At 42.7% G+C, this 253,055-nt stretch overlaps 11 protein-coding genes across 26 annotated transcripts; 8 read left to right on the top strand and 3 right to left on the bottom strand.

Annotated features, from left to right (window-relative positions):
- The first annotated feature begins 38,886 nt into the window (after positions 1-38,886).
- slc25a1a (solute carrier family 25 member 1a) lies at positions 38,887-43,213 on the top strand. Its single transcript, XM_061802989.1, has 10 exons — positions 38,887-39,026; positions 39,256-39,856; positions 40,453-40,560; positions 40,634-40,733; positions 41,068-41,206; positions 41,293-41,377; positions 41,445-41,549; positions 42,600-42,715; positions 42,774-42,847; positions 42,925-43,213. Exons 2-10 carry the CDS (start codon positions 39,667-39,669, stop codon positions 43,037-43,039), a joined length of 1,032 nt encoding a protein of 343 aa, XP_061658973.1. The 5' UTR covers positions 38,887-39,026; positions 39,256-39,666; the 3' UTR covers positions 43,040-43,213.
- On the bottom strand, positions 38,928-52,779 carry nle1 (notchless homolog 1 (Drosophila)). Of its 4 annotated transcripts, none has more exons than XR_009792445.1 (14): positions 52,653-52,779; positions 51,574-51,730; positions 51,284-51,504; positions 50,799-50,878; positions 50,625-50,701; positions 50,443-50,540; positions 48,891-49,083; positions 48,686-48,821; positions 46,782-46,828; positions 46,479-46,681; positions 46,240-46,399; positions 44,714-44,784; positions 44,500-44,633; positions 38,928-39,042 (listed from the first exon to the last, which is right to left on the bottom strand). XR_009792445.1 is itself a non-coding variant. In XM_061802987.1 (13 exons), exons 2-13 carry the CDS (start codon positions 51,706-51,708, stop codon positions 44,621-44,623), a joined length of 1,434 nt encoding a protein of 477 aa, XP_061658971.1. In that variant the 5' UTR covers positions 51,709-51,730; positions 52,653-52,779; the 3' UTR covers positions 43,553-44,620. The 4 variants fall into 4 exon arrangements, 2 of the variants coding, with proteins under 2 accessions (XP_061658971.1, XP_061658972.1); XR_009792446.1 differs by lacking the exon at positions 38,928-39,042 and adding an exon at positions 43,553-44,395; XM_061802987.1 differs by lacking the exon at positions 38,928-39,042 and having other exon boundaries at positions 43,553-44,633.
- Positions 52,780-53,021: 242 nt separating this feature from the next.
- On the bottom strand, positions 53,022-63,495 carry inpp5kb (inositol polyphosphate-5-phosphatase Kb). Of its 2 annotated transcripts, XM_061804155.1 has the most exons (13): positions 63,340-63,495; positions 61,649-61,700; positions 58,438-58,542; positions 57,831-57,939; positions 57,638-57,754; positions 57,369-57,544; positions 56,014-56,125; positions 55,830-55,939; positions 54,878-55,097; positions 54,250-54,387; positions 54,086-54,169; positions 53,856-53,960; positions 53,022-53,777 (listed from the first exon to the last, which is right to left on the bottom strand). In XM_061804155.1, exons 2-13 carry the CDS (start codon positions 61,690-61,692, stop codon positions 53,709-53,711), a joined length of 1,389 nt encoding a protein of 462 aa, XP_061660139.1. In that variant the 5' UTR covers positions 61,693-61,700; positions 63,340-63,495; the 3' UTR covers positions 53,022-53,708. The 2 variants fall into 2 exon arrangements, with proteins under 2 accessions (XP_061660139.1, XP_061660138.1); XM_061804154.1 differs by lacking the exons at positions 61,649-61,700; positions 63,340-63,495 and adding an exon at positions 59,602-59,960.
- Positions 63,496-65,597: 2,102 nt separating this feature from the next.
- On the bottom strand, positions 65,598-134,458 carry pitpnab (phosphatidylinositol transfer protein, alpha b). The gene is made up of 13 exons (XM_061804159.1): positions 134,321-134,458; positions 75,488-75,752; positions 74,218-74,248; positions 72,104-72,249; positions 71,666-71,757; positions 71,375-71,382; positions 71,096-71,170; positions 70,436-70,519; positions 70,273-70,350; positions 68,534-68,644; positions 68,340-68,462; positions 68,176-68,262; positions 65,598-67,868 (listed from the first exon to the last, which is right to left on the bottom strand). Exons 2-12 carry the CDS (start codon positions 75,502-75,504, stop codon positions 68,215-68,217), a joined length of 813 nt encoding a protein of 270 aa, XP_061660143.1. The 5' UTR covers positions 75,505-75,752; positions 134,321-134,458; the 3' UTR covers positions 65,598-67,868; positions 68,176-68,214.
- pdlim4 (PDZ and LIM domain 4) lies at positions 93,774-129,394 on the top strand. Of its 2 annotated transcripts, XM_061804156.1 has the most exons (7): positions 93,774-94,173; positions 105,408-105,559; positions 114,319-114,400; positions 122,668-122,951; positions 123,704-123,864; positions 126,551-126,689; positions 127,973-129,394. In XM_061804156.1, the coding sequence occupies exons 1-7, from the start codon at positions 94,081-94,083 to the stop codon at positions 128,175-128,177; spliced, it is 1,116 nt and encodes a 371-aa protein (XP_061660140.1). In that variant the 5' UTR covers positions 93,774-94,080; the 3' UTR covers positions 128,178-129,394. The 2 variants fall into 2 exon arrangements, with proteins under 2 accessions (XP_061660140.1, XP_061660141.1); XM_061804157.1 differs by lacking the exons at positions 93,774-94,173; positions 105,408-105,559 and adding an exon at positions 107,442-108,025.
- A 312-nt stretch (positions 134,459-134,770) lies between the features above and the next one.
- Positions 134,771-145,178, top strand: LOC133492150 (solute carrier family 22 member 4-like). Its single transcript, XM_061804153.1, has 11 exons — positions 134,771-135,036; positions 135,752-135,934; positions 136,812-136,915; positions 136,989-137,143; positions 139,010-139,181; positions 139,246-139,372; positions 139,530-139,633; positions 141,906-142,120; positions 142,394-142,576; positions 142,848-142,983; positions 144,522-145,178. Exons 1-11 carry the CDS (start codon positions 134,830-134,832, stop codon positions 144,592-144,594), a joined length of 1,659 nt encoding a protein of 552 aa, XP_061660137.1. The 5' UTR covers positions 134,771-134,829; the 3' UTR covers positions 144,595-145,178.
- Positions 145,179-146,732: 1,554 nt separating this feature from the next.
- Positions 146,733-158,180, top strand: scaf4a (SR-related CTD-associated factor 4a). 2 transcript variants are annotated; one of them, XM_061803880.1, is made up of 19 exons: positions 146,733-146,952; positions 147,824-147,907; positions 147,990-148,034; positions 148,138-148,299; positions 148,939-149,089; positions 149,172-149,293; positions 149,963-150,118; positions 150,229-150,305; positions 150,414-150,483; positions 151,013-151,195; positions 151,292-151,365; positions 151,814-152,004; positions 152,075-152,175; positions 152,256-152,369; positions 153,155-153,311; positions 153,398-153,513; positions 153,585-153,726; positions 155,019-155,153; positions 155,666-158,180. In XM_061803880.1, the coding sequence occupies exons 1-19, from the start codon at positions 146,923-146,925 to the stop codon at positions 156,415-156,417; spliced, it is 2,862 nt and encodes a 953-aa protein (XP_061659864.1). In that variant the 5' UTR covers positions 146,733-146,922; the 3' UTR covers positions 156,418-158,180. The 2 variants fall into 2 exon arrangements, with proteins under 2 accessions (XP_061659864.1, XP_061659863.1); XM_061803879.1 differs by having other exon boundaries at positions 149,954-150,118; positions 155,666-158,179.
- A 704-nt stretch (positions 158,181-158,884) lies between these two features.
- On the top strand, positions 158,885-162,917 carry sod1 (superoxide dismutase 1, soluble). The gene is made up of 5 exons (XM_061803937.1): positions 158,885-159,051; positions 160,050-160,146; positions 160,225-160,294; positions 162,410-162,527; positions 162,598-162,917. The coding sequence occupies exons 1-5, from the start codon at positions 158,950-158,952 to the stop codon at positions 162,703-162,705; spliced, it is 495 nt and encodes a 164-aa protein (XP_061659921.1). The 5' UTR covers positions 158,885-158,949; the 3' UTR covers positions 162,706-162,917.
- Positions 162,918-163,631: 714 nt separating this feature from the next.
- On the top strand, positions 163,632-225,727 carry LOC133491655 (rho guanine nucleotide exchange factor TIAM1-like). 6 transcript variants are annotated; one of them, XM_061803063.1, is made up of 30 exons: positions 163,632-163,741; positions 164,032-164,149; positions 191,693-191,770; positions 192,416-192,548; positions 193,599-194,194; positions 194,665-194,969; positions 196,535-196,807; positions 197,905-198,142; positions 199,428-199,600; positions 200,274-200,498; positions 201,382-201,567; positions 203,626-203,778; positions 203,854-203,928; positions 207,382-207,552; positions 207,631-207,735; positions 208,914-208,995; positions 209,089-209,175; positions 210,302-210,520; positions 211,058-211,164; positions 218,717-218,932; positions 219,006-219,074; positions 219,167-219,292; positions 219,645-219,753; positions 219,836-220,015; positions 220,997-221,212; positions 222,201-222,259; positions 222,370-222,466; positions 222,625-222,712; positions 223,270-223,445; positions 224,300-225,727. In XM_061803063.1, exons 5-30 carry the CDS (start codon positions 193,606-193,608, stop codon positions 224,731-224,733), a joined length of 4,758 nt encoding a protein of 1,585 aa, XP_061659047.1. In that variant the 5' UTR covers positions 163,632-163,741; positions 164,032-164,149; positions 191,693-191,770; positions 192,416-192,548; positions 193,599-193,605; the 3' UTR covers positions 224,734-225,727. The 6 variants fall into 6 exon arrangements, with proteins under 6 accessions (XP_061659047.1, XP_061659049.1, XP_061659051.1 ...); XM_061803065.1 differs by lacking the exons at positions 163,632-163,741; positions 164,032-164,149 and adding an exon at positions 176,763-176,801; XM_061803067.1 differs by lacking the exons at positions 163,632-163,741; positions 164,032-164,149 and adding an exon at positions 191,394-191,577 and having other exon boundaries at positions 207,385-207,552.
- A 1,816-nt stretch (positions 225,728-227,543) lies between these two features.
- On the top strand, positions 227,544-239,214 carry LOC133492017 (glutamate receptor ionotropic, kainate 1-like). Of its 5 annotated transcripts, XM_061803874.1 has the most exons (18): positions 227,544-227,795; positions 228,762-228,929; positions 229,379-229,636; positions 229,804-229,985; positions 230,151-230,204; positions 230,293-230,463; positions 231,587-231,730; positions 232,184-232,291; positions 232,366-232,410; positions 233,465-233,578; positions 233,656-233,859; positions 233,962-234,185; positions 234,266-234,384; positions 234,710-234,927; positions 235,442-235,667; positions 236,664-236,914; positions 236,987-237,138; positions 238,657-239,214. In XM_061803874.1, the coding sequence occupies exons 1-17, from the start codon at positions 227,711-227,713 to the stop codon at positions 237,110-237,112; spliced, it is 2,697 nt and encodes an 898-aa protein (XP_061659858.1). In that variant the 5' UTR covers positions 227,544-227,710; the 3' UTR covers positions 237,113-237,138; positions 238,657-239,214. The 5 variants fall into 5 exon arrangements, 3 of the variants coding, with proteins under 3 accessions (XP_061659858.1, XP_061659859.1, XP_061659860.1); XM_061803875.1 differs by lacking the exons at positions 236,987-237,138; positions 238,657-239,214 and having other exon boundaries at positions 236,644-236,781; XR_009792543.1 differs by lacking the exons at positions 233,962-234,185; positions 234,266-234,384; positions 234,710-234,927; ... (2 more) ...; positions 236,987-237,138; positions 238,657-239,214 and having other exon boundaries at positions 232,366-232,400; positions 233,656-233,794.
- Positions 239,215-240,860: 1,646 nt separating this feature from the next.
- Positions 240,861-252,470, top strand: map3k7cl (map3k7 C-terminal like). The gene is made up of 5 exons (XM_061803936.1): positions 240,861-240,976; positions 243,142-243,223; positions 243,867-243,925; positions 244,888-245,003; positions 248,884-252,470. Exons 2-5 carry the CDS (start codon positions 243,148-243,150, stop codon positions 249,047-249,049), a joined length of 417 nt encoding a protein of 138 aa, XP_061659920.1. The 5' UTR covers positions 240,861-240,976; positions 243,142-243,147; the 3' UTR covers positions 249,050-252,470.
- The last annotated feature ends 585 nt before the right edge of the window (positions 252,471-253,055 follow it).

Below are 253,055 nucleotides of genomic sequence, written 5' to 3'. Positions count from 1 at the left end.
CCTTCCTCACTGGGTTGTGGTGGGTTGCCCTGGGGTTTATTGTGGGGGTCGTCATGGGGGGGGGGGGGCATCGTTTGATTGGCGGGTGTACATCGGTGGGCACATGAGATGTAATTGTTTTGAGTCAGAGCAGATATGGTGGTGAGCGATAAAGGGGATGGCGATGGCGTGATTAGTGTCATGATGGAGTTCGGGGGGGGGGGGGGTGGCGGCGTTGGGGGGGTCTTAGTCGTCATGCGTGGCGTAGATAATGGCGGCGACGGCGTCACGAGAGGCGGAGACTAGACAGGGAGCCAAGATGGAGGAAGGATGGGGTGGGGGAGCTTTCGGGAATAATGGTAGGTCGGCGTTCCACCGTCTGCTCGTGCTGATAATGGCGATACGGGAGAGAATTGCCGCTGAGACAAGACAGGAGATGGTCGAAGGGGTGGACACAAAGGGGAGTAGAGTGAAGTTGGAGGAAGAGCCGAGGGGGTGGGGGGGTCTTGCTGTCACCTGCAAACACTTGAGCTGCATCCATTGGGGGCGAGCAATTTTGTGTCATTTGGACGCTTATGAGTGCAGGCAGGGGACAAAGAGCGTCGGGCCGGGAAGTGGTGGTGGTGGTGGTGGTGGGGGGGGGGTGTTTGTTGGACGTTTTGTGGAGAGATGTTTATATATTGGAGCCCTAAAAACAAAAACAAAAAAAAAATTTAATGTGACAGGAGGATGAAAAGATGAAAGGTAATCCATGAGTCATAGGCCATATTTAAGCAACATTCCCGATAGCGATCACAATTGCGGCCTGTCGAGGCGGCGCTGGTGTAATTTCCTTGGATGTGATTGCATGTTAATTAAGTCCTTGTCTGATGGCACATCATGGGAAAAGTGTCCTAATTTCCTTCTTCTCCCAGAAAATACGCTGTCGGCTCTCATTTGTCAGCCTGTGACTCATCCGCTTGACGAGGTGATGGCGTCACCCCCACCCCAACTCACCACCTCCCCCCCCGCCCGTTGCTTCGTGACACTCCGTCCTCCGCGTGGCACCCTCAGCCAGGACGCTCGCCGTTAATTCTGAGCTTTGTTGACTGAAGAGGCTCATTGACCGTGGCAGCTGCTTGACCTTGCGGAGAGGGCGCACGGCCCGTTTAGCTCAGTTTCACACCGTACCCTTCTGAGCGGGAGGGGCTTTTGTTCTGGCTTCAGGCTGAGTATACACGTTTACCATTTTACAGGGGTTAAATTTAACCTGTAGGTGTCGGCAGCGCACTGTCAGACTGCTGCAGACTCTCAAAACAAATCGAGTTTTCTTCTTTATTCCGCACCAGGGAAGCGCGTGCTAACACGGAATGCTAACATGAGTAGTAAATATCACATCCATTCAAGTCATTTTATTTTACCATAATAAAAACAAGATTTTCAAGATTTTTCCGACTGTCAGAACAAACAAATCAAGAAGACAAAAGTGTTCCCATGCTGGACTAAGAATTGCTATACTAACAGGTATGCTAACACAAGAACGTAAGGACTTTCCGGGAGAGCGCGAGTTCAGCCAGCTGTTGCTGTTCCAATTCCGTTCTGCGGGTTTCGCGAGTGCGCTTTCAAACTTTCAAAGCAAATCAAGTGGAAGAAGTCCAGTGAGGCGTAGCTGGTTCGAATCCCATTTATGACGGTTCGCATGTCGAAGTCTCCTTGGGCAAGGAACTGAACCCTAATTTGCTCCCGGTGGGCCTGGCAGCTGATAGTTTAGATAAAGCGCTTTTTAAGTGCAGTCCGGTTTATCATTTTCCCAATCAGTTTTGAATCTCTGTTGCGCTCAATACGGCCATTTTCAGTCCTACGCAAGTCTCGCTGGTTATTTACGAGGGCGGACTGCGTCGCTCTACCATGCGCTACGTCAACTACTTTAGCTCAAATCGCCCGACTGAACCACTCGCTCCCTCGTGGCATAAGAGGACACTTCACGCCCCAAAGCTCTTGAAAACAAGGACTTATTTTTATATCCCAGACACAATTTCTTTCTTCTTTTTTTTTTACGGCCGTCATTGGCCGCCTTTGCGGGATAAATGCTTGAACTTTCCAATACCCGCTGGCAACGATGGGATCACATCCACTCTGTCAGTCGGGTGACAGAGCTCAAGCAGCTGCATCGTCATTTAAAAAAAATGTTTCTCTTTTTACCGCATGAAAAACAACATATGTTAATATTGCATATCAGTCGCTATAGCAGTCTGGAACAGGCACTAAAGCTGTTTTATTGTACAACTGTCAGTCGCTAGAGCAGACAGCTGGTAAAAAGATATTTTTGTTGCACATGCATAAGTCTCAATGACGTCAAGTGCTATTTTTTTTTTTTTTTACAATATTACAGCAATATTGTGTCACTGTTACTGTTACTGCAGTAGATAGCTATTCAAACTCTGTTTTCTACTATAAGTGTGACTCTTGATGTGAAAGTCGTGCATCAGTCACTACAGTGAAGCGATATTCAAATGCAGTTTTCATTTATATTTATTAGTCACTACAGTGGAGCGCTATTTAAAAGCAGTTTTCTTCTGTATCCGTGTCTGTGCAGCTCATAAAGAAGGTTTTTTTTTTTTTTTTTTTCTATTTTACGATCCCCGAAAATCGTCAGGCTTTATCAGGAAAGTGCAGGATCCTCCGGTGATGAATGTGCGCGAGTGGCGTAACAAGATAACAGATAACTGGTATTAGCGACGAGCTAATGAAGGCTTTGAACCCGGCGGCGCGCGCTCAGCCTCGCGGGGGATGGTGTCGGTCCGTCCGCGGAGGCTTGCGCCGCGATTGCCGTATGAGCTATTGCAGCCAAAGCGTAATGTTTCATCAGGCGGCTCGCGAGGGACGTAATGCAAGCGTAGCGCGGCGGCCGTCTTGGCCTCAGCGCGACTAATCGGGCACGGCGAGTCAAATAAAGCACGAAATCGCCTTCTGTATGCTTTAATGTGTGTGTTTTTGCAAACATTGGACCAAATGTACACGTTTTTGTCAATATCAATTTGTCATCATTCATTCTAATGGACTTAGATTTAAAGTTTACGCTTCATTGAGCATATCATATATTTTTGTAAGCAGAAAGATAATTTTGAGTCTTTGATTTAAAGAATTTTCTTTTGACAAACCTCACGTAGCACAGGCTTTACTAAAGTTTTGAGTTTGACGACACTTACGTAATGTTTGTTTTTAGTGGTGTGTAACAAAAAGTTTTGAGGTTGAGGTACCATGCGTGTTTAGATCAAAGACCAGTTACAGTGAAGAAAATAAGTATTTGAACACCTTGCTATATTGCAAATTCTCCCACTTAGAAATCATTGAGGGGTCTGAAATTTCATTGTGGGTGCAAGTCCACTGTGAGATAAATGATCAAAAAGAAAAATCCAGAAATCAGATTGTTTTAATTTTCAACAATTTACTTGTGTGATACAGTGGCAAATAAGTATTTGAACACCTGAGAAAACCAATGTCAATATTTAGTCCAGTAGTCTTTGTTTGCAATTACAGAGGTCAAACGTTTCCTGTAGTTGTTCACCAGGTTTCCACCCACTGCAGGAGGGATGATGGCCCGCTCCTCCACACAGATCTTCTCCAGATCAGACAGGTTTCTGGGTTGTCGCTGAGAAACACGGAGTTTAGCTCCAGCCAAAGATTTTCTATTGGGTTTAGGTCTGGAGACTGGCCAGAATGTTAATATGCTTCTTACGGAGCCACTCCTTGGTTTTCCTGGCTGTGTGCTCCGGGTCATTGTCATGTTGAAAGACCCAACCACGATCCATCTTCAGTCCTCTGACTGAAGGAAAGAGTTTTTTCCCCAAAATCTCACAATACTTGGTCGCAGTCATCCTCTCCTTAATACAGTGCAAGTCGTCCTGTCCCATGTGCAGAAAAACACCCCCAAAGCATGATACTACCAACCCCATGCTTCACAGTAGGGATGGTGTTCTTGGGATGGAACTCATCATTCGTCTTCCTCCAAACACGGTTAGTGGAATTACGACCAAAAAGTTCCATTCTGGCATCAAAACCTTCTCCCACGACTCCCCTGTATCATCCAAATGATCATTGGCCAACTTAAGACGGGCCTTGACATGTGCTGGTTTAAGCAGGGGAACATTCCGTGCCACGCATAATTTCAAACCATGACGTCTTAGTGTATTACCAACAGTCACCTTGGAAACGGTGGTCCCAGCTCTTTTCAGGTCATTGACATTCTAGCTGATGGACCGGTGTTCAAATACTTATTTGCAGCTGTATCACACAAATAAAGTCCATGTTTTTGGAAACATCAAACATTTAACAAAGTAGCCACGAGGATCTATCTGATGAAGACAATTTTGCGTCTTTGATTTGAATATTTTCATTGAACAACCTGTGAAATACATTTTTTTTTTATCTTGACAAACCTAATGTTCAGTCTTTTATTAACCTTGTGTAAACTTTAAAGATAATTTTCCTTCTTTGGACCAACTTAATGGGATGAAAGCTCCATTATCACAAACATCAAAGACAGTTTTGACAAAGCTAATAATGTTGATGTTTTTGTCAAAATCAAGGACTTTTTTTTTTTTTTAAACTATCCCACATTTTCAGAAACACAAGATGACAATTTGGCGTTTTTAATCAACCTAACATATTGCCCATGGTTGCATTTGATCAACATTTGCGAGCGTTTGACAAAAGCTTTTGACAAGGTACGCGTTTTTGGAATTATCAAAGAAAATTTGGAAGGACAATTAACGTCTTTGGCGCACCTTGTGTAACCATCAAAGATAATTTTGTCTCTTTCAGGTAACAATGCAAAGATTTTTTTTTAATTCCTGAAGACCATTTGTTTTTTTCTGACCAAATCAGTGTGACGGAACATAACATTATTTACGTGACTTCAACCTTAGCTGTAACCAACCACTCCACCGCACTGCCATCGTATCGTGTCGTTTACCACCACCGTTCCCCATCCTCAAGTGCAGCAGTGGGCGCGACCCTCTCCGCAGGGCGGCGGAGAGGAGCGGAGCGGGGCGGGGGGCGCACATTTATGACTCATCCGCTCCGAGCGCGTCCCCTTCGCGCTCGTGCCGAGAATTTTTTTTTTTTTTTTTTTTTTTTGTACCGACTCCTCTTTCCAATTGCCGCCGAACGCGTGTGCGGAGATAAGACGGGCTGCGTGAGTCACATCGCGATGCCAGGTGGCAAATCGTGCTCGCCGCTGTTTTGCCGCTCCCTGAGCCATCGGGAAGGTAGAGACAGTGAAAACAAAACTCTACATGGGAATGTGTGGAAGGAGGGATGATGGGGGAGGGCAGGAGGGGGGATGCGGTGAGGATGGAGGGAAGATGGAGGGAGGGCTGGTGCTGATGCTGGCGGCCTGATGACTCATGGCGGTGCTGCGCTTTGTGCGTCACCGGCGCTGGCTGGAGGAGGAGATAGCGAGGAGAAGGTCTACGCATTTAATTACACACACTGTATATATATATACACACACACACCACACACACACACACACACACGAGCACTAAATCATATCTCCAATTACATCCTTTATATGCGAGTGATTTAAGCTTTCAGGTGTTTTGCCGCGTCATCGTCTTGACCGTCGCGTGTTTGCGGTGTGCGTGCAAATGAAAGCGGTTTCGAACCGGCAGTCTTGGAGATCTGCAAACTGGTGACTCAAAGATGAAGAAGACACACCCACACATGCACGCCGGCTGTGATAGTCACGTTTTGTACACATCAAAGACAATCCACTCGTCAGCAATCCGAACATGCGTTTTTTCCGTAAACGTCAAAGGCAATTTAGCGTTACCATCGAGCCTTTCACTGAACCTCACCCACGAGTCACCACGTTTAATCATTTTTCGGAAACAGCAAAATATTTAGCAACTAACCAAAGTGTTTTTGTCAACATCAAAGGCAATGTACTCTTCAAGGGACATAATGCACGCGTTCATGTAAACATCAACGACAACTGAATCTAATGTGCGTTGTTCTCCACATCTATGAAGACCATGCACTCCTTGACATCATTCTTTTTGGAAAGATCAGACAATTTTGGCCTTGAGCTGACGTAGAAAGACACTTTACAAATCAACGCAACGAGCGTGCAGCTTTTTTTTTGTAAAACCTCAAAGACGCCCGGTTCTGCCTTCGATAAACGCAAACCTCTTCGCCGTCAAGCGTTTGGAAACGTCCTGATAGGTGTCCAGAAACAAATTCAAACTGCTTTCAAACCGAGTAGCCTTGCAGATGTGTGCACCACGCCGGCTTGTGCCTGGAATATGAAGCAGACACACACGCACACACACGGACGTTGAGGACAAGCCAACTGTGATAGTCACAATGTTCTCGCCGGCCGTGACGCGCGTCTGTACGGGGAAAAAGGTCATCCGTGTTTGCGCAGGATGTGGAGCGTTTGCGCTGTGTTTACGACAAGCGCGGATTTTATTGTTTACGCCGCATGCTTTACGGTTTCGCCGTCGACTGTGGCACGCAAAAATCTAATCCGTCGGCGGGAAGAGGATGCAAAGAAAAGGGATGTGAACAGAAAAAAAAAAATGAGGGAAATGTAAATAACGTGTCGGTATTTTGGGTTTAATGAACTTATATGGCGGCACGGTGGATCAGCTGGTTAAAGCGTTGGCCTCACAGTTTCTGAGGTCCTGGGTTCAATCCCAAACCCGCCCGTTTGGAGTTTGCATGTTCTCCCCGTGCCTGTGTGGGTTTCCTCCCACATTCCAAAAACATGCAACATTAATTGGACACGCTAAATTGCCCCTAGGTCTGATTGTGAGTGCGGCTGTTTGTCTCAATGTGGCCTGCGATTGGCTGACGACCAGTTCAGGGTGTAGCCCGTCTCCTGCCCGCGACCCTCGTGAGTATAAGCGGTGAAGAAAATCGATGGATGAACCTATATGTGTTTTCATAACAAAGGCAATAGAAAAAAAAAGATTTTTTTTCCCCCCAAATATAATTGTCATTTTGAGTCATGACAACCACCAAAGACAATTTTGAGTGTTTGCGGATCGTCCATTTTTCTAATCATCAGTCATCATTTTAAGTTCAACGTGTCATTTGTGCTCTTAATGACCGGGGACAATTTTGAGTCATTGATGATTACAATCATCAAAGAACGTAATCTATGACTCTTCATAATCATCAGACAATTTAAGGACTGATGAATTTAATAGTTCTGTTGATCATCAAAGACTATTCAGTCTTTCACTAACCTGATGGAACCCCCCCCCCCCCCCCCCATGATCATTAAAGACGATTATAGGTTTGGTGATTAAAATTACTCAACTATAACGCAATTTCTAGTCTTTCGACGAACTTAACGTTTTCCCCCCTTCGGAGTCATCGAATACGATTTTGAGGAATTTTACTTAAACGTTAAACGTTTGCAATTTGGACTCTTTCATGCAAGAACTTTGCTTGGGATGTGTGTTTTGATAACCGTCAAAGACGCCATCAAAGAGATAAACCACAAACTAATTGCACGTGCCTCATTAATCCCTCAAAAGGTTGCAAAGGGGCAGCGTTTTTGTTGATTCTCAGCTATTGTTTACCACGTTTAGTCTCCTCGTGCGCCAGTTAGTTAGTCCCAAAGAGGTGGCAAGCGTCGCTCTTAAACAAAAGGAGCAATCAGTCGCCCTCCTTTTCCTCCTCCTCCTCTTCCTCATGCCCCCCCCCCTTGCTCCTCCTTTCAATCCGCCGGATGGAGAAAGAGAGGAAAAAGAGCGACGGCAGGAAAATGACAGAGCATTAAAAAAAAAAGAAAGAAAGAAAGCAATGCCACTGATTGACGAGGTCTGGCCACCTATTTCGCAAAAAAATCAGGGGAAATAAAATCAACAGTGCGACAAAGGTTGAGGTTTGGTATTTGAGCTACAATGTCATCTATTTTTATTCAACGACATGCAAATGTAACAGATTAAATTAATCTGGCAAATGAGGAAATATTGTTGTAGCTTCAAATTTGATTGATTGTAAGATTTGTTAAAAAAAAAAGAAATCGAGCAAAAATGAGGTTTCTTTGTTTATCACGACTACACAGAAATAAAAATATTTTTCAATTGATTTGAAAAAAGAAACACGACTTTTCTTATCTTTAAAAAATAAACTTCTTTCTTGGTTATTCAAATTCAAAGAAAAATAATGAAAGGACATTTATATTTTTTGCTTCGTTGCCACAAAAGATGATGAGTTTCCCTTGATTTCCAGATGAAAAGACAAAATAGAAAATGACTACAACAAAACTGATGCTTCTTTGTTTTTCGCAAACAAAAACTAATTTCCTTGATTTTGTATATAAAAAAGAGGAGGAGGAAAACACAAAAAGAGAGAAAATGTTTTTTTCCACCCTCTGGATAAATTGAAATAATACATTTCCTTGTTTTTTAGACCAAGACATGACTTTACTTTGTTTTATGGGAGAAAAAAAAAAATCACCAAAAAATAAATAGAACAAGAAAGATAAGATTGGTTTTTCAGATAAAAGGCAACAAAAGAAACATCTTTGCCTTCTGAAAAATGAAAACAAAATAAATAAAATAAAATAAAACCACATTTTTGGGTTAAAAAATCCAAACTACTTTTAGGCTGGAATGGGGAATAAAGTTCTTCATATATATATAAATAAATAAATATATATATATATATATATATATATAATATATATATATATATATACACACACAGAGACTTGTCTTTGTTTTTCACAAAATAACAAGCATTAGATTTATTACATTTTTGTCTGAGAAAAAGCAAAAGACAGCGCTGTTTTTTCAGGTAAAATGAGAAGCAAAAAAAATTTTTGGGTTTGGGGAGGCTTGTTCTGAGGATAAAAAGAGAACAAAAAAAATGATTTTCGTGTTTTTTTTAATGCAAACACAGATAAAACTCCGACATTTTAAAATTGCTTTTATATTCAAAGAAAAGGATGACAAAATATGGACATAAATGCTTTCCATTGGCCACTCCAGTCTTGTTTTAAAATTGTATCAGCACATTAAAAGCCATGCCAATACGCCAAATGTTTCCTATGAGGAAAAAAAACTATATATATAGTGGGTGGCCTCGCAATTTAACGCCAATTTCCTGTGTCATTCAAGTGCGCTATCATGAAGTATCAGGCGGACCCCCAGGGAGGGTTCAAATCCCATCTGCGGCTAAACAAGAGCCTCAGATCGCAGCAATAAAGCTAATTTCCGCACAGACCCTGGCGGACCCCGTGAGTCCGTTCGGCAGCTGCTTAACGCCTGGAAACACAAACGCATACATACATACATAGATACTGTATATATATATATATATATATATATATACACATACACACGCGCACACACACACACACACACACTCAGGGGGCTTGTTGTGGATTACACTAACCAACCTAATGATCTCTTCAATGGGACAACTGGGACTCTTGTGAGACCACCATCACCCGCGGGGCCCTCAGTCCCCCCGAGAGAGGCTCGGGACTAATTACCATGGAAATGCGTGTGTGTGTGTGTCTGTGTGTGTGTGCGCCTATGCGTGCAAGAGTGAGATTAGCCTGATCTATTTTTGCTCTTCTTTCCCATCGATGACAGTAAAAATGCCACTAAAGAGGATTATTTATCCACAGGATTATTTCATTTATTTCAGTGTATTAATAACAAAATTAAAAATAAACATATTTCCCTCCCTTGTTCTGCGTGCGCGGCCTCACACTTATGCAACGCACGATTCCCCCAACAACCCCCCTACCCCCACCCGCTCACGATGCACTGAAATTCAAGAATGAGAGAAACAAATAACTTAATATATCGGTTAATGAATGAGAACATTGAGAACACTTTCTGTTCTCAATCCCCCCGCCCCCCCCCGACCCCATCGCCAATCTATAATCACCCTCATCATCACCAATGGCACCCGCCCCCTTCCCTTGTGTGTATTTTGTGTCTTTCTACCTTTGTGTAGTACAAAAGGAGGAGATTTCATGGTCCAGTGTGTGTGTGTCTGTATGTTCTTGCCTTTCTGTCTTTATGTGGCACAATATGGTCTTTTTTTTTTGGGGGGGGGATGGTCCACATTGTGTATGTTCCTGTCTTTCTTTCATTCCGTGGAGAAATATGAGCTAATATGTGCATAGTTTTATTCCTGTCTTTGTGTGGTCCAATTGAATGGTTTTGATTTGTCCCATTGTGTGTCCACGTCCTTGTCTTTCTATCTTAGTGCGAACATTTGGGATTGTCTCTGAAACAGAACATGAATGCGTGGTGGTGTGTGTTTTTTGTTTTGTGTTTATGTCGCACAATATGGAGATTTTAGATGTCCCACAGTGATAAAACACTTTTTGTACAAGGGTAAATTGTCTCTCTCTCATTGTCTGGACAGGATTGTTTAGGCACTAGATCTTATTGTGTGTTCATTTTGTATCATTCACGTGAGGAAAAACGCGTATGTATGCGCGTGTGAGTGATACGCGACTTGGTCACAGAGTGTCGCAAAAAAAAAAAAAAAAAAAAAAACAGACAGCATGAGAAAAGTGTGTCGTGTAGAAGAGGAATTAGAAAGAATAGGAGAAGGAGGAGGTACAGAAATGTGAGCTCGGAATGCTAAAACAGCAGCAGCAGCAGCACATTGTGGTCATCTGCAGTACGATGAGTCACCTGTAGGCAGCACGCACGCGCGCATCGCGGTGAGGAGCCGTGTATAATCCCGGCCAATAGCCACAAAGCACATTGTCTTGGCTGAACGACGACACAGTCGGAGACGGCGCAACGAGAGACGCTCGAGGAATCGGCTTGGTGGTTGCCACGGGAGATGGAGAGAGAGAGGGGCGGCGTAAGGGGGACAATCACAGCCTCTCTGCTCCAAAGAACATGTCAGCCAAAGAGTGTCGAAAAAGAGAGAGAACTTTTGGAGGACTGTCATGGGGTGCAAAAAAATAAAAAGTCTAAAATGGCCAATTCCAATCAAAATGGCTGAATTCCATCCATCCATCCATCCATCTATTTTCTTGGCCGCTTATCCTCATAAGGGTCGCGGGGAGTGCTGGAGCCCTATCCCAGCTCTCAATGGACAGGAGGCGGGGTACACCCGGAACAGGTTGCCAGCCAATCGCAGGGCACATAGAGACAGACAATAGTCACACTCACAATCACACCTCGGGCAATTTAGAGTCTCCAATTAATGTTGCATGTTTTGGGATGTGGGAGGAAACCGGAGTGCCCGGTGAAAACCCACGTAGGCACGGGGAGAACATGCAAACTCCATACCAGGATTGAACTCGGGACCTCAGAACTGTGAGGCCAACGCTTTACCAGCTGATCCACCGTGCCGCCTTGGCGGAATTCCTCGTAGCCAATTTTGACTTGTTGATAAGCTAAGACTTTTTAGTGGGGTGTGTGCTCGCACCTATTTTTTTTATATTGCTAAAAAAATAACAAAAAAAGATACATAAAATATTGTAAAACAATCAATTCAAAACAATATAACATTAAAACTTTTACAATAGAAAAAACTAAATTTTTCATTTGTAAAATATGTTTTCAATTTCAAAAAATGTAATGTATCTGAAAAGGAAATAATTGAAAAAAATACGCGTCACACACTCTCTCTCTCTCTCTCTCTCTCTCTCTCTCTCTCTCTCTGTCTCCCTCCCTCCCCTTCTCAAACAAACACCAAAATTAATTAATTCATGAATTAAAATGTTGGAAAACAAAACAACTTCCTTCCCTTGCCATGAACAAAATTAATTCCAGAAAAAAAAAAAAAGAGAACATATCCAACTAAATTCTCATTCTTTGCGGCATTTCCTTGTGTTGTTGTTTTGTGACTTTCCGGAGCTTTCAGATGTAAGGCGGAGCGAAGCTGCGTCCACCATTTGTGTTCGCAGTCGCCCGTGGCGCACAATCAGCAATCCGAGCGAGTGGTCCCCACCTCCCCCCAAATGTCTTATCAGCCATCATCTCCTCGCTCAGTTAGGCCCCCCCCCCACCCCTCACTCATACCCCCACCATTAGCCTTTTGTGTGTGTGCATGTGCGCGTGTCATTATGCGAATTTGGCCCGGCTGCAAACGTTCAGGTGTGAGAGGAGCTATTAGGGTTTTTTTTCCTCTCACTCTGTTACCACGGCAACGCCTTCAATGAGGGATGCATTGATTTTTATTCAAATTTTGACCCCACTGTGGTTAAGGGCAATAACGCTGACTTTATTTTTTATTGGATTCCGCAGCGGCATCAGTCAAAGTTTGAAAGCGTTTTTTTTTTTTTTTTTTCATATACGTATAAAAAGCAATAGTTGTGCATCAGTCACAGCACTGAAGTAGGCAGCCATTTTATAGAAGTTTCGATCAAAATATGTGCGTCTTCCTGTCGCAATTGCAAAGCATTCGCTACCATTCAAAAGCTGCCTTCTTCTGTAAGCGCGAGTGTTGATGTCAAGGGGTTAAAACTTCCAAAATGGTTTGCAGTCTTGCTCTCGATTCAGCCAAAAATCCAGTTCTAAGATCCGTTGAAAATTGTGCTTGGCGTTTTTGTATTCGACAGGGTGACTGTTAAATACTCTTGTTTGGTATTCCTCGGGCTTCTACCCAGAGGGGCGGAGGAATCTTGCCTTTGCTTCCAAACAAGTCGTCACTTCCTATCCTGTCTCTCAAACACTCGTTTACACAATCGCACGCCGTTTATACTGCAGTTTTATTAGATGTTATTTTACACAGACTGTATTTTATTTAACTCGGAATTTAAGTACGTACAAGAGTCCGACCTTGTTACCTTTCTCGGAATTTAACTGTAGAAACGAGTTCCCCGTCGTTTCGAATTACTTGCCATTGACTAGTATTCACAAGGCTTCTCCCACACACACCTTTGCGCAGATTTCCCGTCGACATTCACTCTTTTTGTACCTTGTAAGAAAATCGCTCTTACCAAGACGTCTTCTTGTCCCTTGGATTTCCGTCAACACTCAGATCTCAGTTAGAGAGTTCGAGGACCAGTCCCTTCGTGGGTCTGTGTTGCCGTGGCCACGGTCTTCCTGGAGGTCGATTCTGAAGCTGGGATCCTCAAGTATCTTGGAATCAGGCTAAAAGGACCAAGAAAATGTTAGGTTTATTACTAACGTCCTGGAATAATTGCACAAATAACAGACAAGAAGTCATCTTTCTTCTGATCAGGAGGACTTGAGAGACAGCCCAGTTACAATCTCCAAACACGTTCTGAACCAGCCTCTCACGTAGTCTTTTTTTTTTTAATTAAAAAACACACAAGGTCAAAAGGAGGGGTGAGCAGATGAAATGCACAAAGGTGCATTTTTTTGGTGATGATGCGGCACATTCTTTGGTTATGATGGAGTCGTCCTTGGCCACCTCTGGGAGTTGCACCGGTGTGTGTGGTGTACGGGGGCTCGTCCTGTGACCAAGACTCTTTGAAGCTAGGGTGATTCTTTGTCTTGCTGCATTCCTGTGTGCAAGGAATCTTCGAAACAAGGATGATACTTTGGGTTTGTTGCAATGATATAATAACTATATTAACAATAATTCTAACATTTTGCTTCTTTTTTTTTTTTTTCTTCATAGTCCTCATACTGTATTCTGTTTCCAATGGTGGATGCCCTTAGTTGGACTTGGGAAGCAGCAGAAGTCGGGTCACTTGTATCTCAAATCACTACGTACGACTACATCGATCAACCTAAACCCCAATTCTACCACATCAATAGGATCCTTGCGCTCACGTGGTCCAACAACCCCATACAGTCTAAATAAGGTCAGTGATTTGGTTTCTGTGCCGCAAAACTGCTGAAATTTCCTGCTTCAACCATATGTGAAAGGGGCAAATTATAAGAAATCGCACTGATGCTGCGGCCGCTGCCGCTGCTGCGGCACGAGCGCCGGCACAGCAGACGCGCTGCGATAAGAGCATCCGCCGCTGGAAAGGGATAAATGGAATAGACGGCGGCGCGATAGGGAGGCAAATGAGAATGAGCGGACGCCGACATAATGGAGGAGGAACGGGGGGGGGGGGGGGGGGCGCCGGGGCTAAGCGTGAAAACGATAGCGGAGACAAGAGGCGCGTTTAGAACGTGCACTTACATATGGCAAACACAACGGCGGCTGCCCAAGCGCAGCATCAAGTGACAGATAAAGGAAATGGGAAAATTCCCTCGTGCGCTATCTGTTTGAAAGGAGCTGAACGCATACAAGCTAGGATTGTTTTTTGTTTTGTTTTATTTTTTTTTTACAAGGTCAGCTCCAACTCGCAGAGATTCTTTGAGGTGTACAAAAACGCGTACATTAAGTTCCATCCATCCATCTATCCATTTTATCTTATCAAGGGTTGTGGGGAGTGCTGGAGACTCTCCCAGCTGTCAACGGGCAGGAGGTGGGGTACACCCTGAACTGGTTGCCAGCCAATCGCAGGGCACATCCAAACAAACAGGCACAGTCACAATCCTACCTAGGGGCAATTTAGGGTGCCCAATTAACGTTGCGTGTTTTTGGGATGTGGGAGCAAACCGGAGTGCCTGGAGAAAACCCACGCAGGCACGGGGAGAACGTGCAAACACCACACAGGCGGGTCCGGGGTTGAAGCAGGGTCCTCAGAACTGTGAGGCCAACGCTTTACCAGCTGCTTATTCAGCGTGCCACCCGTACTTTAATTTGGCAGATGAAATTGAAATTGTAAATAAATCGGCATTGGTAAGCCAGGGGTCGTGAGTTGGTATCTCACTGGGGCCTCTCCTCCCCAAGAGGGATTGCGTCAGGAACGCCATCCGGCGTAAAAATTGCGCCAAACAAATATGAGCCTTCATATGAGATGTTACGCAAGACAAGCCGAAAGAAACTTTCTTCTAAATACTCCTCGAGATCTATGAGAACACGTAGCCGTTTGACCACTCAACAGAAAATTTGCCGGACGGCTCTATCGTAACACGATCCATGAAAAAGACTCAAGGGCCGATCACTTGAAAGAAGTCAGCCATTTTGTTTAAAGCAGACATCTTAGGTGGGGCAAATTCCAGGACTCGTACTTAGAGGAACTTTGACTCGCCAAGTGGCCCGATTGAGACCCAATAGGAAACAAGTACCGATATGAGTTTATTCTATTCCCTATGTCTGCCAATATTAAAGGCAAAGATTAGATGGGAAACCTTTGAATGGGTCACCCCTGTACAATACCCACCCACACACACAGAATCTGAGGTTTTTGGAGCGCCGTAGGTGTTGGCGGTGAGTCACGCGGGCGCATAAGGCGTTCCAAATGACTTCCCTGCCAGTCGGGCTGCGGCGCCGATAACTGATAACACTTCATTGCGAGCACGACGACTTGCTCGGCTCCCTCGCCTCAGGCTCTTCAAGCTATGTCATCTACCGCTATAGAAGACATACTGTATATAATGTTGCGTGTGTGTGTGCGCCTGTAATATGTTTGGCTTCCCACTGCACGAGTTCATTCCCTAGCTCCTTCCACACAATTTTTTTGCCTTGTGAGGAAGCATCAGGGTTAGGGGACTGAAGAATCGAAAATACCTGGCAGAATTAATCTGATTTTACTCTATTTTTTTCCCAATTTCATGACATTTAATTTAATTTGAATTAAATACATTGAATTTGATTTCAGTGTTTTTAAATGACAAAAATGATGGACTTCTATTTGAGCCAAAAGAGTTTAATGCCATTCAATTTCATAATTTTTTTATGTAATTTGTGTTCCAAATATTCTGATAATATTATCTGCTTAAAAGAGATTAAATTGGTTTGAATTGTTTTTAATATGAATTTCATTGTTATTTTTTAGTAGTTTCTTTATTACACTTATTTAAATTGTGTTGATGTGATTTCATTTAGTGATTGCATTTATTTTAATTCAATGTAACTAAATTTAAATTCAATTAGAACAGAACTAAATGTATTACTTTGAATGCAAATTTACCTTTTGTTTTATTTACCTTCATTTTGTCACTTTGTAATTGTATGCATTGTTATGTAATTAAATATACTTGGATTTTTTTTAATTTGATGTAATTTAATTTAATTTTATCTGTATTTTTGTAATCCCAGGAAATGTCATTTAATTAGATTTAATCAGGTTTGATACCATTTAATTTAAATCTAATTTGAATTTAATAGAAAGTTTGTCAGCAACACTATTAAAGTTTGCTAAAGTGATACATTTCTCTTAAGTTTGTCATGTGAGCTTTTTTTTAAGTCACGACGACCTTATAGGAATGGTTATTTATCCGTTTCATGTCAGTTGCTGAGCCACAGCTATTTTTGTACTCGCCCCATTCGTGCAGATTGTCAAAAAAAAAAAAAAAAAAAGCTGCTCGCCGACGTCAAGCTGAGAATAACAAGCTCTGCGTCTCAAATGCTTTTAAAATGAAATAAAGTAAAGAAGTTGCCCTCAGACTTCTTATCACAAAAACCTATTATTATTATTGCTGCTTTTCCAAGGGGCAAAAGGAAAAACATTGGCTGGCGGGCACAAAAATAAATGGCTTGTATTATGTATTCAATTTTACAGCTTGTTCAAGCAGTAATAAATGCATGCAAATGCATGAGTTGGCATTTCGTAACTGCTAAAAGCAGCATAGCTTCGCATACCGAAAAGTTTACGTAAACTTTTTTTTTGTAAACACTTCTCCTGCTACTATAAGTGAAAAAGAAAACTGGTTGCACATTTTGGCTTTAGGTTGCAATATGTTTACGTAGTTCTACCCAGAAGTTGCACACAAACAAACTGGGAAGTTGGATGCAAACATTCCAGGAAGTGGGGCGCTAATAAATACACACAAAAAAAAAGACATTACTAATAGAGGCGGCATGGTGGATCAGATGGAAAGCGATGGCTCCACAGTTCTGAGGTCCCAGGTTCAATCACGGACTCGCCTGTGTGGAGTTTGCATCTTCTCCCCGTGCCTGCATGGGTTTCCTTCGGGTGGGCACTCTGGTTTCCTCCCACGTCCCAAAAACATGCAATATTAATCAGACACTCTAAATTGCCCATAGGTATGATTGTGAGTGTGGCTGTTTGTCTTGATGTGCCCTGCAATTGGCTAGCAACCGGTTCAAGGTGTACCCAGCCTCCTGCCCGGTGACAGCTGGGATAGGCTCCAGCACTCCCCTTGTGGGGATAAGTGGGTAAGAAAATGGATGGATGGATTACTAATACAAGAAAAAGTTACTTATTGCCCAAAAAAAAAAAAGTAGTTTGAAGACAAACTGAGATGTTGCACAAAACAGCACAAAAATAAATAAATAAAACCTTACAAACGACAAAGGTCGCAGACTTTTTTGCAAATAACTGTGGAAGTTACACAAAAACAACCCTGCATGTTGCACACAAATAAAAAACAACCAACAACCAAAAAAAAAAAAAAAAAACCCTAATCAACCAACAACCCCAAATTTTGGTCACAAACAAACCGGGACGTTTTGTAGAAACAATGCAGGAAGTTTTTCCACAGATAACCGAGGAAGTTGACGAACAGAGAATTTGTTCACAAACAACCCAGGAAGTTAGACGCCAACAACGGCCAAAATCATCAAACACAAAGCGAGAGTTAAACAAAAAAAAAAAGTTGCTGTGAAATCGGCCGGAAGTTGAAAAACAAATCAAGCCTTGTGCTTGACGGCCAGTGAAAAAGTTCCATTCCGGCTCTTCGGGTTCGGCCGGGCTGGTTCCGCCTTGGCGTTGGCCGCAGTGCTTACTGATGCGCGGCGTGGAGATTGATGGCGGCCACTGATGTCTTCACGCTCCCCGTATGTGACGCCTCATCAACCTCAAATTCGCCGCCTGCCCCGGGACCGCTGTCATCAGTCACAATCGCACCCCCCCCCCCTCCACACCCTCTTTCTATGGTTGCCTCCTCCAGCTCATTTTCAGGGACAGCGAGGGGAGAGTAAATAATTTCGCGGGGCCCGGCCGACGAGTCGATCAGCGGGATGGCGTATTTCTCCCGGGTGGCGATGGATGGGGGCTCGCGGTTCATTCTTGGACGGTTTTGACTGCCTTATGGATTCATATTCATCATGTTTGAAGCGCTATGGATTTTTCATTAACAGCCGCTCACAGTCTATAAAGCGGCACATTGCGCCGCGCTCTCCCAACACCTTTAAGTGGACCCTTGAGAAAACACATTAGCCTCTGCTAAATGCTAACAGAGCTTTCTTGGCGTCCATTTTGGTGTTTTGGTGTGCAACTTCCTGTGTTGTCTGGGACCAAATTCTCGATTTTCTGTATTCATCTTCCTGGGTTGCTTGTGCGTGACTTCCTGGTTAATCTTTATGCAACTTTTTAGTCTTTAGATTGCCTTCCAATCACATTTAAAACAGATTGTAAAGTTCTGCTACTGGTCCTGAATACATGAAAGAAATGCTAATGGGATACAAACCCAGTTGGGTTCTGAGATGGACTGGCTCAGGTCAAATAGTGGAGCGCAAAGTCCAAGGCAAACATGGTGAAGCAGCATTTAGCTTTTATGCTGCACAAAAATGGAAGAAGTTGCCGACACGCCAGAGTGAGAATGTTTTTAAATCCAGGATGAAAACACGTAATTTTTTTGTCATGCTTTTTAAAGTATTTCCACTTTCTATGTAATTTCTTGCACTGCATTTTAATTATCTAAAGCACATTCAGTTACCATACATTCATTTTTTTTTTAGCCACCTATCCTCACAAGGGTCACGGGAAAGCTGGAGCCCATCCCAGCTAGCTTCGGGCGAAAGGCAGACTACACCCTGAACTGGTCGACAGCCGGTCGCAGGGCAGATATCGACACCGTCACTGAGCGAGAATCAATCCCACGCTGACCGAACCAAAGGCAGGTGTGTCTACCACTACGCCAGGGGTGCTCAATGCGTCGATCGCGATCGAGTCTTGGCCGCTCCCACTCTTAAAGATGTGCACTCATAATTACAAATGTTACAGTACTTACGCAGCCCATCAATGTGTTTTATAATGCGAGTGTCCACCACCGCTGCTTTAGTTAGCAACACAGTCTGGGCAACGTAGAACAAAGACGAGCTAGACATGCTGCTTGTGTTTACTTTCGATATCAATGGAGAAAGTTCAAAAAGAAATGCTGTTTTAAGCTGCAATGACTGTCGACTGGTGTGTGAGTTTAAAATTCCACCTTGGCACAGCGTGATCCAGGATGAAAGCACAGACAATACAATGCAAAAAAAAAAGCAAATTTTGTATTTTAAATATAGGAGGCTACATAACATTAACCTTAAAATGGTTTGGGAGCAGCACCCCCCACCCCGTCGTCGGTAGCTCGTGAGAGGCTGGCTGCTTGAAAAGTAGATCTTGGGGTAAAAACGTCTGGGCACCTCTGCACTACACCATCAGTGACTCTCTACTATTTTACTGTTTGTTTTATTTTTTTTTTTTTACTGAGCAAACTTATTCATTTGTCTGGCTATAATTTTCTGTATTATTTGCGTCCAACTTCCAGGTCCATTAGTGTGCAACTGCCTGATTTGGTTGCATACATTATTCTTTTTTGTTTGTTTGTGATACAACTTTCTGTTTTTATGAATTATACGTTTGCAACTTCATAAAAACATGTAAAATTGTACAATTCTGGTGTGCCTTCGTAGAACTGTCTGGTTTGTACGCGACATCCTGTACACACAAATACAGTACGTACACTGTAAATGCTTCTATAGATAATGTGTTGCACATGAATATCTTGCATGAGGTTTTTTTTTGGGGCATACAAATGAAAACCCTCAAATATAAATGTACACTGTTAAGTTCAGAAGGGTCGGGGATAAAAGAACACAGTGTGAACTATTATGGATATTATTATTAAAAAGGTGCAGGATGGCGGAAGATTACAGTGTGGGCACACAGGTCCTGCAAGCACCGCCACGTTCCAGGTGGCCCATTGTGTTGCGGGAACCCTACGATGCAATTACTCGTCCATTTTCAGCCTTGCCGGAGCGCGGCGGCGTGGGCGGGAAAAGCGGATGCTAATCGCCCGGTGCCACTTTATCACTTGGAGGTGTTGTGCGCCCCGTAGCCGCATTAGCACAGGCGAGGAAGAAAGAAAGAAAGAAAGAAAGAAAGAAGAAAGAAAGAAAGAAAGAAAGAAAGAAAGCAAGAAAGGTTCATCATTCTCAAAGCATCTCCTCCTACTTTGTGTCCACAAAAGGAGAGGGAGGTAATTAAAGGAAACAAAAAAAAGGCCACTGCACATACCCTCTGGGGCTATATTAACGTGACAATTATTACACTTAAACAGAAGAATTTTCCACTTTGAAAGCTGTCATGTGATTTGCTGTTTCACAAGCAGAACTGAATAACACAGTAATGCGCATGCCAGGCTACTAGTTGATGCAATTATAAACAGTAATAGCGCACGTATTTTTTTTTTCCAAACGTCATTAATGTGCTGAAAAAGTGTAACTGAATAAATTGCAGTGTAGGGATTGTACGCATTAGCAGGGAGGTTTTCTAAGCAGAAATGTGGTTTCGTTCAGTCCGCCGCGAAGCTTGCGTTTTACATTTACGTTACATTGCATTTTACTATTATTTTGCATTTTCAAATCAGTTTTCCCCACTGAAATGAATTGAAATGCCATTCATCTGTTTCAGCCCCGTCAAATATCATTTTTTTTCTTGGTTTTAATAAAGGAAAGTAGCATTGGGTGGATAAAACCCAAATTAAAAAAAAATTGAATGTAAAGAAAATAAATTGTGTTTTACAGTATGGGGGTGCCTTTAAGAGGTGTGGCCTAGGAAGTAACAGGAGCTTAAGTTGGATTGGCCCAACTTGGCCCGTTGGTTTGAATGTGAACACATGGTTGTGAGTTGTAGCCAACAGCAGGTCCTTGTGAGTGTTTTCATTATATATGTGTCTGTTTAATAATTTAGTAAACAGATGAAAGCATTGCAATCCCTCAATTGTTCAGTTTATTTTTCCAAGTAGCAAAGTACCTGAAGATTGCTAATAACTAAATTTTGAGTTGGAGGACAAAAAAATTAAAAAACGACATCGTTGTGTAAAGGATATCGCCATGTGGGCTCAGGAACAACAATGTCAGTGAATGCAGTTCAGCGCTACATCCGTAAATGCAATTTAATACTCTACTATGAAAAGCAAAAGCCATTGATCAACAACACCCAGAAACGCTGCAGGCTTCTCTCCGCCCGAGCTGATCTAAGATGGACCGATGCAAAGTGGAAAAGTGTTCTGTGGTACGACAAGTCCAGATTTCAAATTGTTTTAGGAAATTGTGGATATCGGGTCCTCCGGGCCAAAGAGGGACAGAACCATCCGGACTGTTATGGATGCAAAATTAAAAAGCGAGCATCAATGATGATTTGGAGCTGTGTTAGTCCCAATGGCATGGGTAACTTACACATCTGTGAAGGCACCATGAATGCCGAAAGGTATGTAAAGGTTTTGGAGAAATATATGCTGCCATGCAAGCAATATCTTTTTTTATTTTTAATGAACACCCTGTCTTATTTCAGCAAGAAAATGCCAAACCACATTCTGCACGTTATAACAGTGTGGCTTTGTCGTCAAAGAGTGCGGGTACTAGACTGGACTGGCTGTCTCCCATTGAAAATGTGTGGCACATTATAAAGCGTAAAACATGACAACGGAGACCCCGGACCGTTGAACAGCAGAAGCTGTGCATTAATCAAGAATGGGAACTAATTCCATCTACAAAACTTCAACAATTAGTGTCCTCGGTTCCCAAATGTTTAATGAATGTTGTTAAAAGAAAAGGTGATGTAACGCAATGGTAAACATGACCCTGTCACAGCTTTTCTGGAACATGTAGAAGCCACAAAATTCCAAGTTAATGATTATTTGGTAAAAACAATAAAGTGTATCACTCGTCTTTTGAATTGTGTTTGTTCTTTAATGGTACATATTTCTGAAAATGTACTTTTAATAGTTCGCATACTATTTGTGGAGTGACTGCAGGTCCTGCAACCCCCCCCCCCCCTCCAATCAAGTCTTTGTTGGCCAAAAGAAAAATCAGCCATGGCGGCCCACTAAATGCAGAGTAGTGAAAATCTTAAAGCCTATTCGAAATTAGGAAAGAAAAAGCAAATCCCAGACAAGCAAAAATGTACTTCTTTGATGAGCAAAAGTTATTTAATTGTCTTTTTTCAAGGCCTACCTGCAATTTACCAAACACACATACACACACACACACAAAACAGCCACTACCCAACACTGCCAACTAGTGGTGGGGCAAGAACACGCCATGTCAGTCAGGGACACGGCTCAAAACCTTTCAACAGAGAAACTTTGGACTCAAGAGCATCATCGATTAAACGGAGGTGAAGACCCTGCGACGCTGCACGTGAATGGCCCTTTGTTCCGTTTAATTAACTCTGGACACAGACGGCAGGTGAGAGACTGCGAACGAGAGAGAATAATGAAGCCTTTGGCGGCCATATTTACGAGGTCGTTATCCGGTATCTTGAGGGACCTTCTGAGATGCGTCCAAATATCTCCTCCATTTTCATTTCAACTCGTCGCCTTTTTCGTTCTTTTACGAAGCAAACGTAATGTTTGGTTTCAGAGAGAGGGAGACACAAAGGCGGCAAGGTGTTGTGCAGTGGTCGAGTGTGAGTCAGTTTGGTGGCAGGTTGCGGGATTGGGGGCGGGGGAGGGGTGCGTTGCAGAGGGGGGCGACTAATGCAGAGAGGCAGTTGATAATGCCAAGGCCGTGAAATCAGCCGACATCAGCCCTGCGGCACACCTCCGCCGCCGTCATCATCGCCGCCATCATCGAGCATTTCGGCATGCAAATAACGACGCCCCCCCCCCCCCCCCCCCGCGATGCAATCTAATCAAATAAAGGTTGTCATACAATGCCTTAAGGGGCTGTTTGAAATCATAGCTCCCCTCGCGCAGCTGTACTAACTAAATATCTATCAATGCATCCATCCGTGGTCGAGTGTTGCCTTCTTGGACATTCTAATATCTGAGTTTTTCCTCACACAACTGACCTGCTCACAAAATGAAGGAATGCCAGAACCGTACAATGAAAGTGGAGAATCTCTCCTGCGTTGTGTGCGTGCGTAAAGGCAAGGTAGAAATATTAAAAAATGAGAATAAATGCCGAGGCACCGACAGGAATAAATATCGGGGAGAGGGCAGCCAACGATCTTCTGTGCTGCTTCGATTGTCCTCTGAAGCGTCCCCCTGTCTGCCTCCAGTAGCAGAGGGAGACACAGGCTCTCCATTGGTGAGCGGTAGAAGGCCGGGCTTTGTGTCTTTGTGTCCAGGTAGTTTTTCGTGAGGGCTCGGTTGAACCTTCTTGATGACCGCTGAGATGTTGTCTGTCCAGGAGAGGTCCTCAGAAATCTCAGAAAGACTCTCTCCCCACACTCGCCGTTGACAAAGAGTGCAGCCGGTTCACTTCTGTTCCTCCTGAAGTCCACTTTGTTTTTATAGTGTTCAGCACCAGACTGTTGTCTGTGCTCCAGGTTGGTTTCTGGACCCCCTTTCTGTAGGGTGCCTCGTCTCCCTTTGAGATCAGCCCAGCAATGTTTTGCTCTCAGTGAATTGAAATATTCATCCATTCAGACAAGTCCAGTGTTGCCCTTCTGCCTCGGAGCTCTGCTCGGACCAAAACCAGAAAAGGAGTTCCACCTGGAACAATGTTTCCGTCACTGGAACCCATCCCATGTTTCACGCTGACATCCGTAATAGACGAAATTCTGCTGTGGCAATTTCTGCCCGCCAAATTTATACGGTACACTCAGTACCAGCTGTATCTTAAGTTTAAAGATTGGAGTACATCCCTCATAATTAAGAATAAAATACGTGTTAGAAGTAAAAAAAAAAGTAATAGTGGTTGCAATTACAGTGGAGAAAATAAGTATTTGAATCAGATGCACTTGTGTGAGGTCGTTAGCTGCATAAAGACACCTGTCCACCCCATACAATCAGTAAGACTCAAACTTGTAACATGCCCAAGACCAAAGAGCTGTCCAAAGACACCAGAGACAAAAGTGTACAACTCCACTACGTAAGAAGCATATCAAGGTTCTGGCATGACCTAGCCAGTCTCCAGACCTAAACCCAATAGAACATCTTTGGGGGGAGTTGAAACTCCGTGTTTCTCAGCCAGCGACGACAGCCAGAAACCTGTCTGATCTATAGAAGATCTGTGTGGAGGAGTGGGCCCAAATCCCTCCTGCAGTGTGTGCAAAGCTGGTGAACTACAGGAAACGTTTGACCTGTGTAATTGCAAACAACGGTTACTGTACCAAATATTAACATTGCTTTTCTCAGGTGTTCAAATACTTATTGGCAGCTGTATCACACAAATAAATCGTTAAAAAAATCATTCATTGTGATTTCTGGATTTTTCTTTTCAGATGATCTCTCTCACAGTGGACATGCGCCTACACTGAAAATCTCAGACCCATCCATGATTTGTAAGTGGGAGAACTTGCAATCTAGCAGGGTGTTCAAATACTTATTTTCTTCACTGTATTATTCCATTATTCAATCAATATCAATACAATTGATTCTAAACAACCGATAATGACAGCGATACAACCCGACAATCAACATCCATTCAAGTTGGCCTTTTTCCATCCGGTCATCATCCAATGCCGCCTTCAGGAACAGTCTGAAATCATCAAACATCTATCTACGGTCTGACAAAACAGGAAATGAGTAAAAACATAATTGCAGGAGTCTGCAGGCGTCTCCGTGAACTTTTTAAATGACTCAGCCGCCGCTTTAGTCAAGTCGGCCTTTGGGCAACAAAATGGCCTCCGACTCTGCGATAGAAAAAAAAAAAAAAGAAGAAAAGAAAAAAATGAAAAGAAAAAACCCCAACCCGTCAATAAATGAAGCCAGAAGGAAAACAGGCAAACAAAATGGCGGAATCATGCGTCACAATGATTGACAGGCAATAGTTGTTTGTCAATCATATCGGAGTCAACAGACCACTTCCCTTTCCCAGCATGCAGTTGATGTACACATGGATGCCTCTCATGGATGAATCAATACTAATTAAAAACGTTTTCAAACAAAACAAATCACAGCCGAGCTGGGTGTTGCATTCAGGGACACTTTGGAATCCTAACTTTCTCTGTGCGATGAAATAACTAAATGAGTATTCATCTAAAAGTGCGTGTTGCGTTCTCAAATGGGGCGGTCTCAAATCGCATCTTTTCCAGCACAAGTGATCTAATGAACAAAATCATCTTCTTTCTGTATGGTGGATGTAAAAAGTCTACACCCTCCTGTTGAATGGCATATTATTATCCATCCATCCAATCCCTTTTCTTACCCGCTTATCCTCACAAGGGTCATGGGGAGTGCCGGAGCCTATCCCATCTTTCAACAGGCAGGAGGCGGGGTACACCCTGAACTGGTTGCCAGCCAATCGCAGGGCACATGGACACAAACAGCCACACTCACAATCGCACCTATGGGCAATTTAGATTCTCCAATTAATGTTGCATGGTTTTGAGATGTGGGAGGAAACCGGAGTGGCCGGAGAAAACCCACGCAGGCAGGGCCAGGATCGATCCCTGGACCTCAGAACTGTGAGGCCAATGCTTCGCAGCTGCATCACCCTGCCGCCACATATTATTGTGATATTAAAAAAAAAAAAAAAATGAGACCAATATGAATCATTTCAAACCTTCCCCCCCCCCCAATAGTTTGACCTCTCGCTTACACAACTTTTTGTTTTTAATCTTAGAGAGGGGACGTAAAAATAAAGAAATGAAATGTGATTGCACAAGTGTGCACACCCTCATAACTAAAACATGGCCGTGTTGTGAAAGCACCAATCACATTTAAATTCATATCAAGTGAGGGTCAACGCACACCCGCTACAATTTGAAGTGCCTCTGATTAATGCCAAATAAAGTTCAGATCTCCGAGTAGGCCTTCCCTGGCCACAAACCACAATTCATCCCCTTCTTGATCCATCCTTCCGCCATTGAATCAATCATTCAAATGAATCTTCCATCCATCCATCCACCCATCCATCCGTCCTTTATATGAACATGATTTATAAAATGAATTAAAATAGTCAACAATGAAAAATATACAAACCACTGTTTGAAAACGACTACAAAAGAAGTCTATTTTATCATGACCATTTCACCCTTCAATCAAAGCGAGACCATTCATACCTATAAATGACTCATGTAAAATATCCACTTAAATAAATCATCAATCTCAACACCGAAAACAACACAAATACATATCTGTCTCTGCAATGTTGCGCTCGGCTTTCCTTGCGCAACTGATCTACTCACCTTACTATCTGCGTAACTCCAGTCATGTGTTGCCTTCAGGGACAGCCAGAAATGATAGCTACCAACCCCCCTGCCTACTTAAAGTCAGGTGTTGCCTTCAGCAACGGTCAGAAATCATTGCCTTCTACACGCAACTGATTTTCTGCACATTCACCCAACCATCCAAAGCCAAGTGCTGCCTTCAGCTACATTCCGAAATCATAACTTTCCTCCCACAACTGATTTCTATCAATCCATCGAAGCGTTGCCTTCAGGGGTAGCCTGAAAAATAGTACCTCTTGCACAATTTGAACAACCAACCTACCTAAAGTCAGATGTTGTCTTCGGGGACAATGCAAAAAAAAAAAAAAAATAATCGCTTTCCCCTACGCAACTGATTTTCTATCTATCCATCCGTCCATCCAAAGTCAAGCGATGCCTTCAGGGACATCCTGAAATTACAATACACCTCATATAATGTATGTATTTAAAAAAACGAAAATGAAGGCGGCGGGGTGATCGCAAAGTGAACACCAGTGTTTAAGTGCACTTAAAGTGAGCAGCAACACGCACACACACTCACACAAAGGAGCGCTAATTGATAGCTTGTTAACGAGGTCACCCCCCCCCCAAAAAAAAACACTGGTGCAGAGGAAGCTGTGTAAAATGGCTGCTCCATCCATCCATCCATCCATCCATCCATCACTCACTCTCTCTTCATTCAGGAAAATTTCATTCATGCCATTTCCCTCCATTCATGCTAGAGGGAAGGGAAGTGGGGGGTGTTGGGGGGGTGAAGTGGGAGCATGAGATGAGGGGGCGTAGGTGCCATCTCCAGACCAGCCTTCTTATCAATGGACGTGACGTCAGCACAGATTCCTGCTGGGGGTGGGTATTGAGCAAGGCAAAGGGGAGGGCGACGTCGGTTGGTGGGGGGGCGGGGGTGGGGGTCGGTGATGTAGTCACGTGGTTCGACGGAGGGTATATACAATAAAGTTGCGCTGGCCGTGGTGCTGAAAACATCCACTACAATACAATAGCAGCACGCGCTAAAGTGACATCAAAGTTTTGGGTTTTCCCCCCTCCCCCAAGTGTAATATTCTTAAATGTCGCGCATCGGCTGAGAAGAAGAAGAAGAAGAAATAAAGAAGGAAAGAGAAGAGTGTTCCAAACCCTCGAGTCTTGATGAGATTAATCTTTTTGGCTTTACTTTGACTTCTTTTTTTTTTTTTTTTTTTTTTTTTTTAAATCTTCTCACCCTCACACCGCTTGTCCACCCACCCGCCGCCCTCCCACAATAGTGGGACCCCAGGTAGGTGTAAAAATTTTCATTCATCCAATTTATTCATTCATCATTTTGTGGCGTTATGAACGCTCTTTGTCGAGTGCGCGTTTTAATCACCGTACCATTCTTATTTGATAAAATTGGAAGAATTAATTTGTAAACAAGCACGTTTATTTCGTGTTTATTCATTTTATAATAATGACATATGAAAAATAACCAAACGAAATTTGTTTCACTACCCCGTTTTAAACCGCATTGGCACGTGTCACATTGCGCCAAATTGATTTTTTTTTTTTTTTTGCCCAACACAAAATTACACGCGCTTGTTTTTTTTCGTTTTCTTTTCTTTGACCAGCATAACGACGAGGTTTAGTCAGTTAAATCGTTTCGAACAAATTGAAATTTCTATTTTACACCATCAGATTTTTAATTCGATTATCGTGCCTTGATGACGTAGAGAGATGGGACTCGGGAGGGTGGGGTACGATACTGAAGGGGTGCAATTGTTTCGTTGCAAGAAATGATTTGGTAACTTATGAGTTATGAAATTTGAATCGCACGAAAATTGTGCTGCTGTGCGGAACGTGCAACAAAAAAATGGGTCTCGTTGTGCATTCCACAGCACGAAGAGGGAGGAAAAAAACGTTCCCACGTTACGAAAAAAAAGGACAAAGCGCGTTTTTTCCCCCTTTATTTTTGGGGGGTGGCATTGTTGTTGGCGGAATGTATTGTGGGGCGGGGGGGGGGTTCAAATGGATCATCCAGATAATTTGCCATTTGCGCTTGGGATGAGGAAGAGGAAGGTGGGTGGACGTGGGGGGGGGGGGTGAAGTAACTCAAGCGTGCCTCGCAGCTTTTTTACGCATGACTTCCACACCGCGTGGCGCCGTCGCTTTGACTCACGGGACCTGTGTAGGATTTCATTTTTTCCCCTCTTTTTTTTTTTTTTTTAAAATACCATTTATTTTCCTCCAGTGCACTCGTGACAAATGATGGGCGGCCGGTGCGCGCGACTTCCTCTCGGTTTTGTTGGTTCGAGGGAGGGGAGGGGTAGAGGGTGTGAAACTCGCATTTTACTGAGCATTTGCTAGATTAGAAAAATCCCAAAATATAATTTGTACAATCGGTGAAAAATAAAAATGGTGCTGGCACGTGTGTGCATTGGAGAGAAACAAAATGGGCACCATTGCGCCAGTTCCGTACACCAAAACAATGGCTTCTCTCGAAAAAAATGTTATTTGAATAGTCTCATATTGTACATATTATCAAAGCGGAGGCGAAGCTAGGAAATGGAAGCAAATCTTCAAGCATCCGAGAATGAAAATGAAATACAGGGAAAAAAGAAATTGAGGACACTTCTATGAGGGCTGTGTTACGAAATTACAGTCCCCTTCAAAATATTTACATATTCCCTCCTCCTTGTGACAATCTCGTCTAATTTTGGGGGAAAGAGTGTTCATGTTTGAAAGTCATTTTAGTTAAGTGCAAATTAGATTTTTTAAACTCCAGATTTAATGTTTTTTTTTGTTTGGTTTTTAACTCTAACTGTCCTGGCTTCCGTTTTCCGCCCCCCACCCGTCTGCACAGGTGCTTCACCTAGCTCTCGTTTGCCCTGCATGGTCATGACCAGTCGTCACGCCCCTCCCTCAGCCCGCCTCGTCCTATTAATCCTGCTCGCTATCGCTCTGCGGCTGGCTGCCGATGCCGCCCCCGCGTGGGTGGAACCCGCAGATGGAGGGGCTGTGGAGGAGGGGGTGGCGGAGGACACTGCACTCCTTCCGTTGCTCCGAGGTGAAAACGGCGGTGGCAACAACGTGTCACGGGACCAGGACGAGCGGCCGGCGCTGGGACTGAATCCGGCGCAGGTGTTCGTTCTCCTCCTACAGGCGCTGGATCTGGCGGGTGAGGGAGATGCGAGCCCAGAGGGGGACACGAGACCGGAGGGAGACGCAAGGCAAGAGGGGGATGCAAAACGGGAGGCGAATGCGGGCCAGGAGGCGTCCTCTAGTCAGGTGGAGGTCAGCGAGATAAGGAGGCAGTCCGAGGCTGATAAGGTTATTCAAGACTTTGAGGAGGAGCAGACCCGAGGGCGCTCAGCTGAGGACTTGGAGAAGGCGTCAGTTGAAAGCTTCCTTGCTGCTGCCCCCGAGGGGGATGATGGCTCCCTCCAGCGCAAGATCCGCGGCTACTTCCAGAACATTGACTTGGGCCTCCAGGACAACGAGATCCTGCCACCGCTGAAGGGCTACAAAGCGTACAACACGCAGTTGGCCAGAGCCGGAAAGAAGCTTCACTGGCAGGGGAATTCTGCTACCCAAACCGGACCCGTCAAGGGCGGCAACTTCATGGACGACTTTGAGGATGAGGGCGGAGAGCTGGAGGAAGAGGTGGAGGAGGAGGACGAGAGCCTGACCCGCGTGGAGGAGGAGGCGAGAGCCAGGGCCGAGAAACAGGAGGTACTCCGCCAACAGGAGGAGGCGGAGCGAGCTCGCGAGGAGGAGCAGCGATTGGCCGACGTGGCCTCCGACATGTTGCTCCAGTACATGGGCCGCAAGCAGCAGCCCTTCCTCAAGCCACGGCAGAAGAGCAGCAACGCTGCCGAGGACAAGCGCTCCGAGGAGGTCCTCATCCCCAACCAGGACGAGGACGACCTGGACCAGCAGATGATCGACCGGCTCATCGAGATCAGCAGCAAGCTGCACTTGCCAGCTGACGATGTCATCGAGATCATCAGCGACGTGGAGGAGAAGAAGAAAAAGCGGAAAGAACTTCAGCAGCAGCTACCTGCAGTTCCTGCCATGCCCGTGGTACCCCGCTTCAGGCCCCTGGTGCCTCCACCACTGGTGGCGCCGCCCATCTACCACTACACTGCCTCCAAAAACCCCAAGAAAGCCCATTTCAAAGCCCCCTATAAAGCTTCCTTCAAGTCAACGAAGAAGTGGCAGAAGGCCAAAGGCAATTCGCGCAAGCAGGACTTCTGGTACCAGCCCCAGACCCCCGTTGACTACTGGTACAAACCCCAGAAACAGTTCCTAGCCTTCCCTTCCTACCCGTACTACCAGAAGCCATATCGGGCGTATTATCCCGTCTACTTCCCCTACCCCAAGCCGCAGTACTACGGCAAGGCCCCTCCCCACCGAGACGAGCCATTTAGCCCCCAGGAGCTCGAGCCCCAGGTCCCCTGGCGCAGGAACAGGGGTCAGGGCAAGAACCGAGGACAGGGCTGGAGGCAGAGGCCGGTGCACCGCCTGCCCGAAGTCCCTTACATCTCTAACTATATCCTGCCCCACCCACGGACCTACCAGCCCCCGCCACCCCCCAAGCCACTGGCCCCGCCCCGGAGAGGGAGGCAGCCCCCCTTCTATTACCCGCCGGCCACGCCGCGGGATGACTACGAGGAAGACGGCCTGGTGCCTCAGCTGGACAGTGAGGAGGAGCTGGAGAACTTTATCGAGAGGATCTACATGAAGCGCAGAATGTACTGAAGGACTGGTTGTTGTTTTTTTGTGTGCGTGGGTGGGGGGCACGGTTGGGGGTCGTTGTTATAATAAGGCTAAAAATGTGTCATTTGGAAGGTCCAAGATGGAGAATCTGGTTTGTTTAATCCACGTCAACTTGTTTTTTTTTTTTTTTATTTGTTAATTTTATTGTTGTCGATAAGGTTCGGTCAGAGGATGGGATGAGACCGGCTGGGGGTGGGGGGGGGATACCCTGCACACCGCCATGTTTACATTGTGAACACAGGGGGAGAGAGGGTGGGGAGGGGGGGGGGGTTATGTCCGCCTCCATTCAGGTTTTCTACAACACACAATGTCACGGGAACCATGTTTACAACATGTCTTTGTACGTCGCATTACATACACACGAAATACGACAACCGAGCCTTTGGTTGTGTCGGATGTGCGCTGGTGCCTTTACAATTTGAGGGAAGGGGTTAAGGAAAGGAAAAAAAAAAAAGGTGCCACAAACACACATCCCTGCTTTTTTCCCCTGAATTTTTGCCTTACGCACACTCGTCTCGTCACGAAACCCCACGGACCCCACAAAGCACAAAACACTTCCAGACCTGGTGGGCCGAGGTTTCGCCATCATTGTTGAGATCCATTTGGATGTATTTTTGGGATAGTTTATTTTGCATTATGATTGATTTTCTGGTTTGTTTGTTTTTTTGCTGTATTGTATCCATGACTTTTAGGGCCCTCGTGGAATCTGTTTCTGTTGCTATCCCTCTGACCCTTGATCCGGATGAAAGGCGACGAAATGGTGGCCAGTTAAAAGTTAGAAAAAAAATTAGCCCCAGACACTTGTTTCACCGGTCCACATGGAATTCATTTGACATTTCTATCATAACAGGATGGACGCAAAAGTCTCAAGGACCCGTGGCTGAAATTGACCGCAGGGGCTTGATTCCATGGCTCACATTTATCAATCAATTGAGCCCCGACCTGATCGGCTTTTGAGGGACCACCAAATCCCCATAATGTATCAATTTTGAAGGTGCAACTATCCTAGGGAAAATTCATATCACGTGGTACCCACCCACAAAGTTATAAAAAAAAAATGTATCCCTTGACATCGGTTTCGGCAATTGACACAAGTAGTCATTTTAGGGTGAACACATGGAAGGAATTCACCCATGGGTGACACTAAATTACAAATCTTTTTTGCACACGCCATCTAACATGAGCACGGCATATCTTCATAGGGTGATCATTTTCAAGGTTGACCATGCTAAAATTGCTTCCGGGGGCCCATTCATCACTTCATTTTTTGTTCCATTAAAAAAAAAAAAATACTTGAAGTCACCTGCTACCACCACCACCGGTGTGGCTTGCGTGGGTGGGGGCGACCAATTCTTTTTTTTTTTTCCCATTTCCTGAAGATATTCAGTGACAAGTTTGCGGTCGGATGGGGGAGGAGTCAGGGATTGTGCTATTTAAGAAAAAAAAAAAAAACAACAACAACATGCACGTCTTTCTACTTGCATCTTCAAAAAAAAGAACAAAAAAATAAAGAAAAAAAATAAAAATGTGTAGAATTCAAGATGGCTGTCTTCTCTCATTAAAACTGTGAACATAAATAAAAAAACAACAACAATAACAACAAAGAGGAAGGCCTGGTGACGCCATCAGTCTGAATGAGTGTTTGTCGTTGATGTCACCTTCAGCATTGTAACATGTACAGTGTGAAATAAAATGTGTACATAACAGCATGATGATGACGATGACGATGATGACCACTAGTTTTGCTATACTATCAAAAAAAAGATCATAAATAAAAGCAATTATTTTATTAAAGGTGATTTTTTTTTCATGGCTTCCTGCTATTTCCGCACAGAAAAGGACTGTAAGATGGGAAAGCTGGGAAGGAAGGAAGGAAGGAAGAAGGAAGGAAGGAAGGAAGGAAGGAAGGAAGGAGCCGGTGATTGATGAGTCACATGATTGGCGTATGAGTCATCCATCTGCAGGACTGCAGACACAAAAACAGACACACACACAGGCACTCAGAGATAGATAGAAATACACACACACGCACACACACACACACACACACACACACACACACACACAGATGCAGATATACACCGATTTCAAGCATGCATATATATATATATATATATATATATATATATATATATACATACACACACAAACACACCTACACGCACAAACAGATGGACAGTGAAGATAGTATGTTTGTGCAAACACATACACAAGTGCGCACACACATGGAAAAATGTTTGAAGTTAATATCAAAATTCCCGTTTTGTACATTGTGATTCAGTCCACTGCAATGCGAATTTTTATGCCATGGGATATAATGCGAATGGGAAATGATCTGCTCCAGGGTCAAACTGCAGCCACCACAAAAACACGCGCACAGACCAAGGTGGAACAAACAGACACACACACACACACACACACACACACACACACATATTATTTGAGAGGACCTTCACATTGGAACGTTGTCACACTAAAATGAGTCATTTTCATGTCACGGTGACATGGTAGGCGCAAACACGCACACACTACTGCTATATATTACTTTCCAAAAAAATTTCCCCAACCTTCATAGTGTCAAAGCACCTGTTTTACAGAAATAAAGATTTCATGGGACACCATCAAATAAAAATGTTGCATGAGCCTCGCTAGGTTGTATAAATATCATTAAACAAAACGCTTAATTTGTGTTCGTTAGCATGTCGCGCAAACCTACGTCGTGGTTTATTATTATATTTATTATTTATTCGAATGAAAGGACCAATGTGGGGTTTGCGATTGTTACCAACTGAAACAGAAACCAATCATACAAAGAATATGAAAAAACAAAGAAGAACATTTCAATCTGAATTAATACGTGGTAATTAATCGTCACTACCATGTAGCCAGACGGACCTCCCCTAGTACTGATTCTGCTTATCTAAAATGTCCGCCGCCACAATTCCACCATGAAATCCTCGCCGCTGAAGAGCTATAATTCAATAATATAGAACTCCTTAACTTTCACTTTCTGCGTTCTTATCACGACCGCCCGCCGCCTTACAGGCTGACACCAGCGTACAGCACAAGCGCAGAGGAAATGACAAAAGATTTTAAGATTACTGGTGGGGGGAGAAAAAAATAAAAGCACATTACATTTTTTTCCTCCAAAAGACTGAGGGAAGCTCTCCGTCATATATTATTTATGGCAAATGTCATTTACAAGCTGCAAATGCAGTTTTTTGTTTTTTTTTTTGGTCATGTAAAAGCTCAATTGGATGTTGGGTCCAACTTCCTAATGTGACTTCAGGGGTGCCTAATTTTGTGTCCAATGAAGCTCAGTGTTCTCAACGAGATGTAAATAGCAGCATCCCATTTTTGGGACATCACGATTTTCACGCATTATATCCTTCAGTATATCAAAATATTTAAGTGTTTTAATCTGAAGCCATAATTTGGTATCAGGAGAGGATAACTCATCGGTCAAAGTTAGCAGGGAGTTATTTCCCTTTCCTTCCTGACCCAACATCGCTGCCTCAAGTACACACGGAGCGTTTTCCAAGAGAAGAAAGGGAGAAAGGTCAGTATGCAATCAAGTTTGTCTTCAAAATGCTAATCCATCACTAGTATTAATGCGAAAGTGTCGTTCTAGAATAAAAATTAATTAATAAACATATCTCTAGTATGTACCACTTCACAGAACTGATAACACACCCGTCCCAGTTTTGGGACGCTGCCCGCGAGAGTGTACATCTTTTTTGGCCTTGGTTTTGCGCGTTATTTCCGTGATTGTGGCCTGTTAGGAGACTTTTATTTCAATAAGACAAAAAATTGCCACCCTGCCCATGAATGGGTTAAAACAAAAGTATACACATGCCTGTACGTTGGCTGTGTTCGTCTTTCTGAGACGTCCAAAGCGAACATGAACGCTCGGCGACAAGTTGTCGAATGGTACACGTTGAAGCATGGATGAGATGTTTCAGACTGGCCAGAAGTTTACAAAATATATGCGCATGCGCATTAATATACGCATGTACGCATTAATCACAAGAAGACTTTTCAGCACCGGGAGCGCTCAGACCATCACACCGGGCTTGGGACCGGCCTACAGATTGCATTGGCTTCTCCCCCCCACAGGGCTGCACATAGTCAAATAAAGACAATGAAATAAACAAAGTACAAGGTACACAATTGACATAGCACCTAGGCTCACTTAAAGTGTCCACACACGTACGAACGGCCATACTGGATCTCAGGTGTTCCTAATTTTTCGTCCTTTTGTTTTACAAGGTTCCTAAAAGCCCCGCAAAGAGGACAAAAAAGCAACAAGAACATCAAACATCTTTCCCCGCGCTATTTGTCTGTTTGGACATATTACGCCCCATCAAACCAGCTTTCAGCAATCGTTTAGAGCAGCGAAGGAGGCCTCCATTTTGCCTTGCCTTCCCCTTTTGTCTCTCGTCTGCGCTTTTTTCCCCACCACATTTGTTCATTGCCAATTATCCCGCCACTAACTCAAATTTACTCTCCTCCCCCCCCCCCGTCTCAGCTTTTCATCCTCTCTTGCTATTTCTTGTTGCAAAAAAAAAAGGGGGGGGGGATGCGAACGGGGTGAAAAGCACTCTCGCTGCTGCACTGCTGGCACAAAAGACTGGTGGTGAGTCATCACCACTTATGATAGCGGCGTCGTCCTCCGCCCACCAAACACATATACACGTAGGGTGAAGATGGGGGGCCGCCCACTCCAATTACTACCTACCTGCCGAGGACTTAGAGGACACAAACATTTTCCAGTTCTGCACAATGACCGTGAAAGCAGCAACCGGCTCGCTGCTGTAATTTAGTTGATTGTGCTTTGCAAATGGCTACTTCGCCGCATCAAAGTGGAGATGGAAAAAAAAAGGTGCATGTGTGTGTGTGTGTGTGATGAGAAGAGGGATGTGGGGGGAAGACGGACGGGGATGGGGAGGGGCAATGGGTGTCAGTAGGACCGATTCTGGCAACGGTCAAATGTTAGTGGTGGTCTGCACAAGACGGCGCAGTTGTACACCGTCGTAAAACACGTATAGGGTTGTTCAGAAAGAGAATTTTTCCAAGTGAAACAAGTCAATATATAAATATATAATTAATAATGGGAAAGTCAAGTACCCACACAGTTATGGAAAGTCACACAACAGAGCTGGGAAGAACTTTTTCAAGAATATTTTGATTTCGAGTTTAGAGTTAAAATATACAATGCATGTTTTTAGGGGTATTTTTTTTAACAAAAAAAAAAAAAAAAAGATTTATTATGTTTGGTTTGTCCAGACTTAACAATAATATAGGAACATCGGCACAAGTGAAAGGGCTTGCGTGCTTTGAACGGGGAGAACGTGGCGCCATCTGGTGGGCAAATATAAACTGAAGGAATGCCAAACTTATCTTTTCCTTGTCTTTTTGTATTTATTAAATTATATTTACTATTGTATCTTTTATGACTGTCAATGTCAGCGTTGCATGCTTATCTATTCAGTATTATCTATTCTATTCTTATCTATTCAGTGTGCAAAAAAAAAAAAAATTCCCCTTTGAATTATGTCTTGGGGTGCTTCTTCATGAGTGTATCAAACTGGTGTACCGCGGGCATTTACGGCCCCCAAGATGATATTTTGTGGTCCCCACCTTACTTTGAACGTTTAATGTTAGTGCGGCCCTCGAACTTTATATGAATAGCACTTTTACAATGTCGTAAAATGGCCTGACAGGGCTGACGAACGAACGAGCAGAGAAACATTTTTCATTGAGTGAAAGTTACAGTAGTGTTACCATGGAGAGTTTTATTGGTAGTTTGGCACGAAACTTCTTTGCTTATCTTGTTGGATTTTTTTTTATCTATTTCTCATTTAAATTGCACACATGTGCGCCGAGACTGCGGCCCAGCCTCAGCCAGAATGTGCCTCCAGCGGCCCCGAGGTAAATTGAGTTTGAGACCCCTGCTCTAGATTGTTTCCATCCAAAGCGGGAGGACACCCGAGCCTCAGCCCACTGGGAGTCTTTACAGCGAGCCGCTTGTGAGCCATTCGAACGCATCAAATATTGAACAGTGTAGTTTCCGTTTCACAGGGTCAGGTGGAGGGTAACGCCACAGACTTGCGAGAGGAGGCATGCAGGGATGCAGCGAGGAAGAAAGGTGGGCCAGCTCGGTATCGGAACACATTTGTCTGATAATCTTCCAATAGAACAGTTTTGTTTTGGGTTTTTTTTTTTGGGTGGGGGAGGAGACATGATGGGGTTTAATGATTATCTCTTACCTGAGCAGGACCACCTCCAACCGGGATGAGATGACCAGACGGGTGGAAGAGGGCGACGGGTTCAGAAAGTTCTCGGAACCACAAGAACCAGAAGATGGTGCCTGTGATGGAGAGATGCAGGTCAGGTTTGATCTGTGGCAAAAATACAGTGGGTGGGCACCAACGTGGGGAATTTGGATTCGTGAGTTACAATGGATTCAATAACAAATAAAATAATACCCTGTGACCCTTGTGAGGATAAGTGGCTCAAATAACGGATGGATAAATAAATGTTAAGAAATGATTAATTGTATTACTTCATTAAATGTAATGGAATTTTGATCAAATAGTTTGAAAAATATAGCAAAATTATTAAATATATTCCATTTTTATTGATAGTAATTTTTTCACATAAGTATGCATTCTGATCTTTTTACTGATTACAGAAATATAGCTTGTTTTCTGTATCAAAAACATTTATTGTTTAATAAAAATGTATTAAGAATGATCATTTATTGAGATTTACATGTTTTACCATACAGTGTATTGATAAATTAGAGCGAAAATTAATTATAAAAGTCCAATCAAATACACGTAAAAATAAATTGCATGAAAATATGATCCCCAATAAAATAACGCCCCCCAAAAATAACACGCTGGAAATTTGATGCGGTGGGAAAATATGCATGCAACGCTTCAAATAATCATAATTTTTTTGATCATTTCAGTCAACGACAATAAAAGTTGACGTCTCGTGCAGGTCAACGATCCAGAGAGCTCACAACATGACGTCGCACCCCCACAGACAGAGGCGGAGCTGACACCTGTGGCACTGTTGTCACTTCCCTCCAACGCGCATGGTAAAATAAATATAAACACACATGTCAAAGTATACACCAAGAAAAAAAAGTAGATTTGAAATATTATCGTTGAAATCTCATCACATCAATTGGCTTAACTCACTTTTGGCTTTTCCGTTGCCGGCAGAGGAACTCAAGGATGCAACTTCCGGTGAAACATGTGAGTTGAAAAAAAAAAAAACATGAATAAATGATAAATATTTTACACATTTACATGGGATTAGTCTTACATCCTGTGCTGTGCATTTTACTTAACGGACAATGTTTTCATTCAGGTAAAAACAAATTCTAATTAGTAAACTTCCAAGATTCTTACATTTTAAAAGCTGCATATTCAAATATACGTAGTTGGGTTTTAACCCTTGCACTGCAGTGCACACTACTTATTTCGGTGGGCACCCACTTAATGTGGTGGAACAACTATCCCTCCACTCCCGAAAAAAAAAAAAAAGTATTAAAATTTGTTGAGAGGTCAACCAGTGAGCTGTTTTGAGCCTTTTTCCATTGTGACTTTTGTGTATAGATGGCCCCTCAGAACCGTGCTGGTACTGTCTGAGGTCCCTTGACCCAGAACATCATCGCCCAGCTCCTCAGGTTACCACAAATCCGTAAAAACAAACAACAAAGAAAAAAATAAGCGTTGACTACGATACTTGACTGGAGTTGCAGCAGGATTCGGATTCTTCGTCGCTACCGCCATCTGGAGGATCAAAGATGAACTACCAGACGGATCCTCGCCCCCACTTTGGCGTGGCTTGGTCCTCGCACGCGCCGTGTCGCCCCCTGTGGGGCAGCGAGGGGCCCACCTGGGGAAACAGGGGGGTCGCAGGCGGTGATCAGCAGCAGACGCTGCGAGCATGCCCTCACTGCCACCTGGCATTGCCCTCGGATACACTGACCTGGCATGAGGTGGGCATACCTCCACCTGAAAATAATCAAACACCAAAACAGAATTAATTTGGCAAAGCGCCGATTGTGGAAATCACTTTTGTAACACTGATGGAATTTTAGAACACTTTCTTTACATTTTCATGAAATATTGCACGATATTGGTCATTGGGTGGTACACCTGACGTCGAGGCCAGTGCGCGTGCCACACTGCAAATGACCGATTGTGTTGTCGTGTTTCTCCCTGCAGACAAAGTGTCTCCAGTTTGACGGACTGCGCAACAACAAATAGGATTTCACCTGAACGCATCATCAGTCATGCAAATAAATGAAAAATATTGCTGGTTATGTCCAAAGTACTGTATTTATTGGATTGTTTATTCTAATTTAACTAAACACGCTTGTGTGCGTAACTACAACATGACGTCACAGTGTCGGCTGATGAACACGCGAGAGCGTCGTCCAAAAAAACCCCCCATCAGCATCCTCTTCCTCATTGGCCCATAACGGCGGCGCCAGGTCAGGTGACCAAGCCACGCCAGCCCAGCCAATGGCGTCGGCCGCTCATTGACCCACTGCCTTGCATACACTGCCACTAACCCCTGTCAGTCTCCTGCTGTTGTTGTTGTTGTCGTCGTTTAAGCGGGGCCTTCTCTCCAGCATGCCGCTCGACAAGCTCTCCCCCTCGGGTGAGAACGGCGACAGCAGCGGCCCGAGGCCGAGAGCGTGCGCCGGCTCGACGCCCTCGCCTCCGCCGACTCCGAGGCGCTCCTATGTGGGCAAAAGGAGTCTGGCGGCGGCGGCGGTGGGTGGTAGGAAAATCACGCATCCCGGGAAGGCCATCTTAGCAGGTCGGATGTTTCTCCCCTTTTTATTTTAATGCTTCAATCTGAGCCGATTGTATTATGCAGAGCTGCTTTGTGTACAAGCTGACGCCCAAGGCGAACTGGGTCACTAAGGCAATCTAGCACTGATGCTCATGTACTGTCGCGTCTACACCTATTCCGCATACGTATGTAAAATCGCCAAAAATAAATCGTATTATTTCCTCTTAAAAATTAGACATGGAGAGCTTTATGTCAACAATAAATGGATGACAAACTAAATCATTAAATATATTACCGTATGCAGATTGTATTTTACAAGTTGAACAAGCAATCATCAGCCGTAAAGATGCTGACATTATCTTGGGCCAAGCTCACAGACCCTGTGAGGTGAGTTTGAAATCGGATCAGTTCCAAGAAATTGTCTTTACGAGTCACTTTTCTTTTGGGAAAAATAGTCACTAAAGTGCTGGGAAAAATTCACCAAATGACCTATGTTTAGGATAACGGACAGTATTTTTGTAAACTGGCTTAAGGATTGTGGGAGGGTCCTTGGAAAAATATTTGTGTATTGGAAAAGGTTTTGGCACCTCACGTGACAATCACAAAATTTCACACTTTAGGCGGGATCGCAGGCGGAATCGAGATTTGCATCACCTTCCCGACGGAGTACGTCAAAACTCAGCTGCAGCTGGACGAGCGAGCCAACCCGCCGCGTTATCGGGGCATCGGTAGGTTCCAACTCGATGCCGTCAACTACCCACTCCCAGTCTGGGCTCGTCTAAACGTCCGTGTTGTTGACAGGCGACTGCGTGAAGCTGACCGTGCAGGATCACGGTCTCAGAGGCCTGTACCGAGGGCTTAGCTCGCTGCTCTACGGCTCCATCCCCAAGTCGGCAGTGAGGTTAGAAAAAAAATGATATGCAGTGTTATTTTAAAACAAGATTTTTTTTTTTTTTGCAATAGTCTTGACGCAGCGCAATCGTGAAAGACATGTGGAACCATCTACAGTTTGTACCTTAGGTTAAGCAAATCAAACTGAACTGAGACTTCATCCTTGAGACAAGTTCTCATTCTGGTTCACTTTAGGCCTGATGAGGCATCACTCAAAACAAGGTGACCCTGGAGCACTTTTGTGTGTTCGTATTGCTTATGGTCACCTTTCGGCAGGAAGTAAAAACAAGGTCAAAACATCAAACTAGCAAGTTGTGTAATACCCGAATACTTATCACCCACAGATTTGGCACCTTTGAAATCCTCAGCAATCCGATGCGGGACGCCACAGGCCGACTGGACAACACGCGCAGCCTCCTGTGCGGGTTGGGGGCTGGCATCACCGAGGCCATCGTCATCGTGTGCCCCATGGAGACTCTCAAGGTGTGTGGCGTAGCAGGAAAGGATGGTGCATATTTGTGACGGGATATCCGTTTGACTTGTTTTGTGGCCCCCCCGACCCCTCGCAGGTGAAGATGATCCATGACCAGTGCTCGATGAGGCCTCGCTACCGGGGTTTCTTCCACGGCGTCAGCGAGATTATCAGAGAGCAAGGTAGTACTCCCAAGAAAATCCTGAAGGACTGTTAGCCTTTAGCTTCATCCAGTTTCCCCACCTTTAGGTGTCCGGGGGACCTATCAAGGTCTGACAGCGACCGTGCTCAAGCAGGGAACCAATCAGGCCATCCGATTTTATGTGATGAACGCACTACGCAATTGGTACAAAGGTAGGAATCACACAGCAGTAACCTGAAACACGAGAAACGTACAGTGACGGGCAGGAAGGAAGATGGGACCTAAGAATAACAACAGTTGCGACTGACTGACAAACATTCTAAGACGTATCACACCTTTTGCCTGAAGTCAGGTGGGATGGCGAGCTCATTGCTTGTCTCTCATGCTTGTCCTGATTGCTTTCAGAACAGTCAGCTTCCTGATATTTCCCAATACTACCTCCATAGCTGGGAACTTCACAGCTCGACATCATTCCCATTCACAAATGTAGCCTTCTCGCCAACAAAGGATTGAGAACAAGGGATAATAATTGGGAATCTAGTACATATGACCAAAGCTCTGACAAAAGCTCCTTTCACACAGTTTCCAGGAAACTGGTGTAGTCAAAGAATACCAGCCAGTGCCTGGGTCTGAAGGCCACTTTATACTCCCGTGGCAGACAACACCTGCATTGCATCACATGACCTACGGATTGCCCAGTGCAGCACCTCTGCATAGTTTGTGTGCAACCTGCCGCACAGTTGTCAAAAACTGTTGCTGTGCAGCGAGAGCCATGGAGCTCGTCTCCCCTTTTGTGACGTGCTCTGATGACGTAGTCGCCGCTCCTCCCAGCTCCGCATGCCATCTATGTCGCCGGCTTCTTAATGTACCATCTAGTCTTTTAGGTCCATTTGTTCAAGCAGACACACTTCCATGGCCGCCATTGTTGTTACTTTGTTCCTTGCAATGGTAAGTAAAAACCACTACTGGAAAAGGCCAAAATGTGCAGGAAATATGTAGGTGGCTGTCCTTACCAATTGCCCAAAACTGGAGGTCCACAGGCTTTCAGAACCAAAGCGAGACAGGTGGTAGATGACAACTTCAGGGACAGACAGACGGGAGGGGATTTACCAGGAAAAAAAAAAAAAAAAAAAAAATGATAAAATTCCCAACTCGCACAGACTTCCACTGACCTGGAAATCACCAAATTTTGGCCGGAGGATCAAAAAACCCTGACGGTCTCGTGCGTATTCACACTCACAGTTTGGTTCTCATCCCTAAAGGGGACGATCCCAGAAAGGAAATGCACCCGATCGTCACGGCCATGTTTGGAGCCACAGCGGGGGCCGCCAGCGTTTTCGGCAACACACCTTTGGATGTGGTCAAGACCAGAATGCAGGTGAGTTCTAACATGTTCTTTTTAACCTTTCAGGGTGTCTAAAGACCACGTTTTAAAGGGTCTGGATGCCCATCGCTACAAGAACACAGTGGACTGCGCCTTCCAAATCCTCAAGCAGGAAGGACCACAAGCGTGAGTTACCTCAGCTCTTCCCCTTGACTAACTACTAGCTCACTCATAGCTAATGTCTTCTTGTCCTGTGTCCAAAGTTTCTACAAGGGTACCATTCCTCGGCTGGGCCGCGTGTGCTTGGACGTCGCCATCGTCTTCGTTATCTACGAGGAAGTGGTCAAGCTGCTCAACAATGTCTGGAAGACCCAATAATAAGAGGAGCTGAGAAGATCCAGTCGAAAAAGACTAGCAAGGCCTTCTGGAAATCACCAAACCAGATATTTCCATGTCGCTTGAGGAACATTTTCCACCACCAAAACATGGCAATGGAGGATTGTTAGTGGAAAAGCAATGTTTTTTTTTTTTTTGTTGTTGTTGTTTTCTTTTATACAACTACATCCAACCACATGTTTTGCGACACTTGACTGGAATCCCAAAAAGTGATTGATTGCTGGACGAAAGCATTGGGACGGAAACTTGTGGCTCTCTGTGGTAAAGGTTTGTTCACTTGAGGGATGAGAAGTGATGTTGGACCTACCAGTTCATCCTTGAGGTGTTCTTTTACAACAAATACACCCGAGCACATCTTTTGGACCATGTGTGCCGTGAACAGAAAACTGTAAAAATAAAACAGTGGGGGAGGGTTTGGGGGGCTGCGAAATCCCACATTGGAAGATGCACAAAATAGTTTGTAACGTCTTGGTATGATGAAAAATTAAGAGTCAGTTGTCTAGTGCATACCTTTATTGATTGTCCGAATGCGTTTTCATATTTTTACTTTGTATTAATTTTACTGTACGTAGGGGCGAGCACTTCGCTCTGAAACCACAAATGTGTCTTTGGGTTAGGGAAGAACCAATGATAATGGTGGCAGTTTTAAACTCACACAGGAAGTCTTTTTTTCAAGCTAACAGACTTTTTGTCACCACTAATTTGATTGACGCTTTTGTTATTTTTTTTTTTTGGGGGGGGGACAAAACTTGTCTGTTAGCCTCATGCTAAGGGCATCTGCCTTGTTCATTGTCTCACTGTTCTGTTGAATTCTATCCTGCAAAGCTAATCAGGAAACATGGCGATAGCTGTAGTAGCCAGTTAGCACATATAGCTTTAAGAAGTCACACCATTGATCTTATCATCATTGGGTTTTATGTTTTGTAAATGTTATCAGTTTAACCGAATCATTTTTTACACTTATCATCCTCGTTCTACTTTTGGGGTCGAGAGCACACATTTGGGGCTTACTGTGAAAACACGAGTATTTAAAACCACTCTGCCTTGCACAGATAAAGCCTTTTGAGTCCTTTTTTTTTTTTTTTTTTGCCAAACATGAGACCACGTTGTGCATCTGAATGTTGTTACCTGTGTGTGTTGAGTATGTGACTAAGCTGTGCAATCGTTTCGACTGTTAAAAAAAAGACATCAGAAAACAGAGGTTTTCACGGTGTAATAAACGTTGCTGGTGACAAATGGAAAACCTGCGGTGTACACGTTATTTATGGGAGTAATTGGGGGTTGACTGCGTGCGCCAGTTGGCTTCACTGCAGTGCTGAGGAGCTCCACGGGTTGAGGCTTTGAGGTGGGGAGGAGATAAAGGTAGAGGGTGGGGGGGAGTTGTAAGCAGTCCCAACTGTTACGTACATGTGCCACCCGAGTCAAAGTTTTCATATTCTGACCTTGTTTGTGTCGGTGATGCGCCGTGACGACGCTTTTTAACACCAAATTGACTAGGAGGCATCTTGACTCTGCCTTTTAGATCTCTTGGTGGGAAGTAAATGGAGGTCGTGGGCATTACAGTTATCGTCTCCATCTGTGAAGACGTGCAAAATAAGTTAAAATGGGTGATTTGAAAAGACACTTAAAAAAAGGACTCTGGGTATTTTTACTTACATTCGGAGGCATTTGTCTTTACCGCCACTGGCCACTCGTTGTCCGTCAGGACTCCAGTCCACAGCAAACACCTGAACAAGAGCAAATAGAGACACGTATCGCAGTCATTCACATTTAAAAAAATGCACGGGTGTGATCAGTCATGCCCGCACATAAAGTTGCGGCTGTGATTAGGGATAGAATCTCAAGACCTTGAAATAACTTACTGACCAGAGTATGTAGTTGTTACCTAATACCATAATCATAATTTATTGACACTGCACAGGCTGAGACGGACATTTTTAAAGAGGTCAATAGACATTCAGTTTCAAAACTAAAATCATTGTATTTCATTATGATGTATCGTTATAATCTCGCTTAATTTACGGCGCTATCTATTGTCAATCCATTGATGAAAGCTAGCAGTAGATGATCTATATCTTCCTTAAGCATGGCGAGGGGAAAAGTTTTCAACTTCAAGATAACGCAGTACCAAAATGACCGTTCGCATTTAGATATATGAACAGACTAGTCTAACGTTAGAACTTAGATCAAGTCAAAGTAAATCAGAATCTCATACTTATTATAGTTAGATACTGAAACATTATCTGTGTTATATCCCAGAAATGTTTTCAATGTAACTCAAGGGTGCCCAGATTTTTCCCCCCAAGATGCAGCATAAAAACTGTGCCAGACAAATATGAGCATTCCATTTGAGATGTCACGCTGTGGCGACCACTAACGGGACAAGCCCAGAGAAACTTACTTACTGTCCACTTTTCAAGCAGCCAACCTCTCGCGATCGACCAGCGTGGTGGGGGGGGGTGCACGCGCGCATCGCTGCGACTGCCATAAATTGGAGGCCGGCTTGCTAAAACTTGCCTTTATGTGCGTGCACTCGACGTATTGGCCACACCTGAATCAAGCGACGAGGTGGATGATAGTCTAACATCTTTTTTTTTTGTGGTGGTGGTAGTGGGGGGCATGCTGTCACACGATCAACCAAAACTGCCTCGCGATCGACACATTGAGCACGCCTGGTGTAACTGAATTTCCTTTGACACGGCTCATTATGTTGATGACTTCCGACGTAAATACGCTCGCAGTACGTGAAGAAGCTCTGAACGTGCTTCCGAACATGCTCACTACGGTTAACTTGCACTTCCTGTTTCCGGGTGAATACTGATTGTGTAGGATCGGGCTTGTTTTGTTACCAACGTTACGTCTTTTAATATCTATTTTTTCTACTCGTAACAAATTTTACGCGCGTGATTTTTCGTTCTCGACTGTGCAGATTTGCGAGTGCAATAGCGCGTGGGCGTGATCGCGCCTGTCAAACGTGAGTGACTGCATATGGAGTGACTAACAAATATGTATATATAAAACTATATCATATAAATGTGTGTATTGAACTATTTTTTTAATTCCAAATTGCATTAACTGTCACATTTAGGTCATTATATTTCAACATTTCAAATGTATTGTATACAGTGACTAAAGGTCAAATTTCCCAGAATTTGCCCAAACTACCAGCCCTGTTTCTTCACCTCATCTGCGTGACCGGGAAGATCCATGTTGAGCTTCCCGCTCTTGACATCCCAAACTTTGAGCGTGCTGTCACTGCTGCCGCTCACGAGCAGCCGGCTGTCGGCTGACCAGGCCACCTGATACACGGAGCCCACGTGGCCACGGAGAGACATCAAGTATCTACGGGGATCAGGTATGAAGGCGTTTAGCTTAGCTGACGGCCACAGACCATCCCACAGATAACGGCAAGATAACTTACTTTCCAGTGCGGCCGTCCCAGATTTTGACCGACTTGTCGAAGGAAGCCGAGGCCAGCAGCCGGGTGTCAGGGGAGAAAAGCACCTCGTTGACCAGAGCGCTGTGGCCCGTCATCCGGGCCAGAGGCTTCTTGTCCTCAGCCGGGTTCCACAGGAACAAGGTGAAGTCGTCAGAGCCTGACACCAAGCGTTCCGGGTTGGAACCCTGCAGGACCAGAATGTTACTACACATTACTTTTTTTTTTTTTCTTCCCCAAAGGATATACAGACTTTAAATCGGAAGGGGAAAAAAAACATATACTAACCCGAACATTATTGTATCTCTGCAAGGCTTTGTCCTTTAGTTCGTCCACTACGACAAGACATAATGTTAGAATTCAGACTCTTGAGCTTCTTAAAAGTCCTGTATTTAGGATATTTGGAACTTCATAAAGTGACTCTGTATCATGGACTTTCTATAAGTGTAAATTTCTTTAAAAACAAAACACTTTTTCTGTCATACGTGTCCAGAAAAGGACCCTCTGACAGCTATGCTTGACCCAGTTTTGTATCTGGAACACCACCTTTCTTCTGATTGGTCGCCTCTTTGTAGAAAACCCACTTGGATATTGGTATTTTGTATTTCAAAAGTTTGTGATGACAGCGCTGGCCCAGGAAGAGAAACAGAAGGCGTAGTTACTAGTGACGTACACGGGCTCAAGATATTCGAACGACCTGATCGACGAGAAACGTACGCAAGTTTGTAAACAGGTTCCTCCTTGGTTCACGGAAATGGTACAAGATGATTGTATTTTACCATTTCCTTTTAAATGCAAGTATGCAGGTAGCGCTTGTTTTTAAAATGATTTGAAAATATACAACAGATTTCCATAACATTTTTTGAAAGATTTTTAAAAATCTGAAATGAAAAACCTTTGATTTGATTTTGTTGTAGATGAACTGGCATGACTTTAAAGTGCATTCTGGGTATGATTTTTTATTTTTAAACGCAACTCATTCAGTACTGGATGGGCAAGCGCCATTTTTGACCATTTTGACAGATTTTTTAAGGCCTACAGAAAATTGAGTTCTGTAGTGAAATAAACAAGGAACCTACAAAAAGAAAAATTTACAAACTTCTAACTTTTACTATTCTCTAATAAACAGCAGTTGAACGTTGGTATCTGTCTTGAAAATGATCCTTTCCTAGAAAAACTGAGAAAAGATGAATTTTAAGCCGAACTTCCTTCCACTTTGCTTATTTTTTTTGTTTCTTTTCTAATAGCTCAGATATCTAAATCAATACTTTCCTACTATATTACAACAGACAATACAAAAGATGGTATTTTGATTTCAAAATAATTTATGGCAAAAATAACACTCCATTAATTCATCAACTTGCTTGATGCACCTCCCGTAAATGATTTTTAAAAAATGCATAAAAGAAAAAAAATGCTGCAGCGTCAGGTGGGGAAAAAACATTTTTCCATCTTGCTAACAGGTCACCCGAATGCTGCTGGATCCTCCAACTGCAATTCATAGAATTCTCTTCAATAACCACATAATATTTATGTTGCTACATTGCAATTATGAAAGGTAAAAATATAAATATACGTTACATAATTCATAAATGCATAATTTGTAAATATGTAATATTATTCATGACAATTATTCACATTTTTGCACGTACTAACTCAGACTATGGTTGTTAGCTTTAAGGTTAGCAAGTTCTTAGCTCTTTCATGACTTTCTGGGAGCTCAGCGACTGATGAGGTGGCACTCTCAAGATGATTCAGGTGGACAACATTCGCTTGAAGAATCTGGCTCAAGTCATTGACCTCTGAAGTCCTATTCAACATTGTCAGTCGATGTTTCCGGGGAATTGACGCTGGGACTGTCATCTTTTTTTGCTTTAATAAAGCTATGTTATAGAGTTAGCTGCTGGTATTTCTCCAGATTCGCGCCCCTACACTGCTTTGACATTTCACCTTCCCACAATGGGGCATCGCTGAATATGGGAAAGGGAAGACTGGCTTCCTCCCCATGCGGTCAAAGATCTAATCAAAGCCTGTTATCTAGTGTCAATTTATCATACAGAAACCATTCCCAAAGTCTTGATACTTCCTGAGGAGCTGTGCCAAGGCCATCATTACAAAATGAAATGAAAAACACCCAAGCCATAACTTTACGTGTGTGGCAATAAATGAGTTAACTCGTGTTTTGTTCTTACGTGATCCGGTGAGGTCCTGTGGGTTGACGGTGGCGCTTGCCGGTTCAAAGGCGCCTGTCCTTAGCACGTAGTCGGTGCTGAGAGCCAACGTGTTGACCCAATGAGCGTGACCCTGCAGCGTCCTGCACTGGACACCCTAAAGGACAACAAATCAGACGCTCGTTTGCAGTCACGTTTACTCATCGCAGCTGGCAGCAGGACTCACGTCTTTGGCCCGCCACACTTTCACGGTCCTGTCCTGCGATGAGGTGTACAGGAGTCCATCGCCGCCCCACTTGACGCAAGTGACCGACTGCGTGTGGCCCGTCAGGATCTTGTCGCAGCGGCCGAGTACCACGTCCCAGATGCGCACCGACCCATCTTTGGAGCTGCTCGCCAAGTAGCGGCACTCGGCATTGCTGGGGAAAACGCAAATCGATTCATCGATCGAGGGACGCGTACCAACAATGGTATTCAAACACCTACAAGAAACTGGCTAAAGCAGGCCAAATCAGATTTATGGATTACGCATCATTTTTCAAGTGGATTTAAGGAGTATGTAGCATTTTAAAAGCAAATTTAAGGATTAAAGGCTGTTTTTAAATCAGACGGGAGGGATTGTGTATCAATTTTATGGCAGCTTTAAGGACTACAAATGATTTTGAAGAGAGACGATGATTAGATCTCATTTACTGGGTCTATTTAAAGGCCAAGCGTGATCCCTATAAATAGATATTGTAATGAAAAATACAAATAACATTATTCACTTCAATGTCTATATGAAAAAATAAATATGAACGGAGAGCGCGTCATCCATGCCCAAAGTTGCAGAAGTGTCATTCGATATCCAAGTGGTCGCCATATTGGCTGCCTCTACTACCTGTGACGTCACCCCGGACATTCGCCATTGAAAACACGCTGTGGCCCCTACTATGGGACACAGAAGCTCTTTCCAAAGAAGAGAACATCTCACAATCGAGTGAAGTGACCGGGCAATATTGTTACCATTGTTTCGAGCCATATTTAGATGATATGCGGATCACTTCTAACTAAAAACAGACTCCCAGACAGTATGTATGAGCCAGCCCGGCCAAAGCCACGACCCTCGTCCGAAGGCGTGCTCAGTGCCGACAAGTACATCGACACATTTAGCACCCCTGACTTACGTGCGCAGATCTTTTGTTACATTCTGAGAGGATTACACCCCCCCCCCCCAAACTATTATTATTTTTAGTAGCTGTGTACACACCTACCTGCCATTTGAAACCCACGAAGCTCTCGTCCTTTGCACCCGTGCAATCAATTTTTCACGAGGAACCAGGTCTTTTTGAAAAGTATGAAGAATGAATCCATCCTCCCGAGTGTTCGAACAATATCCAGCAATACAATGAGCCGGCATTTTGGCTAACACGAAGGAGCAACAAGCTACCTTCCAGCAGGTAAAACTAGTATAAACAGACGAGACTGCCTGAGTGGGCGTCTCCTACTAACGTCACTTCCTGCTTCTGCTCGAAAACAAATCCCTCGAGAGGATTTTCATGGCGGGAGTTACAAAAAGCCATGTACGTCAAAATCATGTTTTGTGGTGAAAAAACAGATGGGTCAAACCCGGCTGCCATTTTTTTTCCATTAATAACGTACTAAAAATCATGCATTTCATGACAGTGGACCTTGAAGCATTTCATCTCAACTTTAAGGGTACTTGGGTCAATTAAATGGAAAATGTAGCCAAATACATTTGGCCAAAAATTAGACCAGTTGGGTGCACTGATACTTACAGGTGGAGAGGTTCCCAGCAAAGCCAGGTGATCCATTTACTGTGTCCGGTCAGGGTCTTCCCAATTTGTGTGCCTGTCACTGGATTCCACAGAAAGATCTATAATAGGTATGTATTACAACATAATACACGGTTATTATACGTGTGACAAGGTCAGTGGGAGAGTGTGCGTTGCCAAGTCACCTGACTGTTTTTGCATCCTGATGCAAGTTTCTTGCCATCAGGTGACCAGGCGATGCTGAGAACCCAATGTGAGTGCCCTGTTCAGAATAAAACACAAGCCAGCACAAGTAAGCGCGCTTTGATAATAGTTTAACTTATAGTAGCGTACACAAGCACACAGCAGCAAGAAAGTACCTTTGGCGGTGTAATGCGGCGTCTCGGTCATCAAGTCCCAAAAGCGCACCGTGGTGTCACCTGACCCGCTGGCCAAATATCTGAGAACACCCAAAATGCAAATTTGTTCTATATTTTTCAGTGTCAAAATAAATAAATAAATAAATAAATAAATAAAAAAAAGCAGAGTGGAGAGGTCTTTAAAAAAATTTGGCCAAGTTCTTGTTCAAGATCTACAAAATAGTTTATCACATTCTAATTAATTATGATGACTGTATAATTTTAAGAACAACAATACCGTGGAGTGATATTTTTGTGATTAAAAATCTCATTCTAAATAGTTTTGTAGCTGTTTTTTGGGGAGACAAGAACGGATTAATCGCATTTCGATTCATTTTAACGGGGAAAGATGACTTGAGAGCGTGGTCAGTAAACAAATTCAATTCATAAGTAAAGGAATTACTGTGCTATCTATGTAAAAAGAGTCCCCTTTGTACGTCACTCACTTTCCAGTGGGACTGAAAGCGGTGGAGATGACGGCTTCAGTATGCCCCTGGAGACTGCTGGTGCAGCGGGTGACAGCTCGGACCCGGAACACGGCCTGGGGCTGATACATCACTGGCAGCACCCGCTCGGTCTCCCATGCCAGCTCTTTGACGCAGACACTCAAGCTGGACACAATCTCGGTATCGCCACGGGCGTAAAACGCCAGCGGCACAGCCTCCTCCTGAAAGGGAAGAAAATGACATTTTAAAGAGTCTATTCATTTATGTGTGCAACTTCAGGGAACGCATACCTTTTGCAGCAATGCATTGCAGACCAGCTGTAGTTTCTCAGGAGTGATGTCGACGGGAACATCGAAAGGGGAACCAAGAAACTTCCCATTCTCGTCCTGGAAATGGATGAGCAGCCGCTCCACCTCATCACTCATCTTCACACACCTTAACGGAGACCTTCAAACCAAAGTGATCGAACCATGTCACTAGTGGTGCAACAATAAATCGACAGCTATTTCAAATCGATATTATTTAGACAGCTTGCTTTTTTTTTTTTTTTTTTTTTTGCAGTACATCCCACTGGAAAAAGACCCCATGATACGCCGGTGAGACTATGTCTCTTAGCTGGCCCTAGAATGCACATCACTCCAGAAGAGCTGGATGAAGTGGCTGGGGAAAGGGAAGACTGGGCATCCCCGCTAAGCTACCGCCTCCGCGACCAGAACCCGAAAAGCGTGAGAAAATGGATGGATAAGTAGCTCACTTTTTGGATTTGCTTTATTACTACGTATATGAAACAATCGTTGAACCCAATATATATTTATTGAGGATTTTGTTTTTTTCCACTCGGGTATCAACTGACAGATTTTTAAAAATAAACCTGATAATGCGAGGATCCCCCTTACGTTGTCTTTTCGCTGTAATAAAGGTCGTTAATCGCTATATTTAAAAAAAAAAATGTCACGAAGCAGTAACTGCTTTTGTAAAGTAGCTTCTCACTGTTCACGGTCATGTTGTCAGTCCATGCAGTGCCCTCAGTGGACACATATTACGAACTACGGAAGCCGCGCACGCACGCAAAAATGCCAATTGATCAGTAATTTTATTTCATCGGTCAACCCTACTTTCAAGCGTCCCAATGTGTGCTAAAATAACACCTTAGTGCTCTTCCGTTTCATGTGCTAGCTCAGACTGTGTTACAAATGGAAGGCAAGGTAGCACTATTCTGTCAAGCTAGGGTTAGCCGTGAACAGCTTTTAATCTGACTAAGTGGTCAAAACGGCATTTACGGCAACATTACATTACCAGTAATTGCTCACACACCTCGGTCGGAATTTGTACAACCCATATTTAGGGTCAAAATGAGTGAAAACGTTACCTTAAAACGAGAGAACGATGTTATAACTCCACACGTGTGTACATGTACAAAGCTGTTATGAGGGGAAGATACTGGCTGGTCGATGGTGACGCAGGGGCTCATGGGAAGATGGAATGCGGAAGTGGGTGATCGCTTCAGTGGCTCATCTTTATAGTAGTAACAGCTCTGTAAATGCTTCCGTAACTACCTCAACCCCCACGAAAAATGTCTAAAACCGTTTATCCTGAACTAATTTAAACAACGTTTTTGTCGACATACTTTGTTACATTACATTCAATGTAACAGATTACTATATTCAGTTCTCGTAACATTAGCATCTTTTCCACCATTAATTTAATTTTAATACAGGATGTCGCTAATTTCGCACAAATAAAAACCCATATTTTTTCCGAAATGTACACTTTCAACAACATTTTATTCAATCGAAATACTAACAAATAACCAATTTGATTTCCGGCATTTCATCTTCTTTGAAAGATTCACAAAAACCTGATGCAATATATCCAAAATGCCGTCAATTGCCCATGTGGCCAGACTTCATTAATACGTGAAAAATAAAATAAACAAAAACAATTTTCACATGAGTCAGTTGCCGAGTTTCTGCTTTAATTATGCACATGTACAAGCTATTTGCAGCACTTTTAATGCCCCGTAAATTGACAAAGTAGATACAAAGTCAAAACGACATCACACCCACACAAATAGGCCTCATTAATTTGATTCATAATGAAAGTAGTATGACGAGGATTATTTCTGAATATAATCACTATTCTCCATCATTCCGTGTTAAGAATTTACCATTAGGTCCAAATGACATGTTATTAACTCAGTTATTCCATCTTTCTGAATTAACGTGGACAGCTAAATGTGAATTATCATTTCCGCTGGACTATACTGACTTGTCATTATCTTTAAAGTTGTTATTGGCTTTTTTTAGATGCCATATATTTTTCAGTCTTTCTTCTGTCCGAAATCACTTGATAAGACTTCTTGACATCCCAATGCTTTGATATCGAATCAAGTTTGAGGCTACTAAGACACAAGAGTTTCTTGTTTTTATTTGGTGAGCCCGTTGATGTTCTCGGGTACGAGACCCTCCATGACGGCACGTTTTGACTCCAAGATCTGCAGAATGGGACCGGAGAGAAATCTTACAAACTACAATAAATTCTAGAATAAACATACAAAATTAGCGGCATCCACCTGGAAGTTGGCGCTGAGGCCGATGATGCTCTGCATGTTGGTGCTGTAGTAGCCCAGCACATATTGTCCGCCCAGCAGAGGGATGTCGTCCTTATCCACGGAGATCTTGCGACAAAACAAAGGGCAAAATTTTTTCAGTAAGTGTGAATATATTTTCTCATTTTATTATAATCTATTCGTTGTGGCAATAGAATCAATTTCGTCAAACGTGCTTTGTGCTAATGCGTCACCTGTATGGCTTCGTCAATCTCTGGCAGCTCGTCCTCTCGAACCCACACAAAAGTCTCGTAATCGCGCGAGCTCTTAAAGCCGACCTGTGATGCAACAGCAGAGCATGTATTTATTGTTCCCTTGGCTCAAGCAAAAGGAGTTCCAATCCTCTAAATGAAGGTACCTTGTAGAGGCCGATCCAGTCCCACGTTGAAGACAGGAAGTCCTGCTGCACGGTGTAGTTGAGGAGCGCGTCCTGGTCAGCGCTCCAGACACCCTCCGGGGACACGTGAACCAGCGGACTGTCAAAGTGTTTCCTCAGCTATGATGACGACAGGGTTAAAGTTTACCTTTTGAACTGCCCCTGGGTAAAACTCTGCAGTCATCTGTATAATTTATAGTCACCTTTGTCTACTTCAAAGTAATCAATTAAATAAAAGTATAATACAAGTACTTTTGGAAAATAATGCTATGCTGTCGCAAGTAACCTAAAATGCTAACATAACGATCTAGAGCTGTGGATGAAGCTATGCGCTTGACCCCAAACTCCTAAAGTCTTTTGAAGCTCCCAGAAATCACAGTAAGAGGAAATTTGTCTGCACAACATTGAAATTGTACTTGTGCCATTTAAAATGCTCATGCTATGCTGTCATTATCTTATTAAGAAAAATGCTAACACTCTCAGGTAAGAATCAGTTATCTATTTGATGAAAGCTATGCGATTGCACCCATAGAACCAAAATGCTAATGTGATGATAATAATCTAAGGGTTGGTTATGATCAGTGGGTAAAATTATGCGGTTGTCTCACACCTCAAGACTGAAGCTGGCAATGACCGGTTTATGGTCGCTAACACCGTAGCTCATGTCACTGGTGTATTTATCTTGGTTGACCACCAGGGGGTACTCATCCAGGCTGTCGTCCGTGGCAGTAGTCGACATCGTGTCGCTGTCGTCCTCTTCTGTTGCAGAGTTTTGGGGCTTGACTCGCCACAGGATGCGGTCGGTCCAGGCCGGCTTCCTCTTCTTACCGCTATATGACGCAAAACAAAATTGAGGCCCATCATCTACTTGTTATCCAAAATGTGAACATTTTGCGACTAACGTGAAGCCTCCAACCAGTGGATAAAGCTACGCGGTTGTCTGCATAGTACCTTAGAAAATCGACAGCAAATAATGCTATGCTGATGTTAGCTCATTACCAAAAACCTTCCCTTGTGCTACTAAGATTAGGCCTAGCATCTCCGACCTAAACTACAGGCGAGGCTCCAGCCATAACTCGATAACTGTAAGATAAATCATATTCATGAACAGATCGTGCCAGTGTACCCAACTTTTTGTTGTCAGGTTTCAAAGGGCTGTGGGAGAAGGGGATTGGGTGGAGGTTGCCATGGAGACGCCCACCTGGGTGGGTCTACTAGCCAGACAGAGAGCAGTGCCCAGGTGAGAGAGATGAGCAGGAAGAGGAGGGTGGTGCTGCAGCGCTGTGGGGGTCTGGGCCTATACATTGTTAGGGGCAGCGCTGCAGTACTAACGCTAATAGACACACACACATGTACAAGATGACGTCACAAAGTGATTCAAAACATGCGTTATTTGCCAAAGTCTGAACTAACATCTGGTAGAAAACTGAAGTTGTTTTTTTTAAATTCAAACTTCAAGCTGAGGCGAGTGATGTCTTGCACTCTGCGAAGGCGAGATCACAACGCGCAGCTTCACACAATCTGGACCGCGAAAGTGTGCGTGTGCGCGCGCACGTGTTTACCCCAAGTCGTAAGCATCGGAGTTGCGGCTGAACTTGTAGGTGGGTTTGAAATCCAAGGGTCCCTCCTCAAACTCCTGCAGAAAGGCCTCCTTCTTCTTCATGGTGAGCAGCTGGAGGAACAGCAAGTAGTGGACATCAGCACGCGTGGGTTTGTGTTGTGAATTTGTGTGCGTGTGCGTGTCACCTGGTCCTTGCTCCACAGCAGGTTCAGGCGTCCGCTGTCGATGGACGAGCGCAGGAAGTGCAGGCCGTGGTCGGCGATGCGGAAGTTCAAGTCTCCAAACCAGAATACCAACCTATGAAGTGACACATAGACAGAGAGTCGTTCCCAATATTTTGACTCTCTCATCAGCTAAAATGAGCTGGCCTTCAATTTGTAGAAATTAGCCTCTCTGGTGCAGCTGTGTCTAATGTTGTGGCCCATGAGTATATCAAGACTTTTGATAATTGGAATATGCGGCGTGCTGAAACGTATCCCAGCGGCGGGGTAGGCTCTGAACTGCTCACCAGCCAATCGGAGGGCATGTACCGTCATTTCTCGAAAATAATGGGTCAATTTTTCCAAAAATATTTTCCAAAAGTTAATATAGCGCATTATATTTAGGTTTGGATATTTGTATAAAGGTACACAAAGTGTTAAAAAAAAAAAAAAGGTATACATATACATTTTGATATGCTATTTGATGTCTTATGTAACACATTATTTATTACGGTCATGTCCGCCCCCAACCTGAACTCTATGACCTCTTCGGGTTAGCATGCATTTTACGATCGTTAGAGTAGCATGTTTGTTGCTACTGCACCAAAGATCAGAAACGACTGCCCGTGAGTTTGTTTTTTTGACTTAAACCAAGACAAAAATGGTCGACTACAACGGCTAGTTGTGCAGCTGCTTTTAAAAGAAATATGTCATCACTCGTGCCGATGACGCCGCAGGCCCGGAAGTAGCGCCGCAGTCCAAAACGACGATAGATCGCCTCAATGGCTTCAGGTGAGTACAAAAACAATGGGAGCTTGAACTACGTAATACGAGCATCTTGGGTACATTTAAAAAAAAAAAAAAAAAAAAAACGGGAGAGCGCACACAATTGAAATGGTCGCTTTTTTGAAAATAAATAAAGCATATGGGTAGAGAAAATTGGTGGTGTGTATTATACATTGGTAGAATGGTTTTCCTGATTAGGTCAACTTTGGGCGTGCGCATTATACTTCAGGACGGATTATACTTGGGAAATTACAGTTAACACAAACAACCTTCTGTTCTTACGTTCATACACTTGCGTACAATTTAGATTTACCAATTAACGTACCGTGCATTTAGGGGAATGTCAGAGGAAACTGGATTACTGTACCTGGAGAAAATCCACGCAGGCGCAGGAAAAACACACAAACTCCATTAAGGAAGGGCAGAGGTGATATCTACTTTTCTTACATTCTATGTTTATTAAAACCAGTATATCATGATATTTATTACCTAATTGGCAGGAAAAAAAAAGTCTAAATCGCAGTGTACAAAGATTTTTTTTTTTTTTGACTGACTTGTGGTCCAGCACTCGGCGGGCGTTTGCCGTGTCGAACTCCTGCGTCTCCAGGATGTGCTCGAACTCGTCGACACGCTGCAGGGCGTGGCCCATGTGCGCGGCCAGGTGACAGTTGAGGAAGCACAGCTTGTGGCCGTAGAAGGAGAATCGCATCGACACCGCTCCTTTGTTACCCTAAAATAGAAATGTAAAAAAATAGATACATCAATAAAAAATAAACACATTCATTGAGATTTAGATGAATCAAATTCAATATGAAGTCAATACCCAGTATCCAAAGATCCCGGTGCGGGTGTACGTGCTGTGGACGTCTCGGATGTAAGGCAGGTGCGACTGTTTGGCGAACACCAACAGCAGCAAACCTTGCATCCTCACTGACGCCACCTGCATGGATCCAAGGGGAATTACACACATCGTATCGTATCCTCGTATGAGTCGTATCGCTAGACCTCAACTTCACCTTGACGAAGCTTCGCGGCGCCAGGGTATCCATGAAGATGTGACTCCACGAGTCCTCGACGATCAGGTCGGAAATGAACCGGATGGGCGTGGCGCACACTTCCTGTAGCCTGACGCGTGAGAACGCATTTCGGCTCACTTCAGTTTACATCTGCTTTACAATCCGTTTCACACTTTTTTACATGTGTCTTCCACAAATGTTTAGCTCTTTTAGATCCCGTCTGGATTCAAATCAATCTTGTGTTTATTCCACATGGTTTTACATCAATTCCATCTCATGTTTACATCACTTCTGGTTTCAGATCAGTTTCAACATTGTTCTACGTTTTTAAAATCCATTTTCCGATCAGCTGGTTTCAAATCTCTCCACATGTCAATGTCAAATTGGTTACATTTCTGTTTCCACTTAATTTGGTTTCACATCTGTTTTCAGATGCATTTCACGTCTGTTTACAATACATCTGCTCCCAGATCATGTCGATTGTATCGATCTGTTTACAAGCCTTTCACGTTCACTTCAATTCAATGTTTAGTGTAATTTCCGTATAACATTTGAAATTGAGTTCACATCTATTTACATGGCATGGGGTTTCAAACCAGTTTCTTACCCAATCACGTAAATATCAGTGGGCGGTTGCACGTCGAGCTGCAGCAACGAAGTGACGTCCTCGGGAGGCTCCGCTGTGGCCACGTTCCACGTCACCATGTGCAACCTATCAACAGGGATCAATAAATTAATATGGTAAGTGGAAACTGCAATATTTTTTCTAGATCACATTTCATATCTGTTTACATTAAATCTGCTTTCACATCTGTTGACAAATGTTTTTACATCCCTTCCACATTAATCTTTAATGTGGCATCAGATTCCCATAATTTTTCTTTTTTTTTTTGTTAAAGCTATTCTTAAGACTACGTTTCAAATGTTTTGACCCTCAATTGTCATTTATTTTCATGTTTACATTGCATCTCTTTTCAAATGTTTTGACACTCAATTCTCAATCATTTTCATGTTTACATTGTATCTCGTTCATAATTTTTTTCCTCTTTTTTTTACATCCGTTTAAACTACATCAAATCAGTTTCACGTTTATTTTTCACTTGTCTCTACATCCCTTTAAAAAAATGTCAAAAATTCATTTTGACAACTGGTTTCACCTTTACTGTACATTAAGTTTGGCTACTCATATATTTTCAATTCCGTTTTACATTTGTTTGTTTTCATGTTTACATTGCATCTCTTTCATATTTTTAACCTGTTTTTTGGTCTATTTTCACACGTGTACATCTGTTGACATCACATCTGGTTTCAAATCAGTTTCACGTTTATTTTTCACTCGCCGCTCCGTCCCTTTAAAAAAAATGTCCAAAATTCATTTTGACACCCGGTTTCACGTTTACTGTACATTAAATTTAGCTCCTCATCTATTTTCAATTCTGTTTTACATTTGTTTTCACTTTTGTTACGTTTATTTTCACATCGGTGTAGACCACATTTGATTTCATATCTGCTTACATCATATGTTTTGGATTTCTGATTTGCTTTCGTCACTTTTGACATTTTTTTCACACTCATTTAAATGATATCGCATACATTTTTTTAATACTCACCAGCCTCTAATGCAATCTGATACAAACATCTTGCCTGCCTTTTACAAAATACGATATTAATGTTAATTTTTATCCGAGACTTCACTTCTTGTAGTGTTCAGGATTTTGACCCCAAACCCCAAAACACAAGCGCACGTCTCGGAGCCTTGGCGGAGGTCCACCTGAAGGTGTGGGTGGGCGGTGCGAAGCGGGAGCAGAGCTGGAAGGCGTCATCCAGCGTACGCGACATCTCCTCACTGGCCTCGTCCTCCGAGCTCATGTCATCGATGCGGCTCAGAAGCTGAGCCAGCCTCTGGCGGAGAAGCATTCGGGACGACGACGACGACGACGACGCGGACGCGCCGCTTGCCGCGCTGTCCGAGCGCAGCCGGCCCCCGCCTGACAGGAAGTCCATCTCGGAGGGTAAACTAACTTCCCGTTGTCCTCAAAAGGTCCGCTCGGAAAGAAGCGCTGCGATAGGTCCCCTGCGAGCCTCCTTCCATACTAAAAGCGGCGGCGTGGTTTTGGCGAAGGAGATTTAAGCGAGGAATGCGGCGGCCGGTGTAATAAGCGGTTTAGCCGGGAGGCCGCCATTCCGCAATCACGGGCTGCCGGCTAACGAGGGGACAATGGCATTAGGCTTCTTTTGGCCAAGTTCCACCTTCCCACTCATGTGGGTGAAAGGTCAAACAGTGCGCCGACATTCTTGTTGGGGTGCCAGCACAAATGCCGTCCCTTTCACATCCCTTTCATGCTGTCACATCCATTTCATGCTTTCACTGTGCTTGAGTTTCCCACATATTTTCAAGTCCGTCTACATAAAATCTGGTTTCAAATCTCATTCACACGTGACTCTATTTTTGACAACTTTCAAATGTCTGTGACATTCATATTTCACATCTTCACATTGACATGACATCTCCTTTCAAATCTGTTTTCACCTCTTTTCATCCCTGCCCAAAACATTTTTAGATCAATTTCTCATTCGTCTTCACAACTGATTTTACATCTGGTTTCATAACTTCTGGTGTCAAATCCGTTTCTGCATGTATTTCACTTATCTCAGGGCCCTTTCAAATGTTTTTTTTTCAAGACCGGTTTCAAATTCTTTATCATTTCAAGTTCATTCTCACATCGTGACATTTCTTTTCAAATATGTTCACGTGATATCTGGTTTCAAATGTGTGTGATGTTTTCTTCCTATTTTACATTCCCTTCAAATATTTTGATATCGTTTCCCATTTTTTTCTGATTTCACATGTTTACATTACATCTGTTTTCAGACCTGTTCACATGATATCCGGTTTCAAATATGCGTGGTTTTTATTCCCATTTTACATTGCTTTATAATATTTTGATATCGTTTCCCTTTTTTTTTCAGATTTCACGCGTTTACATTACAACTGGCTTCAAATCTGTTACACATTTTCAACTTAATGTTCGATTCAATTTCACATTTATTTTCACGGTTCACTTATGAGGACATTCCATCTGGTTTCACGTGTTTACATGACACCTCGAGTCAAATTTCAATATTCTTTTTTTTTTTTTTTACCATATTTGATGTCCCTTGGGAATGTTTTGACTCATTTATTTTCGCATCTGGTTTTATATCTGTTTACATAACATTTGGTTTCAAATCATTTTCACATTTTTTTGGATCCCTTTCAAATATCTGTACTTGTTTTACTTTCATTTTATTTCATTTCTATCACAGTTTCACCTTTTTTTCTTCACGAGTCTTTATGAAATGCTTTAAAATGTTTTCCATTTATCTACATCTTTTTACAGTACACCTGATTTAAAATTTATGCAATCATTTTTATTTAATCAGTGTTAATTACAGTATATTAAGTCATAACTGGATGATTTTTCTTAAATGTTACTTGTTTTTTATTTGTTTATTGTCATCCATGTAATTGATTTCACAATATACTGGTTAATTACAATGAAATAAAAGATTTGAAACTACTTTTGCAATCGGGAATAAAGTGAATATTTGATTTTCCACATTCAATAGCATGATTTCCCGAATAAACGAAGCAAAGAGGGTCGCATTGAGGGAAGCAAGTCACATGCGGGGACTTAAGCAGGAGTGTTTGTAAGGGGATCAGAGCAGGGAAGAATGGCAGTTTTATTGCACAAACCTGCCGCAAAGCCTTTTACAACGCTCAACGTTGTGTGAGTTCCTCACATGAAGAACGAGAAGGACATAAAGCATGAACTCACCTGCACTTGTCTCTTTGTCCGCTGGGGAACTTAGCAGCACTCATGTTGTCCCCTGTGCACACACACACACACACACACACTTTTAAGCCTTCATACCGGTCACCATGGAAACTGTCAAAGCTGCACATGTCATCCGTGAAAGTGATTTTTGTAATCACCCAGAGTGTCACCGTCGTCAAAGAAAGCAAACCTCGCCGATCACAAATGTAAGAGCAAATGCAAATTTTGTGAAAGTTACGGTGTTTATATCAGGCGCGGTGACTATTTTCTGGGATTATTATGAAATATATTTAAGTGGAGGGCAGCACGGTGGAGCAATTGGAACGCCTTCTCACAGTATTGAGGACCAGGCCGTTCAATCCCAGCCTTCCTTGTGTGGAGTTTGCAGGTTCTCCCCGTTGTCTGCGTGGGTTTTCTCCAGATATTCGGGTTTCCTCCCACATCCCAAAATCATGCAACATTAATTGGACACTCTAAAATTGCCCCTAGGTGTGATTGTGAGTGCATCTGTTTGTCTATATGTGCCCTGCAATTGGCTGGCAACCAGTTCATTCTGGGGGGCACAGTGGCGCAGGTGGAATAGCGTTGCTTCTGGATGTTCTCCCCGTGCCTGCGTGAGTTTTCACCAGCCTCTCTGGTTTCCTTCCATATTTCCCCCCCAAAAAAACATGCAACATTAATTGGACACTCTAAATTGCCCCTAGGTTTAACTGTGAGTGCGATTGTTTGTCTCTATGTGCCCTGCGATAGGGTGGCAACCACTTCAGGGTGTACTCCGCCTCCTGCTCGTTGACAGCTGGGATAGGCTCCGGCATTCCCCGCGACCCTCGTGAGGATATGCAGCTAGGAAAATGGATGGATGGATATAAGTCGAGTTTCGATCAGGGCTCTTCAGAATAGCTCCATGTTTGTGTTTGGGGGTTTTACCCATTTTGCACCAGATTGTTTGGACTGGTCTTGACGCTTTACCGTACCATGGACCGATTCAAGACACCCCGTACTGGAGGGAGCAAAGCGGCGCTGGTGCATAATAGCTTCTGACATTGGAGGAGCAGAAATACCTTTATAGGTCTTGACATTTCTTTGTGCCATGCACAGATCCTAAGACATCCTGTACCGATGTAGCAAAACATTTTTGGTCCCGTACAGATTGAAGGACACGCCAGGCCGGATGTGGTAAAACTTGCTTTCTGACATTTTGGCAATAGAAACGCTTTGACAGGCCTTGAAATTTTGTTGTACCCTCCACAGATTTGAAAGCAAAGAATCCCCATAAATATAGCTTGCCCTTTGCCATTCTTTGGTGGTTGAAGATTTGTGTTTTGGAAGTTAAACAAAGATTTCTGACACTGGGCAGCAAGCACATTTAACTCCAGAACACCTTAACAGTCAAGATTGAATTTCCTGTATAGATTTAAAAACGCTATGTTACAAATGTGACAAAACAGCCCCAGAACATAACCTTGCCTCTTCCTTGTTTCACAGTAGGGAAAACACAACCAGCGGCTGAAACTGAGCTTTCTGACACCGGCAGCACAAATTTAGCTCCTGAATGTCCTGCTAGATCTTGAGATTTCATCGTTGACAATACATATTCAAAGACACTCCGTCACAGATGCAGCAACGCGGCTATAGAACATCACAAATCCTTTTTAAGAGAAAAGAGAGGCATCCGATTGTATTTTCAGTACCGGCGTCTTGGTTACTGCTATGTTGAGGCGTCCGGAAGAAGCTGCAGACTCCTTGTGCGCAGATGATGAAGATCTCCAAGGAGGAGTCCAGAGTCTGGATCGGCGTTCCCGCTGACACTCCCGTCGTTGGCGCCGTGGACTCGCCGCTCTCGCCGCCCCTGCTGCACACAACAGCAACCTGCTGTTTCTGCAAGGGGGGCTTAAAGGTGGGATCAAGCTTATGTTGCAGATTGCTTGAGAAGTGTTATGTCATTTGTGAATGGACACATTTTGTTGAGTCAACATGACGCAAGCAATTTGACCGTGAAGTTGAATGAATACTCCAGAAACCAGGAACACATTTGGAAAATTCAGCCCCCGGAGCCAGTTTCTCCGAGCAAAATCAGATTACGCGAGACTTTCATAAGTGGACGCAAAAAGTCTCTGGAACAAAATGAGGTGGTCATTTTTACTTCACTTTGGCGATAATCAAGCATCCTTCAAGAGATAATCTTGTCCTAGATATTTTGTTCAGTCGCTCCCCAGTTTGAACGTTTGACTTTTTTTCTTCAGCGTTTTGTGAGTGGAACATGGCACCAAATTTCATCCCGCAAGACAAGTTTAATTTGGAAACATGAAATTTTGTAGGCATGTTTACTTTATCATGAGTCTTCTTCTTCTTTTCCTTTCGGCTTGTCCCGTTCCCTCACAACATCCATCAATCTTTCCTTTGGTCTTCTTTCTCTCGCTCTTTTGCCTGCTAGCTCCATCCTCAGCAGCCTTCTACCAATATACTCACTCTCCCGCATCCGGACATGTCCGAACCATCGAAGTCTGCTCTCTCGAACCTTGTCTCCAAAACTTCCAACTTCGGGTGTTCCTCGAATGAGCTCATTTCTGTTCCTATCCAACCCGCTCACTTCAAGCGAGAAAAATCAACATCTTCATTTCTGCCGACTTCAAGTACTTGGGGTCAACAATCCAGAGCAATGGTGAGTGTGGTAAAGAAGTGAAGAAACGGGTTCAAGCAGGTTGGAACAGGTGGCGGAAGGTGTCTGGTGTTTTATGTGACAGAAGAGTCTCTGCTAGGATGAAGAGAAAACTTTATAAAACACTGGTGAGCCCGGCCATGATTTACGGATTAGAGGCGGTGGCATTGAAGAGAAATGAGTAGACCCACAAAAAAACTCTCTGAAGGATTAATTATTGAAAAAAGACAGTAAGTCAGGCTTTTCGATTGTAAGTTAGTATTTTGGGTCATTTTTGACTATTTACATGTGTCCTTCAAAGAAAAACTTGTCCTAGAGATTTTGTCCAATCTCTGCCAAATTTGAACCAAGTATGCTGAGATAGACAAATACAGCTAAGTTATGAGCAAATTTAGTTTTCAAGAATTCGGTGCACAGTATGACGGCAAAGTTCATTGAGTCAACATAAAAAAAATAATAATTGTAATTAATTATGTTTGAAAATTCGGCCCTTTAGGCCATTTTTTTTAATGTGGAGCATAGCGCTGAATTCGATGAGTCACCACCAAAAAATAAAAATAAAAAGATAAATTGTAGTTAAATTTAGTACCCAAAATTAGTTTCACTTAGCAACGTGAAATTCAACGTCTAACATGAATCGAGCCGCAAAAAATAACCTAGAGTAGACCCTAAAAGGCACAGGGAGCTGAACAGTGGAGTTAGAAGAAGCGGCCATGTTAGGTTGTTTGTGAATGAAATCTACATTACCATTAAATATATGTAATATAGGTATTTTCAGCCTCGAGGTCATGAACTTGTCACAAAATGTCTCTGTAAGCAGGATTTGTTGTAATCTTTGTGGCCCAAAGCCTGATTAATTTTGCCATTAGTGTGCAAAGTGCGTGTGTGCTTATGAATGTGAGAGATTCATACAGTTGCAATTTAGTATTCAGACAGTAAAATACATTTCTTCGCTTGTTTCTTTTTTGTGTTGTTTTGTTTTATTTTTTTTTTTTTTCAATTCACATTTCCAATGCACGATTTATGTTATTGGAAGATAACGATGACAACAAAAACAAAAAAAAAGGCACAAATCCACAAGAAAAGATTGAGAAAATGCAAGGGGCCAAGCTAACACACGAGTGAGAGTTGAAGGAGATTTAAAAAAAAAAAAAAATCATTTTAGGGGTGTTATCGTTACAATTTTGGCCTTTAAATTTGAAGTAAATTTTAATTCTCAAGTGACGTCCGTGATTTTCCTCTTTGAACGTTTGGCTTGGAATGACAACAGCACGATGACAACATTTAAAATAACTTCTTTTTTTTTTTTTTAATGCAGTCCTTCAATGAGGTCCTTGTGCGGGGAATACAGTACAACATTTTCAGGAAGCCTGAAGATGACTCGGAAGTCCGGAGAGCTGACATCGAACCTGCTGATTTTGTTACCTTAAATTATCTTTTCAAATTATGCATTCAGATATTTTTAAGGGTTTTTGACATATTGCACAAAAACGGTGTAGCAATAGGCTTCTGGTTTGGACATTTTGTACTAAACGTACAACAAAAACAGTCACATCACTGAAAGCAACACACACACACATGCACATACGCTCATGCACACATCTCAAAAACAACAGGACAAAGGTTGTTGTTGAAAAAAAAAAAAATTCCCCCGTAACAGAAACAATAGAGCACGTCATGATGGCAGTTATTGCTATCACTGGATACGTTCATTTATCCAGTGGAGAGAAGGTGACTCGCTAAAGCCTCGTTCCCACAGCCGTCCAGTTCGGTCCAGTCTCAATACGATATAACTTTGCCAAGGATATCACAGTTTCTCGATACAGCTATATTTTCACATCTATGTCGCAAAAAACTTTTATAGCCGTTATTAAATATGGTAACACATTTTGGTCTGATATGTTCACGTTTTGTTTTCCGTAGTCATCACTGTGCAAGTGTACACGTTTAAATCGGGTTTCCACCAATTATCATCAATCTGAAAGGGAGCATGAAGTACATCACTCCGCTACAATCAAGATATTTTTGATATCGATATTCTATTGCATGATACATTGTGATATTGTTTGTCGCGCCTTTTGTGCAGGGGTGTCAAACTCGTTTTTCTCGCGGGCCACATTGTATTTCGGGTTCACATCAGAGGGCTATTTTGACTGTGAAACAATAAAAATGTTTACTCGTCTCATCATGTTTATATAATCAATTTATAAAGCAGTTTTGGAATCAGAAATCAAGGCTAACGTGTTTTTCAACTATTCATGTTTGGTAACAAAAATGCTTGTCATATCTCAACTTGATCATTTATGATAAACTGTATGGCAATTTGGAATTTTGGTACAGATTTTTACAAGAATCATAGAAATGCAAACTCTATATTTGGCTTCGCGGGCCACATAAAATCATGCACAGGCCGGATGTGGACCCCGGGCCTTGTGTTTGACACCAGTGCGTTAGTGTCTCACCTAAACTCAGTTTGGTACCCCACCATAGGAGTCCCAAAAAGTGCAAAAGTACAGAACATTTCTTTGGTTCACTTTACAATATTTGGAAAGAGGAAATGATTTAACCTTCACTTCAGAGTTATTGTGGTGACCAAATTTTCAGGATTAGCTATTTATGAAAAGTATACCCAAGGAGCTGAAGTACATGTTTTTTTTTTTATATCCTCACGACATCGTTTAGTATTAAAATATTGTGTTGTCAAAGAGTTGTGATGACCACATTTAAACCATTATAAATTGTGTACTGAACTGTGCTTCTTGGTGGAAACGAGGCTATAAAATTTGAATTAATTTGTCTATGTTTAGTCCTCAAACCAACTGAATGCAAATTTCTTCGTCTAGAAAAACTTGTAAGATCGCACGCACAGAAATACAACACACAACCGCAAACAAACACACAATGTCACAAAGCAGCAGAATAGAAACAGGGCAACAACAAAAAAAATACAACCTTTGACCTAGCGGTTTGTACCACTGTAGTTTTAAATGACAAAAAAAAAAGGACGCTGAAGTAAAGAAAAGAGCGAATGAAAAAAAATAAACATGTAGCATCTGGTGGGGATAAATAAAAGTCCAGACTTACAGAAAAAAAATCATTTTAAAAACCCTGTTTATATATTATCTCTATATATATATATATATATATATATTTATATTCACAGTATATAAATACTGCATTATTCAATACATTGACTCCAACCCACTCCCCACCCACCCGGCATAGTTTGTAGAAATGTACAACTTCGGAATAGCTTGAATAAATCCCACATGGCAGAGGTCAAAAACTTTCTGTGTTTGGGAATGAATTGACAAATAAATTAATCTATTTATTTTCTACCAGACCCCTCGGAGCTGTCAGTGAACGGGGTAAGGACGAAGACTAGAGACGAGGACTTTACAGGGTCCGGCTACCTGAAGACCAGGCGGCACCGAGCGAAGGAATTTTGGACGGGCGGGGGTCGTCACGTCAGGAATGGGAATTTGAAGGGGGGTTGGCCAAATGTCGCGTCGGCTGAAATGGGAGGGGGACGTGAATCCGCTGGTGTCTCGGTATTTGGGTCTGGAAGAGAGAGAATGCGGCACTGAGGCTCAATTTTGGCAGCGATATCACAAAAGATTCAACAAAGCCTGGAATGTTTTCAATTTCCACAAGGGTAGGTTTAGTCGGTTGGTCTAACGCTCCTGAATTGGACAATTGTGAAAAAAAATTACAACATACAACACAGCGTAAAGGAAGTAAGGCAAGATTTATTTTGACGTTTGTCTACCGCATGGCAGGAATTTCACGCAGCACAATTTCACCCCTTTTCCCTACAGGGGCTAAATAGCGACTGCCCCATTATTGAGCCGACAGTGTGACCTCTCACCTGATGAGCAGCAGCATTCACTGTCTTGGAGGGCCGACCTCAGTCCTCTAGCGCCACCATGCCTTTCACCGGATCCTTCACTCGCATCTGCAAGACGAGCCACGCTCGATGAAGACATCCCACCTCCTCGCATCCTTTCTTCGTTCCTTCCTTCCTTCCTTTACCTCGTCCAGCTCCTTGCGCGTCTCCTCCTCCATCCGGCGGATGTCCTCCATGTTCAAGTCGATCCACTTGTCAATCCAGCAGAACAACTGACGGTGGAAGTTGGTGAACAAGCGCTTCTCTTGCTGCGGAGGGACGGAAAGGAAATTGAGTCGCTGCGTCGGGTGGCGGCAGGCCCAAAACCACCCTGACGGACCTTTTGGATGAAGCTCTCCACTTTGTTCTGCAGGCCCCACCACTTGAACTTGACCGTGACCAGCTTGTAGGCACACATATGTGGGCAGTCTTTCTTGTTGGGGAGCTCCTTCTGTAGGAATAAGCGTGTGTGTGTAAATTCCTTTGCAACGTTTAGAAAGCAATACTGGTCAAATACATTCATAAATTATGATTTAGCATCCAAACCATTTAATATCCATCCATCCACCCATCCATCCATCCATCCATTTTCTCCCGCTTCTCTGGGTCGGGTCGCAGGGAAGTACCTTCAGTAGGGATACCCAGACTTCCCATTGCCCGGCCACTTCTTCCAGCTCTTCCGGAAGGATCCCGAGGCGTTCCCAGGCCAGCCAAGAGACATCGTCTCTCCAGTGTGTCCTTGGTCGTCCTCGGGGTCTCTTTCCAGTGGGACACGCCTGGAACACCTCACCAGGGAGGCGTCCGGGAGGCATCCGGATCAGATGCCCCAGCCACCTCATCTGGTTCCTCTCAATGCGGAGGAGCAGCGGCTCGACACCAAGCCCCTCCCAGATGACCGAGCTTTTCACCCATTCTCGAAGGGAGAGCCCGGACACCATGTGGAGGAAACTCAATTCGGCCGCTTGGATGGGAGATCTTGTTCTTTCGATCACGACCCACAGCTTCTACCCATAGGTGAGGGTAGGAACGTAGACTTAATATCTTATTTATAAATTTCATTCTGGGGGGCACAGTGGCGCAGGTGGAATAGCGTTGCTTCTGGATGTTCTCCCCGTGCCTGCGTGAGTTTTCACCGGCCACTCTGGTTTCCTTCCACATTTCCCCCCCAAAAAAACATGCAACATTAATTGGACACTCTAAATTGCCCCTAGGTTTAACTGTGGGTGCGGCTGTTTGTCTCTATGTGCCCTGCGATTGGCTGGCAACCAGTTCAGGGTGTACCCTGCCTCCTGCCCATTGACAGCTGGGATAGGCTCCAGCACTCCCCGTGACCCTCGTGAGGTTAAGCGGCAAAGAAAATGCATGGATGGATCAATTTCATTCTCTGTTTGCTTATTGTTTTGTTTTCTACAGCAGAATGTGTAAGTGGCAAACTTGGGCAAGAACTAATTGCGCTTTGCTGAGTTCTGTCGTGGTCCTACCGGTCCAGCCATGGCTGTGCAGGTCCCCTGCACACATGCGTTCAATAGGAGGTGCACACCTGCGCCTCATCACCTATAATGAACCCTAGTGTATATAGGACCCAGGGGACGGCCTGGCTTTGCCAGATCGTTGCCATCCATGCCTTGTACCCGCACTTCCGCATTCCTTATCCTGAACCCCTGAGTACTGACCTGCGCCTGTCCTCCGACCAACCCCGTGAGCTTGACGCTCCTGATACTACTACCCGCTCTGACTGACTCTCCGCCATTCGACCTCGGAATGAATAAAGATCTTCCTTTAACTGCCTTCCTCTCTACCGAGTCGTGCATTTGGGTCCGCCCTAGTGTTCTGGTTATGACAGGTTCTGTCAGACAGGAAGCGACCAGGCATTATAACGTCGCAATTATTTATGTTGGCTTTCGTCTTTTATTCAAAATGATCCATAAAAGACAGCTTGTTGAGGCCAAAAACTTGTGAGACCTGATATAGTTTTGCCCTCTGCTGTTATCAAATACAAATGTCAAAATTGCTTTCAAGATACAACCAAATAACCTCAAATACAAGCTTTAGCAAACTTGGAAGGAAGAGGGTCCATACCCGCCAGTCTGGTCCTAGAGGGCCTCGTCCCGTCTTCACCGACTTGTACCTGCAGGGATCCTCCTCTGGCTTGTAGTCCTACCGAGAAAACACAAAGAACACATCACATCAACATGATGTCCTTCAAAGCCCGCACCCGTGGTTTTTAAAGTAGCTTCCGAACCTTGGGCTCCACTTGGCTTCTGTCAGCAATGTCAATATAGACCACGTCTACCTTCTTCCAGGTTTCTGCATCTAAGCTGTGCACCTGAGACAGGAACACAGCTGCTTTAAGAACGCTTGGCTTTCTGCGCTCAACTCACACGGGAAAGCAAGTCACGAGTTCTGACTAGAACTACGGGAAAGGTTCAAACTGTATATTCCATGTCTTAGCGGCCATTCTTTGACTCTTGTAAGATATCGAAGGGAATGTAGAACTACTTTCTGTGGTCGCTTCACTCATGAAAATGAGTCCTGAGAGCCGACAAGACCTAGGGGAAAGGGTTGTACAGTTTATTTCTTTTATTGGCTGCTTTCCATTGGTTCTGTCAAATCTCGACTGTAGACTCAAATCAAACATGAAAACAAAGAGTCACAAGTGCTGACTAGAACTAAAAGAAGGTATAATACAGCCTATTTTCAGTTTTGGCAGCTTTCCATCAGTTCCCGTTAAAACTATAATGTAGAATCCATTTTGTGGCGTCAGATCACACGTGAGAACCGGTCACGAGTTCTGACTAAAACTAGGGGATGTGATCATGCAGTGCATTCCCTGCATTGCCTCCATCGCAATTTCTGACAGCGCCGGCAACAAGGACAGCACTCGTGAAAAGCTCATCGTTACGTTATCCTGGCGTCCAAGGTCGGGTTTGTGCCACGTTTCGATCTTGATCAGGAAGTTGTCCTTCATGTATTCATTCTGCCGAGGGAGAAGTTAACAGCGTTGGGGATGACAGTGAAGAATAGCACACCCACCCACCCACCCACCCACACACACACACACACACGCACACAAAGTCGTGGTGCCTGACTACCATTGCCGTATCTATGAGATCAAATGTCTGTCATCAGCGATTGTGTGCTCTCAATGTACGTTATTACATTGTATTTACATTGTACTTACAGTGATAACTACGTATCCAGGTGGAAGAACGCAGCCAAAGAAAAAGAAAGAAAAAAAACAGACACGATTGAGGAATTTGAGCCAAACAGAAAACTTGACAATAAAATGGCATTTCTTTCCCGTGTGTGTGTGTGTGAGAGAGAGAGAGAGAGAGAGAGAGAGAGAGAGAGAGAGAGAGAAAGAGAGGATCGGGTGATTGCATTCTTCTTCTCACTGCCTGGACATCCGGTAAATTATTCAGGGCCTCCATCAGTTAGTGTGAGCGTGTGCACATGCATGCGTGTGTGTTACCTGTGCGACAGTACGGGTACGCGTTCCAAGCTTTCTCGTGGATGTTGAGGGCCGAAGCCGGAGCTAACATTCTGACGAAGGATGGCACTTTGCTGCAAGACCAGAGGGAAATACGTGGAGATCACAGTGTCAGTAGCTGAGTTATTGCAAGTAATTACCGCTGTCAGGTTTCAAATTGGGTAACAGTCAGGACCAAAAAAAAAGGACCAGAGGGGCCCAACTGTGGTCATTTCAGTACTTCAGTGCTAAGTCGCAGACTTTCCGTGTTATTTCCAGTCTGGCTTCTTGAGAATGTACAGCGGAAGTACTGATGATAGACATGCTACCAAATTTTATGTGAAACTGGCACTGGGGGCTCCCACCCCACCCCACCCTTCTGTTCCAGTTCTAATCCTACCTTTTTTTGTAAAATGTTAAGATGTACATGTACATCCTTACCTCTGCAAATGGTAGATTTTGTGTGTGTATTGCCCCTTCTCTCCATCTTTCTCATAAGGTTCATTTTTTAGCACCTCCACGCCTTCGCCGCCTCCCGTCTCGTTCTTGCTGGCCTCGGCCACCGAGTACAGCTGGCCCACTTGATACTGCCGAGGGACACAAATGCCTACAAGTTATTTATCGCTTCATTTTCAGATTGACTGTATTCTTCGCCAAGCTCCTATTCCTCCGCACACACGCCACCATCTTGCTGATCCACGTGACTGTGGGAAGTGCAGAACAATGGCCGCATTTCTTAATCGCGTCTAATCCACCGCGTGCATAACCTCGGCGCAAATCCGGACGCAGGTCTTTGCGACGACGTCTTTGAGGGCTACCTACGCGAACGGCGTTGACGCAGGGTCACGGTGTCTTCAATGACGCCACCTGCGAGCGAGGACTGCTGCGTTGACAGTACGATTCGTTTTTAGAGTCAGAAGAGCCTGCTTTCATGCTGCCATCCCAGTAAATTTGAAGACGTAAAGTACAGTTTTTAATCCATGAACTGCACCTCGGCAGCTTTTGCACCCACTGCGCCTTGACGCATTCAGCGATTCAGCGAAAGCGATTGCTTTCATCGCAAACGTGGTGTACATTGCGTCTCTGAAATTGAGGGATTTGTGGGTCAATTTCGAGCCATAAATAAATTATACAGAGTGATAGCGCACCACAAACAAGATTTGACAAAAGAAAAACTGTGTGAAAAGGGCTCGCTCAAAAATGTTAAAGCGCGTGTTCACACAGCAGCTATTGCGACCAATGTGTTTTGTATAAAATACCGAATAGTGGTTCCATCCATCCATCCATTTTCTTTGCCACTTATCCTCACGAGGGTCCCGGGGAGTACTGGAGCCCATCCCAGTTGTCAACGGGCAGGATGCGGGTTCCACGCTGAACTGGTCGCTAGCCAATCACAAGGTCTCATCGAGACAGACAACAACCACACTCACAATCACACCGAGGGGGAATTTAGAGTCTCCAGTTAATGTCGCATCTTTTTGGGATGTGGGAGGAAACCGGAGTGCCCGGAGGGAACCCAGGCAGGCACGGGGAGAACATGCTAATTTCACACGGGCGGGGCCGGGATCGAACCGGGGTCCTCAGAACTGTGAGGCTAATGTTTTACCAGCTGATCCACCGTGCTGCCCAATAGCGGTTTATGTATGAAATTAATGTGTATTAACAACACGTCACCGCTCATCCTGTTTTGTCACGGGTGCGACTGGCATCTCATGAATTCTGCATAGCAACAAGCATCTGCACTTTACACACAGGACAAAGAACTGGAAAAAACTGTGAATGGATCTTTGTCACTAGTGACAAGGGGGTACACACAGAATGTATCCAGTAGTCTGCATTATTTATCATTTTGTTCCAATCTGTATTTTATGCTAAATACAGAGTTGTGATCCTTGCCACTTTTACCCACGATTGCGTCCGTAGATATTCTGCCTGGCAACCAGAAAACGTGACCAAGGGAAATGCATTTTGTAGGGTGAAGATATCACATTGCGATGATGATTTTGGGGCTGAGCAATCGTTAACGTCAACAGACTAGAAAAGAAACACACAACCGCTTCTTGAGGGAATTTCAAAACGAGGGCGGGGAATGTCTCTGTGGCACTTTCTGGCCCCAGGGGAAAAACCGCTACGTGGCAGATTTGTGTATGACTGGCCCGAGTAGATGCGAAGGTCAAGAATGGAGGAGAAAGCATCTCGGAGTCCTTCAGGCTCTTCTTAGCTCAGCTTAGCTTTGCGATGGCATGAAAACAGGACTGACTTTTACTAGCCACGGGAGACGGATTTAAAGTCTTAAGAGCTTGTTCGATTGAAGATGTGCACTTTAAGGAGTTTCTTCAACGGCAAAAATCAGATGAGGTTCGGATAGAAACAAAACCAAAGCTGCTTTTTCACTAAAACTGGAAGAGCCCACAGCTAAGCGGCTCTCTGAGTGGTCTTGCAAATTTGTTCAGCACTGCATGTACACTACAGTGAAGAAACCAAGCGGCAACAACCTCGGCTAATTTGTCTTAAATGTGTAACGTGTGATGCGAAAATTGAAAATTTAAACTCACCTCTTCCACTGAGATAGGAAGAATCACCCGACTGCGGGACAGAAAAGAAGATGACGATCATTGCACAATCATTAACTGTACGTTTCATTTTACAGAAAAAAAAAAAAAACACATGCTGACGAAGACACAAAGCGCTAATGCTAAAACGTAGTGGAGTTGTTTTGGTTGGCCCATTAAAGACTGCTAAAATATGTAGCAAACGTACACACAGGATTACTATAGATATGAAAGCCAGTATAAAAAAAAATACTTCGTGGCTAACCATTTAGAATGTGATTGTCCCCGACTATCGGCAGCATTATTTTGTCCAATAGTTTAAAACGTGCTAGCAGGCTACAATAGCGTCTCTGGACCGAAATATGTAGCCTTTGTCCAGTTTGGCATAATCCCGCTTTCTCTGTCGTTTAATCTGTAGCCGACCCCAAATTGACACAGCTGCCGCTTGCGGGACCATCCGGAAATAACAATAATAATCATAATTAAAGACAAAATACCAAGAAACTGTCAGATCTTGATAGCAGGACTTTTTGCATTCATCATAACTCATTTGTTACAATGTTATAATTGTTGATTCTACACCATATCTGGATTATTCTGAATGATTCTGGTGTGAGGACGGCAGCTGTCGCTGTTAACAGCATTTAACACTTTTTAATTCACTTCCAGCCGCACCTCCGAGGGCCGGGCTGTCTCTAATCGCTACATGTCACTATTTTTTTCCCTCCACGTGTCAGCGGTAATTTATTGATTTAATCCACGTGATCACCCCATAAAAAATAAACTGGGGGGGGGGGTACTAGGTGTGAGAATATGGCCTTACCCTTGTTGCTACGCAGGCCTCAGGTACTATCACAAATTTTCAGCTACATCATCCTGACAAAGACTCATACAAAAAAAAACTGACATGATCTTTCTTTTTTTATTGTTATTGATTTCGGTCCCATAGCTGCACACATTCCTCCAGACTAACCCCGTCAGGGGTTTCACCTTCACCGCGCATCTATCAAGAACATGAGGGAGGGAGGGGTGGAAGTCAATTCTTTTTTCGCACTCCTTCGGTTTTTCTATGTTTTAGCATGTGCAGAATGTGAAGGGCATCGCCGCCGCATGCCTGCGCCGGATGCTGCACGTCAGGATGATGATGATGATGATGCAACAGCCTTCATTATATCCCGCGCTCATGCGGTGAAAATATGACACCCCCCCCCCTCCCTCCTCTTCATCCTCTCATCCTCCGTCCTGAATGTCGCGCGCGCACACGCATACTTACAATTCTTTGATGAGCATCGTTGGGGCACGCTGTGGATGTACAAAGGCTTTTTTTTTTTTTTTAAATCCGTCAAATGCCTGGTTTCTCCTCTTCCTCCTTTTCACCCGCTATGTCATTCTAGCGCCACAAGCCGCCGACTGGCTGCTGCCGTGCACGACGACTTCCTTGCTGCGCGCGCGGCCTGGTGCTGCAGAAAGGGGACGACGTGGATGGGAGGGGAGGAGGGAGGGTGCATGGCGGTGGAACGGGCGAGTCCATTTGGGCCCTAAAGAGGGGGAGGGGGGATAAATAGCAGGAATTAAATGAAGGGTTGAGCCATTAAGTCAAAAAAGCGTAGTCCAGGAACTAAAAATTTAAGTTTTTATAGCGAGAAGTTGCACGGCCTTGGTGACTGGCCCTTTAAGGATGCGCCGTGGGAGTCATCGAAGGCTGGCTGACGTCACGCGGCAGGCATCGTCGGCGTCACAAGAAATTACGCCTATGGTGCTGCAGCTCGACGTGACGTCACAATGACGTCAATGGGAGCACACGGATCTGCCAATAAACGCGACATTTGACTTAGTGTCGTTTCTGAAAAATAGCTAAACAGTCAGCCTAATGAAATAGCAGACGCCTGAAAAGCAGTGTATTCACGACCAACCCCTCTAGAATACGTGGTCTATAAATATGTAGCGTAATACCTTATTTTAAGGGAAGAAATGCTTGAAGAAAATGCCTCTCAGAGGACAGTGAGACTAACGGATGAACTGCATTTCTTTGGTGAATCCAAAACTTTGAATTACTTGGCTTTTCATGATCTGATTTCAAAATCAAAATTAATCATGAAGCTACTTGTCCAGTTACAATACATCGTTCGTTCATGTTCGACAAATTATTCCTCCCACCCTCCATCTGGATTTCTTTCCAGCGTTTGGATGAATAGATTAGAGCTTCCTGTGAGTGAGCTTGTGAAATGTGACTTCTTAACACACAAAAATAACAGGAAGACTGATTATCTATCTATCTATCTATCTATCTATCTATCTATCTATCTATCTATCTATCTATCTATCTATCTATCTATCTATCTATCTATCTATCTATCTATCTATCTATCTATCTATCTATCTATCTATCTATCTATCTATCTATCTATCTAACGTGGTGATGATGACCTATAACACGGGTGTCAAAATCAAGGCCCGGCCACATGATTTTATGTAGCCCGGGAAGGCAAATCGTCTACGTCAACTTCCGTGATTCTTGTTCACATCTGTACCAAAATTTCAAATTGTCAGATCATAAATCGTAATGTTGAGGTACTCCAAGCGATTTTACGTTGCCAGACATCAACAGTTGAAAAACCCATTAGCTTTGATTTCTGATTCCAAAAGTAATTCATAAATTTCACGTGTCAATACGATGAGGCGATAAACCATTTTTATGGTTTCACAGTCACAACGCGCCGCTGAGGGAAACCGGAACTGCAACGTGGCCCGCGGCAAAAATGAGTTTGACACCCCTGACCTATAACCTTTCATGGGGAGGGCTATACCCCACAATTGAGCCTTTCTACTACCGTGAAAAGCAACGGCGCAGGGTGTGCCTAAAATTCCGTTTGTTGTGTGCATAAGGGCCAGGTTTTACAAAGGCAGTGACCTCAGGCACACCAGGCACCTCCAGATGTCCCCCGAGTCGGAGCGTCTCAGGTCCTTTAATCGGCGTCCCAAGAGTTCAGTGTGTGTGCGTGTGAGTCAGTTTGCGTGAGACTCGGCCATTATGTAACAGCGAGCCGCTGTCGTATTTATAGCACATCTGCATCCCAACGCAAGCATCCGCTTGTCATCATCCTCGGCTTTGCTGTCAGGAAGCATGTCAGGGACACCGTCGTCCAATAAATGAATGAATGACAGCCGAACCATTGTGATAATCCCGTGCTGGATGCAGGGAGAGAGACAAAAAAAAAAGATAGCGCGCTAGTTTGTGCACAAAGTCAATTGAGACTCCATAATTTCCTTGTTACCACCGGCAGGTTATTAGTAATTCTTATGCCGAGGATGCAGCCAACTCCTTGTGATAATCCAGTGCCATATGCAGAGGGGGAAAAGTTAGATAACTATGCAAAGTCCATTAAGATAATTATTCATATTTAGTATTGACAGGTTTTCATTGTATTTGAAAATGCAGCTAACTCATATTCTGGATGAAAAGGAAAAGTTTGATCGCTAATATATATTACGTACAACGTCATTTGGAGTGTTTATGATGTTTGTGTGACTCTATGTGGTAATCCAGTGCTGGATGCAAATCAAAATCTCTGATCACAATGTACAAAAGTGTAAAAAAAAATATGTCAATATGTGTTGTTATTAAATTTTCCCCAAAATGGAGCCAAATCCAAGTGAAAATCTTGTGCTGCGTGCAGAAAAAAAATATCAGAATACTCGTGAATACTTCATTGACAATCAATCGAGACTTTTAATATTTTTTTTCATACTTTCAAGTGTTTGTAGCCATTAAAAATCATGTGCCAGATGTAGACAAAAATAAATACATCACAGTTGGATCACACGGATGTGTGCCAAGTTCAAATGATTTAATAAAATTATTCATGCCCTATTTGTCATACTGGAATGTCTGACAAAGACAACTTTATTGGAAAATCAGGATATGGATGCAGGGAAAAAAAAGTTACCATAGTTGTCTATGTACAAAGTCAATTAGAATTCTGTGAACAGTTTTCATTTCAAGACTGAAAGGTTTCTACACTGAATCAAATCAAACAAATATTTTGAATATTTTTATTTCGTATAACTCCACACTCATTTAAAACTCACTTCATTACGTTTTTACACTGTTACCGTTTCGTAGTAATTAGTGGGTTTGTGCTGAATCAGGACCCTGCGAAACGTAAAAGTGCAGGATGAGCGTTAAACCACCAGATGTCGCTGTAGACAAGAGAATTCCTCTCCGTCAAATCTCGTGTTAAGATCACTATCACTATCACAGTTAATTCGCCGCACATTTCATGCAAATTTATGAGAGTATTATTTTATTAACATATTTATTGGAGCATAAAATGTGTATGGGGGGGGTGTGGCAATGCAACTGCAAATTTGGTAAACCAGAGTCAGAACCAAACACAAGTCCAAATATCCAACCTAGTGTAATCACAACTAATAAGGCTTCAAACGAAATCCCCTTGTACATGTATGCTGTACTTAAATACAGGGATCTAGACAAACCCAGTCTTGTCAGTCCATGACAAAGATACATTATCAACTACCGTAATTTCTCGAGTATAATGCGTCCCCAAGTATAGTGCGCACCCCCAAAGTTGACAAAAAAAAATAATAATAATAATCAGGAAACCCCTTCTACCAATGTACAATGCGCACCACCAATTTTCTGCTATCCATATGCTCAAAACATTTGGAATTATCTGTATTTCTATTTTGCTAGGTTTGTACTTTTATTTTTTTGTACTTCCATTGTTTTTCAAAAGATCGTCAGTATAATATTCATTAATCATAATCTTTGTCCATGTACTGATACGGTGGTAATATATATCTAAGGACAGGCCACAGAACACGCTTGTCCTGGTCCCTGCAATTGTCAGAACAAAATACCACAACCACCTAAATATAATGCGCTCCACTGACTTTTTAAACATATTTTTGGAAAAAATTGGGCATTATTTTCAAGAAATTACGGCAGATGAAAACATAACATAAGAACACAATAATAACATAACAATAAGGTTGGAAACAATATCCCTTTTTGCACAGCCTGTTAAAACCGGAATTTATCCGCCTTTGCGCTGCATAATTTTCTTACCCAAGTATCAGTTTGTTGCTATAAAAAAACGGCGCAAAGTATGCAATTACTCACGGGGAACTGAATGTTTGGTATGTCACACATCCAGACACTCGAAAGCTAATCAAAAGTGCCAAATAGCAAACAAGCACTCAAAAACTATGACATCAACAAGGGGGCATGTTTTTTTATTTTTTTTTTTTTTTATTTCGCACGCCTCTGGCCCGCTTACAGCCCTTTTTGTGTTCATCCCGACTTAAACCCTTCCAGATTTTTCTATCTTGTCCCAGGCCCGGGTGACTCCTGGAGGGGGAGAAAAAAAAAAAAAAGATCTGGCTTGACCTTCTGTGGGCGATCGAAGGTGAACACACACCTCGCACGTTTCGGGTTTCGCTCGTTTTTAATAAATGTCATTACGCCACAGGCGGCAGCTGGGCTGGATGCTGACTACAGCTGGTGAGGCAGTACTTTCCAGTCCTGGTGCCTTTTGAGCAGTGGAGACATAAATCTGTCGTCACATTTAGCGACAGGCTATGAGTTCCATTTTTAACTTTAGTTTCGGTTAGCGGTTACGGTCCTTTTGCGAGTTTCCCAAGCCATTAAAAGCCATTTTGACGTCATGTCATCGTTGCAAAATAAAAAATGGAAATGGGCGAGAGAGCATCCAAAGGGGGCAAAAATACCTCCTGAGGTGCTGAGATTGATGGTGTGGATGCAGGTAAGAAGAGAACAGTTGAGATTTACTAAACAGACGAGTGGAGAATGTAGGAAAAAAAATATATGTAAAAGAATGAGTTACAAAATAAAAAACAACGTACACCAACACCAATAAAAAAAGAGAGCTGAGCAATAAAACGTGGTTTGGTACCACAAGGAGCCTATCTGGCATGGACTCATTTGAGATATTATACACGGGTCGAGCAACAACAAAAATAAAAATCAAGCTAATCGTCATGAAAAAATTATAGAATTTAGTAATTGCTTTGAAAAAGACTAAGATGACATGACAGGTGGCTGTCATGAGCATTGCCTGGCCACTGCCGTGAGGGGCGCGGCCGGCCCACTGCTCTGGGCGGTGCCACCTCTGACAGCAATCACTGCTGTGTTGCATTCGGGACTCTAATTGACCAGGTGAAGGGAGTCCTCGGTCTACGACGATCCTAGACTAGCGACTTAACTCGAATTTCGACTTAAGTCGGATTCCACCATTAAAGACAGAATTGACATCAAAATACTTCGTATACAAGAACAAATACATTGAAATAAACAAGACGAGGTACTTAGCATTACTGTTGAGAGGTGGATGGAGAAGAAGAAGAAGGGGAGGCTGTACTTGGCTATTGCCAAGGAACCTGGTCCTCAATCCTCTTCATCTCGACAAGTATCAAAGATTTTTGTGATCATTATATCTGAGAGAGGAACGGAACCCTTCATCGCATGCGCAAAAATACGGGCTTTGTCTTTAATAATTGTCACCACGGTCGACCGACTGAAGCCTTGGTGGTCTTGGTGTCTCTCCTTTCTCCAATCTTTTTATGATCTTGAGCTTTGTTTCCATGGTAATGGATTTTCTTATGGCTGCAGAAGCATTGCCAAAAGATAAAGCTTTCTTCTTTGGGGCGATAATGCCGAAAAAGGAGAGCGAAAAATGCAACGATACTCTCAGCGCACTAACACGGACAAGCACTGGCCGGACAGAATGGCGGACGGAGGACGTGCCTTGCAAAGTCGAAATGTCTAAGGTCGAGACAGTCTTAACCCGAAGACTCCCTGTACTTAGGTGGTAAATGTGTCATCAGCATTTTCCAATTCATTGCGTTGTGTTAACGTGTGTGGACACTGCTTTATAGTGCGTGAGTACGCAAGCGTTTTGTAGTGCATCCCATAGTTAAAGCGTGTCTGAGCCATCAAAGCCTCGTCTTGTTTTTGTTCGTGTTCTCAGGTTTTGCCTCATAGTCATCGGACCTCGTTTCGTGCTTTTGGACCTTGCCTCTAGGCTAGCATTTGTGTGCCTCTTCCTTCTCAGACTGCTAGACTGTGTATGACCTTGATTTGGAATTAAACCGCTCTTAATATCATGTCCTCGTCTTGGAGTCCTGCATATGGGTCCGTGCCAGTGCCGCTGCTTCATGACAGGTGGCTGAAAAAAAAAAAGAGGAACAAATGGCTGTACGATTGACGAATGTATGTCAAAATGGACAAAAATGAGCAGAGCTAAGAAGGTGAATTGGCTTGAACATACACAGATGAGTCAACAAGGAACTGAAAAGCACGTGTGCAAGAAACAAAGATGATTGCTTCATTAAAAAAAGACTTGACACAGCTAGCTGGGTTAAGAACAAGAATAAATTGCTTGAAAACTCGACTGAAAGAAATTTGTCCAGCAAAATGGACAAATAGGTGGATGGGCTAGAGCAAGGAGTGGGGGGGGGGGGAGATACAAAATATACAAATAGATAACTGCTCTAACCGTGCAACAAACCAGAGAATTGAGAAAAAAGGCCGATGGCGATAGAGTTAGAAACACAAACGTGATGTGGGGCAGGCGGGTCAACAAATTTGGGATCATCGAACAAAACAAACCCCCAGCAAATAACAACTAAAACAATACATCGCAGGTTGTTGTGAGCGTCCGAGGAAAAATAGGAGTGTGACAGGTGGAATTCCAAATATCTGCAACAACCCCAAAATCGAAACAAATCAAAGGAGAGAGAAATGATGTGCATTCATTCCGTGACCGCGTCTCAAAACGCTCCGATCACAAATGAGCTTCCCATCTGAGATGAATGGAAATGCCATCCATCGTTTCGCCGGCTGTCTGTCATCAGGGACCAAAAACCCCCGCCCTCAAGCACGCCAAACACCGTCTGGAGTTAATCCTGCTAATTTGTTTAGGGGCAGTTCCTCAACGGGTGGCACACATTCATAAAAAGGGCGTATTGTGTAACGGGCCTGATTGACATTTTCAGTGGTGAAGTCCATGTGAGGGCTTTCTCGGGCGGTCTCCAAGGGGCCCGCCGCCGTGGCGACGAGTTTCCGATCAACTTTCTATTTAACGTCTGAGTCGTTGTCAATTGTCAGACAGTGAACAGACAAGAACAGCTGGAATGAGTGGCTGGTTGGCAAAAAGAAAAAAACTAAACATCAAGATGTGGTAGTGAGTAAAAAATGGGTGTGGGGGGGGGGGCAACAGGACAAAATGCGGGTGCTGAAACACAAAGGTACTGGGTTGCACTTTCAATCATTTTATAGTTACCCAGCAGATGGTGCTACTTTTCCCTACGTGGTCCCCCCCAAACTATTTTTAGTAGCTGTATACACACATCCATGTCATTTGGAACCCACGAAGCTTTCGTCCTTTGCACCCGTGCAATCCATTTATCACGCGAACCGTGTCTCTTGGAAACCTATGAAGGGTAAATCCATCCTCCCGAGTGTTCGAGCAATATCCAGCCATGCGACAAGCCGTCATTTTGGCTAACACGAAGGAACAACGAGCTACCTTCCAGCAGGTAAAACTAATGGAAACAGACGAGACCGCCTGAGTGGGCGTCTGCTACTAATGTCACTTCCTGCTTCTTGTCAAAAACAAATCCCTCGAGAGGATTTTCATGGCGGGAGTTACAAAAATCCATATACGTCCAAATCATATTTTTGTGGTGAAAAAACGGATAGGTCCATACCGGCTGCCGTTTTTTCATTAACGGCATACTAAAAATAATCCATTTCATAACACTTGACCTTTAAACTTGTCTCTTAATGCACTGCTGTATATCACACTTTTATTTTGGGGGAGCTAATCGTTTTTGTCATACGGGATAAATTTAAAGTGTCTTTCTAAAGGACCTCTCAAGGGTGAAATTAGCAGGTTGAACCAACTTTCATTAGTACAGCCAATTTAAGATCTGGATTAATTGAAATGCTGGTATCTCAAATCTCAGGGTTTTTTTTTTTTTAATGTAGGCTCTTGTTACACAATGGAAACTCACACATAAAATTCAAGGGAACTTGAGTTCAAAAGTCGCACAAAATTGGCCAAAACAAATCATCTCAACTTTCGTGGACATTTCTCACTAGTTCCATTAAATTGTATTGTGAAAATCAATTCAAAATTCAAACAATCCGAAAGTTGAACAAGTTTCAGTCTTCAAAAGTCCATTTTAGATCAAAAAGATAAGCATGCGGATAAAGCTTTTTTTTTCTTTTTTAGCTGTGAAAAACCCACTTGCAGATATCACCAACTCATTTTGAAAGTCTTGGGGGGGAGGATCTGTGTATTCCATAATTCCGACCTCATATGTGACGAATCATTGTCCACCCTTGCGAGTACATCCCACAGAATGTGTTTCCACATGCCCTCTTCGACTGAAAGGCTGTCGTCACTGGCCGGCACATAAAAGTGGGGCTGACGGCTTAACCCAATATTGACAAAACGGAATGGAAGGAAACTCCGATAAGAAGCGTAAACAGGTTCTGGCCATTCAGGACTGTAAAGAAAAAAAATAATGGCTATAGGTTACACGAACCCAGTGGAATGAGATCGAGTCTACTTTACTGATAGCTGGTGATTTACAAGGCTGGGGGCCGAGTCGCTACAGATACGGCAATGCACTCCCAGCCTAGGGTACTCTACTACTAAAGCAAACATTCTAAGGAAAAAATAAATATATTTCTAAAATTATTTTATTATATAAAGTATTTAAACTATTATGCAGTTTATCATCAGGAAAAGCTATAAAAAATGCTTTAAAAAGACATTTTTTAGGCTCGGAACGCATTATTTCTTTTTCCCATTCATTGTAATGGGAAAGGTCGATTCGGTTTTCGAACAAATCACTTCTCAAACTGTTTTCTGGAACGGATTGTGGTCGAGAACCGAGGCATCAGTGTACTTGAAAAAAAATGTGTGAGATTTCAGGTATGTTGAGGCATCGCTGATTTGTTTGAGGCTCCTTTGGGCTAATTCTCTCATCTCTTCCAAGTGTGAGGTCGGGAATTTGGCCAAAATGGCCGACTTTCTGTTGGGCATGGGTCCTTGACATTTTTGACAGTTTAAGGTCTAAGTACAAATTTCAGGTTGATCGGTGAAACTGGCGTACTTGCAATAGGAATAGGAGCGACTTTTTGTCTGTTTTCTGGGGTCATGTTCGAAATCCTACGACTTGTACATTTTCACAAGGATAAATACGGTTCTTGCAACGATTGGTATTGTTTTGGAAAACGTGATAAAACCCACCCAAAATTAAAAATCAAAATGACAAAGCAATGCCCAGCCCTAGAAATGATATAACAATGACAATATATTCAAAAAACACAAAACAAAGAAATGGAAGCTTCTGGTTTATCGCACTAGAAGAACTACCGTCATTTCCGGCCTATAAGTCGCAACTTTTTCACAAGCTTTCAAACCGGCGCCTTATGCGGTGATGTAGCTAATTTGTGCATTTTTTCTAACGGCCGCAAGGGCGCACTCGATCGGAAAAGGTAAGAGTGAGACTGGTGGAATATATGTGCCTGAATGAATGAATGAATGAATGAAAGAAGGGACTTTTACCGGTATGTTTTTTTTTTTTTACCAACCCTGCTAGCGCTACGCTAGCGTTAGCGCTGTGCTAGCATGTTGCTGCTGTGTTACTGCTGCTGTGTTACTCCTGTGTTTCAGTGATTTTTACCGGTATGTTTTTTTAAACTCCACTTTTAGCACCGTGCTAGCGTTACCGCTTATAGTCAGGTACGCTGTGTAGGCCAGAAATTACGGTATTGCACCACTGGCGGCCATGTTGGGGGAAGATCGGGCAAGTGAACGCAGGATTGTCAGGGCTTTTAATCCTTTTTGAACAAGAAGACTGTGGCGGCTTTGGAGCCTCTCTTTGTTCTTTAAAACATTTCGCCCAGTAGTAAGAGATTTAAATTTGAGAGCAATCATGAGGTTTATGGTCCATCTTTGCATGGTAGCGACCGAAAGAACGTTCCCTTGATGCCACGACACTTGTTTGAAATTGACGAGACATCTCGACGAAAGTCCGACATCAGTAGTGTGCTGCAGAGTGATGAAAATTTATTTCTCTTCATATACCCAAATCAGGCATCCTGTCAATATGGAAAATTACCCCCCAAAAAAACCACATCCCAATTTTCCTGCAACTGCAGTTGTGTACTTGTAAAGTGTAACCCTACTGTAACCAAACACAAAATCCCGTACAACTACTGTAAAAAGAAAATCTGAAAAGAACTGAAAATGAAGTACAGAGAGGATGATTTTTTTTTTCCAGGTATGTGCATCATCAATGGTTTGTCTTCTTTTTGGAAAGCGCAACGTTGACATTTTGAACGCTAACTTTTGTTCTGCCTGTGCCAAACGAGACGGATTTCTCCATCGAGCGTCTTGACATCTTTTACGCTCGTCATTTTCCTCCGACTTCCAGTTCCCCAAATGCTCGCGCTGATCATTACGTCGGTTTCCGTCTCTTCCGCCCTCGTCGACCCCGTTTCCACTGACGGCAGCGCGTCTTGCGCTCGCCGCTCCAGCTCTAACGAGCCCATTAAATGTGTCAATCTGGCCGCTCGGCCAAGTGAAGCTTGCGGCTGCCAGAGAGCCGACGACGAGGTGAGACGTCGGTCAAGTTGGGGAGAAAAGGGTGAGCAAAAACACGGAGGGATGGGAAACAAGTCCAATTCAAGAAAGAAGTCACTCAAAAACTTGTTTACTTCCCTCCCTGAGGTAGTGACTGGTTTTCACTATTGTCTTAGATCATCCATCCATCCATCCATTTTCTTTGCTGCTCATCCTCACAGGGTTGTGGGGAGTGCTGGAGCCTATCCCACCTGTCAACGGGCAGGAGGCGGGGTACACCCTGAACTGGTCGCCAGCCGATAACAAGGCACGTCGAGACAAACAGCAGCACTCACAATCACGCCCAGGGGCAATTTAGAGCTCAATTTAGAACTCATTTTTCTCGCCGGCCACATTGTCGTTCCGGTTTCCCTCAGAGGGCCGTTATGACTGTGAAACAATACAAATATTTCATCATCTCATCATATATAGATCATCCATTGATGAACTAGTTTTGGAATCAAGTGTTTTTCAACTATTCGTGTTCGGGAACAAAAAAGGCTTGTAATATCTCAACTTTATCATTTGTGATATATAACAATTTGAAATAATTTTGGTACAGATTTTTACAAGAATCATGGAAAATGACACTGTAGATTTGGCTTCACGGGCCACATGACATCATCTGGCGGGCCGGATATGGCCCCCGGCCCTTGAGTTTGAGTTGTATGTTTTTGGGATGTGGGAGGAAACTGGAGAAAACCCAGGCAGAGGGAGAAGATGCAAACTACACACAAGTGGGTCCGGGATTGAACCCGGGACCCCAGAAGTCTGAGGACAACACTTTACCAGCTGATCCACCGTGCCGCCCACATACATACATACTGTACATACATACATATCTTAACGTTATCATTTATGATATAGGGCAATTAGAAACTTGGTACAAATTTTCACAAGAATCATGGAAGCTGACAGATGATTTGCCATCGTGGGCCACATAAAATCATGTGGCGGGCCGGGTTTGAGCCCCCCGGGCCTTGAGTTTAACATCAGTATCTTGGATGAAACGCTCGTTTGAAAGGCGTGAGTCACAAAGAAGGATTTGTCAGAACAAGCCTGTTCGCCGCGAACAGCTCCGTTTAGCCCTCAGCAAAGTCTGTTTATGAGGAAGAATCGGATCAAAACAGCCCATTTGGACCTTTGGGAGTCGGTGGGACGTGGCGAGCTATAGCGGGCATTTTTCTTCACATTTTAAAGCAGTTCCCAGGTGTCCTAACTCATTCTACCGCGGACATTTATATTCATCAAGTGGGATCCGACTTTTTTACCGCAGTGTATTCGTTCGTCATGCTTGATTTTCAACGGCCGGGCACGGAATCGGGTCTTGCCCAGCTCGTTCGTTTCTGTATAACTGTCATGACTACACGCTCGCGTCCTGGGACTGCATCAAAAACATATTTGCTAGTGAAGACATACAGGGGAGGGTGCGGTTTCTAACTTTAGGGCGTACGCTTCGGACCTAAGCTTTCCCCCGAGGCTCCCGAATGCTCAATTTCAGTAACTCTCAACGTACGCCGGGGGCAGCGTAAACATTAACAGCTACCGGTTGGAACACACACGCCGTTTTGGTACAACACCAGGTGAAAGATTGCATATCCGGTTGCCCTTATTTCAGTCCTACGTGCAACCTTTTTTTTTTTTTCTGCAGACCTGCGGTCTACACTTGGAATGTAAAAAAAAAAAAAAATTTACTCAAACAAGTGAGGACTACCAGGAAAATTTCTTGCGTCTGGCTTTTGTTACCATTTTGTTTTGATATCTTGATGGCTTGTTTGCCTATTCATGCTAAAAACTAAACGAAACAGAACCAGCGGCTGTTACCCCTTCTTGTTAATCTCATATGATTGATTATAATTGAGATTGGTTGTTTAATGTGACCACAAATGGGACATTCCACCATTTCCATTCATGCTGGGTTACATTTTCTGCGGTTCATTTTCTCCAGTTCCAAAATGTCAAAACTACGCGTTATTGTGCATGTGCATTCTTTTGTGGAAATTTTCCACAACGGAGTTGAGTCATCTTTGTAGAAGCCCATCGAGCCGGCCCAGCTGGCCACTGCCAAGTCGTACAAATACAGTATGTGCAATACACATATATTATGTTTCACAATAATATTAACAATATTCATAATTGATCATATATCTGTGGATGCCATTGCAAAGCTATTTTGTCACTAACATGTACGTGAGCAAAGTATGTACTGGACAGTACATTCAAGTGAATGGGAGCTGAGCCTTTCGAGATATGATTTACTTCTATTTTCACCCTCTGTAGCAACTCACTTTTCGTCAATGACTGTTACTCTGTCTTTTCAATAAAAAAATGATCAGGTACAATATAGTGTATAGCCAACCTCAAAAGTCTATACAGGATCGGTTTAAGGGAGCTTGGGTGCTCGATGCGTTGATCGCGAGGCAGTTTCGGTCGATCGCGACGGCGTGCCGATAAAAAAAGAAAAGGAAACAGACATCAGCTGTACTTTTTTTTTGCCAGTGTAGTGAAATGTGTCGCGGAATTTTCGAACCGTTTCTGGCAAATACGACACCGACATTCCGCCGAAAAGCAAGCTGGGAAATAGAAAAGTGTACAAACTAAAATCCCAATTGGCCGCCCAGCAGTCACCGAAGAATCGTTTCCGGGTTCGTCACATCGCACGTTAAAGAGGCATAGCTGACTCGTTGTTCCGATCTTTTAAAAAATAATGCGTGAATATTATCTTCAATAAAATCTCTGCAGCTGTAAAGGAGTACAGTAACACTGCGCTGTGAAGCCATGGCTGATGTTTGGAAGGACATTGGCGATTGTCAGAGTTTTTCACCGCAGTTGGACGAATCCAATGATGTGAGTGACACAGCCCAAGTGTGCATTTTCATTCGTGTGGTGTTAAGTGATCATCAACGTGAACTCAGATAGTTACAAAAAATGTTGGAAGTTAATTATGTTGTGTAATATTGGCTCATGCAGTGCACACAAACGTACATTTCCACATAAAGAATCCTCAATATACTTTAAAATAAATATGTTTTGCATTATTGTAGTTGGTCGAGGTTTGTGACTTGGTCGCTATTTCATCACTGGTCATTCTTAAAAAAAAAAAAAAAAAAAAACGCCACACCCCCTGGCAATCACGAGAGGCTGGATGCTTGAGAAGTAGATCTTGGGGTAAAAAAGTCAGGGCACCCCTGGTTTAGGGCGTCCAAGAGCAAATCGCTCAATGTGGGGGTGTGAGTCGCCAACTGTCTTTTATTTTATTTTATTTTTCTTTAGATTGCCTGTTCTCCGTCGGGTGTTGTGGGCGGGTCTTAGAGCCCTTCAGAAATAGCACAAAAAGACATGTAAAGATGTAAAGTGGTGGAAATTGAACTCCAAATATGCAGGCAATTACTGTAGGATTATTGCAGTTTAACAGATGCAAGAAAAAGACAAATTGAATCTGGTAGTAATGCTAATATGATTATATAAGCCTTCATCACGAAACGGTTTCATTTTCGTCCATTTTATTTTGCCAACTCTTGGCCACAGAAACGCAAACAGTGACGATCTTGAAGTCAAACTTTACGAACAAGTGCTTATGTCGCCTTCGTTTGTTTAGCGGAGTGATTCACCTTCAGCTTACGCTCGGTGTGCCAACTTTACACTTGCGAGGCATTCGGAGACGCCGACACTAGAAGGAGCGAGGGACGGAGCGTTCCTTGGCGTAATGACTTCCAGACGATCGTGTCGAGCTCCTTGGGTCGCACGCCTCGGTCGAGTCGTGTCATCGGTCGAATCTCTCGACGAAAGCAAACGTTTACGACTCGGAGGGTTTTGCAGACACTTGAGTTTACATCCCAGACCGAAGTGGTGCCCAACTGCAAAAAAACGCTCAGGATATTAGTGAAAACCCAAAGTGGGGTTTTGTTTTCTTTTGATTGAACGACGATCCGGACTGCTTATCCCCCATCAGCTGCCAAGAGTAACAACATGCCTTCATGACGTCGAGCCCCCGGTGAACGCATTCTCTCTCAGTTCAGGTCGATTTCCATCAAGTCCTAAGGACTTTTTGACTTGGTTGTTTCATCACCAAAAACAATCCCAATGTCAGTAATATAATTCCATAAAAAAAAAAAAAATTGATGCGTGGACTTTAACAATCCAACCATTGTGTAACTTAATTGAATCTCCGCTCCTCCTAAACTAATTTCGCTATTCCAAAAGGGTGACATCACGTCTCGTGTGGAAATGGATTTTAAATATCTTCGAAGGGTTAAAACTGGAGTATTACAAGAAAGTATGTTGAAATTATTGAAGGGGGCTATCTGATTGGCACCGCCGGCTTCCCAGTTGATGTAATCCTCCCGGTTAACTGGAGGTTTTTTTGGACCGAAAAGAAATTCACGAGGGTATTTTCTAAAGACGACCTCGGGGCTTGCAGTCTTTCTGCTTAAGCTCGCCTTCGTAAGACCGCCACGCTCCCTGATTGCTTCAGCACATGTAAGGCGTGCATCGCTGGTCAACCCCACCGACCGCCCCAGCCAGATGCAAACAAAGTGCTGCGGATGTCAGCGGAACTTGACAGAAAGCAGCTAGAAACTCGAGGTGACGCCAAACCAAAAAAAAAAAAGCGTGTTTTTGTGGATTTGGCAGGCTGGTGAACTACACGCTGTCGACGTGGAATTTTAACACTGCCAAGTCCAGTCAGTTGTTGTTGGTGCATCACTGTTAAACGATTTCAAGAATTAGTTCATTTGAACTGATTGAAATAAAACACATTTAAAAACGAGCAGTGGTGGTTTCTGTTTTGCCCGCTTGCCATACTGCAGTACTAAGTACAGTAGGAAGGATGTCGGAGTGATGAGTTGATCATGGGGAAAAAGGTGAAGACAAAAAGCAAGCGTCCATAAAGAGTAAGATATTTATTATAGTTCCACTCTTGGAGCATTTCGCCATTAAAGGAAAATTTCGGTGGTTTGGAGTAACAATGTATCCAATAAGTCATTTCATATGTACTCTATCTTGATCGTGTAAATCCTCTCTAATTAAATAATGTTTTGAGAAGATTTTTAGCGACAATTACCAATTTTCAGGTGCGCCGCCATTTTCGCGAGTCACGTGACCTCCGTGCGCAGATGTGACGTGTTACGTGGGGTTCCAAACGTGCGATTACATGTGACACCATTATGCCCGGCGCTGATTTCTCAGATTTATCCTCATCTGATGACGAAATAGCAATATCGGTTGCTCGGGAAGACCGAGGAATACTTCCGTATAGATTTGAACCTGTGTATGTAGGTCATGTGACTCACGAAAATTTGTAATTATCGATAAAAATCTTCTCAAAACACTATTAAATGAGAGAGGATTTAACTTTACATTATCAAGATAGAGTACATATTACATGACCTATTGGATACATTGTTACTCCAAACCACCGGAATTTTCCTTTAAATTCAGAGTTTGCCCGTATCTGAAACAACAGTATCATATTTTATATCAAATTGTGACTCGCAACACAAAGTAAAAAAAGATATCGACCAGATGGTGGCTCATGACCCCAAAAAATAATAAGTTTGGGCACTCTTAAGTCAAGGCAACCCGTTTTATTTATTTATTTTCAACAAGTCTATAGTTGTCGGTTGGGGTGAAAGTTCAGCGGCGTAACACCGAATGACGTGTCGTACGGTCATGACAACACGACGGAGGCGTGACTTGCGCTTACATTAGCGGCCTCAGGTTGACTCAGACCTCGAGACGGTCCCGCTGTTGTCAGAAACAGACGCCGCGGAATGTCTGAGATCATCCCTCCGCAAAGTAAGAAACTCAGTGACTCACTCATAACCCGACTCGAACGATGAGAGCATCCAAAAGGTGACGAATGTAAAATAATATACACTCACTGGCCACGACATTGGGTACACGGCCTACATCTTCGAATGAGGTCGCCGTACTTCTTAGGGCCTCAACAAAGTGGGAGATTTTTACGATGTGAAGAACACTAGAGCCTTGACATATGAGTGACCCGACTTAATTTGCGCGCAGAAATTTGAGATACGAGTGCTGTATGGTGGCAGTGAACTCTCATCACTTAACAAGCAGTAGTTAAAGGTCAAGTGTCATGAAATGGATGATTTTTAGTATGTTATGAATGAAAAAACGGCAGCTGGTATGGACCCATCTGTTTTTTTTCACCACAAAAATATGATTTTGACGTATAATGATTTTTGTAACTCCCGTCATGAAAATCCTCTCGAGGGATTTGTTTTCGACAAGAAGCAGGAAGTGACATACAGGGCAGTAGCGCGCTCGACCGGACTCGTTTCTTTCTATTAGTTTTACCTGCGGGAACCTAGCTTGTTGTTCCTTCGTGTTAGCCAAAATGTCGGCTCGTTGCATTGCTGGATATTGCTCGAACACACGGGAGGATGGATTCGCTTTTATACTTTTCAAAATGACCCGGTTTGTCATGACAAATAGATTGCACAGGTGCAAAGGACGAGAGCTCCGTGTGTTCCAAATGACAGGTCGTTGTGTATACAGCTACAAAAAAAAAATAATAGTTTGGGCCGGACCATGTAATCGGTCTCTCGTAACGTAACAAAAGATCCACGTACGTATGACAGGCGCGCTAAATGTGTCGATGTGCGCGTCGGCTCGGCTATGAACAACTCTCCCTACAATGGCGCACTCAGCCATGTTCGACAACAACGCCGTAAAGCAGCCCGGCTCGGCGATAAGCCACCTCGGCATCGAAAATGAGCCCCCCTAGCCAAGGCGCCGCGTCCGCCGGTCACGGCTTCGGCGAAGGCTGTCGGGCTCGCGGACGGCGGTGGCTCTGAACAACGCTGGCGACAATGGCGCAGTGTGCAACGACGACGCCGTAAAGCGCCCCGGCTTGGCAGTGTTGTTGTTCATCGCGGACGGCGGCTACGAACAACACCGCAAAAGCTTCGGCTGGCTCGGCCTCCCCGGCCTCGTCGACAACGCCGAGCTGGCTGAGCCGGCCTGCGGCCTTGTCGCCGGGGTGGCTCGTCGCGGCGCCGGGCCGCGATGGCTCATCTCCACCACGGAAGTGGATCGGACGGGTAGGCGGTTTGGCCGTGATTGCATACCATCTAAATATGGCTCGAAACAATGGGGTAATATTGCCCCGGTAACTTCACACAGTGGTGAGATGTTTTCTTCTTCGAAAAGAGCTTCCGTGTCAGAAGGGGCGTGTTCGACTCCCACAGTAGGGACCAGAGCGTGTTTTCAATGGCGAATGTCCGGGGTGACGTCACGGACAGGAGATGCAGCCAATATTGCGACCACTTGGATGTGGAATGACACTTCGGCAACCTTGCGCATGGATGACGCGCTCACCGCTCATATTTATTTTTTTGTATACACATTGAAGTGAATAATGAGATATGTATTTATCATTACAATATCTATTTTAGAATGTTTATAGGCATGACACTTGACCTTTAAGCATATAGAGAGGAACTGTTAATTTGAAAAAAAGGAGCCATCAAATTGTCAAATGACAATCCCAGTTGAACATAAATGAACTGGTATAGTGTGTAGTCCGATTAGCTGGGATAGGCTTCAGCATTCCCACGACCCTTATGAGGATAAGCAGCTTGGAAAAATGGATGGATGGTTATAACAAAATGTCTATTGTTATATGTGACATTACATTTTTGGAAAGGAGGGGAGCGGCTTGTAGTCATGCAAATTCCATTAATTTGAATGGAGAAAGATGATTTGCAATAGGCGCCAATTTATTTGCTCAATAAATATTGTGGAAGACTTAATAAAAGCAACAATGATAATAATTGTTTGTGAATGATTCTTCTTCTTCTACATGTTAGAAGCAAGGAAACAATAACATCGGAGCCCACGATAATAGAGAATGGACTTGTTGCATGACGCGGACGCGGGCACGGGCAGTGCCGGAGCTTCCCTCCCCCGAGTGGGAGCCTCCCTTCGCGGTCCGAGGGCGGGCTGCTCGGCCCCCGTCAAAAGGCGTCACGGGCGGCTCTTGTTATTTAAACTTGATTCAAGACCTCGGGAGAGTTTTTGTCAGGCGGGAGCGCGTCGCCTAGCAGCAGAGCAGAGCAGAGCAGAGCAGAGCAGAGCGGGACTTTCTCCCTTCCTCCCTGCGCGGATACTTTGCGTCGTCTCGGTCTCCAGGCCCACCGGCACCGGCACCGGCACCGGCATGCCATACAGCGTGACTCTCAAGGGACCCTCCCCGTGGGGCTTTCGCCTGGTCGGGGGACGGGACTTCAGCACACCGCTGACGATCTCCAGGGTACGTTCCACCCCTCGAAGTCGCTCTAAAGTTTTAAACGAAATACAAGGCCGGCATTTCACCCTAATTATTCCTTAATTAATCGTATTTAAAGTACTGAAAGGGGAGCGTGACAGTTGCCAGTTGGCGTGCAAGTTATTTTCCCAGCAGCTAAACGTGACGCGATTCATTATCCATCATGTTAACGTTTATTTGCAATTATTTAATATTGAAAAATATACTGTAAAGGGATGATTATCGGGATGCAAATCGTGTTTTTGTGTGTGCGTCTGTGTTCAATGACGTTTTTAATTAGTAATTGATTTATGTTATTAGTAGCTTTGATTTATTTTATTTTTTTTATTTTACTTTTGTATAATATTACCTCACAAAGACAAACACCTCTTGGCATTTCATTAAACATTAGGGCTATTAAAAAAATCTCAGGGGATGATTAGCCAAATGATGATTTTTTTTTTTTGCAGTTACATTTTAAAGTAATCATTGTTTTATGTATTTATTTTATTCTTTTCTATATTTTATTTTTGATTGGATTAAAATTTTCCAAAGTTAATATTTCATGCATTTTATTTTTTGGGTTAATCAAAGTTTTAACAAGTTGTAATGGTAAATACTGTTTTTTTATTTTTTTTTAATTTTATAGTTTATAATAATTATTTTATGCATTTTATTTCATAGTTGAATTTTTCCATCACCATAAATCGTATAGATTTCATTTGTTATTTGATGTCATTTTCAATGATACACTTTATTTTTATTTAAAATTTTAATGAGTATGTTTTGTAGTTTAAATGTGGTAGTATTATTATAATTCATTAGGGTTAGTGTTATTTTTTATTTTTATTTTTTTAGTTAGTGTTATTTACTATATGTTTACTATTTTACCTTCGTCTAATTTATTTTAGACTTATTCTAATTTTAGTTTTACTTCATTTGTAATGAATATTTATTTTTAATATCTTTTTTAGTTTAAATTTGCATTCATTTTACACATTTTTTCATATTTCTGAAAAGTAATTATTTCATATTTATTTTTGTTTTTTCAACAATTTATTTTTTGCAATCAATTAACTTTTTTAATCATATGAAATGTTTATTTTATTTTCAAGAATTTCAGAGTGACTAGTAATTACTTTATCCATACACTTGGAAAATGGAACGATAACTTAATTTTTGGTTTGGATTTAAACATTTAATTCATCATAATTTATTATTATTATAAATATTTTATTTATTTATTTTAATGGTTGTGGAAAAAAAATGTTGTGCCCGTCCATACAAAGACCAAAGACAAAGTAACGATACCGCAGCATTGCCATAAGTTCTGAACGCCTTTAATCGCGCTCATTTGGAAATGGGTTTGATAGCTTATGATTGATGCGATAATATTTTTTTGCTTTCCTCCATTCTAGAGCATCAAAAGATCAGAGACAAAATATCAATAGTGTCCAAATAATAATCCAATTAGATGGCTCTCATCTCAAAACTACTTGGGGATTTTCTCGGAATTGTTATGACGTGCTGTCACGCGTTGTCCTTGACCCATTTCTGCTTTTCACAATTCGATAGCATCTTTTCTTTCTTTGGTATTATTATCTTTAACTGCCATCTACGCAGTTATGTGAACTAATATAATCCATTCATTGCGGTGCGGAACCTGCACGAACTCTCCGGAACCCCCCCCCCCCCCCCGGAATATGGGTCAGGCGTCAGCGTGCTTGGCAACGGCTCCGCCAGTAGCCACTCGCTTCATCCCGGCCAGGGTAAACACATGGCTCTGCCGCTGCAGGGCTTGTCGAAAAGGCAAAAAAAAAAAAAATGGAGTTAAGGGGAAGGGGAGCGTGGAGGGAGTGCTGACATTTGTTTTTCATCAGTGCTTATTTGTGCCGCTGAAGGATTCCAGGTGTTCCACTCCAGTCCCCTTCCCCTGAAGACCAAATCCTGTAACTACAGGGCCCTGACATTTTGAAGATTTATAGTAACCCCCCTCCCCCCGCCCCTACCCCACCCTACCCCACGCCTGAAGGGAGTGGAATCAGTCCAAAACACTAGATGTGTAATTGGAGCCAAACCTGTTCTCTACACTCCTCACAAAGGGTTTGCAATTTTGGGCTTTACAGTATAGGTGAACCGAAACTTTTAGTTCAGTCCATGAATCAACCAATAAATGCATTTTGCAGATTTTCACAAGACTCATGAAAGTTGACATGTGATTTGCCTCCGCGGACCACATAAAATAATGTGGTGGGCCGGATCTGGCCCCCGGGCTTTGAGTTTGACACCGGTGATGTATAGTATCACTCACTAAATTGTATTATTTGTTTATGAATACTCCTGTCGTGTGAATCAGAAAATTGAAAAGAAGATCAAGCAAAAGTAGGCAGACTTTGGAAATGAGTTAATAAAACTGCTGGAATGGTGAGTGTGGGTGGTGGTATGCATGGTGAGCAGAGAGCAAAGATAGGGTGGGGGCTTGATGAACTGTGAATTTAACCTGTACAGCAGGGGTGTCAAACTCATTTTTTGTCGCGAACCACGTTGTAGTTACGGTTTCCTTCAGAGGTTCCCATTATGACTGTGAAACCATGAAACTCTTTCACCTGATCATATTTACATGCAAAATTTATGAGCTACTTTTGGAATTAGAAATCATGATTAATGTGTTTTTAAAGTATTGCTGATGCTGGGGTACACAATAATGCTTGCAATATCCCAACATTATCATTTATGATGTGACAATTTGAAATCTTGGTACAGATTTGAACAAAAATCATGGAAGTTCATACTCGTGATTTGCCTTCGCGGGCCACATAAAATCATGCGGCGGGCCGGATCTGGCCCCCGGGCCTTGAGTTTGACACCTGTGCTGTACAGGGAAACCCTGATGGCTTTCCAATCTACAGAATATTCCATTATCCATTATTAATAATCACATCCATAATCCATTGAATAGAAATGATATCATCATGTTGTTTAAATTGGGAACTTGTGACACCAAAAACAACACCAAACAACCCTTCGACAATGCTATGCTTCAAACAGGAAGTGGGTACTGAGCTAAAGAGTGCTGCAGAAGGACTGGAAGAGTAACAGAAAGGCATTAAATGGAGGATTCTTGGAAATTAGAAGAAAAAAGAAAACTGCACTTTAGGTCCTTGTGGGAAAGTTGTGCAAAAAGTACGGGAGGACATTCAAACGTTTAGGGAAAGCCAAGTTAAGATCGAGGACCAGGACACGCTGGCCTGGGAACGCCTTAATCAATGAATTATGGATGGATCGGTACATGGATGCAAACTATGTGTTGGGAATACGTCAGAACAGCTAGCACAAGTACAGATACTACGTGCAAAAATATGCGTGACTGAGCAAGACTCTATCAATTGACTTTCAGTCTAATTTGCTTAAGTAATAACTTGACTCGATTTTCTTGAATTTTTAATGGGGAAATCGCCCAATTTGCTTTATTTTTTACCACAGAAACTTCAAACATGCTCGAAACTTGTGACTTACTTCCACCTCTGGTACTTTGTTAGCAAACGTCAACGCATCAGAGCTCCCATTATCGTGGCATGGCTGGAATTTATGAGGCACCAATAAAAAAAAAAAATGCATTTCCAAGACTAATTTGGAACAGCGTGATGTTGTCCTGTAAAATGAGACAAGAGAGCAGCTGGTGCATGTGTGCAGATTTTGCGTTAAAGATCTTTTTGGCAGTGTCCATTTCGCCACATTTGTTTGCGCATTAGCAGCTGCAGACGTCAAAAATGTCTGACAAAGAACGCTTGAGACAGATATTATTCATCTCTGGAAGTGGCAATCCATCAAATTGTGTTGACATACACAACAGAGAGGATGACTTGCTTCAAGGATCATTTACGCTCTTAGTATGAGGTCCAAACAAAAATAAACACGCGCGTCCTGAACTTTCATTGTCCCTTTATTTCCATACGTCTGTATCAAGATTGATATTACAACATGTCATAGAGTTTTTTTCTGCCAAAATATAGATTATCGCATCATCGTTACATTCTGATGGGAATATTTCTAGAAATGATTCAAATCTCTCAACACTGCCCCGCCGTTGGTTGGCACTTATCCGTAAACTTGACGTGCCTTCGACGAGGTAGCGTCTTTAAGACTTTTAAGATGGTTTACCAGGGAGCTCGTCAAGATGGGGGCATCTGGTTCGTAGCAGGAGGTGCTAATACGCCGGGATTAGCTTGTTAGCTTGTGTGTGAGATTCCAAAGCGAGACAGCTGCAGACGAGAGGCGTCCGACAAACATCGTTTTTTGTCACTGATGTGAGAGCCGAGGCGTTTTGAGAAGACGCGTTAAATACGACAGCAGTCTGCCACTCGCACTAACACACCAGCCACAAATAATGATGTCACAAAGTTTCATCATTGGGATTGGGTGACCCTGTTTAGCCTTGTCGGACGTATCGAAAATCAAATCACAACTGAGCATTATTACTGCTATCCAGAACTGAAGGTGAGAAAAGAACTTACACTTCAGACTGTTTTAGTTTAGCTAGCAACACTAACACTGCATTCAAAGTACACTAAATTCCAAATTCCACAAAATGTGTGCGTTATGCACATTGATAATTTTGCATTTAACATCGAGGGTAGTCTTATTTTCAACGAGTGAATCTTTTAGAAGATTTATGATAGTCTTCTTAAATTAGCATGGGGCAAAGTGTCATGGGGTGTGAATTGCCACCCTCCCTTTACATTATTCACTGGCGGCATTCAATTTCTGATGCTACCTTGGAAGCTGGCAAATTCACGGGACGACTATGGAATTTATGTGGGATTTACGGTCGATATTAACCTATGCAACTTTTTGGGGATTTACAGCTGTCATATCTTAACCGATGCGACTATTGGGGGGAGCCAGGAGGCGGGCAGCGGTGGGCACAGCCATTATAGACTTAAGGTCGGGCACCCAGCTAGCCAGCCACCCGCCTCATTCGTGGACAGTTGTCAGCGGAAAAAAATAATGCTAATCAAATTTTGATCAGCAAACACCCACCAACCCTAACAAATCTTTTTACTGAATCCAAGGTGAACATGAGTTTTTTTTAGTCGTGCAGTGTTTTAGTTTTTAGTGTAGAGAGCCACGACATTCACCAAGATTTTATATTTGCAGAAGTTAGCATGGTCACTAGCATCTTGCAGCACTGGAGTGGAACAGCATCTCTTAAAGCATCACGATTTTTTTTTTTAACGGCCCATATTTTTGGCTTTTTACACCTCCACAGAGTAACTCTCTACCATGGACTTAGTACAAAAGTGTCAATTTCACCCGTTTCGCCACTTGAGACTAAATTGGATGGACGTGTCTTAAATACACAGCAGGACATTCCAAAAGTTTCCCAAGAATTCATCCTCGAAATTGAACTGGAAGTCATGCTAGAGACTTTGCCCAAATGAGCCCCAATCTGAAGGATGTGTCCTCAACCAAAATGATATGCAATTATTATTATTATTATTATTTTAACGTACAACGACTCCCGTAGGTGTGTTTCTTTGGCCATCCTTTTCGAGGATTCACCGTGGAAAAAAAATACAGTTCTTCTAGTGTTCCTTTGCTTAAGGTATTGTGATGATTTCGCCAAAAGATAATACAAGTAACTACAACAACATCTCGTGAAGTCCATGTCCTTCTGCCTTTGAACTTTTGTGAACCACATTCCAGAGAAAAGGACATACAGTATGAGCCAAAGCTGCTCTGGTCATTTCGCTGACACGGCCGCTTAATCCTCAGCTTTTGGGCGCTTGGCATTTTCTTATTTTTCAGGGTTACAATCATAAACTGTCGTGACCCGCACGTCTCCTCTACGAGCTAAAAAAAAGAATTTCCTGGAGAACAATGTCAGGATGTCGGTGGTTTAATAAATCAATGATTGAATTGCCGATGTAATAGTTTTATTTCACCCTGCGGAAGTACTAGTCTCATTTTAACTTGCGCAACTAGGGGATTTCTTTATTTAGCATGCAAAACATTTGGAAGTTTAAATTTAGTCTTAATTAAACCTGTGGAGCTTGTTAGAGATTTATTTTAATCTATCTATTGATTGATGAATCTTGTTTAGGGTCTTATTTTACATTGGGCAACTTTTGGGTGATTTATGGTGCTTTTACAGCCTCCTATAGTTTTAAACATACATCCTTCCATTCTCTGAGTCGCTCATCCTCACAAGGGTCGCGGGGACTGCTGGAGCCTATCCCAGCTGTCAACGGGCAAGAGGCGGGGTACACCCTGAACGGGTTTCCAGCCAATCGCAGGGCACATCGAGAAAAAACAGCCGGACCCACAATCACACCTAGGGGCAATTTAGAGCGTCCAATTAATGTAGTAGGTTTTTTGGGATGTGGGAGGAAACCAGAGTACCCGGAGAAAACCCACACAGACACAGGAAGAACATGCAAACTCCACACAGGCAAGGCTGGGATTGAACCCGGAACCTCAGAACTGTGAGGCCAACGCTTTCCAGCTGCTGGATTGTGGCGCCCTAGTTTTAAACACTACTCTCAAAAGTTGTCGGTAACAAAAAGGGGACCATCATAAACATCACATAATACACAATTGCATACTCGAGTTCTCGGGTTATTAACAATCCTCGTGGATTTTGGTTAGCTTTGCGTTTTCCCATCACGTTTATGCTCAGGGAAGATTATCTCTTTGATCGGTGAACCCTAGGGCAGCCTTTTAGTGCAATATTTTCATGCATCATAACTATATACTGTACTATGTCATATAAGGCCCAAGCAGGAGGTTGAGGGGAAGAAATTCACAAAACAAGATAAAGGGAGAACAGATGTGGGTCTCAACATTAAGAGAAGATTTAATAAGGAAGTCGTAAAGCATCATTTTAGAGACAGTCGGGTGCCTCAAATTATGATTGGAGACACATAATCACGCAAAGCTTGTTTGTAGTAACGTGATGTCAACAAACACGAGCTTCAGATCGGACCTCGCCCCCCACCATAATCTGTCATTTTACTGCTCAGATGAGACCCACAAGATACCTTGCCCTGTGAATGATGTCATGGTAGTGATGTAGCATTTCTAGCCCATACTGCTAATTAGAGATGTATGAATGGTGAGGATAAGTGGCTCAGAAAATTGATGGATGAATAGATATTCATCACTTTCCATCCCTGTTAGCAATTAGTGGCCAACGCCGCTCCCTGTGGCTGCTTGTAAAACAGCATTCTTGCAATTTCTGTTGAATGAATTGCCTTTTTTGGGGGGGAGTGGAGGGGGGGGGGGATTCTTCAATATGCCTAAAAACTCAAATTCTTTCAAGCCGTGTATCCTAATGAAAATATCAAAATTTTAAGGGTCCCGAACATGACCCCAGAAAACCAGTGAAGTTCTACCCTGTGGAAAGTTTGCGTAAAGTAGCCCACAACACCGGTTTCACCGTCCATCTATCCATTTTCTGAGCCACTTATCCTCACAAGGGTCACGGTAGGGTTAACCCTAACCCTAACCATATCTATGGGCAGGAGGTGGGGTGCACCCTGAACTGGTTGCCATCCAATCGCAGGGTACATGGAGACAGACGACAATTCCGTTCGCAATCACATGCTAATGCTAAATTTAGAGGCTTTTTGCCTGCGTCATAAAATCTTGGCAGACCTTCACGTCAAACTTTGACCACCCTGTCAAAGATTCTTGATTGAAATCATGTAAGAAATAACCAAATTGTAATCTAAGCCATGATAATGGCAATAGCAGGAGCAGAAATTTCAATACGATAAACATCTTGCCGTTACTGTATACGGTAATCAATATATTGAGAAATACAACAAATTCTATGCAGCTTGGTGTTAGTACTAACAATGAATATTGCTGATACTATAGTTAATCACTGGTGATTTGATCCAAACCATGAGGTACACCTACACAATCTAATGTCTACGTAACAAAATGTCTGCCTGCTACACGACGACGTTACGCTCACGTACACACAATGACTGGAGGTGGTGGTGGTGGTGGTGGTTAAAAGGCGTGGGTAAACGTTGACCTCCTGTCGGGCGATTGTCCACTCATGCAAGAATGAGCTGGTTCTACTTCCATTTGGACAAAAAAGCACACAGTGTTGCAGTGTCGAGGTTTCGTGTTTGTTTTTACACATGCTTACTTCCCACAATGACCTCTCAGTTTACTGGAACTGAGGCACGGGTGAAAGGGGAAGGGGGTTAGTGGGGGGGTCTAAAGGGTGGGACCAGTGAGACGTGTGGTGCAGTCAGAGGCCGTAAATTAGGAATTCCACACGTGAACCACACGACTCAGCTATTAGCACTTCATGGAGCATGAAGTGCAGCTCTTTCGCTCTTAAAACACTTAACGGCTCTCTGCGTAAGGGGGTCGCAGCAGGGACCAAATTCTAACTCATCATGTTGGTTTTCGGGACCAATCTACACAAATTTACACATGGTTTACTCAAACTGAGACGGAGATGTTAAATCTGACTACATGCGTTATCTTGGTATAAAAATTATGAGGTGTGTGAACGGTACTGATATGGACTTGGGGGCTGGAGTCAACCCGCAAAGGTTCTTGTTTTGGAGTTAGTACCAGAGGTTCAACTGAGGCTGAGTGGAAGGTACGGTTGTGGAATGGAAGGTTGAAGTCAGGCCACAAAAATCAAGGAAGTTACTAAGATGGAATGGTGGGGGAGATAGTATCAGAAATGTACAGTAACTAAGGCAGACTGAAAGGGAGCGACACAGAATGGGGGGGGTCGAGCTCAAATCGATTTCAACCCCGGTGTCGGTACCCGTAGACATGCATCATGGGATGTTAATCTTCACTCTCCCTTTACATCGTATTTTGGCGGCATCCCAATTGTGCTACATCGGAAACTGGCAAATTCATGGGATGACTTCAAACCCCCGTCCCCCGGCGGTGTCTTAAACATAAACCAGCAACCCAGGAATAAGTTGTCTTACATGTCTACAGTCGCCCAATAATTTGCTAACCTATGTTTTACTGGTTTTCCTTCGGATTAAATTTCTAAGATTACTTAATTTCGCAATTTCATGCCTAGGCGACAATGCACAGATGACAGGAAGAAGGATTGTCAGTACTTGACAAACAGGGTGCTTGTTAACTGCAACATCACACCAACTCCTCAACTCTGGGCACAATTTGTGGATGTGGGTAGCAATTTTGTCTTGGAAATTGGTGGAATCGGCTGCTTCTCAACAGCGTTTAATTTTCGAACAGAGATGGCTCAGTCCTTGGGCTGAATCTCTCTAAAAATGCTCACATACCTGCTAAGGTTCTCTTGTTTCGGGAATCTGCCGCCATGTCCAAAGTGTAATTAAACAATCGATGGACGTTTGATCGTTCTGGTGCGGGAGTTGATCCAACATAAGTGTCGAGGTTGGATTGTGCCATTGCTCAACCTTGACACGAAGGGAAGCATAATGAATTCCACAACTTGGCAGCAGCCATCAAAGGCAGTGGAATTAGCTCGCTGCCTAAAAACGGGCTGCTGTAGAAAGGGAAACCAGGGATACGATAAACACTGGTTAACCGCTTTGACTTTATTGTGACCGCATCACAGGCTGGTGGAAAGGGAATGGTGAGCTTTGCCCAAGCTGGTACGGTTAATCACTTTCATATGCTCTTCTTCAATTCCACAAGGCATTCCTTAAAAACGCTCATCCCGGGACTTCCCCGAGGGTACACCCACTCCCTCAAAGTTGAGAATATTTACATCACCTATGGTTCAGCGTGTCCCATCTGACCCCTATGTTCAATCTATGTTCACACTCACCATCGCAAGGGCGCGATGGATCACGGGGAGGTGAAACTTGAAGGAAACTAGCCCAGATTGATACATGCATACTACCCAGGAAGAACTTTTGACGCTTACTATTCATTCCCAAAAGCGGGGTCTAGAATGCATGTACTTCCATTAGCCAAAAGCCGTAGCCTTCTCTGATAGCTGATAATTTTGACCATCAGAGCTATGCAGATGATACACAGTTATATTTAGCAGTGTCTCCAGATGACTCCAGTTCAATTGAGGTATTTTGCCACTGTCTAAATCAGATCAATAACTGGATGAGCCAAAATTTTCTTCAACTAAATCACAACAGAACTGAGACAATTGTTTTTGGCAATAAAAAAAGAGAATTGCTGTGAGTAAACACCTGGACTCTCTCATCTTCAAAAACAAAAGACCAAGTCCGAGACCTCGGTGTTCTGATTGATTCCGACCTGACTTTCAACAATCATATCAAATGAATCACAAAAACTGCTTTCTACCATCTGAAGAACATATCTAGAGTGAAGTCTTGTATGTGTCAAGCAGACCAGGAAAAGCTGATCCATGCTTTTATCTCAAGTAGACTTGACTATTGTAATGGTCTTCTGACCCCCCCCCAAAAAAAAAGAGTATTTAACAGCTGCAGTTCATTCAGAATGCTGCAGCCCGCGTTCTGACCAAAACAAAGCGGTCAGAGCATATGACTCCAATCCTAAAGTCCTTGCACTGCCTGCCAGTCATCTTTAGAATAGATTCTAAAGTTCTGCTACTTGTCTATAAATCACTAAATGATTTAGGCCCTGAATACATTCAAGAAATGCTTACGGAATACAAACCCAGTAGAGCTCTGGGATGGACTGACTCAGGTCAAATAGCGCAGCGCAGAGTCCAAAGCAAACATGGCGAAGCAGCATTTAGCTATTACGCTGCACACAAATGGAAGAAGTTGCCAACAGAGGTGAGGTCAGCTACAAGTGGGAATGTTTTTAAATCCAGGTAGAAAACTCTTCTTTTTTCTCATGCTTTTTAGAATATATCCACTTTTGATCATATTACTTGCACTGTATGCGGTTTTAATTGTCTTTTTTAAAAATTTTGTTTGTCATTTTTATGCTGTTTTTAATGTTTTATCTCTTTGTTTTCAAATGCTTTTAATCATGTAAAGCACATTGAGTTAACTCGTGTATGAAATGCACTATACAAATAAATTTGCTTTGCTTTAGTAAAAAAGTCTTACATTATTTGACCAATGCAGAGTAATCTTGTCATAGGGGAAATGACTCTTCTTCTGTGCTACCGTAGTTCAAATGTCAGTCGAACAAAAATCACACGGGGAGCCGAATATAGAGGGCGTTACCGTACCTCCCTTAACGCAACATTTAGTCGTTATTTGAATTTCCTCTTGCATACGCAACTTACTAAACCGAATCGTCGTCTCCAGGTGACAGCTGGCAGCAAGGCGTCCCAGGGAGACCTGTGCCCGGGCGACACCATCCTGGCCATCAACGGTGACGTCACTGAACACATGACCCACATGGAGGCCCAGAACCGGATCAAAAACTGCACCCAGCAGCTTTCGCTCATCATTAGCAGGTATTTGGAGGCTGTCTTTTAAAACGGAGAATTCTCGCTGCCAAACCCTGATGAGCAAAGCGAAAAATTGAGTATTTAACATGGCACCATAAAAATCTACGTAACTGCTATGTTCATGATTTATACCAGAAATATACCCCAAACTATGATCCCAAAACTTTATTTAAACTCAATAGTAAAGGTCAAATAAATGGCTCACAGATGATTTGAGTTCAGAAAAAATGCAATGATGTTGGCGTGCATATTGCATAAAAATACCAGATTACTTTTTTTCAATTAGCATTATTTATTTATCTGATCAATAAATGTCTGAAAGTGTGCCGGTGAATGTGGCTCTACATATCTGGTAATGTAACTCTTGTACCTTTAAGAGCCTGCATAAATGGTGAATTGCGAACAGCAGAGGTTCTCAGTATGTACGTGTTAGGTGTTTACTCAGAAAGAGTTCAACATCGGAGCGGCAGGGAAAAGTTGCAACTTGAAGAAAAACTGCGGTCTAGGACTCGTTTACAAGTGAAAACTGCCAACTGGCAGACGAGGACATTCTCTCTCTCTCTCTCTCTCTCTCTCTCTCTCTCTCTCGCTCTCTCTCAAGTTGACTGTGGAAAGTCAAAACCCTAAACTTAGGAACCGTTCTTCCCATTGTACTGGACTTTGTTCGAATGCCTCCAACACCCTCTTCCGTCCAAGCAGCTGTGCGTAAAGTGGCGGTTTGTCCACGTCGGAATGTTATTTTGGGAAGCGGGAAGCAGTGCTCGCGCACGACAAAGGTGCAGCTTCTGTGCTGGTTCAGAAACTTTCCCTTGCGCTTAAGATAACGTTGCCAAAGTGTGGCTTTTTCCCCGCTTATACTTCAAGAAATGTTTTCGTCCTGCACAGAGAGAATGTGTGATGCGGCGCATGAAGACAAAATTCTGCATTTGCGATGACGAGCTTTTTCCATGATGTTGCAATTTTACTCATTTGACTGCTAAAGATTTACACAAGAAGGAAATGTGAAATTTCAATTAGGAATTGACGTCTTTTAGGAGTGGGGGAATTGTCATTAGAGTTGATTCGTGGGTCTCTGAGTGGTGGGAGTCTCAGAGTAAACCAGCAGATGACAATTCAATAATGGGTAGTGATTCAAGGAGTGATTCATAAATTGGAAAAAAATATCTGAAGACGGGAAAATGTAAATAAAGATGTACATTTGGACATCAGACAGTCCTGATAGCTGAAGTTGGAGTACTGATTCCATGATGTCAGCTGGTAAAAGTGTTGGCCTCACAGTTCTGAGGTCCAGGGTTCGATCCTGGCCCCGCCTGTGTGGAGTTTGCATGTTCTCCCCGTGCCTACGTGGGTTTTCTCCAGGCACTCCGGTTTCCTCCCACATCCAAAAAACATGCGACATTAATTGGACACTCTAAATTGCCCGTAGGTGTGATTGTGAGTGCATCTGTTTGTCTATATGTGCCCTGCAATTGGCTGGCAACCAGTTCAGGGTGTACCCCGCCTCCTGCCCATTGAGGCTCCAGCACTCCCCACGACCCTTGTGAGGATAAGCAACAAAAGAAAATGGAAAGACAGATATATGCCCTAAAAACAAGTTTTATTTTGAATATATAGAAAAAAATATTCAAAATCAGCCCCTCCACACAGAAATCAATCAACTCTTCTCTAGACACATTAACAAGAAGGTCAACAAGAGGGGAAATTCTCAGTCGTTCACCAGGCTTGTGTGGCAAATCCAGACATCATGCAGAAACATAATCGATATCTGAAGTTGATGTATCACTTTGTCATCCATACTTTACCCTCTCTTCTGGCAATTAATTAATTCTGCCTGTGATCATGTCCTCCATTAGCTTTTTACTCGGTTGGGCTATTTTGTCCTTTCAACCCATTTTCACTTACCAGGCCAGTCTCACTTGACACATATTCGTGATTTAATCCACTGTTTAAATTCCTTGACGAAAATATAACCGCAAGTAAATCACCCCACACCACAGTTTCATTCATTAATCACGGCGAAATCTTGTATAGGGGCAGTCAAGATAGCGGGTGGCTGTTTTAATAGCCGCCCGTCAGAGGCATATCGCTGGTATGCGACCTTGTGGCTGTATATCGCTTGAATAATTACAGTGTGACTTTCCCTGCTGCTGGACAGGAGGGCGGGTGAGGCGTGCGCATTCGGGATGTTTAGCACCGACGTGAAATGAGCTGTCTCTTAAATGGAAAGGGCAAGTCGCCTACGTTGCAACCGCACGGTTCCAGAATTTCTGGTGAAATGAATTCTCGCAAAGGATGGAAAAAAAGAAGAGATGCAGTTTTTGCTGGTCGACTGGAGGAAATCGATATGGCAGCCCGGCGAGGAGATTTTGAAAAGCCAACTAGAAGTGCAATGAATCACAAATGCACACAAGACTGGAAATTCAGTCAAATGCCGAAGCAGCTATCACCGAAGGTTTCCGTCGTTATCGGAAGGTAAGGCAGGAAACAAATAAAGTAGCGCAATAGATGGGTGGTAAAAGGGAGTGTTGACTTATCTTTTCAAGCCATCCTGAGACTTTCTGTTTTCATAAAAGTATTGGTCTGCTGCCACATGAAATATTTAATGGTAAGTAATTGCAGCCATTAGCCTCCTTGTGCTGACTCACAGGAACATAATCCCGACGGAGGACAACACTTCTCAGCCCCCCACCCCCACCCCCACCCCTTTAAAAGCCAACGCCGTAAAATACTCCAAGTCCAAGTAGGAGAAATGGGAGACCTGTAATTTGCTCCTGCTGCCGATGGACAAATATATGAGTGTACGCGTCTGCCTGGGAACACAAATTACAGTGTACTCCGTGGATCTGAGGTCTGCTTTGTAGTGCAAGAATATTTCCCTAGATGTTTCCGCATCCATTACTGTCACAGGCCGCATTTTTCAAAGAATTTTGAAGGTTGCCCACCAGCCCCGGGATTATGGGAGCTCAAAAGTCCATGACTGCTGCATAGTAACGTTACCTTACATCTTATTATTCTTGTAAGTTTCAGTATTGATATCTACCTGTATGAATCCATTTTCCTTCAAGAAACTTCCCAGTTGGCAAGTTGGCCTTGAACCTGTAAGGCCATGACTAGTATGTCCAACCTCCACTACCTTACCCATCAAACAGACCCAAAATGCACAAATCTTATCAACTAAACCCCCTAATCCCATGTTGTTTCCCAGAAAATCACGAGAAAAAGAGGATATTTCTGCCAATAAGAAAATGAGAACAGAAAAAAATGAAGTTCCACCTTCTGTCAGGAAGCCTATCACCAAGGAACAACCTTCACTGGCTCACACACTAAACTGAGCACCTAACCCACAAAGCCCTTAACTCTACCCTGCTTGATGGAAAATTACGAGGAGGGAAAAAAAAAAACATATTTCATCTTCTGTCAAGTCTTGAACCTTGAAAGCTTATTAGGAGTGACCACCTTCCACTCCCTTACCAACAAAACTAACCCCCAAAAAGAGATCCTAGCCCCCAAACTCCACTTCTGGATTCTTAGTCATCTAAGTGATTTTTGTCAATGAAAGTAGAATCGAAGGCCACAAGGCTTCCCTTTTTGGAGGCTTCCTGAAGAAACCTTTTCGTTATTTTCTGTCTTACACCAGTACCAAGCTCTTGCACTTAGACTCCATATGGATTCGAGAGTCTGTTGCTGAATGAGTCAGCTGTGGAGTCAAAACTCTTCTATTCTGGATATATTTTCCATCGGTGGACTGCCTGATCCCTTGCTTCCCACAACCCCCCAGTGTACCTGTTGCCCTTCTCAACCTCAAAACCACTCCCTCTTCTTTCTTATTCTCTCCCCCTCTCCCTCACTCCTCCTGCTTCCACTTCTGCCAGAGCTTACTGGATAAAGCCGTGTGCTTGCAACGGCCTAAGAGGCAGATGGTGGTCGGGATGAGTGCCAGGCCGTTGGGATGGAGTCCCCCGCTGATGGATGTGCTGAAATCCCAGACTGAAAGTATGTCTTGTTCATAAAAGGACACCCCTGCCGTGCTTCGATTTCACTTACATTAAAGAGAAATGGCATAATTAGCTCTAGACTGCGATATGACGGGTAGAACACATCAATGGTATTAGAAGGGCAGTCAAGTAGAGCGCAGAGCTTCAAGAAGAGCCCAGATGTATGCATTATTCCATCAGAAATTAAGGAAGGCAAAAAGAAATTCCTGGATCTGCTGGTTAGGTCTCACGGCCTGTTGCCCAAATCTCCGCCATGTTCTGCGTAAATCTGTCAAATCATTTTGGCCTAATCCTTCTCCAGACTTGATGAAGTGTATTAGTCAAGATGTTTTTTTTTTTGCACAGTTGCAACGACGTTCATTTCCCGAGCTTAGGAATTGCAGACAGCAGGCGGAGAAAAGACAGTCCAGGTTTCCCTAGCGCTGGGGGACCTGACCCGTGACTCACCGCTGAGGAATTACGCACAAGGCTGCACCGGACCAAAAGGAACACAGAACTCCAGCGGGGACAAAAGACCCAAAGAAACTCACTTCTTCCCCTCCCCACTTCTCAAGCGGTCTTTTGTGGTCGGTAAAAACGCCGTATCAGTAGCTCGTCGGCGCTAAAGTCCTTCCGCCATCATTCATTGCTGTCATCCTCATGACGCATGACTGGCCCACACTTACTCCCTCTCAGGTGCGCTCTTTAGAACTATTTTCACTTACCTATTAGGATTTACAGAATACGTACAAACAAAGTGCTTTAAACTAGTCACCTAGTGAAACTTTAATTACGATAGTGCAGAATTTAAAAAGGCAACTTTTACATTTGTGTGGTGTTTCACGGTTAAATTACGATTATGAGGTATCCCTGGGTGGAAAAAAAAAAATCTCCCCTGTGAGTGGTCCCTGGAATCCAAGTTCTACGTTAACTATAAATTCCTATAATCTTTTGTTTTACCGTGAGGATAAGAAAATAAACCTCGTTTCTCTCTCAGAGGTCATATTATAAGATTAAGATTTCTGCGGTTGGGGAAATGCCAGTTGCATAAAGCAGATGATCACTGCCTGTCAGAAACAGCCTTCACTCTGCATTTGCAGTGTCGCTGTCTATTTGCAACTGGCGTGCAGTGTCTCACGCCAGTGTGTATTAAATATAGTTTTGTCCTATCTCTTGTGTACTAACCATTTTTCCCTTGACACAAAGCTCAAACCAGTGACACCGCTTCCCATTGGGCTTGGACATCAAGGATTTCCTTGTTTAAATTCATACTCGATGAGTGGGCAGTCAATTAAAATGTACGTTTTCCATGCTCCCTTTTAAACCAGATCGCAGGTTACCAAAAAACCCTGACTGTGACAGACCAATGACCTTGTCCCTTTTTTTTTTTTTTTTGTGCAACAAGGATTTGAGGGGACTAGGAAATATTCCGTGAGGAGATGCGTTTCAATTTGACGATGATTGGTTTCTAGCCGTGCGTCTCATCCTCGCCGTGGACCGCGGCCTATCTTGTGAAGCCAAAGTAAACTTATCCGACTGCTGCGAAGAAACAAAGAAAGAAGAAAAAAAACAGACCATCAGGAAATTAAACCTGGTAAAGGGGTGGAAAATATGACCACAGGAAAGACAGGGAAACTCATCCTCTGACTCTGTGATGCTCATCTAGAAATTGCTATAGTCTGTGCCCTTTTATGTCTTGTTTGTTGGTGATGTAAACAAGCTAAAAATATGAGGCGCTAATGGCTAGAGTATGACGACGCCCCCCAATCCCCAGACTCAACAAATCTGCTGCAGCCATCAGAGCGAAAGGAGCAAAAGGAGGTAGAAATAACAGTCTCGTTCCGGGCACCAGCAGCTGGATTTTGACGCAAAATATCTTTGTTTCCATCAGCCTCAAAGATAGCAGTTACTGCTCGATAAATCAAGGTTTTTAACTTCCTTGGAAGGGCTTGAGTGCTGAGACGGCTTTAATCCTCGGGTCGGACGGAGCAGGATTTGACGAATGGATGATGAATAGAAGCTGCTGTCGCGACGGTCAAAAAGACCGTGCCGTTCATCTTTGTAATCTCCTGGAAAGTCATCCCTCCACCAGGTTGTAACTTATCGTTGACATCACTTTAAGATGTTTCCACTCTGGATGAAAAGACTACATATTGAAAATTTGTGTTGTGTTGAAATAAATTGAGCCCACATCTACAGTATTTGTGGTTCACTAGTCACAAGTTCTTTTTTTTTTTAAAGCCCTGTCTAAATAGGAAACTAGAAATATAGAAAATAGATGGGAACTACTGGAAGTTGAAGTCATACATTTCTGCTGTGCGACAAGACAAGTTTAGCATATCAGAAAAGAGTTAAGCCTGGGTTATTAGTGGAAATTACAGACTTAATGCATGCACATATGAACCTGGTGTAATTTTTTTTCAAATGCCATTTATTCTTGAATGATCATGTACGATGAGTTTGAAATTTGAAAGGGATTTGTGTTGGTGGAAGAGTGGATGACTGATTACCACATCTGCCTCACAGTTCTGAGGTCAAGGGGTCAAAATCTAGACTCCAGCCTGTTGGTGTGGAGTTTCCATGTTTTTCCCGTGCCTACGCGGTTATTCCAATTTCCTACTGCATTCCAAAAACATACACGGTAGGTTAATTGAATACTACAAATTGCCGTCGTAGGTGTGAATGATCATTTCTGTGCTGCAATCTGCTGGCAGCCAGTTCAGGGTGAACCTTTTGTTGTCAATAAAACCTTGGAAATCTCAACAGAACTATTTGAAGGGTTGTACAAATATTTTTCATTAAAAAAACAAAACCAAACAAACAAAAAAAAAAACGACAAGCAAATATGCTTTGTAAATTTTCCTGGTTGTGATCTTTAACTTTGAGTTGATCTGGCTTTGTAAATAAACTATTGTACGCCGTTTGGTTTGTAACAGACCAAGGTTCTTTGAATTTATGTTCTGATTTGTGGTGATGGCAAAAATGGAGGGATGGAAGGTTGGAATGCATGCATAATAAGTACTTTTAAAAGTCTAAAGACTTAATTAACAAACACTAGATATAAACACACCAACACATCAAATCAGACATGGTTAGGGACATGACTTCCAGCAACAACAATGGCCTGACCAAATCAAGACCAAGACCGAGGGAACAAAATACAAACAAATCTATGAGACCATGAGGCACACCTGAACAGAAACAAGTGGCTGGAGGGAGTTGATTGAGCGAAACGAGGCTTGATGAGAAAACAGGTGGAAACAAAAACCAAAGTAGCCGACGACGTGAATATATGACAAAGGAAAACTTGAGCAAAACACCAGCCTAGCTAACCAAGACAACCAAGTCAACAAAAACCACAGACCATGACACTTTGTTAGTATCAGACATCAATCAGAATACATTCTCCTTACTATTCCTTTTCAATCATTAAAAGCATTGAGTCACTTATTGTTATTGATTTTTGGAGCAATTTCATATTGTAAACTCTGCATTCATGAAAGGAAATGGATTAACCATTTACAGTTTACACGATTAATATAGGAAATTCTGAAAATGTGGGGGAGGGGAGGTGTTCATATACTTAAAAGTGTGGTCCTTATCTAATGTGAATAGTGGGGCTGTACTGTTTTTGTGGCTGTAGGTCAAGAACCCCAACCCCGCCTCTGGCAGTAGTCCTGGGTCATACAATGAATCCCCCACTGATTTTCCTCACATTTTCCACTCATGTCTCCTTCTTCCCGTTCCCATTATTATTATGGACAGGAAATAAATATGCGTTCTTTGTACTCCAAAATGTCATTTCAAAGTAGCTCTGTCTCTCTCTGTCGCAATATGAACAAACACCGCTTGTGCGTGGTTGCCATCGAGATCAAACACTCTGAAAACAAGACGAGAGTACTGGCCAACACCTTGTGAGAGTGCACTTGACACCGGTGGTCCGTATCAGAAGCGTGGGCGGACTGACCCCTCCGTGATGACGTCAACTGATAAATGTCGTGCACGTTAACAGAGCCTATGCGGGCGAAAGGGGTCCTCACATAAAGGCAGTCATGTGTCTTTGCTCCAGGTCAACTCCTGTGCTCCCCCCATTTCTTCTGTCCTTACCCACTTGACAATCAAGACCAAAACCCTCTGAGCTGACGACGCGACAAGTTGTTTGTCAAAGGACCCCAAATGAAACCCGAGATTGCGGCCATGACTCACGAGGTTTTATTAGGTTGGACCTCACCGAAGCGTCGCATTTTCTGCCTTTCAAATGGGAAGGCGTACATTATCCGACAAGGCCTGCTTAGCTCAGCAGCACAGTTAAATGATGGATCTCGTCACAGCTGCCAGTCAGTGAGTCATGTTCTCTCTTATCCGTTAACGCAACTGGAGTCAATTACAAGCAACCTAAAGATATATGTAACAAGTTATAACCCCCCTTCTGTAAAAGCGCAAAGAATGCCTGATGGCTCATAATATGGAGTTATGACGCGCCGATGACTTTGTCTAATGTGTCAATCGAGGGGGAGTAGATTGCTTCTCTATTCCTGCAAAATCTGCAGACTGACACTTGACAATTTTTCACTTTTATTAGATCATCACTCGACTAAACGACCACTCTGCAGGTATATCAGATCTGACTCTGGTTCATCGCTTGCAAAGAGTTACTCGCAGTTGTAATACCTCAAACTTTTGCACATGGCATGCACTAGTTTTGAGGGTGAGCAAAAGAAATACTTTTGTGTTAAAATGGTTCTGAAAGAAACAGATCATCAAGACTCTCTCACTGGTATTGCCTTTCAGGTCAGGATCGGGAGAACGAGTGTGGTCGCCGGCAGTTAGCGAAGACGGCAAGACGAGCCCTTACATGGAATCTGACTCGCAGGTAAACACAAATTAATCAATAGTAAAAACACTTCTGTGAGGTATATTCCCAACACACTTTACTAATCAGAATGCCTTGAGTGAATTTTGAGAGTTGAAGCTCTAAGATGAGAGACAAAAACTGCTGTTGTCACCCATGTTTAGGCTGCGAAAGCCCATTCATTTGGGATTTGGGAAACTAATGTTGAAGGAAAAACATTCAAATTTTCAAGGGGCCACACGAAGTATTGGAGGAGAGGTGGTTCATGATTGGGACCTCGATAATCCAGACAACTTTTGTTAAAGTCCTGACAGAGGTGATTTATTCGTGTGAGAAATATGAATGAACAGCGATTCCTACCTGTGTAGTTTTTTGGGGGGGCAAATATGGAGTTTTATTGTCTATTTTTTTTCTGCTCATTCAGAGTTTACACTGTGGGAATGGCTTTTTTTTACTACTTCGATTTCACAGCGTGTAACTTGGACCGTGATTCGAAAATCTTTTAATGGCCATGACGATCATTCGCCATAGACCACAACTTGCCATCTGGGGATGTAAATTAGATGAGTGACTGTCTCTGTTGATTATAAACAGCATCCATAGAAACAGACAAAGCTCGGTTCAGCAATAACGTGTTCCCAGATAGTGTCATAGAAATGAGTGAACACGTCCAGCATTGAAAAAGTCAATTGTTCTCCGATCGTACCAGCTGCCAGGATATCCCAGGCACAATGAATCCTGTTGCAGATGGCTTTTTTTTTTTTTTTTTTTTTTTTTAAGTTTTCCTCTGGTTTCACAGCGTTTTGGAAGGAATGGTAGGTGTGCAAGTGTCTATAAACGCGTACACATGTGGATGGAGCCTTTGAAAAAGACAATGAAGACACTGTGACAAGTTTCTTTTGTCCAGCTTCTTGGCCGTGGATAGACTTGGGGCAACCTCACAAAGAGCGGAGGTAGCATTTATTATTTGTCACCTCATCAATAGACGCTTGACGTCCTTCCAGCAGGGTATTGTTTTCAGCTCAGGAGAGGCAATGAAAGCAGTCGTCTTGTCTTGTCTCGTGTCGTTCATCAGGAATTGCGGTGAAGGGGAATGAAATCTTTGGTCTTTTCCAGTAATGCCAGAGGGGCTTTTGCTTTGAAGCAGAAATTCCAGTCAAGGTCAAGTCTTGTCTGGATTTCATTGTATCTGGTTATCTTTGATTGATGATCATCAATACACTTCAAAAAGGTGTGCCCTATCTTAAAAGGTGAATGCCGGCAATGTGACGGTTGTTTTGGAAAATGTACCTTTCATCATATCTGGCAACATGGACAAATGACACATTATTGGATGTTCAACATCCTGGAAACTTGAACGCTACAATTACACAAGTCAGAAACAGTCCAAAATCTTCAAGACAGAGCGCCGTCTAATGGAAACATGAGCCAAATGGCTAGCTTCCCTACATACATGCCTCAGTTGTTTTCAACAATTTATGATTTATTCAGTCCAACATAATAGTCTGGCCTTTGAGTCAGAAATACCATCAAGGTCAAAGTCGCAGATTTCATACAGTCAAAATTCTACATTTTCGGATGCCGATCAATTCACCTAAAACATGTACGAACGTGATACCTCAAAACTTTGTACAAGTCAGAAACACACACAAATAAACTCGAGACAGAGGCAGTTGCGTGGACTGGAGTTAATACTAACTCTTAATTCAATCCTGTGTTTGTGTCAGAACTTGCTGTCAAGATCAAGAGCACATGCGGCACAATAAAAAAAAAAAAAATTACCGGTACGTATTTTTGGGTGACTATCAATATGCCTAAAAGATGTATGCGGTACCTCAAAACTTAGACACAGCAAGTCAGACAAAGATCAAAAATCCAAGACAGAAGCACTAGCATGGATTGCAGACATTAGCTACGAGGGCTAACGGTGATTTGCATCATCACTTATTACTGAAACAGAGCATATTTAGGTTTGTTTTACAACAACAAGCTCAGTTGAGGTCAAAAGTTAAAAGCAGCATAAATTTGTTCATTTCTGCCTCCATAGACAAATTGCACACATTTGGAAAACCATCAGCTTAGCTAGACAAAATATGCGGTCCATTAAAACTTGATATAAGACCGAGGCAGACCAAAATTTGTAATGTAATTTAAGGTACTCGAGTAAGCTTCCATTTCAATCATAACTTGTCCTCAAAAGGTTAGCGTAACAAATGTTTATTCTTTTTTTTTTTTTTTTTTTTACAATAAGATGGTGAGTTGCAAAATCTGGTCAAGATTTGGCACTTTGGATAACTATCAAGACACCTAACAAATTTATGTGGCATTTTAAAACTTCATACAAGTCAGAAAATGGCCAAAATCTGGAAACAGCTGCTAACATCAGCTATTAGGGCTAGCAGTCATTTGCACCATTACCTGTTATCGAAAGTTTCGTGTTTGAGTTCTTTTTACAACAAGCCAATGGTTGGCAAAAACCAGTCAAGGATAGAAACGGAAAAACAGGCTAACTACTAACACAACACTCGCTTGCTGCCATACTTTTTATCATATGTTCTGCATTTTCTGTCATAAGTAAGGAAACTTTAGTAGCAGTCAAGACTTGTAGATTTCACCATATTTGGTGCCCCGGACAAATGACATATTTTTGGGTGTCTAACGTACCTAAAAACTTGAACGCTATCGTCTCAAAGGCTCATTTGTAACAAATAATCAATGCGGTGCCGCAACGGGACATTTTCACTGACATGCATATGTACCGCATTCATATTGGAGACCATGTTATTTACATTGGTGACTCACTCTGAGCTAATTACTGGATGGAGATGACAGGACATGTGTGACTGTTGGCATCGTTCGCCCCAGTGTGTGTGACTGGCAAGGCTTCGTCTGCTTCCTACTAAAATACCAGTTTATACTACACGAAACCAAAGACACGTGCTGACACGCTTGTAGCCCGAAGCAAAGCTCATCTGGAAACAAAATGGTGTCGCTGTCATCCATCAGTGCTACTTCAAAAGCGAGCTCCCCCGGAGGCATCGCAATCATTTTCTCCTTTACTTTTGAGAGCCAAATAAAGACTTTAGACAGGAAGAGAAATGGAAACAATTACAAGTCATTAAAATGCAGATATTGAACAAATAAATGATGCCTGCTAAGTCTTTTAGGGCAAAAACAAAATTGGAGAGGAGAATTCTATTCATTGACAAGTCAACTTTTCCATAAGCCTCGCAGGGAGAAATCAACACCCACAAATTCTGTTATTGTTAAAACGTCATCTTTAATTTTTTTTTTAAACCCTGTTGTTTCTTTTACATTTAAACATTTGTTCTAACTGGATTTTTGTAACTGGACAGTATTTTGCATTGCCTAGGGCGTAGGCTCGGACTCACAGTTGGACTGGGCTACTTTGTCAATGCAGTTTTAAAAACCGCAATATATATATATATATATATATATATATATTTAGCTTAAGAGCGTAGTTGTTGATGTTGTATTTGAAGTATTTTTAGAAAGCAAGAACATGCACAATTTTTAGTAACTGCATTGGTATTTTTTGATATTATCCTAAATTGCCAAAGTCATATTTGAATTGTTTTGGAAAAGAAGACAAATAAAACATTTCTTTAGTATTTTGACATTGATTTCAATACTACTTAGCTATGTTATTCAGATAATAGCAATAATAGATTTTTCCCGTAGAAGTTGATGCTTGTGGGGAAAAAAAAAATCATTAAAGCCTGTTTGGTGTCATGAGGAATAAAGCAAATTCCAGATAGGTAAAAATAACGAAATGCAAAACTTGAATAATGCCATTGTCATTTGCTTTTTTTTGTCACGCTAAGGGGGGGACACAATTTCAAATCGAAAATCAGATTTTTTGGGTGGAAAAAGATCTGAGATTCTACTTTAAAGCCATATCACTTACATCAACGTTGGTAATCCGGTACATGTAACCCGTCCTTGTGACTGTGCATATTTTCAGTCATTGCGTTTCAACAGCACTTTTTGGATAGTGCAAATATATTTGTGGTTATCAAGACGACCGAGCTCAGACTGGTCAAGCAAGGCGACTTTGTGCGTGTGTCTTTTGTATATGCTACATTTCTTTTAGCCTTGAGAACACATGATGTTCCCATGTCAACAAAATGACTCAATTGGGTTTGACGTCACTAAACAGTCGATTTTTAGAGCAATGTTATTAAAATAACATCATGTCTATCCGCCCCCTTATTTTCCAGCGAGAAAGCATTTTTCTGGGAAAGTCTTTTCCATCCTGATCTCTCGTCAGCAATTTAAGTTTCAAGCATCCACTTGTACTCTCGGGGGGAAAAAAAAATAGCTTTCCACCGTAAAGTGACATTTCCAATCCTCCCCGTAGCTGGAAGTTCTTGGGGGTAGCCTGTCGGTCAGCGTTACACGATCACTCCTGGCACGAAACGTCGGAAATGCGTTGCGTGGCGGTTCAGACGTCGGAACGTGGAACTTTTCCATGCTTGGCAGGACCTGATAGATCAAGTCTTTGCAGGAATTTTTGACATTAGTTTCGTCCAAATCCCTGTCCAAGGAGAATTTGCGCATTTTCTTCCCTGATGCATATACTATCTAATACAACGTTCCCGTGGTATACTAAAGCTCGCCTACTATATCGCTGATTTTTGGGGGAAAAATGAATCAGTATCATGTAAAATGTATCAATCTGTATTTTTTTAGCACAGAAATTATCATTAAATATCAGGGGGAAAAAATGTCTAAATAATGATTCAATTAAAATGTATTGCACAAATATTTTTTTTAAAAAGTATTTGGGGAAAAAAATGGTCTGAAAGATTAAATGCAAATTTATTGTACTTCAAATTTAAATACAACTAAATAAGGATTTAATTAAGTGATTCTTTTGCATACCACTAGATTGAGCCTGCACTTTGCTAATCACCAATGTAGTGTACGGTGAATAGTATCTTTAAAAACATACATAACGCCATGATATTCGCTTGCCATATTGCACTACAGGGCAGTTTGACTCCGGTGGTAAAGCTACCCTCTCTCGACCAGCAGGTAGTTGGTTCGAACCTCAGCCATTTCAACGTGTCTTTGAGCAAGCGACTGAACTCCAAGTTGCTCCTGATGCTGCATCATCAATATGTGAATGAGGAGAAAGTCTTAAAGCGCTTTGTGGACCTTGAAGATAGAAAAGCAACATACAAGTCAAACTCCATTTAATGCTTTATTGCTTTGTGCTTGGTCGCCGGTAACATCAAACTAAGATTTAAGAAGTTTTCTTCTCCGTTCAATATCTTTACCAGATGAGGATATGCTCACCTAACAGCATATTGTAATGGTTTTAGCACAGTTTTTAAACCCAAGGTGAAGTGCGCCACCCCCCACCCCACCCCCCCACTCCAACCCCCATATTTCTCGTGGCCTTGAGTGTAAAAACTTTGGATGTTGCACTCAGTTGTGTTTTATGAATGGACTGAGGCTGTACGATTCCAGGAATTGCAAGAAAATCAAAGTTGTAGTCATTCCAGCTGACTGGCTCGTAACAATACGGAATCACTTGAGGGTTTTAGTCTTGTGTGTTGCCAAAATGTGTTTACAGGGACCCCCGGTGTTTAATCCCCTGCCAGGGAATCCGCCAACACATGGCAGATCTTTTTTTTTTGAGTTGAACACCTGTGACCCGCTTTATTTGCTTGTTTGTGTTCACTCTTCATCCCCTGAAATCTGCCACTAAGAAGTGTCCAAATCAGTTTATGGTTCCTCCTGATGGGATCAAGGTCCTCTCTACAGGGCGTTAGAAGGGCAGAGAGGCTCAGCCTTATACGGAAGAATCATATTTTATGGTTTTATTTTCAAGGATTAATGCTGGATCTGGCTCAGAAGGCTGCTTTTGGGTTGAAACAACTTCTGAGTCCGAGAGCTTCCTCTCACTGACCTCCACCAAGGAAGGTTACGCTTCTAAAGCCATTTGTTTGTTAGCGGATAAGATCGAGCAAACACTCAACTGACTTCCGCTGAGTTTTATGGAAGGTTAGTGCTTAGACCGTTAGAATTGATCAACTTTTGATGCAGAGCTGGTCTCTGGCCTCATCAAGACTACGACTAAGTATTCAAAGATGGGTTTTCCAAAACCAGGACCTAATTATCCCTAACCAATATCTAGCACGGTTGCGTTCCAATAGGTGTTTGTTTGTTAGCAGGCAGTCACGTACAAGCCTTGAAGTGACCCTCATTGAGTTTTGTGGAATTTAGAATCCCTGAAATTTTGTTGCAGTTCTACTCTCATTTGTTTCACTCAGTCATCCAGCACCCAGATGCCATGTTGTTTTCCTGTCTTTCTGACCTGCCCTCCTGCTCTGCCTCCCATCAGTCTGTCTCCTCCTGTCCAGCTCGTCTGTCTCTCCTCCCCTGAAGGGCTGGTTTGTGTTTGCTTAGCGGAGCAGAGCGCTATGAGAAGGGGCTTCATTTTCAGGGTCTGCAGGGATTAAACCTCACAGAAGAACGAGATGTGATGGTGTGTACGTGTGTATGTGTATGAATGTTTGGTTTTCCGGCCAATCAGGGAAGAGACAGGCAGGGGTCTCACGACACATGATTTCAATTATGGTCCCCCGCCTTTCCTCTCTTTCACGCTGTGCCCGTGTCTGTTTGACCCGAGGTGCCCCCCCTTTCCCACAGGGATCCTGCAAAATTCTTGAGCTGTAACCGAAGATCCGACATTTTACTTACGCCTTTGATACAGAATCCGGTGTGAGACAAAAGAAATAGTTGTTAGATGGTGACAATTGCTTTCAACTCAAAGGGGAAGTAAGTGTTTTAAACTTGAAACCCATATTTCACTTCCAGTATTTCATGCCACGCAGGCGGTTTCTTGTCTCTGATACAACCTCATAAGTGGGGAATTTGTGAGTCGACATCAACCTGCTGTTTTCATGTTGGTGTTGATTGTGTCAGGTGCTAAACCCAAGACACCAGTCGCAGAACTGCGTAATATCTTTGCTCACTGGTGTTGTTCTGCCTCTTTTATGGCTCAGATACTGCATCCAAAGGCCAGGTAGACTCTTATACCCATTCCATATGAGTAGGTTTTTTACAGCAACTCGGGAAACAGGCTTAAAATTCTCGACTGTAACTAGACAGTATGAAGACCGCTCCAGAGATCCATTTACTTCTGTTTCAAGCCTCTACCCCAGTATTGTGGAATATCCTGACAGAGAGGTGTCGTCCTTTCTCTGTTGCAGCTTTGAAACTGCTCCCAAAAGTGGAAAACTGGGATTTCCTTCAGCCCTTTCAATGTTTTTTTGCAGTGACCAGCTGTAAGAGTAGACCCGGCAACCTTTGCCTTTCCAACAGAATCAAGCAGTGGTGGGAAATTCTGAAATTGACTTACGCACAAACGACAATGCCTTTTTGACCTTTTGATGGAAATGTTTGAGTTTGCTAAGGTCCTACTGAGTTCAACCACAGGAACCATATTGATTTTGAATGTGATTCCAGCGGCAATATCAGGTCATATTGGCTTTGAATATCCTTACGCCATCCAATCATGATGAACTGGCCAGTCAGAATGTTTGACGGGGTCTTCGAGTTGCTTTGGCCCATTTTTATCCTTCAAAGCGTTCATCTGGACCGCGCCGCACGATAATGGAAGAATCCCCCCCCCCAAGATGTAAACTTGCCGACGCGGAGAAGAAGCTTCCAGAAAAGGTCTGATTACGGAGGACCTGTGGGTATGTGTGTATGTGTGTGTGTGTGTGGTCCAAGTGTCATGACAGGATGAAATCCAGCTTTGTTGACGTGACGCATCTGGAGCTGCGAAGCTACTAGTGCAAAGGAATTGGGACATGGTTTCGTTCTTCAAAATGGACAAAAGCATCGAGACTTGGATGCTACAGGATTTTGTAGTGTCTATGGAAATTCTTCAGATGACAACACATGAAGAGAATCTTTGGAACACCAGAACGTTCCACTGGGAATTGAGTTTTTCTATTCTTTCGTAGAATTGTGTCTGAAAAAGTAACTATACTGCTGAAAGTATTGTCCAAGGCCAATCAAAATCAACCTGAACACATTGACCATGATCATGTGCACGTTCGTGTACGTCTGTGCCACATTTGTTTGCCGCATTCCTTAGACGTGCTACAGTTGAGGAAGAATGTTTGAGGTTTACCTTCCAGCTCAATGGATTACATTATCTTGACCATCATTTCTATTTGTGAAAAAAGCGAATATTAACCTATACTTGCAGTATCTTCTTCATCAACAAATGATTTGTCCCTCCACAGAACTTCCGACCCATCACCAGCGGCTACGCCAACTACAGTCGCAAGCCGTCATACACCCCTGAGCCCCAAGCCCCGCCACCTCCGCTCCTTCCACAGCAGCAGCAGCAGCCCACCAACCACGTGCACAACGGCCACTCCAAGACCAACAACGGCAACAGCTACACGTACGGCAACGGCCACTCTCAGTACAACAACCCGTCTCCGCTGTACGCCCCCAACGGCAGCACCGGGGACCGATCCCTCCACGGCAAAATGGGAGGTCTCAGTCTGAGTGCCCCACACAGGTGAGGACATAACCTGCTAACACCACCATTTGGGACGATTTCCTTCATCTTTCACTATCTTTAAATGCCCTAATCATACCCCTTATGGAACCCTAACCAAAAGGCTAATCCCGAGGACAAACCCTGACCGTTAACCCTACTTTAACATTAACCAAAACCCGATTAGGAGAATTCATAAAGCTGCAGATCTATTATCCATGTTTGAAGATCATTTCTGAAATTGTGAAAGACTGGAAGGTCTGTACAAAGATCTTGTACTGGGTTGTAGGTACTGTTTCTGCTACAGCTTTAAACTGGTCACTTCACTTTTGGGGTGTGGCTGAAACAATACTGTGGGACGGACTTTGGAGTCCAGCACGAGTCGCCACGCCTACACTATTTAGAAATTTGTAGGCCTTCACTCGCATTAGCGATTATCTGCCATGTTTGTGACATGCCGTTAGCTAGATTGCTAACCCTCACCCTGAAATTACATCTTCCCCTCAAATAGCCCATCGGCACGGCTGCTCTAGAGCACCTTGTTGTCAGGCGTACGTGCCTTCACATCAAGCAGAGGCAGACGCAAGAACGATGACAGGCAATATTTTTTTGCTTTCAAGTCTGATTTGATTCAAATTGACTGATAAAATTCGATTAATTGCCCAGCTCTGTGCTGCCATTAGCAGTTAGCAAACGATTACTGTGATGGACACGAGTGCAGGACCCCCGAAATAATGACCCCCACCACCATCCTTCCATCCTGTCTTTTCTAGCCCCGAACCTCCCGCACCCTCTCCCGTCCAGAGCCGCAACGGCGTGGACATGCAGTCGCACGTCTACAAGATGCTGACGGACTACGAGGAGCGCTCCTCAGAGCCCAAGCAGTCCGGATCCTTCAAGTACCTGCAAGGGATCCTGGAGGCCGAGGACGGCGGTAAGCAAGTTGTCACCACAACATGGCCACTGGGTCAATTCTCACATAGTAATATTAAACTGGAAAAAAGGTTTAAAATATAGTTTTATATGTATAAATAAATATAAATATAATGTAGTTTTGCCTCAAATATTTGAAAAAAATATATAAATAAATCCATGGAAAAAAATTTAGATTTTTATGGCAATCCTTTCTAAAATATTAAAATGGGCATAATTCAATAAAAAAATGTAACTAAGTAATTTCTTTCATACTTAAATAAAAAAGTAAATTGAAAAACATTTTCAAAAGACAAAATTAAAACATATATTAATTCTTGTAAAAAAAACAAATTGAATGCATCCATCTCTATCATAATGACTTTTTACATACAAAAAAGGGAAGGGCTTTGAGGGTTTCTCATGAGAAGGAATCCTGATGATCGTTCCATGACAACACGATACACGAGCCGCAATGTTTGTCGGACGCAAGACGACGAGCACCTGGGCAAGACGCTCTTTGCGTGTCTGGGCATTAGTCACATAACGGCATCATAAATCCTCGCCCGGCCCATCCGTCTCGCTGACATACTTTTCCTTTTATAGAAGGACGCCGCAAAGAGAGGGGAAATATGGAGGAGGAGGAGGGATGGTGGGAGGAAGACGAGGGCTTTTTAAATAGCTCAGATAAGGAGGGGGAAACAACGATTTAGGACAATAAAGTGAGAGAAATGTCCCGTCCCAATGGAATTCCCACAGCTGCGAGTGTTTAATAATACCTCGGCATTGCTATCCTTGTAAAGGCAAGGAGGATTTAATATGAAAATATTCACGATAGAACATGAAGTGAGACAAACGTATGACGATTTGTATTTTCCTCTCGCCGAGAACAAAGTATCGCTACTTACCATTACGATTTTTTTTTTTTTTTTTTTTTCACCGAAAGTTCAAAGATGCAAATGCTTAATAATAACCAGGGATTGCCATCTTTGTAAAGATCGGAAGGATTTTGTGCGGAAAATAAACAATAAAGCGATAAAAGGGTGTACTAAATGATTTTGACATAGAGAAAATAGTGTGACTGCGTTTGTGTACCAAAATCAAGCACATGGCGGACGTCTGGGCGGTGGATAAAGTTGACGGACTGACAAGGTCAGACCCCACTGAGAGTAGGATTGATCCATTGAGGGGCTTTCGGAAACAAAGCAAACACCAGTGTCTAATTTACTAGAATTCCACAGACTGATGGCAGCTGGAAGAACACATCGGCAGAGGGGAAAAAAATGGTCCATTCTGTATTCGGGGAAACGAGGAACACTTCCAAATACCAGTCAGTGTTGGCGTGAAAATTTCAGGGCTCTGCTAGAAAGCCAAACAATGTCAGGAAAAGCCTACTAGAATAGCCGAGTTGGATTTGTTGTGAATCACAGGCGCTTTAACTGCTGACTCCCATTTCACATGAGTTTGAATGTGATTGGTTCAAAGTGAACACATCCACATCCCCGCGCATGTAACCAGGTAAAAATACTCCAAACCCAGATTTGTATTGAACTGATTGATTCAGTAACTGGTTGACCTTCCTTTGGGTGCTATAACCTCAACTAAACATTTCTTGGAGTTGCTGATCAGATGTGCACAGGCAGCATGAATTTTGGATTGTTCCTCTTGCGTCATCAGAAAGATTCCAGTGACGCCTGGTGTGAAAATCTCTCTTGAGGTCATGCAACATACTACATGACTTTCTTGAAACGATTTCATGAACTCATATCGCAAAAACCTGGAATTCAAACAGGGGTAGACTTTTTGCATCCACTGTAGTTAGCTGACGCAGACACGGTTGCCAAAGAATCCCACAAAAGGGGTTTTCCGGGCGATTATTTTTTGACTTTGCAGACGTATCAAAGCAGCATCAGCTCTTCAGACATAACCACCCTCCCTTGTGATAGCGCAAGCATAAACTAACTCCCGCTGATAGACGCAGACGTCGTCGAGACCGGCGTGAACGCGGCACAGTTAGCGTGCCGCCGTGCTAGCGCGGCATCCTGGCAGGCCTTTCCCGCTGATTGATGGTCCGTTTCACGTGGCGTGCCGAGCGGTTTGGATGTCATTCGAGACGCGAAACCCGAGCATGCAGCCGAATCTTTGTGCTCGAAGGCCACATTTTCATTTGGGAAACAGACAGATGGGCCAAGTCGTTGGTGCCCTATTGGATGTCATGGAAAAAACAAACAAACAAACAAAAGGAAAATTTTAAGTGTAAATTATGTGGTGTACTTCATTTGATTATTTATATTAAATAAAATAGCTAATGTATTATACGAATGTTTTAGTTCCCAAAAATAAATCAAACAATTATTTGATCAAATTTAATCTATTTTTTTCCATTTCACTAATATGTATTCTTTGCATTATTTACAATATATGAATGAACAAATTACCGAATTAATGTAAAAATATTTAAACTTAAAATAAATTGTTTTTACAATTAAATTAGTTCTTTTAGTTGTTAAATTTTACAATTTGTTTCTTATTTAAACGTAAATTGTTTTTACAATTAATTAATTGAATTGGTTTTTTTAGCTAATAAAATTAAAAAAAAAATCTTATTTATATTTAAAATAAATTGTTCTTACAATCAATTAACTGAATTAGTTTTTTTAGTTGTTAAATTTAGCAATTTTTTTCTCTTATTAAAAATTGTGTTTTAGGTGGGTCCCCGACAGAGCGGATGAGGAACCTGAAGTCTCCCGTCCGATCCCCGGTCCCCAAACTGGGGAGCCCCATCCCGAGTGGCGTGTCGGGGCTCCAGAAGCTCCCACAATGTACGCGCTGCTCGAATGGCATCGTGTAAGTAACCTCACGCTAACCACGTTAGTGTCCTCCAAAAAATTGAGTGAACTTTTTTCATAGTTAATTAAAAAAAAAACAGTCAAGTTTAAAGATGATGACAATTTTTTTTTAATCACCGTCATCCTTTAACCAGTGGGTCTTAATGTTCATTTTATTTTTTTAATCCATTAAACAAGTAATTAGTGTGGCACACGAGCTCCTTTTAGTTGTATGCAAAATAATCACTGGTTAGGTATTTGTTCAGACTTATTTAACTTTTTAGATCTTTCTTTAAGAACTGTTTAAAAAAAACGTATACACGGTACTTTTAGGTAGCATTTTTATTTAGCGTTTATGTGCTCTGCATTTTAAATGAATATTTTTTTTCAAGTGCAGAGCCAAGTGCTGGTATTTGCCCCACGCCCACCCCCACCCCACATTGTTGTTGGTACTCAGTGTAAAACATTTAACATTTGAGAACCTCTGCCTCAAACAAAGGGCTTCGCTTAATGGGGTTAACGTGCACCAACAGGTAAAACGACCCAGGAAGTTGGGTCTTATTCATCCATGAAATCATGAAAACGCACACACACGGGTACACAAAACACGTAAATACAAAAAGCGGGACCCAACCCTCCTGCTTGTAAAAGCTTGTGAGGTCCCAGTAAGCAGTGATGTCATGGCCACGCATGAGCTATGAACAAGCAAGTATTATAACACACTTATGCACACGCACACAGGCATTGCGTGTGTTTGCGTGTGTGTTAAACATAACATTTTAAGATACTCTAAGCAAAATGTACTCAATATAGCAGAATCTTAACATGTATGCAGAGGTAGGGAATGGGAAGATTACAGTGGATATGAAAATTCTACACACCCCATTCACATGCCAGTTGTTGCTTTTTTTTGTTTTTTTTAATTAAAAAAAAACAAAGATAAATGATTTCCAAACTTTTCCCACCGTTGTTACGGTTTACCCGTGCAACAAAACTAAAAAAAAAAAAAAAAAAAAAAATCACTGCAACAATGTGGTTGCACAAGTGTGCACTCCCTTTATTGAATTGTGGGTGTTTTCAAAAGTAACCAATCAATCTCAATGAATCTCGTTTTAAATAGCAATCAGACAAACTTGCCCCCAATTAAGTCCCTCTGGTTAACCCTAAATAATGTTTAGATGTTCTAGTAGGCTGTTCCTGACTTCTTTTTTTTTTTTTGCTAATGCAGCATGAAACGAATTGAGCCATTTTCCTCATCCTCTCCGTTTTTACATTTGTAACCCTGTCGACTTTTCGCTGTAGGGGCACCATCGTGAAGGCCCGCGACAAGCTGTACCACCCCGAATGCTTCGTGTGCGACGACTGCAGCACCAACCTGAAGCAGCGCGGCTACTTTTTCATCGAGGACAACCTGTACTGCGAGACGCACGCCAAGGCCCGCGTGCAGCCTCCGGAGGGCTACGACGTGGTGGCCGTCTACCCAAACTCCAAGGTGGAGCTCGTGTGAGGTGGACGCAGGAGGACGCCGAGTGTGTGTCTTGTGTTTTTGTGGACATTTTGGCGAAGGGCTTTCTAACACTCCATCATACCTTCGGTTTGTTTTTGGGGTTTGGGGAACGTCACTTTTTCCTCTTTGCAGCGGCGATGCATCACAGGCGTATGTCACGAGGAGCACCAATGGAATGTCAGCGTGTTGTTTAGCTGAACTTTAACCCCACCTAAATGGCTCCATATGCAAGCATGACAGCTCCACCTTCGCACGTGTAAAACAAACAAAAAAAAAAGCCACAGGAGAAAAGAAAAGAACTCCTTTTCCTTTTTTTTCCGCCAAATAGTTTTCAGCCACAGTTCCCAGGGTGTATTTACGCGACAGGCTTCGAGTGACAGCCATTCCGAAAAATGCAGAAAGTGATCCCGATCAGGACTGGGAAAAAAAAAGTGGTCGATTCTAGCTATGAAAGTCATTGTAATAAATTGGTGCCTTAAGTTTTTGCCACCTTTTTTTTAACTTCAATGGACATTGTGCTGTTCCGTCTAGTAAGAACGTCGTGGTCATCTGGGGGCAGTACAGTACAGATTTAGAGATATAGAGCACGTGGAGAGGTCTTAGCTCCTCAGGTAGCAGCAGTAATATTAATGATTCGTCGCAGAGGATAAAGAATGCATGCCTGTGAGCACTGCTATATTATCCATCGATATGTATTACTCCACTGTTTGTCTTCGAATATCCATTGCTTAAAGGGCTAGAACACCACAACCGTTGACCCGTCACTGGCATTTTGCATTGTTTGCTAGTTAAAATGAACAAACTAATCTAAGGCAAAGCTCTGTGCTTGTTTTAAATACACAACGTGTAATCGTCTTCGTTTTACATTTCCTTTGAGAAGAAAACTTCGACTGGGATTGGCATTTGAGAGCTGAAACCTCTTTTTTTTGGAAGATTTATTTTCTATCTGCTTAAGTGCTGTTTGCTGTGAAGCGAGCTGAGTTGAGTTCGCCGCCATCTCAATTTTTTTTTTTTCTTTTAAATCACAAGTTTAAAAAAATTAAATAATAAACCGGACTACAGCCTGTATCGCAAAACATTCGTAAGTTTGGTCACTCGTATCCCAAGGCACCAGTGCCGATAAAAACATACGAGAAGTAAATTAATAAAATAAAAATAGTCATAATTTTTGGGAGTACAGAGCCCCTAAAGGGACATTGAAAAAAAAAAACTGGTTTCTCAATGTAATGAGTAACTTACTCATAACAATGAGTGACTTACTCTTGAGTAAGTCACTCATTGTAACTCATGAGTAAGTTACTTAAGTTACTATGCTTATTTACCTGCTAGCGGTAACATCCTGCATTCAGGTAGTCGTAGCGTATTTACCTGCTAGCGGTAGCTTCCTTAATAAAGAATAAGAGTCTTTTATACATGCGCGTATGCAATGGACTAGTTACTCATTACAATGAGAAAGTTTCTCATTACAATGAGAAACCAGTTAGGTTTTGTTTTTTTTCCAATGTCCCTTTAGGGCAAGGGTGTCAAACTCAAATTGACAGAGGGCCAAAATAATTAAAAATTTAAATTGAACAAAGCCAAGGTTGAACAAATGAACATTTTAATATGGAACCAAACAAGTGTGTAATACTTGTAATACCAGTGGGCCAGCTCTAATATTAAATTTAAATTGCCTTGCGCGCCAAATATGACACCATGGGCCAGAGTTTGACACCTGTGCTTTAGGGGCTCCGTAGGGGACCTTACAAAAATGACATCTATTTTTTTTTCCCCCCATCAAATCTACTTTCATCGTAAAATGAGAACTTTTTTTGTGTGTGCAATTGTAAATGTTGAAAAATAGATATTGTCGCCACACTACACTTTTTTTTTTTTGCTGTTGTACATACAAACGCCTTCTCCTGTACTTTTGTTTGTTTCGTTTTGTTAACTTATTGTTGTGCCAACACTCTCAATACACACAAAACTATTGAAAAAAAACCCAACACAGTCCAAACATTTGAGAACCAGTTACCAATCCCGTAATAATTAGAATGTGAAGATTAATACTAATAACTAAGGTTTGTCTTATCTGGAGTCCCTCAGGGTTCCATCGTTCATGTACCTGTTGATGTCATTCACTTGCCAACTGTCTTTTTTTCTGGATTGTTATGACTTTATTAAATAATTTGATGAAAAACTGTGTTCTTTTGTAGAAATAATCATTCAAAAGTCTGATAATACTCATATTTGAGCTTATATTTTTGTTGTTACTAATGCAAATAAGTGTTTTCTGTTGAGCTGTTTGCATTTTCTAAATTCCTGAATTTTCCTAAATTTATATTTTTATCTTAAAATGTACCAAAAAAAAATGGACCCCTTAGCAAATTCCTGAATTTTCATAAAATTGCATACTTCTACTTTCAAGTACTTATGATATTCTTTTGCCAATTTATTTTGAATTGATTTCCGATTAGTTTCCTCAATTCCAGAATTTTCCTTTATTTATATTTTCCATATCCTTACGCTTGATAAGTGGCAACAGTACCACAACTACACCAAGTTCCAGAACTTTCTGGCAGTTTGTCGGCAGGCATCAGAAAGAATTACACACACACACACACACACACACTGACACAGTGGGTCTTTTGTGTTTGCGGGCTGACATCTGCTTACTGGACCATTTTATTCTCTCATAATTCAAGGCTGAGCTGTCACCATGGTGACGGCGACAAAGGAATTTTTACGACATTTCCCTTAATATCACAGTGAATAAAACATTCTTGCATAAGCAGGGTTGGAATAACTGTGAAAGTGTACGATTTGGTGCAGATCTGTATCGGGTGGGCATGAAAAGAATTTACCAGATATTTTCCATAATAACCAAAGTGAGTAATACAAGAATATTTATCTATGAAAGTGTACAATTTAGTGTAGAGATGGATAACGGTGCGCATCACGGGAACTTTCATCAATCTGACAGTGACTAATGGCACAATTTTATTGACAACGTTCATGGTGTTTATCTAAAAAAAAAAGTGCACATTTTGGTCCCGGTACTGTGTTTTTGCTGGGGCCTGACGACCATGAAAAGTCCGCCAAGTATGGGTTAGTAGCTCTTTCCACTAATCCATCTGGTAATGGAGAACCCCTGTAATGCGACCTACACATGTTCTCACTTGATGGTGAATCAGGGGAGGGGGTGTTTGCAGCCCACCCGTCACCCCATTAAACACTTGAGGGTGTCGCCTCTACCTCGATGTAGTCACGTTCAAATTACACTCAGATGCTAAATAGATATTAAAAAGGAACTTTTCAGCTATTTTCAGTTTGTTTGTTTTTTTAGGATCAGGGTGCAAGCAGTGTGTAATGATTTTGTTTTTGAAGTGTGGGGGATAAAACCCTAGACAAAGAGGCAAAACATGCCAAAAATAGGCCAACGACAAAGAGCAGGAGAAGGCTGGCGCATGTAAGGAGGTGATTGGTTGGATCACTAGATGAGGGCGGGGCTAAGCAGTCCAGGAAGATGTAGCAGAAGTTTGAAATCAAAGTATTGTAGAACTTGCAAGCAAAAGTTTGAAGTGGAAAGCAAATGTAGACATTTAAAGTACAAGTTGGAAATACAAACTCAAAACAGAAGTACACGTCGAAAGCCAAACGTGCGTACTCTTGTGGGTTGTTTCCACGTGACGTCACCCGTTGTGCTACCGCAAATGGCGGCCATTTTCGATCCCCGGACGCCCGTTACTCATACATAGCCAAGTTGGACCACATTATGTTTCTAACTGCGTTTATTGAAGCCGTGACCGACAGCACATCAAGCCCAGACTGACTATTGGGCTACCTGGGCATACACACGTCATGAAACTCAGAAGTACGCCACAAAGGCGCAATATTGTGCCCTTGATCTTTTACTCTATGTGACGGAGGAGGAGCACTTACTTGTATGCTAACACGGAAAAGAAAAGGCGGTGGAATATTTTTTTTTTTTTTAATATCGAGGCAAACTCCATTTATTCTTTTGTTTCCCCCCCCCAAAAGGTAAAACCTGAATATTAGTTCACCACAAACAGAGCGAAAAGTTTATTATTTGTTTAAAAGAAAGACAAAAGAATAAACAAATCCAGTATTTCACAAAAATCTCAAATCTTTCAAGTGACTAACAAAAATGGAGCTTAACTGTAATGTTGGCCTTCTGAAAAGAGTATCGATTTAGCTTGTTAGCTTAGCTCGGCGACACATCAGTTGAGGAGGTTGAGACCGGGCAGCGTGACAGCCACGTCGGGCAATCGTCCACAAAGCCACAGAACATCCAAAGTCTTTTGTCGATAGCGTTAGACGATGTCCCCGCTTACGCAGCCGGACATGTGTACCGGCTCGCGAGGCGAGGCTTTGAAGAGCTAGCGACTAAAAACTCTGGGAAAAGCTTCAGTGAATTGGCGAGAGTTGTGGGGAAAAAAGTCAGAAGAAGGCCCTTTGATGGTTAGCAAGTCCTCTCTTGTGTACTTGAGTCCCGAGACGCCCGTGAAACACAAAAGCACAAACCGTAACCAAGAGCATTCCGTAGACTTCCACGCTGGTACGCTAGAGAGGTTAAATGGCGGCGCACAGTGGCGTATGCGTAATTCAGCAAAAAAAAAAAAAAAAAAAAAAGTGACGTCAGTGAAAGCAACCCATTAAAAGTACAAGATTTAAATACAAGTGTTGGTTTAAATCCGGCCCCTACCAAAGAAACTCGAACAAATAACTCGAAAATATTTTACTACTACTACTACTACTACTAAGAATAATAATTTGACATGACAATTAAAATAAGTATTTTTCCATACAAAGGTATGAACTCAAGAGCTTCTTGCAAAGCAGTTCAAGTCCATTACCATTATTATAATGTTTTATAATGTTTTGGCGCCACCGTGTGGTCAATAAGGATCAGCGCATCCTGGCACGGTTCTAAAACAAAAATTCTAAACCCACAAAGCTTGACGTAGGTTTCGTAACCCTCACGTAACTGTTAGCTTACACAAGGATTTTGTGAAGACCGACACTCCAGCGTGCACGTGAACGTTTCGCGATCGTCCAGTACCGCTTTGAGCGACAGTCTGAAATTATAAAAGTCTTCACACAGATCAACACGTTTGCAAAGATAAAAGGTTGATGGTTTGACTGACACTTTTGAATACACAAACACTCATCTCTGTCTGAACCCCCCCCCTTCATGGCCAGTTCGAAACTGTAGCTTTCCTCACAAATCTGAGCACATTAACAAAAATGCGGAAGGAGAACTGTATGCTTGTGTGCGTGTGGTGGGGGTTGTTAAATGAACGTCAAAGTCTCGTTATGTTTCAATTCATTTGTACCCGTTTTATTTTCCATTACATAATTATATCGCCTACTTTTGGAGCTGCCGAGGGACTAATGAAATTATTTACACACGCACACACGAATGCATGTACTTGGACATCTCACAATGCTTGTTTATCTATCTCGCAATAACATCCAAATGTTGCATTCATCGACAATCTGAAAAATAGCACGCCCACGGTGAGAAATCCTCGTTTTTCTTTGAACATCAACTCACTTAAACAAAGGTTTTTTTGGAAAATGGTTGAATGATTGACACTCTTCACATGTGTAAACATTTTGCAATTGTTTTTCTTTTGGAATTCCTCCAACATTTCATTCATTTAACACCAGGTGTCGACGAAATGACGAAATGAGCGACAGTTGCATCCTCCCTTAACCCTCACAAAGTTTTTACAAGCTGTTTACTTTCTGGACAGCTTCCAAAATATTCCATAGCCTTGTGTGTACTTGAACGTTTTATTTATTTTGCATTTTGTTTTAAGTGACACTCTTGATAGGTCAGAACGTGACTCTTGCATGTACATGAAGGCCTCAAAATATTTTGCCGGTTTGCTTTTTTCGTATTCCCTCCAGGAAAGTAGCTTTCCTCACACATCTGCTCACTTTGGCAAAAAAAAAAAAAAAAAAAAAAAAAGCATATTTTGGGAGGCTTATGAAATAGCCTTACACTCCTACTTGTACCTGATAGACTCTCGATATTTTTGTTTTGACTTTTAAATCAACAAGACTGGTCTACGACCGCCGGGGAAGAGCTGCTGAGAGGCTTATGGAAAAAAAGGGCGCGTGTGTTTTGCGTGTACCTGAAGAGAAATCCTCAACTCCCATCAGCCGCGCCTCCGGCTGCACAACAAGCAGCTGACGAGAACTTCCTCCTCCTGTCCCGCAAGAACATGAGACGCACACTTTTCTTTCTTTTTTTTTTTCTTCCTTTCTTTTTGTTCTTGTCACTGCTGTCGACGCTCGGGCGTGTCTTCCGCAGTCACGGGACAGAGTGTGCATCTTGTTTGTTTGTTTGTTTGTTTTTCTTGCGGAGTCAGCACTTTAGAAAAGGGCAAGTCGCTTACGGGCAATCTATCGCGGGCGCGTGATTGACAGGCGGTGTTCCCGGGAGCGTCCGTGGTGGCAGGCGGGGTTCGACATGGGCAGGTTCGGAGCTTCGTGGGGTGGGTGCCAGGGCGGTGGCTACATATCCTGATCGTGGGAGAAGGAGCAAATTGAGTTCCCGAGCGAAATGGCTTCTCTTCTGCTTGTCGCTTAAAGTAATAGAAAAATAAAATTTAAAAAAAAAAAATCAAATTCATCACTCGCCATGAAGAGTTACCCGGAGAGCGTCGCCTTCCTGGGGCAGTTCGGACGCTTCCAGCAAGTCGTTTTTCTCCTGCTGTGCATCAGCATCGTGCCTAACGGCTTCGGTGCCTTCACCCTCGTCTTCCTGGCAGACACGCCGGCCCACCACTGCCGGGTGCCGGATGTCAATTTAACCGAGGACTGGCACGCTGCCGTCATCCCCGTGCGGGTGAGTTTAGTCGATTCGTATGACCGGTACGACCGCTTCCTGGAATGCTTCCATCCCTTAAAAATAAAAAATGTAATTTAAAGACCAAAAAACAGCGCAGATTGTCGCCGCATCACGCGAGATTCACAAAACCTCAGCAAAAAACGAGTGATTTAATTGTATTTCAGCACCTAAGTTTAGAAATCATGCGCCGGAAGTTGCGTTGTGCAATGCAAAAGCTTGCTGATTGTCACAAAATCGTAGCCCGGGTTAGCGAGTTCATGCATATGAAGCATGTACTAATTTGTTTCAAACTTAACAACGCAGGTTATAATCGTGCTCGGCAGCGCCCTCTCATCGAAAGCGTGCACAAGCATGAATTGAAAGAGGCATATGGCATTCATTTCCCGTCTTTTGATATAGAGAAAAATCACAAGACCCTCACAGCTGAAACCCATTTGCATGTTCCAGTTTGTTTCTCCAACCCCTCTTGTAAATATTCACGTTGCAGCCACACACAGCCGCAAAAGTAATAAACATACAATATTGTTAAACCATGCAAAAGTGAGCTGTACTATTCTTTGTTAGGCACAAATTGGGTTTATTTCAAGTGAATTTTTTTTTTTTTTTAGCTACATTATATCAACAGTAGATATAATCTACTGTTTTATTCCCACAGGATACATGCATTAAAAAAAAAACAACAACAAAAAAAAACACTTTTTCTAACATACAGGTGGTGAACGGCAAAGAAGTGCTGAGCAGCTGTAGCAGGTACCGGCTCGATGTAGTCCGGAACCTGTCGGACCAGGGCTACAGTCCCGAGGTGGATGTCAACCTCACCTCCCTGCAGGAGGAGACGTGTCAAGACGGCTGGATCTACAGCAAGGAAACCTACCAATCCACCGTTGTCACTGAGGTGACTGTGTGTCATTGCTCGACAAAACAAAAACTTAAATGGTTTGAAATTTCAAAGCAAATCATATATGATGGGAAGAAAGATGGGAATCCAAATCCAGGGAGGAGAATTTTCCGCCGATCGGCGGATTTCCGACTTTTTCAGACTAAAATGACCTTTCTCGAGTTGAGTGCAAATCCGTTGAGAAAATTTCAGGGGTGTGTGTGGGGGGAATAGGGTTTCGTGCGCTTGCCTCTCAGTGGTGGGCTCCGAGCTGCGAGTTCAGCTTCACAAGCACGACTATCATATGCCGTTCTAACTTGCTCGGTAGTGTAAATATTTGCATTTTGCGACATAAACATTAAAACTTGTTTGCGGCAGATTACTCGATTCGACAACAGAGGTATACGGTATAACGATCCAATCGTCTTAGTGGTTAATCGAGTTTCACCACTGCCATGTACGTGTGTTCTCGGTTCTCAGAAATCGCAGTGTAACTTGTTAAGTTAGCCAAGTAATGGCGCGTGGGACTTAGACAACTGAGCGACGGTGTGTTCAAAGTTTTATGATGGCGAAAGTGTTAGGAAAAAAGGATGAAGATCGAGGGCAATTGACAAGGATGCTGGAATCAAAAACTGTTTCAGACGGGCGTGGCTTGAAAAAAGTGTAACCGTGCAGATAGGACCGAAAACGGTATCAACATGTCTAACTGAACACATACAAAAAGTGGACATTCCCGGCAAAGTGCTGTGCACAAAAAATATCCAGGAGCAAACTCAAAAACTCAACCCCCTCCCCCCGCCCCCACACCCACACCCATCGACAGACATTTTCAGTGTTTTTCCAAATTGGTTATTCTCATCCCTGCAAATCCTGTATGTATTTCTCCATCTTTTAGTTTGACCTGGTGTGCGACAACCAATGGAAGAAACCATTCACTACTACCATTTTCTTTGTGGGCATCCTGGCCGGATCCTTCTTCGCGGGGCAACTTTCAGACAAGTACTGCGAGAAGATGTGTTTGATGTGTATTTGGCACAGTACATATGAGAGATACGTGTACGTCCTTGAGCAGATTTGGAAGGAAACCAATCCTTTTCATCACGCTGGCTCTGCAGACCGTCTTCAGCTTCATTCAGGTCTTCTCTGTATCCTGGTCCATGTTCACCGTGCTGCTGGTCATCAACGGCCTGGGACAGATGTCCAACTACATGGCAGCATTAGTACTGGGTAACGTGTTGGCAGTACAACAGAAACAAACACAATGATAAGACGTAATCCACAGTGCGCATTTCACACAATGACTTTGCAAAAATGCACGACAGAAATAAACCGGACAGTCGGAAATATTATCCACAGTCAAAAATACACAGCACATGTGCAAATTACTATTAAAAAAATTTGGTACGACTCCTCTTCCCCTTTGTAACTACCACCTGGCGTTATAGAAATAAACAGAACCACAAGAAATAATTCATAGAGTCAAAGAAAGTACCCGTACACTGTGTACTAGACTTTGAATCAAGTAATCAACATGTCCACTTTACTTTGGTCTCACAAAAAGTCGGATCTAATAAGACTCTTCCAGTAACACAACTGAAGGTTTGCTACAATATAATCTCCTGTATTTTCTTTATTATATAATTGGTGACGTCACCAATTTCACGGCGCCATATTGCTGATCCAACAGAGCTGCTCGACATTGTGGGAGACATTGAACCGGAGGAGAATATTTACAATACCCGAGACCTGTAGTCCTGTTGGTTGTCGCAACAGATGAGACAGATATTCAAAGAGATCATTTTATGGAATACCATCTGAAAAGACCAGAAAATCTGAATGGATTTCGACAATTAAATGTGATGGATAGTGCCCGACCAAAATACACACACACCTGTGTAGCGATCGCTTCATTTCAGGTAGGAATTGTTCTTCTCAATCTGAAATTACCAAGAAGTATTTATAATGCCAAGTTGGCTCATTTGAGAACAACGCGTATTAAATGTCACACCGGAGAAGTCAACGTTTGGCTGCAATCGCTTCCGTGTACGTTTCATGGAGATGGCTCCGAGAGTTTGTGTAAAACCAGAGCTCATCTACGTATTTAAATATTGGTATTTGTATTGAATACTAGCTGAAAAGATCGATGGATTCCGGCAAAGGTTAGCGTTTGGCCGAACACACTTCCGCCGTTCACGAGCCGTCAACCCGTCACTATGTGGGATTTATTTATTCCTGATGAGAGCAGATCCAGCAACAAAGTATTCGTATGCATCCACTTTTCTACGCTTTCAAACTGTTCCGTGTAAACGTTGATGACTTACTCACCAGATCCATGTGTATATCCAGTTGTCCAAGACAAGCGGAACTGGGGTAATAGTCCAGTTTATCATATCTTAGCATGAAATATGGGTCCTCTGTGCCGAGTTTATCTCGTTTTTTCATGTACCTTTGTTTATTTTCACCTTCTAAATGCCTAACGGTATCAGATAAGACTCTGGGCGACGTGCTATGGGACATATTTTCGTGTCGTCTCCAACCAACTTATCATTGAACAATGCTTTGTTAGACCTGCAATATGGCGACGTAAACAAGTCACGTGATTTTATGATGTAGGTGCACAAGGAAACCAACAGTTGTGTTGCATGAATTAGTCTATTGTAAGTTCCTACTGGCTGCAAGGGCATGAAGGTCTTTGATTGTGATTGGATGAACGAAGCCCGGGGTAGGGCAAGTGCAACCGAAGACGATGCGTAAAATGAGCTGGCTAGCTTGCCTTCAGAGTGAAAACCCGCACAGCGAGTTGATGACTGAAAAATAAAAACATAATGATGACGTCATCTATTAATCGACATCGATTCGACTATCATATTTGCATCGACTGCAAAAAAAAAAAAAAAGTTGTTTTAACCTCTACGGCATACGCTCCATTGTACATTTCAGAATTGAAGCAATTGTTGGTCATGATAAGCACCACCATCTTGCACGAATAAACACAACGGTTTCAAGTTTCCTCGTTTGTGTCTTTACAGCACATTTTTTTGTTTTTTTGGTGGTGGTGGTGGTGGTGGTGGTGGGGGGTGTTTCTGTGAGTAGGCGCAGAGATCCTCACTGGCAACGTGCGGCTGCTGTATTCATCGCTGGGAACCTGCTTTGGTTTCGCCGTCGGCTACATGATCCTACCTGTGTGCGCTTACTTCCTGAGGGACTGGAAGTCTCTCATGCTGGCCTTGTCCCTGCCCTGCCTGGTTTTGTTCCCCTTCTGGTGGTCAGTTCTAATGGAATGGGGCTTCTATCGGGTCGGGCCTGACTCTGGGTTGTGTCGCACGCAGGTTCATCCCGGAGTCTCCTCGCTGGCTCCTGTGCCAGGGACGAGTGGAGGAGGCAGAGGCCATCGTGAGGAAGGCGGCCAGGATGAACAAAGTGCGAGCCCCACAAGTCATCTTCGAGGATTACATTGTGAGTGACAAAGGATGAAAATGTTTTTTTGTTTTTTTTTTAATTTGAACATCAGAATAATAATTTCAAAACTGTATATTTGGTTCTGTTCCATTTAAAAAAAAAAAGAAAAAGAAAAAATCCATCCATCCATCAGCGATAATACGGTTTCCTACAGGTGAGCAAGCCCAAAGAGTCACAGCCCAAAGAACCGCACAGCATCCTGGACCTGGTGGGCAACTTCGAAATCGGATTCATGACAATGATTCTCTGCTATGTGGCGTGAGTACAGTGTAAAAAAAAAAAAAAAATTTTACATTGTATATTATTGTTGTTAATGTACATCAGGGATATACTTGTACCGTACTGTATAATAAGATTTATGACTGATGGTAGGTGAGACAATTTACTAGACAATAGACAGATGGATTTATATTTGTTTATATACAATTTTTTAGAATATATATATACACACACACACACTCTTTTGATATCCCCAAAATAAAAAAAAGTATTGTATCCCTCCAAAAATGAATTAATTTTATTATTAATTTTATCAAAAATCTTAAACATTCATGCACAAAAGTGACATTTTATTTAGAAAAAAATACCCATAGGTTTTTTTTTATCCCTCCAAAATATTCATCATCACTTTTGTATTTGTATAGAAAGTTATTAAAAATATTAAGTGCATCCCTAATATATATATATATATATATATATATATATATATATAATATATATATATATATGTATAAATATTTTTTTTTATTCACAAAAATATTTTTCTTTTTTTTAATACATTTTTTAAAAAATATTTCTTCATTTATTGGTATAGCTACAAAAAAAACTTATCTGGATAAAAAAACTTTATTTAAAAAAAAAAAAACAGTTGTATTGAACAAATAAATTGGTCATTTTAAAATGATTGAATGCATTGTATTTTTGTTCGACCCCGAAAACATTTACTGTATTCATCACCATTACTCGCAGGCAGGATTGTCATGCGCATTTCTGTATTCGTGTCGTCTTCTTTGTGACAATTCATCAAACAAAGGAACATCAAAGGGAGTTTACCTGCAGAGGCCACAGTTGACACAAATAATTAGTGTTAATAAGCTCTGCTGTCTTCTGTTGACAGTGCTTACAGTATGTTCCCTCTTTGTCTTCAAACTACTGACGTAAAATGGAACTATGTCGCACAGCCTGGAAGAAGAACTGGTTTGTGGGCTACGCCTATTGTTTTAAAAATCCATCATGGTAACTTAGTGTTGTGCTCAAGACCACACTATACGACCGCAAGACGTGCCTGAGGCCAGAACTCACGAGACCTCTACTTTGTGGAATCAAGACCAATACCTATACAATCCTAGACTGTGACAAGACCAAGACCGTAAAAATCTACTTTAAAAACCATCACATGAATGACTAGTTATAGAGCATTCTCATTTTGACTTACATTTTCCTCTAAATATATTTGACGGCTAAAAACATGCTGACTGCAACTCTCTTAGTTACTATTAAGTTTAGCTTACCTGTGTTTGTTTTCTTTTCAAGATGCTTCCGAAAGGTTGACTTTGCGCCCCGGAATTTTGGGGAGTTGAAGACCGCTAAATTCGCACCCACAGTATTTTCTTTTATTTTATTTTACAAATCAGATATTTGTGGTTGAGGAGGTCAAATATAATTCCCACTGAGTGAGCCAAGAGCAGTCTTGAGCTATATAATATTTCGTTTAACTAATCGCAAAAATAACGTATTGTAGCAGTTTACATTCTCCCTCACTGCTCCTTCATGTCTCAAATATCATAAAGATCACAATCAATGTACATTCAGGATTTAACACTGGACTGAAGTGTTTGGAGATCGTCTGGGTATCATCAATTGTCAATGGCCAGCGAGCATGCTAATATAATGTGCCAGGCTAATTCCTAAAAATTCTAATTGTTGTCACAAACTGATTCAGGATGCAAAAGCAAAGATAACACTGGACAAAAGTTCCTGGAGGCCAATCGGGTGTCTTTTCTGCATTTGTTGTTAGTTGCTAGTTAGCCTGCCACGCTAAGATGTAGATTAGGTCTTAACTAGGTGCTCTTCTTTCTTTGTCATGAACCGATTCAGAATCCAAATTCATTGCTAGCACGGGGGTGGGGAATCACTGACAGGAGGGTTTATTGCTTTAATTGTTTGGGGCTTAGCTAGTGAAGCTAACATAGTGGTCTATAAAATCCCTCAATCATTGCAAACACCTGATACTAAAAGCATGAAGTTGCAAGCTACAAAAAAAAAAAAAAGACAACACAGTGGTTTAACAGAAGAATATGACCGCTAACTTGTCAGTGCCTAACGAGACAACAAAGTTAATGAACAGTGTCGGTTGTCACACAAGCCTCCTTTTTGTAACACCAAATAGATAACCTACTAACCTAACCTAGCAAAATAAAACGACAGTGTGGCTTAACAGAAGCATAGGGCAGCTATCCGGTTGGCAAAGACCTAACAAGCTAAGCTAAAGTATTACTTAACGTCATCAGTGCGTGCTCCCATCTGCCAGGTTCACCATGTCCGCGGGCTATTACGGCATCTCCTACAACACGACGCAGTTCCATACCAACGCATACATCAGCTGTTTCATCTCAGCGGCTGTGGAGCTTCCGGCGTACGTGTCCAGCTGGCTGGCTCTGCGCTATGTGTCGCGTCGAATGTCTGTTATCGGCTCTCTTTTACTGGCTGCGGTGCCACTCTACTTCATACAGCTGGTGCCTGAAGGTGATTGAAATTTGTTGTGTTTACCCTCTTAAGCTCAAACCTAACCACTAATCACAACTCCTAACTCTTAATCCAAACCCCTTAATATCCAACTTGTGTCACCTATTTCCCTAAAAACAATCCATAACCCTTTATAACCATAACTTTTAAACACTTTAGTTTTAAGGGCTAGGCCCTTAAACCTGAACACCCGGACATTGAGTAACAGCGCTCGTGTTTGACCACAGTTCACGAAAACTGAATTCCACTGACCTTTTTTTCCTGGTTCGACAGACTACACTGGTCTTTCGCTCACTCTGGAGATGGTGGGAAAATACGCCATCACCACCGGCTTCGGCCTGATGTTCGCTTACACCACCGAGCTGTACCCGACGGTGCTACGAAACACGGCGGCTGGAATTTGTAACACAGTGGCGAGGCTGGGAAGCTGCATCACGCCATACCTGCTGGAACTCAGTGAGTTCTTTTGTTTTGTTTTGTATCTGTAGGATAAAAACAACAAAGCACTCCGTGTTCACTTTTGTAAATGAGGAGGGGTAACTCAAAGTTGCAGAAAATTTCGTCACTATTTAAGTCATTTTTGCTAAATCCAGTGGTCCTTTAAAGACAAAGTCATCCTACAGATTTTGTCCGATTGGTAGCAAATACAGTATTACTATGACAAACAAAAACACATCCAGACAAAGACTCTCATTTTATTTACTGATGTCATTTGATGTTGAAACAGGGTCTTATTCACCATTCCTGCCTTACATCATCCTGGGCAGTCTGGCCGTTTTGGCGGCCTTCGCTACGGTCCTCCTGCCAGAGAGCTTCGGGCGACCGCTGCCCGAATCCATCCAACAGATGCGCAAGAGAGAGCGGTATGTTAAATGATCAACACGCACACCAAATAACTACAATAACTGTCATCTCTGTAATCCAGATGCACATGTGAAAGAAACCAGACTGAATTTAAGATTTTCTTAAAAGGCCAGTTAGACTGAATTGAATTAGCTAAATGTGGCCATCAGGAGTAGACGATTTACTTGAGATTTTGCGACATAGTTTTTTAAATATGTAACGGGTGGACTTCTGTATTGTGTAGCTTTAAAGACCATGTCGTGACACAGGATTCTTCTCGGAGGCAATCTCCATTTAATTTGACACAGCTGCCGTGGACAAGGTGAAACAAACACTTTGTAATATCTGTAGCATCAAGCTAGGACCACAACGTACTTCGGCGAAAGGGGGGAACAAAATACCCACCATATTAACAAAGGTACCTGCCGTGAACAAGGCGAAACAAACACTTTGTATTAGCTGTAGCATCAAGCTAGGACCACAACGTAAAGCAAATACATTATCCTCTATTCTTACTACAAAGTGCGAATACTCCTCAACCACAATGTAGCTTACCACGAAAGGGGAGGGGTGAAGACGGTTGCGGTACTTAGTACGGGAGGGTGTGTCCCCTCTACGTGTACGTGGGAATGCAAGGGCTTAATTACAATGGTCCACTCAGAGTTAATATTTCAGGCAACTATTTACAATTTTTTTTGTGATTATAAAATAAAATAAAAAATATATACTTTTAAGTTTGTTACATATCCCGTAATTGCCGGCTGACAGAGCACACCTGGTTATAAGCCTCAGTACACAGAAAGAGTTTTAACGCTGGTGCTAGCATTGGTGCGGCGCTAGCATTAGCGCACCTGGTTATAGGCCTCTGTACACAGAGTTTAACGCTAGCGCCACGCTAACTCTTTAGTAGGTGAATTACTTGATATTTTGCGACATATAGTTTTTTTTATATATGGTGAGAAGTTGTTCTGGGGCTAGCTTCAGCGTTAAACTCTTTCTGTGTATTGAGGCCTATAACCAAGTGCGCTAACGCTTGCGCCGCATCACCGCCTAAACCGCAATGTTCAAAGCATGTAATAAAGGTCGCGGCTTGTAGGCCGGAAATTATGGTAGTCCCATTTGTGTTACGTTAAACACCGATTACATTAAAGTGAATCCTCGAGATGATCGTCAAAGTTTGATGCCAGGGTCAGTGTAGGCAAAAAAAAGAAAGCTTACCTGTCAGTCTACTGTCATACTTCCTTCCCAGCGGGACTCGTTTTGGCCAAATTCCTTAGTCGGTTTGTCAAAGTACGAGCTGTGTAATTCCTCCGAAAAATGTCTGCTTCACGGGAAAATAGCCAATTTTCTGTTAGATTTCAAGCATGTGTTCTTGAGAGTTTGTCATGCATCTTGATACAAAAGACAATGAATTCGGTGTCATTATGAGAAACTGGCGTCTGGGAATTAGACACTATTTGTTATGTTTTGTGTTGTGTGAGTTATAGAAAATCCATTGTTTTTCAGAATCATGCCAAAAATGTAGAAAAAAAAGTGTAATTTCCTTTCACTTTTCCAGCATCAAGTGTCCGTGCATCCCGAAGGCAGAGACCCCCGTGGCTGTGGTTCTTTCGGAAAATCCCAAATCTTAATAAAGGATTAAAAATAGTTGTTTACAGGGCTGATGATGTTTTTTAATAAAAAAAAATAAGGCTGCATGTTTTTTTCCCCCTTTTCTGGACAGTTGACTTGGAAATACGTCATATCAGGTCACTTTTTTCAAATGTAATTTCTGACTTTATAATGTGTAATTGAATATAAATGTGGATACTGTTTACAAATGCTGACACTCTATGGAGGACTGGCCTCACTTTACTATGCGCACATCGATGTATTTACGTGTCAATGTTTTTGTTACTCTGTTATCGTCCTTCTGTATGTACGGTAATGCTGAGTGCATGTTGTGTTTTTGACTTTCTGGAAATGACTCGCTTTGTCTGTTTTTTTTTTTCTTTTTCCCCAATGCGAACTGTTTTAAAAAAAAAAAAAAAATCCTAACCAAAATGGAGTGGTTTTGCTCAGGTGCAGAGAGCCTTAAAAGCTAAATACAATCATCTTATTATATAAATTGTACAAACAAGCAATACACAGTGTACACGGGCCACCCCTTGCAACAAGTATCGTATGTGATTCTGTTGCTTTTAAAGTGACAATAAAAAAAAAAATGTTCCGTTTACCTTGAAAAATGCTGGAGTATTTTTCCCTTTGTGCTTTTATTTTCCTTCTTTTATTTTTAATATTTCAGGCTGTTATACAAGTGAGTGTGACATTCTCTGATTGGGTCGGACTCACTGGGGTGATTGTGAAAGGAAGGACAGCAGTGATGGTCAAAGTATGGATTCTAGATGTGGGAATGAAGGAATGTGAAGGAAAGGTGGACCAACATGGGGTAGTTGGCACTAAAAACAAACGATTAATATGATGAGGTAGGACTAGGAGCACAAATTTTGGAGAGGGAAGTGAAAGTCGTACTTCGGTTCGTTGATGACTTTTTCTTCTATGAGCTTAGGAAAGGAAATTATACAAAAATCAAGTGGAGATAGATTAGTATAGATTCATAGAGATACTTGATGAAATTTGTTTTCAATGCGCGGCATGGTGACTCAGCTGTAAAGTGTTGGCCTCACAGTTCTGAGGTCCAAGGTTCGATCCTGGCCCCGCCTGTGTGGAGTTTGCATGTTCTCCCCGTGCCTACGTGGGTTTTCTCCGGGCACTCCGGTTTCCTCCCACATCCCAAAAACATGCAACATTAAATGGACACTCTAAATTGCCCCGTCGGTGTGATTGTGAGTGTGGCTGTTTGTCTGTCTCGATGTGCCCTGCGATTGGCTGGCAACCAGTTCAGGGTGTACCCCGCCTCCTGCCCATTGACAGCTGGGATAGGCTCCAGCACTCCCCACAACCCTTGTGAGGATAAGTGGCAAAGAAAATGGACAGATGGATGTTTGTAATGCCTACAATATAAGGAGCGAATGTACTTTTTTTTTTTTTTTGGGGGGGGGGGTCTTTGTTTTGCTCCCAGGATCAAGGTGTCAAACTCACAGTCAGTGGGCCAACTAAGGTCCATGATATGATATTTTGTAGCCCCCTACTTAAGAATAAAGTAAAAGAAGAAGGAAGAGGAGGGAGAGGAAGACGGGACATAATATACTGTATAATGTTGTTAATATGGTTCCATAATATGGAACGGTACCACCACAGATAATTGTTAGATGCAATACAACCTTTTATAGCAGTGTACCTATGTTTATGCTAACCTCGGAGGGTGAAAGTCGACACCACATTCCATATGTGTGGACGACAAGAAAAACAAAACGTCAACGATGCTCGTACATTGTGCTGCATAGGGTTGGGTAAAATGCCATGCAAGGAAAAAAACTTCACGCTTCACCGTTCACCTGTGTTCTCTGACCCCTATGACACACAAGATGGCGTAATTGGAAACCTATCCATTACAACAACGGAACTGGGAATCACCCTCTACACCCTTAAAAAGGTAAAGTTGGTTTTGTTTCCAAATCTATTGACATCGCACGTTTTTGGCGTTTACAAAAACGTAAACGTCATAAAACTCGGTTGAGAAATGAGCAAGTTGCAACTTCATTTCAACATCCATCAGAATATGGACCTTGCAAACATGGCTGCCAGTAGGCACGTCCTTCAGCCGGGCTGCTTCATAGCGATTTGGACAGAAACGCTGACAGCCTGTCGGCCCACGGATGTAACTGCAAGGGTAAGACTTCCCAGGATGCTTTGCCGCGCCCGCCGACCTCGCACGCGCAGCTAACCTGCACCGATGCTAGGCTAGCCGCCTTTGCTACGAACGGCGGACATGTTGTGCTAACCCTCGCTAGGATAAACGTCGCCGGCAGCAGGTGCGAACAGGGGGGGACGTCGCCGCGGGAGTCCTGTGGACCGCCATGGACGCCGTCAACGCCTTCAATCAGGAGGTAAGGCCAACTTCCCGACTCACTCGGGAGGCGTTACGGCCGCTCGGGGGTCCGGCGGGGAGCAGTGTTTGGCCCCGCCGAGAGGGCCTCCCTTGTGGCGGTCGAGCACTCTGATCATTTTAAACAGGCCTTAGCGATTGTTTCTGTGAATAGGCGTATAAAAAAAAGGTATCCATCACTCTAAAATGGAAATATTTTGTGCCTGCTTTCCTAACGTCGGGCTCCCTCGGTAAGGTTATCCCACAACGCGTTCAGCTCGCATGACCAAACATTAAGCCACAACGCCAGTACTATCTTCACTTTATGGTAATGATGGCGACATGTGAGTGCAGATCACGAATCGTATGCGATTTTGCACCCAGGGGATATTTCTATTGGAGACCCCCCATAACAACACGAGCACCAATGTATGCACGTCGTCCACGGCCTTTTGTTGTCACGTCAACCAGCTCGAGAGTGGAGAGAGAAGCTGGGCTGTGGCGTCATTAGCCGCTTAAATGCTGGCCACCTCCACACTACCTTCCGGACGTGTACCGTCACGGTAAAGCCGGCACTTGTGCGCCGGTCCCCTTTAATGCAGAAGTCGTTAAAGTGGTTTGCGTTCCGTCATGCAACCGGTGCAGCTTCACACGATCAGATAATGAGATGCATGGCAATGCCATCGTCTGGCATCGGATTCAACACAAATGGGGGCAAAGCCAGCGAGTCTCAAGTGTTAAACTTCACACTGTGATGGTTGCTCCTCACAAGCTGGCACCCTGAACTGCCTTTTTCCCCTGGCTTCTGTACAAGTGGCTTTTCCATTAGTTATGACCGATGTTTACTGATTAAATTATTTAAAATGTGCATTCTTTTTTAATTTCCTGTGAAGTTATTCTCCTTGATGGACAGTAAGCCGCCAATATCTCGTGCCAAGATGATCTCCATCACCAAGTCGGCCATTAAAGCTATGAAAGTAAGGAGCCAATGTCCTAATATGTCCAATATCTATCATATAATATGCGTACAATATGTTCTAACTTGACTTCTTTGATCAGCTCTACAAGCATGTGGTCCAGATTGTGGAGAAATTCATTAAAAAGGTGAGACCAAAACAATTAAAACATTGTTCCAAATGCTTAATGCCAGTAAATAACAAGATGAGAATAATGAAACATTTTTTTTTTTGTGTGTGTGTGTGTGCAGTGTAAGTCTGAGTACAAGGTGGCGGGCCTGTACGTGGTGGATTCCATCGTCCGCCAGTCCAGGCACCAGTTTGGCGCTGACAAGGATGTGTTTGGACCCCGCTTCACGAAAAACATTGTGGGCACCTTTGAGAACCTCTGCCTCTGCCCCCTGGAGGACAGAGTAAGAACACTAACTTTCAAAGGTGGATTGTGAGCCCTGGAGAGAAAACAACCATTTTGAATTAGCTTTTCTCAAGAAGCATTCTTTATTTTACATACCGCGATTTCCGGCCTATAAGCCACGACTTTTTTTCACACGCTTTCAACCCTGCGTTTTATGTGGTGATGCGAGTAATTTCTGCATTTTTTCTAACGGCCAAAGGGGGGCACTTGAGCAGAAAAGGTATGAGTGAGACCGGTGGAATATTTGTGCCGAGGAAGTGGACTTTTACCGGTCCGGCCCTGTTAGCGCTGCGCTAGCATGTTATTGCCATGGCTCAGTGATTTTTACCAGTATGTTTTTTTTTTTTTAAACGGCCCTGTTAGCGCGGTGCTAGCGTTAAACTCTGTGTACTGTCTTTCTTTGTAAATATCTCGTGTTTCAATGTGGGCACTTGCGGCTTTTACACAGCTGCAATATATGTATGTAGCAAATGGTATTTCCTTTCCAAATGTACTGGGTGAGCCTTTTAACAAGGTGCGGTCTGTAGGCTGGGAATTACGGTACTTATTCTCACAACTACATCGATGTGCTCATATCTTCATGTACTTGCTTATCTTATCATACTTGCTAACATAATTTTGTGTGTTGTGTATACAGAGTAAGCTGGTACGTGTCCTGAACCTGTGGCAAAAGAATGGCGTATTCAAGAGCAACGTCATTCAGCCCCTCCTGGACATGGCCGCCGGCACCAGCAGCGACGCGGAGCCTCAGGCCGCCAGCTGCCCTCCGCCTTACGCCGAAGAGCCTGGTGATTCTCTGCCACGTGCATCCGTCCTTGTCTGCCGAAGTCGCGCTGAGCTAATTATTGTGATTCGGATTGTTTTTCACAGCACCTTCCTCCCCGCCGACCCCCACCAAAGACCAGGCAGCCGCGGCGCCCAGTGCGTCACCACAAAAGCAGGACCCCTTCACCGCCGTGGCACAGCTCTTCCAGTCCACGCAGGGTCAACAGGTGAGTACTTTTTCTTTTCCAAGGGTGGCAGCATGGAATTGAAATGACATGATGTTGGTCTGGTCTGGTCTGAGATAGTTGTTGATTTGAAATGCATACATAAAGTTCCTTCCAAAAGTGTTGTCTATTGCTCAGTACTCCAGTAGTTTCTCTCTTTTGTAGGACATTCCAAATTGTTGTATTGGCGATGCCTAATGTTTGTGCTTTAGTGCTGATTAGATTTTCCCTCTCCTCTCAGCTTCCAAATCATTTGCATTTTGCCAATGGAGAGCCCTCTGGTCTTCATATTTTTTTTTTTATAGGTGAAATCGATATCTAAAAACAAGGACTATCTAATGTATCAACAGGCACTCTAAAAGACAACACCTGAGCAACTAGAAATACCCATGTCACATGTTTCTATACTTTTGCTCATCTGTTAAGTGGGTGGATTCAAGGCTCTCTCCTGAGGTAACAAATCTAGATTTAAATACCAAAATATAAAAGATGGAATTCTAAACTTTTGTTTTTTGTCATTTTTAATTTTTGATTTGAAGCCCAAATGTCTCTAGTGTAGAACAAAAACAAAGGAATTGACCGTTCCCTTCCAATACTTTTTTTTTGGAGAGGACTAATTTTTTTTAGCCGTTCCTTTCTAGATTATGTTTTTAACTTCATTAGCTCCAGCAGATGCTTCAGAACTTCCAGCAGCAGCCTGTCCAAGTAGAACCCACCCCTCAGGCGCCACCTGCCCCCCAATTGGACACCTCAAGCGTCCCTCCCGTTTTCAGCAACGCCCTCACGCATCCTCCTCAGGCCGGCCAACAGAAGACTGCATTTGACAAGGTGTTGTGCTTCACATGCTTGTGTGTGTGTGTTTATTATGTGTATTGTTCGTGTTTTATTACTATTACTGTACTGTATAATGTGTTGAAAAAAAGCTACCTGTGTCCCAGACATTATTGGATCGTTTTGACTACGACGATGAACCTGAAGCCGCAGACGAGACCAAGGACGACGTCTCGCAGCCCTCGTAAGTCCTCGATTGATTAGATTACATACTCAGAAGCATTTTTATCTTGGTGTAAATTTAGTCAAACAAAAAGCGAACCTAATGACGATGATGTCGTCGTTGTCATAGTGACAGTATGCAGCCGCCTCACGCCTTGCAGCCGCCTGTGATGAGCATGACTCAGGACTTCTCGCTGCAGGTGATTCTAAGATTTGGTTTCTACAGCCGCTTGTTAAGACAGGAAAGTAACTGATCCTGAAATAATGGAGTCATAATAATTGCTGTCCAGTGTACATGCTTGACGGGTTCCGATTTCTTACTTTCCTACAGCAGCCCTTTAATAGGGATCCCTGGAATCTACTCCTTGAGAGACTCTGTGGCCTTAAAAGTTTTACCGTCACTGCATGCTGGGCTGCCATTTCTAGTAAACCCCAGCCCCCGTTGACGAATACCTTTTAAATGGAAATCCCCACCAACACCCCTCCTGTTGACAAAATTCCACCTCCCACCCCCTCAACAAATACTTTCCTGTTTTCTGCAGCAGCAAACTCCCTTGATTTAATAGCACCCTCTGCTGTTTACTTATAGATGTTGAAATCGTTTCAAAATGGTTGCGCAAATAACTGCCCTCTCCTCCTATATATAGTTGTTTTTCATTTCTACAGCAGCCCATTTAGACAGCAAGGAAAGTGTCATTGCAATCAATCAATGTTATTTGTTGCCCTTAGGGTCCTCTCCCTCCTAACGGCCAGCTTCCGTCCTATGGGCTGATGCCCGGACAAGGATTCACAGGAATGATGCCTCAGATGGGGCACGTTCTACCGGGCCAGCCCTTCACTGGTTCCGTGGGACCTCCTGGCTTCCCGGGGGTTTATCCTCCTCCACTTCCTCACTCGGCCCAGCAACAGCAGGTAACGTGGAGGATGAGCACCAGCCTTCTGTGCTTATGTCAAGCCTTTAAAAGTTAGCAACTAACTCCATCCATCTCTTCCTGGTGACATTTTTAGGATGCAACAGTTGAAGCAGATCGGTCCTCCATGAAAGATGGCAGACACGGTCAAACGTCACGATCAGGCTCCAAGTAAGCTTGTGGAGGATCATGGGATATGAGGTTTAGAAGTAAATTAGTGCACTCCAACCACGAGCATAGATGTGATAAAATGTGGATAAAACAGTGACAGCTAGTTGGAAATTGATTCCTAATCAACCGTTCAGATGCAATTTTATGTATGTTGGTAGAGTATCATGGAAAATAGTCCCTAACACTAGTTTATGTTGATTGACAATGGGTACGCGAACGGAAGATTCTGGAAAATAAAGCCCCAACCGCAGCTCGAGATTCAAATGTGGGTTAGCCAGTGGGAGAGTTGGGTAATTGAGTTTTATCACTACTGATCATGTGAAAAACAACTGCTAATTTTCCAACACCATATTGTTTTGTATTGATCGACGGGATTGGATGTGAATAAGCTTGTGTAGGATCAAGAGACTGTCGCGGTAAACCATTTTTATATAATGTAACCATCCAGGTCCCCGAAAAGGAGGCGATCGCGCTCCAATTCCCGCACGCGCCGTTCCCGTCACCGGCGTTCTCGGTCGCGCTCCCGGGACCGACGCCACCATTCCCCGCGCTCTCGCTCGCAGGAACGCCGTGACAGGGAACGTGAACGGGAGCGGCGGCAAAAAGGTCTCCCGCCTCCCAAAAATGAGACTCTGAGCAGTAAGTGTCAGTCCGTTTGTGCGAATGCCTCCGTTTTTGTAGTAACTGATTTTAATCGTCTGCTTTTCAGTCTGCAGTACAACTCTGTGGGTGGGCCAACTGGACAAGAGGACTCAGCAGCAAGATGTGGCCTGTTTGCTGGAGGAGTTTGGACAGATCGACTCAATCAACGTAAGCAGACAAAAGAGATGTGTACCTGCTTTGAAGGTTTTGTGAATGGTGGAAACCTCAAGCTTGTGTGTTATCTGTAGATGATTCCTCCGCGAGGCTGTGCCTACATCGTCATGATCCACCGACAGGATGCCTTCAGGGCCCTGCAGAAGCTCAGTCGAGGCTCCTACAAAGTCAACCAAAAAGCCATCAAGGTATGAAACGTTATCACTACAGCTTCACCCAAGCATTGACAGTGGCTAAAGTGACACTTGAATGCCGCGGCAAACTATTGCGATATCCTGGCCACGAGGAAACGCCGCTTGTCTCTTCGTGCACGTCAGTTGCAGGACCCCGGATCTAGGAACCAATTCAGTTAGAGCAGTTCTGGAGGTAACTTTTGCGGTGTGGTTTCTAAGGCTATACGGTCCAGTCACATGTAGGGTGGGGTCAGTAGCATTGATTGGCCCCTTTTAGTACCAGGAAGTGCCAAGTGCTAAAATTGTCTGGAATCTTTAGATTACAGGTGTCAAACTCGAGGCCCGGGGGCCAGATCTGGCCCGCTGCAATATTTTATGTGGCCCTCAAAGGCATATCATGTGCATCAACTTATGTTTTTTTGTTCAAATCTGTACCAAAATTTCAAATTGGCTTATCATACATGATAACGGTGAGATATTGCTAGGATTTGTGTGTTACCAAACATCATCAATAGTTGAAAAATCCATTACCCTTGATTTCTGATTCCCAAACTAGTTCATAAATTTCATGTGTAAATATGATGAGGTGAAAATTTTTCATTGTTTCACAGTCATAAGGGCCTTCTGAGGGAACCTCTAACTACAATGTGGCCCGTGAGAAAAAAATAGTTTGACACCCAATGCGGATTTAGTATGTTTTTGTTTTTTTTCAGTCACTTTTCTGTCCAGTTGGAGGCATTTGGAACATAAACATAAATAATTTGAAGTGTCATGAACGCTGTTTTTTTTTCTGGCTACAGATAGCATGGGCTCTGAACAAAGGCATCAAGGCCGATTTAAAGCAGTTCTGGAACGTGGAGCTTGGTGTCACCTATGTTCCCTGGTCCAAAGTCAGGGAGGAGCAGCTGGAGGAACTCAAGGAAGGAGGAATGCTGGATTTGGACACTTTAGCGCCAGGTAGCACACAAACATTACACATCTCTGCTCTGCTTTGTTTTTAACATGCATGTCAATTGGTCTCACTTGTTGTGCGTCACTTACAGAGTGGAGCACTATAAAGAAAGCTCTGGAGAACCCAGAGGAGCTCACCCACAACGGTGGAGACGATTCACAGCAGCTTGAGGAGCCCCATGGGTTGGCTCCACTTCCTCCTCCACAGGTTCTCTATCCATCTAATGAGTTCTATACAAATCTCTTGAAGTGTTCTATAATAGCGGTGGTTTTCCCCAGCTTCCTCCGATGCTCGGCATGGGTTCTGTGCCACCACCTGGTTTCCCCACTCCTATGGGCATGCCGCCTCCCGCCTTCCCGCCGGGCATGCCCCCACCACCATTCATTAGACCGGGCTTCAACCCCATGCAGATGCCTCCAGGTATCAGCTGATAGTGTTGCCTTTGCCCATTCGCTGTTCACCATTCGCGGCCCTGCATATTAACATATTTTGCTCTTCAGATTATATACCGTATTTTCACGGTCGTAGAGGTCTTCAATTCTTTTTATAAATAGACGAGGCGCCACAGTAAACATGGTGCCTTACAATGCGGTGCACTTTATGTGCACACTGTTTCAACATTTGCAAGTATTGTGTGACTTCTCCAACAAAGTACAGAACACTTACACACGCTGGTTACACTGTTAGAATGCACGCTAGCACGCGTTTTATTGTATGTAAGTGACCATATGATGGAGCTCACGAGGCAGTGAGGAACAATTGGATTTTACATCTGTAATCAGAAGAAGGTTACATTCCCCCACATGCTGCATGTGTATGCAGGTCATTCCTGACAATGTTATACACAGTCACGTTCTCACTTAGAAACTAAAATTATCACACCGCAGCAAACAGAGTAGCATTACTAGCATATAATAAAACAAAAGAATGACTCGAGAAATAATTGACACAAAACAAACAACACTTTTTTAATGCCATTAACATCCTCCCAGCTAGCTTTGCGGCACTAAGTCCTTAATACTGGGAGTGCCGTGTTGATTGTGTCAACAAGTGCGCGACATTTGATAACTTGTAAGTCACTCCTTCTGTCTCTGGTTGGTTGTTTATCATCAGTCACGGTGCTTTCTTGTATCAAATAAGAGAAGTGCTTCTTAATATATTTTTTGATGACACCTCTGCCCCTCTCTGGCAAGAGGGCTTGCCTTGCTTTTTGAGAAGCACTGAATTACAGGCACAAGATGGAGGCAGAGAACTGAATTTTTTTCACATATCAAAAATGGTCAAACTCTGGCCTTGAGGACTTACTAGTTTTGTAATGTATGGCAGCTCATTAAATTTTACCACCATTTACTGGGCAGCGCACACAATGAGAAAACCAAAAATAATTAGTACTGTAGTTATAATATATAATATAATAAGCGATAATTAGTACTTTAGCGTCCTCCATTTGTCGAATATATGTGGTTCAAATTTTGTGAGAAATCAGACACAATATCTCTTGAGATGTTCATCTCTTGAAGGGCACCTGGAAATTTTATGTAGCATTACATACCGAGCAGCACATGCGTGTGACCACATGTACCGGCGCTCGCAGGCTTTTCACGTTTTTTCAACCTGCAGGTTTATACTTGGAGAAACTTGCCAGTGATGCACTTAAAATGGCTGCTTTAGACCAAAATGGTGAGCTAATAACGCTTCCTTTTGTCCCTTAGGTTTCCCCCCACCAGGTGCCATGCCTCTCTCCATGCCGCCGCCCTCCAAAGGTGAAGACATGCCTTTGGTCCCCAGGAAACATGATGAGCTCCCGGACGCTCCAAACTTCTTCAACAACCAGATGGGAGCTATGTGTTAGTTGCTCTTTCCTCTCTTGGCATCTTTTTTTATGTTCACCACTTTGGTTGCTTTTGTCGTTTCCATTCCCTGATCCTGGGTTTGCAAACCTTGGTGGAATTTACATCGTAAAAATCCCAAGAGTACCCAAATGCGTCACACCAGACAATATGATGCCATTGTTATTATTATTGTTATGATTAGTAGTCACAAAATGTAAACAGGAAGGTTTGCTTGTGCAGTGGTAAGCATGCAAAGTGCACAAATAAACAAAATAAAGAAAAACATGGCAAAGAGCCAAGGGTATTCAAATAACTCAGGGACATTAGGCTTGTTTGTCTGTGGGTGCTAAAAGCAAACATGCCATAGACGTAATTTAAATGTCTACATTTAAATACATACAGACAGAATCTGTGACATTGTGTGTAAGTTTTAGAATAATCTAATTATTTAACTTAACCTGGAGAATTCCTGAAATTTTGCAACCCTGGTAGCATATGCTTAACATTTCATTTCATGTTCTCTGCAGGTAACCAGGTGGGCATCCCCCCAGGTGGCAGCATCCAGGCCCCAACGGGTGGTCTGATGGGAACCCGGCCCGGTTTGATGCCGATGCAGCGCCTCCCGGGCCCTCCGCTGCTGCACGCACAGCGTTTCCCACCGCCGCCCGTCCCGCCTCCGATGGTGCCCAGGGGGCCCCATCCTCCACCCCTGATGCACCACGACGCCCCTCCACCCAAAGGAACCTTTGCGATGCCCCACAGCATGAGACCGCCCTTCCCACCCCATGGGCCATCTCCTCAAGGTCCTCCCATGCCTCCTTTTATCAGACCCGGCGCCCCACGTGCAGTTGAGGACGAGGAGGGACGCCCTTTCCGGGGTGAACGCCCAGGATTCAGGGAGCGCGACCGGGAGCCGGAGAGAGAGCGAGGATTCAGCAGCGCGGTGAGGCGCCCGTTTGGCGGTGATCGCTCAGATGCGAGGGACAGAGTGGATGGGAGCGGATGGGACAGAGACAGGCGGGACAGGGGTGAGTGGGAAAATGGCAGCAGGGAGGCCCAGGAAAAAGGGAAAGAAGGAGAGCGGCCCAAGCGGCGGGAGAGGACCACCCGTTGGGACCGCAACGATCGCTTGACCGAGCTCGAGAACATGGACAAGCTTCGCACCTCTGAGGGCAGCGCCGAAGCGCCCCAAAAGACTGCCGAGTCGGCCCCTCCCTCTGCCGAGTCTCCCGGAGGGCCGCCGCAACCCGTAGAAGCCAAACAGGAAGCTGTGTCGTAGTGTGCACAATGTCTCCCCCTTGCTGCGTCGACCCAAACTGACTTGTGCGCCAAGTGAACGTGTTGCATAATTCCCCTTCCTGTACATTGTGTGAATGCATCACTTTCATATTTTTTATCTATTTAATCATGTTTTTAGATTTTTTTTTTTAAATAACTTCATAATTTTGCAACCACTCCGTCATGAATGACATTTTTGTTTTTTTTATCCGTCAGTCAGTCATCTGCTCCCCCCAGGCCTTACCCCCGTCGCCCCGAGCCCCAGCTCAGACTGTCCGTTGTCAAATTGTTCTTGGGCAAGACAGAAAATCTTAAATTTCACGGATTGGGTCCGACAGCGTCTTTCACGGCAGCAGCTATGTTTTGGTATCTGAATGGGAGAATGAGAGTGCCTGATGGTGTGGATAAAGTGCTGTATAAGTTCACTCCATTTACAAATTGGCATACATTTGGAGCACCTATCTCATTGGTTTACCTTTCAGCCCTCCTGCAATTGAGCCTGTGAAAAATATAGGGGGGGAAAAAAAACATTTAATTGTTCAAAATAGCATAAAATAACTTATCCTGTTCTTTTTTTCTGCTAGAGGAGGAGAACTATACACCTTATTTCACACCACTGGACTTCATGGTTTGCGTCCACTGCATACTCATCGATGCGTGTAGGCCTACACAGTATTTGCCTCGCTCTCTCTGGCTCTCATTTTAATGACGTTTTGAGTATAAATTGAATCTGGTTGGCTTTTATGCTGCTGTTAGAATTACCCATTTTAAAGTTTAGAATCTTGAAAAAATGTAAATCAAGATTTGGGGATTTTTTAAAAAAAGTTTTTCATTTGTCTTTCCTTCTTTTCCCCTCCGGCAGTGACACTAATTTCAACCTAGTTAAACATTCACATTTGAGAAGTGTTCAATCAGTTTGTAAAATTTTCCTGCATGATTTGCATACCCAGGAACATTTCAGATTTTAAACTTTTTTTTTTTGTTTGTTTTCTTCACTTTTACATTTTAAAGTGTAAAAGTCTAGATTTATTCATATATATATAATGGAAAACAATGCTTAGGTTAAACTGTCTTGATGCTCTAAAAATAGTGCTCAGGAGGGTTAAAATATCACATGCAAAATGTAACTTTTCAGAAATTCATGCTTGAATTTGATTTGAGGTTGAGAGTACATTTTTGTGAATGGACAGAATTTATGCAAGCTTTTCCTCTGAGTTGTCCATTTTAATAGTACATAATTAATTAGCTTAATCGGATAGCCCAACAATGGCTAAAGCAATCTGAACTATCTATAATTTTCAATTTATTTCAAAGTAGCTGTTTTTTTTTTTTCGTCGCACCCCCCAACTACTGTAACATTTGCGATTCCCCCCGACTTGAATCTTTCAAATCCTGAAGGAAAACAGAGTCAAGCGACAGCTCGGGCTCTCCACTGTAAATATGCTTTTCACTGTCACTAGCGCAGTTATCATGATGTGAAACTCATTTCACCCAAGAGCACATCTTATGAAGGACCCGGATAGAATCGCAACTTTTGCTTTAAGCTGTTAGGCTGTGTGAAGGTTTTTGTTAACAGTACAAAAAACAAAACAAAATGAAAAAAATGACATGGATGTAAAATGTTCAACATTTCAGCCACAAAAAATGTTTTTAATAAACTATTTTTCTACCAAATTGTGCATTTTTATATGATGGTTGTAATCTCTTTAAAAAACTGTCCAAAAAAGTAATGCAAGACTATACAGTGCAGAAGTTATACAGTGATGACGGATACAAATAGAAATCAAGCTACTTTTATTTATAACTATAGAAGCAAAACATTTTCTACTTTCAGACATTGTTCAGAGACCACATTTTAAAATGTGTATAAAAAGAATACTAGAATAATTTTAAAATAATAGAGTTATTGCAAGTTACAAATTAAAATTAACAACTACATTTACATTTGAATTATGTAATACAAATAGTTTAAAACTAGACAAAGTGAAAAAAATGCCGTTTAGAAAGTATTTGACTTCTGTCACCTAATTGTATATGTTTTATTTTTTTAAGTTTTTAATCTATTGAACGAATGTAAATCAATGTGGGTACAAAAGCTACTAATAAAATTAGATTATGAATAAAAATAAAGCAGAATTTGGCCTCATATTTACCATTTAACTAATATAGTTTTGCTGCGCAGTTTTTCCTCTAAGAATTAGAGGCGTATGAATCTATTTGCTACACAGACATTCGTAACCTTGATTTTGATATTGTTGGAATATTTTTTTCCCAAACAACGATCATCCAAACAAACAGCACATCACGTGTATGTTTTCCGCCAATGGGGAACGAATCACTTGATTATTGAGACTACGTCACCGGTTTCTGGTTGCGCTTACATATGCACAAATCGACCAATCAGACATCGCGGTTTGGCGGCGGACTCCCTCTGATTGACCGCCTCGAGCGCCCGCCCAATGAGAGCGTAGCGGTAGAAAACTAGGTTGTCTTCTCCCTCTCTCGTCCACTTTCAATAGCTTTAATCCGGGGGATGGCTACGCTTCAAACTACTGCGAACAAAATGGTGCTTAAAGCTGTTTGTGTGCTGAAAGGAGCCGGCGAAACCACCGGGACAGTCTACTTCGAACAGGAGGTAAAGTGTGTCACTTTTATGCTGGGGGAAAAAAAAACATTTTGTCGTGTTTTATAAGGCACGTCTCTTGTGCTAGCAAGCTATCCAAGTTCTCCATTTTAGCTTCACTTTGTTGCCCCAGCAATATTTTTTGCTCGTTATTTACATGGCGAACACATTCACTCAAATGTAGTTAAAGATGCTTCTTAAAGCCACTGCGCATTCATTCAAAACTCGTCGTTCGAGCGTCGTGAAAGTACGTCGTTTCCTAACATGCACGGCTTCCTTCAGCCGAACGCGTTAATCTCGATGGATGGTTATTATTCCAGTGTGTGTGTAGTTTGTTTAGTAATGAATAGTTAATCAAAACCAGTCAATCGCATCATAACCTTTGCACGCTGAACGGTTGATGATTGACAGGCATCTACACACCTGTTGCGTAACTCTGACATTTTAGTCATGTTTACGCTTAAAAATGCGATGTTCGTCTTGCGTAAATGCCCACATTTCTTGCTTTAAAATGTGTCTTGTAGTTTTCGAGGTGTGCCCCTCGGAGTGAAAGTGCCGAGTCACGGCCGCATCTTATCAAACGGTCCTGTTGACAAGTTGCATTCAGTGAATGGCGATAGGGTCAATCCCTGTGTCGATGGATTCTTTATAACGTCTGAACTTTCGGTTTTGCTCCTGTTTGCAATCCTTCTGCTTTCATCAAGCACAATGAACCTTATCTATCTGCGGGGGATTGAGCCAAGTCCTGAAACGACTACAGTAATTGGTGCCTTCTCTCTTAAATAAATAAATAAAATAATAATAATCCTGTCATCAGCAAAAATGAAGCCAGCGAATTTTCCTCCAAACAAGGGGGGGGGGGTCACCAGGCCCTTTCCTGTCCTGTACGGTCACTTTGCAACTAATAACAAATACTAGGATGAAAACTTTTTTTTGTTGTTGTTTTTGTTTTGTTTTATTTAAACACACCTGGCTGATTGCTCCCAATGTCTGCTGTCCTCTGCCGTCAGAGCGACTCCAGCCCAGTGAAGCTGACAGGCGAAATCAAAGGCCTCACGCCAGGCGAGCATGGCTTCCACGTCCACACCTTTGGCGACAACACTAACGGTTGGTCAGAATAGACAATTGCGTGTTGTCTGAATATGAAATGTCACGTGAGGCTACTTACTCGTTTTTCTTCGCTAGGGTGTATCAGTGCAGGACCTCACTTCAACCCGTTCAACAAAACTCACGCCGGTCCGAAGGATGCAGTTAGGTATGTATTGTTCATAGTGGTGGGAATTTACTACAAATATTACTCTACTTTAAAGATTTTTTTCTGTTATCTGTTCTTGAGCATTTTTTTCTTCTTAATCTTTTACTCCCTAATATTGAGTACATATCTGTACTTTATACTGTTCATAGGAAAATCCAAGTTTCTGTCCAATCCAAGCTGTTTTTGGCTGTTTATATTTGATGTCAGCCCATTTAGGCACACTATAAGGCGCACCTAAAAGCCTTTAATTTTTCCAAAAGATGACAGTGCACATTATATATGGATTATCTTTGACCCTTTAGCGCAGCCCATCTAATGGATGCATAACGTAACCCCAGCCTCTACTGTAGCGTCTATTCTATGCGCCTTACATATGAAAAATGTTTTAAAAGAGGCCAGTCATATGCAGTGCGCCTTAAAGTGCGGAAAATACAGTAGTTGGATCTGGAAGAATTCTACTCTTAACAATCTTCCTATTTACCGTAATTCCCGGCCTACAGAGAGCACCTGGTTATAAGCTTCACCTAGTACATTTGTAAAGGAAATAACATTTGGTACATACATACGCCGTAGCTGTGTAAAAGCCGCAAGTGCCCACATTGAAACACGAGATATTTACAAAGACTGTACACAGAGAGTTTAAAGCTACCGCTAGCGCTGCGCTCATAGGGCCGGTTTAAGAAAAAAAAAAACATACCGGTAAAAATCAGTAACACGCTAGCGCATCGCTGACAGGGCAGGACGGGTAAAAGTCACTTCCTCAGCACATATATTCCACAGGTCTCACTTACGTTTTTCTGCTCGAGTGCCCCCTCGCGGCTGTTAAAAAAAAACAAAAAAAAATGCACAAATTAGCTGCATCCCCGCATAAACCGCAGGGTTGCAAGCATGTGGGGGTGGGGGAAAGTTGCGGTTTATAGGCTGGAAATTATGGACTTTTTTATTTTGCTGCATAGCACTCCCGGAGGTATGGAATATTTGTTATCGCCAATTGACCCCTCCGTACAGGGCACTTAACCACGCCTCCTGAAGTGACGTCACGCCACGTGCGCTGACTTAAGACAAACAGTAAAAATGGCAAGTACAATACATTCTTAACTGAGAGAGACTCCATGCTTCTGATTTCATTCAAATCAGCGATATATTATAGATTCTAAATACAATACATTCTTAACTGAGAGAGACGCCATGCTTCTGATTTCATTCAATCGTTCACACGTAGCGGTGTTATGCTAGCGGAGAACGTCTCATTCATTTATACGAGACGTGTATTAAAAATCAAATTTAGGGCATATCTTCGTGCAAACACAGTCTGGTTTAGCTTCTGGCCGCAAGCCAGCAAGAAATCAATAAGTTTGTGCAGTCCGATCATAGCTAAATATCGCTCAACAAAGAATAAGTGTGTCAATCATTCACACGCAGCAGTGTTATGCTAGCGAAGAACTTCAAATTAATTTATACGAGACGTGTATTGAAAATCTAATTTAGGGCATATCTTCGTGCAAACACCGTCTGGTTAAGCTTCTGGCCGCGAGCCAGCAAGAAATTAATACGTTTGTGCAGTCCGATCATCGCTAAATATCGCTCAACAAAGAATAAGTGTGTCAATCGTTCACACGTAGCAATGTTATGCTAGCGAAGAACTTCGAATTCATTTATACGAGACGTATTGAAAATCGAATATAGGGCATACCTTCGTGCAAACGTGTTCCGGTTGATATTAGATGGATTTAGTTGATGATGCGGTCTTCCACAAAGTTTGACCCATCGAAGGCATTTTTCGTACTGGGTCTTCGGTTTTGGAAAGGGTACGAATCGAACTCCACCAACGAGCCTTTCAGGATACCTGTCGTCACTATTACAAAGTCCGTGACTACACCTCTTAACCATATTTTTTGTTAAATAACCCAAATACGTGATAAAACGCTAACTAAACTTATACTGAACCATGCGATGTTGTCTGAGAAAATGGCGGGAGCAAAAACGGGCTTTGGTTTATGCCGATCTCTGGCCTCTGATTGGTCAGTGACGCGGATTGCGCAATATCCACGGAGGGGTCAATTGTCTTTCATGTCAATGCTGTAGTGAGTTTTGTCTTTTAAAATGCTTGGACAGGCACGTCGGCGACCTGGGCAACGTGACCGCAGGTGCCGATAACGTAGCCCAAATCAACATCATAGACAGCGCAATCTCCCTCACCGGCCAGTACTCCATCATTGGCAGAACCATGGTGGTAAGTAATCTTACGGTTGGTCTTCCATAGACTTGACAAGAATGACTTATTTAAAAGTCCTGCGTTTCAGATCCACGAGAAGGCCGATGATCTGGGCAGAGGCGGCAACGAAGAGAGCTTAAAGACTGGAAATGCTGGCGGGCGACTGGCTTGCGGTGTCATTGGCATCACCCAGTAAAAACACCACTGTTGGAAAACGGAAGCTTAAAGCACCCAAGACCGACTTGGCTACTTGGTGTTTTGTTTTGTTTTTTTTGACCATTTTGTGAGCCAGCATTTATGCTGTTCTTAAAGCACTTGTCTGTCTGCTGGGACCCCAAAAAGATGTTGTGTACTCGTTGGAACTGACTGCATAGAAAAATTAAATAAAGAGTTCATCCTCATGCTCAATGTTTGGGTTTAAATAATCGTGAGGCTACTTTTTGTTGTACACGCACCATTAACAGTAGATGTTACTGTATGCTTCCTGATACCATTTTATGACAATAATACTGAGTTAGCCACGTGGTTCAGCTTTGACACGAGCATTAGTTACTCTGACACAACAGACTGCTCAATATTAATAAATGTGTTTTATTGAAAACTAGAAGTAAACTGGTTTGCTTATAGTGTGTAATTCCCCTCCCAGAAGAGAGTTAAAGAATCATAACTCGAAGTACTTGCTAGTTAGCTTGGGTTCGTTGCTAAACCGCAAATGCCCAATTCTGGTAAGGATGAAACCCCTTATTAAACAGTTTACAACCATCTAAACCAGAACTTTGAGTTTTATTTATTATTATTTTTTTTTAACCACACAAAAAGTACCCTCAATTGAAATGAAAATGCTTGAAGTTTCAAAAGTAGGATGTCATATTAATTTTAAAAAAACGTGTCCCACTTCTTCCATGGACGAAGCACTCTAAAGTACAGTACTCGATTACTATCTTAGTAGTTCACAATGCTGATAGCGTTGACACAGCAGCAGTCATTTTCAAATTTTGAAATTAGTGGTTCAAATCGCAATTGTTCGGCTTTTAAAGTAGGATTTTGCGCTTCACAACGTACCGTGGACGAGCCCATTAATTATGTGCTGAGCTCCCCACAAAACAAAAACCTGTTTGAGAGCAGGTAGAGTGGCCAACACCCACGTAATTATTGTCTACCCGGACGATAATTAGCGACGTGAAAAGAGTTTGTGGTTCCACTACAGAAACCTCGGTTGACTTCTGAACAAGGTTTAGTGTTTCAAATTTAGCTTTGAAGCCACAACCCTCAAATTCAGGTTCTTGAGCCTCAAGAGTTTTCGGGTTTTTGGCTAGCATTGATTTTTGGCATTAGCAGTAGCGTAGCAAGACTGGTAATTATTATAATTACTTCGATATTTATATACAGCATTAATAATGACACACCTGGTACATGAATTTTAAATACCGTACATTTCTCTACACTGTATTGTTTGTTTGGGTTGTTTCTCGTTTTATATCTTAATATTGGGTGTGTTGTACTACACTGTACTTTCCACTAGGTGGTAGTGGTGTCGACATTCTCAGCGGCCAACTCATGCTTCACATCTTGGGGAATCTCTACATTTTTTTCCCCAAAATCCAAATGCATGAAGCCGTTTGCTTTGTAAGAGAGACGCAGTGAGTACCAATGAGCACACATACACACACACACACAAACGTGTACACAAAAATTGATGACAATCATTGACTGAAATATTGATGGGTGTTGCGCACACATGAAAACGTTTCATGAACATCTCACGCTCACAGAGCTGTCAGATGGGAGTGTAGCTGTCTGAAATATGAATAAGATTTTACGATTGCATGTTGTAGATGCTGGAATTGGATCTTATAGTGCTTAATACAGTTGAACAGCTGAACCCTGCAAATTCACATGCGCACATTTCTATGATTGTGATTGCTTTTCATTCCTTTTCATATTAGTTGTCCAGACATAATTGTGTTTTGGAGAAATTGTTGATGCATTGTTTCGAGGAAAGAACTCCAAACTTTAAGAGATTGAAGTCGTGTTTTGACAAAAAGCTTAGTGCATGTTTTTGGGAGGGAACTGGCGTTCCTGGAGAAAAACCACACAAAGTGCTCCACACAGGGGTAGGGCGGGATTTGAACCCTGGTTCTCAGAACTGTGAGGCAAATGCACTACAGCTGTACCACCGTGCCTCATCGGCAAATAAAAAAAAAAATATCACAATCAAATCTGGATGTTTCCAGAAAAAAACAGCGATGTCATGAGTGAAAAAAGAGGGTTTTCTCACTCGAGGATGTACATCTCCTTTACAATCTTTTTTCATGGGTCCAATATTCTTTTGCAATTTGATAATACCGAAAATAACACGAGGGCTCGAATTTGTATTCCTTTGAGCTAAGCACCATGTGAGCACTTTGGGCTCCTGCAGTGATGCTCATCAAGTACAGTTGAGATGAAGTGGCTTCACAACCTGACTGACAGACAGTAAAAGCTGCTAGAAAAAAAGCTTTACATGGGGAAGTGATGAAAAATAGATTCTTAAGAGAAAGGGCTCAGGAGGTCTAGAAGTGTTTATAGAATGTAAAGAAAGAGTACAGTATTCCATTATTTACCTATCTGAGCTCCACCATATTAGAGAGAAAAGGGTAAAAGTCACACTCTCACCCGATATTCATCACCCATTTACACACGGAGGTGGTAATGGCAGTTACGTAAGTCTGGAAAAGGGGCCCTCTCGTTTCAGGAATGTGCGGCTCGGTGACATGCTTTTATTGTGAAAGTCTGGACGACAACCGGAGCAGTGGCATTCTGAGACTTGTCCCGGCGGGCCTGGGAGGCTGTCGAGTTAGCCTGTTGAATGGGGGGGGGGGAACCATCATTGCACTTCAACTCAATTCTGGCAGTATCTTCAGAACACCAATAGTTTTAGTAGTACAGTTGTAGTACTTAAATACCAAGTGTCATCCCTATAAACATTCTAAAATAGACATTGAAATGAAAAATGCATGTAACATTATTCACTTCAATGTCTATACGAAAAAATAAATATGAGCAGAGAGCGCGTCATCCATGCGCAAAGTTGCGGAAGTGTCATTCGAAATCCAAGTGGTCGCCATATTGGCTGCATCTACTGCCCGTGACGTCACCCTGGAGATTCGCCTTTGAAAACACGTTGTGGCCCCTACTATGGGACACGCCCCTTCAGACATGGAAGCTCTTTTTGAAGAAGAGAACATCTCACAACCGAGTGAAGTGTCCGGAGCAATATTACCCTATCGTTTCGAGCCATATTTATAGTAGATGATATGCGGATCACTTCTAACTAACAACAGACTCCCAAACAGTATGTATGATCGTCTGCGAGGCACGGCTTCGGTGGCGGCTCGTCCGCCCACCTACTGTGGCACAGAGAAGCTCTTTTCAAAGAAGAGAACATCTCACAATCGAGTGAAGTGACCGGGGCAATATTACCCTATTGTTTCGTGCCATATTTAGATGATATGTGGATCATGGCAGAACCGCATGCGGGAAAACCACTTCCCCGTCTGATCCACCTCCGTAGATGAGCCACCCTCTGACTTATGGTCACGGAGCTCTTGTTACGTTCTGAAAGGATTACGTCCTCCCCCCCAAAATATTATTTTTTTAGTAGCTGTATACACACCGACCTGTCATTTGGAACCCACAAAGCTCTCGTCCTTTGCACCCGTGCAGTCTATTTTTTCACGACGAACCGGGTCTCTTGGAAACTTACGAAGGGTAAATCCATCCTCTCGAGTGTTCGAGCAATATCCAGCAATGCGACGACCCGGCATTTTGGCTCACACGAAGAAACAAAGAGCTACCTTCCCGCAGGTAGAACTAATAGAAACAAAACGAATCCGCTTGAGTGCGCTACTGCCCTGTGCGTTACTTCCCGCTTCTTCTCGAAAACAAATCCCTCGAGAGGATTTTCACGGCGGAGTTACAAAAAGCCATACACGTTGAAATCATGTCTTGTGGTGAAAAAACACATGGGTCCATGCCATCTGCTGTTTTTTCATTAATAACATACTAAAAATTTAATTGCCTTTAAGTAGCAGTTCCTGTTGTTTTGTTTATTCCTGGAATCACCGTTGCTGCTGATACAATGGGAATGTCTACCATTGTAGTACTTATAAGTGTTCTAACCCGTGAGCAGGACCTTTCGCTTCTGATAAATTACCCAGATCTAAATTTGGAGCAGTTCTTTCTACTTCCAAACAAACAGAGCTCATCCAAAAGTTCCTAATTGTGGTCAAAATGGACGCCGGCATTGTAGACGTTTCGCATGTAGGAAACTACAAAGGATCGAGATGACTCCGTGTTCCTAATAATTGACCGTCGGACTAATTTGGATCGTACTCTGGAGGCTGAAGAGATTAAGGGTGAGAGGTCAAAAGTGGTGCTCAGCCGGCAGACTAATTACAAAGACCCTGTGACCTGACCCCTGAACCTTCAGCTGGGTCTCATGTGAAAGTGGAAGTCTGAGACTGCTCTTCAATGTGACCACGAATCTTCCCATCACGTGACGCTCTGCCCTCCATTTTGCTCCCAACCTATTGCTGTTTCCATTTCCAGGATGCTTAGCGTGGCTATCGCCATAACAACAGGTGCAGCGGGGCATTCCGGGGATGTTTCGGATGTCGGACCCCTCGCCGGGAATCGATCAAGTGAGGGGAAATTTGTCAAGCATGCGTGACTTTTCACTGAATGTTCACCATGACAAACCCAAAAATGAGACCCGCTGCTTTAATTCTTTGAAAGAAACTCACAGTGTAACAAGCAAGAGTTGAAAAGTGATATTGTTGCGAAACTAAAATAATAAGAATGTTATTGGAAAACATTGGCAAGATGACAGCAATCCAATCATTTTCTGCTCCATATTACACACCGCGTGTCAACACAGCGCCTGGTATGAACAAGTTATTTCAACTATATACTGTACGTGCTTCCTTGTCCAGCATCTTTTGTTCATGTGCATCAGCTAGCTGGGGTTTTTCTCTCCAGGGAGTTCCATTATGGAAATGCTTCTACCCCAAATCCCCCCGCCCCCTACCCTCCTGCTCGCTCCCATGTTTCCAAAGCAAATATTTAGCAAAAGAGGAAGTGGTGAGCATGAAAAATGAAGAGAGGAAGTCACTTTGTTGTGTTTGTCTATTATTTTTATCTCTTGGTGTATTTTTTTTTTCCTTTCTCATCGGAGTGGGGGTGGGGGTCCGGGGGGATTCTCCAGTCGGCCACTTTTTCCCATTGAAGTCTGTCGCGTGTTTCCGTGACATGTGACGCGCCGGTGTCAAGTGTTCTCCTGCTTCCCAGCACTCCTTACTCGCCATTGTGGCTGAAATGACTCCCTATCCTGTACATATATAGTCATTTTGACAATAAAATACTCTTTTGTGGTGGTAATGTTCCAAGAAAAGAAAAAAAAAATCCCAAATCTTAAAAGAATTCCATTCTATTTTCCAAGCTGCTTATCCTCACAAGGCTTGCGGGAGTGCTGGAGCCCAGTGGAGAAAAAAAGTTCTAATCTCATTGCAATAGTCATGATTCCAATGAAAATGCAAGTCAAATATAAAATATATATTAATTACAAAAATAGTCACGGTTTTGCGAGACTAAAAGAGCAATTTTACATGAATAATGTGGTTCGACAGGGGGAAAGTCATAATATTGTGAGAGGAAGCAATCGCGTTATGACAAGTTGTGAGGAAAAAGGCATGAGAAGAAAAAGGTAGTGCTTTGAGAAAATAGTTGTAATGTTCTTCATTTTTTTGTTTGTAGTTTTATGAGGGGGGATAAAGGTAACACTTTTGAAAGAAAAATGTCGGAATGCTATGGGGGGTGGGGATCTAATAGTATGAGGAAACGAAGTCGTAATGCTCCGGAACAAAGCAGAATTCTATGAAAAAAAATCGTAACGCTACGCTGCGACAAAAAAAGCATTATTTTATGGAAAAAAAAGTTATAATGCAATAAGACAAGAGACAGTTATACGTGAAAAAAAAGTTTAGAATCCTATGAGCGAAGTGTCGTAAGCTTATGAGAAATTGTGGCCATGCTTTGAGAAATGCTCTAATGCTGCGGGACTAAAACAGTTATGTTATGAAGTGAAAATAATTTGCTATGTTCTGTTGAATAGATGATCCGAGCTGAAGTGTGATTTCCAACTTTTATGAAGCCAAGGCACATACCTTACAATTAAAAAAATCATCACTTGCACACCAACAAACAAAAATGTCACAAAAAAGTACAGCCTGTATTTACTGCCATCTCACTGAAGACCATTAATTTGTTCTGTCTCTCACTATGCCTCACTGGCATAAATAGATGGAAAAACATACAATATTTACAGTATTGTAAAGATATATTTTTGAGCAATTAAGTGCACAAGTATATACAGTAAATGAACTGGCAATTTAAATAGACTCATGGTTCCATCCTGTTACCACATTGGTGATCCTTTTTTTTTTTTTTAAACTCGGTGATTGCCCCCCAAAATCCTGATCATGTCTTTTTTTTTTTTTGCTGTGTTCCTCCACAATAATCAGCGCTGACAAATAATTGACGCGAATCATTTGTGGCAATGAATTTGGATGTATAATGTCATTTGTCGATCTTTAATATTCTTTAAAAGCCTTTTTGGGTACCGTAATTTCCGGCCGACACTTTTTTCACATACTTTCAAGCCTGCGGTTTGTGCATTTTTTTTCTAACGGCCGCAAGGGGGCACTCGTGCGGCAAAGGTAAAAATGAGACCGGTTGAATATATGTGCCGAGGAAGTGATTTTTACCGGTTTGGCCCTGTTAGCGCTCCGCTAGCGTGTTACTGTCGTGTCTTGGTGATTTTTACTGGTATGGTTTTTTTGAACAGGCCCTGTTAGCGCTGCGCTAGTGTTAGCGCGGCGACGCTAGCGTTAGCGCGGCGACGCTAGGGTTAAACTCTGTGTACCGTCTTTCTTTGTAAATACCCCGTGTTTCAATGTGGGTTTCAATGTGGGCACTTGCGGCTTTTACACAGATGCAGCTTATGTATGTACCAAATGGTATTTCCTTTACAAAATGTACTGGGTGAGGCTTATGGTGCGCTCTGTAGGCCGGGAATTATGCTATCTTGTTCCTCCTCAGTTTGGGCTCAATGCAGACATATACTGTAAGTGACATTAATTCACGTGACCTTATTAATTTAGATTTTAAATTTGACTTTACACATTCCCCTTATTAATCACGTGCTTTGAAATACACTTTTCAAATGCAAGTGTCATGTTCTTCATAGTTTGTGCTCGAGGCAGTCATACTGTAAGTGACACGATTAATTCTGGTGTTTCATATTCTGTTTTTTACCAATGGCCTCTGAAATTCTCTTTTCACCTGCAATGAAGTGTATTTGTGTGTAATTATAGGACATACAGTAGCTGTTTTTATTTTTTTTTTTTTTGGGGGGGGTTATTGGTTTATACTTGTATAAACGTGGGTGGCAACAGTTCCTCTGGCGTTAAGTCTTTAATTAGCTCTGCCAGACTGCTCGGTTTATATGTGGAGCACTGATGTGCGTTAGCGAGGCAGCGTTCTTGTGACGAGGTCAGGACGCTGCAGCGTGCGTACGCATTAGCTCTCTCGCCATACAGCTTTGATCTGTGTCGCTCTTCGAAGCTCCTACACTGCCCTCATACACGCAATTTGCTGACACTCCTCGTAAATGTCTTTTATAGAGCAAATGTGTCAGAAAGTGGAGCGATGAGGAGAACCGCACGCAAGTTGAGGCTGAAAGCCAGCATTCCGTTTCAGCCCATGTCGTGGTCTTTTCTCACAGCTGGATCATACGGTGGTGCACTTAGTTTTATTTAGTTAGTTCGTTATTTAGTTTCTTTTTTTTTAACTGGGTGAAAAATCAACATTTGTGCAGGTGGCAGATAAGGTTATTAACATATTGTTAATGAGGATTTATATAGTGGTGCCTTGAGACTCTAGACGAGATGAATTTGTTCCATGACCATGCTCGTAACTCAACACAGGTATGTATCCATCCATTTTCTTTGCCGCTTATCCTCACAAGAGTCGCGGGGACTGCTGGAGCCTATCCCAGCTGTCAGCGGGCAGAAGGCGGGGTACACCCTGAACTGGTTGCCAGCCAATCGAAGGGCACATGGAGACAGAAAACAGTAGCACTCACAATCGCACCTAGGGGCAATTTAGAGTGTCTTATTAATGTTTTTGTGATGTGAGAGGAAACCGGAGTGCCCAGAGAAAACCCATGCAGGCACGGGGAGAACATTCAAACTCCACACAGGATCGAACCCGGGTCCTCAGAACTATGAGGCTAACACTTTACCAGCTGATCCACCGTGCCCCCCAATTATATATCTCCTTTAAAAGAAATGCCATTAATCTGTTCCAGTCACTCTAATGCCCGCTACATAAAAAAATAATAATGAGAAAAATATCCATCCAATTCATCCATCCTTTTTCTGTTCCACTTATCCTCACAAGGGTTGCGGGGGTGCCGGAGCTTATCCCAGCTCCCTTCGGGCATGAAGCGGCGCACACCCTGAACTGGACGCCAGACAATCGCAGGGCACATATAAACAAACTCACTCACCCTGTCATTCACACCTGCAGACAATTTAGAGTCTTCACTCAACCAACCGTGCATGCTTTTGGGATGCAGTAGAAAACTGGAATACTCGGAGAAAAGCCACGCAGGCACAGGGACAACATGCAAACTCCACACAGGCGGGGCCGGGATTTGAAACCCGGTCATCAGAACTGTGAGGCAGATGTGCTCACCAGTACCCCCATTATAAAAATATCTAAGAAAAATAGCACTTTATGATATTGTACTATATCATAATAACGAAAAAAATATCTGTCGCTTAAAGTGATCCAACGCCACAATATAGATTACTACACAATGTGTAAATTCTCTTTGTTTGATGTTTAGTTTGACAGTTAACTTCAACTGGGAGTGGCATTGAAAAACTTGAAGCCTGTTTATTGAAGAATTATTTTCAATCTACCAAACTTCTACTTGTAGTAAAGTGAGTTGATTCTCTGCCACCATAAAAGGTTGCTGCCACCATAAAATGTTGCTCACTCCAATGTCAAAGCAAAAAATTGGGCAAAAGACAGCTCGGGTTACTTGTATTTTCAATGCACCACTTTCTAATGGTTCTACTAGGGCTCGGCAATATACAAAATAAATATTAAAATAAAATCTGGCAAGGTTAAACAATGTGAAAATGATTTTGCTCAGGATGTCTGTTTAATTAAAAAAGTTGCTACTTTTTTCACCTAGGTCCACATCCTTCCGCTAAAATGAGCTTTAAAAACATTTATAACATAGATAAAATAGATTGCTTGCTCAGACCTACATCCGAAGATCACCTAATTGAAATTTGTCTTTCAGTTTTTTTGTCTGCGTGCTCACGTAGCTCGACTGATTGCAGCATTCCTGGTTAGCAAAGGCCTTTTAATGAGCTAAGCGGCTCCTCATGAATATTCATGAGTACCTGCAGGCTGCAAACGTGTATGACCTTGCGCTAAGAAGCGCGTGTTGGCAGGTTAGCATAATGTTTGCAAAAAGAGCAGCTGGTACATCACATATGGTGCTTTTATTTATTTATTTTTCAATTTTAAGTCACGGCCTCTGATACCACATTTTGCCAGCAGGGACCTTGCCCCAGGACCAGGAATTTTGTTCGAACTGCTGGAAGGAACTGTCGTCTAAAATTAGATCTGGGATAATATATCAGGGCCTAAAGGAGACCAGTGCTAGGAGAGGACTAACAGGAACCTTCAAAGTGGGGTTTGTAGATCTGATTGGAACTTTTTTTAGTTCTAAGAGCTACAAAAACAAGTAAAAGGTTTTTGATCTTTTTAGTTGAAATGTGTCTTTGAAACTTGTCCTCTACTTTGCCTACAGGTTGTTGTCAATTTCCAACGTTTTTTACGAGTTTCTCCCGTTTTGACGGAAAAAAGTGAGTTCAGTTTGCCACTAGCTTTGGTTTTCTTGCTAGTAGGGCGACTCACTTGATTAGGAACTACTGCTCCCGCTCAGAGTCGTTCCGATTTACCCCCCAAGATGATTTCATTTCTTGGAACATAGCATTGTTGTAAATCAACAACTTTTAATGTGTGCCATAATGGCAGGTGAAGTATTAAGAGCCCCGTTGAGCTGCTGGAGCTCGTAAATGTTTCATCTTCTTTAATTGGCTCATTGACCATCGCTCCGTGGGGGTCATCTGGTGTAATGACTCAGTGGCCTTGGCTAACCTGCCGCTTTTAGCTGAAAACAAAAGGTTATTGCTTTGGACCCCAGCGCATTAGTTGAAAACTTCAAAGCACGAGTGATTTTTTTATTTTTTTTTGGGGGTACCATTTTTGTGTAAATACTGAAGTTGAATGACTGTGAAAATAGATGGAGAAGGTGTGGCAACTATACAGTGTGGGTAGGCATGGGTTACTCCGGTACTTAACCCAAAAGAACAACACTCCTGATACTAAGATTATTCAGCAAAGTCTACAATAACAGGACTGCGACTGTTTACGTACAGTATGGGCTAGACAGGTTACCGATCTAGAGCTACATTGTCAACTTCACTTCTACCTGTCTGTCCATCTTTATCTGTCTCTTTTTGACTGTCCATCTTCACATCTATCCATCTTTCTGTCTGTCTATCTTGTTTGTCCATTTTCACATTCTTTCGTCCATCCATCTGGTCATCTTCTGGTCTGTCTGTCTGTCTTCACATCAGTCCATCTACAGGACATACTGCATCTGTCCACCTTCATATCTGTCCATCTACACTTATTTTCATCTGTCCATTTTCTCCAATCTGTTTCCTTGGTCTTAAATCCCCCCCAGATTGTTGTCCTCAAAGTGTACCCTAACATCCTCAATTTCTGACACCTCAGGTCTCATACAAGACTCTACCTGATGAAGCATCTTTCTTGTCATACAACACCTGACGCCTGCATTCTTCGCTTTGACGTCCTGGCAGCAGCGTCGTGGATGTAGTATTGCATCCACATTAAAATGCATAGGGGTGTTCCACGCTAATGGAAAATATAAATTGGCCAGACAGGGATTAGCTGACTTGACCCCGGGCAAAAGGCGAACTCGGCAAGCCACTGTCGTACGAGAATGCAAGCACGTATGTGTATCCTGCTTGGTCCAGCAGTATATAAATACCCATATTATGTATTCAGTCCACTCGCATGGCGGCTTATTAGAAGTGTATCTGGCAAAGACGGTGAAGAAACCAGGCGACGAGATAGTTTTCTGCCTTTGTTGATGCCTTTTACTTTGCCTATGACCCATCACGATTGCTCATGTGCACACACAATGTAGAATATAGTGACTGCAATGCCACCTTGACCATTACTCATAAACACAGTAAGTATAAATCACCCACAAATTCAAAATGTTCAAAGTCACCTTGCACATTACAAGTTATCAAAACAACTTCAAATAAAACAAAACCTAAGGTCAATGGCATGCTTAGTCACACATGAGTACGTGAGCACAAAGTGCATGTCCTATAATTGAAGGGGGAGGTTGCAGTGTTGAAACTGCTTGCAAGATTTGAAGATTGCCTCACTTCACGAATTCTTCCCGACCTCGAGCATTTGACCAAATCCGAGATCTACGCTAACATGCGCAAGTGCGCTTCTCAAACACGGGAATTCACAATCCCATGTGATTATGAAAATCTGTAGTCGTGATAAATATTTAACAGCGAACACATATTACACTTCAACAAAAGAGCAGTGCTATCATTACTGAGATAGCGTTAGCACTGGAAACAAGGCGATGTTAGCCACAGCTGCTACGGTGGTTGCATGACTTTATTTTTAATGATATGTTACGATAATATGAAACGGTATCATTTGAAGTTACATGTATTTTTAAAATGTACAAACAATAAATAGTCAAAAAGAGGCAATGGAATTGCGAATAAATGTTGCTAGTTCCTCATCGCTTCTGGATCCTTTCAGGTGACTTGGATCTCTTCATTCGACTTCTGTTTGCTAGTCTTACGGTACGCCCAGTTGTTGTCAAGCTAGGGTTGAGCCTCCCACCCCAGGGTGGATATTACACCATTTCAGGCAAGCTCCTGAAGCCCGAGGGTACAGGTCTGCGTGAGGCTGCTTGGGTATGCCCATGAGTGCATCATCCATCCCTTCTGTCTCTGATTGATTTTTCTTGAATGCAGTGCTATCTTAAAAATCAAACTAGAGTTTCAAGATAGGCCCAGAGTGGTCTGATATTTTTCACAGATCACTTTTATTCAGATTATTGTTATTTAAAATTGAACTCATTCACAAAAGTTAAATCAGTCATCCAGCATTACGTAACGAAATGACGGCACGGCTCAACGTGAGTCGCACTCTTGGCTGGTCTCAGGTGTGACAGGAAAACGTAAACAAACGTAACAGAAAAACGTCATCAGGTTTTCCTGGCGTCTACTTTTACGTAACAATCCCCCACCTGTGCCTTTTGTGCCACAGCTTGTCACGACATGCCATCACTGCCTTTAATCTGCTAAATCGCTTCCACGGCACTCCTCGCATAATTCTATTACAAGCCAATAACGCCGTGTTTGGCTAGTGCTGTGGGAACCAGTCTTCTAAGCCCCGCTTCATCCCGCTCGATCGCCTACTTCCTGTTGAGCTGGACCCCCACAGAGGGTCGTGTTAGGGGAACGTACAACCATACGTGCAGTGCAGCTGTGGATTGCGACAGTCTTTTCCTGCAAATTGCAGCCGCCGTGTTTTGCCCTCAAAATGTTCAATGCAGATGTTTAGTGTCTGACTAGAGAACAGGATCGGGACCCTGTTACTTAATTTCTATTTGTATCAGACACTTTTTCATCTTCTCACAACCAATATCTCACTTTTTTCCTCGAAAAGTCCTGACTGCCACCCAAACAATAAACAAAATAAACTCATCCTTTCTAGGATACAATCTTCAAATTTGGTACCCATTGGACAAAATCTTGAGAAAATCTTGTCTGTTTTTGAAGGACTCCAAACTAAGGCTACAATTGTCGGTTCAAACTCAAATGCCAGAATTCTCACGTCTTTTCGGACATGGGTTTTTCACACTTTTTCATCGGTCTAATCACGATAACGACTCAAAATTCAGTAGATTTTCCAAGTTAAACTGGCTTTTATTAACTGTCTGAATTTTATAATAAATGTCTACCGAAAGTTGGTTTTTAAAGGATGTCCGGAAATATGCCTGGGAGGTTTATTTTAGCTATCTACATGTGTTGCGCCACTGTTTGTGTTCAAATATCCAATGCTTAAAGGGGTACAACACAGAGAAACAGATGCTGCTCATTAGCCCATCTGTAATGTTTTCCATTATTTCTTCGTATTAATCTAAGTGACCTGAAGGCAAAGTTATGAGGTTGTTTCAAATACATAACATGAATCTGTCTTTGTTTTATTTTGTGTTTGACAGTAAACTTCAATTAAGAGTTGCAGAAGGTTGATTATCTATCTATCTATCTATCTATCTATCTATCTATCTATCTATCTATCTATCTATCTATCTATCTATCTATCTATCTATCTATCTATCTATCTATCTATCTATCTATCTATCTATCTATCTATCTATCTATCTATCTATCTATCTATCTATCTGTCTGTCTGTCTGTCTGTCTGTCTGTCTGTCTATCAATAAAATATGGGCAAATTGGCAACCAGTTCAGGATATACCCCGCCTCCCGCCTGATGATAGCTGGGATAGGTTCCAGCACTCCCGTGCGACCCTTGTGAGAATAAGGGGTTCAGAAAAGGGATGGATGGATGATGATTTGTTGATACAGTTGTTTTGAGTTACGAGTCACGGAACGAATTAGACTGTTATCTCAAGACGCCACTGTACTTGTTGAAAAAATATTTTGGGGGTAAGCAATGAAATTGTGAAATAGTGTATGTGTCTTGGCTCCCAAAAAAAAAAAAATAAAACTTGAAATGAAAAAACATTTGCGTGCATATGTGTGTATGTGTGTTCCTCTTGAGGCAAATGAGCCTCAATTAAAGGGAGGACAGACATACACACATGCTGGCAGTCTACTGCAAATTGAGGGAGGAGTGCTAGTGTGCATGGATAGGCGGGCTCTAACACACAGAGACACACACACCCCTCTCTTTCTCTCTCCACTCGGCTCTCAGTCTGGTCTGGGTGTGCAAGGAGGCAGCATGTGGGCAATTTGATGTGTGCGGGACTACCGCCTGTATTCTCCCGTCCTGCGAAACCGCCACACTGAGGTACCGCCGCATGCTTTTTATTTTCATTTTAAACAGATTTCTGAAGGATTTCGACCCATAAATGTGTGTGAAATGAGCCCACGTGTGTGTATGTGTGAGGGATAATCCCAATTTTAAGGCATGAGCGCCACTACTCATTTATTTACGTGCATGCTCAGTGGGCCGAGCGTTTATCAATCATTCATGTTCAAAAGTGGCACACACACACACAGATGCGGAGTACAATATCAACTAACCGCCAGCAAGACTGACTGACAACCCCCTGATGCACTTTGCATGTTTTACCGCCAGTACAATGCTCAGTTATGCTCAAGATAGTGCATTAAGATGCATTTTGAGTAAGAAAAAAAAAAGAAAGTACGTTATGGACCCACTTTTACCTCTCGTGCCCTCATGTCTGCCTTCATTCCGGACAAAAACTCCAGAAGAAGTTGCAAAAACTTGCTGTGAACAGAATATATGCGAGACTTTATATTACTAAGTAGTAGTAGCAAGCTCATTTATGCCCAAGATGATAAAAGATGTTTTGGCATGGAAAAAATGAATTACAGTGGTAACTTGGTAGGAGTTACCTGACTTTTTGCTTTAACTTGCTAGCGCAAATTTGAGATACAACCACTGTACGGTGGCACAAAACTAAACCACTTCATAATGAGCAGCAGTTTGGCAAATAACTTTAGTAAATATTCCTCAAAAAGAGGCTTCAGGCTGTTAATTGCCGATCCCAGTTGAAGTTTGTCAAACTAAACATATAACAAAGAGAATTAGAGCTGCAGTTAAAACAACCACATATCCTTTGTTATCTTAGAACAGGAAACAAAGTGAAGCAGCACAGATAGATAACAAAGCTCAGAATTATTTGCTTTATCCTCTGTGAAGGACTAAAATTAATGAGGCTAATTGAGGAAAGAGGAGTTAAGATGTATATTTATATGTATGCATTATACTTCCTCTAGGTGACCAAGGCACACTCATGAATAGGAGCAGCATACTGTTCATTGAATTGGAACAAAAAATGTGGCAAAATGGTTGATTCTTTACATGTTATTGAATTCATTACTGTATGTTTTTTTTTTTTTAATAGAGTAGAATATCATTGTGCTGCTTTTCTGGTCAGATTTTTTTTGAGAGAAAAAGAGAGATTCTGGACCAGATTATTGGCATTTCCATTCATTTTAAAAGGGAAAGATGATTTGAGATGGGGTTTGAGTTGTTAGCGTGGTCACAAAGTTAGTTGAACTCATATCTCAAGGCACAATAGTGTAAGATTTTGGACATATTTACCTCTTGTGCTCTGTCCTTCCTCCATTCCATACATATGCTCCAGAAAATGTCGCCAAATGTCACATTTGAACAGTCTCGCGTCAATAAAGCCTACTTTTTGCCGTGTTTTACGGTATTGCACATTCTCTGTTACGTAAAGTACCTGTTAGGGTAAAATGTGTGTGTTGTTTATTTTCGCACACTTTGACTTCACTATCTGCTGTATTGATATTGAATACATGTCACTTCCTGGTGGCTTTGCAGTGGTCTCTTTCAAACGAGGTGACCCGTGGAAGGATTTATAGCGCTGGATGAAACCAGCATGCGTGTGTTTGCGTGAAAGTGCATGTGTCTGAAAGTGAACGCAAATGTGTGTACTTTGTTTTTAGACTTAACTGAAGCCCAGCGCTGTGGAACAGAGGCAAATAAGCCATTATCTCATTCACTCTGATTATCCCTGTCAATGTGTAGAAGTGTGTGTGCGCGTGCGTGTGTGTAAAGGGGGAGGGGATTTAGGGAGGCAAGCCTTGCGGCGTGTGTGTATACATCTGAGTGTGCATACACACGCGTGCGTGTGTGTCTAGTGAATGACCCACTTTGATACTCTGCCCCTGCTGCTACGTCACCTATAGCGCTTACGAATACAGTAAGTGAGCTTGTTTAGGCTGACAAGGAGGACGATGCCTTAAGATATTTTCTCGTCTTTACAGAACAATAATGCGTCGATAAATCCTCCGTTTGTTATATCTTGCAATAGGTTGTACTGTGGGGATGCCCAATAAATACACGAAATTGCTGTAAATACAAATCACCAAGTCCATGAAGGCATCATGTGCACGGCAGAGGGACGCCTTGAAATGAAAACAACACATGTGAAAAAAAAGGGCTGTATTCGTGAGGACAAGTGGTGCAGAAAATGAATGGATGGACGAATATGAATGGTGAATATTCCAAATGTGTCGTTTTGAGGGAGGAACCTGGGCTCGTATTTCTATCCTTTCATGTTCGTCTTCTTCCTTTTTTCCTACTGCTAAGCAAATGCGAGGCTTATGCACACCCCCTTCGCACACCGTGTGCACGTCTACTCACATGCAATCAAGCAGTGCTTGTGGCGTGTGTGTGTGTGTGTGTGTGTGTGTGTGTGTGTGTGTGTGTGTGTGTGTGTGCGTGGGTGTGTGGGTGTCGTAGTGATAGTGTGCTTGACAGAAGTGAGAGTCTATGGCACTGATGCCCTGGAATATTTCTACTCGATGTTCATTATAGGAAAGGTTTAAGTTGTTTGTAGACAATTACATATGGTAGAGCGTTCGGATGGATGGATAATAGCTTGATAGATTTAGCCTTGGTGTGACGGATTGATTGACAGGCAGACCAGTGATTCCCAACCTTTATTGGGCCAAGGGACATATCTTGCATCTGAAAAAGCTCACAGCGCACCATCAAACCAAAATGTCACAAAAAAGTGGATACGCAAGTCAATTATACACTTTCTGCCATAAAATAGAAGAGCATTTATTTGTTCTGTCTGTCTTTATATGCCTTGGCCAATAGTTAAATTTACAAATATACATCAGTTGTTTTAATTAAATAATATTTTGACCAATTAGGTGAAATTTGACAATTTCTTGCGGCACACCAGAAGAGCTCTTATGGTACATTAATGTGCCACTGCACACTGGTTGGAAATCACTGAGCTATAGATAGATAGATAGATAGATAGATAGATAGATAGATAGATAGATAGATAGATAGATAGATAGAGATAGATAGATAGATAGATAGATAGATAGATAGATAGATAGATAGATAGAATGACTTTGGTGTGGAAGAGAGAGCTGTAAAAGGCGGGAACAACTTCAAACTTTTGACCATGTTGTGAGAGAAATATTGCGCAACACACGCCTCATGGACGTTGCTGCGCACGCTCGTGTGCGCGCGCGTCAGTTTGCCATGCGGCCTGTCCGGTTGCGCGGGTTGTCGTCTTGCTAGCGCGCACACGACTTGATGTGACGAGTGGTGAAGTGGGGAGGGATGGAGGGGTGCGCTCCCTTGTTCATTTCCTTTCTTTTGTCTGCTCCTGATGACTGTGGGCTTTTCCCTCCCTCTTTCCCTCATTCCTTCCTTCCTTCCTTGCTTCCTCGATATTTGTCCATCCCTCTGTCGCCGTGACAGTCCCGCCGTGTCCACTCATTATCTTCAATGAGTGTCGCTTTACAGCGAACACGTCCACTTGCCAGCTGATGCGCTTGTTTGTGACTATAATACGTGTTTGTGTGGACGCACGTTATTCGTCTACTTTCTTCAAAGCTTAATTTGCATTTTTCTTTCCGCTGATCATTATTATTACATGTAAAAGCACCACAAATGCGTGTGTCTTTGTATGTTTTGCTCTGCATTATGTTTAAAGTAGATCTACACATTTCCCAGTTTGGCAGGTAATCCCCAAGACGCTGCAGGTGGGATGATGGGCATGTGGAAGCTGGGACCGAGGTGTAAAGTTTGGGGAAAATGATGAATCAAATAATTTCATTTAAAAAGAAAATGAAGGTTGAAGCTTTGCACTGACCATTTTCCACACTGCAGACTCGCATACCACTCAGTGTATAAATAGATTTTATGGCAATGAGCTGGGAGAAACAAGTGCATAAAAGACGGAGAATCCCTACAGTTTGCACTCATTTCTCACCTGAAAAATAGAAGATAGCAAAGAGCAAATTATTTACTGCAAAACAGAACTAACCCATTACAGTACACCATCACGTCTACAATGACCAACATAAGGTGTCGATGTTAGCCAATTTGATAAAGCCTGCCACAGTTAGTTAGAAGGTATTGTTTTGAAATAGGCACAGTCGCTGATGCACTTCGTTTCAATTTATTCAACACGCAGTCACGAAATAAACATGTAATAAGCACATTCATACACGATTAATTGATTGGGATACTCAATAAAATCATCAATTATAAAATATACGATAGCTGCAGCCTTCCCATCGCTGCTATTTTAATTGTTCCACCAAAACGAGACAATGTCCCACTTGGCTGGGTTCTGTGCGAAAAATGGCTTTTTTTCCTGATGCCGCTGTTCTGTGGGAAAGGTTCCGCCCTGTGAATTTCCCCGCGTCGGTCGTCCGAGCAGATCCGGGACGGCAGATGCATGTAAGGCAGTTGCGGACCAGCAAGTTTAACACTCACTTTCTCCGTTACATTGAAAGCATTTGTTGCCGAGTTCATCGTGAGAAGCAGGTGAATGAATGCTCGATCGACTGTCACTAAATCCCCAATTTTGTTGGAACGGTCTGTGAGAAAGCGGATTTCGTCTCCTCTTCTGTGCTGGACTAGCACGTCGGCACTTTCCGCTCCCGCTTGTTGACCTGGAAGTGATGCGAGGGACTGCCCTCCAAAGCCTGTGATGATGGCTCATTGTGGCGTGTTGGCTTTCTATTCTTTACGATGTTGTTTGATACCGCCACGTTGTTTGCCTTTTAGGCACATGTGTGTGCGTGGATATGGGGTCATATTGCCTTTGTCCTCCCCCCTACCCTAAGGCCCTGCACTCAGTGTCAGTGTCACATTGAGCTCATGCAGGTCACTAATGCAGTGAGAGGCCAAGCTCCATTCAGTATAGTGACGAGGCCCAACAAGAGTGCGTGAGCGTGCGTGTTTGTGTGTGTGTCTCTGCACGCACGCTCCCCACCAAGAAATGGACGCACTGACCTGGATCCTGCGCCATCTACTTTTGTTTTGGTCCCAAGACGTCTTTAAAAAGCTGGCCTGCATGCTAACAGTGGTTTCTTTAAGTGAACCGTTGAACCAAGACTTGAAGTTGCTGACTAGAGTTTCTCATCAAAACTAGAAATGTGGGTAAAACATAAATTCCATTATCAAATTTGACCCCAAGTAACCTCAAGTATTATGTCTTGGATAGACACTTATGATTGGTATAGGGAGTGAACTTTGGTGCATCCGGTGGTTCGGATTCAGGCTCGCAAGATGATTCTGTGTTTGAATCTTGCATCTTCTCCCACAGTTTAAAAAAATGGTTAATTGAAAACTGTTCTATTTGCTTGGCGGCACACCTGGAAAGCGTTGGCCTCACAGTTCTGAGGTCCCGGGTTCAATCCCAGACCCGCCTGTGTGGAGTTTGCATGTTCTCCCCGTGCCTGCGTGGGTTTTCTCCAGGCTCTCCGATTTCCTCCCACATCCCAAAAACATGCAACATTAATTGGACACTCTGAATTGCCCCTAGGTGTGATTGTGAGTGCAGTTGTTTGTCTCTATGTGCCCTGGGATTGGGTGGCAACCAGTTCAGGGTGTAACCCGCCTCCTGCCCGTTGACAGCTGGGATAGGCTCCAGCGCTCCCCGTGACCCTAGTGAGGATAAGCTGCTAAGAAAATGGATGTATGGACTATTTGCTTAGCTGCAGAGTGAAAGTGAGGGAATGATCCCCTTGTGTCATGAATACAAGTGCTCAATGACTTTGAGTGAAAGTGGGATCATGTTCAAATGACATCTGGAAGGCAGTAACCCAACACTGAGTTTATTGTAAACGAGTGTTTACAGTATTTGGTAGAACCAGTATCATAATGATCCTGGGTGTAGGCACGCAGTATTTGGCTGCACCTGACTACCACGCCCTGTGAACGCCTGTAAACGTACAAACAAAAGCGGCAGATGTGCGACTGAACAGGAAGGACGGCGGTGTGCATGCGGGCGTTCTCACCTTCCCTTTTCTAAAAAAAAAAAAAGAAAATGTCAGTGCTGGCCTTAGTGAGTTCAGAATACCTCATTAAGTTTGCAACAACGGCGCTGATTTGTGTTCAAGTCTTTCCAGTGGGATCGCGTCTGTCTGCAACATTCTCGCTGAGTTCCTCGCCATCGAGGTGCATTGTCCTCTGTCTCGGCTTCACTTTGTTTGAGAGGGCTGTGTTGACCCAGGTGCAGGGACGCGCGAAGATAACTTCCCTCTCCCCTCCCCTTATCTCCTCGACTTCTCTTTTGCTGCCAAATACCACCTGCTTTGTTACAGATAACATCGGGCTTAAGCCCCGTTCTCACAAAATTGGGGTAATGGAGATGTTTAAGCCTGTTCCTCTAGAACAGAACCCAGCCGGACAAGTCACCGTCGTCTCTGTGGTTTGGACAAAATAATTGTTGGAAAGCCACAACTGATTTCAGCACAAGGTAGAAGTCTTTAACTTCACATTCAGTACCAGATTTTCTCCATTCCATTTCACACGACTGTCAGTCTTGCTTTTGTTTCTCCTGTGGTACTACCGATACATTGTTTAGCACAAGATAGCAACATAGCGATGCTGGCGAATTTGACTTCAATCCCATGAAAGGGGAGAAAGAATTTTACTCAGAACTGAGGCACAAGGGAGAAGAGGTGGGTTCGATGGGGGGTGTCAAAGGGGGTTCTGGAATGCATCCTTCACTAACCTCAGAAAGATGTGGAGTGCGATTTCAATTCTACAGTATGTTCCGTATGAGTACCTTTCATACAAAGCAACAATAAAGGGGAGGAAAAAAATGATACTACTGCAAAAACTTGCCAATTTGCAGTTCAATTGCAACCCCACTTTACATCCCGGCACCAACATGGTCTTTCCGTTCTCTGGCTAATAATCAACGCACTGCACTTAATTGAGATACCCTGAAACCCGTATTTCTGCTCAGTACCTTTTTCACAGTGATATGGTGTGCCAATTTGGTTGGTATCCTTTCACCGTTTTTAAAAAGGAAATGAGTGTTAGTCAACTTTGACTGTTAAATACCATTATTTAGATGTCTTTGAGTAGATTATGTAGTAGATAGTATATAGTTTAGCTTATTGTTTGAAGCCTGAAGTACATCAGGAAGTAGCCTTCAAATAGCTGTAGCTCAGAGAGGACCCTGAATTCCCCAAGATCCTGACATACCTTTACGTCATAATTTAATAAGCTCATTCCATTTTTTTTTTTTTTTGGTCTCGTCCTCAGTAAAAGTAAAGCCAGGTCTTTTCGTTGAAAAGGTGACACATGTTGCTGAACTCCAGCTTTTGCTTCCAAGCAGGGGGAAAGTCACCACCACTTCCTGTCCGGTCACCTAGCAACCAGCAACACATACGGCAAGCTCACTCTGGGCTGTGTTTTCTTTAGATGTGGTAAAGGTTTGGGGAACCTCCATCAACGGCTCGACTATTAGCCGTTGGTCTCTCCAGACTTGAATTCAACGTTCCCAGCCTGTGTCATCCAACGGTAGTTTTGAAAGAATGACAGTTGTGAAATTCTTAGACATCAGCAGTATCGTCAACATTGTTATTGTTGTCATGACATCAACGATCTCTCAGCCCCTCTCTTCCCTCCTTACTGTATCTTTGCTGACTGTGCGCGGCATCCTCTCTCTAGGTGGAGAGTTTTTTTTTCTTTGCTGAATCTCAGCAATATTTGCCCAATTCACTGAGCGCTAACAGTGCCGCCTTGTTGTATCGAGTTAACTCACATTTCAACAAATGGGTCCACTCTCCCCCTGGATTAGTTTCTCAGCGTGTACAAGTCCCACTACTTTTTTCAGTTTTATGTTCAGCTCCTGCAACATTGGATTCTGTTTATTTTAAAAAAGGGACATATTAGCCAAATGCTAAGCATATCTGCAGAGAATTTAGATGCACAAATAAGCACCACAGAGACACATGGAAAATTGTTGCTTTTGTTTTTTCTTTTTCTTAATTTATCTATTCTTTATATTGTATGTCGGATCGCTTTGAAAATAAGATAGCTTAAGTGTTTACCCATAATAACGAATTTATACTTGGAAGCAGTCACTAGCGGAACCACAACAGACAGGAAGACCCCGTTACCTCATGGCTCACCTTCCCCCAAACATCATTCATCAGTCTACCTGCGCACCCCCAATCCATCCTCCCCACTTCAAACAGCCTCTCATCAGTCCATCAACACCATCTATCGCTCCACCCCCCCCAACCATCATGTCTACCTTTTTGCCTAAAACCCCCTTTTCCCAAGCTCTCGCCCACTCAGCCTTCTTGTTATTTCGCCGACTCTTCAGAGGACGCAGAGTGGAACAGGAAGCATTACCCCGCAATTTGCTGACGTGCACACCTGTCTGGCTGGCGGCAGCGAGGTTAAACTCGTGTGGATTTGTGGAGATAGGCTCTCACGTGTGAAAATACGCTGGACTGTAATGCAGTCTCCTTTCTCATAGTTTAGCGAGAGCTATTACTCACCTTGGTCTTTCAAGCAAAACCCAGCAAAGTGGGACGTTGCCATTTCCATGTAAGCTTTCTCATAGCCCAGACAGAATCCCGCATTTAGATAATTAGATGATGACAATTAATTCTGCCTTTCAACGCCAGCGTTTTTGCCTCCGTATCCAGCAAATTGCCGGGTCCCCTATGTCTCCACCCTACATTTTGTGTCGTCATGTTTCACTATTCTCTTTATACACTTCATTCTATGCATGTGATGTCGGTGACTTGTGTTCACAGAAGAAGCCAAATTTGATTGTGTAATGTGAACGACTGCATAAAAAGATGGAATTCATAAAAAAATCCAAACTGGGTATGACGCCCTGCAGTGTAAACGTAGCCTAAATTGGTGCTTGATGCTATTTCCTCATATACAACCACTGGCCCACATTTTTTACAACTTCCAAAGATGGAAAATTGTTGGTTCTCTCACCACTAAAGGTTAAAATGTTGGTCTTTGTGATGTAGGATCTGCGCTTAGGTAGCGAATTGTAAGCCACAAACGTCCCCCTGCACCACGTTCAACAAGGGTACTTTTGCCTGAGGGGATTTGATTTTAAATTATGGTAATCCCCGACTGTAACGTGGTACAGGCGGCGGTCGGTTGCACTGGGAAGCGTGCGGCATAATCTTCCGGCTCAACGGAGGAGCGTCTTTAATGAGGTTAGTGCCACTTGAGGAACAAAGTGGAGGGAATTGGCGGTTAGCGAATCCCCCCCCCCCCCCCCCCCCACACACACCCCTTAATCATTGCGCTTGATTGTCAGATACTTTGACCCTCAAGTGTTGTCATTTTGTTCCCTTTTCCAACTTTTTTGACTCTGTGGTTTGATCGCTAAGGAGTACCAGAGTACAGACCTCAGCCTAGGCCTAACATTCTCATACAAAGTCACCATGAGCTGTCCCATTTGGCCACGAGCTCTCTGACAAGGGTTTTGAGTGTTTTTAACGCCACATGACACAGTGGTGGCAGCGGTGGCATGTCATCACCGAAATGGCGTGCAGAAACGATGCCACTGGGATTTAGGACAGCCTGTCACAATTCCCGTGAGATTGGCTTGGCTCGTTGACAGCAAATGGGAGCAATTGCGCGTCTCAAACTCTGTGACGGTAATCCCGACTCCCGCGTAGTGTTTTTGTACTTTTATGTGGAAACTAGAAGCTTTGTTGTGCCACTCATCACTGGACTGATGAAACTTAAAATGCTGTTTGATTTAGGCAGCAGGGACGCTATTTGTGCATCGAGAGTGGAGCCTACGAGGAAGGGAGGGTGGCTGATTTGCGCCCGTGATGGTTCGTCAGATCCCGAAAGGATGAATAAGAAGCTAATCTCCCTCTTTCAGGGAACCCAACAACTGACGTCTCAGACCGAGGAACTTTGTGTGTGGAGCCTGCTCAACTACATATGACTATGCTTTGCTAAGAGAGAACTAGTCTTCAAGTATCTATATATAGGAAAACCTCCACACGTGTCTGAACTTGAATTTCTATGTAGCGTTGCAGGAGAAGCTGCTTCCCAGATCCCAGTTTTTTTCACTGATTCATTCATTTTCCATATCGCTTATCTTCGCTAGGGTCACGGGTGTGGCGTAGCCTATCTTAACCAACTGTACCGGAGAAGCGGGGTACACGCCAGTCAATTGCAAAGGACATATTATCAAACAACTATTTGCACTCACATTCACACTTGTGTGAGATTTAGCCTCTTTAGTTAACCTGCCATGCATGTTTTTGGAATGTGGGTGGAAACCAGACTACTAAGCGAAAACCCAAACAGGCATGGGCAGAACATGCAAACTTCACAAAGACAAGCCCCAATTTGAACCCGGGTCTTCTTAATGCTGATGTGGATGTGCTAACCAGTTGTCCACTCCGCCGCCCCAGATTTTTTCCATCCAGAAATTCCTGCCAGCCCCCCACAGAGAGTGTTAACCTTAGTCACTTGCTTTAATGGACAGGGGTAGGTGGAGGAGTTGACTATGTGAAGAATGTCAAAGGTTCAGGAAAAGGCCCTCAGGCAGGGTAAGCCCAACGATGACGTCATTGGATTTTGGGTTTTGCAGGGGCAAAAGTGTCCCAAGGGTGCAAGCAGAGGACAGGGGAAATCAGTCAAGCTGCCAAGGTCTCATTTTACTACAGGTTCAGGTCTGTTCATTGGAGTTTTTTGTAGGTTTAGAACCAGTTTCCAGTCTTTTTGTGCTCACCAGATTCATAACAAGACATTTGCACAATTGCCGTCCTGGTTCAGGATCCTATTGCATTTTGGGGCTTCAATGGAGTAAACATAGCCCAAAGGTCCACGCGGAGGTCAGGGGAAATCAGTCAAGCTGCCAAGGTCTCATGTTACAAATGGTTTAGGGCTGTTAGTAGGAATACTCTGCAGGTTAAGAACCAGCCTCCGGCCCTTCTGTAAAGTTCAGGTTTTCATTAGGTTCAAGATGAGGTCCATGGCAGGAGTGCTTCCCTGATTCAGGACAGGGCGCAACTGGTATTACTGACCAGGTTCAACTAATTTATGAAGTTCAAGACCTGTTGCTTAAAAGGTTCAGGAAAGACTAACAGTACATATTGCAAGTCCAGTACCCATTTCTGGCCTTTCTGAACTATTCAAGTGCTCAGCAGGTTCAGAACAAGCTGACAGCATGACTGCCTCTGGTTCGAGACAGAGATGGTGCTACAACTGTGATTAGGACTGTCTGCTGCTGCAATCATTTTACTTGTTGAGGGACTGGTTGCATAAAAGGCATACGACGGCCTTTTTTCATTATTACTTTGCAGGTTCAGGACCAGCTTCCGGACAGGATTGTGTGCAGCTAGCATCACTACCTAAGGGATTCAGGACAAACTGCTGTCAGTAATTGTTAGCAAATTCAGGAAAATCTTGTATCACTTCTATGTAGTTGTAGTCTGGCGCTCTCATTGTCAACATCAGGACCTGCTGGTAGATCTCCTTACTAGGTTCAGGACCAATTGGTGGAACAACTATGTATCAGGTTACGGTCTGGCCTTTAGCACTACTACTTGCCAGCTACTAGTTCTGCTACTGAACAGCTTTTGATCCAACTGATTATGCTCTATCCTCTCTGGTCACATACCAGGTTTCGTAGTGGCTACTAGCGCGGATACTTACCAGGTTTTGAAGCAAACTGCTCTAGCTTCTATGGTTTAGGACAGGTTACTGTCACTCCTACATTCTTAACTTTGTCTACAAAACCAGCTAAATGCCCACCTGTCGTACCTCTTACTGGGTTAAAAACTGAATGCTGTCTCTCTGACTAACCAGCTTACTAGCACTTAGCAAATTCAGGACCTGCCGTTTTCCAAACCACCCAGGTGGTTCAGAACTGGTTGCTAAGTCACTCCTTAAAACAACCATTTAGCAGAACATCCACCCCATCAAAGCAAGACATCATTTCTAATTCTTCACAGATGGTACAAGTTGTTGTTGTTGTTGCTCCAGGAGGGGATGGCGCTTAGTCATGCGCACCTCTCTGTGATGATAATTTATGACTGTGGGTGGAGCGCAAAGTGTCGTTATACAAGAATGATTCACATGTTCTTCTTTTAAGAAAGCCAATGTTGCACGCCAGGAAGCAAGTCCACAAAAGATGTAACTATAATCAGAATTCTAATTCTGTGTGTTGACGAAAAACCTTTCCTCACAGAAATGTTTGTTACTGTTTTATCGGCTGTCAGCTGTCTGACATACTGACAGTTTGACAGTTGACTGAGAGATTCATTGGCATCATTATTAAATCCCGCTAACTTGAAAACCCATGATATTCATTTTCCAAAACAAAGGCCTTAATTATCCGTAATAATGACACACAAACTTAAATCAGGTGTTCAGAGGCCTTTGAAGTGTCACATTGCCATCCAATCACCTGTCAAGAATAATAAGAACAAAATTCAGTATTTCCTTTTGTTGTAGTGAATGAGGTAGAGCTACCTCGGGTAGTTTACATGAATAAAAGATGCTACCTGCAAAAATATTCATAAAAAAAAAATCCAGGTTGTTGTTGAATCTGACAACAATGATTATAATTAACGTCAAGTTCTTGTTTTTTTGTGTTGATAGGGTAACTACATTAATAAATCCTGCTACCTGATAAAAAAAAAAATCCAAATGTTTGTCCTGTCTGATAAGAATAATTATTTTAAAAAATGTCATCTTGTTGTGTTTGATATTTTGTAAATCCTAGCGGACAAAAATAATAAGAATTTCCTTTTCTTTGTGTTAAAAAGGTTAGATTTTGGTAGTTGTCACAATTAAACTGCAACCATGTGTGGGTAAAAAAAAAGAAAACCACATTGTCGGTCAGTTGTATGAAACCAACTGACCAAATAATATGAATTTAAGCCAATATGTAAGATAGATGTAGGCAGCTTGTTTGAATAAATACAGCAAACTCCTAAAAATACCACATTGTCATCCAGTAGATGAAAACCAGCTGACAATGATGAAAATTAAAGCCAATATTTAATCATTTTGAGTTTGAATACTGTAGATATAATTTGTTAGCTTGCATTAAAAAAAAGCCTGTAATACTGCGAGTGAATAAATCCACTGCCAGGCTGAGGCAGAAACACTTCGATCCACATAAAGCCCGCAACAATAACCTCACCCATCCCCTCACCCAACATCCTTATCTTTCTATCTCACACACCTTTCTATTCATAGCTGGGTACCCTTGAACACACACACACATGCACTTCGCTGTAGGGCAGATAAAAAGAAAAGCCCCCCCCAAAAAGCAACACTTTGTACGTGCTGCTGTGCTGTCGGACAGCTTTACTACACAAAGCACACGTTTGGATAGATGCAATGTGTAAATAAAATGGAAATTGGAAGGCCTAAAGGGTCATGTTTACATGTGGTTACAGGAAGTAGTTGTACTTTGTTCCATACGTAAGAGTTGCCAAAATGTTTTCCCTTCTTGATTTTGTTAGTGTGTTTCTGGGGACTGAAAGTGGAGTTTCCAGTGTTGAAAAAAATAGCACTGTATATTGTACTTTATAAAAACGTAGTTGTCCCGTTTTCTTCAATTAAAATAAGTTGTTCTTTGCAGAGGATAGGGACATGTCTGTGAGTACTCTTATATAATGTCTACACGTGTTTCTGCACCATTTGTGTTCAAATATTCATTGGTTAAAGTGTTATTACAACATCACAACACAGATGCAATTCGTTAGCAACGTGTTTTGCGTTGTTTGCTTGAAGCTAAATGAACTTTATTAAGGCAATAAAAAATCTTGGTTGTTTTATCGCACAATGTAGATTCTTTGCTTTATGTTTTATTTTAAGATAGTGATTTACCGTAATTCCCGGCCGACAGAGCGCACTTGGTGATAAGCCTCGGTTCACAGAAAGAGTTTAACACTAGAGTGGCCGCACTAACGCTAACGCGGCGGCGCTAACGCTAACTAGCGCAGCGGCTGTGAAAAAAGTCGGGAATTATGGCATGTAACGAATGCTTCTTCTTTATGTAAGCTTGAAGGTTTTTTTTTTTTAATTGCTGACTATTGCTTTTTGTGCGTGTTGACCATTTAAATCCGGCCCACCAAAGATTGGTACAGAATTTGCCAAATCAAACCAAAAACATGGCAAATGGTTCCATCAGGTTGTACAGTCATGCGTACTAGTTCCATCTGGTCATAGGTCAAGTGATGCCCAAAAGTTTGCCCAGCCGTTGTGTAGATCCTCAATCATCAAGGTTATGATATTCCGCAAAGGTTAAATTGAGGTGCCTGGACTGGTTTGTTGAATTAGTGTTTGTTTTTTTTTTCTTGTTTTTTAAAAATGTTCACAAATGTCTTATACAATTGTGTTCTTAGGCTAACGAAATAAGAAGGTTGTCAAAATGGGATTTCACACGTTAAATTTTGCAGCTGCTGGATGAAATTTGCTTTGATGTTAACTTGTGCTGGATGAACAGAGCGGTATTATATAACTAAATGTTCCTTTTAAATGTTTCTCTTTCATTCGACAGCACAGCCTTAGAATCAATGTCGGACTCCGCCTTTTTTGTATAAATAATGAAGTCGCCATTTGTCCACCGTGGTCTTTTAACTGTTATATATCATACGCATCACATAGCATCGTTGTCGCATATGCGCTTTCATCCTTTCACTGCCGTTAACGTGCTTGGCTGTGCAGCAATTTTTTTTTTCATTTGTATTTTTTAATTTTTTTTTTGTCAAGATTGCAGGGCGGCTGGCGGTGGCGTGTGCACACATGCCCGAGTGGTTTTGTGGTTGAAGCTGTGAGTTTCCAGGGTGTAGTTCAAAGAAATGTGGCTTGAAGTTGGGACTTGCTGTACTGTGTGCAAGCATCTTTTTCTTGTCTTGACTTTTTATTAACATCCCTCCGTGTTCCAGGTCATCCAGAGCAGTTCAAGGAAGACTTGGAAAACCAACCGAGAACACGGCCACCAATTTCAACTAAACATCCTGGAGGTGAGCACCTGAAGGATGTCTTTTAAAACATTATTAAGGCTCAGCCTCACTAAATATGAGCTCTCAAATTATTATTTGATCAATTTCATGTCACACCATTTGACTTGAAGAAAAAGTGAGTTTTTTGAAGAAAAAAGTGTTTTATTCTCAGGGGGGAAAAGGATACAATATGGATTTTTTCTCCTTTTCCCATAAGGTGCCTCTGTATTCCCCCTTTTTTTGTTGAAAATGTGCTACATTATTCCATCTTTTAAAAAAAAAAGTACACTTTCGTTACAGTTAAAATAATTTCCCCAAAATATACTTTTCTCTCAAATCGGGTTTTTTTTTGTTATCCAAGAAAATTCAACCTAATTCTCAAGAGATCAATACTTGTTTTGAAATTATTATTATTTTTCTCAAAAATATAATACTGTGATCCTAAATTTAGACAATTTTAACCATAATTGTACTGTTTTTGCTACTAAACTTTTTTTTCTCATTTTTCATCCGGCTCAGTATTATTTGCTTAAAAAGGAAATGTATTTTTCAGCGCTTGCAAAAATTTTGATTGGCGGCAGGTTTTAGACAACTTTGACGGCTTTCACTTTTTTTCTGCTTTTTCTTCACAATTGTTTTGATACAGTTTTTGTTGATGTTTTTCAGGATCATTGTGACGTATGCCTGGTCATCTAAATATTCCGTCCCTGCGCCACCTCGTGAGCCCGACGTGTGGAGAATCATGCGCTGGCGAAATGGTGAGGCTGAGATGCCGGTGAGGCCCAGACCTTGACAACAGGTAAAACATTTCAATAAAACCTTTAAACGTGTTGGCAATATTTGAAGTCCAATTCAAACGTCTTACAAGCGTAAAATTGCGTCAACCATTGTTCATTTTCAGAAGAAGAAACTGTAAAAGGTCTATAATGAGAGCACCAACATGAAATACATTTTTTTTTTTTTGCTTTTGTGTGAACAAGCAGATTATATTTTTTTTGTTTTCAAAAAAGGAAACTCGAACTAATTCTGATCCAGGGTCAAACTGTTTCCATAAATTCCAAACTTGAAAGTCTCATTCCTTACAAGTGTAAAAATGAGTTAACCTACATTTTCAGCAGCACGTAGTATAAATTACGACAATTCTAACACATACTAAGTTATAAATAATGGTATCCCACTGAAAATAACATTTTTTTAAGTCATATGTATTGCAAATATTGCACATTTCTGAAAAGTAATAAATTTCCATTAAAAAGTTATATATTTACAAAATATCACATATTTCTGTCAAAGTTAATCATTCCCGAATCTAGATTTATGATAAAATTTGTTAATTTTTGAAGAAAAAAAAAGAGAAACACATTACCACAAAAAAGTTGTGTTTTCAAAATCAAAGTCGCAAATTATCATAAAAAGTCATGTTTTCTTAAAAAAAATATCTTTCTGGAACTGAGTCAAAGAAGTAGTCATGTATTTCTGAAAAAAAGTCTGTAAAGAAAAAGAAAAAGTTACATATTTTCATATATGTTTCTGAAAAAAGTTTTACATTTTTGATTTTTAAGAAGAAGAAAAATATTTTTGATGTTATATATTCCTGTAAAAAGTTGTATATTTCCCACAAACTAAATACATTACTGAAATATTTAGCTTTTTTTAAAAAAAAGGCACATACCTCCCAAAACTATAAGTTGAATGTTTTCCAAAAAAGTCACCCCTCAAAAAAAAAATCTCTTTCAATGAAATATTCCAATAGTTCTTAGAAAAAACACACCTTTTAATTTCTGAAAATTTTTTCACATTTCCAGAAAGTTGCATACTGATACTGACCCATAATAGTCATCATCTGCAGTTGCAGGATGGGAAATGTGGAGAGCCAAAACGGCGAGAACGCCATCCACGGCGTCACGGCCGGCCACTTGTCCCGGAAGCACTCGTCATCGCGCTCTCTCCGTCTGTCCTCGGCCGCCAAACAATCAGTGGCCCGCCGCCCTCGCCATTCCCTGTCGGGCAAGCAGCCGGAGCGGCACCGCAATTCGGAAGCGTCCACGCGCTCCTCCAGCACACCCAGCATCCCGCGCTCACTGGCCGAGAGCGGCCCGGAAGCCTTCGACGCCGAGGATGCGGGCACCCTGGCCGACTTGGGCGTCAACCCGCACTGGACGCAGCGCGTAGCCATGACTTTGAGACCCGAAGAGCACGATGCCTCGGCTACACCCACACCCGACGCGTCTGAGGCGGACACTCCAGCTCTCGATGACGAACCCACCGGTTTCAAGAAGATGCGCTCCAAGTCGGCCGACATGTGGAGGGAGGACAGCCTGGAGTTCTCGCTGTCGGATCTCAGCCAGGAACACATGACCAGTACGGAGGAGATCGTGGACGGAGGCGAGGAGGAGGAGGCGGACGAAGAGGAGCCGTTCAGCCGGCCTCCCCGAAGGCCCAAAGGTGCCACCCGCAACTGTATTTACACAGCATTTACATTCATTCATCATCTTTAGGATTTCACAAGTGGTCATTTAAATAAATTGTGAAATTGTAAAACTTTTATTAAATAGATAAGCAAGCCATTAAATACAAATGTCATTAAATTTTAAATATTTACTGAATTGTTACACTTTTAAGTCCATACCAATAAAAAATAAAAGAACATAAGAGGTTAATGGGAAAAAGAATTAAATCAAAATAATGTCATTAAATAAATAAAATGACCTTAACATAAATAGGTCATGAAGGCCTAGCAAATGATTAAGTTAAATGTAATTTTTATATTTTCTCATTGAATCGCTAATTGCATGACACATTCAGATAATATTTCATGTCTAATCACCTTCAATGTACCATATTTAATGTGATGCTAATGAAGCATATTTGCATCATTTGTAAGAGTTTATGGACCCCTCATGGGTGTGTGACAGGTGTAGCAGAGCGTTCCTCCTCTTTGGACCACCTGTGCAGCCACCAGAGTGCAGGCCTCCGGGGGCAAAGGGGCCGCGGCAGAGACGTCGTGCAGGATATCATCGGCGATGGCGATGTCAACGCCGAGACAGGTCTTATGTCTCCCAGTGAAGAGGATGGCGGCGGAGGTGGCGGCGGCGCATACGGAGCATTCACGCTCCCCTGCCGACGCTCGCACTGCCTCTCGGAGGGCCTGACCGGGTTCGGCTTGGCCGCCCCGCCACCGCGTCCTGTTTTTCAGGGACGCCGCGCGCAAACCACTCAGGTGAGCACTTCTGGCGCATTTTAACAAACGTATCAAGTGTATGACATCATTACTCATTTACCATTTAAATAATATATTTAGTTTGTTTTTATGTAACTAAAGCTTTTTTTGGAGGCTTAAAAATAATTATTTTAATGTTAGTGTTTTTATTAATTAAAATTACATATTAAATCAAAACAGGAGAGAACAGATTTTTTTTAAATAATGTGTTGTAATTTAATTAAATAACCATTCAAACCATTTAAATATGCATGTTTTCTCACTAAATGGTTTATTTAGATAAACATTTCTACTTGATTTTTGATTATTCAGCTAATTTATAGGCGGGTGAGTCTACTTTTGGAATTATTTAAATGTGCAACAATATTTTATTAATATAATTACTAAATATTCTAAAATGGGTTTAAGTATTATTTAAAATATGATGCATAATATTGTTGCTGACATTAAATTATTTACATTTTGGTTTTGATACTTTAAATACTTAAAATATGGTCATGTACAGCATTTTTATTTTATTTATTTCCGTGAGTAAATTCTTGTCATTACATCTACAACTCTTTTTTTAAAAGTTAGTTTTATATAATTAAAAACAAAAAATGCACACCTTTTTTATTTATTAACCAGTGTGTGTGCACTGGCCTTGTTTTCGTTCTCTCCAGAGTCCTTGCGCTCACCAGGCAAAGGCTGATTGTACACTTGCGGTTTAAATATTAATTGAATTTGTCTTTTCCATGCAAAAGGCAATTGACTAAAAAGTCATCGTCAGTTTTGTCAAAACAGTTTGTGTCTTAGTTGCATTCAGTAAAAAAGTCCACACAACAAGAGAAGCTTCGTTCCCAAGAACCCCCCCCCAAGCTGCACTCTTAAGTGCTCATCACAAATTCACCCGGCTGTGTCTGTGTGTGTGTCAGTGCGGGGTTTGCGTGTGTCAGGGGGGTTGCGCAGTGGCTATAAATAGACGCACAAGGCGGCAAAACATGGTGGAAAACGAACAGAGAGCCTCAGTTTCTTAAAAGACGAACTCTGAGGAGGACGCTGAACCTCCCATGGAAAACTTTCCAGCGGAAACAGATGCCCCCCCCCACCCACCCCACACACACACACGAATCTGCTAGCACATACACACTTTCTATATATAAAGTAAATGGCCACATTGTGTTTTCACCAACAAGCTCCGTCTATATGCTGGGTGATGTACCATCATCGTTCCATTTGTGGGAAAGTTTCACCCACACTTGGCGACACCCCCCCCTCCCTTCCTCTGTTTTTGTGTCCTTTTATTGATATCAGCCTTTGTGATGAATCAACTTCACCTTGACTTTCATCTCATGGCATTCGACGACAAAAATCTTTCATCATTCTTCCTACGCCTTTTCAAACATGTTGAAATAGAGATACAGAATTTGTAGTAGGTGTGATTTGAATACCCCAACTGACCAAGCGTGCCCACTCGCCCCAGTTCAGACTCTTGAAAAATGTCCAGAAAGTACAACTTTAAATGTGAATTCTGTTTTTTATGTAACATGTATAAGCTACACACATGCTCGTCCACCTCCCGACAGGACATTTCAGCCGCGCTGGGAGAGGGCAGCGAGTACGGCGACAGCGGCATCGACGGCGTGGCGGCCGAGCCGGAGGCGGCGGCGGACGGTGAGCCGTCGTCGCGGCGCTGCAAGGCCATGTCGGCGTCCTTTTCCGTGTACTCGGCTGTCGAGAGCGTCCTCTTTCGCGACGGCAGTGACAGCGGCAGCAGCAGCGCCGGCGTGGCGGAGTCACGAGGAGGTGGCGGCGGTGTCTACGAGAACTTCCGCAAAGAGCTGGACAATCAAGTCTGGGTCAGTCACTTTTATCACATTATTAAAAACAAGCTTACATTTGAATTTTTCATTTATTCTTATGACTTTCTTTGATGTTGTCATCCCTCAACCCTTTCTGATACAACATTTGGATAAGAGAATAGCCCAAAAATAATAATTGCTACAATAGACAAAGTAGACAAGGACAGTGATTCTTCTTCGAATTTTAGAACTACTTATCCTTAAAATTTGAGGTTGAATTCCAAAATGTTCCAATTTCAATGACTGTCCAAGGATCAAGTTGTTAATTACTAAGTTGGCGCACTCACTATGTCTCTCTTGCACACCTGCAAAAAAAAAACTTGAATTCATCCATCCATTTTCTTTGCTGCTTATTCTCACAAGGATCGGGGGGAGTGCTGGAGCCTATCCCGCCTGTCAACAGGCAGACACCCTGAACTGGTTGCCAGCCAATCACAGGGCACATAGAGACAAACAGTTGCACTCACAATCACACCTAGGGGCAATTTAGAGTGTCCAATTAATGTTGCATGTTTTTGGGATGTGGGAGGAAACCAGAGTGCCCGGAGAAATCCCACACAGGCACGGACGGGGGAGAATATGCAAACTCCACACACCCTGGGCCGGAATTGAACCCGTGTCCTCAGAACTGTGAGGCCAACGCTTTACCAGCTGATCCACCGTGCCGCCCTGTTTAATTAAAAAAATATAAAAAATAACCCAAAGTTATTTACTTATGTAACTGTAACTTATAATATGTATTTCATGATCATTATAACCTGATATAAACTTTTTTTTATATGATCCACCGTGCCGCCCTGTTTAATTAAAAAAATAACCCAAAGTTATTTACTTATGTAACTGTAACTTATAATATGTATTTCATGATCATTATAACCTGATATAAACTTTTTTTTATAGTGTGAGGATAAGAATGTAGATTTGGCTCTATCTCTGGCTTTGCACATTTTTTTCTGAGACAAAATAAGATGCAGCGATAGACTTCTTAGAAAGCGTCCAGCAGGTTGTATTTAAACTCTCTTGGCATGCAAGGATTTACTCATCGAAAAATAAAAAAAAATCAAGTTTTTATCCGATCATTTCTCCCCCTTCAGGCGCACCGAGGCCGGGACCGCTCGGAGGAGGCGAGCTCGGCGGTCAGCGATGAGCAAAGCAGCGGCACGCTCAGCAGCGCCTACCCGTCGGAGTCGGCGGTGGCGGCCAGCTGTGCTCATGGGACGGTGCGCAAAGCGGGAGCTCTGGCCGTCAAGAACTTCCTTGTGCACAAGAAGGGCAAGAAGGTGGAGCCGGCCGCCAGGCGCAAGTGGAAACACTACTGGGTTTCGCTAAAAGGTCAGCGCACTCTCAAACTAGAGGCAACGTAGTCCCTGTGACCTTGTGCGGGTTCTTTGCTGTGCCTCCTCGTCTGTTTTCCATTTTCTCCCCTCTGCCTCATTTAATTTCATGCCGGCGTCTGTGTCTAATCCATCTCTTCCCCGTGTAACACACAACAACCGGCTGCCTCGTCTCCACCTAAATGAGTAAATCACATCCAGTGGAGTGTATCTGTTGAGGACACGCTGACACTTTTTATTTGCCCCGGCAACAGGGTAAGCAAACATATTCAAGGGGAGACTGAGGGCCTAGAATTTTCTCTGGAATCATAAAAGTACATTCCTGCCAACTGCTAATACTCCACACAAAGGCACAGCTACAGGGTGAGCTAACGTATCACAAGGAAGACTCAAGTATGGTACAAATGTAAGGTAAAGCAAGAGGGTAGAAGCAAACATAACCAAAATTGAGTGCTGAGTATGATGCTGTACTTTCCGAGAGGAGACATAGGGCCCAGAATGTCTTACATAATCGATAATGTATCTAACCAACTTGATCGTCGAGACAGTGAATTATAATACAAAGGTACACCAAGAGGGCACAAGCTAATGTATCTGAAAGTGGAGTGTGACATTTTCTTCAGCCAAGTGGAAATTACAGTGTACAATACTGTTGTGTCCTGAGCTAAGGCACAGCAACAAATGAATCTGAGGGGAGACGGTGGAGTAATACTAAAGAACAAGGGGTTTGTTTTGGTCAGAACGTGAGCTGCAGCATTCTGAATAAGCTGCAGCTGTTTAATGCTCTTTTTTTGGGGGGGGAGTCCAGTCAGAAAACCATTACAGTCTACTTGAGATAAAAGCATGGATCAGCTTTTCCTGGTCTGCTTGACACATACAAGACTTTACTCTAGATATTTTTTTCAAATGGTACAAGGCAGTTTTTGTGATTGATTTGATATGATTGTTGAAAGTCAGGTCGGAATCAATCAGAACACCAAGGTTTCGGACTTGGTCTTTTGTTTTTGAAGATGAGAGAGTCCAGGTGTTTACTAACATCAATTCTCTTTTCTTTATTGCCAAAAACAATTGTCTCAGTTTTGTTGTGACTTAGTTGAAGAAAATTCTGGCTCATCCAGTTATTTATCTGATTCAGACAGTGGCACAATACCTCAATTGAACTGTAGTTATCTGGAGACACTTCTAAATGAGACAAATAATCTGGGTTGAGGCTGAGGCCCTCTGTGGTAAAACTGAGATTGTGGAGTATTCACTTTGAGATTTTGTTTTTGTGTGCGTTCCAGGCTGCACGCTGTTCCTGTACGAGTCGGACGGTCGCTCGGGCATCGACCACACCAGCGTTCCCAAACATGCGCTGTGGGCCGAGAACGCCATCGTGCAGGCGGTGCCCGAACACCCCAAGAAGGATTTCGTCTTCTGCCTCAGCAACTCGGCCGGAGACGCCTTCCTCTTCCAGGTCAGCGGACGTTTAAATGTGTGATATGTATGGTATGTACGGTATGTTGGCGTGTTCAAAGGGTGCGCTGTCACAAAAGATTGTTAGCTATGACAATTCGTCATTTGTATGCTGTCACCTGCCACGTTTGCAAAATGGAGGACAAAGATGTAATGAATACATTTTATTAGGCTGGCTGACCGCTTTGCTCCTATCTCGTCCTCATCTGTACCTCATTTGCATACAACCATGATATTGTAACAATAGATCTAGTTTAATGTCATCGCTTTGTTTTTGTTGTACTCTATATCTAAATTATATTCAGTTGACTGTATCCACAGTTGTTGATTGTTAGCATTATTATCATTGATAAATTATTCATGTGAAACATATTGTTTTGTTCTCAGTCGGGACTGACAATCTTAACTATTGAACTCGTTAAATATTGAATATGAATTGCAACGTGAATGTAGCCAATCAAAGAACCAACTTTACTGACGAACAAGCCCTCGTCAGTCAAACTCAATCAGCCCACCCCCGGCTCAACGATATCTTTGGCAGCAGAAAAGGTCCAATTGCACGCATTTGTTATGTATTTGTGTTATTGCTGCATTGCCATGTGCTCATTCATCATCTTATCCCAGTGACAATGAAGTTTTCCTCAACGTGACAATGTCCGCGTGCGTCCCTCCAGACGTCGGGTCAGACGGAGCTGGAGAACTGGATCACGGCGATCCACTCGGCGTGCGCCGCCACCCTGGCCCGCCAGCACCACCGTGATGACACTGTGCGCCTGCTGCGCGCGGAGATCCGCAAGCTGGAGCAGAAGATCGACATGGATGAGAAGATGAAGAAGATGGGCAACATGCAACTGTCCACTGTCACCGACGCCAAGAAAAGGAAGACCATCCTGGAGCAGGTAGGATAAAATGGTTGTCTTGTTTTAAGGTTTAATTTTGTTTTTATGTTGGTTACGTTTATTTTCTTAAAATATATTACATTCTTTCTACAAAATGATTATACTCTACGTTTATTGAATTTTTTTTTACATTGTTTTCCTTTTATTTGTTTTAGGTTTTTATTTTATCGTTTAATTTCTTTCTAATTTACATTTGAATCTTTATGTGACATTTGATTCATTTTAGATAACTTCAAGTCATGTTTTACATTTTATTTATTTGTAAAATGTGCGTTTGCTTTAGTTTAAATAATTTTTATTAAAATGTTATTTACTTATATTTTTATTGTTTTCATCTACATTTATTTGCATTTTAATATAATTTGTTTTATTTTTAGTCATTTGCCCCAATATAAATTTATCTTATTACATTTAATATATTTTTTTTAAATAAAAAACATTTACTGTATTAAATTTAAATGTTTTTTTAGTATTATATGTTTTTTATTATTTCATTGAGTTTGTTTAAATAAAAAAAAAATCTTTAAAAGCATAAAAATATTTTTCTGTTGACCCATTGTTTCATCTTTTCCTGAAACAACTTTCTGCAAGCTTCTAATTGGCTAAATTAGCCGTACAGTACGGCCTGATAGAGCACCGCCCATTACCATTTAATCTTGGGAAATAACATTGACAAAAGGCAACTACAGTACTTAAATGTACTTTTAAAATAATTTATTGTTTGATATCTTATTTATATGTAGTACACCTCCCACGGCCAACCTTGTGATGCACTGCACAGTCAGGGGCTTCATCATCATCATCACTCCCACGTCTCAGTTCTCGAGCGAGGCGGAATGTTCTTTCTTCGCCGCTAAACAGATCTGGCCTTTTGTCCGTTCAGATCTTCTTGTGGGAGCAGAATCTGGAGCGTTTCCACATGGACCTGTTTCGCTGCCGCTGCTACCTAGCCAGCTTGCAGGGAGGCGAGCCCCCCAACCCCAAGCGCCTGCTGGGCTTCGCCTCACGACCCACCAAGCTGGCCATGGGACGCCTGGGGATCTTTTCCGTGTCCTCCTTTCATGCCCTGGTACCATTTAGACACACACACACAAAGACTCAAATGTACAGTATGTTTGTCATGGCAAGAGAATGAAAATTGACTTTAGTATGCTGTTATACATGATCAGATTAATACTTGGTGAAGCAGCATTTGGCTCATTATGCAAGTTTAGTCCCGTTTTTTGTTCCAAGTCAGCAATTGCATGTGTCATCACACAGAAACTGAAATACAACCACAAACACCACTACACTGGATCGGATAATAATGACTGGGTGAAGCAGCATGTGGCTAAGTAAGCAAGGGTGTTCCTATTTTCCATGTTCCAAGTTAATGTAAACAACTATATGTTTGGAAACCCCCCAAAAAATAAAAAAATTACCTGACCAAAAATGTCAGATAATAATCAACATCTTTAGAGTTAGCTTAAGCAGCATGTCAGAAAGCAAAACAAAGAAAATATATTTGTTTAGCGCATTGCATAGACTAGGTAACTCAATGTGATTTACATGATTAAAGCCATTTAAAAATAAAGAGATAAAACATTTAAAACGGCATAAAAACAATAAAAATGACAAACAGAAAATGGAAAAAAAGACAATTAAAACCGCATACAGTGCAAGTAATATGATCAAAAAGTGGATATATTCTAAAAAGCATGAGGAAAAAAGAAGAGTTTTCAACCTGGATTTAAAAACATTCCCACTTGGGGCTGACCTCACCTCTGTTGGCAACTTTTTGTGCAGCGTAATTGCTAAATGCTGCTTCACGATGTTTGCTTTGGACTCTGCGCTCCGCTATTTGACCTGAGTCACTCGATCTCAGAGCTCTACTGGGTTTGTATTCCGTAAGCATTTCTTTCATGTATTCAGGACCTAAATCGCTTAGTGATTTATAGACCAGTAGCAGAACTTTAAAATCTATTCTGAATATGACTAGAAGCCTGTGCAAGGACTTTAGGATTGGAGTTACTTGCTCTAACCGCTTTGTTGTAGTCTGAACGTGAGCTGCAGCATTCTGAATGAGCTGCAGCAGTTTAATACTCTTTTTTTTTTAATTTTTTTTTTTAAGGAGTCCAGTCAGAAGACCATTACAGTAACTCATTAAGGTTAAATTGATGGGACCCTTTTCCCATGTACCTTTATAAACACTTAAAAAAATACCGTACATTTGTAATCACAACGTCAGAGGACTAAAAAGTGTGACCGGCCGGCATAGTCAGAAGACCCTCTGCGTCCATGTTATTTTTTCTCTTTGCAAAGACCGCAGTTGCATGTTTGTAACCTCCCCAAGACGGCAAAAAAAAACAAAAAACGAGTCAACAATTGACGTCAAAGCTGCGATTTATCCGGGAAGTGGAGAATCCTGTCCAAGAAACAAAGAACACGCCCGCACACGTAGACACACACACACACACACACACATATATATATATATATATATATATATATATACATCAGAGTTTGATGGTGTTGATTGGCAGATCAATATGAACTGTCCCTGAGGCGCTTTCCCACAAAATAAGCTTAACATTCTCCCCCCCCCTCTCTCTCTCTCTAACTCATCTTTTCCTCCCTCCCTCCTTTCCTCTGACTTTCTTTGTCTCCTTATCATCTTCACACCCACCCCCTTTCGGCCCCACTCTCCTCCCTGCTGTCTCACACTGTCAGACATCAACACACAATTGATTTTTTTTCAACCATCCATTTTATTTGCAGACATTATTAAGTCCTCCATGTTAGCATGTTAATATCTGAATTCATCAGAACCTCTGTGGCAGTGAACGAGTTAAATCTTTACTGTCGCTTTACATATATGTGTCGACAATAGATTTTTATGATATTTTTATAATGCAAATTTTTTGGTGCAATTATCTTTTAGTACATTTATAGTTCTGTAGTTATTCAAAATATTAATCTTTGAGCACCATTTCATGTATAAATCTGCAAAAGAGCAATATTTCAAGGATTTGTATGATTTTGTAAAAGTGTTATATTTATCAATTTTCTATGCTTTTCTTCACAATAATAAACATAACGAGTTAACCCTAACCCTATGTACATATTGATAATTGTGTCAAATTCTCAGGTGTCCGCGCGCACGGAAATGGGCGTGAAGCGGCGCAGCCACGCCACGCCTTCTCGCACCTTCAGCAAACGCCGCAGTCGCTTCTCGTCGCTTTGGGGTCTCGACACCGCCTCCCGCAGGAAGTCCAAGACGCAGCATCCGACCATCAGCCAAGTACACAATGACGAAACCCGTACAAATTCTCCCTGCATCGCGCATTTTCGCTTTCAGTGTCATGTATTTTAACAGGTGTTCGTTGACGGCGTCGAGCTGGCTAAAGCGCCCACGGAACCAACGTATGAAGACTCGGCCAGCGACAAATCTGTGAGATTTTTTTTATTCTCTCGTATTTTCTATACTTTTTGTCAAACACAAACTCATCTCACTTGTATACAATCATGCAGAAGTGGTGGTGTTGTTTTTTTTTTTGTGAACAATGGACCGATTTAGCGTTTTGTATCTAGTTTGGGATTTTTATTCTGGTAGGTTTGCTGTTTCCTGTCTTTATTCCATTCATTGTGGTTTGATGGGACTTTTAACCGGTAGCGTTTTGTAAACAAAAGGCTTTGATGTGAATGTTTAGTGGCTGTGACTGTTACTGCTTTTATTTTGGAAAGTTGCTTTTTTTCTGTCCTTGTTAATTTGCTGTTGACTTGATAGAACATTCAGACACCCAATAGAGCAGGTTTTTGTTCACAAAAATACTTTGATTTGGATATTTTGTTGACCTTTTTATTGCAAGTATGGCCTTATGGCCTTTATTTTGGTAGGTTCCTACTTCCTGTTTTGGGATGTTGTTAAGAGAAAGCTGTCATACCCTGCAGCTTTTTGTTCACAAAAACGATGTTTCTTTTTCCTTACTTATTAGAGCATCTGATGAGTCTTTCCGTTTGTTTAATGGGTTACAAGCTTGCCTTCTGCCCTGAGGCTAAAAAGCAGCAGCATGCTGCAGTTTTCCACCTTCTTTCAGATCCCTTTTGTGTGTTTTTTTTTTTTTTATTGTGGCTTATTTAGCGAACCACGGATGTACCGTTCCACATCCATGAGCATTCCTCCGAGGTTCCGTCTTTCGCTTGACGCCCGCTATCTGACGGATTAACTCTCTCGCTAACCACCCAGCGTCTGATCCACTCGTAATGCAATTATTTCTATTCCCGGGCATCTTTTCAGCCTGTCAAACAGCACATACTCATCCCTCTTTGACACCTTCTCGTCTCGTCTTCGCTCTGGGCGAGCCAAAGTTGACGGGTTTCGGAGGCTGTCAACCGGCGATCTTTGTCTGCCTGATAATTCCACTGAAATGACTACATTCATATTAATTTTTGGTTGAATAGGAACCCTGGAAATGGCTCAAATGTTCAAAGTGTCTGAATTCCCGTGTGTTTGAGAGCATGATTTCCTAAGTCTTTCTCATGGATAAACTTAAAAATTCAATGGTGCTAATTAAACTTGTTTTGAAAACGGGTGTATTTTCAAGACTTTGAGGACAAAACTCAAGAGTTTGGTGTTTTATGGCGAGCCATCCAAATTTCAGTGTTGGTGAGTCATCAAAGTTCACCACCGTGCTGTGCCAACACACAATGACAAAAACTCAAGTATTTAGCGTCTTCCATCTCTAACATGGTTTAGATTTGGTAAAATTAGGATAAATTCTCTCCCAAGTTCATTTTTGAAGGACCCTTTAAAATGGCCAATCCGGTATATGTCAGAAATGGCTGCTTGAAGCCAAAATGGCTGACTGCTTGTATCTATTCGGGTATGGCTTCTCGAGACTTTTTGGGGGGTCTACTCATCATCCATCCATCCATGTTCTTTGCCGCTTATCCTCACAAGGGTCACGGGGAATGCTGAAGCCTATCACAGCTGTTAAGGGGCAGGAGGGTGGGGTACATCCTGAACTGGTTGCTGGCCAATCGCAGGGCACATAGAGACAAACAGCCGCAGGGGCAATTTAGAGTGTCCAATTGATGTTGCATGTTTTTGGGATGTGGGAGGAAACCGGAGTGCCTGGAGAAAAACCCACACAGGCACAGGGAGAACATGCAAACGCCACACAGGTGGGGCCGGGATCGAACCCGGACCCTCAGAACTGTGAGGACAATGGTTTACCAGCTGACCCGCTGTGCCTCCTCTACTCATCATAAACATTTCAATTTCATGGTACCAAGTGAAACTAGAATGTCCAAAACTAAATAAATTCACAACTCCACTATCTAGAAAACAAGGTTCAAATTTGTTATTGATCGGTCAAAATCTCTGGGACGCGTTTGTCTTTGAGGGACCGATGGAAAATGAGCCCAAAACGGCTGACTTCCTGTGTATATTCGGGGACCACCAACTTCTAGATCATTTCCGCCCCTGGACCCCCGGAAATAGTCATAAATAATCCTCAAATGGTCACCTCTTACCAAAATGGCTTGGTGTCTTTTCAGGCCTCTTCTGGTGTAGAACTGTAATACACCAATGGTAGAGCAGCCCAAATGTTCACAGCTGAAGGCTTTTTTGCATTATATTCCGGCCAAGCCTGCTGACAGATGAAGCATCTTGGAATTTGGGCCAGGTGGTACCGAGCTGCCTTAGGGGGAGTCAAGGATCTGGGGGGCCGCCTGATGCAGACCCCCTCGGCTGTTTAGAAAATGTGTACCAGCAAAGGGGAAAAAGAAGAAAAAAAATAAGGTGGTGGAAATTTGCAACACAATATGATCAGAAAGATCTGGATGTGTGAGGTCTTGTTGATGCCGATCGGGCTGCCAGATTGGCTGGACTCACACACCCAAACGTCCACACACACACACACACACACACACACACACACACACACACACACACTTACACACACACACACACACACACACACGTGCAACCTTAAACTCACTTGGGGAGCTCAAGGAGATCACAAATGAGATTTTGTAATTAGACTTCCAGATGCTCGAGACCACCAGCAGTTTCCACTGGGTCTTCGGTGAGATTATTATGACGGAGTGTATCTATGACTGCAGTGTGTCTCCAGGAAGATCCTGTTAAACCACTGCATGGTCTTTGCTGCAATATTGCACATCGATTTCAGGGTGTTGGCAGCCTTCTTACAACCATCTTCTAGATAGAGCGTTAACAGGAAATTTAACACACCTACTCCTCCTTCACACTTGAGAACGTGTAAGGTGACGTGAGAGTGGAGGAATTATTGGGCCTTGTCTTCTTTTCACTCACTTTTGTTGCCAGCAATTTAGACATTAACTCATTCATGACCCATAGAATATTGCTTTCTGTTACTATATTCAGTCCACACCAAAACTACCTTAAAAAAAAAACATTTCTAGCATTTTACGTTCTTTGGTAATCAACTATAGAACACCGAATGGTTCCAGCAAAAACACCGGTTTCTGACTAAAAAGTGGAGAAAACGAGCTTTATATGAAAACGTGTCACGCAGAACAGTGATGCTAGTATTTTTTTGTTTTCATGACGCTTGAAGCAACAAAAACAAGACTGAGAGAGGCCTTTTGATGGCAAAATAGTGATTTATTTGCAGCAATACAACAAAAAAATCTGCCATGAACAACGCTTGACTGTGGCACGATCTGCCACCTATTGCAACACATAACTCTTTTTTTTCCACCATATATATACAAACTGTAGAAGTTTGAGATGCCTAAACTTCTCTGACTTTTGTGTCGGCATTTCATTACCTCATAATCGTATGTATAAAAATCCATGGCAGCGAATGAGTGAATCTACAAATACATGGAGCATATATTTTCATCGGTATGTTTTCAGAAGGACCAAGAAAGCTCCGTCAAAAGTCTTCCCCAGTTGGCCCTCGACAATGACGTGTGGCTCCAAGAGACCTTGGCCCCCTCCTGGGTGTGCCTTCCCGGCGACCAGCCCGTCCTGGCTGTGGTGCAGCCCGGCGACACGGCACTGGAGGTCCTGAGCGCCGTCTGCAAGGTGATCATAAGAATCTCAAAGTTTTCGGGTCCATGCACGTTACTTAAGCAGCTTTTCACCGTTGTTGTTCTGCCGCAGAAGAACAAACTGGACCCTTCTTGTCACTACCTGCGTTTGAAGGTGGTTGTGGATGACCGCGCTCTCCTCTACGTGCCCAAACCCGACGAGGACGTATACGATGTGGTGAGTTACTTAAATGCTACTCTTGTCGCTGACTTGATATTTAAATATTTTAATAGAAGCCCTTTTGATGGTTCGGCCTTCTCTCATAAATCCTTCTATTAACATTGTGGTGAGAATCCACACTGAGGATATAAAAATGATGACAAATCTTATCATTGTAAACAGGGATACTGGATATATATATTGTATATCTTGGTTAAATGTCATCAGGTGAATGAAATTGGTTTATTGACACATTCTTGATCTTTACATTCTTTTACTTCATTTTTGTTTCATTTTTAATAATGCATCCAAGTAGCCTGCTCTTTAGTCTTTAGCAGTGATCATCTATTTGAAAATTTAATGTGATGATAATCATTACAGTATTTTTAAAAACACTGACGGCCTCTTTGCTAAATATTTCAAAATATTCAAAATACCACTGTCAAACTTTATTTGATTTAGATGACGTGAATGCAGGGTCAAAAGAATCTCAATTCAGTCCATATTTCAACCAGATTTTTCAGTTGTCATAAGTGTCAATGTTAACATTCCAACGCAACATTTAACACATTTAAACAATTCATCTTGGTTAAATGGATCCAAGAAATTGATCCATCCATCCATCCGGAGCAGGGCACATGGAGACAAACAGCCGCACTCACAATCACACCTAGGGGCAATTTAGAGTGTCCAATTAATGTTGCGTGTTTTTGGGATGTGGGAGGAAACCGGAGTGCCCACCCGGAGAAAACCCACGCAGGCACAGGGAGAACATGCAAACTCCACACAGGCGGGTCCCGGATTGAACCCGGGACCTCAGAACCGTGAGGCCAACGCTTTACCAGCTGATCCGCCCCGCTGCCTCGAGAAAACATCTTCACCCAAATTCATGTGCACTGTGTGTGATAAATTATGCAAATGAGCTTGTTCTCACAGAAGAGGAAAAATTGTTTTTCAGTGCAGTGGTCGAAGCCCTGTGAGCACATAAGGACTTTCACCTGGAATGCTCTTCATCCTCTATGATAAACATTCATGCTTATCACATTATTTCACATCTTGACACACACACACAGACCCTGACCCGTGACCTTGATGCAGTTGTTTTGTTCAGGATGATGAATAAAATATAAACCTCTCAAGTGCGATGACTGTCACACAGTTTGTTTTTTTTTGTTTTGCTTTTATGTGTTTTCCAGCTGTACCAGGAGATTGAGATCTGCGCCAAAGCCACCAGGCTGATCGAGTTCGACCGAGCCGAGTCATGCACGCTGGGCTACGGTAGGCCGCTTTGACATAAAAGACTTGTTTTTCGCCAGCGTTACGGATTCAAAATGGGATTTGAAGCCAGCTTTGTTGTTTCCCCAATTCCAGGTTTCTCTGTGTCTGTCATGGACGAGGACGGCACGCAGCGGCTTCACATCACTGACGTCAAAGCGGGAGGACTCGCTTCCGCGAAAGGTGCCAAGACCTTTTTCTCACTCCAGCTAGCCTAGCATGACGCTAATAACGCTCGCATCCTGCTGAATCACACGCACGCACACAAACGCTCACAATGTTAGTGGGTCAGCCAGCATGTTCCATTGATCCACTGAGCAGAATGTGCGGAGACTGAAAGAGATCACGTAAGAAAACCAGGCCAACACTGCAGGCTTTACCCCGACCCGTCTCGCTTAATGTAGTCACACGCACACCCACAGAGCCACCGCACAGTCGAGCCTGGGGCGCTTTAATTCTCTCCATCCGATATACAGCTGACATTTCGTATTGTAGACAAATAGGTCATAACTTTAGGCTAAATTTGTGTACAAAGGTGTGTGTGTGTGTGTGTTTTTGTGTGTATGTGAGCATCGGTGAGCTGTCTGTCATGTCTTCTATGGCTGCTAATTGGCTGTCAATTAGCAGAGCAGGTGACCGGAGGAGATGATTGTGTTCCTGTGCATTGTGCATGCAGTCGTCATGACTGGTTTTGAGGCAAGGTTTGGGTTTCGGTCAAGGGTAAGGGATTCAATTTAGGCTTTAGAGCCAGGGTTAGGGCTTCAAATTGGAGGTTTCAGGTCAGGTAAGGTTTTCAAGCAAAGGTTGCGGTTCAAGTAAGGATTTTGAATTAGAGCTTCAAAATTAGGGTGTTAAGTAAGGCTAGGCAATATAGATAGCCTTTTATTCCTCAATATTCATGCCGGATAGCTCAATGATGTGATAACCACAACACCTTGGATTAAGTGAAAATATATTTAAAAAAAATATATATATATCAATTCAAAAGGATGTGAAAAGTGATGGGTTTTTTTATAAGAACATACTGACAGTAATCAGCATTAACAAAGTCAGGAATAAATACAAAATCTTCTTGTTGAGTAGGGTTTAAAACTAATTTAAACACAGGTTAAGGTTTCAAGCCAGGATTGGGTTAAAAAAAAAAAAAGAAAGAAAACACAATTAGGGTTTAGGAGAGGACAGGAGCGGCGTGAGCATGGGCCGACAGCTAGTGAGTGTGATCACGCCCTGATGTGTTTGTGACATCTACAGAAACAAAAGCTTCCTTTTGAGGTAATGCCATCTGAATTCCCCCCAAAAAATAAAAAAGGTGTACAGGCTGGTGACGAGATCCTGCTGCTGAACGGCAAACCGGCCGCCGCCCTGCAGATGGACGACATGCGGGTGGCGTTCGCCTGCCAGGCCCTGACACTGACAGTGGGCGCCCTACCCCGCCTGGACCCCGCCACCTTGTGCCCGCCCCCGGCGCCCCGACGCTCCGATGCCGAGCCCGGTGCGCCCGCCACGGACATCTTCTCGCAGAGCCAAGGTAAGGAAGTCTCTCAAAGCAAAGCAAGACATTTATTGGTATAAACATATTTTGAAACGACTAAACAGTTATTACTGAAGGATTGATGAGGTTAGATTTTCAAGTCGGATTTCAAATGAGAAATCCATAAATCAAATCCAAGCTGTGACATTTAATGTTGCTTTTATGTCATATGCTTCTATTCATGTACAAGTTACACGCCAAATTTTGTGACCTTATTAAAACCTTCCAATTGGTATCTTTGAAAAATCTAATGCTAATTATTTACCAGTCCCCTTCATCCATGCACAAGGGCACCTCTTTATTTATTTAATAAATGACAAACAGGAGCTGCATTAATATTTATGAGGTACTGTCACATGTACGGACAGATGGGAGTAAACTCTCCAGCTGGAGGTTATTTACTCATGACAAGGAAGACATATCCTGTGGGACTGAAAGGAGCGAATAATAGCAGATGAAGGCCTTAATTATCGTAAAAAAAAAAATTGATTTAATAATGCCACACAAAACGTTGTGCAACATTTATTTCCACAGAGGACATCCTGGATGACGTGTCGGGTCTAACAGTGGACGATAGTTTGGACGAGGTTACCCCGCAGGGTCCCAGAGATCCTTCTGAAGAGAAGATCTACAGGCAGAAGGTATGATGTCAGTTATCCCTGTCACACAAAGTCTCTGGAAAATTGTGTCATCAGACGTGTATAATTTTATTCAAATGGTTTTCGGACAGAACCCAGCAAGGCGGACGTCGCTATGTCTGTGCCAGTTCGCATATGACCCACTCTATAGAATTCAGAGACATGACAGAAGTGATGTTACCGATTTGCTTATCTTTCATACAGAACCCAGCAAAAGTGGACATACGATTCTGTCAAGTTCAGTCACAATGTCTGTATTGTTCCATTCACACTCAGTTTCTGTAAATTTGGCATATTACGCACTTAAAAATAGAGCCAAGCCAGAGTTTGCTTTTTGTTTCATACAGAACCCAATGAAGCAGGACAAGGTCATGTCTGTGTCCGTTTACATTTATAATTTAGAGCCCCTTTTGTTTTTTTTTTCCACACACTTTTTACTTTCTTGATGCCACAGTAGATTAGAATGCACACCCTTGCCTGTGTATGGGTTCACATGACAAAAATCAGTTGACCCTTTCTGCAGAACAGTTTGAATAGGAAATTTCTGCATTTGTTCCCGACTGTTTTTTTACACAGAGACCCAACGAAGCAGGAAATTGGTGTGCCTGTTCACCCTCAGTGTCTATAAATTTCTATAGCCCCTTTCACACCGTTTTCTAAACATTGCTATAAAATGTTACAGTGTGTGCGCGCACGTGTGTGTGATTTTGACAGACGGATGTGAGACGAGCGTATGATTTAGTAATTAAGCGGCCGTCGCCTCTGATCAGCATGTCGGCATTGTGATGGTTGTCGCTAGCAGGACAGCAGCGGACCTTGTTGCCCCTTTCCCCGGTTACGCTTGTCACCATGGCGACAGCTGTTACCTTTTTGGATTTTTTTTTTTTTTCCTTTACTTAAATCTGACATTATGAGCCCTGTTCCAAGGTTGGACATGAGCAGAGGATGAATGACGAGACAAATTATTTTAGGCTCTTGCTTCGTTGGCTCGCTAAGGCTCATGCTTTATATAAAATAGGAGTGTGCTGTAGTTCATGTTAGATTACTAAAGCTAACGCAGTGTATGATCGTGCCAGCTGGCTGAAGTGAAATAGGATGTATTGTATGTAAAATTAAGGTGTTATTGTCGTCTTAATGCTAGAATGAACATGTTCACTCACTGGCTGACCTGTCATTATTTTGGATGGCTACATATTTCCTTTTTTTTTTTTCCATCTATGCAGAAAAATTCTAGTACCTCCACCTTAGCTGCTGATTAAGATACAGGCTTTAGGAATTTGGATGCTGTCTGTCGCTAAACTACCAAAAATCCTGGCAAATGCCCCCCCGCCCTATTGTAATTTTCTATCTCTTGTCCCTGCTTTGTCTCACCTCATCTCACCCGGTGGCGAATGCGGCACCGTTTTTAATTATCCAGACATGCTCGTCACTTCATTGTGTCACTTAGCGCAGACAAATGAGTGTCTGGCGCGACGGCGGGCTTCATTATTTGAAACAAAAGCACCATCGCTGCCGACAAATGTGATAACCAGAGGGAAAGAGGAGGAGGAGGGCTACGGGGGAGGGGGGGGGGTGATCACTTGGGATAACAGCAATCACGGAGATGATGAGAGTGGTGATTGTTGTCATTCCCGGGAGACAAAAAGTCCATCTGCTTGTCATTTATATACTTTTTTTTTTTTTTTTTTTTTTTTTAAACCTGGAGGCTTTTGAAAAATGTGCTGCTTAAGTGTCCAAGGGGTCAGGCTTTTCTATGATTGACAGACATTCCTTGCTTCTTTATTGTTTTTCGCATCTTCTGAGATGGTTTTTTTGAGGGGCAGGGGGGAGTTTTTAATCTCAATCATGTCTGATCGTTACTGGTGATTGTACTGACACAATATGTCCACTAGAGAGAGTCATTTGCTTATGTATTAATTTAGCAGCAACTGACATAATAGTATTTTGATGATGATTTATTTTTATATTAGGCCTTTATTTCACAGTGAACAAAAAAATCACTGTTACTAAACGGTGGCCTTAATTATCCAAATTTGACAGTATATTCTCAAATCCTCCTTTCAAAATGTTTTAATAATGCCACTCCTTACAATCAGAAAAAAAATGTGCTAATTTCATCAACCACCACCCCCAAAAACTGTTCTTCTTTCCAAAATATGATTGCAGGATTTTATCTATAAATAATATTAACTATTTCAAGTTTTTAAGTACTGTATTCCAATCCCTCGTCACCACTGGCCACTTGGGGATTTAATTTACTAAGTACGGAAAACATGCAACATGTGACGTCATTGACTCAGTTTATAAATATTTTCCCTTTGTTTGATCTTGTAGTTAGTCGATGTCTGTTTTACTTTTATTAGTCATAACTAAAACAAAGGCTGAGAAATGGTTTACATTTATGACGTGGACCGTGACTGAATCCAGTGTCTTGCCCCATGTTCCCAAGCACTGTACTTTAATGGTAAATGTTGTCTAAAGTCACATTTGCATATTTGAATATCAAAAACATATTGAGCTCTGTTTTTTGTGAACAAAGTGTTGGCAGATAGATCAAAGTAAATGTAATTTGATGTAAAAAGTAACACGTCAGATTATTCATAATGTCACTGGACCATGCATCATTGCATAATTATTTTTTAAAAATTATCCATTTTTTTCTCTTTATCCAAGTTTTGGGTCACGGCAGTAGTACCTTTAGCAAGGAAGCCCAATATCCCCACTTACTCACTTTTTTTTTTTTTTTTTGGTAACCCAATCCGCTCCTTATTTGAGGTGTTTTGAACTGATCCCCAATTATAGTCTGATTTTCAGAAATTTTTTTGCATGGTTAGAATTAGTTCACTATTTTGTGTCGATCCGATTCCCTTATCAATAGCAGGGGTCCAATATATCTCTTAATACCAAAAATCAAGAGACCTCAAATACAAAAGCCATGAAGACAAAAGGACATAATTTTGGTGTAAATTTGTTTGGACTTCTGTTTTTTAATTAATTTTCTATGATTTGTCAAATCTTGGGATGGAATTACATCAGACCAATACTTTTTCTTGACATTTTATGTTTTTCATATTGATTTGGATACCCATTGTAAAATTTTAGACTTCTGTTTTTGAATTAAATTTTCTATGATTTGTATAATCTTGATGAAATTACATCAGACCAATCCTTGTTTTTTTTTTCCAAATTAACATTTTATTGTCTCATATTGATTTAGAATACCCATAGTAAAAATTTGCTTTAACCTGAAATCAGAAATGAAAGAAAAGATTGGGGTGTGTTTTGCTTTTAACCCATTTTGGGACATCATGATTTTCACGCATTATATCCTTCAGTATATCAAAATATTTAAGTGTTTTAATCTGAAGGCATAATTTGGTGTCTAAGAAAACCCAAGTACCCTCTCGCGGGCAGCGTCCCATTTTTGGGACGAGACGTTTATCTCTATAAGGCAAAAAAAAAATTGCCACCCTGCCCATGAATGGGTTAAACTCATTAATAAAATATCTTTCATTTTAAAAATATAGGTGAGTCATTCTTTAATTCAAGGCAGAAAAAAACTGTTCATCAACCAATTGAAATTTGATTTAAGCGGCTCTAAAGATGCTTTTTTTCTTTTTTATCATTGTCAAGTACAAACTTGTTCTGAGGAAACATTCATATGCGCTGTATTGAATACATGCCAAGCCAAGATCTCGGATATGCTGTGCATAACTAATCTGTTTTTATCCCACTTTTGGCTGGCGGGCACGCCGATGCTGACAGGTTGCCGCTTGCCTCCCAGCCCCTCCCTCCACAGTCTACACTTCTTCCATACTCGCACATGCACTCGCTCCATAGCCAGAGGCTGTTTTACATGCGGTAAGATGATGCGCAAGACCTCTTTTGGGGATAAGGTAATGCTTTTTTTCCCAGCACTTTTAATTCATGTAATTTACCTATTTTGCTTCACACATGGCTTTTTTTCAAGTAGGTTTTTGTAAGATTTGTTTTCAAACGGGTGGTCCTCCAACTGCCTGTTATGCAAATGAGGCGTCAGAGAGACTAAGCACACGTGTGCATCACTGAGATGGAATTAAGGTGTTGCATAACTGTGTTTGCAGAACCAGGTGCGGTCCGTGCAGGTTGTGTTGACTTTGGAAAGAAATTACGTAGATTGTGACAGTAAAACCTCCATGAAGGATCGTGTCATTGTAGTATGTTTTTATAGTGAGCTTGACTCGAGCAGAGCTCCGGAAATGTTTCTGGAGATGCACGTTGATGGGTCAAAGGAAAAATCATTTTTGGTGTAGCTCTTTTTAGGGGACATTTCTCATTGAATTTTAATGAGCCAGTTCAGACATGTAGAAGAGGATGAAGAAAATGACTTGCTAGCTGTTGATTTGTCTAACGAGTTATGCGAAAACTACCGACCAAGCTTCTGGAAAACTTGCCAAAGCGGGGTAACGGGAAATAAACATGATTTTCTGATTTGCTTCTGGAATTAGGACTTTCTCATTTTGCATGCATCCAAGTAAAATAACTCTTATATTATACTTTTCACCAAGGAAGTTATCATGGCTGCCTGTTTGTCTGTAGGGCAAAAATGACTATACAGTTCTTGAAAACATCAGTTGGGTGACTCCTCAAAGAAAAAGACATTTCCTTGACGCAGGTCAAGAATGGACCTCTTTAGATGATTGAATAATGCATGAATCTTAATGACCGAATTTAGTGCTGATCTAATCAATCTTTGATCTTGTCTGTTGTGGCTGTCAGTTCTGCTTACATAACTCGAGTGTATGCACTTCCTTTCTCTCCCTTCCCTGCCTCCCCCTCCTCCTCCTCTTGTTTCTCAACTCACGGAGGAGACGCTTCTTGTTCTTCTCGACTTTTTTCCACCCCGGAGTGAGACGAGTTTTTTTTTTTTTTTTTTTTTTGTCGGTCTGAAAGTTGAAGGCTTTTGAACTCATGTTTAGCGGTTTTGTTGGATACTCCTGGACCGATGTTTGAGCTGTGATCCGACCGTCAGCATGTCCGTCTTCAGGAGGTCGAAGAGGAAGATGAGGATGAACTCCAAGTGGGCGTCCAAGTTGGTCTGTGATGTTTTACACCTGGTGAGCTGCGCTTTGTGTTGAAGGCTCATTTTTATTATGTGTCATGGTTAGGGTGCATTAGCACATCATTAATGGGGTAGTAGCAGCTCGCTTGTTAATGTTCTAGTGGTGAAGTGGGATCTCCATTTGGTGCTGGCATCTGTCTCTGCCCCACCATCCATCTGACGCTCATTCTTGAACGCTGAAAGTGACACTTCACTTAAGGGAGCCATGCACGCTCTTTACGAACCTCATGGAGGTTGTCTGGTTTGATCAGGGTGACATTTAGTTAAAACTGTTTAAAATAAGGAGGCGGCAATCATCACCAGTTTGCTTGCATTTTAGGAGAATGGAAGAGAACTGCACCCTGCAATTGTCCACCACGCTCTGGAGCAGTTCTCTCCGGCCCCTTAATTTTATTTGCATTCACGGGAGAGGACAGTGTATGTCAAACGAGTACATAAAGTAACATAAGAAATACGGCAAAAGTCATTTTAAAATCATCCTCCAGGTCCCCTCCATCAGTCTGGCTCTTCGTCTTCTGCAGCCAGCGATTTCCTCTTTTGAGCGCAGATCTGTTTCCTGTTGAATTGCTAAATAAATCTCTAGCAAAGCATTTCTTCAGTGCAGTAAAGCACTTCCTTTATAGCACAGCAAATGTATGATAACTATATTTACAATTATTCCAACAGCAGTCACACGCTCTAGTTTCTCACCCGCTTAATTTCATTCAGCGAGGCGCACAGTCTTAACGGCTGCACGATATTGGGGGGAAAAATGACATTGTAATTGTTTTTTGTTCTGTTTATTTATTTTGTAACTGCGTTCTAAGGTGGAATGTGGGAAAAAAATACAAATACAGGGTAACATAGGCAACGTGAAAATCTCTTTTTCCACTCTGTGATGTTATATAGCTCAATTTTCTGTGCCGCTTATCCTCAAAAGGGTCTTTGGCGTGCCAGAGCCTACCCCAGCTATCTTCAGGTGAGAAGCAGGTTACACACTCAACTGGTCTCCAGCCAATCGCAGCGCACGTAACCATTCGCACCTTATGGGCAATTTACTCCAATCAACCTACCGCATGTTTTTGGGATGTGGGAGGAAACGCGCAAAGCACAGGGAGAACATGCAAGCCCCACAAGGGAGAGGCCAGGATTTGAACCCTGGTCCTCAGAACTGGTCTTTTAAATCCACCATAGTGCAGAGAAACAGCAAGACAAAGTTAAATTGTTTTCATGCAGTTACTCTGTAGTCTTTTGCACATTCCTAACACTTTATCTTTTTAGTCCCCTATTTTATGCTTGTTTTTAACTTATGCATCAGTATTTCCATATTCCAATTCATCATTTTAAACTTGTCTAAACCTTGTCTTTTCCTTCAATTTAGTTGTGGCAATTTCATTCCTCATCCCCTCCCCCACCCGACCCCCCTTCCAGTTCAATGTGTTTACGTTCGGTGCATTTGGGAGAGCTCGACTGTACAATAAATGCATTCATGAAATATTTTCCCGTAGAAGATGATGAGTAAATAACATTCTGGGATGCTTCGGGTGGAGTGCATGTTGGGTACCTGAGTTCTTTTGACTCTGACCCTGCAATGGGGGCTATTGTGGATGCTTTACATCATACTACCCCTCAGATTGAGAGCTTGCCTAAGGGCGTGATGGACTCTGCTTTGTATCTTTTATTTGGTCTTCTATGAAGTTGGCTGTTTAGTTGAGAAGGAACAACAGCGGATGCATGCAGATCACTATCTGTGTGTGTGTGTGTGTGTGTGTGTGTGTGTGTGTGTGTGTGTGTGTGTGTTGTGTGTGTGTGTCAGATGCAGTCGTGCTGCCAAACGGGTTTGAGCGCCACCACGGAAAATGGGTTTTGTCATTAGCATAGCGTGAAAAAGAAAAGACGAGCCATGCAATGCGCTGAGACGGGTCTGTTTTCACCCACGCTGCCTGTCGCCCTAATTGTATTCCGGCTGGCTATGTCTTGCATTTAAAGCTCTATATTAGCTGTGTGCGCAATATGTGCAAAGGTCAAAGTTGACACTGATTTCAACCTTGTTTAACAGTCATACTTTCTTAAGTTTAGAACAGACACACTGGTTTTGATCTCCCTTAAGGATATGCTACACAGACTATTTTAAGAGAGTCATACTATCGTTTGGGCCTTGGTTCTATACAGTCTGGTTTAGCTCTCATTTAAGGCAAACATATCTTCATTTTTTTTATATTTACTTTAGGTGGGTAGTCTTCTGGTTCAAGAATGTTTGACTTCTTTAGGGGAGTCAAACACTTGATTTTTAACCTCGCAAATGGGATTAACTTCTCGTTTAGACCTCGCTTGAAGGAGTTTTATCCCCTTGTAAATTCCTTGGTAAAACATTTGTTTTTTTTTTTTTGTTTGTTTTTTTTAAATCACTACAATTCGGTTGGTCTTTGACATCTCCCAGCATGGCTGTACACTGAATGCATCCGCACCTCCCAGCAGAACGCGGAGCAGACATCCTCCTTCCACCACCACAGCCTCCACGACGGTCCCGAGTGCCAGATGTCCTCGTCCTCGTCGTCGTCCTCGATATCCCTGTCCCCCAGCCCGGTGTCGGCCCTGCCGCCGTCCTGCACTCAGCGTCAGCTCTCGCATGCCGACAAGCTGCGGAAAGTCATCAGCGAGCTGGTGGACACGGAGAAGACTTACGTCAAAGTCGGTAGTGACTCATTTGTATATGCCCTCTTTCATTGGGTTGTCTTGAGTTTGTTCCTCCCCGTATGTGCAGGACCTGCACTGCCTCATCGAGTGCTACTTGACGCCACTGCAGAAGGAGAGCTTCCTCACACAGGATGAGGTAAGATCCACTACATCAACTGCCACCAGACTGTGATTGTTTTTTTTTTTTTGGTTTGTTTTTTGTTTAACATTTGCGCTATTGTCTGGCAGCTGGACATTCTGTTTGGCAACCTGGGCGAGATGGTGGACTTCCAGGTGGAGTTTCTGAGGACTTTGGAGGACGGAATCAGACTGGTGCCCAATCTGGACAGACTAGAGAGAGTGGAACAGTTCAAGGTGAAGATGAAAAGATTGGTTAGACCGTGTCTCAGGGAGTTGTCCACTAGTTTAGACCTGATAAGGAAGTCATGCACTAGTTCACAACTTGTTAAAGTCTGTCATGCGCGATAAGTTTCATCTCTTATGCACTCTGATTTAGATCGCATTTTTAAGGGAGTCATGCAATTTGGTTTAGACCGTAGATGTCAAATGTTGTGGGTGAGAACCGGCCCGTCGGGGGGAGTTCTAATTTGGGTAAATGTCGCCAACTAAAATGAGATTGACACCCTTTGGTTTAGGGGTGTCATACACTGATTTTGTTAGAGCTAGCTCGACCACGCCATTGGGAGTCACACACTTGTTTCCACAGAAAGTGCTCTTCTCCTTGGGCGGCTCGTTCCTTTACTATGCTGACCGCTTCAAGATCTACAGCGCCTTCTGCGCCAGCCACACTAAGGTGCCCAAGGTGCTCGCCAAAGGTAAACAAGCCTTGTTCCCAGTCTGTTAGCGCCGCCCGGTTTTGAGCGTGAACATCAAGAGGAATTTCGCCATCTCTTCTAGCGAAAACAGACCCGGACTTCAAGGCGTTCTTGTCCGAGCGGAACCCCAAGCAACAGCACTCGTCCACTCTGGAGTCCTACCTGATCAAGCCCATCCAGAGGGTCCTCAAGTACCCTCTGCTGCTCAGGGAGCTCTTCTCCCTCACGGACCCTGACAGCGACGAACACTACCACCTGGACGGTGAGATTTGTCACACAATGCTTTTTAGACTTTGCTTAAAGGAGTCAAAGATGTCAGAAAAATGGTTTTGACCCGACTTGAGGGGAATCATACATTGCTTTAAAGCTCAATTAAAGGACTCATAAACGTTGGTTTAGAGCTCACTTAAGGCAGTTTTACTCCCGGTTTGGCTCCTACTTGAGGGAGTCACATACTGCTTTAGACCTGGATTAAAGGAGTACCGTAATTTCTGGCCGACTAGCCGCGACTTTAGTCACACGCTTTCAACCCTGCGGTTTATGCGGTGATGGGGCTAATTTGTGCATGTTTGTCTAACAGCCGCAAGGGGCCACTTGAGCGAAAAAGCTAAGAATGAGACCGGTGGAACAATATGTGTCGAGGAAGTGACTTTTACAGGCCCTGTTAGCGCTGCTGTGTTACTGGCATGTCTCAGTGGTATTTACCGGTAAATTTTATTTTTCACCGGCCCCAGCTATGTTTGTGCAACGTTAGCACTAGCATTATCATGGCACACTAGCAGAAAAGGTAAGAATGAGACCAGTGGAACAATATGTGCCGAGGAATTGGCATTTACCCGGGCCCTGTTGGCGCTGTGCTAGCGTTAGCACCGCGCTAGTGTTAAACTGTGTGTACCGTCGTTCTTTGTAAATACCACGTGTTTCAATGTGGGTTTTAATGTGGGCACTTATATCCAGCTGTGGCCTATGTATGTACTAAATGGTATTTCCTTGACAAATGTACCCGGTGAGGCTTGTAACCAGGTGCGCTATGTAGGCCGGGAATTACGGTAATACAGCCAGTTTTAACTCTCACTAAAGGGAGTCATACACTTGATTTGGATGTCACTTAAAGTTGTTAAGATTAATGAGGCCTACTGTCTGTTTCATAACTTGCTTAAGGGAGTCACACAAATGATTTGGATCTCAGTCCAGGGAGTCTACAACCTGCTTTAGATGACCCGTGTACACATTTTTTGCTCAGTGGCCGTGAAGGCGATGAACAAGGTGGCGAGTCACATCAACGAGATGCAGAAGCTCCACGAGGAGTTTGGCGCTGTGTTCGATCAGCTGATCAGCGAGCAGAAGGAGGTGGGAGACCTCTCCATGGGCGATCTGCTCATGCACTCCAGCGTGGTCTGGATAAACCCTCCGGCCGCTTTGGCAAAGGGCAAGAAAGACCCGGAATTGGCAGCCTTTGGTAAGCAAGCGTGGTTCCATTTTCAATCAAGACGTCTGGGCCTGCTTCCACTATTGAAACTCCATTTTACATCTTATTTATTGAATAGAATTACCCAAACCAAATTCTTTTTGGATGCGTTGGTCATATTATGTAATAAGTATTATTGGTTATTTTTATCATTTTGTCTTAATATAATTTTTTATATAATTTGTTTGGGGATATGTGCATTTTTCATTTTTTTAACATTTAGAATTACCATTACATAAAAATATAGTGTCTTTGCTATAATTGTACTTTTTTTTTTTTTATTTGAATTGAGTTACCACAGTTGACAGTTTTAGGTTATTATGTTTTTAAAATGTTTTTAGTGAGAATCTTGTACAAAAAAAATAATGCTAAAATGAATTCTATATAACTTAGGCTAAATTACATTTGCAAATCTTTTTAATTGGGATTTAGATTTTTAATTGGATCATATTTTTTTAAGCCAATTGATTTGAATGTTTATACATTCTTTTAAAAATATTTGACAATGGTAATTTATTTGAGCAATTTTTATTAAAATGTTAAACTATGTAACTTTAATATATTCATGTATATTAAATTTTGGGGTTGCATGGTGGGTTAATTTTTTTAGATTATTGAATATTAATGAATATTTATCTACCGCTGTAAACATGAATAGTTATAGAAATACAGTACTTTGTCTTTACAGCGGCAAAAAGAACTTTGCACACTATATGATCTTTGCACTCCAGTTTTATTATGTCATAAACGAGAGAATGAGTGTCCCTGTGTTGCCCTCTTTTGCACCCTGCTTTGCCTCCACACCGAGAATTAAATATCACAACTACTACATCATCGTCACCATGAAAAAAAACAAGATTGTCCTGGCGCGGGTCCGTGAAAGTGGATTTACTGTATTTGTACATGTCTCCAGCCATTTTTATATATATATATATATATATATATATATATTGTTTTATAACTTATTTTTGTCCCTTAGTTTTCAAAACCGCTGTGGTGTTTGTGTACAAAGACTCAGCCAAGCACAGAAAGAAAGTGGTGAGGATCTTTTTTTTTGTTTATTTTTTCTAACACACTATAAGGTAAAAGTGAAGTGTGCTGCAGTGCCCCCTGTTGCCGTCTTAATGTACGACTTTCCTCTTCCTCAGGGCGGTTCTCACCGTTCATCCCTGAACGATGACCGGGATCCGTTCCGCTTCCGTCACATGATCGGCGCGCAATCGCTGCAAGTCCGAAGCCTCACAAGTAAGTTAACGCTGCAGCTGATGACAAGTTACATCATCAGCGTTCATTATTTTGTCGGCTAATGCGCCCACAATTTGCAGGGAAATAAATGAATGTTCATTTTGTTTTTCTTTGCGTTTAAGCGGGTTACATTTCATCTTTGCATTTTATCTGTGTAGATTCTGAAGGCTCGGCTGTGTGTGAAATAGTTCACACCAGGTCGGAATCCGAGGGGCGACCGGAGAGAACCTTCCAGTTGTGCTGCAGGTTTGGACTTTTATTAACCAATTAAAAACTCTTATTAGAGCTAGTTGTTTTATTATTTTGTCATATATTATTTCATCCGTTGGAATTTTCATTTTCTATGCATTTTTCTTTTTAAATTAAATTAAAGTACTTTTTTGTCATTTCTGTAGTTATCAGTATAATTTTATTTTTATTCTAGTCTGCCTTTTGCCTGAATTTAGCTGGCAGCAGTCCCGCAACCCTTGTGAGGATAAGCGGCTTGAAAAATGGATGGATGAATGAAACCTTTTTTGGGGAGAAATTATAACTTAAAAGTAAATAGTTTGAAAATATTTATGAAATGATTGATTCTTTGAACAAAAATGTATTAAATAATTCACTCATTTCGATGCTATTATGTGTTTTAAGCATCCCAGGCGTCTTGACTCATTTTTGCTTTTATGTCGCCACTTTAAAGGGTCTATTTTATTTTTTGAATCCAATTTTATTCATGTTTCGGTTTTCGTAGCTGTTTTGAATGTACTGACACTCCGGTTCTCCCCCGCTTACTGACACCCCCTTTTTTTGTGTGTGTTCAGTTCCGCAGAGAGCAAGAAGGATCTGTTGAAGGCGGTGCACTCCATCCTCAGGGAGAAGCAGCGGCGGCAGTTGCTCAAGACCGAGTCTCTTCCCCTCAGCCAGCAGTACATCCCCTTTGGGGGCAAGCGACTCTGCGCCCTCAAGGGGGCACACAGGCCCGCCATCAACCGAGCAGGTGATCTCAACACTTTTCATTCAAAAAAAGACAAAACGTTTGTATTTCATTCAAATTGATAATTAAGTTGAACAAAGAAAAACTACATCACAGAGTTACTAAGTCAGTAACTTGTCACGAATACAAGCGCAAGATGCTAATGTAGCAGTCTGTCAGGTCAGCAGCAAAACATCATCAAACATCAAACGGGAAGTGTCAACATACCAAAATAAAAGCATTAACATTAAATCACATTTCCAAATCATCCATCCATTTTCTTATCCACTTATCCTCACGAGGGTCGCAGGGAGTGCTGGACCATATCCCAGCTGTCAACAAGCAGGAGGCGAAGTACACCCTAAACTGGTCGCCAGCCAATCGCAGGGCACATCGAGACAAACAGTCGCACTCACAATCCCACTTAGGGTCAATTTAGAGTGTCCAATTAATGTTGCATGTTTTTGGGATGTGGGAAGAAACCGGAGTGCCCGAAGGAAACCCACACGGGCACGGGGAGAACATGCAAACTCCACACAGGCGGGTCCGGGATTGAACCCGGAACCACAGAACTGTGAAGCCAACACTTTACCAGCTGAGACCACCGTGCCGCCTATTTCCAAATCAGTCCTTTGTTTATTAAAAGCTACGTAAAAAGAGTGTTGTTCACCTAAACCAACTATCACAATATGCTGACTTGAGTGTCCTATTTAAGTTCTTTTTAAAATAAGAGTCACAGAATATCCTAAATGGAGTCAGTTGTTTGTAAAAATGTAAATGGTAATATTTCAAGCAATCCGATGGCTGTGGGGGAATAAAAACAGGAGCTCGAAGGCAGTCCAAAGTAAAATGTGTCGAAACTTGTTTTGTGTACGCAGCTTCGGCTCCGACCCGCTCTCTGGCTCGCAGGAAACTGTTGCGAAACCGCTTCACTATCGACACGGATCTGGTCTTGGACAGAGACCCGGTTTTCAACAATAACAACCACCACCACCGCCGGGACTCCGCCGCCCTTGGCGCCCCCTTGCCGCCCTCCTCGCAGGCGCCCGTGCCTTCGGAGCTCTGGCTGGAGCAGCAGTTCGACCTGCGACCCTACGAGGACGCCGCCAAGGTGAAGGAGACGGACATTTTGAGCGACGACGACGAGTACTGCAAGTCGCGGCGCGAAGAGGCGACGGCCGAGCTGGATGCCAAGATGGACGCCATGGAGATCCGCGGCGTGCTGAAGGCCTGCGCGGCGCAGCGGCGCCCCGAGCGCGACTCCGTCTGGGTGCGCAGGGATGACTTCGGCTGCAACAGGGACGTGTTCTGACGCCGCCGCTGCCAACCGCACCTGATGGGGTGCACTGGCCACTTCATTAGGTCCACCTGCGTCAATCCAGGTGTGCGTTCAATACAATTCTCCCCTCCGTGAGGATCACTAAGTATCAGTCTCGGCCCTTTTTCGCTTCACCGTAGGTTTGCCCGCCTTGCGTCTCAGAATACACTTTATTTATTTTGAAGGATGGACCCATTTTGTTGGTTTATAATCATACATGATGGCCCAGGTGCTTGACATCAGTCGTTGGTCATCTTTAAAAAAAAAAAAAACATCCAGAATTTACTGTTACAGCAAAATCCCTTGTGAGTTGATGTCAGAACCACCTTTTTTTTTATTCCCAGGATAAAAAATGCCAGACATCAAGGATTCCAATGTTGTTCAGCATTGCAGTTCTCAAAACTGTTCCATTGAAGCAAGAAACCCATTGAGTTTCAAGGATATTTAGGACTAAATCGGGTTTATATCCTCCTCCTGTTCACCTCAAACCTCCAGATTGCACTGTTCGAGCAAAAGAATTCTATAGATTTTGAAGGGTAGACTCAAATCCTTAGGTTACGAGCTCGAACCCTGTCTGGTTTTAGCAATACAGTGTTGTCCAGGTAACTAATATCAAAAGCACCTTGATTCAAAACTTCTGAAATACAATCCTGTTGATCCATTTTACCAGCAAGAATCCTATTGCTATTTAGCACTCAAAGATGGCTTCTTTTTAGGGCCTAAATGTCTATTTTTCCATACAAAAAAACCTTTCAACCTCGCTCTTTATGACCCTCTACATTTGTTTTTAGCACCCAAGGGCTGCATGTCGCTCACTTTTCCCTCCAGGAGGTTCTCGGCCCCCCTCGATGGAGTTTATCGCCAGGATGTTTGTATTTGTAACTCCCCGAAACTCACTTCTGATATAAAATGTTTGTAAAAAAAAAAAAAAAAAAATCGATAGGATTGACTTTATTCCCTTCCTGTTTTTAACCACACCTACCACCGCAAGCGGATTCTGATGAAGCCAACGGCAACTAAACTAAAAACCAGAACAACAAAAACAAGTCAAGGAATATCAAAAAAATTCAAAGTCCTTTGTTGATTATAAATTTCAACATGCCAGATAAGCCACTAATCGAGCCAAGTGCAAGGCAAGAAAAACAGGAAGTACCAAACTAATAAAAGTAACACAGCTAAAGCAGTCGCAATCCTGTTTTTCAGCCATTTACAGTAGTTGCGCAAAAAAAAAAAAAAGCTACTGGAAAGTGAGTCCTATCAGGGTAAAAGGAAAAAAAAAAACAGGAGGGCAACATCAAAATAAAAGCAATAACCAGTCTCAAACTATTTGCTCACAAAAAGATTGTCGCTGGTCAGCGGTAACGGACAAATGTAGGAAGTTTATCACCACAAAAAAATAATAAAAATAAGTTCCAAATCAGTGTTTTTAAAAGCTGCTTGATTGTCCGGGTACCATGAACATAAATGAGGTGGTTCATACTACCGAAATAAAAGCAATCTCGCTGAAGTTAGCAATATGCTACCCAAACAGTCCCAATTGTGTGCCTGAAGGCCAATTTACCCAGAATGCCTCTTTTGCTAATGCTCCCGTCCGTCAACCCAACCGCATCCCCCCACAGGCCCCGCCCCCCTTTGAACCCCTCGGGTTCGATTCAAGTTTACTTGAAAGTCATCCCTGCAGTTTCTCCTCTTGTCCACCGAGCGCCGCTGTTTCACTGCTTGTGTGCACTGAAAGAACAAAACGACAGTCACGCGAAGACAGCTGCTTTTGCGAAGAGGTATTTAAAAAAAAAAAAGTTTTTGTACAAATAATTGTAATGCAGTTTAGTTTTGGGACTGTGAGGCACAATCACTCGCGTGGCCCCTTTTGACTCGTCTTTGTACTTTTTTTGCTACACGACACACGTGGAGTATTATCCTTTGTATGACACCAACAACAATAAACTTTCTACATTTACACTTTTTGGATGTGGGAGTCCACTCTATTCTTTGAGCGTTGTTGTATTTATTTATTAAATTGGTATTAATTTCACAGAATTTTTTAATTTAATCTTTCATCAGTATGATGTAAACGCATGTTGTCCTTTTATGGCTACCAGATATGCGTGTAACAATAGTTTTACATAGATTCAATGTTTTTTTTTTTTTTAAATAGTTCCTAGTTTGAGACGTTCCGGGACCTTTTTGGGTGGTGGTGGTGGTGGTGGGGGGGTGTTATAAATTTGTTGCTGTTTGCAGGAAGCGATCCAGTCGCGTTTCTCAGGAGATAATCTTGACATCTGGCGTGTAACCTGAAGATTGCTCCAGCGCATCTGCTGCGTAATGCCGCAAATACCAACAGGAGACGGAAAACACAAATGCACCACAGTATTCCACCTCTATGCCAGTCACAAACAAACAAACAAAACCCCAGCTTATTTACTGTATTTTCATATGCCTTTATTTCATATCATCATGATGTAATTGATGAATATGACCCAAAGAAGAAGCCACTCAACTTTTTTTCCCCATTTCGTTTAAACCATTAATTAACTAACTTGCTAGCTAACCTATTAGCCTGCTAGGGTTTAGTTAGTTTGCCAAGTAGTGTGTTTGTCAGTTGGCGAGATGGCGATCTTGACAACGAGTTGAAGTAAAGTACAAAGCACATACGATCGCTACGACTTCCGGGGGCCTCTTATTTCGAAGGAGCTTACAGGATGTAGTGACTCTCGCTGGTGCAGCAGGAGTCCGCTGTGTGTGTTTTGACATTTCGCCAATTTGTGGACTTTTAAAGACTTTATAAGGATTATGTTGGGCCGGGAATTGGGCTGACAGACATTTTGGACTATATTCGTGCAGCTTCTCTGGTTGTTTTCAAGTTGACGTGATGGCTGTAGTGGAGATGGTGGAGGTGACCGGCATCCTCATCATCGTCATCATCGGTGGAAAAGAAGAGAGTTCCAAATGCTGACGACGCGGCATCATCGCCATGGACAAGATGGAGTTCCTGGTTCTTGTGGTTCCGGTTCTGTTGGTCCACATGTGGCTCACTGAGGCTCAGGTTCTGCGCATTGGTGAGGTCAACACGCGCGCGCATGCTTTTTCATTAATTTCATGATTGCAATCTCACATTCGGACTTTATTTTGAAATACATGACTCTTTGCATTGTATATATTAGATATGAAATGTGTATTATATATTATATATATTAAATATTTTATTATTAAGTCTACATTTTTAAAATGTATTTACTCGATATAGATACTATGTGATTGTATATGAAAAGATTTGTACTGTTTAATTGTATATGAATATTTCAATGTGTTCTTTTTTTAAATTTACAAGTCTTCTGTTTTATTGTATTATTAGATTTTTACAAGTGATTTATCCATGATGATAAAATAATAATCTACAAGGCTATTAAAGTTATATTGTCCAGTATTTGAATATTTAGACTTATTCATTGTGTAAATTTTGTAGGTCTATATTTTACCATATTTCTGGTAGTTCTTAATGTTTTTTAAAAGTGCAAGTCAGTTGTTTTTTAAATAATAAATTAAAAAATATATATATATTCTAATGAAAATATTGTGCAAGTCTATTATTTTAATTATTAAATATGCACAATGGTATTAATTTTAAGGTGTACTTACTCTTATATTAAATTTAAGTATTTTGTATTTGTCATATTTACTGTAAATTTTTGTAAGTCTGTTAACGATATTTCTGTGTTAATATTTTATCAAATTGAAGTTCAAATGTGCGACTTTCTTGAACACATTATCAGCTCATTAATTGATTAATTAATTTGAGCTATTAATACAGCTCAACTAAACTATTTTATTTACTGGTTTATTTTTAAATGAACCAATTGACAAAAATATATGCATCTAATTTTTTTTTTTTTTTTTAATCATTTCTTGGCATGCAGCCTTATAAAAATCCATCCATTTTCTTAGCCGCTTATCCTAACAAGGGTCCGGGTTACATCAAATATGTTTTTGGACTTGTACGTTAGTGCTCTGTTCCGTGATTCCAGGCGGGATCCTGGAGACGCGCGAGCGGGAGTTGGTGAGTTTGGACGAGCTGGCGTTCAAGTTCGCCGTGAACAACATCAACAGGAACAAGACGCTGATGCCCAACGTCACGCTCACCTACGACATCCAGCGCATCAACCCCAAAGACGGCTTTGAGGCTTCGCGCAGAGGTGACAATAAAACTTTTTTCTTCTTATAGATCACCACATCACCTCCATCAGGGTACCTAACTAATTGGCACACTCAGTTCTTATATAGTTAAGGAATTGTAGACTAATTATTTGCTTAGCTAACTAGCTGAGCAGCTAACCAAGTGACAAGTGTCTACTTATTCTGCTAACTACCCACCTTGGTAGCACGCTAACTTACTACACAACAGGCGAACTTATTAGGCCACCAGCTAATGTAACACAAAGTCACTGACTAACTTGTTAAAATATTGGAAAATTAATCAACTAACCAACTCGATAGCTAGCTAGCAGCATACCTAATACACAATACATCACATGGAAGTGGTTATTATGAGGTAGATAATACCATTTGCGCGATACATTCTTACTCGCTATCAGTTAGCTAGTTAGCTGCTAACTAATGAATTTGTCCCTTTGCTTTGTTCCAGTATGCGACCAGCTGTCGCTGGGCGTGGTGGCCGTGTTCGGTCCGTCGCACAGCTCCTCCGTGAGTGCCGTTCAGTCCATCTGCAACGCTCTGGAGGTTCCGCACATCCAGACGCGCTGGAAACATCCGTCGGTAGACAACCGGGACACCTTCTTCATCAACCTCTACCCCGAGTATGGAGCGGTCGCCAGGGCCGTGCTGGACGTGGTCACCTTCTTCAAGTGGAAGAAGCTCACCGTCGTCTACCAGGACAGCACTGGTACTTGGTGACACTTTACGCCGGATATTTAACATCAACTTTACCAAGCAATGGCCCAAACATTTCCAGTTCCGTATATATTTAGCAAGGGATCCGTTTAAGTATCATTACGCAACAGCCTGGTGCTCCATCAGTGAACAAAATCAACAGTTGTGTTTATTGTTTAGGTCTGATGCGCATGCAGGAGTTGATCAAGGCTCCCGCCAAGCTGAACCTGAAGATGAAAATCCGCCAGCTGACCCCCGGCAACCAGGACGCCAGGCCGCTGCTCAAAGAGCTCAAGAAGGACAAAGAGTTCTTCATCCTCTTTGACTGTTCCTACAGCATGGCCTCGGAACTACTCAAACAGGTCACTTTGGAAGACTTTATGTGTTCATATCCAGTCGTTAATATTTGTTAGCATTAGCTGTGAGGTCCTCGAGCTAGTCTCAGGTACAGTGTACCAAAAACCTTTGACTGACAGCGCATATACAATATAAATATTTACCGTAATATTTGTGTTCCAATATGACAGCTTTCATCCATGGGAATGATGACAGAATATTACCACTTTTTCTTCACGACTTTGGTGAGTAGCAACAAAAAACATCAATGTCAAAATTTCCAGAAGTATATCGAATATATGGAAGGAAGCCACTACTTCCTCCCTGGTGTAGGACTTGTTTGCGTTGGACCTGGAGCCGTACCGCTACAGCGGGGTGAACATGACGGGCTTCAGGCTGCTCAACATAGACGACCCCTGGGTGGCGTCCACCCTGGACAAGTGGGCCATGGAGAGGTTGCAGGGGCCCAAACAAGACGGCGGACTCATGGACGGTGTTATGACCGTAAGAAAAAGCACTCAACTTTTAACACGCCGGGGCAGGAAAGGCTGGGAAAGTTGAGGAAAAGCATTTATTTGGAACATTCTACAGGCGAACCCGTTCACCGGAAACAGGTGATTGCGTATAAAAGGGGCATCCTCGGAACCTCAGTCGTTCACAAGTAAAGATGGAGCGAGGTTCATCACTTTCTCAACAGGCACGTGAGCAAATACTGCAACAGTATTGGAGCAACGTTTCTCAACATACAATTGCAAGGAATTGAGGGATTTCAACGTCTACAGTCCATAAAACCAGCAAAACATTCAGAATAATTTCTGAGAAATTGCTGCACGTATACGGCAAAGCCAAAAACCAACATTGAATGGCCGTGACCTTCGATCCCTGAGGCGGCACGGCATAAAAAAAAAAAATAAAAGAAGAATATTTGTTCAAAGATATTGCCACACGGGTTTAGGAACACTTCAGAAAACCGTTCTCAGTCGACACAGTTGGTTGTTACATCCACAAATGCGCATTAAAACTTTATCATACAAAGCCTCAGCCATATAGTAACACCACCCAGAAACGGCGACAGACTAAAAGTGTGCGGTGGTCTGACAAGTCCCAATTTCAAACTGTGATGATACGGACCAATGGCAATGGTAACTTGCACTTCTGGGAAACCACTACTAATGCTGACATGTACATATAGGTTTTGGAGAAACATGCTGCCATCCAAGCCACGTTTTTTTTTCAGAGATGTCCTTGCTGATTTCAGTAAGACAAAACCCAGCCACGTGGCTTGGTAATAAAAGTTTGAGTACAAAACTGGCCTCCCGGCACTTCAGACCTGTCTCCTTTTGAAAACGTGTGGCTCGACAACAGAGACCCTGGATTGTTGAGCAACTGGCATTGTTGACCTCGTTTCCCAAACACCTAAAACACAGCGGTGAACATCCTTTTTGGAACACATTGCAGGCGTCAAATTCAAAAATCAGTGTACATGTTTAACAATTTAAACATGAACTGTCCTGTTTTCATAGTGTTTTCTTTTTATTTACCTTTTTCCACAACATCCCAACTTATTTGAAATTGCCATTTGTCATAGTCGTAACGCTGCAGTCTCCGCACGTGTTTGGTGTTACAGACTGACGCAGCCCTGATGTACGACGCCGTGTACTTGGTGTCTGTGGCGTCTCAGCGTGCTACTCAGATGACCGTCAGCTCTCTGCAATGTCACCGACACAAGCCTTGGCGATTTGGACCTCGATACATGAACCTCTTCAAGGAAGTACGGGACTCCAGAAATGACATTTTTACTCATTTTTGAAACTTGACTGCCTGTTAACTAGCAAAAAAAAAAAAAAAAAACACTAACTCACTCTGTGATGACATAGCTAGCCAGCTAACTAACCAAGAGATTATGTGAGCAAACTAACTGGCCAACTAACAAACTAACTCCTACAATATAGCATCCAAACAGCTTAAGCAGGTCAACTCCCAAATTGCTTAGTGACCTAACTAATTAATGAACTAAACAGGTCACTAAGTACAACTGCTCAGCAAGTTAACAAATTAATTGGCAACCCAGCTAGCTTGACTGCTAAAATACTTAGCTAGTAAACTAACAAGCACCTATCTAACTAAATAACTGCTTACTTAGCTGGCTAGCTCACTAAAATACGAACAAACCAACGATTTTAATCATCATACAAGCGTAAAAAGAAGTTAACCGCTGTCGTAGGCACAGTGGGATGGCCTGACGGGCCACATCGTCCTCAACAAGAGCGACGGCCTACGGCGGGAGTTTGACTTGGACATCATCAGCCTGAAAGAGGACAGCAGTGCCAGGGTGAGCGAGTCCGCCTGCTCCCATGATGCATTGCACCATGTCACCATCACCCATGTGTCCCCTTGTCCACTCAGGGTCTCGTGGAGGGCGTGAGTCGCCTCACCAAAAGGTGGATCAAGGTTTGCTTCCAAATATGGTCATCCTCTTCCTCTTTCCTCATGTACAGGAAGTGAAAAGTGAAAGGGAAATACTCCAACCAAGAACTGAGCGATAAAGATTTACCAGGACGTTCTGCTACACGTGACAGGTTCCGGCTTAATTGTTTAGTACTAGTCGGACGGCGTTTGTGTCTGCTTGGTAAAATCTCACCTCTCTATTTTGCGTTGAATAATCTAGACAGTCAAGTGTGCTTGTTTAACGTTCTTAAATGTTTATCGCATCAGTGACTTTGCTCTTTAGCAGCTGAGGGGGTGATTTGAGCGTCCACAGCTGTCATATGCCTCGTCCACTCACTGTGTGTCTGTGTGCTAGCATGCGTGCGTGTGCCCGCGCGCATGGATTACTGCTAGCATACGCTCATTCACAGTCAAGTGAGCAGATGGCATACGCTCGGTGCAATACAATATGTAAGGGCACAGACACATGAATGATTAATATGACAACTGGCATCTTGTACTATAAAAATCCGTGCAAAAAAATGCTGTAGAAATAATCGCTAGGTTTTAAAAAGAATGTGGCACACACGCCTGACGTTGGCGCGGCCAGCGTGGTTTCAATTCCCGCTCGGTGACGGCGTTAACATTTGCCCTGCGACTGACTGGCGACCAGTTCAGGGTTCCAAGTTAGCTGGGATAGGCTCCGCCACTCCCGCGACTCTTGTCGGGATAAGCGGCTTGGAAAACGGAGGGATGTCCATCACATGTACACCTGCGGCTAGCGTTCCCGCCGCAAGTTGCTGAAAGTGGAAAAAGTAGGGAGGATCGGTAACTGTTCAATGTAATTGCGTGTACTATTAGCAGTTCTGTGACTAGCTAAAGAGACTTGCTTGAAGTTTTTTCAGACTGAACCAGATACAATGACGTCAACAACGAGCGTTATCGCGGTTGGTCAATCGACTCTGAATCTGTACCGTTGGCCAAATTTCCAACGGCATTTATTTGTCCTCACAGCTACCTTGTCTCATGGAATTAGATGGAACCACTACAAATAAAAATCCACCCTTCTTCCTTCCAGATCGCCTCATGGAACTCGCTGAAGGGAATGAACCTAATCGAGAAGTCGACAACAAACAACAACAACGTGACCGACTCGCTGGCCAACAGGACGCTGATTGTCACAACCATCCTGGTGAAGAAAAAGACCAGGATGAAAGTGTAAGGAAGGAGAGACAAAGAGTAAAAACTTTTTTTTTTTTTTGTACACAGGAGAACCCGTACGTGATGTACAAGAAGTCCGACAAGGAACTATTTGGGAATGACCTCTTCGAGGGCTACTGCCTGGACCTCCTCAAGGAGCTCTCCAACATCCTGGGCTTCACCTACGAGGTCCGTCTGGTGGCCGACGGCAAGTACGGAGCCCAGAACGACAAGGGCGAGTGGAACGGCATGGTGCGAGAACTCATAGACCACGTGAGTACGCGGCAAGATGAGCTGCATTTCTGCACTGGCGTTATAAAATACTAATAGTTACAAGCTGCAGCGTGAAGTCTTTAACCTCAGCTACTTCCGTAGGTGGCTGACCTGGCGGTGGCGCCGCTGACCATCACGTACGTACGCGAGAAGGTGATCGACTTCTCCAAACCCTTCATGACGCTGGGCATTAGCATCCTGTACCGCAAGCCCAACGGCACCAACCCGGGCGTCTTCTCCTTCCTCAACCCTCTCTCACCCGATATCTGGATGTACGTCCTGCTAGCCTGCACCGGCGTCAGCTGCGTTCTCTTTGTCATCGCCAGGTAACATCATTTATATCATCACATTGCGTTACATTCCCTTGTTCTGTTCTCCAGTTTTTGTTCTTCTCCTTTCACGTCAGGTTTACCCCTTACGAGTGGTACAACCCGCATCCGTGCAACCCGTCGTCCACGCTGATCCAGAACAATTTCACTTTGCTCAACAGCTTCTGGTTTGGTGTTGGCGCGCTCATGCGACAAGGTAAACATCAACAACTAGCTAATGATCACGTTGGCGCTACTTGGTACTAGCGAGGTTGTTGGTTTTGGATTTAGGGTTAATAGTTTAGGTTAGGATTGGGAGAGCTCAGGTTAGGTTTACGAATGGTTACTAGTATTTAGGTTAGCAGCCATTGTAGTTTATGGTTAGTAGAGTTTTGTTTATGGTTTGCAGCATTCAGGTTAGGATTAGTTAGCTTTTGAAATTAGGATTAGTAGCAATTCGGTTTTGAGGAATGAAATGATTAAGCAGATGTACTTTACATGTGTTTAAGGGTTGTAGTAGTAGTATCAACTTGTTGTTCCAGGTTCCGAGCTGATGCCCAAGGCTCTATCCACCCGCATCGTAGGAGGCATCTGGTGGTTCTTCACCCTGATCATCATCTCGTCATACACGGCCAACCTGGCCGCCTTCCTCACCGTGGAGCGCATGGACGCGCCCATCGACTCAGCCGACGATTTGGCCAAGCAGACCAGGATCGAGTACGGGGCGGTGAGGGACGGCTCCACCATGACGTTCTTCAAGGTTTGTCAGTTTTTACGAACAATCACTCCGACCTCTTGCAGTTGGGATATGTCTTAGCTGCTTCTCTGTAGCCACGTTGTGCTTATGTAACTTATAATAAGTTCTCACCTGAGCAGTTTGGGGCTTGAGTATCTTTCTTAATGATGCATTGTCTGAGTTTCATGTGCAAAACATCTGACCTGCAATTTAAAAAAAAAAAAAAAAAAAAACACTGACTGACGATACTGAATGATTTTGAGTCAAGTCTTTACCATCCATAAATGTGGACTTGGCGTTCCACCCTAACCGCGTCTTCACATCCTGACCCAAGCACGAGTCAGTCCAGCTGGGTTTTATCCCAGCAGATTCCAGCCCGTGATTACCAGCAGTCAAATAAGAAGTCGCTGCCCGCCCGTAGCGACGGCTCGAACAAATTGAATCAGACGGATGAGGGTTAGAGCGCAGCTGCCCCATTTGTCTTGACAAACACACATATCCACAGTCGTGCGTGCCTTTATGTGTTTGTGCGCGGCAGAAATCCAAGATCTCCACCTATGAGAAGATGTGGACCTTCATGAGTAGCAGGAAGAACACGGCGTTGGTCAAGAACAACCGGGAGGGCATCACGCGTGTCCTCACCACCGACTACGCCATGCTGATGGAGTCCACCAGCATCGAATACATCAGCCAGAGGAACTGCAACCTCACGCAGATCGGAGGACTCATCGACTCGAAGGGTTACGGAGTAGGAACGCCCATAGGTGAGGAAATACCAGGAATCCGGAAAACATGACTTCTTGCAAATTTGGAGGTTTTATAGTTGGTTCACAAATCACCTTTTCTGCTTGTTCCCCACGTGTGTGTCGAAAGTGGCCTGATCTCTTTGATGCTGGAACAAACATGTCTTTCTTTTGGTTCTCCTGGTAAGCGGTGGTCTTGGCGATACCAGGCTTCTGCCCAACGAAACCTGAATCGCATTTGCGCAATTTGCTACCGCTTCTTTTCACTACACTGGTGCTTCGGTTCTCAACCACAATTCGTTCCAGAAGGCCGGTCGCGAAGTGAAATGTTTGAAATCCAAAGCGCGTTTTCCCATTACAATTAATGGGAAATTTAATAATGCGTTCCAAGCCTAAAAAATTGTTTTTTTAAAGCATTTTTTTTAGCATTTCCTGATAGTAAACTGCATAGTAGAACTACATGTATAGTTTAAATAGTTTATATAATTAAATCATTTAAGAAATATATATATTTTTTTGCTATAAATGTATGCTTTAGTAGTAGAGTATGCTAGGCTGGCAGTGCGTTGTCGTATCTGTAGCGACTCGGCCCCCAGCTTTTTAAACCTCTTTTTTTTTTTTTTATTAACAAAAGTGCAGAATAACTTTAAACAAGCAATAATGGGGGGGGGGGGGGGGACAAAGACAAATTGTTTTTTATTTGCACAGACAGTAACATGGACAAAAAACTGAACTTGCAACTAGAGGCAGCGTTAATGGAACGCTATCCCCAGCTAACTGGTGCTCGTTTATGAAAATTAAAAGCAACTTTTTTCGACTTCCTCCAAGATCAGCGGCCTCTGCTTCCTCAACACGGTTGCTCCTTTAGCAACATCACTCGCTGCGAGGGCACCCTTGTGTTTCCGAATGGTCCTGATCGTCGATTTCGTTGAGGATGTTTCTATTCTCTGTAAACTGCTGATGAGCATTTTTCTAAAGGCGTCATTATTTTGTACAGATCTTGCTTGATTTGTCCAGGCTCTCCGTACAGAGACAAAGTGACCATCGCCATCCTTCAGCTGCAAGAGGAAGGCAAGTTGCACATGATGAAGGAGAAGTGGTGGCGAGGAAACGGCTGCCCCGAGGAGGACAACAAGGAGGCCAACGCGTTGGGCGTAGAGAACATCGGCGGCATCTTCATCGTGCTCGCCGCCGGCCTGGTCCTGTCCGTCTTCGTGGCCATCGGCGAGTTCATCTACAAAGCTCGCCGCAATGCTGACATCGAGGAGGTGAGCGATGGTACTTCCCGTCAACACGGGAAGTGTTCAATTTAACGGCATTGGCGTTTGTGTGTCGGTCAGGCCTTCTGTTTCTTTTACGGGGTGCAATCCCGCCAGTTTCAGCGGCGCGGCTCCACCTCCTCCTCGGGCACGTCCTTGTCCACCGACCTGGAGAGCGGCAGGCTGCTTGGCGACGACACGGAGTAGCCGTGGCAAAGCGATGAAAATAAGAGGTTTGTAAGACCTGAGAACAGGTTTGGACCTGCTCCATGTTGACACCCTTGTCGCCCCCCACCCAGCTCCCATTATCCACTCTCCGAATCTCACCCTTTTTGGTCACCACACTACGCCCACATGCATATATTATGTGCTTGAAAATTGGACAAGCTCATCTTTGAAGGCCAAAATGAGCCTAAAATGGCCGCCTCAATCCCATGTGGTCGACTTCTTGTGTCCTTTCAGGCATGTGTTCTTGAGACCCTTTTTTGTGGGTCTACCAAATTTCATACTTCATACTGCGAAACTGGTCTTGTTTCTGATTCGTGCGGAGTAATGCTGCCATGCTGCACCCACACCCAGCGACGAAACTAAATTCTCCACAATGGACCTTTCCGATGGCGATCTTAAACTCCGCCCCCTTAGCCATGTCCCACAAGCTTCCAAAATGGCGACTGAACAGAACATGTTTGAAGTCGATTCTCTATCGCGTTTTCCAGATAATATTGAGGTATGTTTTTTGCCAAATGCGTCAGACTTGTCCAAGAGAGTTCTACGGAGAGGTCTCAATTATTTCACGCAAGGATAGGTACACGGAATTAAGATTTTGGACGGAGCAGGACGCAATGTCAGGGCTACAGCGAAACGTTAGCGAGCGATGCAAAAATAAGTTTGTCGCCTCACAAACTTCATATTGAAATCCAACAGGATAAAATGGTGGAATCGTACTGCGCATGTAAAGCAGGGTGAGTACTTTTTACTCGGAAAGATGACAAGTAATATCATTGTAGTCTTTATAAGTGAGTGGGGTGTATTCATTTGACTTGGCTCGTAATGGATCCCACTGGTCTGTCTTAAAAGTCCGATGTGATACAAATAAGCAAATAGACATTTCTCTTGCATGACGTGGCTCGTTTACGTATCACTACCATGACTCTTGGGCATAAAACATGACACACTTCATTCAGCAGGTCACTGATTCGCTAACAAAGTGAAAGTTGTTCTCCTGCAACGTTATAAAGCACTGATGATAATTCAATCAAACTCAGAGAAGATACTTCTCCCTCACTTACCTTCGAACATACAGCCTAGTGTTTGTTGATATTGTTCACATTTAGTTGTACGTGTGCTCTTCCACCGAGTCTTAATCCATCGTAGACACTTCCTCAACTGTGTCTTAGGCTTTGGAATCAATGAAATGAATCAACCTAGCAGGATATCTTTCATCAGAATTGCACGCTAGCGCATCTGAGGACCATTTTCTTTGTAACATTAACTTTTCCAAGCGCCCGCTACTGACAACCGGCATTGCTTGTGGGACAATACTGCGAGAGGGGCGTGTCAAGCCAGGGGTTAAGACAATGCGGCTATCTGATTGGCTATTATTGTACGAGGGAATGACAGGTCGGAAAGGTCCATTGATTGTTTCCATTTTTCTGATATACGAGATTCAAATTTGGTAACATTGGGCAAAATCTGAAATATGAAGAGTTAAATTTTAAAGGACGCTTGGTTGTGTTGATTTTATGTTGCAGTGCTTCTATCTGGGCCTGGATGGACAAAATGGCCGCCTGCCAGCGGTGTCGCCGCATGGGTGACTCTCACTCTTCAAGGGCGCTAACAAAGAATTTTTTTTTGTCCATTTTTGGATCAATTTTCCCATGAATTGTGCTGTTTTTCTTTCCTCCATTCATTTCAACGCTAATGATAGCTTTTACTTTTCCATTAGTCAAAGTGAGAGCACTTCATTTGTGCGCATGAGAGCGTTTCTATATTGCGCTGTTAGCGTTACACTCGGGTATACGACCCCACTGTGTATATGAGAGCGTTTCACTAATATGTACGAGTGTCATTAATGTAAGAGCATTTAAAATGCATATGAAAGTCCAAACTATATTTGGTGTGTGTGTGTGTGACAGTGTTTCATTAGTGAGCGTGTGAGTGTTTCTCTCTTATGCAAAAGTGTTTTTGTCATGTATGAGAGTGTTTCAAGGAAGGTCTGCTGTGTATGAGGCATACATCTGAATTATTACCCTCGCAGCACATATATACCAACGTCCAGGTTAGTTTTAGTTCATTTTCATCCTGATGGATTCTGTTTAATCTCTTCATGTAATGACTTCTCTCTCTCTCTCTCTCTCTCTCTCTCTCTCTTTCGTAAATGTATGCCATGCAGATTAATTCTGGGATTGCGCGTAATAGCCGGACCTGTAATCTCGGCGATTCTTGATCAGAACCCCCAGGCGGCTGTATTTATTTATTTATTTATTTATTTATTTATTTATTTATTTATTTATTTGCCCCCCCCCCCCCCCGCTCCCGTCAGGGTGTAATCCGTTATGAATGAGGGCAGGGATTACGCCGCTGACCTTGGCATTCAGCGCGTCTGAGCGCGGCGCGATGACCTCACCTGAACGACACGCCGTCGTCTATCTTGGGCCCCCCGACGCGATGCGTTCGAAAGCTTTTTGTGGCGCTAAACAGGCGGCGCTGTCCAGATGAGGCCCTCGTGTTGTGAGAAGGTCTTAAAGAGAAACGGTCGCAGTAAAATCTTTATTACCGCCGCCAAGGAGCTTTTGTTTCTGTTTATTACAGACACCAGCTGCTTATATAAAACAGGAAAGCTAATAAAATAGGACTAAAGTCAATTAGTAAGTCATTAATATTTGTGTTAAATTAATCTTTAACATTTCACAAGGATCAATTGTTGACATAATAATACTATCGTTTTATGTATAAAAGTATTGGAACATAGCATATCTTATGTAAAGTTAAAAATAGAATTCTTTTTAAATTATAATTATCCGTTCAACACTAAGCAAATTTCCCAAAATATTTTCAGAACTGGAACGTTCTTGTTCGGTCAGTAGTTGCTAGGCAGAATTAATTGGGCTCAATTATCACATCGTCATCATATAAAGTTTTTATTTATTAAAAAAAAACAGGGGAACAATTTTTAAAAAATGCTAGGATTGTTGTCATGGTTCCTTGTTGCTAGGAATGACTTATTGTGTATAAAATATGGAACATCCATCCGTCCATTTTCTTAACCGCTTATCCTCACCAGGGTCTCGGGGAGTGCTGGAGCCTATCCCAGCTGTCAATGGGCAGGAAGCAGGGTACATAGAGACAAACAACCGCACTCACAATCACACCTCGGGGCAATTTAGAGTGTCCAATTAAATATGGAATGTAAAAAAATAATAAAATGAACTGGTGGTCATTTCCTCCAATTGATGTAAGCACATTAGATTTGCAGATTGAATCTGTATTTGTTTGTCCATTTGTTTTTGGTACAGTGTGTCTATGTTGGTATGGAGCAGAGCAGTGATCCACAAGATGGCGCTGTGCTGCCAACGCAAAGGCGTCTAATCCTCTTCGGAATAGCCCTGACCGCCACCTATCGACTGGTAGTGGAAGTCATTAATGCGCTATGACGCAATCCTGGTTGGTAGCGGATGTCATGCGATCGTGTACCCAATAAAGTGGCCTAAAGTGACCCATTGATGTTCAATGTCTTCATCAAATGCCATGAGTCAAAATGGGGGGGGGGGGGGGTGAAGTAATGTCATCCGAGACATTTTATTATGAAGGGGAAGGTGGAGGTCGGTGGGCACATTGCTGATGCATTTATCTAGTTTGTGTGTAGACGGGAGCGCGTTTAGACGAGATCCCCGAAGCGAGCGGAACGAGGGGGAGGACGTGGAGGTGGTGGCGGAGGGGGGCAGGAGTGGGGGGGGGGGTCCCAGCGGCAGAACCAACCCTAAAACTCTGTGGATCGGACCTGCACTGATTAGACTTTTTTTTCGTTTCTTTTGATTTTGTTTTTATTTATTTAGGACGGGGCTGCTTCAGGTAATCCATTTTTTGTTTGATTTCTAATGCGTGGAAATGCTGTCATGTTTGATTGACAGGAGTCAAATGTTTACTTTAATGACTAAAAGTGCATCTTTACATGCACGATTTGACTGGCTTATTTAGTGATGCATGCAAAAGAAAAAAAAAACTTTTATTTTTGCATGTACTTGACACTTAAGTTTTAACTTAAGAAACTCCAATCGGTCCAATACAAGAGACCCACCAGCAATTCTGCTGTTTTGATTGACGATTCATTCCTGTTTATTATAAGAATATGCAAAAAAAAAAAAGTTGTATGTTTTTATGTGCTCGTTCCTTCTACAATCAGTACAAAGTAAAATATTTTTTAAAGCAAAGCAGTTTATTTATAAATAAGCTTGTTTGTTTGTGAATGAGTCCGTTATTTGGTCAGTCAGTAAGTTACTTTTTATTTTGCTAGTCAGGCAGTTTACTAGATAACTAGTCAGCAAGTCTGCCTGTTCATTTAGCAGTCTTTAGTTAGTTGGTAAGTTAGTCAGGAAGTCAAATACAGGGAGTCCTCAGTCTACGACTGAGATCCGTTCCGACAGAAGCGACTTAACTCGAATTTCGACTTAAGTCGAATTCCACCATTCAAGTCAGAATTTATGTCAAAATATTTTGTATAAAAAAACAAATACATTTAATTCAACAAGATGTTGTACTTAGCATTACTGTTGAGAGGTGGATGGAGAGGAAGAAGGGGAGGCTGTGCTTGGCTATTGCCAAGGAACCCGGTCCTCAATCCTCTCCACCTCGACAAGTATGAAATAATTTTGCGATCATTGTAACCGACAGAGGAAAGGAACCCTTCATCACATGCGCTCAAATACGGGCCTTGAATTTTGATAATTGTCACCACGGTCGACCGACTGATGCCTTGGTGGTTTTGCTGTCTCTCCTTTCGCCAATCTTTTTATGATCTTGAGGATCGTTTCCACGGTAATGGAGTTCCTTTCGGCCGCAGGAGCGTTGCTAAAAGACACAGCGTTCTTCTTTGGGGCCATAATGTCGAAAAAGGAGGGCGAAAAATGCAAAGATACAAACACGGACAAGCATTAGCCAGACAAAATGGCGGACGGGGGACGGGCATTGTATAGTTGAAACGTCATAAGTCGAGACCGTCTTAAACCGAGGACTCCCTGTAGTAGGTCGATCGGTTAGCTGGTTAGTCAGTCAGTTAGTCGCGTTACTCTTGATACCCACCAAGCCGGTTTATTTGTCAGTGAGTTACAGTCAGTCACTGTGGTAGTCAGTGGCAGATTCCGTCATTACATTTGTCAATCAGTCACTTTGTGATTCGGGCATTTCGTTGGTTAGTCAGTCAGTTACTTACCAAGATAGTAATTTCATTAGTGAGTTAGTCAATTCACCAGTTAATATTTAGTACGTTTGCCAGACACTTAGCTAGTTGATCAACTAGTCAGTTAATTTGTATGTTAGTCAACTAGTATGTCAGCTAGTTAGTTAGTTACCTAAACAGCCTGTTAGGTAGCCAGTTAGTTTGTAACTTATCTACTCCGTTAATTCATTGGCCAATCGGTTAGTAAGTCTGCCGGTCACTTTTGTAGTCTTTAGTCTATTCAGCCAATTAGTAAGTCAGTCACTTGGTTAATCGGTAAAGCAGTTAAACAGTACGTCAGTCAGTTTGTCATTTTTTTTTTTATTGGGTAGTTATTGAGTTAGTCTGTAGTACTTAGTACTTTAGTTCAGTCTGATAGTAAGTTGATCAGTCAGTCTGTTAGTCTGTTAGTCACTTAATCAGTTAGTTCGTAAACCACTGAGTAGGTTTGTGGAATAGTAAGTCAGTTTGTTGGTCCTTTACTTAGTCAATCAGTCAGTTGGGTTCTTGGTCAGTGATTTAGTCAGTTATGTGTCAGTTAGTCCATTGGTTTGCGGGTCAGTCAGTCAGTCAACCATTCACTCAGTAAATCAGTTTGTGGGTTAGTGGGTCGGTCAGTCAGTTGGAAAACAGATCGTCGTCTTTCTAGTTTCTCCCTAGCATGACCGAGGAAAAATGGAATCGCCGCCGTTTTAACTCGCAACGGAGCGTGCGAGGACAAGCTCGGGCGGTGAGCCCCATGCTGCTTCACCGAGCAAAGGGCAATTGTGTTCATGAATAGTGTTCATGAATTCTGACGCAGGGTTCAATGATCACGTCAACCAGAAGAGTGTCTCCTGATGCACCTGAAGTCCGAATCTCCTTCAGCCTTGACCCCACATCAGGTTCACGCACACACTCGCATCTGTGTTCCGCTCCCCTCCAAATGCAGACAACAACTTATTTTACGTGGCCTTTCATCGTTTAAGACGATCGAAAGCCCGCCTGCGTTTTCAGCATGTGTGGAAAACACGCAGCGCATTCTGACCAGCAAAATGGAGCCCCAGGCCCGCCCGGCCCACCCCCGCACGCGCCCTCAATTCACTCGAGTGATCTGCAGCGAGACAGGTGTTAAAGCGCCCCCGCCTCCGCCCCGCCACCCGAACCCCCGACCCCGCTTCATCCCGCGGGCCCGTCATGTTGTCACGTCGCGCATAGCAGCACAAATGTTCCTGTTGTCGTTCCGCACGGTCGCGTGGACGCTTTTAGAAGGTTGCGTCATGCCCAGATTGTCGTCATGTGTTTGGCATGACTTCACGCACCGACCGCCTGTTTGATTCCCTCCCCGCTGCGGATCCTTTACACCCACCCAACACTTTATTAGGTACACCGGCACCTGCATCAGGCCGCAGCAACCACCAGAAGTAATTAAAAGCCAACAATATAGAGTATCAACACTATATCTATATGCACATTTATTCCGATTTCTGTGTGCATTTAAATAAAATCAGCAGGCTTTGCTAACTGTTTTTGTTTTTCATTCGACAGACGCACGAGATGCCGACGATATCGTTCAAACGTTCCCAGATCTCGAACAACGACTTCAGGTATGCGAGGACCACGGTGTGCATCTCGCGGACACAATATGAATTGTGATGGTGCATTCAATGAACCTGGTTAAAGCAGTGCAGGCACAGATTCATATGCAGTCATTTCATCTCAATTTTGTGGCACTTTCAAGTGTACTTTTATTGGTGGGAAATTTCAACATTCCCATTTTTGTGGCCTTCAGTCAACCGAGTATTTTATTTATATGCTCAAAAGTCCAGTAACATTTCAACCTAAAATGTACTATTATTTTGTGTTCATTTGTGGCATTCAATTATTGGATAATTCATCTATTGTAAAAATTAAGGTTTCAAAAATAATATCTACATTCTATTTCTCAATGTGTTTTAGGTTGGACATTTCAAACAACCTATATTTTCGTAAAAACACATTTTAATATATTTTTCTTTACTTCTAAAAATAACAGAATTTCATTATTGCGATTTTAGCTCCTTTGTAACAAAAACTGCAGTTTTAATCATAAAAATGAAAAAAAAATGTTTCACTCCCAAAAATAAAATAGGAAAAATATTTATTTAAAAATATAAACTTCACATTTTACTCACATGTGTATTCATAAAAAAAGTCAAAATTTTTACTTGTAAAATATTTAACAAATTATATAACAAATAAAAAAATGTGAGCATACAGTATTAGTAAAATCAACCATTTTTAGAAAATGTTTACTTTACGCAAAATAATTATTTTGTTATTTTCTCATTTCATATTCTTTGTTTTATTATCTATACAAATAATATGAACAGTAAAGAAAGCAACACATTATTTTATTTAGTGAGGTAATTTACAAAAACGAGAAGTGTATTTTAAGTGACTAATTTTAGGATTTAACTGGCGATTTGATTTCAGTAAAATTAATTATATATGATAAAATAAAGTCACTTTTTGTGTTTCTTGATTTTGGATTTTTTTAATGTTTATTTTTTTTATTTTTCTGGTTTAGCCCGTGTCGCCGTGCGTGTCCCTGAAGGAGAGCGTGCACGTGTACAAGGAACACTGCAGGATGGCGACGGAGTACCATCAAGTCAAACACGACATCGCCGCCCTGGAGGAGCGCAAGTGAGTTTGCCCTCAGCCAACTTTGATTGTGTCCATGTCGACAGAATCCAAAACGTGCTCGCGTGCTTCGACAGGAAATACATGACTCGTCCTCTAGATGGCGCATGTTAACTTCTCAAATTGGGACAAGAATGGGATTCAAAATCGGGAACAATCTTGGCGAAAGTGCAAACATTTTCATGTTGGTATCACTTTGTATTTGTATCATTTGAGTATTTTTCACATTTGAATATAATTGATAACTATTATTGTTTATAATAATTGGCACCGCTGTGAGAGTCCACTTGAATGTGCGTGATTTCTACTCGGACATTAATCTTGTTTTCTTAGCGCACTGATTCCATGAAAAATATATACATTCTACAAATTTTTTAGATGAATATTTTAACAATATTTATCATTTATTTTTATATATTTATTGCATATATTGATTTCATAAAGTATATTCATGTGCATGATATAATAAAAATTACACTTGTAGTATTTAGCGCAATTACTAGTACTGTGAAAAACACATTTTGTTTTATATGTAAATACGTTTTACTAGGCTATTATAATTATTATTATGATAACACTCTGCCCATCCCAAGTGACAGAGCTTCTCACCCTCTATGGGACACCATGAACCAGACACCCGATACAGGAAACTCATTTCGGTTGCATGTATCGGGGATCTTGTTCTTTCGGTCACGAGCTGGTCGTGACCGGAGGGGAGGGTCGGAACGTAAATTGAGAGCTTCGCTCCTTCTTTACCACAACAGACCGATACAAAGTCCGCAAAGTGCGCAGTAATCCGTGCATTTATTGGTGCCATAAAAGTGCATTATGCGGAACGGTGGACCGACTGGTTAGAGCGTCAGCCTCGCAGTTCTGAGGTCCGCGGCCCAAATCCCGGCCCCACCTGTGTGGAGTTTGCCGTACCGGGGTGGCTTTTCTCTGGGCACTCCGGTTTCCTCCCACATCTCAAAAACATGCAAGATTAATTGGACACCCTAAATTGACCCTAGGTGGGATTGCGAGTGCGGCTGTTTGTCTCCGTGTGCCCTGCGATTGGCTGGCAACCAGTTAAGGGTGTTTCCCGCCTCCTGCCTGATAACGGCTAGCATAGGCTCCACCACTCCTGTGACCCTCGTGAGGATAAGTGGCTCAGATAAGAGATGAACGGATAAAAGTCCTTTTGTTCCTTTTGTTATATACAGTATATTGCATCTTTATATATTTTTTTAATATCTCACAAACTATTCATGATGTTATGTCTTGATATTCAGGAACATGTGATGAGAACAGTTTCACTGCTTTTTCAGTTTTAGTCCCGAGGTTTATGCCACACAAATCTATTTATCCATCCATTTTCTTTTTCCGCTTATCCTCACGAGGGTCGCGGGGAGTGCTGGACCCTATCCCAGCTGTCAACGGGCAGGAGGCGGGGTACACCCTGAACTGGTCGCCAGCCAATCGCAGGGCACACGGAGACAAACAGGCGCACTCACAATCACACCTACGGACAACTTAGAGTGTCCAATTCATGTTGCATGTTTTTTGGGATGTGGGAGGAAACCGCAGTGCCCGGAGAAAAGCCACACAGGCACGGGGCAAACATGCAAACTCCGCACAGGGGGGTCCGGGATTGAACCCGGGACCTCAGAACTGCGAAGCCAACGCTTCACCAGCTCCTCCACCGTGCCGCCACAAATGTATTTTTATTTGTTTTATTTTTTGTATTTTTGTAAACATAAACGTTTTTTCATGTGGACGCCTACCTTTGCAAGGGTGTATTTCTGCAGCATTAGCACACTGTTGCTACGTAAAACGCTAAACGTCCGACGCGCAAAATAGACGCCGTTGAAAGTAGCAGCCATCAATCAGCCCGACGTAAACAACAGATTAGCCAAACAATCCGCTTTCGTCTTTTAATAGACACTTTATTTACAGTCGGGCGCAACCCGACACAGCCCGCGCAGCCAACACACACACACACACACACACACACACACACACACACACACAATTCAAAGTCACATAGTGAGTCATAGCAATGTCTAGCTTGAATGAGAAACAATGTACTTTCCTATATATAGCGATGAGTGAGTCATGCCTGTCGAGGCGGACCGGCCCACTCGCCACCTGCGAGCGTGAATCACGGCTTTCGACGGGGCTACGCAGCTCGTCCAACTCGTCGGGTGTCTCCTCGCTCTGGTCAGAATTCCAAAGATTACGAGGAATGACGCCGGCGTCGTAGCGAAAGCCGTCAGGGCCTCACTTGTCCTGTTTGTTGACTTTATTTTTTTTTTTTTTTGGGGGGGTTGTTTTTACGTTCCCGGCGATCTCCTTTCACTTTGCTAATAACGGCTGGAGAGCCTGACTGGTCACATAGTTTTGCCCGTCACAGAGCAGTTCAAGAAAACCTACCGCTTTCCATAAATGAAACTCTCCGCCTATCGAGTCACGACTCTTTATTTTCTTTAAGCTTTTCTGTTTTAGAACGTAAGAATCTGAGCGATTCTCATCGGTATCCAACTCAAGAGGGCCGAAGGGGAAGCGATAAATGGCAGCTCAATTCCTTGGCCGCGCTCTAGTTTTTGGCTGTTATTGTCCTAACGCAAGAACCATTTCCATTTTGAATGGCGTGTAAGATTGCCAGTACAAATGGGATCAAAGACAAACCAGTTTCTTGTCTGCAATTTATCAGCCACATTGAGTCGCGATTGTAGATTTTCTACAAACTTTCAGCTATTACCATTTTAAACCTCTTTGGGTTTTGTGTCCAAGCCGCCATCGGACTCGTTTGACGGATCAGTTCCTTGTCTGTGCTTTTGCGGATACCATTTGATCATCCAGCTGCGGTTGCTTAGTTGTTGTTTATTCAAGTTTGGTAAAACAAGAAACCTTTCACAACACGCAACTCCAAATGTTCACGGTCGATGAGTTCGATGACAGATGGCTTCTTTGTCCACCCTGATTTGTCTTGTGCAAACTTTATAAGGGTGGCGCATCAGAGCGAGAAACGCGTTGATTTCTAATAACAATTCAAGGTGAAAAGTCAGATGTTAAAGGGGAAATCCACTGGTTTGCATTAACAATGTATCCAATAACTCGTGTATTATGCACTCTATTTAGACAATGTGATGTTAATTCCTCTCTCATGTAATAGTGTTTTGAGAAGATTTTTATCGACAATTTCGAATTTTCAGGGGCGCTGCCATTTTCGCGAGTCATATGACCTACGTGCGCGGATGTGACGTGTACCGTGCCGCAACAAGGGCTCGATTGCATGGGACCCCATTTATTCCCAGCGCTGATTTCTCGGATTTATCCTCATCTGATGAAGAAATAGCAGTATCGGTTGATCGGCAAGGCGGAGGAATGCTTCCATACGGCTCACGGCTGTGTATGGATGTATTCTTCCGTCTTTATCCGTCTAATCGAGCCTTTTTGCGGCACGTAACACGTCACATCCGCGCACGTAGGTCATGTGACTCGCGAAAATGGCAGCGCCCCTGAAAATTCGAAATTGTCGATAAAAATCTTCTCAAAACACTATTACATGAGAGAGGATTTAACGTCGCATTGTCAAAATAGAGTACATATTGCATGACCTATTGGATGCATTGTTAATGCAAACCAGTGGATTTCCCCTTTAAAGGTGAAATAAATATGAGTTGACGCATTGTCGCAATTAAATTCAACTTCAAACTCCTATGGATTACTTTTCCAGACTTGTTTCAAGTTAAAGCTAAACTGAGGAGTGCAAATAACATGCTGAAGGCTACTTTCACATCTGCTAACCTGCTAGCATGGTCATGCTAACGTTCTACCACATTGATGCTAACGTGCTAGCACAATATCATCTTCATCTCCTCCTACCCGTTGTCGTCTTCAGGTGTCAGCTTCTGGCCGAGCTGGTGGAGGACCAGAAGGTGGCGGCCGAGATCTCCCGCCTGGAAGACGAGTTCCGCCGTCTGTCGGAGGAAAACCGCACGCTAGTGACGACGCACGGTGAGCGGTCGCGCCAACTGCAGCGGCTACGCAGGCCCGACTCGTCCTGACCACACGCTCACCTGGAAACTCGAAAATTCATTTTTTTGGCAAAGACCCAAGCCGAAAAGTGACACTTGTCGGTTTTGTGCTGCGATGTTGGCGGCCATCTTTGTGGAAGCAGAGATGAGCATTTAAGTGTGCGTTAGCCGCTAGGTTATTCTTTTTAATGGTAGCTGCGTGGAGGCAGCGCGAGGTGCTGTGATGTGGTCCAAACAGAGTTTAAGGCGGCATTTCTGCAGGTAAAAAATGGGCCTCGATTATAAGTGTGGACAGTTTGGGATCTCCGAATGCGCACGCCGCTCCAAGTCGGAGTGGCTTTAGGTTCAGGGGGTTTAGGTCAGGTTTGGGGTTACATTTTTGGGATTATGGATGGGTCACGGTTCAATTTAGGAGGTTAGGGTTAGGATTAGGTACTTTTAGCGTGAAAGGATTGGTTTTAGGGTTTAGATGATCATGGTTTGTGTTATTACGGTTAGGTTTACAGTTGCATTATGGTTGGGGTGTTAGGTTTAGGGGAATATGCTCAGAGGTGGGAAGTGTCGTCGAAAATTATGCTTTACAGTAATTTGACCCAAGAGAAAGTCAAAAGTGGTCCATCAAATAACTACTCACGTAAGAGTACTGTATTTATAGGGACAACATAGTGCTCCAGTAACTGGTGTGTAATTTTATGATTTATTGTTTTTTTTTCATCACTTCATGAAAATCAAATTGACATAAATATAAAATGAGCACTATTGGGACTTTCTAGACAAACTAGTTCAATGTTCACTGTTCTAAAAATGAACTAGTTCAGTTCATAGTAGTTTATAGTTCTTGTTTTTGTGGCTGACAGGCTATTTCCTTTCAAATATGATCTAATTTCTTTATCGTTGCCACCCGTTCAGTCTCCACTAGTAGCCGGCTGCAGCTGTCACACTCCAATCTCAAAAACATCTTGCATCAATAGTCCTTTTCCAATGAGGAAATAAAACCAAAACTGAAATGTTGTCCTTCACGTAAAAGAACAAAAAATATGCAACACAATGCGAAAGGAACTATTGTGAAAGGACAATGATGACTACTCGTTACTATGTTATACACCTAACCCTATTACACACTGTAATTAACTAAATATTTTTCTTACAAAAAAACAAAATTAATCCCATATTAAGACTGTATGATTATACAGTGTTTTAACTAAAGACAATATATTCATTGTATTTAAAATAATAAATAATAAAATAATAATTTTCCTGGTACACAGAAGTTTCCTATTTTTTCCGCCCCCAAGAACACGTTCGAGCCCATTTCTATTTACATTTACATAATGTCCCCGAACGCACCTGTGGCGGCTGGGTTGCCAAATCTGACGTTTTGATATGAAGGCTCGTACATAATGTGTTGAGCCGGGTTTTGTCCCGGAAGTCTCGAACCAAACGGCGGAAAGAAAAGCGCGACATGTTTTGCTTAAGTTCAAAGTGGTGCTCTTGTAGGCTGACGTTTTTAGGCAGGGACAGATGACAATGCATCACATAGCTGTTGTGGTTTTTGTGTGTGGCTGTAGTTTGCAAAATGAACATACATTGAACGCGAGGCCAGCACTGCGATCTCGGCGTCAGAAAAATCCGTCACATCGTAAACATTTCGGCCGCCGTGGAGAATTTGGTCATGTGACTTCCTGGCTCCATTTGATTAGTTAGATGAAGTTAAATGTCGCTAGTGATTGCCTTGGATTTCCAAAACATTCATGTGCGAAGCGCCAGAAGCAGAATTCTCTCTTTTGACCCCCCCACCCCAAAAAAATAGATGGCACAATAACAAAGAAAAGTAGCTAGCTAGCTACTAGCTCAATGTAACATAGTAAAAGAAGCGTTTCTTCTTCACAAAAATACTCAAGTAAAAGTTGAAAGTATTTTGCATTACAACTACTCTAACTAATAAACTTTGCTCAGAAAATTACTTGAGTAAATATAACCCCATGACTGTAGCGCATTTCTACCCACCTCTAAATGGGTTGTTTTCACGTGACGTCACCCGTTTTGCTGCCTCGGGCAAAGAGATGACGGCGGCCATTTTATTTCCCTGAGCTCGTTACTTGTACATCGAGGAGAAGAACTTTTAATAAGATGCCGTAAAATTATCAGTAATCAAGGTGATGAAGCGCAAATTCTCAGTGAACATAGACGAAGGTTATGTCAAAAGGCGCTCAATCGTAGCCAGAGCCAGAAACAGATGACGCTACGACAGAGAGCTAGCGTAGCTAGCCGGAAAGAGTAGGGAGCCGTAGGTTTAACATCAGAAATTGTAGTAAATCGTGAGGACAGATTGGTGGTCATGCGGTGGGCTATTATGTTGCCTGGGTCGATGAAATTGGAGGTTTTCCTTCCTCCAAGATTGTGACGTCGGCGTGGTTTGCAGGCAGCTGCTGCCTCTCTCAAGTTTGCTGTGTTTGGACACGCAGCTCGGGTAAGTCACGTCATCTACAAACAAGATTCAAGGCATACAATAATATAGTTCCTCCGCATTTTACAGACTACATAATTTCGTTTCGCGTATTTAAAAACCTCGTTAATTTGGGTCTCAAATGCTTACTCCAACTCACCGGACGGATTCGAATTGCAAAGAAGTTGTTAAATGCACCTTTGTTGTTAGAAGTAAATATATTTAATAATTAATACACGTAGATCTTAGTTGGCCTTTAGCTTAGCACGCATTAAGTGGAAGCCTTCGATCTTCAAATGCAGAAGATCTGTCAGTTAGCCGTCCTGGAAGATCTTGTTGGTGTCCATGGACCTGTAACGTTTGAACTGCAATTTTGTGTCTCCAGAAATTAAAAATCAGGTAGTTTAACTGTACTGACTGTAGAGAAATCTGTTAATGGAATTTCGTAAGGATACCTTTTAATGGCAATGATCTTCTCGTCATACCACCTGCGGCTCTCAGCCGTCAGAGAGTTGTGGTCCGGTCCGGCATTTACATTGCCGATCGCAGCAGTCAGGTCCTTAGGGACACCGCCATTTGCCATCACTACAGAAGTGTCTCCATGGAAACCTTTAAATCCGCTGTCTTCGGCGGCAGTCCTGATTGTGGCGTGTAACTGGATATAAAGATCTAGGGTGGAAAAATGGCGGCGTGCAAGCGTGTATGGGTAATTAAGCAAAAAAAATGTGACGTTGGTGAAAACAACCCGTAGCCTTTTGGTTCGGGTTTGGGTGAGGCTATTGTTAGCTTTAAGGGGTTAGCATTCGGTTAATGTTTGTACATTTATCAGTACATCAAATCACAGTTGCGTATGAGGAACTCAAGAGTAGATGTAAATAGTTGAATAGTGGGGACACAAAATCAGCCGAGCCCCTCCCTCTTATTTGCGAGTCCACTTCCTGTCACGGCGAGGCGACCTTGCCGTTGGTTGTCGAGTGAAGGGCATGGAAGCACTGATGTGCATCAAAAAACCTGTGAATAAAACAAACTTTATTCCAACACGCGCATGCTTCAAGTCTTTCTTCCATGGAAACGGGAAGTTGATTTAAAGCAGTCACCCGATTGGTCGCCGGGACACTTGTTTCACAATCTGACCACACTTCTGCTTTTTTTTTTTTTTTTTTAATGTGACATCTAAAACTCACGCACGCACTGGAATGTTCACATTGTCTGGGCACTTGATTAGGTACACCCACACGATGACATTCAAAACTTTTTTTTGTCGTTTTCAGCTATATTTAGAAGAGAAATTAAAAAAAAAACACGGGGTTTTTGTTCTTTCAATACATTTGAATAAGGTGGAAAAAAAAACGTATTTTACTTTGGTAGTACAGTTTAAAAAGGGGAAGCCCACCTAGTTTCATTGCACACAGAATCATGTATTCTGTATTGATCTGTCTTTGATGATTACAGTTTATCACAAACATAAAAAAATATTGCATGACAAATAATTCAAAACATTTTTAATACAGAAATTAGGTAGGATATGGGAATTATTATTAATTACTATCTTTAAACAATGTAAACGTTTAGCAGATTGTATCTATTGAA

This window comes from Syngnathoides biaculeatus, chromosome 18 (assembly GCF_019802595.1).
Source record: "Syngnathoides biaculeatus isolate LvHL_M chromosome 18, ASM1980259v1, whole genome shotgun sequence".
Taxonomy (NCBI): domain Eukaryota; kingdom Metazoa; phylum Chordata; class Actinopteri; order Syngnathiformes; family Syngnathidae; genus Syngnathoides; species Syngnathoides biaculeatus.
This window is presented reverse-complemented; position numbering and strand designations above follow the sequence as displayed.

What these genes read in the sequence shown, in the direction of transcription:
- slc25a1a (XM_061802989.1), top strand. Translation starts at nt 39,667, where the DNA reads ATGCCGCTCGACAAGCTCTCCCCCTCGGGTGAGAACGGCGACAGCAGC. An exon ending in GCCGCGTTATCGGGGCATCG is followed by an intron (nt 40,561 to 40,633) that starts GTAGGTTCCAAC and finishes TGTTGTTGACAG; the next exon opens with GCGACTGCGTGAAGCTGACC. An exon ending in CGAGATTATCAGAGAGCAAG is followed by an intron (nt 41,378 to 41,444) that starts GTAGTACTCCCA and finishes CCCCACCTTTAG; the next exon opens with GTGTCCGGGGGACCTATCAA.
- nle1 (XM_061802987.1), bottom strand. Translation starts at nt 51,708, where the DNA reads ATGAGTGATGAGGTGGAGCGGCTGCTCATCCATTTCCAGGACGAGAAT. An exon ending in GCAATGCATTGCTGCAAAAG is followed by an intron (nt 51,505 to 51,573) that starts GTATGCGTTCCC and finishes CTTCCCTTTCAG; the next exon opens with GAGGAGGCTGTGCCGCTGGC. An exon ending in ACAGGACCTCACCGGATCAC is followed by an intron (nt 46,829 to 48,685) that starts GTAAGAACAAAA and finishes GTCTTGTCGTAG; the next exon opens with TGGACGAACTAAAGGACAAA.
- inpp5kb (XM_061804154.1), bottom strand. Translation starts at nt 59,834, where the DNA reads ATGGACTTCCTGTCAGGCGGGGGCCGGCTGCGCTCGGACAGCGCGGCA. An exon ending in CGCCGAGTGCTGGACCACAA is followed by an intron (nt 56,126 to 57,368) that starts GTCAGTCAAAAA and finishes GTCACTTCATAG; the next exon opens with GTTGGTATTCTGGTTTGGAG. An exon ending in ACTGGATCGGCCTCTACAAG is followed by an intron (nt 54,170 to 54,249) that starts GTACCTTCATTT and finishes GTTGCATCACAG; the next exon opens with GTCGGCTTTAAGAGCTCGCG.
- pitpnab (XM_061804159.1), bottom strand. An exon ending in TGGAGAGCTTCATCCAAAAG is followed by an intron (nt 68,463 to 68,533) that starts GTCCGTCAGGGT and finishes GTCCCTCCGCAG; the next exon opens with CAAGAGAAGCGCTTGTTCAC. An exon ending in CGCGCAAGGAGCTGGACGAG is followed by an intron (nt 68,263 to 68,339) that starts GTAAAGGAAGGA and finishes CTCGTCTTGCAG; the next exon opens with ATGCGAGTGAAGGATCCGGT.
- pdlim4 (XM_061804157.1), top strand. Translation starts at nt 107,757, where the DNA reads ATGAGCTGTCTCTTAAATGGAAAGGGCAAGTCGCCTACGTTGCAACCG. An exon ending in GTTTCCGTCGTTATCGGAAG is followed by an intron (nt 108,026 to 114,318) that starts GTAAGGCAGGAA and finishes ATTGCCTTTCAG; the next exon opens with GTCAGGATCGGGAGAACGAG. An exon ending in ACATGGAATCTGACTCGCAG is followed by an intron (nt 114,401 to 122,667) that starts GTAAACACAAAT and finishes GTCCCTCCACAG; the next exon opens with AACTTCCGACCCATCACCAG.
- LOC133492150 (XM_061804153.1), top strand. Translation starts at nt 134,830, where the DNA reads ATGAAGAGTTACCCGGAGAGCGTCGCCTTCCTGGGGCAGTTCGGACGC. An exon ending in CTGCCGTCATCCCCGTGCGG is followed by an intron (nt 135,037 to 135,751) that starts GTGAGTTTAGTC and finishes TCTAACATACAG; the next exon opens with GTGGTGAACGGCAAAGAAGT. An exon ending in CATACAGCTGGTGCCTGAAG is followed by an intron (nt 142,121 to 142,393) that starts GTGATTGAAATT and finishes CTGGTTCGACAG; the next exon opens with ACTACACTGGTCTTTCGCTC.
- scaf4a (XM_061803879.1), top strand. Translation starts at nt 146,923, where the DNA reads ATGGACGCCGTCAACGCCTTCAATCAGGAG. An exon ending in GACGACGTCTCGCAGCCCTC is followed by an intron (nt 150,306 to 150,413) that starts GTAAGTCCTCGA and finishes TCGTTGTCATAG; the next exon opens with TGACAGTATGCAGCCGCCTC. An exon ending in CTCAGGACTTCTCGCTGCAG is followed by an intron (nt 150,484 to 151,012) that starts GTGATTCTAAGA and finishes TGTTGCCCTTAG; the next exon opens with GGTCCTCTCCCTCCTAACGG.
- sod1 (XM_061803937.1), top strand. Translation starts at nt 158,950, where the DNA reads ATGGCTACGCTTCAAACTACTGCGAACAAAATGGTGCTTAAAGCTGTT. An exon ending in GGTCCGAAGGATGCAGTTAG is followed by an intron (nt 160,295 to 162,409) that starts GTATGTATTGTT and finishes ATGCTTGGACAG; the next exon opens with GCACGTCGGCGACCTGGGCA. An exon ending in TCATTGGCAGAACCATGGTG is followed by an intron (nt 162,528 to 162,597) that starts GTAAGTAATCTT and finishes CCTGCGTTTCAG; the next exon opens with ATCCACGAGAAGGCCGATGA.
- LOC133491655 (XM_061803063.1), top strand. Translation starts at nt 193,606, where the DNA reads ATGGGAAATGTGGAGAGCCAAAACGGCGAGAACGCCATCCACGGCGTC. An exon ending in AGCATCCGACCATCAGCCAA is followed by an intron (nt 203,779 to 203,853) that starts GTACACAATGAC and finishes GTATTTTAACAG; the next exon opens with GTGTTCGTTGACGGCGTCGA. An exon ending in CGGAGAAGACTTACGTCAAA is followed by an intron (nt 218,933 to 219,005) that starts GTCGGTAGTGAC and finishes CCGTATGTGCAG; the next exon opens with GACCTGCACTGCCTCATCGA.
- LOC133492017 (XM_061803874.1), top strand. Translation starts at nt 227,711, where the DNA reads ATGGACAAGATGGAGTTCCTGGTTCTTGTGGTTCCGGTTCTGTTGGTC. An exon ending in TGATTGTCACAACCATCCTG is followed by an intron (nt 233,579 to 233,655) that starts GTGAAGAAAAAG and finishes TTTTGTACACAG; the next exon opens with GAGAACCCGTACGTGATGTA. An exon ending in GTTCTCTTTGTCATCGCCAG is followed by an intron (nt 234,186 to 234,265) that starts GTAACATCATTT and finishes CTTTCACGTCAG; the next exon opens with GTTTACCCCTTACGAGTGGT.
- map3k7cl (XM_061803936.1), top strand. Translation starts at nt 243,148, where the DNA reads ATGATCACGTCAACCAGAAGAGTGTCTCCTGATGCACCTGAAGTCCGA. An exon ending in ATCTCGAACAACGACTTCAG is followed by an intron (nt 243,926 to 244,887) that starts GTATGCGAGGAC and finishes TTTCTGGTTTAG; the next exon opens with CCCGTGTCGCCGTGCGTGTC. An exon ending in GCCGCCCTGGAGGAGCGCAA is followed by an intron (nt 245,004 to 248,883) that starts GTGAGTTTGCCC and finishes TGTCGTCTTCAG; the next exon opens with GTGTCAGCTTCTGGCCGAGC.